Below are 256,714 nucleotides of genomic sequence, written 5' to 3' on the forward strand. Positions count from 1 at the left end.
CGCAATCCATCTTTGATCTCCAGATAAACTTGAAGATGGCCTGCAGCGCAGGATTTGGGGATAGGCCACACCTGCGTCACGTACAACAACACGGACAGCACCTCGCACCGGATCACCAGGTTTTTTCCTGTCATGGAGAGGGAGCGTTGCTCGCATAAGCCCAGTTTCTGCCTGGCTTTCGCGATGCGCTCGTCCCAGTTTTTGGTGCATGCCCCTGCCGCTCCAAACCACATCCCCAGCAGCTTCAGGTAATCTGCCCTGATGGTGAAGGGGACAAAGGATTTGTCGGCCCAGTTCCCAAAGAACATGGCCTCACTCTCACCCTGGTTGACTTTGGCTCCCGAGGCCAGCTCAAACTGCTCGCAGACCTGGAGGAGCCTGCGAACAGACGAGGGGTCCGAGCAGAAGACAGCCACGTCACCCATGTACAGGGAGGCTTTGACCTGCATGCCTCCGCTGCCTGGGATTGTCACCCCTTTGATGCCTGGGTCGCTCCTGAGGCCCTCGGAAAAGGGTCCAATGCAACATACAAAAAGGACGGAGGAGAGAGGGCAGTCCTGTCTGACTCCAGACCTGATTTGGAAGCTATCTGGTTCCCACCCCTTGACTGAAACTGCGCTACTGATATCTGTGTAGAGCAGCCAGATCCAATTGCAGATTCCCTCCCCAAAGCCCATTTTGGAGAGCACATCCAGCATGTAGCTGTGCGATATTCTGTCAAATGCCTTCTCCTGGTCTAGGCTGATGAGGCTCGTATCCACCCGCCTGTCCTGCACGTAGGCGATCGTATCCCTGAGTAGTGCTAGGCTGTCAGAGATCTTCCTGCCAGGTACAGCACAGGTTTGATCGGGATGGATCACTGACCCCAGAGCAGACTTGACCCGGTTGGCGATGACTTTGACCAGAATTTTATAATCCACGTTCAATAGTGAAATGGGTCGCCAATTTTGAATTTCTTCCCTTTCCCCCTTCTGCTTGTAGATGAGGGTAATGACGCCTTTCCTCATGGATTCTGAAATCCTGCCTTCCAGAAGCATACTCTGGTATACTTCCAGGAGGTCTGGGCCTGTCAAGTCCCACAACGCTGAGTAAAACTCAGCCAGTAAGCCATCGCTTCCGGGAGTTTTACCCTTCTGAAAGGACTCGATGGCCTTCGTCAGCTCGTCCAGAGATACCAGTCTGTCCAGGCTGTCCCGCTCGCTGTTGTCTAAGACTTGCGTGAAGGGAAAGCCTGCACAGTGCAGTCTTGGAGTGTGTGGTTAGCCCCTTTTGCCTTGTCTGATGTGTTCACGTCACTAACCTTCTGGTGCTACTACTTCACCACATTGTTGGCATTTTCTGCCCACACTAGTTCCTTGCTCTGTCCATTTTGTGAAATTTGGTTGCTCAGCCACAATGAGGGTCTTCCTCTTCTGCTTTTCTTGGTCAAGCAGCACTTTCTCTAAGAGCCTTGGGGAACTGGGCCCTATAGCAAGCATTTTCCAATAAGTTAAACTGCTTGGGCCTAAGAATTCTTGGGCCGATTGAACAAAACTTACATGGGCTTCAGATACATCAATTCTCCAACCCACAGGTGGAGAGAAGGGACCATGGCCAGTAGAACCCTGTCCATCCCAAACATTCCCTGGCCATCAAAGGAAACGGAAGGGCATTCTCAGCTCTCTCCACAGGAAGAATATGGCATACAGATCCTCTTGAGGCAATAATGGGGCACACCTCAAGGTCTTGGAACATTCTAAATACCCATTTCTTTATAAAGTAGAACAATTGGCTACACAGTTTGCACTTCCAGGAAACCTTCCATCAGACCACCCACACTCACCCCCACCACCTCATCAAAGTCCAACCCATAAGTAGCCACTTGGACTGACATTCTCTTCCTAGACTTGGTCACAGAAGGTATTCAAATAGCATGATCCTACTCTGATCTCAGAGACTTGAGACCAGGAACAGTGGTCAACAGCCCTTACCAGCCCACATTTATACTGGCAGAGCAGGCCCAAAGCTTTGAAGTAAAAAGTCTTCTGCTGCAGGCATTCCCACATCCAAATGGGCATTGTTTTCAATCCTCAGCACGATCTCTGCTCCCTCGACAGTGGCTAGAGGAGATTATTTTAAACTGGTAACGTTGGGGAACTGGCATCAATATAGATCACTGAAGACAGAAAAGATAAATGAGCCACACTTGGTGAGGCATAGAATATGTGCAGCAGAATTTTGAAAGAGATAAAGTTTACTGATCTTGCAACATTGAAGCTCTTGTCTTCAATTACATCCTGCCACATAAGCTGTGCATCAAAATGAATTGTTAGGTTCATGATGATCCACTGCTCAAGCACTGAGACAGGATGAAGAATGAATGACAGAGTATATAATGGTTAGAGGCTGATATACTAAAGAACAAGCTATTTTAATCCCTCTGGATAAATCACTGGCCTTTAGGGTATATTCTGAATGTCATAATTTAACTTATATTCCAGTGAATGATAAATGATATTTATTTAAATACAAGTACAGCAAACAAAGCTGATGAACTTAGGGCATGGATAGACACATGGCAGCATGATATCATTGATATAATGGAAAATTGGCTTTAAGAGCAGCAAAAATGACAGCTCAACATCCCTGAATAGAAGGTTTTCAAGCAGATTAGAGAGAGAGCTAAAAAAAAGTGGGGGTGCAGAATTATGGATTCAAGAATCAATTACAGCTGTGAGGAGGGATGATATACTAAATTAATCATTGAATGAAGTGAGATGGGTTAAGCTCAGAAATAAAAAGGGGGTAGCCACACTGCTGAAATTGTGCTATAGACCCCAAATAATGAGAGGGAGATAGAAATTTCTAAACTACAAAAATAACAGGGTAGTAATAATTGGAGACTTCAACTACCTTAATATCAACTGGGATATGAACAGTGTAAGAGGCACAGAAGGCACAACATTCTTGAACTGCATTAAAGAGAACATTTTTAAACAAGAATAAGCCCAGTGAGAGGGATGAAATTCTAGATTTAGTCTGAGAAAATGAAGCTGGACAAATGGATGAAGTAGCAATGGGGGAACCAGTTCAGAAACATTGACTATATTACGGTTACATTTAATACTAATTATGGAAAAGGGTAGTGATAGAACACAAATAAAAGCTCCAAATTAGGGAAAGACAACTTTTTTCTGAAGCGGACAAGTGATCTGCTAAAGTGGACTATTTACGGATACTTGAAAGGAAACAGTGACAGCAATGGGAAACATTCAAAAGCGAGATTCTGCAGCATAGTACAGACATGTCCCCACAAATAAAAATAGAGGTATTGACAAATCTAGAACCCTCTGGTTATCTAGAAGCATACAAGATGAAGCAGAAAAAAAAGCTTAAGATTGTCACACATCATCTTATTACTGTAGGAAGCCTGGAGGAATGCAGGGATGAAGTAAAAAACGTTTTTTTTGTTTTTTACCAATATATTAAGAGCAAGAGAATAATTAAGGAAAAGGTAAGGAGAATCAGCGATATACATGGGAACTTGCTAATGCTGAAGATGTGGACAGCGTCTTCAATGATTACTTTGTTTCAGTCTTCACTAAGGAGAAGGATGATGTAGGTAGTTTATGAGGAGGAATGTGAAATAGTAGATACAATAAGCATAGTGAGAGAGGAAGTGCTGGATGGACAAACATCCTTAAAGGTTGATATATCACCAGGACCAGATAAGTAGGATCCCAGACTGTCCAAGAGGAAATAACAGGAAAATGGCTAATGTTACGCCATTGTTTAAGAAGGGTGCCAGGCAAAAGGCGGGGAATTATAGGCCGGTTAGTTTAACGTCTGTGGTAGGTAAAATGTTAGAATCTGTCATTAAGGAGGAAATTGCGAGGCATCTTGAAGGGAATTGCTTGATAGAGCAGACGCAGCATGGTTTCATTGAAGGGAAGTCGTGTCTGACAAATTTACTGGAGTTCTATGAGGATGTGTCTAGGGCGGTGGATAGAGGAGAGCCGGTGGATGTGGTCTTTCTAGATTTTCAGAAGGCGTTTGACAAAGTACCTCACAAGAGGTTATTGCAGAAGGTCGAGGGACATGGAGTTGGGGGTAGGGTGTTAGCGTGGATAGAGGATTGGTTGTCAAATAGGAGGCAGAGAGTGGGGGTCAACGGGTGCTATTCGGATTGGTGGATGGTGACTAGTGGAGTGCCCCAGGGGTCGGTGCTGGGGCCTCAGCTTTTTACCATTTATATAGACGATCTGGAGGAGGGAACCGAGTGTAGGGTGTCGAAATTTGCTGATGACACCAAGATTGGGGGAACGGCAAATTGTGCGGAGGGTGTGGAGAGTCTGCAGAAGGATCTAGGTAGGCTGGGCGAATGGGCCAGGAAATGGCAAATGGAATTTAATGTTGGCAAGTGTGAGGTGGTCCACTTTGGTTGGAAGAATGGTAGGAAGGACTATTACTTACGGGGCGAAAAACTGCAGCAGGCGACGGTGCAGAGGGACCTCGGGGTCCTTGTGCATGAGTCACAAAAACCCAGCTTGCAGGTGCAGCAGGTGGTCAGGAAGGCGAATGGGATGCTGGCCTTCATAGCAAGGGGGATTGAATATAAAAGTAGGGAGGTCTTGCTGCAGCTGTATAGGGCATTGGTGAGGCCGCAGCTGGAGTACTGTGTGCAGTTTTGGGCGCTGCACCTGCGCAAAGATATTTTGGCCTTGGAGGGAGTGCAGAGGAGGTTTACTAGGCTGATGCCGGAGTTGAGGGGGTTGAGCTATGAGGAGAGGCTGAATAAACTAGGCTTGTACTCGTTAGAGTTTAGAAGAATGAGGGGAGATCTCATTGAGACGTATAAGATGATGAATGGGATGGATAGGATAGAGGTGGAGAGACTCTTCCCGCTCAAAAAAGACAGTAGGACTAGGGGACACAGCCTCAAGATAAAAGGGGGGCGTTTTAGAACGGAGTTGAGGAGGAACTTCTTCACTCAAAGGGTGGTGAATCTCTGGAATTCTCTGCCCGTTGAAGTGGTGGAGGCTGCCTCGCTAAATATTTTTAAGATGCGGGTTGATGGGTTTTTGATAAGAGAGGGGATTAAGGGTTATGGGGAGAGGGCGGGAAAGTGGAACTGAGCAGCGACAGATCAGCCATGATCTTATTGAATGGCGGGGCAGGCTCGAAGGGCTAGATGGCCTACTCCTGCTCCTATTTCTTATGTTCTTATGTTCTGAGGATCATTTTCCAATTTTCACTAGATACGGGAGAGGTAACAGAGGATTGGAGGTTTGTGAATGTTGTACCATTATTTAAAAGGGGTGCAAGAGAGATCAAATAATGGAGGTTGGTCTGACTTCAGTTGTGGGCAAATTTTTAGAATCAATTCTAAGAGAGGATAAAGTATCACTTGGAAAATACATTAATCATGAGTTGTCAGAATGGTTTTTTTAGGGGAAGATCATGTCTTACGAAATCAGTTGAACTTTTTGAGGGAATAACAAGGATGATTGATGAGGGTATTGTAGTGCACATTGTCTACATGGATTTTAGTAAGGCATTTATCAAGGTCCAATATGGCAGATTGGTCAGAAAAGTAAAAGCCCATGGGATACAGGGGAATGTGATGAGTTGAAAATCCAAAATTGGCATTGCAACAGGAAACAGTAGGTAATGGTCAATGGGCAGTACCGTGGCATAGTCGTTAGCACTGCTGCCTCACAGCACCAGGGACCCAGGTTCAATTCCAGCCTTGGTCACTGTCTGTGTGGAGTTTACACATTCTCCCTGTATCTGCATGCGTTTCCTCCAGGCACTCCAAAGATGTGCAGGTTAGGTTGATTGGCCATGATAAATTGACCCTAGTGTCATGGGGATTAGCAGTGTAAGCATGTGGGGTTATGGGAATAGGGCCTGGGTAGGATTGCGATCGGTACAGACTTGATGGGCTGAATGGCCTCCTTCAGTACTGTAGGGATTCTATTCTATGGATGATTTTGTGAATGGAAAGCGAATTCCAGTGTCATTCCACAGGTTTCAATGTTGGGTCCCCTGCTGTTTGCTGTATATATTAATGATTTGGACTTAAATGTGGGAAGATTAATTGGGAAATTTGCAGATGACAACAAAATTGGCCATACAGTTGCTAATGCAGAGGACAGCTTGGATTCCAGAATTATAACAATGGTTTGGTTGCATGAGACTGCTTTACATTAAATGAGCATGTTGTAATTGCACGTCAAATGTTTTCGGGGTCCATCACATATAGTCCCCTACAGGTGGATATCTGGTGAAGACAAAAGCATGTTTGTCTGCAATGCTCTCCATCAATCAATTAAGCCTCCCTAACTTTACATATGAACAGTAGTCGCTTGTGTGTACAGCGTTGTGTTTAGCCTTGGTAGAGCTGTACCCCAAAACAAAGCAATACCTTCAGAAGGAAAGGCGCGTGAAAATTGAAACCTGCATCAGTAGAATTTCTGTTATCTGATGTGGAGTATACATTCTCTTTCCACTTAAGTCATCTCATGATTCATGTTAGAGTGTGGATCAAAAACTTTAAGGTATAGTATGAAGTCAGACTAGACCCCAACATTTTTCTATTTTGGAATTAATATGACAATATGATGTTTAATTTCAGGCATGATACTACTGACACACTGGGAAGCATTTATCAAAATGAACTTTATTTAACAACAGTTTAACTATATCACATGAATTAACTTTAACATTTAACAATCAAACAATACTTAAACATGACAAGGTATAATTCTTACCTGCTGACCTATTCCTATGAGTTCCAATTCAAGCATTATTCCTCTTACAAACTTAAACATCTCATCAAAATCAGTTAGCAAACACAGTTTACATCCTTGTACTTAGGTTGCAAGCCCATGAACTCCCAGACAACTACCAGAAAGAGAGAGAAAGAGAAAGACACCTCTTGCTTCTTACAGAACCAGGCAGCAACCGCCTGTTTTAACATGAAAGAGAAACTGGGTATCTTCCCTGCAAACTTAGCTCTTCCCATTAAGCGCATGCCTCTGTCTCTGTCAATCAACTGAATCAAAGCTCTATTATGAAACCCATGGCGAAAAACCAAATAAACACAAATGCATTAACTCTGTTTAGACAAACACACCATTAGCTAAAATGAATTATTATCCTACAGTCTCAGCATAGAGCTGTATGTTTTCCCAGACAAATTAACTCCTTGCTACAAAACATTGTCTCTTACAAGAAACATGACAAAAATATATTTCTTAAAAGCACAGTATCATCACACTCACATCATGAGAACATCTTTGCAGTTTGGTAGAGATAAGGCTGAGAAAGCAACACATACGCAAAGGTTTACTACTGGAAATGAGCCAGCTAAAACTGCGCAGTTTACCAAGGTCGTTTGATAAGATTCCCCACGGTAAGCTATTGCAGAAGATACAGAGGCATGGGATTTAGCCATTTGGATCAGAAATTGGCTAGCCGTAAGAAGACAGAGGATGGTGGTTGTTGGGAAATGTTCATCCTGGAGTTCAGTTACTAGTGGTGTACCGCAAATATCTGTTTTGGGGCCACTGCTGTTTGTCATTTTTATAAACAACCTGGATGAGGGCATAGCAGGATGGGTTAGTAAATTTGTGGATGACACTAAAGTTGGTGGATTTGTGGACAGTGCGGAAGGATGTTGCAGGTTACGGAGGGACATAGAAGAGCTGCAGACCTGGGCTGAGAATTTAATGCGGAAAAGTGTGAAGTGATTCACTTTGGAAGGAGTAACAGGAATACAGAGTACTGGGCTAATAGTAAGATACTTGTAGTACGGATGAGCAGAGAGATCTCGGTGTCCATGTGCACAGATCCCTGAAAGTTGGCACCCAGGCTGATAGGGTTGTTAAGAAGGCAAACGGTGTGTTAGCTTTTATTGGTAGAGGGATTGAGTTTCAGAGCCATGAGGTCATGTTGCAGCTGTACAAAACTCTGGTGCGGCCGCACTTTGAGTATTGCGTACAGTTCTGGTCGTCACATTATAGGAAGGATGTGGAAGCATTGGAAAGGGTGCAGAGGAGATTTAGCTGTATGTTGCCTAGTATGGTGGGAAGGTCTTATGAAGAAAGGCTGAGGGACTTCAGCCTTTTTTCGTTAGAGGGAAGAGGTGACTTAGTAGAGGCATATAAGATGATCAGAGGATTAGGTAGGGTGGACAGTGAGAGCCTTTTTCCTCGGATGGAGATGGCTAGCACGAGGGGACGTAGCTTTAAGTTGAGGGGTGATAGATATAGGACAGATGTTAGAGGTAGGTTCTTTACTCAGAGAGTAGTAAGAGCGTGGTGGACTCGTCAATATTAAGGGCATTTAAATGGTCATTGGATAAACATATGGATGATATTGGAACAGTGTAGGTTAGATGGGTTTCACAGGTCGGTGCAACATCGAGGGCTGATAGGCCTGTACTGCACTATAATGTTCTATGTACCAATATACAGTGCTGGTAAACTTCCCAGTGCTTACTCCAGCCAGGACCATTCAACCCTGGGGTGGTTGTAACTTAGGTGCAAGAACTAAACTCCCTAGCCTTCGACCTGCCCTTCTTGGATCTCATTAATAGCTATGAGTGGTCTGTAATACTGACAACCTGACTGATTCAGATATCAGATTCTTGAGTCCATTATTGAAGATTTACTCAGTTCTGGACATCAATCTTCAAGCATGTCCTCTTGGAATGACATCAATACCATAATGACTCTATGTACATTCCACAGGGAATATAATTAATATGGTGAATGGTTTGAGACCTGTCATGCATGAGTTTTAGCCCTTTCTACAGCAATACGAACTCAGGTCTGCCATCATTCTCCTGAAAATGATAAGAACATACACTATACTCCATCAAACAGTAGTACAGTCAATTGGAAGTGCAGGCAAATTGCTCGATTCTATGTAACCAACTGTACTAGGCATGAAATTTTGGATGCATACTTGCATATGTTCCAAAGAATCCCTGCAATGCAAAAAGAGGCCATTCAGCACATCGAGTCTGTACCAACTATCTCAAAGAGCATGTCATCCATCCCCCTCCATTCGATCCCCATAACCCTATACAGTTACCATGACTAATTCTCCTAACCTACACATCTTTGGAGATTGAGGAGCAACCTAACATGGCCAATCCACCTAAACTACACACATTTTGACTGTGGGAGGAAACTGGAGCACCGGAGGAAATCCACGCAGACAAGGGAAGAATGTGCAAATCTCCACACAGTCACCCAAGGCCGGAATTGAACCCAGGTTCCTGGCACTGTGAGACAGCAGTGCTAACCACTGTGCCACCATATTCTCAAACTCAGCTGTGATAACACCCTATAATAGCTGCGTTGTTAAATTTCGGGCTTTTTTTATCAACTTCAGCATGGTGGAAGGACAGCTGGCTAACTTGATGTGAACATCAAGTCCAAATATAGTGCTGCATACCAGACTTAACCATGACTAACGCAGATCCCCAAAATGAAAGTGTTTGGCAGAAGCACACACATTATGAGGTTGGCCCCTTCAGGGCAATCAATAACTGACTGTGGTAAGCCCAGCAACTACAGGTCAGTCAGTTTAACCATGGTGGTGGGAAAGCTTTGGGACAAAATCAATGTCAGTTTGACAAATATGGATTAATTAAGGCAGGCCAACATCGGTTTGAGAAAGGCAAATCATGTTCAGCTAATTAGCTGGAGCGTTTTGATGACGTAGGATCGCTGAGGTTCTTGCTATTCATGTGCTGTATGTGAACTTCCAAAAAGCATAGGTAATGATAGCAACATGGATATAAAATTGGCTGTGGATAAGGCGAGAAAGTAGAGTTGAGGATTACCATATGAGATCAGTCATGACCTCATTGAATAGTAGAGCAGTCTCGATGAACTGAATGGCCTGCATCTCCTCTTAGGAGTTAAGGCTTATAGTCTTACGGGTTGGGATAACCAAGACCAGAAATTCCCACTTGAGGTCAACAGACATTTGCATAGTCTGCCGAATTTTCTGTCCCACCCGCTATGATTCCCGTGGTGAGCGAGATGGGAAAATTTTGCCGATGGTCTCTGAGAAACAGCATCCCAACAGTCCTGTAGCTAGTGTATTCTAAAGAAAAACTCTAAGAAAGGTGAATTAGAATGAAATATTACATATTCCAACTTTGTTGGGGAGGGTCTTAAATACAATTATTCTGACTTCTTCCTGGAGTATTCATTTGAAGAGAATTGTTGGGACAACATTAAAGAAATTCAACGCTGCATTTAACTCAAAATAAGCCTGGCATTACAGTGCGAGCACCTTCCCCAGGCTGTGAATTATGGAAAATTTCCAGGTCACGTAGAGTAATTGAGGATTGACAAACATTCACTTCACGCACCAGTCCTGACTTCTTTCAATGTCAATAATGTTATTGTTACATCAGAGTTGAGCTCAATGTTTACGTTATCCACCAGCAGAGGGAGCTGCATGTAAGTTTCCTGGGTTAACAAGATTTGAACAGGTATAGGTTCTGGGATAATTCAGACGTAAAACTAGTGTAAGCAACGGAAACGTAGCCCCACCCTTTCCCCGCTCTCCCCCAGTCTGGCTCTGACTGCAATAGTGGTGCAGCTATTTAAAAGTGTTGCAGATTCTATTTTTCAGCACAACGGTGGGGAAGTTGACATTTAAGGCTGCAGCAAGTGGTCTCCCTCAATACTTTTCAAATCTCTCCACGGAGTCTCTAACCCATATTTTCATTCTATGTTGGCATTCACACAGCCCCACTTCTGGCCGCTGGACAACGACAGAAGTGGAGGGAGAAGAGCAGTGAACTTCACTGTGGAGATTTTGATGTCCTGTTGCAAGAGGTGGAAGACAAGAGGCACACGTTGGACTTAACCTTCTGGAAGATTGGGTGAGGTACCTGGAGAGAGATGGCAAGTGCTATTGGCTGCAAAATACCTCATCCCCAGACCAACCCAGAACAGACTGAAATCGCAGTGAGTGGGTTAGGAGATGCATGTTTGTAATATGTATTCAGTAAATAAATGTTTAGAAAAGTGAATAAAGATTGAAAGAAAATAAGACTTGCATTTCTAAAGTGTCTTTCTGAATATCAGACATCTTAAAGCTATTTACAACCAATGTAGTGCCTTTTGGAGTGTAGTCACTGTTTCAATGAAGGAAATGCCAATTTACATTTAGCAAACTTCCACCAAAGGCAATTTGATAATGCTCAGATAATTTGTTTCCTTTTGTGACTCTGATTGAGGAATAAATATTGACAAGGGCATTAGGGATAAGCCCTAGTGAAATAGTGCCATCAGATCCTTTACAGCTACCAAAATATACAGTTGGTGCCATGATTTAATACTTCATCTGAAAGATGGCACCTCCAACAATGCAGCATTCCCTCATTACTGCTTGAAATGCCACCCTGGATTATGTATTTAAGTCTGTGGAGTGGAACATGAACCCAGAACCTTGTGATTCAGAGGTGAACATGCTGACACTGTGAAGTGGACCCAATTCTTTTGTTCACCACCCAGCTTTCTAGTTTATAACAGTAAAGCACTAGAAATGTTTTGAAACCCGAAGAGTGACAATTCATTACCAGTCCCGTTTGTACGATTCAACTGTTTACTGTGTGATTCTGTGTGCTTGTTGACTGTTCTCTATGCCGTTTGTCAAGCCTGGGTATGGTGACTAAGAAAGTGAAACTTAACTAGAAGAAACAGCTGGAAGCTTGTGCTGCAGACACACTGTAAATAAAACTCCTTTTTAGACAGGTAAACTGGTATCATATCTGCATATCTCTTGAGGCATACAACATTCATGTTAGGTACATTGATAGAAGGCAATAGTGGTTTGCCTACCTTGGATAACCTGGCAATGCTTGAATTTTCAAGTCATTAGCGCACAGGAAGAGGCCATTCCACTCACTGGGTCATTCAGTTTATCTTTATTCCTTGTTCTCAAGATGTGGACGACTGCTGATTAATACTATCAGAGAGACAAGCTTGGAGTTGCCATCTCCCTGTGCCAGTAAATAAAAGTTCTAAACATCTTCATTTACAGGTGAAAATGTCCACACACAACAGACACAATTATCTAAAAGAGTTTAGTCCCTTGGCCTTCCCTAACTTCCTCTCATTAGTTAAAGGGCCATTTCATAATACCATTTCATAATACCTCTTCATAATCTTCACTCAGTTTATAGCACCATGTATCAAAGCAGCATTCCAGAAAGTGGATTTCATCACAAGAATTGTCCTTACATGTACAGAAATGAAAAAGCATATAATTGTTAAAGAACCACTCAAGGTTACCCTTCATGGACTTGTCAGAGGGCCTTGGCAATAGGAGCTGTTTTAATTACATTCTTTAGATATCATCTGTTCCAGCAGACTCTGCAAAAATTTGACTAGAAAATGGAATTCTGAACATTATAATGGACTCTCTACTAAAACTTTTCTTCTAATGTTCTCACCAGCCTTTCTTTCTTCTCTGCTCCCCCTTCACCCCTTTACCCCACAGTCCTAAGAGAACATTTCAGGGCCACACACCATTAATCTTTATTCATCCATTCCAGCAGCCTTCACATCATTTACTTCATATTACATATCATGAAACAGACAAAAAAAATCATAACTCATTACGCAACAAACAACGTGTTAAAACTAAATATTGCCCAAGTACGGCAGTATGCTAGGTATATACCAGCCCTAGTGGTATTATCGCTGGACTATTCATCCAGAAACTCAGCTAATGTTCTGGGGCCCGGGTTCAAATCCCGCCATAGCAGATGGTGGAATTTGAATTCAATAAAAAATACCTGGAATTAAGAATCTACTGATGACCATGAAATCATTGTCAATTGTCACAAAAACCCATCTGGTTCACTCATGCCCTTTAGGGAAGGAAATCTGCCATTCTTATCTGGTCTGGCCTCTGTGTGACTCCAGAGGCACAGCAATTTGATTGACTCTCAACTGCCCTCTGAACTAGGGATGGGCAATAAATGCTGGTCAGCCAGTGACGCCCATGTTTCACAAATAAATTTTTAAAAAATCAACCCCTGGACTCAAAAAATCTTCCAACACTTATTTTACTGGAATCCACCTTGTGGATAGTTTATGACTTTTCCTGCTGCTGAACATGTTCCAATGTCCATGTTAATTTGGGAGAATCAAGCCAGAATTCTGGAATTTCAAATTCTATGACCTACCCCACTTTAGATTCAATTCTGTGGTGGTGTTTCTAACTATCCTGATGATTTTGCTCATTTGACATTTAAGAAGTTGGTTTATTTATGAAACAATTGTCAAGGTCTTGACTAGAAGTTTAAATTAATAGTGATACACAACTGGCTCTCACTCTCCTGGGCCACACTAACCATTTCAAGCGATGGTTCAGCATGTCTGAGTACTGTTCTTCTGTGCACCTTTGACATAAGTTTGGCATAACTGTGCACAACATATCACATCTGCACACACAAAATCAAGCAAATGAGAGATCAGACACATTCCTGGCTTTATACCAAGAGATTGGTGAGTCTGCTGGTGTTTGATTAGAATCACCTCCTGAATGGCTGGGTAGAGTCCAGCTTGCAAAACATTGTACAAATAAAGACAGAGCCGTCTCAGAAAGATAGCTAATAATGAACTATTCTTCACTACTTTCCTGACTTTTGCTTTGTGTTGATTCTTGATTGATTCCCTTGAACAAGTGATTAATGTTCTTCACACGTGCACTCAGATATCCATTTCCGATGACCTCTTCATTTGTGTTATCATAAAATTCACTCATAATCACTGATAGCATTGATTTTAGACTCCAGTTGGTGGTGAAATTCTCTTAACATGCCCTATAATATGATCTTGTCATCTGATTTATAGATTAACCCTCAAGGAACCTTATCCTCCAATAAACTATAAATCATCCGCCGTAAATTATTTCTTTCTCAGTCTGATCCAATACATTTATTGTACAGTAAAATCTTTAGTTGTGCAGCATGCTCCAGGAATGGCTGGTGCCAGTTAATCAAAAATGCCAGTTAACAGTGAGTTACATTTACATTTTCTCTGGTTTATTGGATGCCATAATGGCAGGATGGGGTTTATAAATCACAATAATGCACTATGCACAAATTACAATGGCAAGGAGAACCACACCTCTATGTAAGCTTGGCTAGCCAGACAGAGATGACCTAACAACATCGGGAAATCATCAGGTCTCAGGTGACCTCTGAATGGGTTCCAGTTGGTCATAGAATCATAGAGATTTACAGCATGGAAACAGGCCCTTTGGCCCAACTTGTCCATGCTGCCCTCTTTTTTTTAAAACCCTTAAGCTAGTCCCAATTGCCTGCATTTGGCCCATATCCCTCTATACCCATCTTACCCATGTAACTGTCTAAACACCTTTTAAAAGACAAATTTGTACCGCCTCTACTACTACCACCATTGTAATGCCCAAATACTCATTCCAGACACTCGCCACCCTCTGTGTGAAAAAATTGCCCCTCTGGACTGTTTTGTATCTCTCCCCTCTCACCTTAAACCTATGCCCTCTAGTTTTAGATTCCCCTTCCTTTGGGAAAATATATTGACTATCTAGCTGATCTATGCCCCTCATTATTTTATAGACCGCTATAAGATCACCCTTCAGTCGCCTATGCTCCAGAGAAAGAAGTCCCAGTCTATCCAGCCTCTCGTTATAACTCATTATAACTGGTAAAGTGACATTATGCATTGGAGAATATCAGAAATTCCAATTAATAGAGCATTCAGATTAGTAGAGTGCCAGATAACACAAAGTTTACTCTGTTTGGATTACTTAATCAAGGGTTACGGGGAAAGGATAGGAAAGAGGACATGAGGAATGTAAGATCAGACATGATCATATTGAATGGCAGAGTAGGCATGAGGGACCAAATGGTCAACTCCTGTGCCTAAGTTTTATGATCTTAACCATTCTTAGAGATCAATACATGTCCAGTTACTGCTCAGTTGAGTCTTTTGATTGTGTGTCGGTGGGCCTTTCCTAATGCACAAGTTCTGAGAGACCATTGAGCTCTTGAAGTACTTGAATGACTGAGTTCTCATAATAGCGCTTTATAGAGAAGAACATTTTCTTTACAAGCAAGCAAAAACCCAGGCTAAGTAGATTGACAGCTGAGACAGGAGTGCTCACAGTTGACTTTGGAACTAATCGCCATGGCTCCCACCCATCCTTAAAGCAGGTTGTATCAAAAGCTGAGACTAAATGGGTTAAAACTGGGCATTTGAGAGGCTCTGCTTCAATCTGACTTTGTGCTGTGAAAAGACATATGTTGCCAGATCAAGAGAATTATCAGCTTAGAATGAAAATTGTTGCACTTAATTTGAATCCTGAAACTTCAGTAAACTTGAAGCAAGTGTGATTTCTTTATGCTCGACAGGGCAACTTAAGTAAAAAGTTTGACTAATAAATAATCAAACAGAGGCTAAGTTCTGGTCTTAAATGCTTAATGACTTGGAAAAGTAGAAATAAGATATTAATTACTGTCTTAAATTGGCTGAACAGAAATTGAAAACAAAATGTGGGGGTGGATTCGGCCAATAAAAAGGTTCAGGTTTAATTCACAGTAAAGATGCAAAAGTTCCAATTTTTCCACAGGTTTCATCAATATGAAATAACCAATCTTCCTGTGGCTGTAAATCTGTAATCCTCCAAACTCCTCTTTTTACTGTGAATATATTATGGTGATATAATGTGTCCTACTGAGGAATTGGAGCAGGTGACCCTCAGAAAAGTGAATCCGATGTGCATACGTGTGGGTGTGTGCATCTGGTGTTCAAGGAGTTTCCAAGTTTGAATAACTAACTGTTCCTTTACCTGTGTGATACATTAGATCACAATTATTGTCCATCTCTATTGCATTGAGAAGGTGACCCTTGTTCTTCTTGGGAACCACTGCAGTCCTTGCTGTGACGATGTTCCCACTGTGGTATTAACAAAGGAATATAAGAATATTTCAGCAATGAAGGAGCTGTGATAATGTTCGAATGAGGGTGGTATGTGACATGGAGATGGTGATGTTCCCAGGACATTGCTGCTCCTGTTCTTCCTGCAGGAAGGCTAGCTCTATTGAAGTAACTTTGGTGAATTGTTGCTGTCAGTCTTCTGATGGCTCATTGATAAAGCTGGAAATTCCCAGATTTTATTCCCTATTTGAGTTGAGTTGACAGACATCAGTCAATGCAGGAATTGGTCTCAATGTCCTGAATAAAGGATAGACAAAATATTCCCAAGGCCCATGCTTCCATTGAGTGCTGAAAAGATAAAGTATAAAAATATGATTTAGAGAACCATTATTATCTATTTATATTGATTTGATTAATTGATTTTATGATATGTGGCATCACAAAAGAGTTTTTTTTTATTCATTCATGGAGTGTGGGTGTCGCTAGCTAGACCAGCATTTTTTGTTCATTCCTAATTGGCCTTAAGATGGTAGTGGCAAGCTGCCTTCTTGAACTGCTGCAGTCGATGAGGTGCAAGTACACCCACAGAGCTGTTAGGGAGGGAGTTCCAGAAATTTAACCCAGGGCCAATGACACTGCTTTCTTGAAGTGCTGCAGTTCATTGATGCAGATACACATGGGGGGCAATTCTCCCATCATGGGTCATGTGCTGGCCACTTTGCGGGATTCGCGTTCCCAACACATGCATGTCTCTCAGAGCTGGAGAAGAGTCGCAGTCGGGATTGCATTAGAAACCAGGGGAAGAGAGGTAAGTGATTTAAATCTTTTTTTACTCTATTTTAAGTGTGATTATTGGGCCTGGGACTAAATTCTTTCTCCTGAAAGCATCGCCCACCCCACCAGGAGTGTCTCACTCCCGTGGGGTTTAGAGTAGATCCTCAATTTGGGGAACTAGTGGGAGACCCCGCCAGAGTGAAGCTGGGGCAAACGGGACTCCCCTGGGGGTCAGGCAGCGGAGGGGGTGATGCCCGCTGGGCATGGGCATCTTGGCAGTGCCAGCCTGTGCTGCCTGGCACTGTCCAAGCAGCAAAGTGCCTGTGCCCAGGAGCATCTTGGCACTGGCCATCTGGCAGTGCTAAGGGGGTGAAGTCTATTGTGGGCAGGTCCTAAGGGGTAATTGGTGGAGATGGAGGGTCCCCCGTCACTCAGCATGGGGATCAGTCTGGGCTGGAAGGAGGCCAGTGATCAGGGTAGGCTGGGGAGGCCGTGGGGGTGGGGCAGATGTGGTCTGCCTGGGGATGTCTTGCCTCCTGGGGGTTGGGGGGAGCGCGGGGGGAGTCTGCCTCCCGTTGGGGGGGTCTGCCTCCTGGGGGGTGTCAGCAGGGTGAAGTGGGGTGAGGTGATCATCACTGCTGAGTGCGAGGGACTGGACATCAAGGTGCTCCAGGATGGGGGTGGGGGGGAGTCGGGGCTGGCCTGGGAATTGTTGTGGGGGCCACAATCGGGCCATAGCAGGGCTGGAGGGGCAGCACTGCGGGGGTTCCAGGCTGGCCAGCGATTGAACTGGCCAGTGATCGGAGGCTACTGTGCATGCACAGAGTTCCAGAGCTATCAGACTCTGACACGAGTAGGCCCTCCCCTGAGTTTTTATTGATATTCGCAATTGGGACTTATGCATTGCTCAGACTGGGGAGATTCGGGTCTGAAGTTGCACTGAAAAAGACGGTCGTGACCTAGACCAGTTTTCTCGCCAATTCAGCACTTTTGGGAGAATCGCCCCAAGGTCTTCTTAGGAATTTGATCCAACGACAGTGAAGAAACAGTGAGTTGGTTCTAAATCAGGATGGCTTGTGCATTGGAGGAGAACACGCAGATGGTAGTGTTCAAGCTAATGGACTGTGAGTAATGGCTGGGCATTCCAATGGCAGCTCCTGAGAGAATGGCGAGAACAGTGGCTCCCCGGTATTTATTCAGGTGAATGGAAAATGAGGCAATAGGGAGGGAGGGCAGCAGGTTGATCGGGAGGGTATTCGCCATCAGTTGTTCCTGTTTACTTGTGCTTTTTATTTCAGACGGGACATTCCTCTGGTGCACATTGTCCAGATGCCTGTGATGGATCTTTGAAAGAACCTTCACAAAAAGAAGTCTTCACATAAAGGAAATTCTCATATAGAGGGATCTTCACACATAGAGGCTTTGGTCATTTATAAAGGCTACGTGTGTTGCCAATACAGCACATGGACACGAGTGTTTCTCCACTACGTCAGCTGTTTTAGCACAGATCTGGATTTACAGGAAATAAAACATCAGGCTACGTCGTGTACAGGAATTAATGGGAATTTTTCTATTTCAACATAATTTCCGAACATGGTATTGGGTGTGTCTGAACCTAGAGTGGGCGAGGCGCAGGTGATATTAGGTGTTGAGCAAGGAACCGGTGTTTAAAGCTGTAATTTTTACATTTTGCAATTACTTTTTTCCTTTTCAAATTTGGATGAGATTATGAAGCAAATCTGTCTTAGTTACTCAATGCATATTGTAGCAGGATTATATCCTGTGCATGAGGATCCTGTGCCCTGCTCATGTCTTGGTGGTGGAGAAAACAATTCTGAAAAATGGCTTTGTCTAGCTGCTCTCTCCTATATCAAAGGAGAATCCTGTTTTAATGATGAATTGCCCACAATTTCACTCAGTCGCAGTTCATAATCAGCTCTGCAATTAAGGTCACAGACAGTGGTTAAAATAATCAAAGCCACATACTGGGGACAGTGTCATTGGTTTTCTGAGCATTGGCAGACCAGTGCTTGTGCGTGGATATATTTCAGCAGCCGTCTTTAGGGCCAAGTTGTATTGGGAGGAGACACAGAGTTTCTAAGCATAGCCAAAGGGAAAATCATAAAATCCCTATAGTGCAGAAGTAGGCTATCTGGCCCTATGAGTCTGCACTAAGAACAATCCCATCCAGGCCCTATCCCCCTAATCCCATATATTTACCCTGCTAATGTCCCTGACACTAGGGTCAATTTAGCACGGTCAATCCACCTAACCCGCACATCTTTGAAGCGTGGGAGGAAACCAAAGCCAGAGAAAACCCACGCAAACAAGGGAAGAACATGCAAACTCTGCACAGACAATCATCCAAGGCCAGAATTGAACACGGGTCCCTGATCCTGAGGCAGCAGTGCTAACCACTGTGCCACTGTGCCCCCCTGATGACCAAAAGCACAGGGTACATTGAAGATGCATTCCTGGTGACCTTACCAGACAATGGAAGGTCAATACATTTACAAATAAATAGAATGGAGAGTTGGAAGGTTTCCAACAAGACAAATTTAACCTTAAAAGATTAATAATATCCCTACTTGCCTCCAGCATGACAGAGCCCTCCGCTAATCCTGATGAATCCAAGTTTCCCAATCTTCTCTTGGAACTCTAGTTCCAGTCATTTCTGAAATAGAAATGGCGTGAAAGGCAAGTAACCATAACATGGCAGCCATGCTGAAGAACATATAATAGTGATCCTCCAAATCTAGTAAAAAGTCTGACAACACCAAGTTTCAGTCCAACCGATTTATTTGATAGTAAACTCACTAGCTTTCGGGTTAGCCCCTTCGTCAGGTGAATCCAAATCTATCCAGACAGTAAAACCTGGCTTCAGTGGCCCCTCGAGTTGAGGAATGGACCATAAGCTGATTTCTGCTGGTAAGGTTGGTAATCGAAGTGAGATAATAAACCAAGACTGCACAAGGACTAGGGGGCACAGCCTCAAGATAAAGGGGGGGCGGTTTAGAACGGAGTTGAGGAGGAACTTCTTCACTCAAAGGGTGGTGAATCTCTGGAATTCTCTGCCCGTTGAGATGGTGGAGGCTGCCTCGCTAAATATTTTTAAGACGCGGGTTGCTGGGTTTTTGATAAGCGAGGGGATTAAGGGTTATGGGGAGAGGGCGGGAATGTGGAACTGAGACACGACAGATCAGCCATGATCTTATTGAATGGCGGGGCAGGCTCGAAGGGCTGGATGGCCTACTCCTGCTCCTATTTCTTATGTTCTTATGTACACCTTGCCACCCTGTCTTTAGTGAATAGACCTGGCAGGCTGATTTCTTTGCGGAAAGAACATAATAAAAGCACTCTGCAAATTTAGCATTGGCATACAGGGTTTGCAGCTGATCAGAAAAATGATACTCAAGGCCAGGGTGACCATGATTGCTACAGTCATTGAACTCATTGCAAAGGGATTCCTGGGGTATCCATGTTGCAAGTGCAAAGCAGTACTTTGAAGATAGCTAACTAAGCTAAGCAGCAAAAGTCCGGAGTTATTCTCCAAAGAACTAAAGAGATTGATATTAAAGTAAATAACCACCTTCAGTAGTAGCACATCCTTTTTGTGGACAGCTTTGTGTTATCAAAGTATAGTTAAATTAATAAATTCTAAAAATGCAACAGCAGCACACAAAATAGTTTTCTATCTGCCTCTGGGGGAAGATTTTAATGTCACTTATGTAATTCTGATAGACATTTGGAATGACCTTGGGGGAAATGATTAGAAAGGATCAGCATTCTCCCTTGACCCCACTTAAATTAGTTCTTAAAGTGACTTCACCTTTGGGATAATAATTCTGCTGTAATTTTGTAGCAGCAGACTGATGGAGGAGATTTTACACCCCAAATTCAAATGAGAATGCACTCTTGCATTTTTTACATAACAATTTTTAAAACAATAAATTCCCAGATAAAATATCGATAACTTCATGTTTCAAATCTATCTGCTTTTATTTTATTTAAAATGTAATCTTAGAATCATAGAATAGTATAACACAAATCTGAAACAGTTCTGTTGAAGATCAATCAAGTTAGTCCCACTCCCCTACACTTAGCCTTTATACTAGTGGCATGGTGGCACAGTGGTTATAACTGCGACCTCACAGTGCCAGGGACTTGGGTTCAATTCCTGGCCTGGGTCACTGTCTGTGTAGAAGTTGCACATTCTCCCCGTGTCTGTGTGGGTTTCTCCGGTTTCCTGCCAGTGTCTGAAAGATGTGCTGGTTAGGTGCTTTGACCTGAACAGGTGTGGACTGTGGTGGCTAGGGGAATTTCACAGAAACTTCATTGCAGTGATAATGTAAGTCTTACTTGTAACTAATAACTAAACTTTATAAGTATTTACTTATTAATAATTCTTTAAACAACAAGGGTAATTTGGGAAATTATTCAGGCTGAAAGTCAGGCAACAGGTGACTTACATTAAAGATAGCTAAGGTTAGATACACTAATTTCAAAATCTGCTCATATGGCTGGAGTACCACCGCACTAAACGCTTCCATTTTGGCCATTGCAGTTGGTTTACCTACCAGTGGATGGCGCCAACATAAAGCAATGAATCTAAAATCCGGCAAAAAAGGGTTTATCGTCCAAAAATATCAGGGAGTCTCGGGTATTGATCATCTAACATCTGTTCTGAATTCCCACACCTCTGAAGCAGAAATAGTCTTGTTTCCTTTGTCCTTCCAAATGTTTCACCTCTTCTGAAGGTGATGGCTTGTACTGGTTATCATTAGAACTCACGCAAAAAGCCAATCTTCACCTGGCAAGCTAAACATTTTGATGGTGGAGGGATATCATTGCAGAGTCCAATCACGTATGAATCCAATGTCTATAAACTTTTCCGTTGGGCCAGCACACAGCAATTATCATCATGAACAAAATACATGCATTTGTCATGACCCCAGGATCTATCAAAAATGCTTTACAGTAAGAAGTCTCACAACACCAGGTTAAAGTCCAACAGGTTTATTTGGTAGCACAAGCCGTAAGCTTTCAGAGCGCTGCCCGTTCATCAGGCAAGAGGGAGTTCTGTTCACAAACTGGACATAAAAAGACACAAACTCAATTTACAAAATAATGGTTGGAATGCGAGTCTTTACAGGTAATCAAGTCTTAAAGGTACAGACAATGTGAATGGAGAGAGGGTTAAGCACAGGTTAAAGAAATGTGTATTGTCTCCAGCCAGGACAGTTACTGAGATTTTGCAGGCCCAGTAAAGTTGTGAGGGTTACAGATAGTGTAACATGAACCCAAGATCCCAGTTGAGGCCATCCTCATGTGTGCGGAATTTGGCTATCAGTTTCTGCTCAGCGATTCTGCATTGTCGTGTGTCGTGAAGGCCGCCTTGGAGAACGCTTACCCGAAGATCAGAGGCCAAATGCCCATGACTGCTGAAGTGTTCCCCAACAGGAAGAGAACAGTCTTGCCTAGTGATTGTCAAGCCGTGTTCATTCATCCATTGTCGTAGCATCTGCATGGTCTCCCCAGGGTACCATGCCATGGGACATCCTTTCCTACAGCATATTAGGTTGGCTGAGTTCCAAGTGCATGTACTGTGTACCTGGTGGATGGTTTCTCACGTAAGATGATGGCATCCATGTCGATGATCTGGCAGAGATGATCTTGCAGAGGTTGCTGTGGCAGGGTTGTGTGGTGTTGTGGTCACTGTTGTCCTGAAGGCAGGGTAGTTTGCTGCAGACAATAGTCTGATGGAGGTTGTGCAGTTGTTTGAAGGCAAGAAATGGGGGTGTGGGGATTCATCGATGACATGTTGAAGGCTCCGGAGATGTCATAGCTTCTCCGCTCTGGGGAAGTACTGGACGACGAACGGTACTCAGTCCGCCATGTCCCATGTTTGTCTTCTGAGGAGGTTGGTGCAGTTTGTTGCTGTGACGCATCGGAACTGTCGATCAGTGAGTCAACCGCCATATCCTGTTCTTATGAGGGCATCTTTCAGCATCTGGAGATGTCTGTTACAATCCTCCTCATCTGACCAAATCCTATGTAAAGTGCTTTACAGCCAATAGAACTCTGACAGTGCAGAAGGCACATTGAGTCAGCGCCGGCTCTCCAAAAGATCACCATATCCAGGTGCAATCCCCACACATTTACCATTACTAATTCACCTAACCTACACATCTTTGGACACAAAGGCGTAATTTAACACGGTCAATCCATCTAACCACATCCTTGGACCGTGGGAGGAATGAGGTAGAGATGCTGGTGTTGGACTGGAGTAAACACGGTAAGAAGTCTCACAACACCAGGTTAAAGTCCAACCAGTTTATCTGAAAGTAATCCCACAAGCTTTCGGAAACGCTGTTCCTTTGTCAGGAGTGTGGAAGGTTACACACAGTTTGCAGAATACTGATTAGAATGCAAGTCTTTACAGCTAACCGGCCATTCAAGTCTTAAAGATGCCGACAATGTGAGTGGAGATAGCATTAGCAGGGGTTAAAGAGATGTGTATTGTCTCCAGACAGGACAGTAAGTGAGATTTTACAAGTACAGGCAAGTCATGGGGGTTACAGATAGTGCGACATGAACCCAAGATCCCGGTTGAGGCCATCCTCATGTGTGCGGAACTTGGCTATCAGTTTCTGCTCAGCAACTCTGCGCTGTCGTGTGTCGTGAAGGCTGCCTTGGAGAACGCTTACCCGAAGATCAGAGACCGAATGCCCGTGACCGCTGAAGTGTTCACCAACAGGAAGGGAGCAGTCTTGTCTGGTAATTGTGAAGCGATGTTCATTCATCTGTTGTCGTAGCATCTGCATGGTCTCCCCAATGTACCAAGCTTCGGGACATCCTTTCCTGCAGCGTATTAGGTAGACAACGTTGGCCAAGTTGCAAGATGATCCGGCATGTCTTGCAGAGGTTGCTATGGCAGGGTTGTGTGGTGTCGTGGTCGCTGTTCTCCTGAAGGCTAAGTAGTTTGCTGCGAACAACTGTCTGTTTGAGGTTGTGCGGTTGTTTGAAGGCAAGAAGTGGAGGTGTGGGGATGGCCCTGGTGAGATGTTCGTCTTCATCAATGATGTGTTGAAGACTCCGGAGAAGATGTCGTAGCTTCTCTGCTCCGGGGAAGTACTGGACGACGAAAGGTACTCTGTCCGCCGTATCCCATGTTTGTCTTCTGAGGAAGTCGGTGCAGTTTTTTGCTGTGGCGTGTTGGAACTGTCGATCGATGAGTTGAGCACCATATCTTGTTCTCATGAGAGCATCTTTCAGCGTCTGGCGGTGTCAGTCACGATCCTCCTCATCTGAGCAGATTCTGTGTATACAGAGGGCTTGTCTGTAGGGAATGGCTTCTTTATCATGTTTAGGGTGGAAGCTGGAGAAGTGGAGCATCGTGAGGTTATCTGTGGGCTTGAGGTACAGTGAGGTGCTGAGGTGACCGTCCTTGATGGAGATGTGTCGCACTATCTGTAAACCCCCATGACTTGCCTGGGCTTGTAAAATCTCACTTACTGTCCTGTCTGGAGACAATACGTCTCTTTAACCGCTGCTAATGTTATCTCCACTCACATTGTCGGCATCTTTAAGACTTGAACAGCAGGTTAGCTGTAAAGACTTGTATTCTAATCAGTATTCTGTAAAACTGTGTGCGACTTTTTATGCCCTTCTCTGATCAGAACCTTCCACACATCTGACGAAGGAACAGTGTTTCTGAAAGCTTGTGGGATTACTATCAAATAAATTGGTTGGACTTTAATCTGGTGTTGTGAGACTTCTTACTGGGGGAGGAAACCAGAGCACTCCGAGGAAACCCATACAGACATGGGGAGCAAGTGCAAACTCTACACAGCCAGTGACCCAAGGCCAGAATTGAACCCGGGTCCCTGGCACTGTGAGGCAGTAGTGCTAACCACTGTGCCACATCAATGTACTTATCATTGCCTGCTCTGCCTCTAAAGGAAAATATGGCTCATAATCAACAGCACAGAATTGAAAACCCTGACTATTCTATTTTACATGTACCTCAGGAGGCTGCCAGAGGATGCATATTGAAAATGAAAATTTCCCAACACAACTGGGTAGCCAGCCTGTCAATCGCGTCAAAATGAAGCTTCGGTGTTGACAGTTTCTGGGTCTTTCACTGATGACATCATGTGCACTTTTGGTTCAGGTAAATGAAGGTTGGGAGGGGAAGAAACTGAGTCCAGCAAGGGTGGGAAATGATGGCAATGACAACTAGAAGCTGCAGATGGAGATCAGATGTCAGGGGTGCAGGGAGGGGGTGTCAGATGAGCTGTATATCTGTTTATTCACTCATCATCCTGACTTGGAAATATATCGCTGTTACTTCACTCATGCTAGGTCGAAATACATAGAAACATGCATAGAAAATAGAAGCAGGAATATGCCATTTGGCCCTTCAAGCATGCTCCACCATTCATTATAATTACAATTAATCATTAAATTCAATATCCTGATTCCCCCTTCCCCCCATACCCCTTGATCCCTTTAGACCCAAGAGCTGTATCTACTATATCGATTACATTCTGTGATAGTGACATCCATATATTCATTACTCTCTGGGTGAAGAAATGTCTCCTTACCTCAGCCCTAAAAGGACTACCCCTTATCCTCAAACTATGACCCCTAGCTTTAAGCTCCCCTACCATTGGGAATATTTTTTCTGAATCTACCTGTCTAACCCTATTAGAGTTATATAAGTTTTAATGAGATACCCTCTCACTCTTCTGAACTCCAGTGAATATAACCCTAACTAACTTAGTCTGTCCTCATGTGACAGACCTGCCAACCCAGGAATCAGCTTGTAAACCTGCGCTGCACTCCCTCTATAGCAAAAACATCCTTCCTCAGATACAGACACCAAAACTGCACATAATACTCCAGGTGTGACCACACCAATGCCCTACATAATTGCAGCAAAACATCCCTATCCCTGAACTCAAATCCTCTCACCGTGAAGGCCAACATACCACTTGCCTTCTTTACTGCTTGCTGAACCTATACGCTTACTTTCAGCGACTTTTGCATGAGGACACCTAAGGTCTCACTGAGCATCCACCTCTCAATTTACACCCATTTAAATAATAATGTGCCATCGAAGTGGATAATCTCACATTAATTCACATAATACTGTATCTGCCATGCATATGCCTACACACTCATCCTGTCCAAATCACGCTGAAACGTCTCTGCATCCTCCTCACAGCTCAGCCTCCCACCCAACATTACATCACCTGCAAATTTGGAGGCAATACCTTTAGTTCCCTCATCCAAATCATGAATATATCTGAACATCTGGGGTCCTAGCATAGATCCCTGTGGCACCCCACTAGTCATTGCCCGCCAATTGGAAAAAGACCCATTTATTTCAACTCTTTGCTTCCTGTCTTCTAACCAGCTTTCTATCCATCTCAAGACACTACTGGCTATACCTTGTGCTTTAACTTTATATTGTAATCTGCCATGTAAGACCTTGTTGAAAGCCTTCAGAAAGTCTAAATAAACCATATCCACTGGTTCTCCCTAGTCAACTTTACTAATTACATCCTCAAAGAATTCCAGTAAATTTCTCAAGCATGATTTCCCTTTCGTAAATCCAAGCTGACTTTGTCTGATAATATGCTATGAAATCCTTGATAATGGACTCAAGTAGCTTCTCCACTACCGACATTGGGCTCACTGGTCTATAGTTCCCTGTTTTCTCTCTATCTCCCTTTTTGAATACTAGGCTTTCGTTAGCTACCCTCCAATCTGTAGGAACCATTCCAGAGTCCAAAGAATTTTGGAAAATGTCTATCAATGGATCTATTATTTCTAGGGCCACTTCCTTAAATACTCTGGGATGAAGATTGTCAGGCCCCGGAGATTTTTTCACCTTCAATCCCATTAATTTCCCCAAAACCATTTCTCTACTAATACTGATTTCTTTCAACTCCTCACTAAAACTTGTGTTCCTCTGAACTTCTGGTACATTATTTATGCCTTCCTTTGTGAAGACAGAAGCAAAGTGCGAATTTTGTTCCTCAACCACTTTTTGTTCCCCATTATGAAATCTCCCCTTTCGGTAAGGCGCCTATGTTTGTTTTTGTCAATCTTTTTCTTTTTACATACCTGTGGAAACTTCTATAGTCAGTTTTTACATTCCTTGCTAGCTTATTTTCATGCTCTATTTTCCTCTTATTAATCAATCCCTTGGTCACCCTTTGCTGATCCTCAGGTCTATTGTTTTTGCTTGCCAATTTGTATGCTTATTCTTTTAATACAATATTATCTCTAATTTCCCTTGTATGCCATGGTTTGGCCTTCCCCTTTCCACTCTTGCACTGAATAAGAATAAACAGCTCAGCCCACCTTCTCAAGGGCAACTCAGGATGGACAATAAATGCTGGCATAGCCAACGATGCCCACATTCCATAAATGAACAAATAAATAAAATTCCTGCCTGTGCTAATGTTTCATTTAATTTAATGGAATTAAATTTCAACCCTTTATACTGTCAGGGATAATAAATATCTCCATAATAATATTATAACACATGATAGGAGCCATAGAATCCATCCCTACAGAGCAGAAAGAAGCCATCTGGCTTACTGGGTCTGTAACTACTCTCCAAAAGAGCATCCCACCTAGGCCCTCTTGTCTGCCTTATCCCTGTACCCTCATGCATTTACCATGGGCAATCCACCTAACCTGCACATTTTTGGATTGTGGGAGGAAATCACAGCACCCAGAGCAGACATTGGGAGAATGTGCAAACTCCACACAGGCAGTCACCAACGGGTGGAATCAAACCCGGGTCCCTGACACTGTGAGGCAGCAATGCTAACCATTGTGCCACCATGTCACCTTATATATTGATTATTTTATACAGATAATAAATTGCTAATTAAGAAAGTTACCAAAAAACCGTTGCACAAAGTTAAATAACATGAAAAGAAAACTATATTTATTGAGGAATTATTTAGAATTGACACTACAGTGACCAGAAAGCTGTCTAGGTCTATGCATAAGTATAGTATGAGGGTGCCTGGGCAGGGCAAGGGTTAATGTGAGATTGGGGAAACAGCACCACCCACATTTTGATGTGGAAAGTCATATGATGGCAGACTGTGTGTAGAATCTGGAAGGAGCCAGCATGGAGGTAGCACCTGTGCAGCACTGTATATGCATACAGTTGATGGGTTTCCAATTACAGTTTATGTTCAACCATACAAGCCTTCAGATTTCCCTGTGAGACAGCAAACAACATTACAATTTGGAGGACAAGAACAGGCTCACTCGCTGTGCTCCTTATGGTCAAATAGACTCATCATCTGGCTTCCTGCATGAAAATTAGCCACCTGGGTATGGTATTGGGTGGCAGCCAGCACCAACTGAACCAGCAAGGAGTGAGGAGAGAAACAAAGAAAAGGGCCCAAATGTGTTTTCATAAATCTGTGAGGATAAGGAAGTATAAAATTAATAAATTCTTGCAGAAAAATAATCAGTCAAAAAATATTTTTCTCACTGTCATCTGGTTATATCCCACATGATAATCCCAGGAATATTAAGTTGATCTGTGTCTGTTCTCACTTCCCTGTTTATAAATTGTCACAGCTAGAAAACCCCATGACAACTACCATATGGCAACAGTGAGCTGAAATACATTTGTTTTGACAGAACTAATGAGCGCCTAATTCCGAATAAACTTACCTCTGTGATTAGCCACCAAATAAAATGTTATTGATTCATATGTTCAATTTGTAGGTAAATAGCTGTTATTAAATATATATAATGATATAAAATGTGTAAAATTAACTGTAATCCCATTGCAGACTTTGTCACGATAAACCTTCGTTGATGATATTATCTAGGAGTGTCTTACAGCCAAATCTGACAGCAACAATACATTTGACTTGATTTATTATTATCACATGTATAGGGATAAAGTGAAAAATATTGTTTATTGCACATTATATAGACAAAACATATCATTCACATAATACATAGGGGAGAAGGAAAGGAGAGGGTACAGAATATTGTGTTGCAGTAACAGAAAGGGTGAAGAGAAAGATCAGCTTAATATATGATGGAAACATTCAAAAGTCTGATAGCAGGGAAGAAGCTGTTCTTGGGGCAGCTGGCATGCGATCTCAGATTTTTGTATCTTTTTCCCAATAGAAGAAGGTGGATGAGAGCATGTCCAGAGTGTGTGAGGTGCTTGATTACACTGGCTGCTTTTCCAAGGCAGCGGAAAGTGTAGATGGTGTCAATGGATGGGAAGCTGGTTTGAATGGTAGACTGGGCTACATTCACAAATATATAAAGCTTCCCCAATGGCTTAATGGGGACTGTACTGAGTGATACAGACCACAAGCTCCCAAATTGAATCCCAAACACATGCTCCAGAATTCCTACTTCTATAAAATAATGTCCACTGAAAAATGCAAGTGTGGAATAGGTTTGAGCTGTGATATGTTCTACGGCTGAATAGTCTGCCCAAATCCATTTTCTGGACTTGTCCTATGAAAAATAACTCATCAGGTAAGGAATTGAAGGGCTGTTGCCAATATGGAGCCACTAGTTAGCATCTCCCAAAAGAGAGGGATAAGATCCATTTAACAGTATGACCTATTTCATTCAGTTGCCAGTATCATTCTGAGTATTGTAAACAGATTGATAAAATTATAAATACATAAAACATGAATTTTTCTTAATATATTCATTGCACTGATGCTTTGCATTCCATTTAAGCTATAACCTAGATGCATAACAGAGCTCCTGTCATGTAGTTCAGAAATTAATGTGTTAAATATATCACAAACCACAGTCTCAGGGGTAATCTGTTCATGGTGGTTCAGTGGAAATGTTTAGGGATTAAAGCATCTGGCACCTTTCCTTAGATTCCGATTCCCTTTTAAACTCGATATAGATGCATGTGTAGATTGTAATTATGATTGCTTTGAGTGATATAAGCCAAAAGGATGGTTTCTATTTGTGAAGGACTGTCACAAAACTTAAAATCCTGACATACTAATGTGTCGCTTGACCTCAGAGCTGCTTGTTTTGCTTCAGGGATACTGCTGGGAAGTCAAGAAAATCATAGGGATCAACCAAATATATCAATTTAAAATCGTGCTCCAACAAAGAGTGAACTGTGCCTTTGTGTGATCTTTAAGCAAGCATCAATTCAGAGCTGCGTGCTTGTTAGGTTTTATCTAAGCAGGGTCCCTCCTCATACTCAGCGTCATTTCATGGTAAGGCAGTTTCTGGTGAGCTGGAGCTCTCAGTAAACGCAGATCCTTTCAATCATTTCTCCTAATTTTAGAATAACCGACTATTTAAAAAGACTTTTATTCTGTGGTTTTGTGAACATCTTGGGCTTTTGTGGAATAAATTTTTCAATCAAAGGTTCAGCGATAAGTTCAATAAAAGGTTTGAACTAAAGATTTGAAAGTGCAGCAATACATCAAGCCAGGTCAATTCAGGGTCAGATGCTGCCAGAATTGGGAGTGGAATCTTGAAGAAGAGCCATAAGGAGGATGGAAAGGAGAAAATTAAGGTAGGGATATCATCCTGACTTAAAATGGACATGACTCACACATGTGGGTGTTGAGATTAGATTTTCTGGCAAGCAGGGGCCATGAATTGTGTGAATTTTAATTTTACTGATTCTCTGCTGGACTCATTAAGCATGTCAGTTTCCTGTGGGTTTTTTTAGGTCAGTATTATCTGTAGCTGACTTCAAGGCAATGAACTGTGGTTCTCCTTCCCAGGTAGTACATACTGACACTCAGCACATCCACATCAAATGGGGCAAAAGGCCATGAATATTCTGGGCTTTCAGAAAGTAGCTTAGGGAACTTGCTCCCTTGTGATCAGCACAGTGGCTAGCACTGCTGCTCCACAGTGCCAGGGAGCTGGCTTCAATTCCTGGTTTGGGTCACTTTCTGTGCAGAGTCTGCATGTTCTCCCCATATCTGCGCAGGTTTACTCTGGATATTCTGGTTTCCTCCCACAGAAAGGCATACTGTTTAGTTGCATTGGCCATGCTAAATTCTCCCTTGGTGTACCCAAACAGGAGCCTGAGTATGGCGACTAGGGGATTTTCACAGTAACTTCATTGCAGTGTTAAGATAAGCCGACTTGTGATTCTAACAAATAAACTTTCAAATTATTACATGGCAGTCTTATCACCAGAGGACTACCGAAGTTCAGGAAGACAACCACTTGCATCATTTCAGTTTGCAAGGATAGCAATAACTGCAGCACTCCACGCAGGAGAATATAATTTTTACAATGCCCAACTACTGGAGTTTTTTTGCTTGCTGCAACCAAGGTTGTTAAAAATGTGTCTCATATTCAGTGTTTCTCCATCCCTGAGGTTTTTGGAGGCTGAAGAAGATGAATGTGCCGAGGAAACTTGCCTGCATTAGTAATGGTCTTTCCAGGTGGGATCTTTATTCTTTCATAAGCATGGAAAAGGGAGCAGGCAGTTGCTTAGAACCTCTCCTCAGATTAGCACGCTGTTTACTCAATGTGAGACCAACTTGCACTGAGTTTAAAAGTTTGCACCAAGAGGCAGAACAGGCAATCATCTATTCTATGCAAGTGGACATTTCAATCCAAGCTTGTTAGGACATAGAAAGGGCCGGTTTTGTATTTTGTTTCTCCTTCAGAACCACAACAGAGAAAAGGAGGCAGTGACACAGTGAGCTAGAATGATGGGGAGCAGCAAGAGGCAGCACTCAAGAGGGAACATTGAAAGAAGGTCCTCATTCACAAGCAATCAGTTGGTTTCAGTGAGAAGATATATCTTTCATATTTTCATATACATCTTCATAACTGCAGCATGCGACGGTGCAGAGAGACCTCGGGGTCCTTGTGCATGAGTCGCAAAAACCCAGCCTGCAGGTGCAGCAGGTGGTCAGGAAGGCGAATGGGATGCTGGCCTTCATAGCGAGGGGGATTGAATATAAAAGTAGGGAGGTCTAGCTGCAACTGTACAGGGCACTGGTGAGGCCGCAGCTGGAGTAGTGTGTGCAGTTTTGGTCGCTGTACTTACGCAAGGATATTTTAGCCTTGGAGGGAGTGCAGAGGAGGTTTACTAGGCTGATACCGGAGTTGAGGGGGTTGAACTATGAGGAGAGGCTGAATAAACTAGGCTTGTACTCGTTAGAGTTTAGAAGAATGAGGGGAGATCTCATTAAGACATATAAGATGATGAATGGGATGGATAGGATAGAGGTGGAGAGACTCTTCCCGCTCAGAAAGGACAGTAGGACTAGAGGGCACAGCCTCAAGATAAAGGGAGGGCGGTTTAGAACGGAGTTGAGGAGGAACTTCTTCACTCAAAGGGTGGTGAATCTCTGGAATTCTCTGCCCGTTGAAGTGGTGGAGGCTGCCTCGCTAAATATATTTAAGACGCGGGTTGATGGGTTTTTGATAAGAGAGGGGATTAAGGGTTATGGGGAGAGGGCGGGAATGTGGAACTGAGGCACGACAGATCAGCCATGATCTTATTGAATGGCGAGGCAAGCTCGAAGGGCTAGATGGCCTACTCCTGCTCCTATTTTTTATGTTCTTATATTTCTGTACTCTTCACAAGGGCACTAGGAGAGTTGGGAATTTAGGAGCATGGGGATGGTATTCCTGCTAACAGTTCCCTCAGGCTCATGACAACAGGGGGACCATTTAAGGAAGAGTCCATAATCTGATGCCAGTGAAGAAAGGGCAAGAAATGCAGTGAAACATCTCCATTCAACGATAATGATGGTTAATGATGGAGCTTGCTCCATCCAGCAGTGAGGAGCAGCATTTGTCAGAGTAGAAGCAGACACTGGGTAGTGTTGAAGGGGTGAGGACAGAGAAGCAAGATGGTTCCAGAGTCTGCACCAACACAGGCTTCACCAAAAAACTCTACCAACTGCCAACACTCACTTCCCATTCTCTGGAGTTTCATCAACATGAAATAGACAGACAGAAGTCAGCCTCAGTGCAATAATTTTCTCAGTACTTTTATTGTTTATTATTTACATCATAATCACTCCCTGGCCTCCTCCTGACCATCTGCTGAAGCTTCTCCTCACTTCTCTGTCCAAAGTCAGAGTAGTTTGCTTCCATCCCGAATCCTTCAGCTGCCTTTTGTTTGTTCTGATGTGGAGATGCCAGCGTTGGACGGGAAGACTCGCACTTTAATCAGTATTCTGTAAACCGTGTGCCTTTATATACCCTGTTTGTGATCAGAACTCTCTGTTCACCTGACGAAGGAACAGCGTTCCGAAAGCTAGTGCCGTTTACTACCAAATAAACCTGTTGGACTTTAACCTGGTGTTGTGAGACTTCTTATTTTGTTTGTCCACCAGGGCTTCTTCAACCAATCTGATGCCCAACTGATAGCACCAGTTTCATGTCGATCTCATGACTCCAATCACTCTCTGCTCATCAATACAAGTCTTTCAGCACCAGCAATGGGCAATTTGGTGAAGTTGCATATAAATCTGTTTCCTAAATTTCTTGACCAATACATCCATTCACCCACCTGGATCCCCACTGTGTTCACAACAGCTGTACTCTGATGTGTTCCAGACACTGCATATTCCCCACGCCTTACGATTGAAAATTTAAAACTGCAGCTCTGAAGACTGTTAATGAGTTTCTCAACTGGCTCAACAACTAATGAATTGGAGGTGAGTGGCTGCTGTCCACCCACCCTCTCCCTGCACCTTTGAAAATTGTGTCAAGTTCTGTAGGCACCAGCATCCCGTGATACAATCCATAATCACTATTTTCAATGCACACCCACAGCCATCCTTGAGAATCCGGCCCCAAGAGTTTCAATGATCAGCTGCAGCTGTAAAGTTGTGTGTCCTTCTTCTGTAGTACTGAAATACATGATAAACATTCAGGGAGCTGTAAAGCAGTTTGAATACTATGCATGTTGCAAAAGCCAATGTACATGTGTACCAAAGTGCAACATAACTACTTAATGTGATATGCTTGGGTTATGACTATGATAGCAAGATACAGCTAGTGCATTGTCTCATCTTGGCTAATTTATTTAAATCTAAATGCTTCCCAATTTGACACTGGCACCTCTGGGGGCCAAAAATTGCACTGACAGACTTGGAATACTTTATAGCCCAGAGAAGAGGGTGCCCTGCATTGCCAAACAGAGCAACCCTAGTCCCCCATTTCTTCCATTTGGAAAGATTCTCACCGCTCTTCCCCCTCACCTGCCAACCCTCTCCTAGGAACATTAATGTTTGCCCATTGTGGGGCTTTCGCATTCCTACGACACAAATAAATCAGAGTCCTTTTAAACACAACAAAACTATATTTTAAAAAATCTTGTTAAGTTTTCTACAGTAAACTTTCTCTGACATATATATAGGGAGGTAAGAAGTCTCACAACACCAGGTTAAAGTCCAACAAGTTTATTTGGTAGCAAATGCCACTAGCTTTCGGAGCGCTGCTCCTTCATCAGGTGAGTGGGAAAACTCCCACTCACTTGACAAAGCAGCAGCATTCCGAAAGCTAGTGCCATTTGCTACCAAATAAACCTGTTGGACTTTAACCTAGTATTGTGAGACTTCTTACTGCGTTTATCCCAGTCCAACACCAGTATCTCCACATCATATATATAGTGGCACAGTGGTTAGCCTCACAGCAATGCATGGGGTTGTGGGAATAGTTAGGGGGTAGGCCTGGGTAAGCTGCAGTGTTGGACAGCTGGTGCAGACTCAATTGGCCAAATGGCCTCCTTCTGCACTGTAGGGATTCTATGAAAGGAGCCCAATGCATAATGTTGATGGCTATGGTCACCTTTAAGGCCACAGGCACTCCAACTTTTGCCTTGCTCCAAGGTTAGAGTGGTGGCAAATTTCAGCCCTTAGTGCTACAGAATATGATTGAAGGAGGTGGTCAATGTCTGTGGAACCATATTTCTGCATTCTCTGCATGAATCAGTACCTTCAAGAAAGGAGAGGAGAGAATGGGAGAACAGAAAACACAGAGAAACACATATCACTCAAATCTCCTACAGTACAGTCTCAGCCCAACTTCCACATCAAGCAGTGAGTTTTTTTAGGCGTAGTTGTTTGTCAGTTGTCTGTCACATGAGGAGAGGCTATTGTTGGTTGAGATTATATGCATTGGAGTTTAGAAGAGTGAGAGGGGATCTCATAGAAAATGTTAACATTCTTTAGACAGGGTAGATTCAGAAACAATGTTCCCCGTAGGAGGGGTGTCCAGAACTAGGGGGTCAAAGTTTGAGGATAAGGCGTAAACCTTTTAGAACTGAGGTGAGGAGAAATGTCTTCACCCAGAGAGTGGTGAATGTGTGAAATTCACTACCACATGAAATAGTTGAGGCCAAAACATTGTGCGATTTCAACAAAAAATCAGATATAGCTCTTGGGGCTAAAGCAATCAAGGGAAATGAGGGGAAGGCAGGGTCGGGATATTGATTTTGATGATCAGCCATGATCAAAATGAATGGTGGAGCAGACTCAAAGGGCCGAATGACCGAGCCCTGCTTCTATTTTCTATGTTTCTATTTGCAGCTGCAGAGCCATCAGGCATCTGTGAGGACACAAAGTTAGAACTACAGGCTTTATATAGAGAGCTTGCCCCGTGGCCTTGCCCTCCCAAATGAAGTGGAGATGCCGGCGTTGGACTGGGGTAAACACAATTTACAAAGTGACTCCCAAATGAAATCAGCACCCATCATGAAGCAGACTAATAATTGATACTGGAATAGAATTAGGGAGTTTTTGGATGCAATTGTTACTGAGCTCAAAGTGCTCTGGCAGCAATACCATAGGAAGTTTGAGAGACAGCTGTCAGATGTATTTTCACAGCTTGAATGAAAGACACGGGGTCGCGGGCGAATTTCCCAGCCCATTGTGCTGCTCTAGCAGCGCAGTGGGCCAAGCGACATAAGCGGGGGTCACATAGTGAACTTCCCGCTGGGCGCCACGGCCTTCACGTGTCTCAGCCGCCGGATTTCTGAGGTTGTCAGTAGAATTAAAATATTAAAATTCTAATTTAAATCCTATCAGTGGGCCCAGGACTGAAGTCTCTGGGTCTGCTAGCCTTTTCCCCCCCTCTCTCCAGGGGGATTTCAGTCCAGCAGGGTTTACAACAGTCCCCCACTAATAGAGAGCTGGTAGTTCGACTCTGCTGTAATGAAAGGAGGCCACGGCGTCCCCACAGGTGACTAGGGTTAAGGGGGTGCCTCCCTGAGCATTGCCAGCTTGGCAGTGCCAGCCTAGCCCAAGGGACAAAGTGACAATACCTTGGGGGTACCTTGGCACCACACAATACAAAATGGGCGGGGACTCTGTGGTGAACAGGGAGATCTGTGAGGCTGGCAGGCCCTGCTGTCACGCTGCACTTTTGATCAGTGACAGAGCGAGGGAAGGCCTGATTGGGATTGTGTGGGGGTGATTTGGGGGTGAGGGTTTGGGGCTAGTGAGGACACTTCAAGGAAGCCAGTGATTGGGGAATGGGGGCTCAAAGGCCAGCAATTCGGGGTTGTGAGGCTGGCCAGCAATTGAACTGGCCAGTGATCGGGAGGCTGGCAGTATGGGGCTGCTGCGCATGTGCCAACCTTTGCTATGACCAATCGGCACATGCACAGTGGCCTGCTCAGCTGTCGGCTCTCCATCAGGAACAAGCCCTCACCCCCACTGATTTTTAACAAAATTCACATTCGGGCACTCTAACGCACAGAGTGTGGGGGATTTATTTTGAAAATCCCGCTAAAAAAACCAGCAGGATTTACAGGTTAGTACATGATTTAGCACTTAAAATTTTTTAGGGAGAATTCCACCCAGGTTTGCCCACTAAAAGCAGTCCCATCCAGCAATTTCAGCAATTCTCCATGAGAACTCATCTAATACTTTCTCGGGGTAGTAGAGAAAGTGTAGAAATTAACGACAACACAGTAGAGACAAAATAAGTGAAATCTTCTATTTCTTTGTTACAGCTCTCTCGCTCTACCTCATATCATGAAGATCAGTGTTCAGAATTTAACAATACAGCAATCCCAAACCAAAGAATTCTCTGCAAAAATTAGACTCTGTGGTCTGGATTTTATCCAAGTCAGAAAGAGCGGGGTGTGGAATTCTTGCCCTCATTTCTAACAGAAGGATTTTTTGCTGGCAAGTGAAAGGGAAAGAAATCACACAGGTTGGAAAAATTTGATCTTAGTCCTGAGTTCAACAGACCCCAATTTGGCTGGTCCAAAGCTCTTATTCCATATTGTGTGAATGTATGAAGATGGACCAGGTGTAAGCACTCTTGAAGTGTGGATAAGGTCTGTTTAGATATCATGATCTGATTTTTAAAAAATCCTCTGTTCTTTAAAAACTTGAAAAAAAACAAGCTTAAGCAGTTCATGCAAATCAAGATGGTTATGATTGCCAGGGCATCTGGTCTAGGCTTGAAAACACATTGCTATTAGTATGTGCAATTTCAAAGAGTTCTTTGCTGACATTTCCCAATGGTCATTATAAGAACATAAGAACATAAGAAATAGGAGCAGGAGTAGGCCATCTGGCCCTTCGAGCCTGCCCCGCCATTCAATAAGATCATGGCTGATCTGTCGTGGCTCAGTTCCACTTTCCCGCCCTCTCCCCATAACCCTTAATCCCCTCTCTTATCAAAAACCCATCAACCCGCTTCTTAAAAATATTTAGCGAGGCAGCCTCCACCACTTCAACGGGCAGAGAATTCCAGAGATTCACCACCCTTTGAGTGAAGAAGTTCCTCCTCAACTCCGTTCTGAACCGCCCCCCCTTTATCTTGAGGCTGTGCCCCCTAGTCCTACTGTCTTTTTTGAGCGGGAAGAGTCTTTCCACCTCTATCCTATCCATCCCATTCATCATCTTATACGTCTCAATGAGATCTCCCCTCATTCTTCTAAACTCTAACGAGTACAAGCCTAGTTTATTCAGCCTCTCCTCATAGCTCAACCCCCTCAACTCCGGTATCAGCCTAGTAAACCTCCTCTGCACTCCCTCCAAGGCCAAAATATCCTTGCGCAGGTGCGGCGCCCAAAACTGCACACAGTACTCCAGCTGCGGCCTCACCAATGCCCTATACAGCTGCAGCAAGACCTCCCTACTTTTATATTCAATCCCCCTCGCTATGAAGGCCAGCATCCCATTCGCCTTCCTGACCACCTGCTGCACCTGCAGGCTGGGTTTTTGCGACTCATGCACAAGGACCCCGAGGTCCCTCTGCACCGTCGCCTGCTGCAGTTTTTCGCCCCGTAAGTAATAGTCCTTCCTACCATTCTTCCTACCAAAGTGGACCACCTCACACTTGCCAACATTAAATTCCATTTGCCATTTCCTGGCCCATTCGCCCAGCCTATCTAGATCCTTCTGCAGACTCTCCACACCCTCCGCACAATTTGCCTTTCCCCCAATCTTGGTGTCATCAGCAAATTTCGACACCCTACACTCGGTTCCCTCCTCCAGATCATCTATATTTCATTATTAATGCATGGCTGAGCTTCAAACACCACAATTACCTTAGCAGAATGTCCTGAGTTCACTTGTCTCTTTAAAAATGCTATTAAACGATTAGCTATATATGATATAGGGTCTGATTGAAAGTGTATTTGTTTTTATAAGGGATTGAACACTGAAGGATGTTTAAAAGCTTTGAATCGATTTCATTTAGAGAAGTTTTTTCTATCAAGTGTGTATGAGTGAGAACTGTATTCGACTCTTAGAAATTACTTTTCCTCATTTCCACCTAATGTCTGAGGTATGTCCATGGTGGATACTGGGTGAGTGGCCAATGAGGTGGCATGAAGAGTAGGAAGAGACATGAGAGCATCAGTGGCAAGGAGAGGCTATGGGGGAGTAAATAAGGGCATGAGTTGACATGGAGGGTCATGCAGAACGGTTGGAGGGAATGTGCAGGCATGGAGTGGTCATGCTGGAGTAGGTGGATGGGTAAGGTCGTGTGAGGGGTGATGGATAGAGAGCCTAACAGCTTCTAAGATAATTGAATCAGGTCCCAGAGAACTGAGGTGGGCTTTCTAACCCCCTGTCTTGGCACTTGCCCACCCACATGACCGCCTCGGATCTGCTTTTGGGTCAGTGGACTCGCCTGAGTCTGGCCCTCACCTCTCCAAAGTCAAAATGGGGTGTAACAGGACCCTTTAAACAAAGGCAGGTAAGCTAAGTCAGGAAATGTTCTGACTTGAGCTATCGACCTTTGTGGTGAAAATCTGGCCCAGTGTTTAAAGAAACCACCAGAATTATCAAATGATAGATTATAAACTGTACCCAAACCACTGAAGTGTTTAAAAGAAAAAAATAATGTAATATATGGGGTATTTCAAACAAACTTTCATGTATACCATCATAAAATTGTGTTCCAATTTTCTTCCCTTTGCCCTACTGAAGGCACAGACTTCTTGTATTCACTTTCAGAGTTATTGGCAGCCATTTGGTACCCTGATAAATAGCCATTCTTCAGTTGTGAGCCTGCTTAACTGTGGAGCCATGACAACTGAGGCTGAATTTACCCTTGCATCCAATTTCACAGATTTTCCAACTGGGTCACTGCGGAGTGAAAAGGAATGCTGACTGATCTTTCCGTGCCTTAGTCCAGGGGCACTCAATGTAGCACTTCAACTGATGCTGTACTTTAGACAACTAACTCAGCAAAAATCAGAAATTACTAAACATGGGAGAGAGAGTCAGGCCATCTCATTCACTCCTCAGAAAAGAGTATGTGCTGAATGAATCTGCTAAACCTGAATAAACAAGAAAGTCTTGAATTTAGTGGCTTTAATCTAGTAAAAATGTCCCAACGAGCTTCAAAGGAGTTGCATCAGACATAATTTGACGCCAAATCACAAAGAGATATTAGGAAAGATGATCAAAAACTTGATAAGTTTTAAGAAGCAAATTAAAGGAATTGAGGTGGTGAGATTTTAAAGAGCAAGTTCTAGAGCTTTGGACCTACTGGGGCTATTCATAAGGTCAGGAAGGAGATTCAAAAAAGTTCTCAAAGAGTTGTAGCCTGGGGGAGGTCACAGTGTTAGGGAAAGGTTTGGGCACAAGGATGGGAATTTTAAAATGGAGGTGTTGCCAGATCCAGAACCAATGTACATCAGCAAGCATAGGGATGATGGATCAAACAGGACTTGACACAAGTCAGGTTAGGGGTAGTATAGGTTTGGGTGACTTCAAGTTTACAGAGATTGCAAGGAGGGATCAGGCCAGGAAATCCTTGTAATAATCAGAGGCAACAAAAACATGGATGGGTTAGGAGGCATAGTGGTTAGCACTGCTGTCTCACAGCACCAGGGGCTTAGGTTCAATTCCAGCTTTGGGTCATTGTCTGAGTGGAGTTTGCATGTTCTTCCCATGTCAGCATGGGTTTTCTCCAGGTACTCAGGTTTCCTCCCAGAGATATGCAGGTTAATTGGATTGGCCACGATAGTTTGCTCTTTAGTGTCCAAAGATGTTGAGGTGAGATGGATTGGCCATGGTAAATGTATGGGGTTACGGGAAGAGGGTGGGGCAGAGGGCATCTTAGTGATGGAGAATATATGGGGCCAGAAGCTTAGTTCAGCCCCTTCATAGGTCTGTACAGCATCCATTTGGATGAGTAATGGGAGGAATGTGCTACCAGGGAATTTTTCGTCCACAATGACTCAGTCTACCCAGACTAAAGTGAGTAAGTTGAAAGAAGGGTGACAAAGAACATGGAGAAAAAAAATACACAGCATATGCTTGGGACAAATGGGGTCAAAGGTTAGCTGTTAGTTTTTAAAGCTGGAATCTTGTCCTTGGGACACAATTTGAATCTCACAATTTGAATCTTTACCTCAGTAAAGTAATTCTGAAGTCACATAATCTTGTAATACTCAGTACCAGAGCGAAGCATGTACACCAAATTAAATTGAAATGAGTACATGCAGCAATTTCTCAGGATGGGATCTGCAACCTCATTTATTCTACAAACCTAACATCTTAATATAGTTAAGCAAGTAAATTTGTCCAAAGTTTCTATTTTTGATGCCAAAGTAGTTTAATTCTGGGTAAAAGGAACTGGACTTGGCAATGTACTCAATATATTGGATTATGTCCATTCTGAAATAAGCACCAAATCTCGGTAGAATTGGTTGGTCAGAGAAGAAACGCTTGCCTCTCAAAGTGGGGCATGAATAACGTGAGAAGAACTTGTTCCCGAAATTCCACCATTTACACAGAACTCCATTTTACTTAAACTAGTCTTCAAAGTGGTTGAGACTGCATAGCTCCATCTGTAGAGGATCAAACTTTTAATCTGAGTGTCCAGGATTCAAGTCCCTGTCTGGACACCACTTTTGCCTCAAGGTGTTCATTGCCCATGAAATGACAAAAGGAAAAAAACAACCCTATCCGCTGCATGTTCTAAAGAGAGAGGAATGGTATCCCTGTGTGTAGGTCAATAACCAAGGGTCGTGGATTCAAAGTCACTGATAAATTATATAGATAGGAACAGGAGCTGAGACATCATTTTGAAGAAGAGGGGATCAGGATATTGAATTTGATGATCAAAATGAACGGTGGAGCAAGTTGGAAGGGCCGAATGGCCTAATCCTCCTTCTATTCTCTATGTTTCTATGAACTGAAAGATTATGAATTTGGATTTATTAGTAACTGTCTCATATTAACGAAACCTAGTTCCCATCTCCATCATAGATGGAAATCTCCTCTGAATGCCTGCCCAATCAAAGCCTTGCATAATCCTAAAACCTTCTAGCAAGCCTTCGTAATTTGAAGAATTGATGTTAGGAAGCACAGAGGTTTAAAAATAACGGAGTTTTATTTAAAAGGTGGTGTTCACGGCATGGTTGCTTCGTCACTCTGATAGTTTCCCGCACTAGCGACCTATGACATCACTTGCGGTGGTGAATACATGAACATATTAAGACACACTGTTTAGTGCATCTACCAGGAAACAATATTGATACATAACAAAGCCATTCCTCAATCTCCTCATTTCCAGACTAAAATAACCCCAATTTTAACTTGGGCAGAAATCAAGTTTGAGGGTGCCAAAGCCCATGGCACCCCAGCAGTGTAAACCTTGGGAGGTCTTGACTCAATGTGGTCATTTAAATTTCCTGGCACTGACACATGTTTGAAGCAGACAAAAATGATTTCAACGTTGCTGGCACGAGTGAAAATTTGGATCACTGAGTGAGGGGAACCATCCACAGCAGGGTAAGGAACTGGGGTAAGGTGGGATTTCTGGGGCAGTCGTGGTCGCTGGAGGGGAAACCTAGTCAGAGGTGGCCCAAGATTTCTTTATTGCACCAGAGGACAGCTTAATCCAGGGACATCTCAAAAATGTTTGCTACCTGTTTTTGCTGGAGGCTTGGAAATGATGAATGATATTCACATTTCAAAGGTAAATTGGTGTCAGTTATGAAGCCCAGGAATAATCCATGCTCCCAGTTGTTGGGGGTAGTGGGAGGGAGGGTGGGTGCAAGATTTCTGTGGATGTTCCACCTATCCTCCATTAAAACCCCTTGCCCACACCGCTCCTGCGAAATAAGTGGGGTAAAGCTTTGAATTGTAAAGTACACTGTGTGGAGTTTGCACATTCTCCCTATACCTGCGTGGACTTCCTCCGGGTGCTCCGGTTTCCTCACACAGTCAAAAGACATGCAGGTTAGGTGGATTGGCTATGCTAAATTCTCCCTCAATGTACCTGAACAGGCACTGGAGCGTGGTGACTGGGGGATTTTCAAAGTAACTTCATTGCAGTCTTAATGTAAGCTGACTTGTGACAATAATAAATAAATACAATTGCTTCTAAATCATTTATGTTGCAGAAAGTTGAAGATTTTCAATACTCCTGAGCTCATCTCTGAAGATTGTCGAACAAAGAGATTCCGGGTCTCGTCCCATGGAATAAATGCTGTATTTTGTTTATCAGGAGTCAACTAGTGCCAGGGACAGGGCATCCACTGCCCAAAGAACACGTGTCTACTCTTCTAGTCTGAGTCTCACTGATGACCTTTCGCCTACCAGCATTGTTTTGTCACTTGAGCCATGAAAAAAAGAGATGTCAGTTCAAATCAACTTCCACAGACAAACAAAAGATGGTGTGGCTGGATGCTGTCAGGAATGAGTCGCCATTTTATCACTACTGACCTTTGACAGTGAGCAACAGTGGACTTCAGCAAATAACCCAAGTTACCAGTTCTCAGTTTCAGGGACAACATGTTTTTTTTGTCTCAGAATAGTAACACTCTGTACTCTGCAATCTCCTGTGCTGACTGTATTGATTTGTCTTATCTATGGGTCACCTTCAAACACCAGGACAATTCCCCTCAGTTTCCAATTACTGTGCGTTGTATTTATGCCTGCACTTCCATTACTGGAAAACAGGCTGAATTGGCAAACAGATTGAATTCTGATCCATATTTCACACATTTTCCCTAGTTATTTTCTCAATGACAGTGAGACAAAAGATAATTGTCAGCCTGAAAAAAACATTATGAAATCCCCACAGCGGGTGATGCCAAATTTTTTTTGTATTTTTGTGGTATTTCAAAGAAAATTTTGAAACAAAAATATCAATGTGACAGATTGAGTATGTAATTAGATGTTTTGTATTTAAATTTAACCTACTGTACCCGTTGGTTGTCATAGAAACTAACTAAATAACATACCCTATAATGATTACCACAGAGGGACGTTGGTTAACTATCAGACCTTGTGCGTTTCTTTGTGACTTTTTTTGTAAACATCAAGGTGATAATTGTCAAAACACTTTTTCGCTCACCTTACGTCAGCATCAGGTTGGGTTTACAATGTACCTCCTCTAGGTAATTGGCAATATTCCATTTCTGAGGTCAAATTGCAGTGGGGTTGGTGCGGAAATTGTTTTTTCAAAGTTTATTTATTACTGTCACAAGTAGGCTTACACTAACACTGCAATGAAGTTACTATGAAAATTCCCCCAACACCTGTTCAGGTACACTAAGGGAGAATTTAGCATGGCCAACGCAGCTAACCAACACGTATTTCGGAACTGTGGGAGGAAACCGGAGCATTCGGAGGAAACCCAGCAGACACGAGGAGAACACGCAGACTCTGCACAGACAGTGACCCAAGCTGGGAATCGAATCTGGGTCACTGGTGCTGTGAGGCAGCGGTGCTAACCACGGTGCTACTACGCTGTCCCTGTGCACTAGCCAAGGCCTGGTGGTATTTGGACATTCTGGCTGTTGTTTGAAATGACAGCCTGACAGCCTCCAGACTCTCAGTGGCTCTGGGAAGACATTTCAGGCAGCAACATTCTGCCCATGCTGAGCAATCCCAAGGACATTTGCATTAGGCACAGCTGGTATTACATATTTGTCACTTGTTCCCCTGCCTAAAGCTCTGGCAACAGGGACATACTGAGCAATCGGTAACGGTGTTGAAAAGTCAGCATCTCATCCAATGCATCTTTCACTGAGCTGTACCCCCAAGGACTTTTCTGCTGATAGTGTTTCTCTGGAAGAAAATCGCTAATGGGTCTATGCTCCAAGTCTCAAAATATATATCATCCCATAATCTGTGTTGGTAAATTAGGGGAAGTTTTAACACCCCCACCCCAAAAAAAAAGCACATGTCAATTGAAGTGAAAGTGAATCCTCATCATAAACTGAAACCTAGCCCCAACCCAGACACACCCTGTTTTTGGGGAGACAGGACAGGAAGTTGGGCAACAACAGACTCCCAAGACGCAGGTTGACAATTTAGAAATTATAATGAGTCTTCATGCCTCATATTTATCAAATTTAACTCTGGCCAGCTCGATTTCTGGGACCTTCGGAGAACAGTCAGCCAGAAGGAGGTTGGGCTGATATATCCAGGAGGTAAGTACCTTTCAACTTAACAAGTGGATTCAGCTTGCTTGACCAAGCTGCGTACGATTAGATACACCCCTGTCTCTTCAAATAGTCCCACCAAGGCCTCCAATTTCTCCCAAAACATCCCTGAGGCCTCTGAGCACTACCCCCCCCGCCCCCCCACACACAATCTCACAATCACCCTCAGCCTCCGATCCCTCTAATTTCCTATTTTCCTACCCCAGGTCTAGACGTCTCCACACAATGTGGCAACAGACTCCAACTCTACAAATGGAATTGGACATTCCTCATTTAGAGTCAGGGCTCAGACTTACCTGGACCTGCGGCTTCTCCTCCAGTGCTCCCTGCCTGACTAGGGCACTTTGCAGAATTAAAAACACTGACCTCAGGACTTCAACCAGGATCCCCTTGCATCCTACACTTGGAAGGCAAAAAGTTAAAAATTCCCTATTTGTCTTAATTTGTCTCTCATGTGGTCCATCATACTTATTCGTTATCTAAGCCAAATTAATATACTTTTTAAACATGGTGTTGCAAATCCACAAACATTCCTGCAGAGTACATCCATAACTTTGCCTATAGTCTGCCAAAATATTCCAGACCTAGGCTATGACTCAGATACACAGGGAGCTCAGTGGAATTTAGTGCTGATGTATCAAGGTAACGTGTATACCTTAGTAACAATTAGTGGTTGTGAGCCCCTGGAAGGAATATGCAAGATGTTCACATCAGTGGCCAATGACAAGAACATCTATGTTGACTATGGAGAAACTATTCGGTGTGAATTTTATGGGGGAATGATTCCCCTTCCCCCGATCCGAGCTAAAAGTTGGTTAGTACCTAATCAACTTTAAATCTGAATGTCCTGCAATGATAATATGCTTGGGGTGGCCTTTATTACTGGAGAGTGAGAATACCAGCCCTCAGTGACAGGAAGTCCCACGCTTGACTGCTTCAGTCCCAATAGCACCAGAAGACAGCAGTGGCCACTGTTAGGACTACAAGCAGTCCCCAAGAAGGAAGATGATGTCTCTAAGGCTTGAGGTGGAGTTGGAACATTTAGGGCAGGCAGGGATTGGCGACACAGCAACGGAAAGAGAGCGTGGAGGGGCAATCTGCATTTAGAGGCACAGGTAAACACGATGTGGGATGCCATCTTGGGGTTTCCCTTAATGGGCACAGGGGCTGTCCCAAATGAAGTAACCCCGCTTCCAATCCAACAGCAGCTCATGGGCTCAAACATAGATGGAAAATGATTAGCCCAACAATCTTCCCCTGCAGGCTGTAAAATTGTGGCAGAGGCAGAATGACACCCTTAGAGTGCTAGTTAATTGTCTATTTAAGGGTCTCAGTAGGCCTAATGATGAGCACCTGCCTGATATCCTGCACATATGTCCTACAATATAGGGAACAGTTTGGGGATGGGCAGGAAGGCAGACGTGATGAATGGAGATTTAGGAGAGCAGCTGTACATTTTGCTGGAGGAGCATTTCTTACCTCTGATGGCCTACTGGTGCCTGCGAAAGCAAGAAATTATTGAATAAATCAGGCAAGTACAGAAAACTGCAGAGTAAAATTGAAGTAAAAGGTGATCTTAAAGTGCAATAATCATTCAGCGACTCCTCACATAGTATTTTGTTCATAATTATTGCAGCAATGTCTGCAGTGTAATATTACTGGATTATAGACATATTCTCAGAGGACTCCACTTCTGGGTTCAAAGTGCAGCTGAACTAATATTCAGTTGTGAAGTATTTGTCATGTGCTCCCTTTGTATCTGAGGTGAAATGTGTCTGGAATTAAAAGGAAAATCATGAAAACCTCTGCACATTACACAAAAAGAGTAAAGTTACAGCTCATGTTTACAGTTTTCCTTTGTGTCATCTGTCCGTAGAGGCACTGAATTCTGCATGCTTTGTTGCAATCACCTGCTATGGGTGAACTAAATTAAGTTACGTTGAAAGACTAATGTCCCTTTCAGATGGCAGCAATAGATGCTTGGTTACAGCTGCACTTTGCTTGGTTACATTTCCATCTTCTCACAGTAGATTTTATGTGGTCTGTGGTAACAAACCAGCTGCCATTGACTCTTCTTGCAGAAGCAGGTCAAACCTACTACCCAAAATCAAAAACTTGTAAGTTAAGAGTGATTTTTCTTGTTCATTTTTGGTACTGAACTTTGCATCTTGTACTTTTTTTTTTGCTTCTAATTTTCCCCAAATGCTGTGGCTAAGGAATAGCGGTACAATACTTAGTGTATTACTGCACCAAGGCGACCTCCTCGACTGACTGTAGACCAGTTAGTGCCATCTGGCTATTCAATTTCTGAAGAATAGTTCATACCAAAACTCATATGCACAGCAGTTACCTTCCAGGAGGAATTATAGATTAATGTTATCCAACAGAAGTTGCTGACTTGCCACAGGTTGGCTGCAGCAACACCAATAAAGACAATGCCAGTGAGGAACTCTGTCATTTAGACCAGGAAAGTGTCAACTTCAATTGATAGTCTGTACTGTTTCAGCTAAACAAACGCTGATCCAATAGAAAGGAAGAACGTGCATTTCATGACCTCAGGATGTACCAAAGGGCACTACAGCCAAACAAATATCTATATATGTGAAATGGGATATCTGGTGCATCACAGAATGGTTAAAGCACAGGAGGCCATTTGGTCTCTCATATCCCTGCTGGCTCTCTACAAGGGCAATTCCCCCTCGACCTACTACTCCACCTTTCCTCTGTAGCTCTGCAATTCCATTTCTCCAGCTAATGATCCAATTCTCTTTTGAAGGCTTCAATTGAGTCTGCCTTGACCACACTCTGTATTCCACATCCAAACCACTCACTGCATAAAAAAAAACTTTTCACACATCATCATTACTTCTTTTACCAATCAACATAGATCAGTGTATATTGGTTCTCAGTGTTTCTGCCAACGGGTATAGTTTCTCCCTATCAACTCTGTCCAGACCCCCCATGGTATTATACAACTTGTCAAATCTCTTGACTTTCTCTTCTCCAAGGACAACAGCCCCAGAACTCCAAAATACCCAAGTAACTGAAGTTCAGCCTCTCTGGAAACATTCTCGGGAATCTTTTCTCAAGCGAACGTGGTAGTTTGGTGATAATTTCACTGGTAATTCAGAGGCTCAAGTTAATGTTCTGGGACATGGATTCAAATCCCACCATGGCAGCTATAAATTCAATTTAGAAATCTGGAATTAACAAGCTAACTTTGGTAATAGTGACCATGAAACCATTGTCAATTATCATAAAAACCTGTGAGGTTGACTGATGTCCTTTAGGGAAAGAATTCTGCTGTCCTTATCTGGTCTGGCCCATATGTGACTTCAGATTGATACTGGCGGATTGATTCCGCCACTCAGTTGTATAAAATTGCTACAAATTTTGAAAAAAAGCAATGAAACCGGACAGACATCCGGCATCAACCTAGCCGCAGGAAAGAATAACGGCAAACCCAGCCCTGTCAATCGTGAACGTACTCCTTACTTAGAGGTGTGCCAAATCTGGACAGCTGTCCCCTGGAATGGTCAAGCAACAGCCTGACATAGTAATAGTCACGGAGTCGTATCTTACAATGTCCCTGACACCACTATCACCATGCTTGACTGTACCTTGTCTCACTGTAGAATACACCCAGGAGAGGTTGTGGAACAGTGGTATACAGTCAGGAGGGAGTTGCTCTGGGAGTTTTCAACATCAACTCTGGAACCCATGAAGTCTTATGGCATCAAGTCAAACATGGTCAAGGAAATCTGCTGATTACCACCCTATTATCCCTTTGCTGATGAATCAGCACTCCTTCACATTGAACACCATTTGGAGGAAAACTAAGGGTGGCAAAGGCACAGAATGTATTCTGGGTGGGGGACTTCAAGATTCACCAAGAGTGGCTCATTAGCACCACTGGCCATGTCCTCAAATAAAGAGCTGCAAGATGATGTCTGCAGCAGGTGGTGAGTAAACCAACAAGAGGAAAAACCTACTTGACCTCCTCCTCACCAATCTGTCTGTCGCAGATGTTAGTGACAATATTAGTAGGCGTGACCACCACACAGTGCTTGTGGAGACAAAGCTCCATCTTTACATTGTGGAAAGCCTCCATTGTGCTGTGGGATTATTGTGGGGAATTACCACTTCGGAGTCAGACTAGGGGTGCAACAATACAGTTTTATTTAAATGAAGTTTCGTGGAGAAAAGGCACTGGCACTCCACAGTACTGGGCAGCTATCTTCTCTCGATAATACAATGGGAGCTGTTTATTTTTATACCTTTCAGACAATGGATAGCCAGACATTAGCCATTTAACACATCGTTACAGCTGAGTAGGATCGACAGTTTAACACATGGTTACAGCCAAACATATACAGACATTGGCATTTAATATAGCATTGTTTCACAGAATGGATACATTTCCTCTATCAGTGACTTAGTTTCGGTCTATACATGCAGTAATTGGTTTTCCTGCATTTATGTATTCCTGTTCCTATTTATAGCTAATCTTTTGTCCTAGGTCTGTCCTTATCTTAAAAGTGCCTCAAGCTCTCTACTGGCTTCCTTCAGTATCTGATTCCTGCATGTTTAACTTTAAATAACTGTCTGCCCTGCATGTCTTTAGTTTCAAGTAGTTGTCTGCGCTAAAAGTCAGTGCCTACTTAATGTCTCTCTCCCAGATAACTTTTTTTATGTGCCAGGTAACGATCTTCGTGATTTTTTTTCCCACTACAAGGTACTACCACAATGTGAATTAGAATAAACTTCAAACAGATCTAGAAACTCAAATCTGGGCACCACGAGGCACTGTGGACCATCAGCAGCAATTGTATAAAACCACAATTGTAACTTCATGGCCTGGCATATCCCCATTCCATAATGCCCAGCGGATTAACCTGTTTCAGTGAAGAGTACAGGAGGGCATACCAGGAGCAGCACGAGGTATAACTACCAACATTAAATTCCATTTGCCATTTCCTGGCCCATTCGCCCAGCCTATCTAGATCCTTCTGCAGACTCTCCACACCCTCCGCGCAATTTGCCATTCCAATCTTGGTGTCATCAGCAAATTTCGACACCATACACTCGGTTCCGTCCTCCAGATCATCTATATAAATGGCAAATAGCTGAGGCCCCAGCACCGACCCCTGGGGCACTCCACTCGTCACCAACCGCCAATCCGAATAGCACCCATTAACCCCCACTCTCTACCTCCTATTTGACAGCCAATCCTCTATCCACGCTAACACCCTACCCCCAACTCCATGCCCCCTTACCTTCTGCAATAACCTCTTGTGAGGTACCTTGTCAAACGCCTTCTGAAAATCAAGAAAGACCACATCCACCAGCTCTCCTCTATCCACCGCCCTAGACACATCCTCATAGAACTCCAATAAATTTGTCAGACACGACTTCCCCTTAACGAAACCATGCTGCGTCTGCTCTATCAAGCAATTCCCCTTAAGATGCCTCGCTATTTCCTCCTTGATGACGGATTCTAACATTTTACCTACAACAGACGTTAAACTAACCGGCCTATAATTCCCTGCCTTTTGCCTGGTACCCATCTTAAACAACGGCGTAACATTAGCCACTTTCCAATCTTCTGGCACTTCCCCGGAATCCAGCGACGTTTGGAAAATAACCACCAAGGCATCCACTATCACCTCCGCCATTTCTTTCAGAACCCTCGGATGCATTCCATCCAGTCCTGGGGACTTGTCCACAATCAGTCCCACCAGTCTGTCGAGCACCACCTCTCTAGTAACAATAATGTCATTGAGACCCTCCAGTCCTACCACCTTTCCATCGCTAGCGAGGGGGATTGAATATAAAAGTAGGGAGGTCTTGCTGCAGCTGTATAGGGCATTGGTGAGGCCGCAGCTGGAGTACTGTGTGCAGTTTTGGTCGCTGTACTTACGCAAGGATATTTTGGCCTTGGAGGGAGTGCAGAGGAGGTTTACTAGGCTGATACCAGAGTTGAGGGGGTTGAGCTATGAGGAGAGGCTGAATAAACTAGGCTTGTACTCGTTAGAGTTTAGAAGAATGAGGGGAGATCTCATTGAGACGTATGAGATGATGAATGGGATGGATAGGATAGAGGTGGAGAGACTCTTCCCGCTCAGAAAGGACAGTAGGACTAGGGGGCACAGCCTCAAGATAAAGGGGGGTGCGGTTTAGAACGGAGTTGAGGAGGAACTTCTTCACTCAAAGGGTGGTGAATCTCTGGAATTCTCTGCCCGTTGAGGTGGTGGAGGCTGCCTCGCTAAATATTTTTAAGACGCGGGTTGATGGGTTTTTGATAAGCGAGGGGATTAAGGGTTATGGGGAGAGGGCGGGAATGTGGAACTGAGCCACGACAGATCAGCCATGATCTTATTGAATGGCAGGGCAGGCTCGAAGGGCTAGATGGCCTACTCCTGCTCCTATTTCTTATGTTCTTATAACTAAAGATGAGGTGTCAACTTGATGAAACCACAACACAGGACTAACTTGCAAACCAAGCAACAAAAGCAACAAGTAATAAACAGGGCTAGATCTAAGTTCTGCAGTCTTGCCATACCAGACGTCAATAGCACTGGACAATCAAACAACACACTGGAGGAGGACAGCCCACAAATATCACTGCCCTCAGTGATGGAAGTCCAGCATTAAACAAGGCTGAAGCATTTGAAACATTCTTCAGCCAGAGTTGCTGAGTGGATGATCCATCTCAGCCTCCTCTGGAGGCCCTAAGTATTACGGATATCAGCCTTCAGCCAATTCAATTCACTCCACGCGATATCAAAAAACAGTTGAAGACACAGAATACTGAAAAGGCTATGGGCCCTGGCAACATTCCAGCAATAGTATTGAAGAATGTGCCACACCCCTAGCCAAATTGTTCCAGTACAGCTACAACACTGCCATCTATCCAGCAGTGTGGCAAATTTCCCAGGTATGTCCTAAACACAAAAACCAGGACAAATCCAACCTGGCTAATTACAGCCCCTTCAGTCTACTCTTGATCTTCAGCATGCTGGATGGTGTTGTCAACAGTGCTATCAAGCAGAATGTAATCAGCAATTCCCTGCTCAGTGACATTCAGTTTGGGTTCCAGCAGGGCCACTTGGCTGCTGACCTCATTACATAGAAACATAGAAACTAGGAGCAGGAGGAGGCTGTTCCACCCTTTGAGCCCATTCTCCCATTCAATATGATCATGGCTGATCCTTGATCTCAATGCTACATTCCTGCTTTCTCCCCTTATCTTTTGATGCCATTAAAATCTAAAAAAAATTTCTTTCTCAAATACATTGTGACTTGACCTTCACAGCCTTCTGTTGTAGATAATTCCACAGATTCACTACCAAACACGGACAAAAGAGCTGAATTCCAGCAGGAATAACTCAAAGCATCATTTGATCAGGTGTGACATCAAGGAGCTCCAGCAAACCTGGAGATAATGGGAATCAGGGAAACCTCTCTGCTAGTTACAGTCATATCCAGCACAAAGGAAGCTGGTTGTTAGAGGTTAATTATCACAGTCCCAGTACATCACTGCAGGAGTTCCTTATGGTGGTGTCCTATGCCCAACCACCTTCAGCTGCTTCAATGACATTCTTTCCATCATAAGATCAGAAGTGGGGTTATTTGCTGATGACTGTACAATGTATAGCACATTTGTGGCTCCTCAGATACAGAAGCATTCCATGCCCATATGCAGCAAGACCTGGACAATATTCAGAGTTGGGCTGATAAATAACAAATAATATTCACAACATGAGTGCCAGGCAACGACCATCTCCAACAAGACAGAATCCAACCATCTTTAATGGCATTGCCATTGCTGACTCCCCCATTATCAACATCCTGGGATTACCAGTGACCAGAAACTGAACTTGACCAGCCACATAAATACACAGTGACTACAAGAGCAAATCAGCAGCTGGGAATTCTGCACCAAGTAACTCAATTCACCAAAGCCAATCCACCATCTATAAGACATCAGCCAGCAATGCCCATATCCCAAGAATTTTAAAAAAAACCCTCTCTAATAGCTTGACATCCTTCCAAATGTGTGGTTCCCAGAACTAAGCGCAATACTCCAACTGAGGCTGAACCATGTTTTATGCAGATTTATTATAATTTATTTGTTTTTGTCCTCTACATCCCTGTTGTAAAGTGAAAAGATGAGCAAATATACCTTGACTAACCTTGACCAGTTTGCAGTAACCTTTTTTAACTTGGGCGCAATACACGTGAGATAGACAAAGGGAACAAAAGTCAGGTGAAGGTCCAACAACTTTACTGAACACTTTCTCAAGGAAAAACAATTCAGAGTCTCCATTTGTATTTTAATTTAACTCTATCAATCTCTTCACAGGACTCTTCAGATGACTACCTGACGAAGGTGGCACAGTGGTTAGCACTGCTGCTTCACAGCACCAGAGACCCAGATTCAATTCTGGCCTCGGGTCACTGTCTACGTGGAGTTTGCATATTTTTCCCATGTCCGTGTGGATTTCCTCTGGGCACTCCAGTTTCCTCCCACATTCCAAAGATGTGTGGGTTAGATTGATTGGTCATGATGAATTGCCCCTTAGTGTCAGGGGGACAAGGAGGGTAAATATGTGGCTTTATGGGGATAGGACCTGGGTGGGATTGTTGTCGATGTAGGCTCGATAGGCCAAATGGCCTCCTTCTGCATACTGTACAGGCTTGTTCCTCAGTCTTTTGAATGATAGTTGACATTTCAGGGTCTGGCGTCATCAAGTTGGGCTTGCCCTCTCGTCTGTTTTTTTTTGTCATCTCACCAGGTGGGCTTCTGGGTGTGGCCAGTCTATTGATACTCGCCATGAGATACAAGAAGCCGGAGATGCTGTGCTGCTTGGCTGCCAGTCAAAGGTGTTCTCTAGAAATGCCACTGAAGATGGTACAAAAGGCAGCGAGCAAGCTGGGACTCCAGGTTTCCCCTTTTATCTCCTCTTGGTGCCCTTCTCCAAGCTTCTTTGGTCTGTGTCAAATACTAGCATCAGACAAAGGCAGAAAGATCCAACGAGGTGACTACTTTCCATATTTGGAGGTCGCACAATATGGTTTTGAACCTTCAGCTGCTGTCCTTGTCATGTTATGCCTCTGGCCTCCTACTGAGCTGGGTGCCACCAAGTCTGTGTAGCATTTTTCTAACAAAGCAGGTTCACCGGAGATGTAAATAGTTTGCAAATTGCAGTGCCTGGCTAGGTTTAAACTTGGCTTCCGCATTTCGAATTTTTATCCAAGCTCATGAAAATATGTCAATTTTCCTGCATAAACCCTGGAGGTCCTGTGTTACCTGACTACACCCCAATTTATAAAGCCCAGGATTCCTTCATTTTATTAGCCACTTTATCAACCTGCTCCATCCATCGTGAATGATTAGTGCACGTATCCCTCATGATCTCTCTGCTCCTGCACCCCTTCAAAACTGCATCTGTTATATTATATTGCTTCTCCTCATTTTTCTGACCAAAATGAATTACTCCACACTTATCTGTGTTAAATTTAATCTGCCATGCGTCCCCCCATTTCACCAGCCTATTTCTGTCCTTTTGAGGTTCATCATTGTCCTCTTCACACTTAATAATCACTCCAAGTTTTGTGTCACCTGCAATTTTTAAAACTGTGTTGTACATCCACATCTAGATCATTAATGTATATTTTAAAAATAGGTGTCCTAACACCAATCCCAAGTGAAATCCACTACATCTCTTCATCACTACTCTCTATTTCCTGCCACTCAGCCAATTTGATTTCCAAGCTGTTACTGTCCCTTTCATTCTATGATCTCCAAAGTCAATGAATGTAAACTTTGGGACACTATGATGCTGTGAGAGGTACAATGCAATAATGCAAGTTCCCTCTTTTCACTCGTTAAATGGAATATTTCCCCTTAAATGACTGAGTGAAAGCAATGGTGATCTGTTAATTCCAACAAGTTAGCATGCAATGAGCAAGTACAGAACACATATTGTATTCCACTCTGTGCTGATTACAGTGAGGCAAGGGCTCGAGCTCCACTGGGTATAACTGCCTTTAAACAAAAGTGCATTGACTATAAAATGGCTGTTTCATGGTTTAAGAGAAAACGAAAGATACAACAAAGCACTTCCTGTTTGTATCAGTGCCTCAAATAAGATTCTATTTATAGCCCCACAATCAAATGGGTTTTTTTAACAAAATTGTGCTTGTGCTGAATTGTTGCTCCTCCTGTAAGGTCCAAATTGTCTCCTTTGGGCTTTCTTACAGTGGATTAATTTCAAAATTTCTTCCAAGATCTTTAACACTGCAGTAAAATTGTTTTCTGTGACTAAATATCTCTATTGATGGAACTGTCACGGTTTGCCATATTCAACTTTGTTTTGAACGAAAGGATGTTTCAAATGAGGTTTAGGGTCCTTCAAAGGGATCTTTTCTTTGGAACTTGTGAAAAGCAGCCTTACTGCTCTTTACCACTAAGGTCAAAGTAAAATTTGTTCTTAGTAGTGTGACAAACATTTAAAAAGAAACATATGCACAATAAACGCTCACAAACCACAATGTACACACAGCTTTAACCCATGTACAGATTGTCATAACAAATAAACATGGCAGGAGAATGTGCTTATAATGCTGAATTGCCATTAAAGAAAAGGGGAAAAAAGGAAAAATTGCATTTATTTTATAATCTATCAAAACCACCAGATGCCCCAAAGTTTTTACAACCAATGAGTACTTTCAAAGTTTTAATACTGTTATAATGTAGGAAATATGAGTTAATTTACACAGAGCTAACTCTGAGATAGCAATGTGACAATGATCAAATAATCTGTTTTTATGATATTGATTGAGGGAAAATATTGGCCTGCACACGGGATAGCTCACTGGTTTTCCTGAAATTGTTCCAATCTTTTCCATCTACCGGTAGAGGCAGACAAGGCCTTTGTTTAACATCACTTCCAAAAGGCAGTTCTACTGATGGTGCAAGCACTCCCTTAGTTCTGCATCAGAGCATTAGCCCAGATTTGATGCTTTGTCCTTGAGTGGTACCCAAACACACAAGTTTCTGAATCAGAGTCAAGATACAAACTGAGCCTCAATGTCATACTCAAGACTACCTACTTCCATCTCTATAATGTTGCTTGTCTTCACTCAGTCCAGCTCATTTTCTGCTGTAACCCTCACAAATATCTTTATTACATCTGGACTGAACTACTATTCCAATACTCTCTTGCATGGCTTTCCACCTCAAACTGTCCATAAAATTTGAGGTTATGTAAAATCCTGTCTTCTATATCTGAACATGCACCAAGTCCTCTTTGCATATCAGCCTTTAATTCATTCAGCTACACTGCCTTCTGATCTGGCAAAGCGATTTTACATTTCTCATCATTGCTTTCAAATTCCTCACTTGTCTCACTTCTCCCTATTTCTGCATCCTCTACAGCACCACAACCCTCTGAAATCTCTGAGCTCCTTCAATTCTGTCTCTGAGCATCCCACATTTTCTTTGCTGCACCTCTTGTGCCATGTGTTTAAACAACCTCAGCTCATCTTCCACATATCTCTCTGCCACTAAACTTGTCTCTCCCCCTTCAAGGCGCTTTAAAAAATTTCTCTCTTCAACCCTGTCCTGATGTCTCCTTATCTGACTTGGTGTCAATTTGTTTGCTCATCACTCCTGCAAAGAACCTTGGAATGTTTTACCATTTTAAAGATGTTCTGTAACAGAGGAAAGCTTTAGCCATGAAGTAGCTGCAAACAATCAAAACTTGCAATGAGGAGTGCGTTGAAAAATTAGATGTGCTATTTCACAAGCCACAAATGTGCAACTTCAAAAGCTGGACAGTAAATTCCATCACTTTCCACCACAATGCTTCCAAATCCATTTTCAAGAAATTGACTGCAACTCCAATTAAATCCTTAGTGCACTATGCATCGACTGCCCTAACCCATCTGTATGCTTAAATCCACGCATGCTGTGCCTCACCTGGAAATATTCCACTCCCAGCCATCTGTGCATTGCCTCCAGCATAGTAATCAGCATCATCACTCTGAAGCTATGTTGCTCAGTATCTCTAGGCTTGAAAGGTTAAAATTTTGATTAAAACCAAGATAGAATTGCCAGTGGCAACTGGCCAAAGTGTGTACTTCTATTCCTCAGAATGACATTAAGACGCCTAGCATCACACTAGCTTTTACTGACAAGCCGAGATCCTTGTCATACGTGTCTAAGCCTGCACATTTTTAACCCATTCTTTGTGGTTTGTGTAACATTAATTTCGCCAGGTTAGCAGAGATATATGAAATGTTAGTGTGCTGGTCCCCAACCAACTCTGTGTTATCACAGGTAAATTTAGGATGGCAAACTAGTGGAAATTACTAAACTGACCTCAAATGAAAATTAGTCATGCAACCAGTGCAGGTTTGGTTGTTGGAAATGAAATATATTATAGAGTCATAGACATATACAGCATGGAATCAGGCCCTTTGGCCCAACTTGACCATGCCACCCTTTTTCTTTAAACCCCAAAACTGGTCCCAATTGCTTGCATTTGGCCCAATTCTCTCAATAGCTATCTTACCCATGTAATTGTCTAAACGCTTTTTAAAAAACAAAACTGTTCCAACCTCTACTACTAACTCTGGCAGCTTGTTCCAGGCACTCACCATCATCTGTGTGAAAAAATTGCTCCTCTGGACACTTTTGTATCTCTCACTTTAAACCTATGCCCTCTAGTTTTAGACTCCCCTACCTTTGGGAAAACATATTGACTACCTAGCTGATCTATGCCCCTCATTATTTTATAGACCTCTATAAGTTCTTACAAGGAAACAAAGTAAGCTATGCCTTCTGTGGCAGAAGTTAAAATTGCAACTAAAGGATTCAATAAAACAAAAATTGCGAAAGTCTTGGCAACCAGTAAGGACCACTGACAAGCCGGAAAAACAATTATCCACAAAGCTTTTAAAAGCATTTTATCTATCCTCATCTTAAATTGCTGAATTACAGCACCAATCATACACCAGCACCTCATTGTGGTGTATAGCAAGCTGAATTGCTACAATAAGCAACTACCAGATAGCCAAAATATATAACTAGTTGAGCTTGTTTTTTCAGGTTGTGCAATTACCTGGTACCAATTTATATAACATGAAGCATGATGAGTCAGAAAATACTGATGCTGCAAGTGAAACGTCCTTGTTTAGAAATACAGTCCAAAGTCTTTTCAATGATTTAAAGAAATGAACATGCAAATCTTGGTGTCTGAAAGCCAGTACTTAGCTCTTACAATGAGTCAGCGGGTTTAGTCTGAGTAAATAAGTCACAAAGCTGAGTTAGATCGAGCAAGTAAATATCTTTGTACTATATAAATGTATTCTGTATCAAGACATTTCTTTCCTATTATGTTACACTGGGTATGAAGGATAACTACATTCCCAAAATCAATCCACCCAAACTAAATAAACAAGATCGGAAGTAGAATAACAAATAAACTAAAAATTAGAACAGAGAAACAGCCTCTATGAATTCTGCAGGGAAACAGAAGGGGTCTCCAGATTCAATATGGGAGAAAGTAGACAAATGTTAAAAGCGTAAAGAAGGATAAAGCAGCATTAGAGCGGCGGTTACACATTACATTCAAAGCATTCTTTTACTACAATCAACAGAGGTAGTCAGAGAAGGTAGCCTTAAAGCATAACTGTTTCTCGCTTCCTAGATGTTGCCCGACTTGATGACTGCTTTCAGCAGTTTCTGCTTTTATTTCAGATTCACAGCACTGCCATATTTTGCTGTTCTGTCCACTTTTTTTTAGCTAACTGGGACAGCTCTCACATGGTTCCATTCTTAGCTAACTGTAACCAGAGAATCACTTACAACAAGTTCCTCTTCCTGCGCTTGCACTGTTACCTCCACAGTCCCACAAGAATCTATCCTCGGTCCCCTCCCATTTCTCACCAACATGCTGCTCCTTGATGGGATCATCTGAAGGCATGCCGTTACTTTTCACATGTATGCTTCTCCCAACTGCTCCACAATTATTGAATTATCAGACTGCTTTTCCACACCCAGTACCGAATTAGTAGAAATTTCTCCAATTAAATATCGGGAAGATTGAAACCATTGGTTTTGGCCAGACTCCAAACTCCAATCCCATAACTATGGACTCCATCCTTTTCCCTGGCAACAATCTGAGATTGAGCCAGTCTGTTTGCAATCTTGGTGTCACACTTGAAATCAATTCCCAGCTTATATCTGCACGATCTCTGAGGCTGCTGATTTGCACCTTCTTAACATCACTCAGCTTTGCTCCTTAAGACTGGGATAAATTCAGAATTCAGCAAAGGAGAACTAAAAAGATAACAAAAAGAAAGGAAGTAAACTATGAGGGCAAACTAGCAAGAATGTAAAAAGTGATAATAAGAGCTTCTTTAAACATATAAAAAGGAAGAGAGAGGTCAAAGTGAACATAGGCCTGTTAGAAAATGAATTTAGGGAAATAGTTATGGGGAACAAGGAAATTATGGAGGTGCTAAACAGATATTTTGCATCTGTCTATATGGTGGAAGATGTTTCAAACATCCAATTAATACCAAAGAATATGGGGGAGCAATTAAGTACCATCAACATCACTAGAGAAGTGATATTAGAAAACTAATGGGCCTAAAGGCAAATAGGTCCCCTGGTCCTGATGGCCTGTTTCCTAGGATCCTAAAAGAAGTAATTACAGAGAAAATGGATGCATTGGTTGTAATTCCTTGCAGTCTGGAGAAATACCAGAGGATTGGAAAACTGCCAATGTGACACTTCAAAAAGACAGGGAGGCAAAAAGCAAGTAACTATCAGCTGGTTAGCCTAACATCTATTGTTGCAAAAATATTGGAATCAATTATTAAGGAAATAATAGCAGCACATTTGGAAAATCATAATCTAATCAAACAGTGTCAGCATGGGTTCATGAAAAGAAAATCATATTTGACTAATTTATTAGTTTTTCCAGGGAATTCTCAGCCAGAGTGGATAAAGGAGAACCAGTAGATGTGTTGTATCTGGACTTCTTACAGGAGTTCGACAAGATACCTCACAAAAGGTTAAGTCATAAGGGCCCATGGCTTCGGAGTTAATATATTGGCGTAGATAGACAACTGGCTAATGGACAAGATGGGAGGTAAGGGGTTCTTTTTCAGGTTGATGACCTGTAACCAGTGGGATTTCACAGGCATTAGTGATAGGACCACAACTGTTTACAATATATATTAGTAACTTGGAGGAAGGAAGCGAATGCACTGTAGCCAAATTTGCACATGTGACAAAAATAGGTGGAAAGGCAATTTGTGAGAGGGATACAAACAGTTTACAAAGAGATATTGATAGGTTAAGTAAATGGCAAAAGTTGACAAATGGAGTTTAATGTGGAAAAACGTGAAGTTGTTCACTTTTTCCTCCTCCCTTGTGTCTGATTCTATTAAATGTTTGTTCATCCTCCAATCTTTTTGAAGAGACACCTGAAAGATTAACCAGTTTGACTTTCCATCGATGTTGATTGACCCGGTGTGTTTAGCACCTTTGGTCTGTTTAAAGGCAAGGGGGAAAATCCAGCTCTTTCAAATTGCTTTCCCATGAACAGTGCTAGAAAATGCAAAGAAGTAAATGTTGGGTGAGAAAAGCAATGGCCTCTATTGAGATGCGCTCTGTATTTAACTGGCCAGCTAATTCTCAAAATCACACTCATGCATGATGAATGGCCACCTGGCACTTGTTAACAATATCCTGGCAAAAATCACTGCTGTCAGGAGAGAGGCCAGACAACCGGGGAAAAAGTAAACAATGGTGTGTGTGTGTGTGTGTGTGTGTGTTGGGGAGGGTTGTTGTGCATTTGTAAAATATATGCCTCGCTTCTCAAATTAGGAATCATAGGAGTCAGTTGAGTTGACAGGCTTGGAATGTCCAAAAATTTTGTTTTAAACATTAGCTTTGATTAAGCCAAAAAAAAAATTTTGTGCTGTCAATAAGGGATCTGGTAGCTGCCTTTCAGCATTTTCAAATGGGCAATCTCTTCTGTCATAGGTTCCTTATAATGCAGACTATGAAAGCAGAACTGTTTAAACTTTGGTAGATAAACAGAAAAGAAACTTTGTGTGCAATGAAAGCTGGCCTCCAAACATCTTTCAGAGTTTAGGTTTAGAGTTTTTTTTTCCTGAATGCTTCTTTGTACACTGTGCTGTCCCCTAGAGTCTCTTGGTACATGGTAATATTTGGGAAACATATGATGTTTTGCTGTGTTCCCTGAGTTTCTTAAGTTCAAGGTGAATGTCATCTCGAGGCTGGGAGAACTCTTCAGGAGTCAAGTGTTGGGCATTGGAATTACTTGGATAACCTGATCTTGTAAACTGACATTTGCATGAACAGGCAATTGTGGTATGGTACAAAATGATAGGATGAAGGTGAATTTTAGTAATACTGCTTATGATTGTCCACTGGTCAGCAGAAGGACAAACCTGAAGATATCAGTTGGATCCTGCAGACCCAGAGGTAATGGTCCATTTCTCTCAAAAGCTACTTTCACTCATTGTCTCCAAATGGTTCCCTGGGCCAGGGGGCCAGTGCTCAGAGCATTCATTTTGGATTGGTCTGAAGCGTTTACCATCAGGAGGAATATATGTGGATGAGCTTTGTACCACAAACTACCCCAGGTATCACTGGACAGCATCAAATACTCTTTGGATACGGGCACTGGGACTTTCGATGGAGTTTACTATAATTCTTGCCATGTCTCACATATTCCAAGGTATTCCTTAGTGCTCCAAGCTGAATCCCAGAGTTGTAAGCTCTTAAGTTTGGAAATTTGAAGGGGACAAGCAAAACATCCACTCCACTCTAGCAAATTCCACTTTGACTTCTAACTTATCTGGTATTATGAGGGTCATGAATGAAAGAGTAACACACAGAGACTGCGAGGAAGGGTCATAGAAGCAGGTAACTTGCCTCAAATTTCTAGTGAAGTTATTTAAATTTCTTTACACGTTGAAAGTAGTTCTGGTGTTTGGCAACACACTATGCAGAGAGTGACTGCAACAAATGTGCACCATGTTCATGATGGCACTACCATAAACATATGTTTTCTCCTGTGCCATATCTCTGTTAAGAGGTTTTGCAGGTTTAGTGTCCTGAGGTTTGCCATGTTTTTCTCCAAACTGGCTGCAATTTTTGCCACCCAGATTGCTGGCTCCCTCCAATGTTTACTTATCTTTGAACCAACTGTAGGTTGAACATTCTACTGTTTCACCAGGTCCTCTCCATATATTTTCCAATTCCCTTAAATAAGGTTTTTTTTACCCTTTGCTCAGTTTTTTGTATTGGGAATTCTCATGCTCCACTTTCCCCAGTGTAGCTGCAGCATTACCAGCATATTTAGGCAGACAATACCTCTACAATATTTAAATCATTTGTCCTATTTCATGCCACGACCTTGAACAGTGATGTAATTTGGGCCTCTGTATATTGTGAGCGATATGGAACTGGATGAAAATGGTGGTGTATTCTTGGAACTCTTAGCACTGAATCTCACCAATCAGTACTTTTCAAACGTGGGTGTGGAATCTGACTGAGTCAATAAACAGACAAAAACAGATTTCATTTTGGTAATCGCCTTGTTCTAAGAGTTTGATTGAACACAATGTTGCAAAGGACTGTGCGCTCTTAACTAAATAACTGCCCTATTTTTGCCAGATATAATTTCACTGGTTTCCCATTACCTAATGTTACTGATATTGTCCCTTTCCTGGAGAATTAAATGAAAAGAGGCAAAAAAGAACCCAAACCTAATAAAATCACTGCACTACTACAAACATCAAAATTAAAAGACTATTATTCAGCCATATGATTGAGACAACCCTGCCCAATGTAGGCAAATGTTAAAGTCCAAACCAGCCAGATTTCCCTGACGTGTATGCTACACAAATATATTACTTGTACACATGCAAAAGGCATTTAAGCAAGAGTTTAAAGTTATTCACAATAAATGAGTGTTAGGAACTCCTATTTCTTTCAACTTTGGTTTGCATTTTTTTCTTTAAGTCAGATTTTCAACAAGCATGCAGTTCAGAACAAAATCAAAGCTCCTATTATATATAGATAAGCAAGGAGGAATGTTGAAGGCTTTAGAATCAGGGGCCATAATCTAAAAATTAGGGCCAAGTTGTTCAGGAGAGATGTTAGAAAATACTTCTACACTCAGATTGGTGGAGATTTGGAACTTTCTTCCTCAAATGGCGGTGAATGCTGGTTCAGTTGTTAGGTTTAAGTCTGAGATAGACAAATTGTCATTGAGCTGGAGTATCAAAGCAATAATACCTTTCTGACTCAAAGGGCCACTGGTCATAGAATGCCTCAAGCATACAAGGTTTGACAAGGTACCTCACAAGAGGTTATTGCAGAAGGTCAGGGGACATGGAGTTGGGGGTAGGGTGTTAGCGTGGATAGAGGATTGGTTGTCAAATAGGAGGCAGAGAGTGGGGGTCAATGGGTGCTATTCGGATTGGCGGTTGGTGACTAGTGGGGTGCCCCAGGGGTCGGTGCTGGGGCCTCAGCTATTTACCATTTATATAGATGATCTGGAGGAGGGAACCGAGTGCAGGGTGTCGAAATTTGCTGATGACACCAAGATTGGGGGAAAGGCAAATTGTGCGGAGGGTGTGGAGAGTCTGCAGAAGGATCTAGATAGGCTGGGCGAATGGGCCAGGAAATGGCAAATGGAATTTAATGTTGGCAAGTGTGAGGTGGTCCACTTTGGTAGGAAGAATGGTAGGAAGGACTATTACTTACGTGGCGAAAAACTGCAGCAGGCGACAGTGCAGAGGGACCTCGGGGTCCTTGTGCATGAGTCGCAAAAACCCAGCTTGCAGGTGCAGCAGGTGGTCAGGAAGGCAAATGGGATGCTGGCCTTCATAGCGAGGGGGATTGAATATAAAAGTAGGGAGGTCTTGCTGCAGCTGTATAGGGCATTGGTGAGGCCGCAGCTGGAGTACTGTGTGCAGTTTTGGGCGCCACACCTGCGCAAGGATATTTTGGCCCTGGAGGGAGTGCAGAGGAGGTTTACTAGGCTGATACCGGAGTTGAGGGGATTGAGCTATGAGGAGAGGCTGAATAAACTAGGCTTGTACTCGTTAGAGTTTAGAAGAATGAGGGGAGATCTCATTGAGACGTACAAGATGATGAATGGGATGGATAGGATAGAGGTGGAGAGACTCTTCCCGCTCAAAAAAGACAGTAGGACTAGGGGGCACAGCCTCAAGATAAAGGGGAGGCGGTTTAGAACGGAGTTGAGGAGGAACTTCTTCACTCAAAGGGTGGTGAATCTCTGGAATTCTCTGCCCGTTGAAGTGGTGGAGGCTGCCTCGCTAAATATTTTTAAGAAGCGGGTTGATGGGTTCTTGATAAGAGAGGGGATTAAGGGTTATGGGGAGAGGGCGGGAAAGTGGAACTGAGCCACAACATATCAGCCATGATCTTATTGAATGGCGGGGCAGGCTCGAAGGGCTAGATGGCCTACTCCTGCTCCTATTTCTTATGTTCTTATGTTCTTATACCAATGGACACAGTGACACACTGGTTAGCACCGCTGCTTCACAGCTCCAGGGACCAGGGTTCAATTCTGGCATTGGATGACTGTAGAGTTTGCACATTCTCTCCGTGTCTGCATGGGTTTCCTCCGAGTACCCGGTTTCCTCCAACGTTTCAAAGATATGCAGGTTAGGTGGATTGGCTATGCTAAATTGCCCCCCCCAAGTGTTCTAGGAACAAGGAGGGAAAATTCACCTTTGTCAGTCACACACAATGTCATTTGTGTCTCTGGTGGTCAGATGTCTAGTTTTATACTGTTCAGTCCAGTTTTCAACTGGTATAGCCACTACCAGGTATTGGATAGCTTCACATGTATTTTAACCATTGGTTGACTTACCTTTGTAAAGTACCAGCTAAAAGGAATGTGCTCATTCCTTCCCCTTTCTGTAGCAGCCTGCAAACAATGGGGATGCAAAAGTCAGGTTTGTTTTCATACTTGGTTTTTCTCACGCACCATCTTGTTGGAGATTCTGTGTCATTGAACAGACAAATTGAGTCACAGCTTAAATATTGATATCACCTCATGTGTGATTACATCACCTTCATATGAGGTGATTTTGTCCCACGTGATGAAACCACCAAACATGCGTCACAAAGTTGTCTGAATTCGGTGGCCTTTGGCACTGGCCAGCCTGTGACTTTGATAAGAGTCATTCAATATTCTGGCAGGGGCAGAAACATGATTGTAGAAATTCAAACATGGAGGTCCAGGAAAGATGGACATGGGAGGTGAGCACTTGTTCAAAGGCCTTGGAGAGAAAAGGGAAGATGAACATTAATTAGAAAGAATGGAGGGATCAAGAATTGTTTCTTTGAGCCAATTGATGATGGCAGATTTAAAGGAGAGAAAGAGTAGATGCATTGGTTAATGCATTTGCATCAATTCCTGACAGGGCTTTTAGGACACATTTTGTTATACATCGATTAATGACTGCATTAAAAAGGCAGAAACAAGAACCTACACAAACATGTTAACCAATGCAAATAAAAATAGCACATGGTGCGAGTTCACAGGAGTAGCTTCTAAAATCAAGGCTGGAGAAAATGAAAGAAATTGAGGGGAGGAAGGGTGTGCATTGCAATAAAAGAATAATACAGATACATCAATGAAGGTATTTTTAAATTAACTGTGAAGTCTCCCACTTTCTGTACGTCTCCCTAATTTGCATAAAAAACATCTCTTTCGGTTGTATCTGTTGAGAATCCGATCATTTGTTTGAACTGGAATGTGAAATGTCATTCACTAAGTTGTTTCCTGTTCTACCCCTGCTGTTTTCTCTTGTTTGCACTCCAGCTGAGGTCTACTAAATCATTTGACTAGATACTTGGCCTCTTGCTCTTTATTCCTTTGTTTCCTATCCTGGCAGACGGTCTATTAAACTCTAACCCATTCACATTTAAACGGCCTGGTGCTTTGGTATGAAGAATACCAATGTTCCTTCAATTACTCAATACAAACACAGCCATCAGGTCACTGGGAAACATTTTAGCTTTTTCTTTCTTCATTTTTTCATATATAAAGCACTGAATGATTAATCAACTCTGTCTGAAGCTCTGGTGTCACTGCTGATTAAAATTACTTTATTTATGATTTATAGGTCTACCTCAATGGTTTGGGGTAAATGTCATCGGAAATGGAGGAATAAATGACTTGTTGAACCCAGCCAGGACAGAGGAGGGGCTATTAAAATTGGTCTCAATGCCAGTGAGTCACGGGGGAGAAAAATACTTAGAGTGAAATACTCTGCCCATCCCCAAAAGGTACAAATGGACATCAGGCAAAGACGCATCACAATTGGCTGTGATGCTCACTGTCATCACTTGTGAAGATGTGGATATGCCGGCGTTGGACTGGGGTAAACACAGTTAAAAGGTCTGACAACACGAGGTTTAAGTCCAACCGATTTATTTGATAGTAAATTCACTAGCTTTTGAGGTTACCCTCTTCGTCAGGTGAATAGAGAGTTCTGGCCTCAGACAGAGCACATGAAGCACAGACAGTTTACAGATTACTGATTAGAATGCGATTTGGATCTAATCAGTAATCTGTAAACTGTCTGTGCTTTATATGCTCTGTCTGAGGCCAGAACTCTCCATTCACCTGATGAAGAGGGTAACCTCGAAAGCTAGTGAATTTACTATCAAATAAATCGGTTGGACTTAAACCTGGTGTTGTCAGACTTTTTACTGTGATCACTTGTGAATTCAGATATAGTACTGGAGGAATAATCACCAGTGGGTTTAATTTTCAGAGACAAAAACATGTATGGAAGTTTACATGGTGAAGGATGGTTACTAGCAAAACATACCTGCTAACTACTAGTTTTCATGAACTTTACTCCAGCAAGAGTCAGTAACTGCAAAAGTGCCAACTGATGGTTGAACCTGGGATAACACATTGTGCAATTGTCAACTGGAGTGCAAGAAAATGTTATTCAGTAGTTTTAAAAGCTCAGACAAAGAGAATTGTTTCACTCCCTCCTTTTTGAGGTTTTTTTCTCCCTCCTATCTCTCTGTGCCTGAGAATGCAGATAGCCATGTTCCACTGGTCTCTTGTCAATTATATCCTAACTGTTGATATCACAAGATTTCTGACATCAGCCGGACAAACTGTTGCCTTTTAGTTTTCACTATCTACTTTCATTGCATGGCTGAGATTTGAAATTCACTATTTATAACATTGCACTCCAAACATGTGTTCCACCATTCCCTGGCACAGAATTCCAAAACCTGTATTCGTGTACCAATTACCTTTTCTTCAGCTGCACAATTTTCCTCAGTAGGGCATGTTTCCAAATTACACAGAGGATTTTTAAAAAAAATTGTAGTATGTCCATCCTTTCTACATTCAGCAAAGGTTACACGTTCCAATTTTGCCATACTATTATTCAAATAAAGGACTTAGTACACCATAACCATATTCACCCCTGCCAACTAAATACAACCTGGTAAAATGCAGAGAATAGATGGTCTTCAACTGTACTGTCTTTTCATCACATTGTACAGGTGCAGGCTCTGTAGTAGTTTGTAAGTAAACGCACTTTCTATGGTAGTAAGCTGTACTGAATAGGGAGATCCCAAGTTTAATTCCGGGCCTGTATTGAATTTACTGACCTTAACCCTAATTGATAGCAGTGGAAGGGTAACAGTTCATCTTGACATTAAATAAACGTTGGAATGGAAGATTAGCCAAGGTTTAAAATCAAAGACTCGATCTTCAGGAGAGGAGCAAAAAAATGTCAAGGGGCAGAAAAAGTATAGATCTCATGGTTCAAGAACGATGCTCCACTCCATGTCCAAACAAGCTTTGTGATTGCAGTGATTATCCCTTACGACCTCTTGCTTTCAATACATTCTGATGGTGTCATTCTTTCTTTGTACACTTGTTTGGTTTTCTCTCAGATGATTTCATTCCTGCTTGTCTCTAGACAACCTCCTTTGCATCCAATATATCCCTCAATTACATCCATTGGCCTCCCCTTATGTCTCATATATATTCTGCATCCCTGAGATACAATTTCACAGGGTTCTCTCAATCTTGCACAGTAATACTGAAGGCCAATTGTTGCCCTCCCACCACTGCTATCAATTAGGGTTGAAGTCAGTAAATTCAGCATAGGTCTGGAATTAAACCTGGGACCTCCATATTTGGTAAAGTTTAAAGGAAAGTAAAATTTATTTATTAGTCACAAGTAAGGCTTACATTAACACTGCAATGAAGTTACTGTGAAATTCTCCTAGTCACCACAGTCTGGTGCCTGTTCGGGTACACTGAGGGAGAATTTAGCATGGCCGATGCACCTAACCAGCACGTCTTTCAGACTGACAGGGGAAACTGGAGCACCTGGAGGAAACTCACAAAGACACGGGGAGAACATGCAAAGTCCACACAGACAATGACCCAAGCCGGGAATTAATCCCTGTCCCTGGAGCTGTGAGGCAACAGTGCTAATCACTGTGCCACCGTGAGAGGTTCCTGATCTCGTTACATCTGCTAGGTGGTACAAATATACGTCACGCGAAAAGAGTAAATGTACGAGATACCAGAGGACTTCTGACACTAATGGAATCATCCAGCCATTTAAACTCTCTCTCCAGAGTTTCTGATCTCTACCAAAGTTATTGTGGGAACCCTGTGGAAATTGTATCACAGGGATGCAGAATACGCAAGAGACATAGGGGGAGGCCAATGGATGTAATCGAGGAATATATTGGAGGCAAAGGAGGAGATCCCTCTGCAGGGTGTCTGGGGACAAGCAAGAATAAAATCATCTGAGAAAAGAACCAAAGAAGTGTACAAAGAAGGAATGACACCTTTAGAAGGTGATGCACTCAAATGTGTTGAAAGCCAGAGGTCATAAGGGATAATCACTGCAGTCATAAAGCTGGTCTGGATGTGGAGTGGGGTGTCATTCTTGACCAATGAGATCTAGTCTATACTTTTTCTGCCTCTTGACTTTTTTTTCTTCTGCCCTGAAAATCAAGTCCTTGCTGAATCACAGGTCCATAGATATTATCCACTCCTGTCTAAGTGAACATTCTTCAAATGTGAGCCCTGGCAGTATGTGTTGAAAAACTGTTTAACAGTGGTGGAAAACTGTTTATGGTGGATGTTAAATGTGAATCTGATCTAGTTCATAACCAATAATTTCCAATAGTGGTCAATGGATCGTGATAAGGAATAGGAACCCTGCCTCATTTTCTCCTATCTAGCCAAAATAAACTCAAACTATTATAGTCTTTCTTGTTCTTCTGACTTAACGCAACTAATGCAGCAAGATGGGGAATCAAACTAATGAATTGCCTGGTCTGTGTCACTCAGTTACATGCTGGATAAAATCACTCAGCAATCAGAATGCCCAAACTATACATCTATTTACTACACTTTATTTTTCTTCCTTGTACCACTAATTATCTCCTTCTACTGTGACTGAATAGATCTACTTCTATATTCTGTCTATCCATCATTTTGCCAAGAAGAGAGGTTCTAAACACTGTGTGGTAAAGCCTGCTGTGAGCAATATCACAATGTCTACACAGTTACATTTTTGTTCTGTTAAATGATCGCTGTCTGCATTTTAACTTCTTCCTGCTGGTAAATAGGGTACAAAGAAACAGCACCCTGGTATCATTTTCATAACAAGGGCTGTACTATTCCCTTCATCACCCCTCACCACCACACATACAATGATATTAATTCATACCATTAAAATTGTGTTTCAAGTACAACAGTGCTCTAGCTGCTGAGATAAGGGGATTTTTCCATGACAGATTGATCAGTCTGCAAAACTATTTTTAATAGGTTTTTAGGTAATTTGAAACAGTTGAGAGTTTTGTTTGATGGACATTTTTCCTCTGTGATTTACTGGTCTCAATTATTTTAGGTGACTGCTGTGGCAATAGGACAGAACATCTCTATTTTACAAGACAGGAAAATTATACCATGTGAGACACAATCATTATGCTGCTGTTAAAAGTGTAAGTTTGTGACCATAGAAGCTACAAAATCTAATTGCTGCTACGTAGAAACTGGGGCCCTGAGAATGCAAAGGCTGTGATTCCAACAATGATCATGTACACAGGTGTATTTTAGCACTGTTACCTGTTTCACACAATCACACTAAGTCAAAAATCTACCCCCACATGAAAGGGTAAAATCTGACTTGAGCTTCCATGCAAATAACACTGAATTTAGTTACCAACTGTGATTTGTGCACAAGTCTGACTCAGCTGCAGACCTGAGGCTGCCAGAGAGCTGATTTTATTGGCTTTTGCATTGCTTGGATAATTAGTGTCTTGCAAGACCACCATTATTGATATTACTGTCAACTTGTCATATTATCTTGAAGATGCTAAAAATGAAAATTGCAGGTTGTACTTCATTTTGATAATTACCTTTCAATCTGTCTAGCTGATGTACTCGTTACATCAAACAGGTAGGAGAGTGTTGATTGGACAGTGTGATACATATCCCCGAGGGCAAGGGGCATCAGTTCCAGGTCAGCCTATAATTCAATACAAATAAAGGATAAAATATGCTTGTATGACTTTGTAGTAAGCTAAAAACACGGTTCCTGTGCATAGCACAGCAGATAGTTCGGCTGATAACTTTTCTCTAGTCAATAGCTTGGGCACTGAACTGAATGAGAACCAATCATGGCTCAGAATCTATTTATGTTGAATAATCACTTATCACCCAGTTGCTATGGTGCTGAATTAGACTTGTTTCTTCTGTGGGATGGGTTGGGTAACGTTTTAAAAAAAAGTTCATACACAAGTATATGTTCCCACATGCTTAAAAGATGCATCCATAGTTTTACTATTCTGGATCAAGTTTCATGAATTGTTGTCTTTTGAGGGGTGACAGCTTATTGGAAAGTGGGATAGAACAGTACCCATTCACCTGTTACCAGTTTCATATCTAGACATTTCTCCTCTTCCAACTGTAATAACAAGTTTAAGGAAAATTAATTTAGGAAGTACGCACTGCAAGATGTTGTAAAAAAATTGAAAGGAAATAGGACTGGGGGCGATGGGGTGGGGGGCTGGAGGGAGAAAGATCACCATGTTCTTAATATCATGGTATAGAATTAGAAGAGAAACAGATTTCTCCTATGTCAGGCAAGTGGAGTTGGAACGCCTGAGCTTGCAGCTAAGGACGGCGTGTCCCGCAAGGTGTCCAAGCAGTCACTGACCAAGGTCACTAAGAAGCCGTCCAAGAAGTGGCGGAAAGCCTGGAGGCATAGCTACGTCACTTACGTGTACTGGGTGCTGACCTAGGTCCATCCCTCTACCCGCATCTTGTCCAAGGACATGAGTGTCATGAACTCCTTCATTATCAATAACTTCGAGCGCATCACCTCTGAGGCATCGCACCTCATCCACTACAACAAGCAAATGTTTTATTCATTCAGAGGGTAAATGTGATTCCTAAACTTAACCTGAAATGTTTGATTTTGACATCGGGTGGTAAAAATAAAATTATTTTCAAGTTAATAAAATTTCCCCTGATGCCTTGGTTGGGTTCAAACATGGTCTATGCTGAATTCACCAATTTTAGCTGTAGGACAATGACAGGGCTCTAATGTGAACATCCCAAGATAAGCATGGAATGGATTAGCTACGTGCCTGATTGCTGATTATCATTTGCTAACCTGTCCTGTTTCTCTGGGCTGGAAAATCTCAGCAAGTTTGGAGCACCTGTAAGGAGAGAAAAGAGCTGACGTTGCGTCCAGATGACCCTTTCTCAAAGCTTTGACAAAGGGTCATCTGGACGTGAAACGTCAGCTCTTTTCTCTCCTTACAGATGCTGCCAGACTTGTTGAGATTTTCCAGTGTTTTCTCTTCTGGTTTCAGATTTCAGCATCTGCAGTAATTTGCTTTTATTCCATGTTTCTCTGGGTATTGGATGAGAACAGCATCAGGATCACAGCCAAACCCTTCATGGGCTATTAATCTAGCAGGAACCACTGGATAAAATCAGGGGCTGCAAGTGTAGCTAATTACGCAATTGAAAGAGATCCAGGGGTCCTAAAACTCTCAAAGTGTCCAAGGCAGAATAAGAATGAGAATAAATAGGGATAACTAAGAGTAGCGCATAAGGTTGATAGGGTTACGCTCAAAATACATTCTGATCACAGGCACACATTTAATTGTTGGAGGCAGTTCAGTGAGCTACAAGGAAAATCCCTCTTGTAAAGATCTGAGGTATAAGGACAGAATGGGGAAAACTAAGCTTTTCACTTTTGAAAGAAGATGTTATTGAGTTATATAAATAGTAAAAAGCATAAAAGAGCAGATCCAGAAAATCAACTCAAACTATGATTCAACAGCAGGACAATTACGAACTAGAAAAAGGCAACATTAGAACAAGTATCAAGAAGTAATTCACAGAGGGGAAAAAAATCTTCGGAATAATTTAAGAAAACATTACTTCCTGCAATGAGGACTGGCAGGGACACCCTGAATAGATAAAATAAGACGGCTTTCCTCACCTGTATTATCTTGTGAAAAATTAATTAATCTGCCTCAATAGCTATCCTGCTAGGAGGTTATTCTTTTTAAAAAATGGCGAAGTATTTGCAAAGGAAGAATGTAAAATGTGAATAAGATTAAATGTGCAGCTGGAAAGTTCATCTTAATATTACATTAACTCCACAGGAAGGGTAATGGCTCTATTGAGCAGAAGATCTCAAGTTCAATTCTTGGTCCGTGTTGACTTAACTGCACATTGACTGAAGCACATCAACTGAAACTCTACAGTTGGTCCAACAGTTGTGGAGTTTGAGAAGAAATTATCAGCAAGGGTTTCAAAAAGATTTTCCATGGAAACTGTTGGAAACAACAGAACTGTGCTTGATTGAAAGGTTTTACCAGTTGCTTGGGCTCACACAAGGAGAATGGCCACAAGATGCTGGTTTATGTGGGGCAATATCCTGGGATTAGGTTGCATCTTTAAAGTCAAAAGTGCCCTTCTATTTTACATTCAAATAAAAGGATGTCCCAGTGGCATTACATGCACTTTCTGTAAGTCTGGCTGTGGAATTCAGTCAAAAATCATTTCACTGTTTTGCAAATTAATCTAACATATTCTTGGCGTGCTCCTTTTCTGTTCATTGATAATCAAAATTGAAAGCTTCATTAGGTATCAGTTAACTATGGAATAGACTAAACCTCTATAAATCGCAACAAAGCAGCATGCTCAAATTAACTACACAAGTTTTAAAAAAACCTGGAGTTAAAAAGGCTTCATTAATAGAGTGTTTACGAACACACTAACTCCTAAATGAACTAGGCTACATGTACTAATACCATTATCTCACTTCAAGCTGAATGCACACACTGTAAAATTAGTCTCTCTATTTCTGTTTGAAAAAGCTCATTGTATCAGGTTGTCAGTGAGATGAGACTGGAACAGATTTATAGGCAATTAAAGCTACAAGACTCCTCCACGCCATGTAACATACAGAAGCCCTTTCAGTTCACAGCTCCCCAGGTCATGATCATAATCTGAAATAATTGACCCCCAACGTGTGTACGGTTTTACTTATCTATTCTTTATAACTTTTATTCAAATTTTACGTGAATGAACAAATAAATGGATATAATTTTATTAAAATATTCATGGCATTTCTTGGTTTTGTACAGGATAAGGAAGCAAGCAGAGAACGTTTGCAGTGTCCTTCCACTTAGAATGCCCTTTCAGAAAACAAAAGATTGCTGTGCTACTGAGGGAAAAATCAGCTCCCATTTACTACCCAGTGACTCTTGCTGTGTGTGTTTGTGTGTTGGTGTGTACGTATGCATGTGCACGTGAATTTCATGCACGTGTGTGTGCAACAGTTTCAGGTCCACTTATAATGTCAGTCCCCTGCTGTCAAATCATAGAAACCTACAGGCTGGAAAAGGGCCATTCATTCCATTGTGTTTTAGTGATTCTCTGATACAGCAATCAAACCTATTTCCCCGCTCTTTCCTCAAAGCACCACAATTTTCTCTGCGGCAATAACCTCTTGGACCTTACATGAAAAATGGGTGTTTTGATGTGGTAACAGAGGGCTGACAGACCATATGGAACAGCTATCAACATGAATCAAAATCGTTCAGGAGAGTGGAGGAAAAAATGCACAAAGAAAAATTAAAAATTAATTCTTGCACTCAACTAAAAACACTTTACACCCAATGGTTTAATTTTGAAGTGCATTGATTTTTACTTAACCAAACATGGTAGCCAGTATTATCACACAGCAGCATGGAGTCAAACTGGCAACCAATCATGTTTGATGGTTTTGGTTAAGGAATCAATGTTGACTTAGAAAATCTGAATAATGCCACAGATCTCCATACATTTGGACATACAGTATATTTAGGTCTCCATGCACTATGACATATGGGACATCTAATCCAAAGAGCATCTGAGAAGAATCAGTGCAGGATTCAAAATCAAAATGTCAGTTATGGGGACAAAATGCTTTAGTATCCACCAAAACAACTGTGTGATTGGGCATGAACTAGGCTTGAAAACAACCTTAACTAATATTTGTATTCACTTCCAAACATCAGCAAAACTCTGGCAACCTTTTTTGGAAAAGGACCACCAATGAGTCAAAGTGAACAGTATTTTCCCACCAATATATTTTATTGTCACAGTATTCTAATCCCGAGAAGCCCACAAGAAAATTGAGCAGTTTGTTAGGCATTTATATATTACTTCAGCAAAGCAAATCAGACAGTGAAGTACCTTACTGACGAGGCTGAATCCATGCTGCATTGTTCAATTTTCAACCTGGAGCCAGCAATGCAGAGAGGCTGAAGGACATCTGTGAAATCCACCTGTGTTCTACGATTCTGCATCAGAAACACATTAAAGTGGCATCTATAGGGATCAAGTTCAGTAATCAGTTCTGAGCAAGTAACATATTCTTGTGCTAGTGATCTCCAATAATCATGATTCTTTTAAAATGAAAATATTCATTCAATACATACGGGATGAAATTCAAGTTTGGTGGGATTCAAAACAAGTTACATATCCCACCTGACATTCCTTGTTAAAACTGACAACAACTTATATTTGGATGGTACCTTAAAGTGATATGTCAAGATGGTTCACAGGTTACAAAGCAAAATTTGACACTGGGGTTTAAGGACGGTATTCCAGACCTTTGGGCCTAGGCAACTGAAGAAGCACATTGAAACAAACAGCCACCAATGGTGGAACAAATAAAGTCGGGGATGAGTAAAGACATCTTGGAGAGATCAAAGAAAAGAAACACTGACATCTATTTATACAGCGACTTTCATGTCCCAACGTGCTTTATAGTCACTGAAATACTTCTGAAGGGTAGTCAGTGGGGTAATACAGGGAATGTGGCAGCCAATTTTGTGAACAGCAAGCTTGCGTAAACAGCAATCTAATAATGACCAGAAAATCTGTTTCAGTGATGTTGCTTGAGGGATAAATATTGGCCAGGACCCACCCCAGGGATAACACTTTTTCTTCCCCAAATAGTGCCATAGGATCTTTTACATACACTTTAGAGGCCAAACGTTACCTCAGTTGAATTTCTCACTTGAAGGACAGTATTACATTGGAGCTTGAACCAGGGTTTTTGTGCTCAAGTTTCTGGAGTAGGACTTGAATCCAAAACTTTCAGATTTAGAGGAAAGAGCGTTATGAATGGTAGCACAGACACATGATGGGCCGTTAGCCCCCTGTTCTGGTAATGATTTTACGTCATCAATAGATGGCAAAATCAAAAGGAGGTGAGGATAATGATGTCCCCCAAAGGGCAATTGATGCTAGATTAATTGTTAATCTTAGTTTTAAGATCAATTAATGTTTGTTATACCAAAAGAGATTAAGAGATAAGGGACAAAGACAAGTGCACAGAGTTGATTCACAGATCAACCATGATTTCAATGAATAATGGATTAGGCTCAACAGGGTAAATGGCCAACTATTGGTCCTGTAACACACTAACGCTTGTTTTGCCCCCTCCCTGAAGTTAAATTTCAACCTCATTATATTTATATTTTAGAGATACGTAAAATTACTTCTTTTTTTCTTCCTGTTTTCTCCAAAAATATACTTTATTCACTAAATTTATAAAAGTACATTGTGAAATGTCAACATTGAACTTTGACAAAGTACCAAACAGATCAGTTTCAATATATTATATGACACCATGAAGTGCCTCACTACACATAATTAATTACAAGTTATCTTTACATAGTACCAGATGTTGGGATATGCTGGCCTGCAATGCTGATTCGTTGGCAGGTCATTGCAGTGGAATGATAGCAGGTTTTCGGCAGACTGAAGAGTGTCTTTCACTGAGTTACCAGTCTTCCAACAGTAGCTGATGTTTACCGAAGTGTTCGTCTCTGGAAGTAACCTGTGGAGCCAGAGTCTTGCAATATGAACTGCTCAGAATGAACCTCAACAAAAACTGCTGCATATCTCTCCAAATCTACTTTGCAAAAGCACATTCCAGAAGGCGATGGGTGATGGTCCCTTCCCCACCTTAACTGATTTGAGAGCAGTTTGCAGAGGCATAGAGATTCCAGATGTGCAGGAAGGATCGAACGGGGAGAACCATTCTCACCACCAGCCATACTAAATTTGGTACCTGTTTGAAAGTCCTGACAATGAAGCATTTTGCCAAATTAATTTGAACGTTTGCTCAAGGAACCATCTTCTTTCCCGCATGGCCTCAGGACGTTAAGTGTAGACCACTACCTAATGGATTTTGGTCAAACGTTTCCACAAGAAATTGGTGGTATGCCACTGTCCAATTGAATGGAGCATTCCATAGCAATGTGGCGAGATCCATCCTTCATAACATCAGAGACAGACAAACCCTCAGCATATTGTGACAACTGATGTATGCACAGCTTGATTCAACCACGTAAAGAGATGGTCATCAGAATAAGCGCAATGTTGAGTATGACTATTTCTCCTTTGTCGAGAGATTTGTACATCGTATCCCTGCGGATAGTCAATTTTCAATCTCCAGCCAAAGTAGATGATGACTCAGACCTATGCCAGCATGTAGCAACACCAAGAGTGCCAAGCACCAGATGACTAGCTCTTTATCCGCACAAGAGAAGGACCTTCACTTCCACATAGCAAATGAAATTCTCCATGTTGGCAGGAAGAATTAAAAAAAACACCTATTATCTAAATGGTGAGAGATTATAGAGTTCTGAGGTGCAGGGGGATCTGGGTTTCCTGGTGCAGGAATCACAGAAGGAAGAGCAAATAATTAAGAAACCTAACAGAATGTTTTTATATGTTGTGAGGGGAATTGAATACGAAAACAGGCAGGTTACGCTTCAGTTGTAGAGAGAGAGGTAAGACCACATTCGGTGTATCCTGCACAGTACTAGTCACCTTATTTAAGGAAGGATGTAAATGCATGGGAGCAGTTCAGAGGTTTACCAGACCAATGCCTGGAATGAGTGAGTTGCCTTGTGAGGAAAGGTTTGACAAGATCTGCGTGAAGAGTAAGAAGTGATTTGATTGAAACATAAAACATCCTGAGGGGTCTTGGCAGGGTAGAGGTGGAGAGGGTGTTCTGTCTTGTGGGAAAATCTAGAATATAGCTTAAAAGTAAGAGATCAACCCTTTAAAAAGGAGCTGAGGTGAATTTTTTTAAATAAAGAGTTGAGTCTTTGGAATTCTTTTCCCGAAGAGGTTGTGGAAGCAGAATCTTTGAATATTTTTAAGACCGAAGTGGATAGATTCTTGGCAAGCAAGGGGGTGATAGGTTATCAGAAGTAGACGGAATGTCAATTTGAGGTTACTATTGTTAGCGCCTAGATCAGAAACTCCAAGTTTCTGTGAAGTTAGCCTAGACCCAAACATTTCCTTTTGTTTGTGGCATTAGGGTGAACATAAGGTATTTTGCTCCAGATATTATTCAACTGACACCTGTCTTCTGACTCTCATACAGCAGAATGTCAGAGATTTATTTCCTGGCAAACTCCAGTCTCCAACTTCAGACAGGAAAGAGGCACTGCTCTGCAACAACTCCAAGCAGCATCTGATGTGAATATTCTGTGTAAGCCTAGCTCCAGTCACATGATTTATTTCCTATCTATCATCTTAATCGAGTCCTACTTCACAAAACCTCCAGAGAAATCACCAAAATTAGCAAAACGGCATTAGTTCAGATTAAAACAAACATTCTATTAATTAGGAACAATGATGCCACTGCAGGAACAATACAGGATGCTGTTTATGGACCCAACACCAGTTAGAACAGACTGTTTTTTTAAAAGAAAATCATGCACAAGATACATAACTCAAATATATTTCTTAAAGGTACAGTATCGTCAGACTATCAAATCAGCCGTTATCTTATTGAATGGCAGAGCAGGCTCGAGTGGCAGAATGACCAATTTCTGCTCTTGGCGTGTATATTCATATGTAGTCTGGGAGGGCCGAGTCACAGATACACAAGTGGAGGTGGAGTGTGTTTCAGACTGGGTTGCTTGTTCAGTCTCACTTCTGACTGATCAGAAACTTTGCTCGTGGCTGTTGTTATCAGAATGTAGGGGCTCAGATTGGCTATAATCAAACACTTAGTCAAAAATAAAATCAGATCACCTGCTCCTCTGGCTAACACTTTACAAGCAACAGCCCACAGAGGGAAACACTTTCACCTTGTATGTAGGGCACTTCTCAGGTGACAACTTAAGAGTAGCCTGTACACCAAGTCTATCAACAGCAAATACAGGAATCAGCCTGTGATGAGCTGAATAGCTTCAATGCATTTTTTTAAAAACAGCAGAGCAGTCTGCCAGTCATGGCTGCATTGGAAAGCCTGGATTGTCAGTTTAATTTGACCCTCGGAGACCTTGTGTTTTTTTGCTGATATCTCACAGTGGGGTTCAGGAGGAGGAAATTCTGTTTGGTTTCATGTTTTGAAGCTCATTAGTTTGGGACACCCGTGCCACTGCACGGTGTTTTTCACTGTAAATCTGTTCCAGTCCAGTTCCCAAAGAACATGGCCTTGCTCTTACCACAAACTACTTTGGCACCCAAAGCCAGTTCAAACTGGTCACTGTCTTCAGTTTGTGAACTGACGGCGGATCACAGCAGAAGGCAATGACTTTGTTCATGACACAGGGGCTTTGTCCTGCCCGTCTCCACTGCCTTGGATTATCACTCCTCTAATGTCCAACCCTCCTGATGGACTCAGCAAAATGTTCGAATAAAACATGTGTACAAGACATGGGAGAGAGGACAGCTCTGTCTGATTCCAGATTTGACCAGAAAGCTATCTGAAGCCCACACATGATTGAAACTGCACCACTGATATTTGTGTAGATCAGCTGGATCAAATTGGGAATTCCCTCCCCAAACTCCATTTTGGCGTATATCCATTATATAGGCGTGCGATATTCTGTCAAAGGCTTTCTCCTGATGAGTCAGGTGTCTATTCTCCTTTCCCACACATAGGCAATAGTGCACCTGAGTGATACGAGGCATTTGGAGATCTTCCTGCTGGGTGCGGTGCGGGTATGCTCAAGGTGGATCACCAACTCCAGAGCACACTTGAGCCAACTGATGATGACTTTGAATTGAAATTAGGAGCAATGAGGTTAAGCTGAACTTATACAAGACGCTAATTAGAACTCAGCTTGAACAGTGTGGACAGTTCTGGGCTCCACACTATAGGAAGGATGTGAGCACTTTGGAGACAGCACAAAAAAGATTTACAAGAATGGACCCAGGGATAAGAAACTTCAGTTATGAGGACAGACTGGAAAGGTTGGGACTGTTCTCCTTGGAGCGAAGGCCAAGAGGAGATGTGATAGAGATGTTCAAAATCACAAGTGGGCTGGACAGAGTAGATAGGGAGAAACTGTCCCTCCTCTTGTGACAGGATCAAGAATGAGAGGGCACAGATTTTAAATGATTTGTAAAAGAAAAAATTTTACTTCTCACAAGTATTTCAGGCCAAGAATGTATTGCCTGAGGGGTGGTGGAGGCAGGTTCAATTGAGGCATTCAAGAGGGCATTAGATGATTATGAAACAATGTGCAGGGGTAGGGGGAAAAACAGTAAGAAGTCTCACAACACCAGGTTAAAGTCCAACAGGTTTATTTGGTAGCAAAAGCCACTAGCTTTGAGTGCTCACTGCTCCTTCGTCAGGTGAATGGGATTTCAGTTCACAAACAGGCATATAGAGACACAAGCTCAATTTACAAAATAATGGTTGGAAGGTGAGTCTTTACAGGTAATCAAGTCTAAAAGATACAGTCAATGTGAGTGGAGAGAGGGTCAAGTACAGGTTAAACAGATGTGTATTGTCTCCAGCCAGGACAGTTAGTGAGATTTTGCAAGCCCAGGCAAGTCGTGGGGGTTACAGATAGAATCATAGAAACCCTACAGTACAGGAAGAGGTCATTCGGCCCATTGAGTCTGCACTGACTACAATCCCATCCAGGCCCTATCCCCACATCCCTACATATTTTATCTACTAATCCCTCTAACCTACGCATCTCAGGACACTAAGGGGCAATTTTAGCATGGCCAATCAACCTAACCTGTACATCTTTGGACTGTTGGAGGAAACCGGAGCACCCGGTGGAAACCCACGCAGACACAAGGAGAATGTGCAAACTCCACACAGACAGTGATCCAAACTGGGAATCAAACCCAGGTCCCTGGAGCTGTGAAGCAGTAGTGCCAACCACTGTGCTACCGTGCTGCCCGACATGAATCCAAGATCCCGGTTGAGGCTGTCCTCATGTGTATAGAACTTGGCTATCAGTCTCTGCTCAGCGACTCTGCTGCTGTTGTGCGTCGTGAAGGCCACCATGGAGAATGCTTACCCAAAGATCAGAGGCCAAATGCCCGTGACTGCTGAAGTGTTCCCCAACAAGAAGAGAACGGTCTTGCCTGGTGATTGTCGGGCGGTGTTCATTCATCCTTTGTTGTAGCAGCTGCATGGTCTCCCCAATGTACCATGCCTCGGGACATCCTTTCCTGCAGTGTATCAGGTAGACAACATTGGCCAAGTTGCAAGTGTATGTACCGTGTACCTGGTGGATGATGTTCTTACATTAGATGATGGCATCTGTATCAATGATCCGGCATGTCTTGCAGAGGTTGCTGTGGCAGGGTTGTGTGGTGTCTTGGTCACTGTTCTCCTGAAGGCTGGGTAGTTTGCTGCAGACAATGGTTTGTTTGAAGGAAAGAAGTAGGGGAATGGGGATGGCCTTGGCAAAATGTTCGTCTTCATCGATGATATGTTGAAGGCTCAGGAGAAGATATTGTAGCTCCTCCACTCCAGGGAAGTACTGGACGACTAGGGGTACTCTTTCTGCCGTGTCCCGTGTTTGTCTTCTGAGGAGTTTGGTGCGGTTTTTTCGCTGTGGAGCATCGGAACTGTTGATCAATGAGTCGAGCGCCATATCTTGTTCTTAAGAGGGCATCTTTCAGCGTCTGTTGCGATACTCATCATCCGAGCAGATCCTGTGTATACGGAGGGCTTGTCTGTAAGGAATGGCTTCTTTAACATGTTTAGGGTAGAAGCTGGAGAAGTGGAGCACTGTGAGGTTATCTGGGGGCTTGCGGTACAATGAAGTGCTGAGGTGACCGTCCTTGATAGAGATACGTGTGTCCAAGAATGCAACCAATTCTGGAAAGTAGTCTATGGTGAGTTTGATGGTGGGATGGAACTTGCTGAGGTCATCACATAGCTGTTTCAGTGATTGTTCACCACGAGTTCAAACCATGAGTTTTGTTTGTGAACAGAACTCCCACTTACCTGATTAAGGGGCAGTGCTCTGAAAGCTAGCGGTTTATGTTACCAAATAAATCTTTTGGACTTTAACCTGGTGCTGTGAGACTTCTTACTGTGTTTACCCCAATCCAATGCCACATCTCCACATCATGGCTACTGTAGACAGTCAGTGTGATCAAGTGATTTCATTAATTAAAGATACATAAGAACATAAGAACATAAGAAATAGGAGCAGGAGTAGGCCATCTAGCCCTTCGAGCCTGCCCTGCCATTCAATAAGATCATGGCTGATCTGTTGTGGCTCAGTTCCACTTTCCCGCCCTCTCCCCATAACCCTTAATCCCCTCTCTTATCAAAAACCCATCAACCCGCTTCTTAAAAATATTTAGCGAGGCAGCCTCCACCACTTCAACGGGCAGAGAATTCCAGAGATTCACCACCCTTTGAGTGAAGAAGTTCCTCCTCAACTCCGTTCTAAACCGCCTCCCCTTTATCTTGAGGCTGTGCCCCCTAGTCCTACTGTCTTTTTTGAGCGGGAAGAGTCTCTCCACCTCTATCCTATCCATCCCATTCATCATCTTATACGTCTCAATGAGATCTCCCCTCATTCTTCTAAACTCTAACGAGTACAAGCCTAGTTTATTCAGCCTCTCCTCATAGCTCAATCCCCTCAACTCCGGCATCAGCCTAGTAAACCTCCTCTGCACTCCCTCCAGGGCCAAAATATCCTTGCGCAGGTGCGGCGCCCAAAACTGCACACAGTACTCCAGCTGCGGCCTCACCAATGCCCTATACAGCTGCAGCAAGACCTCCCTACTTTTATATTCAATCCCCCTCGCTATGAAGGCCAGCATCCCATTCGCCTTCCTGACCACCTGCTGCACCTGCAAGCTGGGTTTTTGCGACTCATGCACAAGGACCCCGAGGTCCCTCTGCACCGTCGCCTGCTGCAGTTTTTCGCCACGTAAGTAATAGTAATACCTCGGCCAATACCTAGGATGGAGGTATGATCTTACAAGGGGAGATTGAAAAGGCTAGGTCTATATCCATTGAGTTTAGAAGATTGAGAGGTGATCTTATTGAAACAGAATATCCTCAGGAAACTTGATAAGGTGGACACTGAACTTTGTGGAAGAGCCCAAAAATGTGTGATTGGGTTGACTGGCTATGCTAAATTGCTCCTTAGTGATAGGGGGATGTCAGGGAAATTAGTAGGGTAAACATGTGGGGTTAGGGCCTCGGTGGAATTGTTGTCAGTACAGACTTGGTGGGTCGAATGGCCTCCCTCTACACTGTAGGGTTTCTATGACAAGAACCAGGGGAAGTTTCAAAAAAAAGGGCTCACCCATTTAAGATGAGAAGTGTTTTCTTTCAGAGGATTAGGAACCTTTGGAATTCTTACCCAGACAGTGGTGGAGACAGGGTCAATTAATCTTTTTAAGGCAGAAATAGATGGATTCTAAATTAATAAAGGAATCAAAGTTTATTGGGTGTAGGTAAAATGTGGAGCTGAGGTCACTATCAGATCAGCCATGATCTCTGAGTGGCAGAGCAGTTTTGAGGGCCCGAATGACCTGCACCTAGATATTCCTACAATAGCACAAACTTTTACACTTTCCAACATTATTCACTATAACATTAGGTGATTTTTCTTTCAAATCTACTTACTCAGGTTAGTTGTGGCCACAAGCAAGATCTTTTACATAGTTGTCATTGGGAGGAATCGTTGCTTCCAAACATTTTCCTTTGTTGAGATGTCTGAAAATATAAAAAAACTAGTTAAAAATATGTTTCTGAATTAAGTAAAGCAATCAACACACCATTTTAAAATCTAGAGTGATGCTCAGTAGATACCACGCATACCCTGAACCCTCCTTTCCTTCTCCCCTATGTATTCTATGAACGGTATGTTTCATCTGTATAACACGCAGGAAACAATACCTTCCAATGTATCCCAATATATGTGACAACAATAAATCAAATGCATATTAATATGATTAGTAAATTGGGAACACCAGCATACCTTAAGAGTCCAGAAGCGCCTTACGTTCTCTGAATCAACCACTCGTCATCGTTTCCCAAAAAACCCTTACCGCCAAAATGACGTGGAGGAACCCCGAGGCCAGCCATGTCATTGGCTGACGCTTTCTGCCAACTGCACTCCCCGACTTCCACCACCTCCGCTTTTAGACACAGAAAAAAAAATACAACTTTATATGCAAAAAAATGAAGAGGATTGATGCTTGAGAGTTTACAACTGTATTGGTCGGAGCTGCAAAAACCGGCCGAGTAACTGCAACCCCTGCGTTCCCTCTCTGTGTCTGAAGGAACTGCTTGACTGTGGGATACAGACACACACAAAGCGGCGAGTCCGGAGCCATCTGCTGCTGGCAGGGGAGGGGTTGCAGGCGGCGGCACGTTACTATGGCAACATTAGGGGATTTCGTGGCGTTCTTTTGGAGTTTCTCTCGCTTCGGATGAGCAGCAGCTGCTAGCGCAAGACGCGGTTGGCAAAAATATATCTATATAAAATATAAATAAGCAAAAGAAACGAAGAAGTAGCAGCGCTATAGACTGCAACGTTACGTGCCGGAAGATCGTGAGTATAAATCTATATCTGCTTTGAAATGGAGAGAGTATGTTTAATTGAGGAGCAGTGTGACTATAATGAGAGGCAGTGGGGTTCCCTCGTGCTTCGAATTGTATCCGTTCTTTCCTCCCCCGCGTTCGAAAGGAACGTTGCCTGGGAATCGGTGTCTGAACGTTCCAAGAGCGCCGAGCTGAGCTTGCACTTTACAATCACATCCGAAACCTTTCGCCTATTTACACCTAAATTATCATTGAAGGCCGCGAGTGGACTTTTGACCCCCCACCCGCGCCGCCCTTGAGATGGATGGGCGCAAAGCTGTTTATATCAAGCCAGGATCCACTATTTTTGTATTTTTTTAAAAAATTGCAAACTTTAACATTCGTGATTCTGTGTGAGAGGTGGTAATTTGGTTGGATTCGGAATCGCGTAACATTTTCCGCTCTGGTGTGGTGCGTTTGACTTCCTCATTTTCAGAATTTTATTTGTTTTTTTCGGGAGGATTAGCGAACTTGAGATCTGGCCGTTTAAACTGGCGGGTTAACTGCAGTGAAACAAAATCGAAAGTAAGAGTTTGCCGATTTTTTTTTTAAAAAAGCAGTTTGTGTTGAAATGGGAGCCCCGGATTCTAGGCCTGGTGGAGAATGGGAAGGCCAGTTAGCTAGGTTCTCGATCGTGTCAGTTTCCTGAATGAGATGTTACAGCCTGTCGAGAGAGCGCTGGAAACTGACAGGTCCACGTGGTCGGAATGAGGAGACAGGAAGCGCCACCGCCCGGCCTCAGTGAGATAGCCCTCATCCCTGTTCCCCCCCGCTCCCCCGGAAAAACGTACGGTGTGGCGGATCACACGGTCCCTTCGCCATCTCCGTACGTATCTCCCCTCCCCACCCAAAGTAAATGATACACAATCGCATGCTTGGCTTAAGCAAACACAAGACGATTAATTTTCTGCGGAGATTGGCCTAAGAATCGAATTCACTCCTTCAGTACTTTGCAAATTACTGAGCCTTGGCCGGAATACTATTTTAAATGCTGGGTAATGCGATTAGCAGTCTATAAGAAATTCAGTATTATTGGCGAAGCAGTACTTAGACGATTATCATTATTATACACAAAGTTTAGATGCTAAAATCCGTATTTGTAGCTTTATTCTGGATTTTTCAGCCTTCAATATTTCCCTCTCTTAAAGACAGCTCATACTATTCACGTCATTCAAGTCGCCTTCCTTAATGCGTTAGCCTGGACAGTGAATGTGGGTGGAGCAGTTATGAGCATCACAGCCAAGTTTCATCTTTCCCTTGTTGTTTAACCATGCATATGGAAACAATTCAGTTGGATCCTCCTTTGCAGAGTAGTGGTCAGTTGTTTCAGTGGTCTTGGTTGAGATCAGTTATTGATTTGATTTTAAAAAAAGAGTTTCGATTACTTTAGCCTATGTCAAGTACTGGTCAGGAATATGGTGGCACAGTGGTTAACACTGCTGCCTCAGTGCCAAGGACCCAGGTTTGATTCCTGGCTTGAGTCACTGTCTGTGGAGTTTGCACATTCTCTCCGTGTCTGCGTGGGTTTCTTCCGGGTGCTCCGGTTTCGTCCCATCGTCTGAAAGACATGCTGGTTAGGTGTATTGACCATGCTAAATTCTCCCTCGGTGTACCCAGACAGGCACCAGAGTGTAGTAACTAGGGGATTTTCACAGTAGCTTCATTGCAGTGTTAATGTAAGCCTACTTGTGACTAATGAATAAACTTTTTAACTTTACATTGGATAATCAGCCTAGCCAGCCCATGTTCAACATGAGACTTCTTCACGTTCCCCTTAAATGTATTTATACTATTCGCTTCAATCAGCTCCACATTCTCACCAAAATAAGAGCAAAATGCTGAAAATCTGAAATAAAACAAAACTGCTGGAAAAAATCCAGGTGATCTGGCAACATCTGTGGAGAGAGAAACAGAGGTAATGTTTTGAGTCCAGTATGACTGGTATTGGACTGGAAATGTTAACTCTGTTTTTCTCTTTCCATGGATGCTGCCAGGCCTGCTTCCAGCACGGTTTTTATTACACACACTCAGTGCTCTTCAGTATAGTGAATACTGCTGCTTGAAATGTAAACGTGCGGGTTCCAGAGAATAGCAATAAAATTTACCCCCTGTGGGATCACAGGGATGTGATAACTGTCATATGTGACAGTCTGCTGACTCCAAATCCTGCTAAGATAAAATGGGTGTTTTATCACTAGTGTGATGGTGGGGGGAGGATGTAATTTGGATGGAAATAACTTCCTGTAAATGTTGTCTGGTAGATATTGTGGTGTTTATTGAACTTCACAACTTCCATAAGAATGGAAGAAAAAAAATCCTGTCATGTCTTTATATGTCCTTGCCTTTTCCCACCACAAACTGAATTTATTTTATTTTGGGTATTTTAGTGCTTTTTAAACATCGATAATTTGAACAGAATATACACTAACCCCTCACACTTGAGACTTTTATAAGTTTATAATCTAATGCCACATTTCATTTTGAGTACTCCATTATTTTAGTCTAAAGAGCAGGTTTTTGCCAGTGACAATATGGCTGTTAGCAGTCATTCGCTATTACACGAGGAGTGACAACCTTACCACAAAAGCAATACAAATCAGAAGGGACAGGGTTTGAGTGCTCTTTAAATGGCAGCAATTGGAATACCACAATTGACCTGTACCTATGAAGGAAAAATATCAGTCAGGGCCTTTAGGCTAAGATCAAGTGTGGTATTGGCATCCTGCACTTGATTGAACTCATGAGGTTACGCTGAGGCTTCATTTGAAGCATTTTTTTTAAAAGTGGCATCTAAGCCTTTTGGCTAAGATGCAAATGAGATCAAGCCTTGGAGGAGGTGCAAATGCCTTCTCCAATCAGCTTGGATCATGTAGATCAAGCCCAATACAGGAAGTGGTGAGCCTGTCTTGTCAGCTTGGATCTGGAATGTCTCACTTACTGATACTTTGAATTGGAATTTGATTGGATATATATAAAAAAAACAGCTGAGGTCCACCGGGGAGGGAATCTGCAATTGGATCTAACTGCCCTACACAAATATTAGTAGGGCAGTTTCACTCAAAGGGTGGGAATCAGAAATCTTTTAGTTCAGATCTGGAGTCAGGCAGGGCTGCCCTCTTTTTTTTGAAGTTTACTTATTAGTCACAAGTAAGGCTTACATTAACACTGCAGTGAAATTCCCCGAGTCGCCCCCCCCCCCTCCAGCGCCTGTTCGGGTAAATGCAGCTAACTAGCGCGTCTTTCAGACTATGGGAGGAAATCGGAGCAACCGGAAGAACCCGTGTCACCGCACAGATACAGGGAGAATGTGCAGAGTCCACACAGACAGCGGTACAAGCCAGGAATCAAACCCAGGTCCCTGGTGCTGTGAGCCAGCAATGTTAACCACTGTGCCCCAGTGCCACCCATCCTGTTTGGGTATTGCATTGAACCTCTCCTCTATCCTGTTTGTGTGTTACATTGAACCCTTTGTCGAGTCCATCAGAAAGGTCCCAGGCATAAAAGGAGTTACGACCCAGGCAGCGGAAGCATGCAGATCAAAGCCGCTCTGTACGTGGATAATGTGGCTGTCTTCGGCTTGGACCCATCGTTTGTTTGCAGGCTTTTCAAAGTTTGAGACAAGTTCGAACTGGCCTCAGAAGCCAAGGTAAACTGGGGCAAGAGCAAAGTCATGTTCTTTGCAAACTGGGCTGACCAAACCTTTGTCCCCTTGTCCCCTTCACTGTCAGACTGGAATACCTCAAGGTGCTGGAGATACGGTTCACAGCAGTTGGCGTGTACACCAAAAACTGGGAAGAGTGGAAGGTAAGGCAGAAACTGGGCATGTGGGAGCAACGCTCCCCCTCTATCACTGGCAAAGACCTAGTCATCCAGTATGAAGTACTCTGTTTTGTTGTACGTAGTGCAGGTCTGACCCATATCCCAGTCCTGTACAGCAGCAGTCACCTGAGCTATCTTCAAATTCATCTGGAGATAAAAGATGGATCGTGTCCAGAGGGAAACAATGCATGAATCTCCGGAGAAGGGAGGGGAAAAAGTTTCCTAATGCCGCCTTCATCCTGATGGCCACCTTTCTGTGCAGCTGCATCAAGCTGTGTGTGGATCCTCAGTATGCAAACACCAAGAATACTACTTTTTGATGTTCCACATGTCCCTGGTGTTGTAAATCATAGAAAGTGGCCATTTGGCCCATTGAACCTGCACCAACAACAATGCCACCGAGGTCCTATCCCTGTAACCCCACATATTTACTCTGCTAATCCTCCTGATACTAATGGACAATTTAGCATGGCCAATCAGTGTAACCCACATTTCTTTGGACATGGGAGGAAACTGGAGCACCCGGAGGAAACTCATGCAGATATGGGGAGAACATGCAGACTTCACACAGACAGTGACCCGAGGCCGGAACTGAACCTGGGTCCTTGGTGTGTGAGGCAGCAGTGCCACCATGCTGTGAAGGATGGGTCTGACCACGTTGCTCCAAGTAGTTGGACTATACTGCATCACCTGTTCTTCGTGGAGAAATTTATTCAGAAGCACACCTTTTACCATAAGATGATCAAGCAGTGATCAGTGCGTAATGTTCTCGAGGCCCTGAAGGAAACGGAGATGGTGGATCCCGCCGGATGATTGGCTGAGCAAACTGTCAGTGTCAGCTGGCAGAATGCCTCACACCAGAACTTTCAGAAAGGCACCAAGACCTAGCTTGGCTGGTGGTGAGAAGGGCACTTCCCTTTAGAACCTTCATGCACATCCTATGTCTCAACGCCACTGCACATTGCCCTTGAAGCAGCTGCCGGAGGTGGAGGGAGGGGGGAGACAATCGCACACCTCCTGGTTTGCACAGGAGGTCTGGAGAGAGATGCAGTGGTATTTGACAAGGTTCATCCCGAGCAGCTCTGTAACGCAGGACTCTGCTCTATGGACGGATTCCAGGGACGCACACCAAGACAAATATCAACTGCTGCTGAAGGGTCATCAACTCAGTGAAAGACATTCTTTGCTCTGTCCAAAACCTACTGATCTTCCAGTGCAAGAATTGTCCCCCACTGAGTGTTGCAGACTGGCATGTTCCAAGGTCCAGGATTACATGCTGCTCTCAAGCTTTCGGCAGCTCCCACGAGGACACAATGGGGAAAGGCCACCGTGTAATGCCTTTCAACCAATGCAGACCAAGGGGTTAGTAACTGTTTTAAAAAAAACCTTGGACTGCATAACTGTGTGTAACGCTGTAAAAGCACCACAAAGTGCAATGTGACGTATATATATATAGTTTGATTTTAAAAAAACTTTGGATTGTACTGTGATATATGAAATGTTTTTGCACTGAACACTCTAAATTTCAATCTTAGGGAAAATGTAAATATGACTTTTCACTGTAATGATTGGAAATGTTTCCTGTAACGTTTTTCTTTCAGATTATATATGAATAAAGTATATTTTTAAAATTAAAAATTGTCAGTCAGGATCCACACTGGTGTTCTAGCTAAGATCAAGTCCAAGATGGGGTGCAATGCCTTTACCTTGTCAGTTTGATCATGTTTCTCTTGTGGCGACCTTGAATTAGATCCAGTTGGAAATTGAATTTGGTTTTTGGAACAAGCAAGGAATGGATTTGGGTTTGCCCGGCCCACTCTGAGCAGTGGCTTTGTAACTTTTAAGGATGGAGTAAACATTGTTTAAAAAATCAGTCCATGCTTCCAATACTTTCAGAAGGTCCCACTGGAAAGTATGGATAATGAGATCATCAAGGATTAAGTTTGATCATGATATTCTATGAGGTCGCCCACTGATTTTTTAAAATCTCTTTCACAGGACATGAATGGGCATTGCTGGCTAGCCCAGCACTTTTATTGTCCATCCTAGATATTCGCTTCTTGAACTCTTGCAAGTCTTAAGCAAGATACTTGACTGCAATCTCTAGTAGGCCATTGAGGCAGTAACTTCGGAACAAAAGGGGAGAAAATTAATTTTAAAAAACTTTATTCAGTTTGTAAATGTAATCATGGTTAACATTATTATGGGTGATTAAGCTTGTTTCCCAACATTTGTTGGGAAAGATTTGAAATTGTACCGTAATCTTGCATTTTCTTATTTACATTGCAGACATTGTGCTGATCAATTGAAGTTGTATTGAGCTGATCAGAATACAGTTCTCTTGGGTAAGTGTTATAGATTGTGTGATATTGTTGTGTTCTGCCCCCAGAAGCTATTTTCTCTCTCTCCTGCAAAAATTTTGTACAGTGGCAGAAGCACGCACATGTATTTGTTGTCCACCACTAGCGCTTATCTGGATTCAATGATATGAGCTAGTCCAGCATTTTCTTTATCCACTGTTTCAAGACAAGTATCAAATATACTGAAATAAAACAAACAGCATGCTATTTTAATTGGGGAAGACAGCAGGAATGAGATACAGAGGCGTGTCCTGGTACTTGAATACAAAAAGTATGCAGATACAGCAAGTGATTGCAAGGGGAATAAAATACAAAAGTGGAGATGTTTTGTTACAGTTGTACAGGGCATTGGTGAGACTACATTGAGAGTACTGTGTAACAGTTTTGTTCTCCTTATTTAAGAAAGGATGTAAATGATTAGAAGTGGTTCAGAGAAGGTTCAGTCCATTGATTCCTGGGATGAAAGATTGAGAAAAGTTTTGATATGCTGGGACTCTATCTATTGATGTTTAAAAGAATGAGAACTGATTTTATTGAAACATATAAAATCCTGAGGAGACATGACCAGGTGAAAACCAAAAGAACGTTTCCTCTTATGGAAGAGACTAGAACTTGGGCCTCACATTTAAAATGGAGATGAGGAGTATGTTTTCTGAGGTTGTGAGTCTGTGGAACTCTTCTGCATTACTGCCTCAATTGCTCTCTGCAGAACATCTTCTACAGAGAGCAATTGAGGCAGGATTGACAGATTCAACTTGATTGACAAGGGAGTCAAAAGTTATGGGAGTAGGAAGGAAAGTGGAGTTAATGCCATAATCAGATCAGCCATGATTTTGTTGAATGGTGGAGCTGACTGAAGCGCTGAGTGGCCAAGCCCAGCTTCTAATTTGTTTGCTCTCGTATGTATGATATGAGATATCTATGTTCATCTGGCCTCCCGTGCATTCCCAAATATAATTGCACCACCTTTGTGGCTATGCCTTCAGCTGCCTAGGGTGAAGTTCTGGACCACTCTCGGCGTCTCTATCTTTTTTCCGCCTTTAAGACATTCCTTAAAACCTAGTTTTTTGACCAAGCTTTTGGTCATCTGACTTGATGTCACTGTCCGTGACTCAATGTCATACTTTGTTTTATAATGCTCCTATAAAGCACCTTGGGACATTTCATTATGTTAATATAAATACAAGTTGTGGTAGTATACTTCTATAAGGCAGGCATCCTTCATTCACTTCTTGAGGATTAAAGTGTAAAGTGTTTCTAATCTTCTCATGTAACTCAATTCTTTGACAGTTGGAATCTGGTTCTGAAATAAAAACAGTAAGTGCTGGAAGAACTCAGCAGGCTTGGCAGTATCTGTGGAGAGAGAAACACTGCTAATGGACTCTAACCATTAACTCTGTTCCTCTCTCCACAGATGATGCCAGACCAGCTGAGTTCTTCCAGCACTTTCTGGTTTTATTTCTGATCTTCAGCATCTGCAGTATTTTGCTTTTAGTCTTGTGGTTCTGCTGTATACTACCTCCATGACTGCAATATTTTGTTTGTAATATCTTTGTACCTTTAAATTAAACATGGTATTGAAAGTGATGTATTACCTCGTTACCATTTAATAACTTCTGCTGCAGTATGCATATGTGAATGCCAGGTGGGGATGAGGTGAAGGGCACCTGTTGCACTAACCAGAGTCAAATACCTTACCTACAGTCCAGCCTTGATCATGAAGAAATTATTGGGTCTAAAACCATCTCCTCTGAACTTGGTTTCTTACGCTCCAGGGTTTTAGAAGAATGCAGAGACAGCAGGTGCGTTGGTTTTCAGAATTCCCTAGATTTTAGAACAGGTTCCTGTGGTTTGGAAGATTCTGTTCGAGAAATGAGGAAGAGGGAACACAGGGTACCGGTTAGGCTGCCGTCAGTTGCAGGGAGAATATTGGAATCTGTTTTTAAAGATGTGGTGCAGTACATTTGAAAAATCACAATGTGATTAGGCACAATAGGCATTGTTTTGTGTAAGGGGGGGGTGGCGGGTGGTGGGGTTGTGTTTGAAAATATGCATTCAAGATGAATAAGGGGAGCCATTGGAAAGTTGGATTTTAGAAGACATTCAAAAAGGTGTAACATGAGAGGTTGTTACACAAGATTAGGTCTCCCAAGATTAGAAATAATATATTAGCATGGATCGATAAACAGAAATAGGTCAATTTCAGAATATCATGCTGTAACTCCTATTGTGTCACAGGTTTCAGTGCTTGGGTTTCACCTCTTTACAATATTAACTTAGATGAGAAGATGGAATGTAATGTATCTAAGTTTGCTGCAGGATAAGCGGAGTGGGAATGTAAACAGTGAACAATATACAAAGACTGAAAAGGAATATAGACCTGTGAAGTGATTGAGCAAGGTAGCAGATGGGGTAGAATGTAGGGAAGTGTGACATTAACCACTTTGATTGGAAGACTGGAAAAGCAGAATGTTTTTAAATAAAGAACAAAGAACAACGCAGCACAGGAAACAGGCCCTTAGGCCCAACAAGCCCGCACTGCCATTTTAACATTGTGAGTGCTCTCTTCTACCTATGACCTTTGTCTGCGCTTATTGGACTCAACAATAAAGGAACCATAACCTGATTGAGGGATGACTAATTTAGGGACAATTTGTTAACACCAGTCAGCCTAAGAGCATGTTTTTGGGGTGTGGGAGGAAACCGGAGCACCCGGAGAAAACCCACGCAAGCACGGGGCAAATGTGCAATGGTGAAAGATTGCTAAATGTTGAAATTTGGAAGGGGTTGGGAGTCCTTGTGCACACATCACAGAAACTAAACATGCATATATGGCAAGCAATTAGGAAGGCAACTAGCATGTTGGTCTTTAATGTGGGGGTGGGGGGTTTAGAATATAAAACAGAGGACTCTTGCTGCAATCTTGTAGGGATTTGATGAGACTACAACTGGAATATTGCCTACTGTTTTAGCCTCCTTACCTAAGAGTGGAAATAGGAGTAGGTCAGGGGCTTAGAATTTTGTGGTGTTAATCTGCTTCCTGACTTCTCAAATCCTGTTCACCATCTGCAAGGCACAGGCCAGGAGTGTCTTGGAATATTTTGTGCTTGTCTAGAGGAGTGCTGCTCCAATAACACTCAAAAAGCTTGACACCATCCAGAACAAAGCAGCCCATTTTACTGGCACCCCATCCACAAACATTTCATTCCTTCCTCCACCAATGCACAGCGGCAGCAATGTGTACCATCTACAACTTGCACTGCAGGAATCTTCCAAATCTCCTTGGACTGAACGCACGACTGCTACCAAGGACAATGGCGACAAACCAATAGGAATAGCACCACCTAGAAGTTCTCCTCCAAATTGCTCACCATCCTGACTTGGAAATATATTGCCATTCCTTCACTGTCATTGAGTCAAAATAATGGAACACTCTCCCCAACAGCAGTGTGGGTGTAGCTTCATCACATGGACTGCAGCAATTCAAGAAGGCAGCTTGCCATCACTTTCTCAAGGGCAATTAGGGATGGACAATAAATGCTCTACCAGGCAGTGTCACCCAAATCCCATGAATTAATTAATAAAAACGCTTTAAAGAGAGTGCAATAAAAGTCAATTGGATTGATTCCTGAAATGATGGGGCTGTCGTAAAAGGAGAGGGGAGTAGAATGAGCCTATGGAGTTAAGATTGAGGAGTATTCTCAATAAACATAAAATTCTTGAAAGGCTTGACAAGGCAGATAGTGAATAGCTGTTTCTCTAGGCAGAGAATCTAAAACTAGGGACTACTGAGATAAATATTTGACTCTTTAGGACTGTGATAAGAAGATACTTCTTCACTCAGCGGGTTCTGAATTTTTGGAACAGCCCCTGAGGGCCGCGGATGCTCATTCGATGAATATAAGACCATTAAGTAAGTTAAATGCCCATGGTGTTAAGGGTCAGATCCTGGCACGGATAGAGGATTGGCTGACTGGCAGAAGGCAGAGAGTGGGGATAAAGGGGTCTTTCTTGGGATGGCAGTCGGTGACTAGTGGTGTGCCTCAGGGGTCAGTACTGGGACCACAACATTTCACAATATAAATGATTTGGACGAAGGAACTGAAGGCTCTGTTGCCAAGTTTGCAGATGATACAAAGATATGTAGAGGTAGTATTGAGTAAGCAGGGACAGGTTAGAGAGTGGGCAAAGAAGTGGCAGATGAAATACAATGTGGAAAAGTATGCACTTTGGAAGGAAGAATGGAGACATGGACTATTTTCTAAATGGGAAAATGCTTAGGAAATTACAAACATGAAGGGATTTGGGAGTCACTGTTCAAGATTCTCTTAAGGTTAATGTGCAGGTTCAGACGGCAGTTAGGAAGGCAAATGCAATGTTAGCAGGCTAGAATACAGGAGCAGGGATGTACTTCTGAGGCTGTATAAGGTTCTGCTCAGACACCATTTGGAGTATTGTGAGCAGTTTTGAGCCCCATATCTAAGGAATGATATGCTGGCCTTTAGAAAGGGTCCAGAAGAGGTTCACAAGAATAATCTCTGGAATGAAGAGCTTGTCGTATGAGGAATGGTTGAGGACTCTGGGTTTGTATTCGCTGGAGTTTAAAAGGATGTGGAGGGATCTTATTGAAACTTACAGGATACTGCAAGGCCTGGATAGAGTGGATGTGGGAAGAATGTTTCCACTAATAGGAAAAACTGAAACTGAAGGCACAACCTCAGGCAAAAGGGATGATCCTTTAAAACGGAGATGAGGAGGAATTTCTTCAGCCAGAGAGTAGTGAATCTGTGGAACACTTTGCCATGGAAGGCTGTGGAGGCCAGGTCATTGAGTGTCTTTAAGATAGATATAGATCGGTTTTTGATTAATAAAGGGACCAAGGGTTATGGAGAAAAGACAAGAGAATGGGGGTGGGAAAAATATCAGCCATGATTGAATAGCAGAGCAGACTCGATGGGGCCGAATGGCTTAATTCTGCTCCTGTGTCTTGTGGTCTAAGACTCAGATCACCAGGTTTTTGGGCCCTAAGATAGTCAATATATATGGCAATAGGACAGAAAAGCAGAAATAATGTAAAGTTCAGCCATGATTGTATTAAATGGGTTATAAAGCCTACTCCTGCTCCTATTTCTAATGTTCTCATGAAGCAAAAAAATTGAATGAGAGAGACAATAGAGGGTCCTGTCACTCATGGAACCAAATGCTTCAGCGTGATTCAGTGTATTTGTTTGGTGAAGTTGGCAGGGGGGTAAATTGGAGGATGTGAAGGTGGGGGGAGTTTTAATTTAAAGTGGCTGAGTCCTGAGGAATTTATCTGCAAATGAGAAACTAGTGGAGAAAGGATTTTTATTGTCAAATTCAGTTCAGTACAGAGCCAATGTGTCTGGAACTGTCAGCAACAATACTCTTATACATTCAATGTTATAAGAAGGACATTCAGTTCACACAAGCTTCAGAGCTTTGTTTTGTGTAAACTAGTCATATATTCTTTTTCTCTGGTTTGAATTTAAGTTCCTTTTTGGGTGAACTTTAGTTCTCTGGGGGAGGAAAGAGGAAGATGAAGAAGAATATGTAAAACTTACAGTTCATTCAAACCAACTAATCTATTCTGGTATTGATTTTTCTCAATATGCCAGATTGAAGAATAATTGGAGTACCAAGCCCTACTGTTCTTGTTTTCTCCCTCCAGGTATCCCCTGTTTTTTTTTGCTGATTTGCTGGGACCTTGTATAGGAATGTTGACAAATCTGATGTCTCTCTCACAGTCACTATGCTTTGTGTGCCTTGGTGTTGTGTTATTTGATGAACAGGGTTGTACTAATCCCTGCTGTCAGCTGACATCCATACAGGCACACCTTGCAGTTGGAATCACTGGATAACAATCAGTTGGCTGTTTCCATCCCTCCCCAGACCTAGAATATAATATTTTCTGCTACTTAGGCTATGGTTGTGAAGTTAAACATGGTTTGTAGAGTGTGTTCTGGCAACAGTGCCTTCAGTAATCTTGTCTCTCATTTCTGGGATTCCCTCCCTAAACCATTCCATCTCTCATCCCTCCTTTTAAGACATCCCTAAAAACTTGCTTGCTTGATTAAAAATAAATACTTCTACATAGAGCTTTTCATTACAACCAGAGATGGTTCAAAGGACTTTACAACCTTTTAAGTACCTTTTTGAAGTATGGTCTTTCCTATAATGTTGGAAATGTGACACGTATTCCAACAAACAGCAATATGATAATCTGTTTGCGTGACATTGATTTAAGAGTAAATATTGCCCAGGACATTAGGGAAAATGTCCGTTTTTCTTCGAAAGAGTGCCATGCCATGTTTTACATCCACCCAAACAAGCAGATGAGGCTTCTGTTTAACATCCCACCCAAAAGACGATGCTTCCAAAAGTGCAATGTTCTTTCAGTATTGCAGACATATGAAACAGGAGCCGAAATAGGCCATTCGGCCCCTCAAGCCTGCTCTGTCATTCATTTCCACTGGAGTGTCAGCTCTGATTTTTGTACTCAAACACTGGAGTGAGACCTGAAACTGGAGCATTGTGACTCAGAGGCAACAGTGTTACCAACTGAGCAAAGACTGATATTTAAATTCCCCTCATTTTACTCTTTTTTTACCAGATTACACTCCTATGAGTGACTTAAGAAGATTTACAATGTTAAAAGAACCATATAAATGCAAGTTGTTAAATCTGAGACTGCCATTCTATATCATTAAATACCAGACCAGACAGTGCATTTATCAACTAAGCCACAAGAGTGCTTCATTTTTGTAAACTCAAAAAAAGGTTATTTTATCTAAAAGAGATATTTTGTGCCCTGTTCTGGAGCCCAAATGGCTGCCAAAATTATTAACACCCTTGGGACTGTTTTGTCACATTAATTCTCTCTCTCTCACCTCACAATGCAGGACTTCGTTAGGCTTCTTAAGCTCACTGTTCTGCATAATCTAGGGTGACATTGAATGGTTGGGTCAATTTTTACCCTAATCACAGCTTTAGGAATACTTTATCAGCATTAAGAGCCCTTTCAGCTGGTATCTTGAGTGTTATGTTGACTCCTTATTAGAGGGTAGAGATTGATATGGTTTGTTGGTGAGTATGGAGCGTTTTCATGTTTATGAAGGAGAGGCTGGATATATAGTGGGCCACTGGGATTTTTTTTAGGAATGTAGTATTTCTGTGGTTAATAGGAGACTCATGTCTGCACATCAGTTCCCTGCTTCTAAGAACATAAGAACATAAGAAATAGGAGCAGGAGTAGGCCATCTAGCCCTTCGAGCCTGCCCTGCCATTCAATAAGATCATGGCTGATCTGTCGTGGCTCAGTTCCACATTCCCGCCCTCTCCCCATAACCCTTAACCCCCTCTCTTATCAAAAACCCATCAACCCGCGTCTTAAAAATATTTAGCGAGGTAGCCTCCACCACTTCAACGGGCAGAGAATTCCAGAGATTCACCAGCCTTTGAGTGAAGAAGTTCTTCCTCAACTCCGTTTTAAACCGCCCCCCCTTTATCTTGAGGCTGTGCCCCCTAGTCCTACTGTCCTTTCTGAGCGGGCAGAGTGTCTCCACCCCTATCCTATCCATCCCATTCATCATCTTATATGTCTCAATGAGATCTCCCCTTATTCTTCTAAACTCTAACGAGTACAAACCTAGTTTATTCAGCCTCTCCTCATAGCTCAACCCCTTCAACTCCAGCATCAGCCTAGTAAACCTCCTCTGCACTCCCTCCAAGGCCAAAATATCCTTGCGTAAGTACGGCGCCCAAAACTGCACACAGTACTCCAGCTGCGGCCTCACCAATGCCCTATACAGCATCTGCTATTATGAGGCAGCTAAAAACAGCGCATGTTATTTGTGTTGGATCTGGTTTTTCAGTTAAGGAGCCACATATAATTATATTTTTCACAATTGTAGAAAGGAGCAGCTTTCTAGGTTGCCTCTCTCCAACCACTCAGTAAAACTAACTTTTTTTAAAAAAAAAGCAGGCCTACATGCAATGCTGCATTAACTTCTCTGTCCCCTGCCATTTTGACTTGTTTTTTATAGTCATTACGGATGGGCCTTAAATAATGCATGTTCTTTCAGAGGTTACAAGCATATCAAAAGGTGCTTTTATACTGAGTGAAGGTGGAGGGAGATTACCCGCTACTGTGCGTTCCATTATATGAAATAAGATCCATTTTCTTATCCTGGTGATGTTGTGGATCCATCCATGGTGTACAATTTTGCCCTGGAATGGGGAAACTGAGTTTAATAAACTGTATAGGTGGGATAAAATGCACATAATCACAAAAGATGTGATTTGTGGCTTTGATTAGGGCTGTTTCAATGTTATGGCAGGAGCAGGTGCCTGTTGAGCAATTTAAACATGAAGTTGTGGGTAAGATTTGGGAGGCAACAACATGCTTAAGCAAAATTGGAGATTTGGGTAGCTGTTTGCAAGGACAGATGTTGAGAGTAAGAATGTGAGAAGAGGGGATCAGTTATAGTTTCAGCTATCGTGGGGGTCAAGAAGTAAAGTTTGGATAACCAGCAGTTTGATGGCAATGGGGTCAAGGCAGCAGTGCTGGAGACAAGACAGCCTTTGAAAGGGCATTAAGGGAGGTGGGAGCCCAAGAAGAATAAATGTTGCATTGATGGACAGGTCAAGTTGCCATAGTCCCAGATGACCCGAGGCTCCTGTCTACTTTGAGGGGAGGAGCTGATTGGTGGTGATTTAACCTGAGGATCACCACATCTCAGGCAAGGGGCATTGTTGAAGAGGCAGACCTTCATGAATAAACTCATCCAGTAGGGAATTAAACCCATGCTATTGGCCTTGCTCTGCATCATGAACCAGTTGTCCAGCCTACTGAGCTAAATCGACATTGGGCAGGGGAGAGTAGAAAGGATGGTCTCAGTCTTACAAGAAATATCATGAACTTTTCACCTGTTGGAACTGATGCAGGACAAGGAAAAAGGAACGTAGGTGAAAGTTGGTAGTAGAGAAAAGAAACCATGAGCTATCTTTGGTCTTCAGGGTGGTTCAGGAACAGTAGGTGGTTTTGGGATAGGAGGATGAGGCCTAATCCATCTGATGATGGATGGCTAAATCAGCCCTCGTCCAGTTGCACTTGAGCAAGCATTGGGCAAACAGTATGAATGAGAGAGATTTTGACGGGGTATAAATGGCATTAAGGGTAATGCGAGAGAGTGACGAACAGATTAATAACTGCAGAGGTATTGTGGTGACTGGAAGGCCAAAGGCATTTCTGAGTTTGAAAGTGCAGTCGTAAATGACTATGGAGAAATTTTTCAAACACCCAGATGCAGGAAGATGTGGATGTGGAATGGGACAGGAGGATGTAGATAGTGAATGATGCAAATAAATGGTCACTTGATTGGCACCCCATCCACCAACTTCAACAGTCAATCTCTCCACCAACACACAGTGTCAGTAGTGTGTACCATCTAGAAGATGCACTGCAGCAACTCAACAAGACTCCTTCAACATTACCTTCCAAACCCACGGCCTCATCTAGAAGGATAAGGACATCAGATGCATGGGAACAACATCACCTGCAAGTTCCCCTCTATCATGCTGACTTGGAACAATATTACCACCCCTTCAACTGTTCTGGGTCAAACTCCCTGAACTCCCTCCTCAGCAGCATTATGGCTTTACCTACACTGCATAAACTGCAGCAGTTCAAGGCAGCGCACCTGCACCTTCTCAAATTGAGATTGGCTAGGCCAGCATACATTACCAATGACACAGTAAGAAGTCTCACAACACTAGGTTAAAGTCCAACAGGTTTATTTGGTAGCAAAAGCCACTAGCTTTTGGAGCGCTGGCTGCCCCTTCGTCAGGTGAGTGTCACCATGCTGCCCTGGTTGGATAACAATGTAATGTGTAGAAATGGATTTTTAACTTTTGAGTCTTCCCCAAGAGATGACTTGGCTTTTGGTTAGTTCTGTGAGTGTATATATTTTTGATGCACAGAGTGTTGTCAATAAGTTTAAATGCTGGATGGATCTTTTCCTGTCCATTCTTCCTTATTTCTGTAACCTTTTCCAACCCCTACAATCTTCCAATATCTTAGCTGTACCAATTCTAGCCACTGGCACACTGATTTTTTTTATCATTCCAACAATGGCAGCCATGCTGGAATTCTCTCCCTAAATCTCCCCATTTCACTCTACGCCTCTCTCTTTTTAAATTCTCTCCTTTATAATCTTTTTGACGAAGTTTTTGGCCACCTGTCCTCATGAATTTTTGTGGATCGGTGTCAAATTTGAAAATTCAAATTTTCAAACCAAATCCTTGCCTTGAATGTTTTTAAGGCAAGGATGTAGAAAAAAGTCCTTTCCTGTTCAAAAATAAGGGTTATGGTGAGCGGGCGGGTAAATGGAGCTGAGTCCACAAAAAGATCAGCCATGATCTTATTGAATGGCAGAGCAGGCTTGAGGGGCCAGATGGCCTACTCCTGCTGCTAGTTCTTATGTTTTTATGAAAATAAACTGAATCATTTTGGAACATTTTACTATGTTTAAGACACTATACAAATGTAAGTTGTTATTTTTTGTTCAAATCATACTTGTGTGTGGTACCAGAGGATATTGGAAGCCATGGAAATACACCCCAGTACAGGTTCAGCCTTCAGGAAAGGAAAAGCATTGCGAAGGGTGAGATCAACACTGACAGGACTGAAAAGAATAACTTGTACATCAGTGGAGTTGATAAATTTCAAGCCTCGCATGTACAAAGCCATGTAATGAATTCATGGAAAAACAGTGGGATATTGAGGTTTCAGATTGTTTTTGTGTTGGTGCTCTCTTTGTACTGGAATGGGTGGGGCAGAGCCTAATGGCTGGCTGTTGAGTTGCTGAAGCAGGTGAGCATTGTGTTGTTAATTGGATATTTTAACTAAATACCTACTCAACGGTCTGGCTGATGTCTTTAATGGAAATGCTCAGGGGAAAAGGATAGCAGTCAGAGCTGTGAATAAAGCACTTTTATCTCTGGTATCATCTTGATTAAGTGTATTGTTCAGTTGTGTATCATACAAAAGGCTGAATATTTTGAACTGACCTAGTTAACAACTTCACAGAAAACAGAAAAGAATTTAGAAAAACATGACTTTTTTATGGCCTCATAATTTGTTTTGATATGAGTATGAAGTATGCAGTTAACATAAAATTTGTTTTTACTTTGTCTATGTAAAGATGATTTTATTTTGTTTGCCTTCTTCAGTGAAATCATTCTTTTTTTCCTCCTTCCCCCACCTTAAATTGTTCTAGGTCTTTTGACGCTCTAATTAGTGAGCAGTTGGGTTAAACTTATTTTGCTCACAATGGTGATCAGATTAGATTAAACTCAAGCACATTTAATTTAAATTGAATCCAGTCTGCCAACTGAATTATCTGGAAATATTCAATGGTGCTTTTATATGTGCATGAAGAACAATTGCGAGTTGGGTTAGTGGTTTATAGGTCTAATACCTTGGTATGAGATTAAAACTCGATTTACAAGGGTCTGAAACTCTTACCCCCACAGAAAAAAGTAGACCAGTGAAAATGGTGAAGTGCTATATTTTTTCCAACTTTTTTTTGTTACAAGTTTCAAAATCTGGAATTAGTGTCTTGGTTTTCCAGCATATCTTGGTTGTCTGTTGCATCATAAGCAGCCATTCCACAGCCTAACTGTGGATCCTTTGTGCGATTAGGCTAACATTTGTATGTTTTCACTCCCAAAGGGTCCCTATCCACGGTATGATTTGGGTTATTCTCACAGATTACATGATTCCAAACCCTCCAAAGCTATTTTCGCTTATATGCACATACAGGGCAAGGAAATGCACACTCACTTCTCAACAGCAGCTGCAAGGAGGTGCTTTAGTCAAATAGTTCCTATTAATAGCTTGTATTTATATAACACCATTAATGTGGTAAAATGTCCCAAAGTGCATCAGAGGAACATTATGAAACAAAATATGACACAAGCCAATGACTTGCAATCGCTTACTTTATATATCAACCAAGAAATTCCTAGATTCAAGTCCTGCTGTTTTCTTAGCTGGTTTCATCTGTGACTAGGTTAACATCAGTCCGTTAGTATGAATCAACAGGGTTACGTCTGTTGTAGGAAAAATGTTAGAATCCGTGATCAAGGAGAAAATAGTGAGGCATCTTGAGGAGAATTGTTTGGTAGAACAGACGCAGCACGGTTTCGGTAAGTCGTGTCTGACGAATTTATTGGAGTTCTATGAGGATGTGTCTAGGGCGGTGGATAGAGGAGAGCCGGTGGATGTGGTGTTTCTTGATTTTCAGAAGGCATTTGACAAGGTGCCTCACAAGAGGTTATTACAGGTCAGGGGGCATGGAGTTGGGGGTAGGGTGTTAGCGTGGATAGAGGATTGGCTGTCAAACAGGAGGCAGAGAGTGGGGGTCAACGGGTGCTATTCGGATTGGCGGTTGGTGACTAATGGAGTGCCCCAGGGGTCGGTGCTGGGGCCTCAGCTATTCACCATTTATATAGATGATCTGGAGGAGGGAATCGAGTGTATGGTGTCGAAATTTGCTGATGACACCAAGATTGGTGGAACGGCAAATTGCGCGGAGGGTGTGAAGAGTCTGCAGAAGGATCTAGATAGGCTGGGAGAATGGGCCAGGAACTGGCAAATGGAATTTAATGTTGGCAAATGTGAGGTTGTCCACTTTGGTAGGAATAATGGTAGGAAGGACTATTACTTACATGGCGAAAAACTGCAGCATGCGACGGTACTGAGAGACCTCGGGGTCCTTGTGCATGAGTCGCAAAGACCCAGCCTGCAGGTGCAGCAGGTGGTCAGGAAGGCGAATGGGATGCTGGCCTTCATAGCGAGGGGGATTGAATATAAGAGTAGGGAGGTCTTGCTGCAGCTGTATAGGGCACTGGTGAGGCCGCAGCTGGAGTACTGTGTGCAGTTTTGGTCGCCGTACTTACGCAAGGATATTTTGGCCTTGGAGGGAGTGCAGAGGAGGTTTACTAGGCTGATTCCGGAGTTGAGGGGGTTGAACTATGAGGAGGAGCTGAATAAACTAGGCTTGTACTCGTTAGAGTTTAGAAGAATGAGGGGAGATCTCATTGAGACGTATAAGATGTTGAATGGGATGGATAGGATAGAGGTGGAGAGGCTCTTCTTGCTCAGAAAGGACAGTAGGACTAGAGGGCACAGCCTCAAGATAAAGGGGGGTGCGGTTTAGAACAGAGTTGAGGAGGAACTTCTTCACTCAAAGGGTGGTGAATCTCTGGAATTCTCTGCCCGATGAAGTGGTGGAGGCTGCCTCGCTCAATAGTTTTAAGACGCGGGTTGATAGGTTTTTGATAGGCAAGGGGATTAAGGGTTTTGGGGAGAGGGCGGGAATGTGGAACTGAGCCACGACAGATCAGCCATGATCTTATTGAATGGTGGGGCAGGCTCGAGGGGCTAGATGGCCTACTCCTGCTCCTATTTCTTATGTTCTTATGTAAAGCTCAGAACCAGGAAAACCATGTGCAAGGTTACCACAAAATAGAGATGAATGCTGAAAAGGTCTGAGATAGATGACTACTTGCCTTGAGGTTATGAAAAGCATTTTATAAGGGCAACCTCTTTCTCCCAAAAGAAGTAAAGGACGAATTCTTCTGGATTGATGGGGAGTTAGTGGAATGGGGATCATGAATCAGGTGGTCCAGAGCTTGGTGCTGGAACCAGTCATTGACTTTGATGATTTTGAGTTAGAAACTGGAAAAAAAATTGCTTTTTCAGATGATGGCAAACAGGTTGGGGCAGTGGAATGAGAGGAAGCAGTCCAGAAATTAGAAAATGAGTTGGATAGGAACTACCCATCAGTGGTGATAGCAGATAAAATTATTCCAAGTAGGAAGGAAAAATAGGTGGCAATTGTCCGAGGTGGTAATGGTCACAGCTTTGGGAGCTGCTGTTGAAGAAACCTGAGCAGATGGTGCACTGGTGGTGGAGGGAATGAGCATTTAAGGAGAGGAAAGTTAGAATGTTAATTAAGCAAGCTGCTTTATCCTACACCTTCATGTGACAACCTGTTATCCTGAACCTGCCAATCTTATTCTGTACCTTTTCCTGTTAAAAACCTGTGCAGTGCTTTCTTTGTATTCCTCTTCAATCCGAACAACTGAACCTTAACCCATGAGAAATTGTGACTGTCAACCATATCTGACCATTTCACAGAGCTGACATCTTTCACTATCACTAAGGTCAGCCATTTTAGGGATAGAACTTGTATTGTTGGCTATTGAGAATACAATGTATTATGATAGAAGTGATTAGAGTGGAAATAACAAGTTTGTCCTCTCACTACCTTCATTTTTCTTTGCCTAACAGATGTGACGCTTAAATGGGTCCAATTATTGGCATGTCTCCAACAAAGAAAGCTGAGATCCCAGGTATAGGTGAAACTTGCAACTTGAATTCAAGTTGCCCAGTGGACATTCTTCCAGAGATGGCTGGTGCCACAAGCATGAAAGCCATTTCTGAAGATAAAGTAATAACAGATGATGAGGAGCTTACAAACCTGAATTGGCTTCATGAAAATAAAAACCTCCTGAAGAACTTCAGCCTGGGTAATGAGATGCTTCGCAGTGTTAGTCCCACACGTGACATCACTGAAGGAGATGCGTCGCCCTCATCTCTTTCAGATTCTCTAAACAGTGACAATCGTGGATTGAACTCCAAGCCTCCTTATTCTTTTAGCTGCCTTATTTTTATGGCAATTGAACACTCAGCCAGAAAATGCCTTCCAGTTAAGGATATCTACAATTGGATCTTGGAACGTTTCCCATATTTTACCAATGCACCCACAGGCTGGAAGAACTCTGTTAGGCACAATCTCTCCTTGAACAAGTGTTTCCGGAAGGTGGAGAAAGACCATGGCAAGGTAAGTGTACGTTGTTCAGTGTCTCAGAGTAACAGCATAGAAAAGATTGCTGCTTCCTTAGCTGGTGGAATTTATTCTCTGGGGATCTTTAATATTTGGCTTTAACCTAAAGAGAAAGGGAGGCTGGGTTATTGAAGATATTAAAGACTGGGTTAGCCAGACTTTTGATGTACAGAGAAGCCAAAAGTCATATGGTGAGGGTGCAGGCAGGAAGGTGGAGTTAAGGCCATTATCAGATCAGCCATTATCTTGTTGATTAGCAGAGCATGCTCAAGGAGCCAGTCTACTTCCTTACATAACTAAGTTTGCTTGTGATTTTTATTTGTCTGAACTCATTTCGAATGGACACCGGAGGGAGATAGGGTAGGAGTTCTGTATCTGTTTTACTGAGCTCCAACATCGGTGTGCAGGAGAGTGGTTGATGTATACAAATATACTGAGAAGTTATTAGTTATGATGGAATTGCAAGTCTATGGAGTGATAGTATTTGACTAATTAATGGTAAATAGCACAATGTATTTATAATTTTAAAAATAACATAGTAACTTGCAGGAGTACTTGTATTTACTAACCTGTCCTTTTTAAGACAATGGCTCTCAAGCCTTTTTTTTTGTCTGAAAAATCCTTTTTCAAACAACTTGCTCCTGTGATGCTAATAGAGAATCTGATGCAAGGGGCATCCAATTAGTTAGACTTCAAGAACATAATATACATAATTAGTAGATATTGGCACGTCTGGTAATTCTGGGTTAAGCCACACATACTGTGTTCTAGGATCAACAAGAAGTGGAACCTGTAAACTACTGCAGAATCCTATATCAATAGGAGTTCTGCGGGTCATTATGGTGCTCTTATCAGATGTTCTGGAGAAAAACCGAAAGCACATGGCAAGATTTCTCTTGCAAGTACTGTTAATTTTTTTTTTAAAATGACAGTAATTTTATTTGTACACCCAATTATAAAATTTATGCCATCAATACACAACTTCCACCAACTTCCTTTATCTTCTCTTCAGCTTTCCTGCTGAAGAAATTTGCTTTGACAATGACTGGCTGTTTTGGTAGTCTTCCTTTGCCGAAAACTTTATAGTGACCAGCGTGTACGACATCAATAATGGGTGCCGATCCTTCAGGTTTCTTGGCATCGTTCAATCTGGTCTGGTCACTGACCAGTGTCCACAGTTTATCCAGGTTTATAGTCGGACAAAACAACTAATTCTTCTTTAGATGGTAATGCCTCGTACCAACCTTTCCACAGTAACCTGGATGATATTTATCATGATGATGCATACCACCAGCATTGCCATGACCACCAGGATGCTTCCTGTGTTTGCCTATACGGTCATGATCGTAGCTAGGGTGTCCTCTTAATTTAGTGGTTTTTCTCAATCTGGACAGCATCTTGGCTGATGATGCAAAGAGGGTTGTTAAGGATAAGTAAACTTTCAGAAAAGCATCATTAATTTTGAGTGGGCACTATACAGCTTTCGGACTCAACACCTGAGGTGAACAATTTCAGGTCATTTTCTCTGCCCCCTTATTTGCCAATAGCAACTGTTGATGATTCTGCCAGTTATTTACCTCTCTTCTAAATCCACCTTTCATTTTTTTGTCTCATCACCATTTCCTTTTGCCTTGCACCATCATCCCTTTTCTAATTTAATCTCTCCTGCCTACCACTCCATCAGAGTCTTTCCCTTTTGTTCTTCCTGCCTGCTACCTACTTTTCCTATTTCTGTACTTACTTGAAACATTATGGGTGGAATCTTCCCAAAAAAATTCAAAGTGTCACAAAAGTTTGAAAATGGGAGTGTTCCATACTGGTCTTTTGGGTGAATTTTGGCACTGCAGTCTTCTGGCACTGTATCACTTTTTCTGCCTTCTGGGAGCATTGTGACCTCCAGGGGCTGGGGACAGAGCCTAAGTACACCAGAGAAGCTGGTTGTAAAGCACTTGGGTGCCATTGCCCAGAGCATCCCAGGAAATCTTTCCCACAGACATTTGGATCCCACTTCCCCCCCCCCCCCCCCCCCCAAACCATCACTGGCAGCATTGCTAGCCCCAAACCCAGTACATGTTGTCAGCATCGAGACCCTCATGATGAGTCCCCTGGTGGACCCTTGACATGTACTGACTCAATTTTGAATACCAGGTAGACAACAAAAGAACAACGGACTTCACAAAATGTCAGTGGAAGAAATTGATGGGGAAGCAAAATATTTACTATGGACTGAAAAGGAATAGGGTGAACACCTGCAGTTTAAAGCAAAAAAGACAGTTATTTGGGGAAAACTGTTTTTCTGAACTGTTAGTTTGCTTTTTCATTTTTCAGATGCTAAGAGGCCTGCTAGGTTGATATTTCTGATTCCTGCAAAGTGCAGTCAACAGAGGCTATAAATAAGTATAGCTAGAATTATTATGTAGCTAGAATGATGGTCTCATTGCTCTGTAACTCTGTAACCTCATTCAGTCTTCCAATCTCGCACTAAAATTTTTATCATTCACTCATTCTGCCCTGTTATGCATCCTCCCCATCCTCAATCCCATCCTTGGCAGCCTTAGGTGACATATTCAGAAACTTAATCCCATCTCCTCATTTCAAGACTCTGAGATTTTGATCCCTCCTTGGAGCTTGTCATCTTTTTTTTTTATTATGCTTCCATAAAGTGCCATGAGATGTTTCGCTATGTTAGATGCAAGTTGTTGATAATGTAACATTTTGATTACATTCAATTTTTTGTGGTCAGGTCATGAGTGTAATTATACTTTATTAATTCATAGGCTTGCCAGAGATGCCCAAGTCTTAAAATTTATTGCCCATCCCTAATTTCCCTTGAAAGACTGGTGACAAGTCACCTTCTTGAACTGCTGCGGTCCATGTTGTGAAGGTACAACCCAAATGTTAAGTGGGGAGTTCCAGGAGTTGAACCCAATGACGATGAAGGAATAATACATTTATTTCTAGGTTGTGGTTGAGGTCCAGCACCTTTTCTGTATCCAATGAGCCTGGCATTGATGTCAAGTGGAGTGAATTGAATTGACTGAAGATTGGCATCTATAATGGTGGAGACCTCAGGAGGCGGCCAGTTGGATCATCTATATGGCACCTGTGGCTGAAGATCATTGCAAGTGCTTGTATTTTGTACCTTGTGTTTTTGCACTTGTGAGCTAGGCTTGCCATTATTATGGATGGAATGTTCACGGACTGTCCTCGTCCTGTTAGTTGTTTAATTGTCCACTACCACTCATGTCTAGATGTGGTAGGACTGCAGAGATTTGATCTGATTTCTTGCCAGTGGAATTACTTAGCATTGACCATAGCATGCTGCTTTCAGGGTTTAGCATGTATGTAACCCTATGTAGTTGCTTCACCAGGTTGGCACCTAATTTTAAATTTGCTGTTGTTGGTATACTGTTCTTCACTCCTCGTTGAATCACAGTTCGTCCCACGATGAGGGTAAAAAATGTGGGAATTGCTGGGTCACTAGTTGGAAATTGTGTTGTATGTGTTGTCTCTCAAGGTAACATGCTTCAAAAGAATGTTGGCAACCATAGGTCTCCATGTTAAGCATATTCCAGAGTTATAGATCGTCTTTGTTGGTGGTACATTCACCTAGTTTGTGAGGCTTATAAAAAAAGATTATTCTTTTACCATTGATCTTTTATCATCAGGATCAGACTTTCTCTGTATCATTTCTTACTACATGTCCAAGAAATTCAAACTGTCTATTCCTGATTTTGTTCGACTTCTGGTCTCGTATTTTACTAGCACCTCTCACTGGCAGTGTGATCTGTCCAAGATAACTTCATTAATACCTAACGTTCGTAATTCATAGATTTTAGAGGTATAGCTTTTTAGTTTTAAAAATTGATTTTAAATGCAATTTCTGTGTGGGGGGGGGAGAGGAGGAACCCAAACATCTAGGGGTTGGCTTCTGATTACTTGTTAGAGCAAAAGGGTGAGCATCTTTAAACAGCATGTAAAATTTTTGAAGTTTATTAGTCACAAGTAGGGCTTACATTATCACTGCAATGAAGTTAATATGAAATTTCCCTAGTCGCCACAGTCCGGCGCCTGTTCAGGTCAATGCACCTCACCAGCATGTCTCTCAGAACGTGGGAGGAAACCAGAGCACCTGGGGGAAACCCGGCAGACATGGGGAGAATGTGCAAACTCCATAGTGACCCAAGCCAGGAATCGAACCCAGGTCTCTGGCACTGTGAAGCAGCAGTGCTAACCACTATGGTTCCCCATGTTGTCTTTTTTTTTGTTTTTATTCCAATCCAATCAAGTACAATTCAGAATCCCAACAAGTTGAGACATTCCCGATCCAAACTGACAAGACGGGGCTCTCACCTCCTGTCTTGGGCTTGATCTACGTGATCCAAGCTGATTGGAGTAGGCATGGCTCCTCCTCTGAGGCTTGATCTCATTTGCATCTTAGCCAAAAGGCCAAGATGCCACTTTAAAAAATTGCTTCAAATGAAGCTGAAATGTAACCTAATGACTTCAACCAAGTACAGCACGTCCAAACTACCCTTGATCTTAGCCAAGAGACTGAGAAGCTATAAGAACAGATACTACACTTGATCTTTGCCAAAAAGCCGAGACCATGTTGTCTTACTTAGTTAAAAACTAGAGATTTGAAACCAGCTGTTATTCTAGTAAAAGATACAAATTATTCATATTGTTTCCTGAAATTAAAGAAAGCTTGGAATTAAAAGGGAGTTAACTTGTATTTCTACCTGGGAACAGCTGTGTGTGTCAGATAGCTATGGAGATGGGCGAAGTTTAATGAGATTCTTTGTTTTGAGTCATCTTGAATTCAGTTAGGGAATAGCCAGCAGGCAAGACTGGTTCAGAGAAGTAGCTTTGAATCTTTGTTAGCTTTGGGTCTTATGTTGCTTCTAGTTCCTTGGAAGTCAAAAGATAAAGTCAGATTTACATTTGAACTGAGGTAAATGCTAGATCTATCATCCGTGACTCGGTGTGAGTGGGAGCTGGTATTCAGTATAAGATAAAGTTGGTAAGACCAGAAAATACCCAAAGAATTGTTTAGCTGGATGCTAAAAGAAGAAATCCACAGTAATCTTTGCAATAAAATATTGTTGTGGGTGGAGGTCTGGAAGTAATCACTCTGGTTGCTGTTTGAATCCATAACAGCAGCCTATTGGAAACCAAAGGTGTTTTCTGATGTTGTAAACCACTTCCCAGGAGACGCGGGGAGGCCCATGGGTGAGCTGGTGAATGGTTGAGGTCAGTAAAGAAATTGAAAGTTCGCCTAGCCAAAAGTTAATGGAACGATTCCCGTAAAGTCTTGTATCTTGGCAAATAATTGGAAACAGTGAAAAAGAATTAGTGAGAGAGGTGAGATAACTTCTGGTTTTGGTTCCAGCGAAGAAAAGTGAATGAATGTTAAAGATATTGTGTGATGGGGATATTTTATGGTACATGTCTTTAAAAGCTACATTGTCAAATTAATAGTACTTACTTTGTTTAACCTGATATACAAAAATGTTTTCCATGAAATCGTATGGCAGAGCTCTATTGGTTAATTTTGGAGTGTTTGGATTTTTCCTTTTAAATTTTAGCAGTCCCTAACAGGATTGTAATACAGTTTACTGTAGCTAATGGTCCAAAAAACCTCATGGATGCTCAGTTCAGAAGACAGAACAAATCTATCGGCTATCTCATTTAGTGTGGTGGTGGCATCACAACATGAGGGATGTACTCGGACAGGTAATGGAGGAATCTGAAAGATAACAACTGCAACTGTTGCAGTTTCGGGCTGTTGCTGTTGTGGGCTGTTGCTTGACTAAGCTGTGGGACAGATCTCCTGATTTTGGTATTACTCCCAAGATTAAGGGGACTTGGCAGGGTCAACTGCAGTAGCTGTTTGTTATGTCAGTGCCTAGGTCCTGTTATATTCTTATTTGACTTTTTCATAACCATTTGATACAACTGAGTGGTTTGCTGGGCCATCTCAGAAGGCAGTTAACTGTCAAATGTAGGCCATACTGGGTAAGGAGAGCAGATTTACTTCCCTAAAAGACATTTATGAACAAGATGTTATTTTTTACCCAAGCAATTCAATAGTTTCATGGTTATCATTACCGAAAGTAGCTTTTCATTTAATAAACTAAATAAAATTCCCCAGCTGATAGTCGACAACTCACATTGCTGAATTACTCATTCAGTAACACCAGCATTATAATATCATACCCATCTGTATATGTTTACTGTTTTTGTGCATCTTTGGCCTTGTGTAGGGAAGTAGCCAAAAGGGGGTGGGTGAGATTTAAAAGGATGTGGAAACATTTCCTTGAATGTTCACCATACTTCAAATAGGAATCAGTGGTCAGGAACAGCAATCCTGGCTGATTTCTCTTTGCACTGGGTTTAATTAAAGCATCTATTTCAAAGGTCCATATGAGCTCAACTATCTTAGGAAGAATAAAAGCTCACATCTGAGGCCTTCCTGGTTTCAATAGCACAATGCCACAACATCTGTGAGCTATAATTTTGTATGCTTCTTGTGTACACAATTCCACCTTTTTTCAGATTGCTGAGTATAACAAATGAAATTAGCTCACCTAACCCAGTTAATAACAGTATTGTTCACATTAAATTTATTTTTTTACATTTTTCTGATACAGAAACATAGAAAATAGGTTTGGGCCTTCGAGCCTACACCACCATTTAATATGATCATGGTTGATCATGCACTTTCAGTATCCCACTCCTGCTTATCCCTTGATCCCTTTAGCCACAAAGGGCCATGTCCAGCTCCCTTTTGAACATATCTAATGAAGTGGTCCCAACAGCTTTCTGTTGTAGAGAATTTCACAGGTTCACAACTCTGAGTGAAAAAGTTCTTCCTCATCTCAGTCCTGAATGGCTTACTCCTTGTTCTTAAATTGTGACTCTGAAATCTGGACTTCCCCATAATAAATAATATTTTGCTTTTAATTTTCAGAGTTTGGTGGTAGAATTTTTATATTACTTTTAACAGGGAGGAGGGGTGGGGAAGAAAACCTTTACAATTGGTTACATTTGCAAAGCATTCAGGAAGTTGCTAAGCGGGTATGGGTTTCATTTTGTGGCCTGGTTTTGAGTTGCCTTGGTAACGCTTCCTTTAGCTCTATCAGTTTTTGACCTGCTGGTAATATAATACATGACTGTGATCTGGCTTAACTGGATAAGAGTGTTAATGCTTGTCGGCAAAGCATGTGCTTCCTGTCTGTCGAAATTTGTTCCTGATTCAGGCCACATAAGAATAAACTTCACACAACTGCAGTGACCAGAAGTTTATTCAGGAACTTATGGATACTACTGTTTGTGATGAATCAATCTCAATCGTCTTCTCCCCCAGTAAAAATATAATCCTTCCAGCATCTGAATTACTCAGACTTACTTCAGAGCCTAAGAATAAGGGATAAACAATTCAGGATTGAGATGAGGAAGAACTTTTTCACTTAGGGAGTTATGAGCCTGTGGAATTCTCTATCACAGAAAGCGGTTGAGGCCAGTTCATTAGATATGTTCAAGAGGGAGCTGGACGTGGCCCTTGTGGCTAAAGGGATTAATGGGTTTGGAGAGAAAGCGGGAGTGGGATACTGAAAGTGCATGATCAGCCATGATCATATTGAATGGTGGTGCAGGCTCAGAGGGCCAAATGGCCTACTCCTGCAGCTATTTTCAATGTTTCTATGTTAATCTCCCAATTTTAGGACATTCCTGACCTTTAGTATTGTAAACTTGATGTATTAATGAGCTGCTGGAATACAGGCCCTAATAGAACATGTGTCAGTTTGTAAGAGTATGCAATTTATCTGAGAGCGTGCAGTTTATAGTGTAATTATGTGCCTGACGCTGGCCTAATTTATGAAAATAAGGATTTTGCGATGTAATTGTGTATCAATTCAGTAAGCATGCCAGTGAGAGTAACAGCCTTCATACATCAGTTAAATCAACTTCCGTGGCCTTTTGTCTTACGAGATGACTGTTTGCACCTTGGTGATCAACTCTGTGTTAAACATCACCTGGTGTGATTCAAGATCCCCATTCTGGCATGGCAGTCTCTCTCATTTGCTGCAGATGAAGACAATGAGCTGAGAAGGTGCAGTATTCTGAGCTCTGTTTGCTCGGTGTCCTTTTTTCAGTCCGCCAAGCATTCAGTTTCTTTTTGCATCTTCCGATGCCTACAGTCACCTTCCAGTTGTCAATGACAATGCCTGCCATATTAGAACATAAGAACATAAGAAATAGGAGCAGGAGTAGGCCAACTAGCCCTTCGAGCCTGCCCCGCCATTCAATAAGATCATGGCTGATCTGTCGTGGCTCAGTTCCACATTCCCGCCCTCTCCCCATAACCCTTAATCCCCTCTCTTATCAAAAACCCATCAACCCGCGTCTTAAAAATATTTAGCAAGGCAGCCTCCACCACTTCAACGGGCAGAGAATTCCAGAGATTCACCACCCTTTGAGTGAAGAAGTTCCTCCTCAACTCCATTCTAAACCGCTCCCCCCCCCTTTATCTTGAGGCTGTGCCCCCTAGTCCTACTATCCTTTCTGAGCGGGAAGAGTCTCTCCACCTCTATCCTATCCATCCCATTCATCATCTTATACGTCTCAATGAGATCTCCGCTCATTCTTCTAAACTCTAACGAGTACAAGCCTAATTTATTCAGCCTCTCCTCATAGCTCAACCCCCTCAACTCCGGCATCAGCCTAGTAAACCTCCTCTGCACTCCCTCCAAGGCCAAAATATCCTTGCGTAAGTACGGCGACCAAAACTGTACACAGTACTCCAGCTGCGGCCTCACCAGTGCCCTATACAGCTCATGTATCTTCAATACCTAGTCCATATGGTTGTGGCTCAGTGACCAGATTACTGTACAAAAATGCTAGATAAATGACCAACATCCATCCAATGGCTCAGCCACATGCTCCAGGACTTCCGAGCTGGTTACTTAGTCCTGCCGAGAGATACTGTGGATATGTTTAAGACAGTGAACGTGGAAAACTATGCCGCCTGTTCTATCTAGTATATGCCAGATCTCGCTACATGAAACAGGTGCACTGAGAATGCAGACTCGGTAGACTCAGTTTGGTGTTGTAGGTCCAGTTGCTGTTGTTCCACGCTGTTAAAGCATAGTTTGTATTATGTGTAAACAAAACACTACTTGACAAGCACAAAGTTTGTTCCGTAATATGTTCACCATGATTGTGACTTGTAATCAATGGGGTAAGCTCAAAACAAGAGCGTTTCTTTGAATAAAATGGAGCAGTTGCATCTCACTGGGTAGAACAGTGATTGTGATTAACAGTTTAAAATTAAGAGCGCCCGTATGAGTAGTAACAGCCTAAATTGGTAGTGTATTACCTGGAACCCTGGTGTTTTATTTCTGATTGACACTGACTTTGAAGAGTTTAAATGGTGCAATAAGTATCCCATTGAAAGCTGTGATATTTGTGACAGGCTTGTTGAAAACAGTGCAGTGTATTGTTTATGCAAGCTGCAATGAAGTGTGATGTTTCCACAAAGTGTCTAAAGCATACAGGTGTGCCCTATGATCTGGTTGTTCAATACAAAATCTATTTCCAGACTGGAAAAGAATTATCTGTTCATAGAAAATCATCTTAAAGAGACAAAATCACTGGGCAAAGAAATGAGAAAGCAAAAATCATTCCAGTCCTGTCACAGCTTTCAACAGTGCCAGGACTTAGGAGTTTTCTGTGTGTGGCTTTGTTTGAAGCTCAGTTTCTGTTTTAAGGCACCTTTTCCCTTCCTCGTAGCAGTCAAGATCAGAGAAATGTTGGTTAGATTTATGATCAGAGAGTCTAATCAATAACAAAGCCACGCCTACTTCTAGAAAACACATTCAAATTGGTTGCAGTTTTAAACCAAAATGAGAGAGAATTGTGCATATGTTTCCTTTTGCACCCTGCTTTCTGCATCATCACTGACAATTGTTTGCTGGAGCAGACGAGTGAAGGAGCAGAGAGAGAGCTAAGATTTTACCTGTTAAAAACCTGTTTAAAATAAGTTTAAAGCACTTTGTTCTTTGTAGAACTGTCTAAAGCATTTATTTATTGTATTTACTGCTTTAAGAATTCTGAGGGAGTGGTTAGCAGGCAGTTGTGGGCCATCAGCTTTAAATCAGCGCCAGGTTTAAAAGGAGGCCTGGTGTAGACAGCGGGCAGCGGAGTGAGTGGGAAGCATAGTGAGCTACTAGGGCTTAATATCAAAAAGGGCTGGAAGGAAAAAAGGCCAGGTGAGTTCGTTTGAAAAACAAAAAAAACAAAAAAAAATTTTCAAAACTACTACAGTGAATAATGGAGGGGCATGTGATGTGTGGTTTCTGTATGATGTGGGAACTGGTGGACCCTAGGGTTCATCCCAGTGACCATGTCTGCAGTAAGTGCAGGTTGCTAGAGGAGCTCCAGCTCAGGGTAAATGAGCTGGCCTCTGAGCTACAGACACTGAGGCTCATCAGGGGGAGAGAGGGTGCCATTGTCAATGGGGTGCAAATGACATCCTAGACTGGCTAACTCTAAGGGTCAGGGACAAGAGGGGGCTGCTGGGAGGAGGAAGGGGGGTGAGGAGCGGAGGCCTCAGCCTCTTAATCTGCATAACAGGTTTGAGGTTCTTGCTTCCAGGCTGGACGAGAACAAGGCAGGTGAGGTTGGTGAGCAAGCTGCACACGGTACAGTGCTGCAGCAGGACATAGGCAAAGAGAAAGGGAAAAGGAACGTAGTAGTGATTGGGGATAGTGGGGTGAAGGGTATTGACACTGTCCTTTGTCACAATGACAAAGTGCACAGAAGGGTGTGTTGTCTGCCTGGTGCTCGGGTCCGGGATGTCGCATCTGGGCTGCAGAGGAACCTGGAGTGGGAGGGTGAGAATCCGGTCGTTGTGGTACATGTGAGTGCCAACGACGTAGGCAAAATGCGAACTGAGGATCTGGGGAGGGAGTATGAAAAGCTGGGAATGGAATTAAAAAGTAGAACCGACAAGGTGGTTATCTCTGGGCTACTGCCTGAACCGTGTGCAGATGGGCGTAGGGTTGACAGGATTAAAGAAGTGAATGGGTGGCTCAGGGATTGGTGTGGGAGGAATGGGTTTGAATTTATGGGGCATTGGCACCAGTATTGGGGTAGGTGGGACCTGTTCGGGCGGGATGGGGTTAGTCTGAACCGTGCTGGGACCAGAGTGCTGGCGAATCGAGTAAAGAGGACTGTAGACAGGGCTTTAAACTAATTGGGGGGGGGAGGGTGCGAGGGTAGGTGACCTTACGAGGTCTAAAGTTAAGGAGAGTGTACATGTAAGGGAAGAGGCCGAGGATGTCCCAATAATAGAGGGAGTAGGGGGCGTGAGTATAGTTGGTGGCATTGTGGCAAATAGGGTCCAGGTGAAGGCTGGGATGAAAGCGCTTAATCTGAATGCACGAAGCATTCGGAATAAAGTGGATGAGCTGATGGCGCAGATCGACACAAATGGATACGATCTGGTGGCCATTACAGAGACGTGGGGGCAGGGTGACAGGGAATGGGAACTGAATGTACAGGGCTATCAAGTGTTTAGGAAGGATAGGCAGGAGGGAAAAGCGGGGGGGCGTAGCTCTGCTGATTAAGGATAGCATCACGGTGGTAGCAAGGGATGATATTGGAGCCAAGGAGCAGAGGGTGGAATCGTTGTGGTTGGAGATTAGGAACAGCAAAGGGAGGAAGACGCTGGTGGGTGTCGTCTATAGGCCCCCGAATAATGATCTGGAGATGGGGCGGGCTGTTAACGCGCAAATAAGTGCGGCGTGCAGGAATGGGACGGCCGTAGTTATGGGGGATTTCAATCTGCATATTGATTGGTCGACCCATGTTGGACGTGGGGGGCTCGAGGAAGAGTTCTTGGAATGCTGCCGGGATAGTTTCCTCGAACGGTGTGTGTTGGAGCCGACGAGGGAGCGAGCTATCTTGGATCTGGTGCTATGTAATGAAGCGGGTAGAATTAGGGACCTTGTGGTGAAGGATCCTCTTGGGGAGAGTGATCATTGTATGGTGGAGTTTCTGGTGCAGATGGAGGAGGAGAAAGTGGGTTCCTGGACACGCGTCCTTTGTTTGAATAGAGGGGAATACGGTAGGATGAGAAAAGAATTGGCGAATGTGGACTGGGAGAGCGCGTTGGAGGGAGGGTCTGTTGAGGAGCAGTGGAGGATCTTTAAGGAGATCTTTCTTGGTGCTCAACAGAAATTTATTCCAATGGTCAAAAAGGATAGTAGGAGGAGAGGTAATAAGCCGTGGATAACGAAGGAGGTGAAGGAAAGTGTTAAACTAAAAGCGGAGGAATTTAGAGTAGCTAAGAGTAGTGGGCGAGAAGAGGATTGGGAGAGGTTTAAATGTCAACAAAGATTGACAAAGAAGTTGATAAGGAAGGGTAGGAGAAACTATGAAGCTGGGCTAGCGCTTAATATAAAAAAGGATAGCAAGAGTTTTTATAAATATATAAAAAGGAAGAGGCTGGCTAGGGTGAATGTTGGTCCTTTAGAGGATGAGAAAGGGGACCTAGTGGTAGGGGATGGGGATATGGCTAAGGTATTGAATAACTTTTTTGTTTCTGTCTTCACGGAGGAGGACGTGAATAATTTGCCGGGTGTTAGCGATGGAAAGGTGGTAGGACTGGAGGGTCTTAATGACATTACTGTTACTAGAAAGGCGGTGCTCGACAGACTGGAGGGGATGATTGTGGACAAGTCCCCAGGACCGGATGGAATGCATCCGAGGGTTCTGAAAGAAATGGCGGAGGTGATAGTGGATGCCTTGGTGTTTATTTTCCAAACGTCGCTGGATTCCGGGGAAGTGCCGGATGATTGGAAAACGGCTAATGTTACGCCGTTGTTTAAGAAGGGTGCCAGGCAAAAGGCGGGGAATTATAGGCCGGTTAGTTTAACGTCTGTGGTAGGTAAAATGTTAGAATCTGTCATTAAGGAGGAAATTGCGAGGCATCTTGAAGGGAATTGCTTGATAGAGCAGACGCAGCACGGTTTCATTAAAGGGAAGTCGTGTCTGACAAATTTACTGGAGTTCTATGAGGATGTGTCTAGGGCGGTGGATAGAGGAGAGCCGGTGGATGTGGTCTTTCTAGATTTTCAGAAGGCGTTTGACAAAGTGCCTCACAAGAGGTTATTGCAGAAGGTCGAGGGACATGGAGTTGGAGGTAGGGTGTTAGCGTGGATAGAGGATTGGTTGTCAAATAGGAGGCAGAGAGTGGGGGTCAACGGGTGCTATTCGGATTGGCGGATGGTGACTAGTGGAGTGCCCCAGGGGTCGGTGCTGGGGCCTCAGCTTTTTACCATTTATATAGATGATCTGGAGGAGGGAACCGAGTGTTGAGTGTCGAAATTTGCTGATGACACCAAGATTGGGGGAACGGCAAATTGTGCGGAGGGTGTGGAGAGTCTGCAGAAGGATCTAGATAGGCTGGGCGAATGGGCCAGGAAATGGCAAATGGAATTTAATGTTGGCAAGTGTGAGGTGGTCCACTTTGGTAGGAAGAATGGTAGGAAGGACTATTACTTACGGGGCGAAAAACTGCAGCAGGCGATGGTGCAGAGGGACCTCGGGGTCCTTGTGCATGAGTCGCAAAAACCCAGCTTGCAGGTGCAGCAGGTGGTCAGGAAGGCGAATGGGATGCTGGCCTTCATAGCGAAGGGGATTGAATATAAAAGTAGGCAGGTCTTGCTGCAGCTGTATAGGGCATTGGTGAGGCTGCAACTGGACTACTGTGTGCATTTTTGGGCGCCGCACCTGCGCAAAGATATTTTGGCCTTGGAGGGAGTGCAGAGGAGGTTTATTAGGCTGATACCGGAGTTGAGGGGGTTGAGCTATGAGGAGAGGCTGAATAAACTGGGCTTGTACTCGTTAGAGTTTAGAAGAAAGAGAGGAGATCTCATTGAGACGTATAAGATGATGAATGGGATGGATAGGATAGAGGTGGAAAGACTCTTCCCGCTCAAAAAAGACAATAGGACTAGGGGGCACAGCCTCAAGATAAAAGGGGGGCGGTTTAGAACGGAGTTGAGGAGGAACTTCTTCACTCAAAGGGTGGTGAATCTCTGGAATTCTCTGCCCGTTGAAGTGGTGGAGGCTACCTCGCTAAATATTTTTAAGACGCGGGTTGATGGGTTTTTGATAGGAGAGGGGATTAAGGGTTATGGGGAGAGGGTGGGAAAGTGGAACTGAGCAGCGACAGATCAGCCATGATCTTATTGAATGGCGGGGCAGGCTCGAAGGGCTGGATGGCCTACTCCTGCTCCTATTTCTTATGTTCTTATGTTCTTATGACAAGGGTGGGGAGATGGTAAACCAGTCTCAGTTTATCATCACTTGAAAGCTGATGCTAAGGAGAATGTTCTTGGCTATCAGGAATTATTATGTTTGTTAATGAATTTCCCTATTTGGTCATGCTTTTTAAAAAAAAAGGATTTTCACACGTTAGTTTTCCCACAGTGGGATAGTTAAATGTAGAAATACTATGTTACATCCTACACTAATTGACACATCCTGCACTGAAACTCTATTAACTGTTCAGTTAAGGAAAATTGTTTTTTTTAACTGTTTAGTTAATTTTCTTTCTCAAATATACTGTGAAACAAAGACTGAGTGGTTTGGGGGAAGAACCAGAAGTTGAAAAATGGAGGAAGAATGAAGGGGAACCAAGAGAATATTGGAGGTTGGTTCTAAGGAAACCGTACTGCCCTCAGAAATGTGGCACGATCCCCTGCCTAGTTCAAGATGAAATGCAAGCTATGATCCTCACCAATGGAACTACCATTAAACCTAACTCATTAAAGACTGGGATCAAGCAAGGCTGTGTCATTGCACCAGTCGTCTTCTCCGTCTTCCTTGTTCACCTCTTGCAAATGACCCACAGCCATGGAGATAATTTGCAAAACAAGACAGGAAACGATTCAGCCTTCAATCCAAAACCAAAATCATTCCAACTACAGTTATTCAGCTCCAGTATGTAAATGATGCCTGTGTATATGTTGACTCAGAAACTTTCCTTGGAGAGCATCAGCAAATGGATCTTCTGCTGAACAGCACAAAAGATAAGGTCATCCTCCTCCAATGATCTCTTTCAACACAATAGCCCCCCACCCCATCAGTTAAAATCCTGGAAAATGTGAGCCCTCCCTCAGCAAAGGCAGATGCAGACTCCAGAATTAACTATTGCCTCCAACATTTCAGCTCAGCCTTCGTCTGACTGAGGAAAGAGTTTTTGTGGGTCAGGATCTCAAACCTAAGACCAAGGCCATGGTTCACTGTGCAGCAGTGGTCCCTGTGCTACAATATTCTTTGGAGACCTGGAACAACTTTAAAGCAGGCACCGCAAAGCACGGGAGAAGAACCAACAACAGGACAGTACTGCACTGAAGTAACAGCCCAGAAAGTCACTTAATTTGACCATAATGTCAGGATTAAACTTTTGTCCTAGTCAGATATACTTACTGAAAAAATCAATAGTATCTAGTAGGGAAATGAACAGTTTTATGACGTATAAAGGGTGTTATCCACATTGTGCATTACATTCTGTCTCCTTCTAAAACATTTCTGGAATATCCAGATCCTTTCTAGTAATTTACACAATGTCTGATAACCAGAGTCTTGGAGCAATCTTTCTTACGTAAGAAGCGAAACAAGAGAGGAACCAGTGGGTAATGTGAGATAAATCAAAGCAGATACAAGAAATACCACAGGGCAAAATCTAGGCAACAGCAGTAACTTAATGAAATTTCAAATAATTATTGAAAAAGACATGACTTAGACAAAAACCAAAGTAACATTGAAAAAAGAAGTTGATTCAATGGAGAAACTGGATTTTTTTTTGTATGGAGTGCTAGAACAGCGGTGGAAAATGTTTAAAACTGTGATCAGTAGAGTTCAGGAGAAATCTATTTTGCTGGAAAACAAGGACAAACCAGCCAGTAACGAAATACTTCGGCTGAATAAAACAAAACAGGGTAAAACTGAAACTGAACAAAAAGGCAAACACTAAGTGTACAGACAACAAAGGATGGATGGGATGATGAAAGGAATATAAAAGGGTTAGGAAATAAGTCAGACAACAATTAGGAAAGCAAATAGGAACTACAAAATTAAGTTAGCTCAGAGTATAAAAACATGAAGTAAAGTACTCTACATCACAAATAACAAAATAAAAATCAAAATTAGGACAGGATCACAAAAGGATAAAGTTAATGGCAGCTAAATGGTATAAATATTGAACACATTGCCTCAGTATTTACTGTAAAATGAGGTAGGCATGACACCAGTAGAAAATTTTAAAACCAAGACTTATTTAAGACACTTTAAGATAAAAATGGGAAGATAATTGAAAAACTAATCATAACTAATGAGGATGAAACTCTTGGTTTGGATCTATTGCATCTGCAAATATTAAGTTGGAGGGGAGACAGTAGAGGCACTACTATAAATTATGTATATGTAACAATTCATTAGAAACGGGAATAATCCGGAGGAATGGCAGGTAGCTAATGTTATTTTTCTTAAAGCCAGTCTCCTGTCCATCCACAAGGCACAAATGAGGAGTGATGGAACACTTGCCATATGCCTAAATGAGTGCAGCTGCAACACTCAAGAAGCTTGGCACCATCTGGGACACAGTGGCCCACTTGATTGGCATCCCATCAACCACTTTCAACATCTAATGCCTCTACCGCCAATGCACAGTGGCAGTAGCGTGTACTGTCTACAAGATGCACTACAGCAGCTCACCAAGGCTTCTTTGACAGCACTTACCACCAAGAAGGGCAGCAAATGCATGGGAACTTCACCACTTGCAAATTCCTCTCCAAGCCCTACACCACCCTGACGTGGAACGATTTTGCCGTTCCTTCACTGTCACTGGTTTAAAATACTGGAATTCTCTTTCTAACAGCACTGGTGTATCTACACCACATTAACTGAACTGTTCAAGAAGGCAGATCACCACCATCATCTTGTAGGCAATCAGGGATGGACAATAGCCAGCAATGCCCATGCCTGTGAAAGAATTTTTGAAAAATTAATCCAATAGATTTTTCCTGAATTCCCTATTGTATCCAGTAAGTGACTATAACGTGAAACGTGCTACCACAAGGAGTAGTTGAGGCAAATAGCATGGATGAATTTAAGGGATAGGCTAAATGTAAGCACATGAGGGAAACAGAATAGAATGATGTGTTGATAGGGTTAGATGAAGTAGGTGGGAAGAGGTTCAGGAGGAACCAGCATAAATCAGTTGGACTAACTGGTCTGTTTCTGTACTGCACACTTAATTCTGTAGTGTAAAATTAGGGAACATTGTCTCAAACACACTACATAGCATGTAGAGATGTGCATGCAAAATAATCTCCAATCCTAGATTTGTTAGGGGAAAATTCCATTATCACATTTACTGTTTATTATTATGAATAATTAGTCACTTTGGAGTTCATTAAATGGATGAAAATGTTAGTATCAGAAATTTATGTATGTTGACATGTTTTTGCGATAACGTTAACTCCAGAAGAGGAGTGGAAAGAAAAAACTGGCTTTGGCAAGGAAATAAAGTAAATTAAAAGCTAAAAAATGAGACGTGCTATGGAAGAATAACCGAGACAACTGCCAAAAGGCATGTCCGTTAAACTACAAGATCATTGTTTTGCTGCTGATCTATGAATATTAGCTGGTGTATGGCTGATGTATTTGATGATATTAAATAAGATTTTGCCATTTGTGTTTCTCTCTTACAGACTGTTGGGAAGGGCTCACTGTGGTGTGTCGACCCACAGTACAGGCCAAACCTCATTCAGGCCCTAATGAAGACTCCATATTATTCAACCACACAAGTCTTCTGTACACCTCCAGCCTCACCTCCAAGGTAAGCACATAATTCTCATCAGCTCCCTCACTTTTTCCCCCCCACAGGAAAACATACAGGTATTTGATTTATTCTTGACACATGTATAGTATACAGTGAAAAGTATTATTTCTTGTGTGCTATACGGACAATGCATATCCTTCATAGAGAAGGAAATGAGAGACTACAGAATGTAAAAGAGTTAGAATGAAGTTTTGTAAGTGTAGAACGAGAGTGAAAAATAGAATTAAAAGGGATGCTGGGCACAGATTGCAAGAAGTTGCCTCGCTCCTGCGCCAATTTGGGAGAAGGTATTGAGGATAATGCTTTTCTTTTAAAAATGCTGCTTTTGTGATTTGTCATATCAATTGCATTAAAAATGCCAAGAAGATCCTGAGTTGGTAATCTATGAAATGGGAATTTCTGGATTGTCCAGAAGTTGCTAACTGGTTTGTACCAAGTTATCTTATCTCAGTTGGTGCAGTGCTTCAAGAGCATAAGAAATCAGAGCAGTAGTAGGCCATGAGTGATTTATATTTCCACCTGCTACTCCAATCCCTTGATTCCCTGAGAAAACAACAATCTGTCAATCTCAGCTCTAAATATACTCAACACATGCATAACCTGTTGGGATAGAAAATTCCAAAGATACACAATCCTTGCAGTAAAGAAGATCTCAGTCCTAAATCTACCTCTGTTCATGAGACTGGTGCAAAGACCATCTCCAGCGAGAAAGAAACCAAACATCTGCTCTTGACTGAACTGGACCAGCCATATAAATACTCTGGCAATAACAGCAAGTCAGAGGCTAGGAATCCTGTGGCGAGTAACTCCCCTCCTAAGTCCCCAAAGCCTGTCCAGCATCTACAAGGCACAAGTAAGGAGTGTGATGGAATACTCTCCACTGACATGGATGAGTGCAGCATGAACAGCACTCAAGATATTTGATACCATCCAAGACAAGGCTGCCCACTTGATTGGCACCCCACCTATTACTTCAACATTCTGTCCTTCCACTGCTGATGCACACTGGTAGCATTGTGTACCATCTACAAGATGCAGTGAAGCAACTAACCAAGGCTGCTTTGACATCACCTTCCAAACCCATGACTTCTACCACATAGGTCAAAAGTGGCAGATGTATGGGAATACCACCATCTGCAAATTCCTCTCCAAGCCACATACTATCTTGACTTGGAATTATATCAGTATTATTTCACTATTGCTGGGTCATTTTCCCTCTTAACTGCACTGTGGATGTACCTACATCACGTGGACTACGGCGGTTTCAGAGGGCAATTCACCACTTTCTGAAGGTCAAGTAGAGACAGCCTAGTAGCCAGTGATGCCGAAATCCATGAAAGAATAATATATAAAAGAGAGATGCATTACTATTAGTCTCTCTGTCTAAGTCATTAACATGGCTGTAAGGAATTGCAGTCCCAGCACTGATCCATGCCAACTTGAAAATGCTGTTCATCCCTACTGTCTGTTAACCAACCTTCTGTCCATGCTAATCTATCATCCCCCAACTTCATGCTCACTTACCTTGCCAATTTGATTTATTGTTGTCGCATGTATCGTTATACCGTGAAAAGTTTTTTTTTTGCGCACTACAGACAGAGCATACCGTTCACAGAGAAGGAGACACTGGAATGTAGTGTTATAGTCATAGCTAGGGTGTAGAGAAAGATCAACTTAATGCTAGGTAGGTCCATTCAAAAGCTATTCTTGAGTCGGTTGGTACGTGACCTCAGACTTTCGTAACTTTTTCCCAATGGAAGAAGGTGGAACAGAGAGTGTCTGGTGTGCAGGGGGTCCTTAATTATGCTGGTTGCTTTTCTGAGGCAGCGGGAAGTGTAGACAGTGTCAATGGGTGGGAGGCTGGTTTGAGTGATGGACTGGGCTTCGTTCATGATCCTTTGTAGTTTCTTGTGGTTTTGGACGGAGCGGGAGCCATACCAAGCTGTATGCAATCTGAAAAAATGCTTTCTGTGGTGCATCTGTAAAAGAGAGTCATAGTGGACATACCAAATTTCCTTATTCTTCTGAGAAAGTAGAGGCATTGGTGGGCTTTCTTAACTATGGTGTCAACCTGGGGGACCAGGACAGGTTCTTGGTGATCTGCATCCCTAAAAACTTGAAGCTTTCAGACCATTTCTACTTTGTCCCCATTGATGTAGGCAAAGTATGTCTTCCACTAAACTTTCTGAAGTCGATAACTTTCTTCATTTTGTTAACATTGAGGGGGAGATTATTGTCCTCGCACCAGATTCTCTATCTCTTTTTCCTGTACTCAGTCTCATTGTTTGAGATCTGATCCACTGATGGTGTCATCAGCAAACTGGAGGTGTGACTGGGTCCTGGAGCTGAAGCAGGGCCTGCGGTGGGCCCAGGGCTTGCAGGTGGACCAGAGCCTGGCCCAGAACTGGGGTGAGATCTGGCACCAGGGCCAGGAACCATGCAGGGCCTGGAGTTGAACCCACTGGACGCTGGGGGAATGTGCAAGGAACCTACAGAGAGACCGCAGTTGTGTGTGAGAGAGACTGTGTGAGAGACTGCAGGTGAGAGAGCGAGCGAGAGACAGACAGGTGCAGGTGTGTGTAAGTGAGAGAGAGAGAGAGAGCAAGAGACTGTGGGTGTGGGTGAGAGATAGTGAGTGACTGCAGGTGTAAAAACTGGCTCACTCCCTGTTTCAGGGTTCTCATTCACCCTCACCTGCAAACATCGACACACACACATACTCTCACCTACTCATACAGAGGGTGAGTGAGTACCCTGAGACTGGAAGTGAGCCCGACACACACACACACACCCTCTCACGTGCTATTGAGCATCTTTGTTTATTACTCATCTTTTAAACGATCAATTTTTTGCTCAGCCTACCTCCACTTTTAAAAAAAAATTTCACATTCAATGTTGTGCCAAACCATATCTTTCCAAAATTTGCTCATTGGTCTCTTGAATGAGGAAAAAAATTGAAATGTGTTTCCCTTGACCTACATGAGAAAAGATTGGACAAGCTTATCCTATATTTGTAGTGTTTAACTAATGTGCAATAGATGTGCAAGAACAGTAAGATGTTTTAAGGCAGTGATTGATTTCAATTCATCAGGATAAAGGAATCAACTGAGCTGGTTGGCCTATTACTATGGGAACACTTTTTTTGGGAAAAATTGTGTTTATTATTTTATGTTGCTTGGCGACTAATCATGTGTGTGTCATACTGGAATAATCATATTTCTACACCTCTTGTCTGAAAGACTGACTCAATGAGACTTCACTGACAGCAACTTCCAAATATGGAGATTGAGAGAATGTTTTTTTCACCCAGCAAAGGTCAGGGTATTTCCATTAAAAAGTATAGTGTTCATTATCAACAGTTATGGTCATTTAGGTATGCTGTCGGATGTGCACGGCATCAGGAATGTGGTAGATGGGTGTGGTTGAAAGATCAGTGTTCTGCTGCATAACCCAGATAGCAATTCATTTAAACACACTTTCCCAGAATTCAAGATCTGCTGTCCCATGCATTCTCCCCACAGCCCAGATAGAAAATTGTCAGATACAGGATAATAAATAACTGTCTCTTTTTATTATAATGGGTGGGCAGATGAACAGAAACCTATTTTGATTTCCGATCACTTCAAAAGATGTTTTCTTTATCTTCCTGGTGCTTTCTGATGACTTACCGTAGTAGAGCTGTATTGAACAGGAGACAGTGCTGGGTTAGTCAGTATGAGCTGGCTCAGAAGTTGTGTTCATCAGCTTCAATCTTGGCCTGGCTTAGGGAATCCGTGTTCGTAATAATTACCTAATGACCCCTGCTGGAGAATGTGGATATTGGACAAGAGCCTATTGGTCTAAGTTGCATTGTTCTTTTATGATAAAATAGCTTGTCAAAGAGAATTGCCTAGGTTTGCATATCTAGAACAGCTGCTTATGTTGGAGGGTTGTCATTGTCCTTGGAACATTATCCCAGCAGCAATTACTTGCCAACAACCACAGGAGAGCAGGGGAAATGTCAGATTAGGGAATTCTTCATTGTGAACTCAGTGTTAGTTTAATACAAATTCCCATTAAAGAATAGAAAATTACTTTTGTGCAGTCAGACGCCATTCTCACCTGAGACAATGCTGCATGATGGTGAGCACCATTTCAATACTTATTAAGCGATAAAGTGGCAAGGATAAACAATCCTTGCTGCAGTAATACATTTCCTGATAATTAGTGTAGAAAAGCAAGTGACGTATGAATAGGTTGCATGCTTGTTCTTATCCTGGGAACTTACTTTTAAGATAGTGTATTTTTTTTTTAAATAAATGACTGACTTTAAACCATGGTCTAAAGTTTTCCTGGAGAGGTAATAGGATGGTTTAAAAGGAATGCTGGCTATGTGAAGATTGCTATGGTGATTGTATTGCATCAGTGTTTCCTGTCTTGACATATTGCTTATGGAATACTTAAATATTCTTAACTGTTTCAAGCCCAGCATTTCAAGAAATTTATTTTTATTTTGCCATTGCTCCTCCTGCTCCAAGTACACAGCCTTTTCGTATATTGTGTTTGCAGTTCCCTCTTACCAGTCCAGATATGCAGATGCCAAGTGTCCCTGCTGCTGCTTAGTTTAGAGCAGCTAACTTAGCCAGATAGAGAATTGAACCTGTGAAGTTCCAACTCTGTATGGTCCAGTCCTTTGCTCGGTAACATGAGTAGTGTGTTCAATTCTGGGTACCATATTTCAGGAAAGATATGAAGGCTTTGTAGAAGGTCATAGAGATTTACAGCATGAAAACAGGCCCTTTGGCCCAAGTTGCCTATGCCACCCAGTTTTTACCACTAAGCAAGTCCCAATTGCCTGCATTTGGCCAATATCCCTCTAAACCCATTTTACTCATGTAACTGCCTAAATGTTTTTTTAAAAGACAAAATTGTACCCATCTCTACTACTGCCTTGGCAGCTCGTTCCAGATACTCACCACCCTCTGTGAAAAAATTGCCCCTCTGGACCCTTTTATATCTCTCCCCTCTCATCTTAAACCTATGACCTCTAGTTTTAGACTCCATACCTTTGGGAAAAGATGTTGACTATCTAGCTGATCTGTGTCCCTCATTATTTTATCAACTTTTAAGATCACCCCTAAGCCTCTTACACTCCAGGAAAAAAGTTTATCCAGTCTCTCTTTATAACTCAAACATCAAGTCCTGGGAGCATCCAGTTTATCCAGTCTCCCTTTATAACTCAAGTATCAAGTCCCGGGATCATCCTAGTAAATCTTTTCTGCGCACTTTTTGGTTTAATAATATCCTTTTTTATATTAGGGTGACCAGAATTATACACAATATTCCACATGTGGCCTTACTAATGTCTTGTACAACTTCAACAAGATGTCCCAACTCCCGTATTCAGTGTTCTGACCAATGACTCCAAGTATGCCAAATACCACCCTGTCGAACTGTGACTCCACTTTCAAGGAGCTCTGAACCTGTACCCCTCGATCTCTTTGTTCTGTAATTCTACCTAATGCCCTACCATTAACTGTGTTGGTCCTGCCCTGATTCAGTCTACCAAAACACATCACCTCACATTTATCTAAATTAAACTCCATCTGCCATTCATCAGCCTACTGGCCCAATTGATCAAGATTCTGTTGCAATCCTAGATAATCTTCTTTACCGTCCACTGTGGATATCTGCAAACTTACTAACCATGCCTACTAAATTCTCATCTGAATCATTAATCTAAATGACAAATAACAGTGGACCCAGCCCAGTGGTGAGGCACACCATTGGTCACTGACCTCCAGTTTGAAAAACAACCCTTCACCACCACCCACTGTCCTCGGTTATCAATTTTGTATCTTATTGGCTACCTCACCCTGAGTCCTATGAGATTTAATCTCATGCAACAATCTACCATATGGTACCTTGTCAAAGGCCTTGCTAAAGTCCATGTAGATAATGTCGACTGCACTACCCTCATTTACCTTCTTAGTTACCCCTTCAATGTGTAGAAAATATATTCTAGAATGGCTCTAGGAGTGAGAGACTTCAATTATATGGATAGATTGGGGAAGCTCAAGTTATTCTTCTTCGAGGAAAGATGGGTGCAAGAGATTTGACATCGAATTTTAAAATCATGAGTTTAGACAAAAAAGATAAAGAAACTATTCCTGTTGGCAGAATGATTGAGAGCAGAGGACATAGATTTGAAATGATTGTCCGAAGAACCAAAGGCAATACGAGGTAAAATTTATTCTTGCAGTGAGTGGTTGCAACCTGGAATGCACTTCCTGGAAATATAAAGATATAAGATATAAAGTTTCAACTGTGGCTTTTGAAAGAGAAGAAAGTACGTAGTTAAAAGTGGGGAAAAAAAAAATCAGTGTTATGGGGAAAGAGCAGGAGAGAGGAACTAGTTGGATGAGTCACGCAGAATGTCAGCACAGACCAAGCCTGCCAAATGACCTGTGTTGTAACCATTCTGTGATTTTGTGGTAGCGTGTTTACATGGAAGGTACAATCGGCCATTCACCCTACTGAGTTTTGGAAAGTCAGGTATGCTTGTTTCAAACAAAGTAAAATGCTGGCATCTTAGAGCAGTGGAACAAACAGCACTGTCCTTTTCTTACTTGTGAGGACAAATCATCTAACTTCCTTTCTATCCTCTTTAATCACTGACATCAATCAATCCCTATCTTCTAGCTTAGTTCTGATTTTCAAAATCTCTTTTCCGCGGAAAATTACTTTTACCTTTTAGACAGCCCATCATTAACTTGCCATCTGTCTAAAGTCCCATATGTGTTTTCTTATCCGTTTAAGGCCTCTCCATTAGTTTTTGGTCCAACCACAACAATTAAGACCACACTGGCCAAAATGACAGCACCACACAGTATAAATGCAATTCAGATTACGAAGTCCTTCCTGATGTGTTTAATTCGTACCAGACCCAATTGTCTCTGCATATCCTTTGGTCTTCTGACAATGAACTACGTGTTGATCCATGTTCCCTTTGTTTCATCATGAGTGACCACTCATTCATTCAGCCTTAATTCTTCCTCCTGAACTCCTCTCCTTCGTATCTCGTGTTGCCATATCCTCCCTGCGTTTAATAATCTGTCAACCATTTTTTTTGTGACCTTTTCCCCCTTCTACCTTTCTTCAGTATTCTGTAACTATCCTCAAAGTACTTTGCATAGCAATGATGTTTCCCATTGCCCAATGAATATAAATAAATGCAATGGGTGTCAAAGCTGAATAGAATATTGGAGGTTGACAAAACTGTACTCCATAAGGAGTCAATGTTTTCAAGCCAAAAAGTTAGAAAGATGGCAGGGAAAAGCTAAACACAAGCTTTCCCCTTTTAGCCAGCTCAGTTAAATGGCACTTTATCACCTGTCAAAAAAATCACCAATGCTGGATTACACCCCTTTGTCTTGCTGCATAGCATGTTATAGCAAAGTCCAAACTAATAGAGGACTAAAGACATTTTGTTACAACTGAGTTTTTTTAACTTAATTTTTAGCTTTAATTTGCTGGCAGAAAAATGAATATTTATGCAGTTGTATCTGATATTGCTGCAAAGAAGTGAATTCAGATAATCCAGCTATGATTATCCCTGTATAACAAGAGTGAAGGTTTCTTTTCTAAAATGATTCGTGTTCTGCTGAAATTCAGTCTCAGTGTGACCTGGTACTATGATCACAAGTCCAAAGGGTCTTTTGGCAGTCCTTATTTGAAACAACACAATGGAATTATCCAGATGCTAACAACAGGAAGCAGTAAACAAACTTTATAACTGAAAGGAGCTTTTTTTTAAAAAAATCAACTGCATTCTGATGATTACATTTCTAATCTCCCTATTCATCTTGAGTACCAAAAAATTAAATAACCAATGTGCTATCTAATTTTGCTGTCTAATTTTTCCCAATACCTTTTGGCAGGTTCTTCTCCATCTGCTGTGGCTGACTATACTACTCATACATGTATTCAAATGTTAAGAATGATCATTGCCGGAAATAGCAGAGAAAGGCTATTGGCTGTGGAACAATACCATAGTATAACTCAATGCCTTCAGTGGAAAAGGGATGGGAATTAGTGCAATGTGCATAACGTGCTGGAACTTGCATGTGATGGTGCACCTTGGAATGGTTGACATCGGTTATTTTGTGAGTCTTTACAGGGTGAATCAAGTTACCTCAACTTGAGCTTCCATCTACTTTCCAACAACATTGATAAAGGGTTGAAGGCAAAGTGTCTGTTTCTTTTGACTGCAACCACTTGGAGCTTCTAGACACATGGTTTATAAAAATGCAGAAAATATTGGGAAGTACGCAAGTACGTTGTCTAGTGAAAGCTTTGATTTAAACAGTCTCAGTTAAGTGAAGGTAGAGCAGAGAATGTAATCATGATCATTTGGTTAGTTTCTTATGTTCCTACATATTTGACAGATTTCGTCCTTTTTCTCGACTGATTTTCATTGATCTTAGCTGAGGAAGCAATGTGGATGCTCACAATTACATTTGGTGTCACTGTACCATGGCTAGAAAATCAGCCAGGGCTTCCATTCATCAGTAGTTGAGGACTATCTATTGAATAGTGTGCTCGTATGTGGGTATCTGATGACCAAATAATTGGGCTCAGTTGTGATCTCCTCCATCGCCAACAGCTTGTCAACATTCATTGTTTGGTTTCACACAAAGAATGGCTACATGGACAATAGTTTTTGTGAAACTGCAATTCAACAAGAATCAGTACTGTCAGGAAACTGATGGAGTTATTTTAAAGTATGTTTTTTAAAAAAAATACGTCTATTGATGTTTCTTTCAGTGCATCGCCACCTCCTCATCACCTCACAGCAATGTCACCACAGCTCCAAGGCTGCCTTCAGAATGGTGAGTATACTTCTGAAAAAGTATATACTTTGATAAACAGAGCGTGCAAGTGGAAATGAGCAACAAGTTAATCATTCTTTTACTGGAAATGCTTTTTTTGGCTATTTTAAAAGTCGTGATTATTTGTGATATAAAATGACTGATTCATTTCTATTTTTAAAAAATCAACAAAAATGTTTTAATTTCCCCACTGTATATTTTATCACCTGTCACAAAAAGCTTAAAGTGCCATTTAACTGAATTGGCTAAAGGGGAAAGCTTCTGTTTTGCTTTTCCCTGCCAACTTTCTAACCTTTTTGCTGGAAAACATGGACTCCTTATGGAGTACAGTTCTGTCACCCTCCAATATTCTATTGAGCTTTGTCACCAAGCACCAAGGTTCCTTAACTGCAGAGGTAGTTTCTCATGTAATGTCCCACAATAGACTTATTTCCAGCAAGGGTCCACTGAATAGTGATTTGGATTGGAATTTTCCAGCCCTTCACTCTGATGGGATCTTCCAGTCCCAGCAATATGGATGGGGATATCAATGGCTCACGTGTTCTGCAGGGAGCTGAAGGATTTCGGCCTTGGAGTTGAAAGCTTTGCAAGTATTATCTGTTGCCCTCTTTGACTTAAATGCTAAACCAGTTTGATGCCCTACTACAGCCCTGGCTGAGCCTAAGTAACTGGGCTCAGATCAGGGCCTTGGTAGTCTGCAAGGCTTAGGTACTTACTAGATAAACTTGGAAGGGAGGAGGCACTCCAAGTAAAACTACCCCGTTGCCTTAGCAGAATACGAAAGAACCATTTAGGTTTTTTTATTGAACCACTTATACTAGGAAATGGTTAAAAAAAAATGCACGGCTGCTGTTGCTCTGCAATTCTACCTGCTTACATTGGAGTATTGATTTCAGAGAAATAGTGATAACAATAGAACAAATAGGTCTGTACAAGATCATGCATACTCGTGGTTCAAAAGTTACAATCCCTGATATATATTGCTTAATTGATCTTAGTCAGTACATTCATGGCACATTAAAGTTTACTCCAGTATTTTTGGACCTGAGAAGAAAAATTGACCGGAGTTCAGCATTTCTATCAAGCAATTCTCAAAGCATACGTGTCTTAACATTGGATGACAAGGATCTAAGCCTTAGCTTTGATGCCCATAATGGGATTAATAAGTTTGTGCCAAATAAATGGATGAGTGGCTCTGGCTACATGCCTCCATCGGGGAAAAAACATCTATAATTTACTGCAGCTGCTTTTTTTAAAATTCTCTTGCCCGAACCAATCAGTGATCAACCTACATTTACTATTGCTCCTTTTCACCTTTCTGTCCTGAAGACTGATCTTTTAGGTATATGCCAAGTTTGCCACTCTCACTTCAATTCTGCAATCAAGTAATTTGTAAGTTCACAGCTGTTCATAAGTAGCTATTTTTCATGTGAGTCTAGCTGATGTGTTGGCAGACTCATTAACAGCATGGTGAGCCCAGTTCTCTCATACCACACACATGTACTTACTCACAAGTATCACTAGATAGTGACCAGGAACAAAAGCCTTGGGATTCCACCACTACCCTTTTCCTTATTCTGGTCAGTTTTAGTTACCCAATTCTGCCCCAGGTAAGAATAGCTTGCTCACCACAGAATATGAACTGAACTTCAGACATCCTGGGTTATTTACATGGTTCCTTTGTCAATTAATGCATTGAGAAGATGACTTAAATCTTTTAATATCAATGTAAACAAGTAACGATATGCTGCATTTTGCCAGAAAAGTAATGCATTTCCATCCCAGATTAGGGTTTGCATTGTATTGCGAGGAAGCTATATGTAAATATCCTTTTCACTGTTGGCAGCACAAGACTGTTGTGTCTAGAATTTCTATGCTCCATGTTTGTTACTATGCCTACCAAATCTTAGTACTATAATTGGCTGTTGGCAGCTGACTAAAATCTGGCCAGTTACAGTAGGTTGTTCATAATTTATATCACTGCTCTCCCAGGAGAATAGAACTGTTATGTTGTTGACTTGCCAGTGAAGAGATTTGATTGCAGGTTTGGGCATTTTTATATCCCCCTGCAAGCAGGCTGATTTATGTACATGGAGGTTGATAAAGTTGATTGTTTATGACCCTTTGAACTTTCATATTTCTTTTGTCAGGTTCAGATATAGATGCTGCCACTGCTATGATGTTGCTGAATTCGTCTCCAGAGCAAAGACTTCCTCAGTGTAAGCCTTAATTTTTTAAAAAATTTCCCCTTTATTGCACAACAGGCTGTGTTAATAAGGCAGTAATGCCCTCTCCTGTGGTCAAGTTGAAGACATTTAATTAAGAATGTAGAAAACTGTCTTGTTATTACTGCAAAGTGAATCAAGGCAACAGCTTTAGGAGTTCCTTTTTTTCCCCTCACTCCACGTTTTCTGTCCATCTCCCCTGGAGCTGCCAACTCCATAAAAGATTACAGTCTAGAAGGAATCCCAACTGTGCCAACAGCAATCAAAACCTAATCCCACAATCTCACCTACAGCCTTTTATCTTCCACTGTTTCAAATATTTATCCAGTTTTCACTTAAAAGATGCAATGAGCCATGTTTTGAGCATAACTTGTGGCTAAGCAATTCTCTTTATAAATTTTTCTGCTAAACATTCTCCTAGCTCTCTACAACAGAAATAGAAAATGCTGGAAAATCTCAGTAGCGCTGCTATGAAGAGAGAATAGAGCCAATGTTTCGAGTCAAGATGACCCTTTGTCAAAGACCCTAATAAGTGCTCTCCAAAATGTTTAAATTAATGATGGCTTCATCACTGATTCTTTAATGAAAATAAACATTCTTTCCCTCTTCACTCTATATGAATCTTGCTTCATTTCAAAAAATCTTCTTGGCTTAGCTTTCCATTTTAATTGGAAGAACTTGCAGTATTTCAGTTGCTTTTTATTGCAACATTTTCTCACCCTGACATTATTCTGGGTCAGTCTATATCAGGCTTGTCCACTGTATCACCTGTGGGCCAGATGTGGCCTGTAAAGCCCCCCATTGTGGCCCAGAGGTAGTTTTCAAAAGGCCAGCAAGTGCAGTGAAAGATTCTGAAACTGCTCTACCGATCATAGGCCACTCCTCTCCCAAATTTAGTCTATGATTGGAGGAGAGGTAACATTGGCGAATATACTCCAGAGAAGCTGGGGGAGGAGCGGGGGATGGAGTGAGAGAGACTTGCTTTGGGCTGGGCTGGGCAGGGAGGGGGAAGAAGAGAAGCTCATTGCGGGCCTGGAAGAGGCTGAATATGATGACATGGGTTGCATGTTGGTTGAGTTGCACTGTGAGGATGAAAAGATTCACTGCCCAGGGGTGTGGGATTTGTGTGTGTGTGCATTTCTGGCTTATTGGCAGTCTCAGGATTCCCACTTATTCACATTCACATCCACTCACATGATGGGTGAGTGAGTGAGCATCAAGGGACTGGAAGTGAACCAGACAAACAGTCTATGTCTTTCTCATACTCTAATGGTGATCTTTATTAGTTACTCTTTTTAAAATTATCAATTTATTGCTCTGGTTTTGCTTTATTTTTGCTCAGTGAATTGTTTCTTTTCTTTGTACCTCAACTTTAATTTGAAGTTCACATTTGATGTTGTACCAAACTTTATCTTTCTGAAATCAGCTCATTGGTCCCTTGGAGGCAACGTGGTGACACAGTGGTTAGCACTGCTGCATCAAAACGCCAGGGACCCAGGTTCGATTCTGGCCACGGGTGACTGTGGAGTTTGCACATTCTCCCCATGTCTGCATGGGGTTCCTCCCATCGTCCAGTGATATGCAGGCCAGGTTGATTGGCTGTGCTAAGTTTCAGGAGGATTAGCAGGGTAAATGCGTGTGGTTATGGGGATAGGGCTGGGGGTGGGATTGTTGTCGATGCAGGCTCAATGGGCCGAATACCCTCCTTCTGCTCTGAAGGGATTCTATGAGTGGGAAGAAAATGGAAATGTGGCCTCCCAAGTGAAATGTTTGTACAAGCCCGATCTGTATTGTGTGGTCTCTGGTTTTGATATCCTAATTGTACAGCCAAAGTGTACATAATACTCTTAACTATGGCGTAACCAGTGATTTAGATAAATGTATCATTATTCTTTGCTTTTATACGCAATGCCCTTATTTATCTACGTGGACTTGGTCCTGGAGATCTGGCTTATGGTTTTCTCTATCTCCACATCTCTTCACCAAACTTTCAGTATCTTTTTGTTGACTGCATACTCTCATTCCTTGTTTTTCATTTCAGCTCGATATTGTCTTCTACTACTTTGCACTAAATTGCATCTGCTACTTGTTTGTATGAAATATATATATAGGTTAATTGAATTGATTGTCATTTACAGTCCTGTTTATCAAGTTTTCAGTAAATTAAGATTGTCACTTTTTTGTACTGCAATCTAAATTATGAGTATGTGCAGAGAATAAAGTAATTCCAGCACTGACCCCCGGGATAAATCACCTACAAATCATCTCTGACCTAATGTTGGCCAAAAGAAATTTCTGACTAGCTGCAGGTACTAACACTGCTTTAGCCACATACAATATAGATGCTTTCTACCAAAATTAGCGTGTGTATGAAAGCTAAGTGTACTACACATGTAGTTACTTAAACAAATGCCAGCATTCAATAACCAAGTAAGTCAAGCACTCAAAATGATCAAACACACTCATATTTATGCTCTTTATCTAATCATTTTAAGAAGGAATACACAAAAAATTATGAATTTCCATGGAAATGAGTACTTAAGATCATAACAGCAATAGTTCACTCCCCCCTCCCAAAAAATTATGTAGCATATTTAATTTAGGAGAATTGAAACATAATTAAAGCCTCCATCTAATCCCTAGCCACTTTTAACTACCTAGGGGCATCCCATCAGGGTTCTGCCTCTTAAGTTCTAAGAAATTTAAATCTGGGATGTGTGGTCTACAGGGTGTGGATATGCCGGCGTTGGACTGGGGTAAACACAATAAAAAGTCTGATAACACCAGGTTTAAGTCCAACCGATTTATTTGATAGTACACTCACTAGCTTTCGGGGTTAGTCCCTTTGTCAAGTGAATGGAGAGTTCTGGCCTCAGACAGAGCATATAAAGCACAGACAGTTTACAGATTACTGATTAGAATGTGAATCTTTACACATCATCATTTGAACAGCAGGTTAGGTGTAAAGATTCGCATTATAATCAGTAATCTGTAAACTGTCTATGCTTTATATGCTCTGTCTGAGGCCAGAACTCTCCATTCACTTGACGAAGGGACTAACCCCGAAAGCTAGTGAGTGTACTATCAAATAAATCGGTTGGACTTAAACCTGGTGCTGTCAGACTTTTTACTGGTCTACAGGGGCCAGCAGCCTAAGTGATTGATATGCAGATGTGAGTCCAGACAGTGAGTTTTGGCGAACTAGTCAGTAATACTTCAGCCAAATGCCAGTTTCCCATCACCAAGCACCCTTTATTATGTATCAAGAAACCACTCCTGCGGCTCACAGCCAAGTAGCGCAACACCTTGGGACTTCCAACACTGCCATGGTGAAGGACGGGTTTAAAAGCCCCCACTGAATGCTTCCTATTGGACAAGTCTCTGCCTGTTCAATAAGGGAACTTGTACTCCGAAGCCCCTGGGAAGATCTATCAATGATTCCCTTTGGCCTTCATGGCCATCATAACATTAATCCTCGGGGTACGTAGTTGAGTTTAAATGAGTCATTGTTCGACATGCACAAATGTGCATTTTGCAGCAACAAACAGTTTAGCTAATGTTCAACTGCCTTAGTCACGGGTATTTGGACCAATTGTTGCACCTCAAGTACTGCTCCAACTGTTTTTTTATTTGTGGGATATGGTGTCCCTGGCAAGGTGAACATGTATTACCCATCCCTAAAAGCTGAGATCAATGAGCTCAACTTCATAGGCCTCAAAAATCGATGGGTGGAAGGGAGCATTGTTTCTTCGTCAGCTCTGGAGTTTAACTCCATAGTATACAACACCAGGATCTCTGGCCAGAAGTCAGCTTGAGTGCCAAGTTTGGGTTCCAGTCAGGTGAGAGCACTGAGGCTACAAGAGAGGTAGGTTACCTCCGACCGCTGGTGGTAGTGCAGTTACTGATCACACATACTCTGTTCAGGGACGGACCAGGAAGATGGGCTATTGAGATTGCATTTGAGATTTTTTAAAAAATTAGTTCTCAGCCAAATTGTGGATTAAAATTCACCCCATAGTCTCTGTCACAGCACTTTATTTATTAGTCACAAGTAGGCTTACATTAACACTGCAATGAAGTTACTGTGAAAACCCCCTTTTCACCACACTCTAGCACCTGTTCGGGTACACTGAGGGAGAATTTAGCACGGCCAGTATGTCTTTTGGACAGTGGGAGGAAACCAGAGCACCCGGAGGACACCACGTAGACACCCATGGAAAGGACATGCAGACTCTGCATAGACAGGGACCCAATCCAGGAATTGAACCTGGGTCCCTGGTGCTGAGAGGCAGCAGTCCTACTACTGTGCCACTGTGCAACTGAGCCATGGGGGAAAGACCCTATCGTACAGGTTCACTGCACTTTTACAGAATATTACAGTGAAGAAGAGGCCCTTCAGCCCATCGACTCCACACCGATGCTTGAAAGGTCCAGACCTGTCCACCTAATCCCACTTGCCAACACTTGGCCCACAGCCTTCAATGTTATGGCATGCCAAATACTCATCCAGGTACTTTTTAAAGGATGTGAGGCATCACCCTCCCAGGCAGTGCATTCCAGACCATCACCAATCTCCTGGGTAAAAAAGCTTTTCCTCACATCAGCCCTAAACCTCTCACCCTTCACTTTTAACTTGTGTCCCTTTGTAACTGACCCTTCAACTAAGGGTTGCTCCATATCCACCCTATCAATGCCCCTCATAGTCTTGAAGACCTTAATCAGGTCGCCCCTCCGTCTTCTCTGCTCCAGAGAAAACAACTCAAGCCTCGCCACCGTCTCTTTATAACCTAAATGTTCCATCCCAGGCAGCATCCTGGTAAATCTCCTCTGCATCCCATCCAGTGTGATCACGTCCTTCCTATAATGTGGTGACCAGAACTGCACAGTACTCCAACTGTGGCCTCACCGAAGTTCTGTACAACTCCATAATGACCTCTCTGCTTTTATAATCTATATCCCAATTGATAAAGGCGAGTGTGTCAAATGCCTTTTTCACCACTCCATTAACCTGCCTTTCAGAGATCTATGAACGAACACACTTAGGCCTTTTGTTCTTCGGAACTTCCAGTATCAGACCTTTCATAGTATACTTCCTTGTCAAATTACTCCTTCCAAAGTGTATCACCTCACACTTGTCAGGGTTAAATTCCATCTGCCACTTATCCATCCATTTGACCATCTCGTCCATATCTTCCTGTAACCCAAGACACTCAATCTCATGGTTAACCACCCAGCCAATCTTTCTGTCATCAGCAAACTTACGGATCCTACTCCTCACGTAATCATTTATGTCATTTATATAAAATGATGAACAGTAGGGGGCTCAGCACAGCTCCTTGTGGTATGTCACCAGCCACTGGCCTCCAGTCACTAAAGCAGCCATCCGTTACCATGCTTTGTCTCGTACCACCTAAGCCAATTAGGAATCCAACTTACCAGATCGTCCTGTATCCCACGTAGGACTATTTTTAAGATAAGGTGATGGGCTGTCCCAAACTCTGAATATAAAATTGAATTGGTTCCTTCACATCATCTTCAGTAAGTGATTATCATCATGTCTCCACATTTACTTATTTTGTCAGGTGGGCCATCTCAGCAGCACAGTCCAACAGTGAGCCGAAAACGGAGTCATAAACGTGCATTTTCAAAGCTTGCCCCCATGATGGTGAAAATGTCTGAAGTCGCGTGCAGAACAAGGTAAAGTGTTCAGTTTACTGCTGTACAGTGACTGATCAAAGGAATTCCAGACCCATAGGTCCAACGGTAGGGCGATCAAAAGGAAGAATACATGAGAGGCCAGAATTGGAAGAATGCTGAGATCTCGGAGGGCGAGAGGAAGTTACAAAAAAAAGGGAGGGGCAAGGCCATGGGTGGTTTTGCAAACAAAGATGCAAATTTTTAAACTGGGAATTTGCTGGATTGGGAATCAATATGTTTTATCAAGTGCAGTGGTGGTGGGTAAATAGGACTTGGTGCAAGTTGGGACACTGGCAGCTGAATTTTGTATAAGTTCTAGTTTACAGAAGGTGCAAGGTGGGAGCCCAAACAGAAGTACAATAGAATAGTAAATTTTGAGGTGTTAAAGGGATTTATGGGTCAGGGCTTCAGCTGCAAATAAGCTGAAGCAAGGTGGTGTGATTATAGTAGTACAACTGATATCATATAGTATTTATGTTTAAGGGGTATGCTTAAAAATTCAGTTTTATGTTATATAGTCAGAATGTCTGGTCAGAATGCAGCTCAGATTTTGGGAGAGTAGGATAATTACTCATTTCAACATTGCAAGTGCTTATTTTAAGTAAACAAAAGTTCACTAACTCTACTTCCAAGTTCCCCTGGAATTTCTGATTAGAGCAATTGAGAGGATTTTGTGGTGATCTGGTTAATATGAAGAGCAGGGTCTGTAGGAGAGAGAAAAAAGGCATTTGCAGGTGAAGTCTGATTAAAGTTAGAAGGATTTTTCTCTCTTTGAAAACTCCAAGACTGTCAACAAATTGTAAAGCAAGTATGCCTGGAGTTGCTAACTACTTATTTTAAAGTGAGTTTGATCTGTGCATAAAGGTGGCTTATTTGGAACTGGAACAGTTATAAGCTAAAAAGTAAAGTTGCTTCCTTTCATTTTTAAATATTGTTCAACTATTAATGGTTAAGCTGATGCATTTGTTAGCAATATTCAAACTATTATTAAATGAAGCTTGTTTCACTATAAAAAATCCCTACCTTGTCAGTGTTATAATTCCTGGAAAGAAATATCCTATCTTCATGTTTATGTCAAAAAGCAAAGATTGTTAGCTTCCTAATGTTACTTGGGGTTCTAGTCCAGGATCTTATCAGTGGAGATGAGTGAATCATAGAGATGGAAATAAGATGGTCTGGGTAACGTAGTGGATATGTAGTCAGAATCTCATTTTAGGGTCACATAGGTTATGAACGGTCTGGTCTGACAGTAGTTAATGAGCAAGAAGTCTTTTATGACTCTTAAATCTTTCAATATTATCCTTAGCTAAAGCAACACTATTCATGGAGTATCTGTGCTCGGTTGGATATATTGGTATTGTCTAACTCACTTCGTGCTTCCTGACATTTTTCCTTTTATGTCACTGTTCTTCCATTTGAGCAATTTGCACTGAGTTTCCTAAATGAAGTCAATTGCAGTAATCAAGAGTGGTTACCACAATTGTTCCTGCAGCATCCCAACTCTACATTTTCCCATTCTAACATGATCCCTCCAAATAGTGTCTGCTTATTTCTATCCTTCAGACAATTTGTTTTGTCTATTCCTGATATTTTACCTAAATCCCTATTTAACCTAAATTTTTGGCTTAAGCAGCAGCCTAACAACTTTATCAAATACTTTTCAGAAGTATTTATGACTTTCAATCATCCACTTAAGATGCCACTTCCTAAAAGGTATAGGAGGTTAATAAGATAGGCATTGCCGCCTTTGAATCCATGTTCACTGCTGTTTACTGCATTATTGTAGGTTTACTCCTTGTTGAATCCATAATTTATTGTCGCTGATCTGGACATTTTGAAAAAGGGCATCATGTCAATAAATTTGAATTGCATTCATTGATATTTTGTTTTCCTGTATTACAGGATCAATGTGGAAAATTCTCCATTGCAAAAAGCTGGCAAGAGTCTCTCTGGTTTACCAGTTATCAATAATGATCCTAAAGAAGAACACAATTACAGTGCAAATGATACTGTGTCTCACCGCAGCGAGTCCAGGTCTAGTGTTTCATCCTTTTCCTCTGTTGAGGAAGCCTATGAGTTCATTCCAAAAGCAAGTCGTGGGGGGAGTGACGGAAGTGAAGGCTTCCATAGCGATGAAGAGTCTGAGGTAGATGACTGTGAGCATGAGTCAAATGATCTGTTAGGTGCCAGGGCTTACAAATCCCAGCGATGTGGAAATGACTCTACAAGCGTTTTAAGTTTGTCTGCAAAAAGCTGCAGAACAATGCAGCAAGAAGTTGATGAAGAGTTGAAGGAGGCTGCTGGTTCACTTCTGCACCTTGCTGGAATCCATATGTGCCTGGACTCTATAGTCAGTAAACCAGGAAAAAGCCGGAATGAGAATCAAAGTGTGAAATAGCTTGTCTGCTCCCTTCTCTGCCATTATGCGTCAATGTGGCAATATTCTTCAATATAATTCCTGCTCAAAAGGAAGAAACAAGCCATACAAAGACTGAGGTGTTTCCCCTTCTATGTAAACTGCCATTTGTTTGCACCTTGCTGAGACAAGAGATTCTTCATGAGGTTGTATCAGTTCTTTAAAAAAATGGACTTTACAGCAACCAACACATGCAATGGATCAGCCTGCATGCCAAAGTTGGTCTTCAGGCTGTTTTATTGGCTAACATTTCAAGCAGTTTGAAACAAGTTCTTTTTAAATTGAAGAAATGAATTTAAGTATTCAAGGGTGAAAAGGGGTAGTGGGGCTTGGCAATATTGTAGGCTGTATTTTTCAACCTAACATGTTGATATTTTAAAAATTAACTCCTTTTTTTCTTTCCTTAATTTGGTTTCCAGAGAACAATGAACTGCCTCTTGTGGTACTTCACTGCTAAGTATCCCTAGATTTAAATCCTTCTCTCTCAGGTTTTTGGGGCACAATTCACTAACATGAGGAGCTCCCAGTAAGCACCATTCTTCATGCATAGGCTAATTCAACTGACTATTTGACTGAGATATCACTGTAAGGCAATTCTGTTCTTATTGCTGTCCAAGTACACACACTTTTCAACACAGGTCATTGGATAGTCATCAGATGTTCCCACATGTTGGAGAGTGTGTATATTTTTTCCTTTTTGCAATGAAAGTAATTGTAGTACCTCTTAACTGCTCCCCAGGCTGTGAAGAGCTAAATTAGTGGAGGCCATGAGAAGGCTGCACTTTACATTGGAATGAAGTTGAAAAAAGAAAAATGAAGTTGACTTCGCTATGCAGTTTGTTTTTCTTTTAATTTTTTTTATAAAAATGTCATCACCAATGGTTGTGCTTCCATGATTTTTGGAGAACTGTGATTGCCACTTGCAGAAATTATTGGTGTATAAATCAAATTGTTCAATCAAAAGCTACAGTTGGTTATGTTAAACTGGTAATATAGTCATGTGATAGCACAGGCCTGTGGTGATTGTCAAAGGACTGTACTGTCGTCGTTACATCAGAGGATTGGATTACCTGTACGTAAGCAAGCAATACCTCTAAACGTCACTGAGCATGTGCTTTAGATTTAAAATCAGCATGCAATGCAAAGACAACACACTATCATTTTTATAAGTTCCACAAAATATGTAAAATAACAGCTGTGTTGAAGTGCAATGCTGTTGAATTCTGGACTCAAAGTGACGTTTATGCTGTAACTTATGACCTCCTCTGAATCAATTCTTGAGGGTTGGGCCTTGTAACACGTTTAAATGTGCTTGTATTTTCTTCTTAATTGTTCTTCAATGAGTATTTTTGTTCCATCTCCAGCTGCAGAAGTGGATGGAAAGGTTGCCAGCTGCCAGGCCTTTATCTAATACCAGAAATTATCTGTAGACTTAACCTTTCATAAGTTTTTCCTCCCTCGTCGCAATGGGGAGTCCACAATGAAAAATCAACCTGATACAACTCAGTGGTAGTTTATTAACACTGTGTGCTACCTCTTTTGTGCATTTCTTAACTTCTAATTCTTGATCTGAACTTGTGATCGTGACTCAAGAACGATCACACTTTTGCGATATGGAATTATAATCTAGTCCAAATGCTTTGGGTACAACGTTTGATAAGTCCTTCTTATTGGCAACGGATTCAATATCATGTTTTTTACGGAGTGGATGAGTTTGCAACTGGATCCATTAATTTTCTTCACTTGCTAATGTTAGGTTATTATGCTAGAAATTGCTGACAGACTGCTCTAAAGCTCACTAGAGCCACATGCAGAAATTTTGAGGCAATGTGATAGTAAAGTGCATTGTTAATGGCCCCTTTTGCTGATGCAGGTACATATAAAACATCCTAATGTAAATTGACGTAATATGCTTTAACTATCATGGACAATGGCAAAGGGAGAAATTTTTCCCAGTCATCAGTGGAAACCAGTTGGGGATGGGGATGGCCATTGTAGCATTATTGCCCCATTTCTGCTGACTATCACTTTAATTGCTCACTGCAGTTTCATAGATGGCATGCTCACTAGAAACAGACAAGAATGTAAACATTTGCTAATCAGAGTCCCTGATTAGGTTTTAAGTTGGGCTAGAGCAGAGAAGCCACTGCAACCATGTTTGATGTAGATCAGTGGTAGTCAGGAAGAACAAAAGGCCATTCAAGTCAGGCGAAGAGTACTACTTTGGCTCACACATGGAAAGTTGCATACTTTCCTGCCCCGGACTCGACCTTCTCCCCACAATTTATCTGCTTGCCTTCAAGCCATCTTTGCTGGGTAATGTTCAAACATCCAAATGCCATCCATTAGCTAGCTTCTAATTTTCACACTCTTCAGATGGGTAACTGCATATAAGAATGCAAATGAGGCACATTAGTAAAAATGTTATGGGCCTAATATTTGGCCCTGTGTTTGCATTTGGCAGTTGCTTCCCTGCCCTACTCGAAATTCACTGGAAGTTAAAATCCAATCCCAAAATATGCAAGACTTGTAGATTTACATGATGAAATCTCACCTTCAAACTTGAGTGTTTGGTGCCAATGCGTGCTGTTTTACCATTGAAATTTATGGGCCAACACATGAACTTTGTGTTTGGAATTATATGTTTTCCAATGACAAAACTATATTTCTTGAAGTGAACCATTGGATGTCTGGGAAACACCCTTTGAGAAGTACGTACTTCTCATTGTCTCCATATCTGTGCCACTGGAGTGAGAATTCTGCTGCCCCTGGATAGATTCCTTTTTTCTTTTTCACAATATTTTCTGATTTTGCTAACTTTTGATGCATAATTAGTGCTGCAATTTTTTTTTGTGGGGTTGGGAGGTGAAACGTGAATAATGCAAAAGATTTTTCACTAAATAAGCACTGGGCAGCTGGCACAAAACAATCTGCTTCTTATTGGTCATGTAGCAATATACAAATAATAACAGGAATGTACAATGAGGGTGGGTTATTTGCCAATCACAAAATAATGCCCTTTCTGAATAAAACGTTTTTCTCTTTCAAAACAAAGTACTTTTTAAACTCGTTCTGATATAAGCCAAGTATAGTAGTTTTTGCTGAACTTTGAGGTTTCTTAACAGTTTCATGTTGACATGTTCCTAGCGAGGGATAACAAGTCTGATATAGAAATTAAAACTCCTTGTAAGATCAGTGAAAAAAGAACAGTGTGTACCAAGGAAGGCATAGGGTGGGGAGCTTTCTCCATTGTATGGAGTGTTGTATCACACATTCAAACTACTTGGTAATAGTCATTTCCTGCCAGTAATCTGTTTGCCAGATTTTAGTAGTTTGCCAGTGTTTTCACAAAGAAAATCCACATTAACTAAAACGTAAGTTGCTTGTATTAAGCATTATTCTAGATATGTCCTCATTATAAACAAACTCAGTCACATTGGATATATGCAGATCAATACAGCTTTGTCATGGCCAGGAAGGTTGCCAATTTGAGTTTCATTTACTTAATTTTCTGAATTGAGGTCCTTTTTCCATTCCCTTGTCTCACATGAATGGAAGAAGCCTGAAGGCAGGTTGCAACAGAAGTAAACTTATTTTCACACCAGTTGTACTACTTGTGGGTATATATGCTCATTTTTCTAAATAGCTCCCTGATCACGTTTTCCTGTTTTCATTATACGGGTAGATCAAAATAAACTTCAAAAAAATGTAATTGTGGTGTAGTTGTCCTGTGCAGCAGCAGAACTCTCTGACCATTGTATTTCTCATAACTACTACTGGCAGTTGAGTGTTAATGTAAATAAATAATTTAAGTTCCTTTTTTTAACCAGCTGGTTTTTGGTATGCAGGAGTCCAAGTGAGAATTTCCATCCAACAGTTGAGAAATCCACATTAGCTCATTTTCTGTTGGTTGTTAAAGAATCTATATTTGATTCCTATCAGGGCAACATTATTTAAAATCAGAGACTTGACAGATTGCTTTGAGATGCAATGCAGTCAACTAACATGATGCAATTTTTCAGCACACACATGTACAACATTCTCTTTGCTGGCTAATATATAAACAACTGTATATTTGTAACTACTGCTGCACACAAAATGGTGGCCAGACATGAATTTTTGCTCAAGTAAAATTATCCTGACTTTATTTTCAACTTCAGTTGTTCATTCACAGTAACAACAGCAAAGATAAAAATGTAAGTACTAGTTACAGAAGAAATTATACTTCCCTAGGAATTAATATATTTATAAAAGCTGCAACAGTGGCATTAATGATAATGGTTACCTGTACCTCTAATCAGTTGGTCAAATCAAATCTCCCAAGCAAATTATAATGACTTATTAATTTATTAACTGGTAGTTTGACAATATTGTAGGTTTAATATGTGGGTTTGAGAAGAGAGCAAGCACTGGCTTCTTTGAATTGGGCTTATTCATGCTTGCTCGCTACCCTCTAGCACACCTCACCCAGGCAGATACTCACATACAAAGAAAGATTGAGGACTGAAACTGGGACAATTCTTCCTGGACTATGGTTACACTGAGCAGAGAGTTCACTAATTGAACCAGCAGGGAAAGCCAGAAGTGAAGAAGGAATTCCTTCAGAGTCAGCAAGTTTTAGCAATGCTTTTTGCCACTCTCTAAAGCCATTGATTACTTCCTGGAATGCAATTCCATAAGCATTGTTTAATGAATTTGATGCTATCAACACCAGATCTGCACATTCCAGTGGGGTACGGTAAAAGGTGGTTTTAGGAAAGTGAACATCGCTGATTTTCCTCTTCATAGAAAATTGATGCTAAGACTGATCCCAGCTGAGACCAATTAATTCAGTATAGACCAATATGGGGAGGCAGTGACACCGTGGTATTGTCACTGGATTAGTAGTCCAGAATACCCAGCAGCATGGTCTGGAGACCTGGCTTCAAATCCTACCATGGCAAATGGTGAAATGTGAATTCAAAAAAAAAATCTGGAATTAAAAGTCTAATGACCACAAAACCATTGTTGATTGTTGTAAAAACCCATCTGGTTCACTAATGTCATTTTAGAGAAAGCAATCCACCACCCTAATCTGGTCTGGCCTACAGTTTGTGGTTGACTCTTAAAATGTCCTCTGAAATAGCCGTGCAAGGAAAATTAGGGATGGGCAAGAAATGCCAGCAATGCCCATATCCTATGAAAGAATAAGTATAAAAGCCAGCTACATGCTGTCTTCATGAACGATTTGAGGCGGCAATGAAAGAATTGTTACTTCTGTTTAGCAGGCATTACCTTGTGTGGAAATGATACTCGTTGCATCTAACTTAAGTTATGTATAGAATGCAATGCTGTCAGTATTTTGAAGCCATGTGATCCATGTCAGGACAGAGGAAAAGATTCAACGTTATTTTTCTGTTCTGCACATTTGTGTTTATATTGCATTTCTGTCCAGGATTGTCATGTGGATCAGATCAATATCATGCATGATATCTGGGTAAAAAATTTACAGAAATGCTTCAGAACACAGTACAACTGGACGTCTTGCTTCAACACCTGTGTTAGGAGTGGCCGAATCCTCTATTGCCACTGTAGTAAATGAAGCGATTGAGAAGTGTGCAAAATCAGCTATCAAGTGAATATAGCACTGCTGTAATGCAAAATGGAAGAATGTCAAAGTTTCTTCCTCTTTCTGACCTTATATGTAACATTTAATTGACAAAGTGGATGGCAGTGTTCTTATTTTGTTTGGTGTATGTATATAAAATCTGGGGCTTTTTCCCTTTGACGCATAATTTTTCACCTTAAGATGATGGTTCATACTGGTGTATAGTTCTGGGAAATCCAGCTGTGCTCCTTTATTTACAGTGCAGAAGTGAAAATTATTCAGGCCTACACAGTAAATGTTGTTGCTATGAAAGTGGATAATATCATATTTAAGATTTCATTTGTCAAAAAAGCCATATTTTCTTCCTAACAAGGGTCCTTGGAAAGAAAATGTCTTCAATAGCTGGAGTCATACCAAACACAAAAGGAAGATGGTTGTGGTTTTTGGAAACTAATAATCGCTGCAAGAGTTTTTAAGGAGTGTCCTCAGCCTAACCATCTTCAGCTAAGGTTAGAAGTGGGGATGTTTGCTGACAAATGATTCTACTTGAAACTCCTCATAGTGAAGTGGCCTGTGGCTGCATGTAGCAAGATCTGGAAAACGTACAGGCTGAGACTGATAAGTGCCAAGTAATATTTGTGCTACACATGTACCAGACAGTGACCATCTCCAAATAGAATCTAACTATCTGCCTTTGACATTCCATCATGTAATCTTCCATCAACATTCTGGGGTCTCGCCATTGACCAGAACTGGAGTAGCTATGTAACTACAGTGGAGATGAGACCAGGTCAGAAGCTGCATATACTGCAGTGTGTCTCTCGCCTCCTGATACCCCAAAGCCTTTTCATAATCTACAAGCCATAAATCGCAAGTGTGATGGAATGGTCTCTGCTTGTATGGATGAGTTCAACTCTAACAACATTCAAGAAGCTTGATATCATCCAGGACAAAATTGTTCCACTTGATTGGCACCCCATCTGCCACGTTTAACTTTCATTTGCTGGGTCAAAATCTTGGAGCTCCCTACTGATTGCAGCATTTTGGGAGCATGTTAGCTAACTAGACTGCAGCAATTCAAGAAGGTAATTCATTGCCATTTCATGAGTGCACGTAAGAATGGACAATACTTTTTTGCCTATAAGCAACACCCACATGGCCGAAATGACTACTAATGGAAAAAAAAAATCAGCTATGGGAACCATGGCAGTTTTTACTCTTATGCTGACTGTCCCTCCCCCATGCCACCTCCAGCTTGAGAACTGAGAACAAGTTTGGGGCTTTTGTTCTCTCCTTTTGAAGTAATCTACAGTTTTTAAATCCTTTTCCCAACAGGTTCCTGAAATTATAAACAGTCTCCCATTAAAAATAGAAACAATATCTGGGGGTGTAATTCTAGGTATTGATAATTCTAGTATATATTTTCTAATAGTGCAGGAGATATGTTCAACACCTTTTTGACCACTACATTTTGGAGTGGAATAAGAATTTGAAAAACTCTTCTAATAATACAACCAGTCAAGAAGTATAATGAGTACATTTTGTACTGGGTAATTTGGGTGAGCAAAATCTGCAGAGTAGAGTATACTACCATAGCATTATGAACAGCTTTTGAATACACAGTTATGCAGTTTTTTTTTCCCTCAAGCTAGTTGTGGCATTCTGTGTGAGCTTACATTATGCAATTCATGTCGTGTTCCACTGCTCTATTGAATACTGTGTGTTCTAAAGCTTGAATGGTAGTTGTAGAATAATGAAATATTTTAAAATAAGCTGGTAGTGAAACAAATCAATACAGCTGAAAAAATATCGAATGGATGCAAAATGCCACTACTTTTCATACTTCTAACCAAAAATACGACATGCTTAAATGCCTACACAACTAGTCTTTTTAAAATAAATCAGTAAAAATTGGAGGAATAATAATGGGGAGTAGAGGAAGCATTTGAGGCACTTGGTGATTGTTACACAATATGTACTGATTGTCTGCTTGCCTGGTTGCAGGCCATACCAAAATTTTCTGTCAATCTGATTCTTAAAGTTATCAGAACTAGATTTAAAACTTCAATTACACCACCACAAACATGCATGTTACCCTGTGTTCATAAAATGTTTTGTAATGTTTATTTTCACCAAAGATATGCAAATTGCATACATATGGGATTGTTAAATAAACTTTTATTTGTAAACTATTGACTATAATTATTGGGTTTTCCTAAATGAAATGTCTGAATTTTATCCTCAATCACTGATCTGCATCAGCCAAAACAATGGTATGTTCTCAGGCCTGTGCTCACAATAGATGAACTCATTGCTAAGATTCCTGTGACATTAACCTCTTGAAGAGTATAGTCCAACTCTACGCAAACACATTTGGAACATCTTTTATAGAAGGAGAGACTAGAATCGATACCACTAAACCTGAAGTGTGTGTGTGACTACATGTTAGCTAACCTATGATGCTGTGGAAGCATCTGACCATACAGTAAGTCTGCTGAAATCAGGAATTTTTATATATATATATCCACAGAATTCCTACACTGCAGAAAGAGGCCTTCACCAACTTTCTGAAAGAGCATCCTGCCCAGAGGCACTCCACTCCACCATATCCCCCTGCATATCCTCCTCCCCTAGACAGCTTTAGGAGGAAACCACAGGAAATCTATGCAGTGATGGGGAGAATGTGCAAACTCCACAGTCACCCAAGACCTTTCCAAAGAATAGGACAAGGCATATTCTTTCATGGATTTTGAGCATTGATGTCAAGACCAACATTTGTTGCCCATCCCAAGTGTAAGAATCTGGAGACCTGGCTTTGTTGGAATACTGCAAGAAGCCAAGGTTGAACTGGGGGCAAGCTGAGCAATTAAAATGAAACTACTAGAAGCTGTTGTGGGGGTGGGGGTCATATTTATGGATTGAATGGAGGGGTTCCACAAAGCAGTCATCCAATTTGTGTTGTTTCCCTAATGTCAAGACTGCATCATGAGCAATGAATACAGTATAATAAATTGAACAGGGTTGCAACATTTGCAATTCTTTAATCCTCTAACAGTAATCTCACATCCAAGAAGAATTGAAAGCATGTGGTCAGAGCCTCTATTTCTATTCCGACTTCTCAGCAACTAGGATGCATTTCATTCAGTCTGGGTGATTTTGACTGCAGACAGATGTTTAAGTATCTTGGGTGAAATCATCCCAAAAAAAACTAAGTGTTATAAAAGTTTGAAAATGGGAATCATTTGGGCAAGTTCAGCACTGCCACCTTGCATAGTCCCCCACCAGCCCCTCCCCTCATGAAGAAGCCCCTTGACATTGTGCACAGCCCCACCCTCACCCAACCCACAGGCTACAATAGATACATTCTCAGGCCTGTGCTCATAATAGATGAATTCATTGCTAAGATTCCTGTGACATTAGCCTCTTGAAGAGTATAGTCCAACTCTAAGCGAACACAGCTGGAACGTCTTTTATAGAAGGAGAGACTAGAATCGATACCAGCCAGCCTCTTGGCACTGCTCCAGCACACTGGACAGTCAGGGTGTCAGGTTTGCACTGCTCAATGGGTACTGCCCGACCTTGCCCTCCCCCCAACCACCCCAAACAACATTAGACCCTGAACTCTCTATTCTGAAGTTTCTTCTCCCTATTTCCAGTCTGCATTTTGTTTTTGCTTTGAACATGTTCCGCTATTCTGCTTTTAGACAGTGCTGACCTTCACCTGCTCTGGACTGAAACATTTGTCTTCAATACTATCATCACCACTATCTTTGTCTTACATTCAACAATACCTCCTGCCTTCTAATTTAATCCTGAAGTTTTATTTTGTTCCACTTGCCCCTCTCCACTTTTTCAGCAGCAGAAAATCTGTCACGTTTCTACCTCTCAACAGTTCCAAAGAAGAGTCATATTGGACTTGAAATGTTAACTGTTTCTCTCCACTGATGCTGCCAAACCTGCTGAATTTTTTCCAGCATTTTCTGTTTTTAGTTCAGATTTTATTCTCTTTACTTTTACTTCATTTAAGCTCTACACCCTCATCATGACATTGGCAACATCTCCATCTTTTGTGGAGACAGGTGCAAAATACGCATTCTGTCCCTGATTCATTTCCCCTGCTTCCAGAAGAAAATCTCCTTTCTGATCAAGTTTTTGCAGCTACAAGGACTTGATACATTAGATGTACCAGTCAGCTACAATTTAAACGGAACAGTTTAATGAATAAGTTTATCTTTTAAAACCTTTCAGGAACTGATTCAAAGCTGCAGCATTATTTGAACAGATTTGATCAATTCCATTACTGTTTGCTAATACAAATTACTCAAGCCTGTTTGGTAATGAAATCTTTTATGCTGGTATCCAGTGTAACTAATACTGTCTTCTGAAGGATATGACACCTAGTAGAAATACATCCATGTACCAATTAGCTACTGTTAGTAGCACTCTTGTCTTTGTGTTTAAAAGTTTGTGGGTTCAAGCTCCAATATGAACTTAAGCACATATTTTGGGAGTGCCATTCATTTTTTTTGGAGATGCCAACTGACATCATTTAGGAGTGAAATTAGCAAGTACCTTCTCAGGCATAACGTAATGGAAATCTGGAATTTGCTCCACCAAAAGGCTGTGGATGCTCCATCAAACTTACAAGACTGAGATCAATAGATTTTTGTGAGGTAAAGGTATTGTTGAAACATGGTAAGCAGTTAAATTGAAATATAGTAGAAAGGACAGTTTGAATACATTGATAGTGATTGATTAGCAGAAGACAAAGGTCCTGACAATTTCAGCAAATGATTACATTAGTAGTTTAAAAATTCATTTACTACAGGCTGCAAATGAGAGTGGTTGAGGGTGATGCACTATAATGCAATGCACAAACTTGACTTCTAAGTGAACAAATGAAAGATTTGAACGTATCAGAAGGGATGATTCGATTAAAGACTGAAGGGCCCATGCCAAGGCATGGCTGTATTTTGCTATTCTACTGTTACATTGAAGGCAAGACAAACAAGTTTGCTTATCATTTTAGCTAAAAGCTTTAACTTAATTTTAGCAGGTATATGGATCAAAGGAGGGCAAATAGAGTTGAGGTACAGATCAGCCTTAATAAAATTAAATTGGCCAAAACATGTCATCTCTTTATGAGAGAGAGATACAATTGACTATATAGCTTGATGGTTACCATACTGCATCAGTGTGAGGAGGCAGGTAAGGAGGCCGGTCTCAAGTCTCCCTCAGCCAGAACAGGAATTGAACCTGCTTTATTGACATTACTGTGAACCAAATCTGGGCGACTGAGCTAACATTTCCCCTCTTATTCTTGTATTGCTATGCAATTCTAATGTTTTTGTTAAAATAACACAGATTACAGGGCAATATGACAGATTTGCTTACCTTGTCCCATCCTTTCACATGTATGTTAAATAAAATGTTGCCAGTTATAGTTTAAAGAACATGGAGTTGTAGATATAAGATTAGATGCAATAATATTTAGAAAATATGGCAGGAAAGAATTCTTTACATGGAGTTGTGAGGCTGTTAAAGTCATTTCCAGCATTAGTAATTGAGACAGAAACTATGTCAAAAATCAAGACTAGAATGGGAAACGGTGGGTAAATATGATTAGATGTATTTGCATATCTGGAGGGCTGCAGAGCCTTGTTTTACAAATAGCCTGTTGCTATTTTGTAAGATCTATGTATTTTCTCACTGGTGCATTGCATTTTAGGTAAGGAACATGAATTGCACATTCAGGACTTATAATATTTGCTGATTGATAGCAATTCCAAGGAACTTCAAACAACTGTGTCAAAAAAGGGCTCTCTCTCTGTACCTATAAGAGTAATGGCCACTAGCCCAGCAAGAAGCCATGCTTGCAGACAGTGCCAGTTTGGTTGGTGTACAATGTGGTCCTATTTATCCGATCTATGCTCCTTGAGAATCCAGCTTCCAGCAGGGCTGTGGAATTACCATTTTCAGCTTTTTTCCCAATTTTGTTATGTCTTTTTATTCGTTGTTCCGTCTTTTTGAGTGATGCTTACACACTTGCTCTGATCATGGTAAAAACATCTTCAGGTAATATATTTGTATGTGACCTGTTTGCTCCTTCATTCTCTTTCATTTTTTGTAAGTAATTAAGCATATATTCATTTTTTAAAAAATTTATATAACTCTATGATCCAATATTAATGCTGTTGTGGGGGATGCGTTGCAGAGTGGAGATACAGTAGTGAGTTATGCACACCTAAATATTGAAGAAAAACCATGTCAGTCTGGAAGGCAGAGCAAAGACATGAACAGAGACATGCTAAGGCACAAGGGAATATAACAAGACATTTATTTTAATCCAAGGAGTCTTATGGGTAAGGCAGATGTATTGGACATGTTGATTAATTTATGATATGAATACAATCAGAGACATGGTTGTGGGATGGCAGGATTGGTAGTTCAACATTCCTGGGTATAGAAACTTCATACGAGATGAGGAGTATAAAAGAGCAGGTGGTGTCGCAATATTGATCAAGGAGTCAATTACTGCAGTGAGGGGAGACGATATCTTAGCAGGCTTCTCAATTGAGCCATTTGGGTGGAATTTAAAAACAATCATGTTGCTAGTAATGTGCTATAGGCTCCAAACAGTCAAGGAGAGATGGAAGAGCAAATATACGGGCTAATTTCAGATAAGTGTAAAAATGACATGGTAATAACAGTAGGGGATTTAAGAGTGTACAAAGCTTAGAGGGTGCAGAATTCTTAAAGCACATCCAGGAGTGCTTTTTGAGCCAGCACATAGAAACTCCTACAAGAGAGGAGTCAGTACTTAATCTAGTTTAAGGGAATGAAGCCAAGCAAGTGGTAGAAACATCAGCAGTGATAGTGACCATAACTCAGTAAATTTAAGATAGTTATGGAAAAGGACAAAGGTGGACCGGAAATAAAGGTTCTGAAGTAGGGGAAGGCCAATTTTAATAGTAAAAGACAGGAATTGACAAAAGTAGAGCAGCTACTTGTAGGAAAATCAACATCAGAGCAGTGGGAGTCACTTAAAAAGGAAATAAAGCAGGTACAAAGCCATCATGTTCCTGTTAAGGTAAAGAGTGGGACCAAAAAGTCCAGAGAACCCTGGATGTCAAGGGAAATACAGAACTGGATAAGGAAAAAAAATGCTTATGGCTGATACAGGGGGCTGAAAACAGTGGATGCCTTAAAAGGAGTTTAGAAAATGCAGGGAGGGTACTTAAAATAAAAATCAGGAGAGTGAAGAAGCAGCACCAAAAAACATTGGCAGGCAAAATCCACAACTGTTTATAAGTACCAATTTTTACAGATGCACTATAGAAAGCATCCTTTCCAGCTGTATCACAGCTTGGCATGGCTCTCGACCATTTCCACTTCATCCCCAGAGGCATGTCCTCCACTACTTTGTATGATTTGCCTCAGTTAAGAGAGTTAATTTTAAGATATTTCTGCCTATGCTAAGCTTTAAAGCTAACTTGGCCTGGAATGTTGTGATGAGCTTGGAAAGTCGACTACTTTCTTTGAAAATAATCCTGCAAGCAAGGCTTTCTCATAAGCCAAAATAGAAGCTTTCACAATCACACAGCTGCCAATTGTTTATGAAAGTTAGGGACACAGTTTGTACCAGCAATTTCAATAACACATTATGAATAACATACATTGTGCATTTCTGTGTGTTTTCGAGTCCAGTGACAATTCAAGATTAGTACAGAACCTGGCTATGAAGCTGGTCCCAAACTTTTCTCCTTTTTGTTTCTGTAGTTTTAATTTTAAGTTTTATTCAATAAAGAAAATCATTTTAAAAAATCATACCAAGTACTGCCTACATCTAAGAAATGAATGGATCCTCCAACTACACGTCCTAACATGGATGACTGTCTCCTCTCTTTTACTGATATTGAGGGAGTGATTATTATTGTTGCACCAGTTCACCAGATTCGCTATCTCTTTATTGTACTCTGTCTCATCACTGTTTGACATCTGACCCACTACGGGTTATCAAGTTACAGGGGAATTTGGCCACACAGTCATAGGTGTATAAGGAATCACCCAGAATCTATGTAACCCACCCTGTATAGATAAGACACTCTGTCAGAGCTTTTCATTATATTTCTCGACAATTCTCTTTCTCAGTTGTAATTGTTTTCTTCCACACTCTAAATGCGGCCTTACCAAGGGTTTTAACATGATTTCCCAACTCCTGTACTCGATGCCCTGGCTGATGAAGGCAAGCATGCCACATGTCTTCTTAATCACCTTGGCCACCTGTGCTGCCATTTTTAGGGAATTGTGGACCTGCATGCCCAGAGCTCTCTGTATGTTAATGTTCCTAAGGGTTCTGCCATTTATAGTATAATTCATACCTAACTTTTATCCCTTCAAAATGCATCATCTTGCATTTGTCCAGATTAAACGCCATCTGCCATTTTTATGCCCAAGTCTCCAATCCATCTATATCCTGTTGTATCCTCTGATAATATTCGACACTATCAGCAACTCCACCAATCTTAATGTCATCTACAAACTTACAAATCAGACCAGCCACATTTTTCTCAAGGTCATTTATATATATTACAAACAAGAGGTCCCAGCACCGATCCCTGCAAAACATCACGAGTTACAGATCTCCATTCTGAAAAACACCTTTCCACCGCTACTCTGTCTTCTATAACCAAGCCAGTTCTGTATCCATCTAGCCAATTGATGCTGAATCCCACATGATTTTAGTTTTTGTACCAGTCTGCCACATGGGATCTTGACAAATGCCTGACTAGAGTCCATATAAACTACATCCACAGCCGTTCCCTCATCAATTTTATAAGGGAAAAAAATGCTTATGACTGATACAGGGGGCTGAAAACCTCTTCAAAAAACTCAATCAAGTTGGTGAGACATGAACCACCCTGCACAAAACCATGCTGTCTGTCACAGTCAATTTTCCTCCAGATGTTCATATACCCTGTCCTCAGTATCTTCTCCAAAAGCTTCCCCACACTGATGTCAGGCTCACCTGCCTATAACTTCCTGGATTATCCCTGCTTCCTTTCTTAAACAAGGGAACACTTTTGGCTATTCTCCAGTCCTCTGGAATCTCATCTGTGGTCAAAGAGGATGTGAAGATATCTGTTAAGGCTCCAGAAATTTCTCCCCTTGCCTCTTGGGATAGATCTCATCTGGCCGTGGAGACTTGTCTACCTTAATGCAATTTAGGATACTCGACACTTGCTCCTTTGATGTATTGATGTTCTCAAGAGCATTCACACATCTATCCCTGACCTCAACATCTGTAAGGTCTTTCTCCTTGGTGAATACTGATACAAAGTACTCATTCGGGATTTCATTCACTTCCTGTCGTTCCACGCGTAAGTTCCCTCCATTGTCCTTGAGTGGGCCTACTCTTTCTCTTGCTACCCTCTTGCTCCTAATATATGCATAAAAAGCCCTGGGATTCCCCTTGACCCTGTTTGCTAAATAAATTTCATGGCCCCTTTTCGCCCTCCTAATTCCACGTTTAAGTTCCTTCCTTCTTTCACTGTACTCCTCGAGGACATTGTCAGTTTTTAGATGCCTAGACCTATCGTTTGCTTCCTTTCTCCTTTTGACTAAGCTTAAAATTTTCCTTGTCATTCATGGTTCATGGTTCCTGGTTCCTGATTCCTGCCATTTTTTATCCTTCATTTTTCCGGGGACATGCCAGTCCTGCACTTCAATCAAATGGCCTTTAAAAGCCTCCCACGTGCCAGATGTGAATTTGCCCTCCAATTGCTGCTCCCAGTCCACATTCCCCAGTTCCTGTCTAATTTGGATGTAATTGGCCTTCACCCAAGGGCCACTCTTATCCTTCTCCATGACTACCCAAACTCTTATGGAATTACGGTCACTAAGCCCAAAATGTTCCCCCATTGAAACATCGATCACCTGGCCTGGCTCATTCCCCAACACCAAGTCTAGTATGGCCCCCTTCCTGGTTGGATTGTCAACATAGTCTTTCAAAAAATCCTCCTGGACAAATCTAAAAAATTGCTCTCCATCTGAGCCCCTGACTTCAAAGGATTCCCAGCCAATATGGGGAAAGCTAAAGTTATCCATCACAACTGCCCTGCTTTTTTCACACCTTTTCAGTAACTGACTACATAACTGCTCCTCTGTTGTATGTTGTAAATTCTTTTTTGTAGAATGCAACTTGTTTTTCTTTAAGATACCCAGATTTTTCTTCTGAATATTCTTCACAGGGGAAGCTAATCTGGCCTAACAAGCTTTGGCAATGTGATCCCTTTTGCCAAAATTCTTGCATTGACTATCCTTGTTCCAGCATTCAGTCTCTGAATGGCCCAACTTGGCACATCTGTGACATGTTTGTTGCTGTTTTGACTTCTTATGGGCAGTTTCCAACCTACGGATATTCATTTCTGCACCAAATTGTGAAGCCTCTTTTGTAGGCAATTCCATCAACTGTCTTTAAAATTAAAGCATGTTCAGTAAACAGTCTTCTTTGGATAGCCTCATTTTGGATACCACAAACTAGACAATTTCAAAGAATATCTTCCATCGATTCATCAAACTCCACAATGTTGTGTCAGCCTTTTTAAAGTTGCCACAAATTGAGCAACGCTTTTGCCTTCCATTTGATTCCTTTGTTGAACCTGAACCGTTCCGCAATGATCAGTGGCTTTGGAGAGTAGTGTCATTCTAAGTTTTGATTCATGGATTTACTAGATGAACCAAGCTTCTGAGCAAGAACCAAGCTTCAGAGCAAATTAAATGTTTTGCATCTATTGTACTGAGAGAAACTGGTACGAGTAACACTTGCAATTCTATTCACTTGTACGAAGTACTGAAAATGCTCTACATAGGCACTCCATGATTCATTTTCTTCATTGCTAAGGTCCCACAGATCCTAATTGATCCACCATTTCTTTTGCAAGCACCAGTGATTTGAGACTGCTCAGCATATATTTCTTTATTTATTGTCTCCCCAGTACTCCCCTGGGGACATTGACTTGATTTTTTTTCAAACAACCCCAGCCGTAAAGCAAAGCATCCACTCTATTTAAATATGCCAGATATTGCCTGGAATCTCACTCTTTTCAGATCGGAAAAAAGCCCTCTTAAAACCACACAAAGAGCTTTTTTCTTACTTGGCCTTTCTGCACTGACAGTTCAATCTTTGATCCTGTTGTTCCTTTTCCCCAGACTTCTAATATTCAAAGTGTGGGAAATGATTTTCTCTTAGGATCATTTCTCGATGTACTCAATGAAACAAAATCCCTTCTCTTTGCCAATTTTCTGTCCTAACTATGTGGGCTTTGTGCACAAAAAGATATGGTTTGCAGACATGGATTGAAAGTAACACACAACAGGTTTTACTGAAGAGCAGTTCTCTGCACAGAACACAAAACTTGAAGTAAAACAGCCTCTGCAATCCCCTAATGTCCTCAAATCATGTGATCAGCTCTTAAAGCAACTTGCAACTCTTTAAAATATATAATTTCTTATATGGCTGCTTCTTCTCTGCTTTTTCCCAATCTAGGGGCTCATGATTTCACTTCTGGCGAATATATGAACACATTAATACAGCAGAGCTTTGTAAACCAATAGGGATTAACACAAATGCATAACAGTACCTTGTACAGATGATGTATCTCATATATATAATAGAATGGTAACATTGTGCTAATGTTACTGGTCTAGTAACCAACAGACATGAACTAATGATTTGGAGAATTATAGATCATAGAATCCTACAGTGTAGAAAGAGGCCCTTCGGCCCATCAAGTCTGCACGAACACAATCCCACCCTGGCCCTACCCCCATATCCCGATTTATTATACCCACTAATCCCTCTCATGTATGCATCCCTGGACACTAAGGGGCAATTTCTTAGCATGGCCAATCTTTGGACTGTGGGAGGAAACCGGAGTACCCAGAGGAAACCCACGCAGTCATGAGGAGAATGTGCAAACTCCACACAGACAGTGACTTGAGCTGAGAAGCAAACCCAGGACCCTGGAGCTGTGAAGCAGCAGTGCTAACCATTGTGTTACCGTGCCGTCCAACATACAGTGAAGGGAATTGTTTCCTGCACGCTGTACAAAGCATACCATTCACAGAGAATTAAGTTCAAATCCCCTAGCAACTAGGGACTTAAAGGTGAATTAATCAAATAAAGCTTGAATTAAAAAACTAGTATCAGTATAGTAGCCACGAAAGGATTGGATTGTTATAAAATACAATTTGGTTTTATGTCCTTTGGGGAAGGAAATGTACTGTCCTTGCCTCAACTGACCCATATGTCATATAAGTTGCACAGCAATGTGGTTAACTTTTAACTGCCCTCTGGAATAGAAAAGTGTGTGTATTAATTTGACCCTGGATTAATTCTGATTTGACGCATTCCTAAGCATCATATCATGACCTCTCACCTCAAACAGCTCTGCCCACTTCTTCCAACCCTATATCTTCAATTTACATTTTACAATTATTTTTGTACTTTTTCTCTCAGATTGTTTTTTGTGGCGTCCAGATGATTAATCTTTGTTCTTGTAAGCTGTAGGACAATTACGGAGAGTTGGCAACCTTAGCCTGAGTGAGGGAAAAAATTTGTTCACCTTTCAGTGTTCAAGGTAATTTTTTTAAAGATATTTTTCAATGATTTTGTAAGGGAATCTGACAGCTCCAGCTGCATAGTGAAACTCCAATTTCTATTGGGCTTGCCCCTAAAATTTAAATACATTAAAAATATGTTTTTCTTTATTCCTTCATGGGATGTGATCATTGCATGGCCAGCACAAGACCAACATTTGTTGCCCAACCCTAACTGCCCTTGAACTGAATGCTTCCTAACAATTTCAAGAATTTGGAGTCAACTACATTTCTGTGGGTCTGGACTCATGTAAGATAGACTGGGTAAAGATGGCTGATTTCCATCCCTAAAGGACATTCATGAACCAGATGGATTTTTACAACAATCAGCAATGGTTTCACGGTCATAATTACTGAGACTAGCTTTCACTAACGCCTCTACTTTCTCAGCAGACAAAGGAAATTTGGCATGTCAGCTATGACTCTGGCCAACTTTTACAGATATACCATTGAAAGCATTCTTTCTGGTGTATCACAGCTTCATATGGTTCCAGCTCTGCCCAAGATCACAAGAAACTACTAAAGATCGTGAATGTAGCCCAATCCATCTCACAAGCCAACTTCTCATCCATTGACTTTGTTGACACTTCCCACTGCCTCGGCAAAGTAGTCAGCATAATTAAGGACCTCAAGCACCCTGGACAATCTCTCTTCCACCTTCTTCCATCGGGAAAAAGATACAAAAGTCTGAGGTTACGTATCAACCAACTTCCCTGCTGCTGTCAGATTTTTAAATGGATCTACTATGCATTAAGTTGATCTTTCTCTACAGCTGAGTTATGACTGTAACATCACATTCTGCACCCTCTCGTTTCCTTCTCTATGAATGATATGCTTTGTCTGTATAGCGTGCAGGAAACAATTCCCTTCACTGTATATTAATACATGTGACAATAATAAATCAAATCAAAAATAAATTCAATTAATAATCAGAAATTGAATTTGAAGTTCCATCAAGTCCCTTGATGGGATTTGATCCCTTGTGACCAGGCAAGCCTAGGCCTCTGGATTACAAGTCCAGTGACATTACCACTTCTGCCACCATCACTCCTGAAAGAAATTCATCATTTTTGAAAATACTGATGTTCGTGGCCTTGTATTTAAGAACAGAATTTCAAGTGCCTCATGAATTGTGTGTGTATAGGTCAGAAAAAAATGGCTGACTCAACAATAAATAGCAGTGAAGACAACATAGCTCTGATAAAGAGTCATCAAGACTTGAAACATCAGCTCTATTTTCTCTCCACAGATGCTATCAGATGAGCTCAGATTTTCCAGCATTTTCAATTTTTGTTTCAGCTTCCAGCATCCGCAGTAATTTGCTTTCATTATAGTAGTGGAAGGGCCTTGCTTCCTGGAACTGTGAATAAAACCATCTTGTTAATGAAATTCCTACTTCCAAAGATGTGCAGACCATGATGCTAACACTACAGTGCTGATTCCAGAGGCAATATTGCAATATAAATTATTGGTATACATTCCTCCTGAAAAATATAAAAAATTATGTTCAAATTCTAAATTGATTTGACCTTAAGCTGGAGATTCAGCTTGTTTGCATTTTGATATGAGAACACATTTTGCCATATTGGACAATATACCATCTTGTAAGGATATGCATGAAAATGCAGTGAAGATGGAAGTCTATTACAATTCAGCAGGGTGAAAACAATTATTTTGGTCTGAGGTAGTCAGAATTGCAGTTAGAGTGCCATCTAGTGATACATCCTTATACAGTCCAGCAAGTGAGATTGAACCTCCAATTAGGTAGCACTATTGAACTGTCAGTACTCAAAGCACTTCACAGCCAATTAAGTATTCTACAGGTGCGACCTTACCGACCCAATGTGCTGGTTGATTGATGTGGCAAGCCAGGAAGATAAGGCTCATATTAATGTCACGATTGACACAACATTAATGTGTCCCATACTGCCAATTACAGTCTTCTGGATGCTTCCCCCTCGTCGGCAAGAGATCTTGCTGATGAGAATCACACGTGATCCCCACCAATGGGGATCAGACGTTTTGTCCATGCCAGGGGCGGTGGGAATGGAATTTGCGGAACATTGAAGCAAATGTTTCAATGTTAATGGGCATGGCTGGCAGTATTCACCAGACACCATAACTATGCCATGGGCAATGCTGAGAGATAGGGGCCAGAGTCGGGGTGGGACTATGAAAGGCAGGGAACTCTGCAGTGGGGACACGCAAGGCGGGGTGCTCTGCAGAGAGGGTATCTAAAGAGGGGATGTCTGTGAGTGGATATGCAAGTGGTTGGGTGGAGTTCTGCAGAGGGGTATGCAAGTTGGGGAGCTCTTCAGGAGGTGTATGCAAGTGGGGGAGTGCTGCAGGAGGGGGGATATGCAAGTGGGGGGGCTCTGCGGGGGGGGGGGGATGTGCAAGTGGGGGAGCTCTGCGGCAGGGCGACACCAGCAAACTGGGGATGATCAGAAAACAGAGACAGAGGTATGCAGGAGATGCTGCAGATGGGGTGGGCTGTGGAGGGGTTGCGACAAGAGACTCATCAGGAGAATTCTGATGCCCAATGATGGTGACCCGTTTTGCTACGGGGGGAATTACACAGGACAGGGATGTGGGCCTGGAAAAGATACTCTGTCAGAGTTGGTGTAGACCTGACGGGTCAAATAGTCTCCTGGCATGCAGGGATTCTAGGTTCTGTTCTATGGTTTTGTGAAGTTGATTTGGGGTTAAACATTGGGCAGAATGCTTGTAGACTTCTCCATTCTTCTCAGGACAATATCCTGGGATAGTTTAGATCAGTGGTTCTCAACTTTTTCAGTAACATGGCACATTTCAAATGAGACAATTCTACAGCGCACCCATGGGGTGATATGGTGGCACCATTGTTTGCACTGCTGCTCATAGCACCAGGGACCCGAGTTTGATTCCCAGCTTGCATTACTGTCTGTGTGGAGTTTGCACATTCTCCCTATCTTTGTGTGGGTTTCTTCCGCGTGTCCTGGTTTCTACCCACAGACTGAAAGATGTACTGGTTAGGTGCATTGACCCGAACAAGTGCTGGAGTATGGCGACTAGGGGAATTTCACAGTAACCTGATTTGGTTTTATTATTGTCACATGTATTAACATGCAGTGAAAAGTATTGTTTCTTGCACGCTATACAGACAAAACACACCGTTCATAAAGAAGGAAAAGAGAGCGTGCAGAATGTAGTGTTACAGTCATAGCTCAGGTGTAGAAAAGATCAACTTAATGCAAGGTAAGTCCATTCAAAAGTCTGACAGCAGCAGGGAAGAAGCTGTTCTTGAGTCTGTTGGTACGTGACCTCAGACTTTCATATCTTTTTCCCGAAGGAAGAAGGTGGAAGAGAGAACGTCCAGGATGTGCGGGGTCCTTAATTATGCTGGCTGCTTTGCTGAGGCAGGGGAAAGTGTAGACAGAGTCAATGGATGGGAGGCTGGTTTGCATGATGGATTGGGCTACATTCACAACCTTTTGTAGTTCCTTACAGTCTTGGGCAGAGCAGGAGCCATACCAAGCTGTGATACAACCAGAAAGAATGCTTTCTGTGGTGCATCTGTAAAAGTTGATGAGAGTCGTAGCTGACATGTCAAATTTCTTTAGTCTAAGAAAATAGAGTGTGTTTCATTGCAGTGTTGGTGTAAGCCTTACGTGACTAATAAATAAACTTTACTTACTCTAGCAATGTGTCCCTCGCTAAATTCCAGCTATTTACAGTGGTGCTTCTCATTGAAGTCTCATTCTTTCTGTCCCTCCCTGCTTGCTGAAGCGTCATCCTAAACAGTCCCACTCTCTCTGCAATTGAGTCTCTTTTGATCCCGCTGTCTGTGCTGAAAACCTCTTTAGTATCCCGCTGTCCCATTTGAGAAATATCTTTTTACACTGCACTCTCCTCACTGACATCATCCTTTCACACACTCTCTGAAGTCCAAGAATCCACTCTCCTCACTGAAATCTGCTCTACAGGGCCACTCTCCTTCTGTTCTTCTCTCTGAAGTCCTGCTCTTCAGAACCGTTTTCCCAATTTAACTCTCGTTCTTGAAATACAGCTTCTGGCTGGTGTATCACTCTTCACCACATGTCTCTCCTTGACCCCTGCACTTCATTCACAGCCTGGCTCTCATTCCTTTAGTCAAGCCCTTTTTTTGCTACTCTTTGCTCACTGACTCTTCATACCCTGCTCTGCTAGTTTACTTTTCCCTCGAATTGCCCTTTAAAGGATCCATATTATAGACCCTTTAACCTCCAGTGTCAAGATATGTTCGCAATTCCTATATTGATTTCCTCCCACCCTCAACTCAACCAGCAATTTAACCAGGAAAACAGCAGGGTTACCTCAAACACATAAGTGACTTTGAATCATGTGGTAGGGAAAACAACTGAAAAGAAACCTCATGCTATCTCAACTCACACAACACAGACAATCGCCAGTATTTCATGGTCCCGACTACAATATTAATTCTGGGAGGAGAAGTTATAATTCCAAATATTTTATTTCATATTTCAAAGTAGTGAGTGGTTATTGTGAAAAGGACTAAATTAGGGAAAAGATTTTTGGAAATGAATGTTGTTGTAAAAGTCAGTAGCATGTAAAACGTTGCATGCAAAAACCTCAGCCTCTCCCAGTAACTGGGGCATGGGGAGACTTCAGATTGAAAGCTTCTCCTAGTTGAACTGCCACAAACTTCAGTTTGTAACAAAGCCCATTTTAAAGCCAGGGTAGGGCACTGTAATATAAGCTCCTTTCCTGAGTCCCTTTGTAAGATGTTAGCACCAGATTAAGTCCGACAGGTTTATTTGAAGTCACAAGTTTTTGGAGCGCTGCTCCTTCCTCAGGTGAGCGAGTGCCTACCCCGGTCCAAAGTCGGCATCTCCACATCCTGAGTCACTTTTGACTGGGGTTTTGTCAGTCATGGAAAGGGATCGGCTCTGTGTCTCTGGCATCACTGATGTGCATCCGCAGGTCAGCCATTGGACTTTCACATCTGATACATCCAGACTGAGTTCAGACTCCCCAAATCAAAGCACAGGCCCAGATTAACACAATCAAGCTAAATCAAAACAAGGGCATAAAGCTTTCTTGACAGTCTCACAAGATCAATACGATTAGCTTCCACTCTGGTTCAATGGGTTCTCAGATGACTGATAAGTCCAATGTGTAATCTGCAGACCCTACCATATGCTGTTCATTTGCTTTGATTTATTATTGTCACATGTATTAGTATACAGTGGAAAGTATTGTTTCCTGCATGCTATATAGACAAAGCGTACCATTCATAGAGAAGGAAAGGAGAGTGCAGAACGTAGTGTTACAGTCATAGTGAAGCTCTAAGTAAAATCAACTTAGTGAATACATTGAATTAGAGCATTGTTAGAGAATTTGAAAGAGTTAGAATCAAGTTTCAGAAGCATAGAACAGGAGTAAAAGATAAAATTAGATGATTTGCTGGGCACAGCTTGCAAGAAGCTGCTTCGTTCCTAGTAGATGAGTTGTTGGGAGTGTTGTGCACTCTTTGATGCCTTGACTTTGCCTTTGTGTGCTTCCAACAAGGTCTCTCAATGCGTTTAGTATCTTACCAGATGAACCTTCTCTACTTTGGTTTATCACAAGACAGGGACTCCCATGAGTAATCAGAGATGTTTCCATTATTCCTCTGGATTTCAAAGTGGAACAGTTGCTGGTGTCAGACAAAAGTATAACATGTACCTACTAACACCTCAATAATGGGCTTGGAAAAGGATGTTGTGGTTCAGCATTCACACAAGTGTTGTCTATATACTGAAGCTGGGGTGATTTTAGCTTTGAACAGTTTCCCATCAGATCTGTAGAATATTTCCATACTTGTGGGTAATTTTTTTAAAGTGCCTTCATAGGATGTGGGTGTCGCTGGCTGGGCCAGCATTTATTGTCCTTGAAGGGGGCATTAAGAGAGAACCACATTGCCCTGGATCTGGGATCATATGTAGCCAGACCAGATAAGGACAGCCAATTACTTTCCTTAAAAGGACACTAGTGAGCCAAGTGGGATTTTTTTAATCCCAATTACCAATTTATATTAATTTCCTTTGCAATTTACATTTCTTAAATAACAATGACTACTCTTCAAAAGCACATCATTTCCTCTAAATCACTTTGAGACATCTTGTAAATATCTTTATAAGTGCTAGTTTTTCTTTTATTTTCTTTTTACCTCATATAACTGGTTTTCCCCTCAGCCCACTCACCGTGCACCTAGTGGCTGGATACAATTCCAGACCTTTCGACCAAGACCTCTTTCTCCCTGCCACTCTCTAAGCTAACAATAATCAGTTAGCTTCCCCCTCCTCCTCTGAGCCACATCTGGGCCAATACAAACCACAGCACTGATCATCAATACCCTACTTCATTGACTATGTTTGGTCAATGTTCCCTTTATTCCAGGGCCTTCAGCTCATTTTCTCTCCCACGAAGAATTAATTTTGTCCTTCCACCCTTAACCAAAGAAGTTTTCAAACCCAGCCTGCTCAACAGGAGTAGCATTTCACTATTGGTCCCCCTTCCAAAGGCTCAGTCCTGATTCATGTTTTGCCTACGCCCGACTCACTAGGGATATTATTCCTAGGTTCCTGCTCCCTTCCTCCACAGCCTGTACACCCATCCTACTGACTAATAAACATCCAATCTCCTTCTTCCACCATTTGAATGGACTTAAATTGAGAGAGATGGATACTTAGTCAGACCTTGATGACCTCGTGCATCAGTTGCATTTTCTTGTTTACAAGTTTATGATAGGCTTGGATAGATTCATAGTCAGAGTCTTTTTCCCAGAGTCAAAAGGTCAATTACTCGGGGGCATAGGTTGAAAGTGAGAGGGGAAAGTTTAAAAGCGATGTAAGGGACAAGTTTTTCACTCAGAGGGTGGTAAATGCCTGGAACGCTCTGCTGGAGGTGGTGGTGGAAGCAGATTCTGTAACAACATTCAAAAGCCATCTGGGTAGATACACGAATAGATAGGAATTAGAAGGATATGGATCATGTAGAAACAAGAAAATACTAGATTAGCGAGGCATCTGTGTCGATACAGACTTGGTGGGCCGATGGGCCTGTTCCAGTGCTGTACTATTCCTTGTTGTCTTTGAAAGTAAGCATACAGATACAGCAGACAGCAAAGAGAAATGGTATGTTGGCCTTCAGAACAAGAAGATTTGAGTATAGGAATAGGGATGTCTTACTGCAATTGTACAGGGCGTTGGTGAGGCCACATCTGGAGTTTTATGTGAAGTTTTGGTGTCCTTATCTAAGGAAGGATGTCCTTCCTATAGATCGGAGTACAATGAATGTTCACCAGGTTGATTCCTGGGATAGCAGTTCTGTCATATGAGGAGTGACTAAGTTGATTAGGATTGTGTTCATTGGAGTTTAGAAGAATGAGATGGGATCTCAGAGAAACTTATAAAATTCTGACAGGATTAGACAGGGTAGATTCAGATAGAATGGTCCCAGTAGTGGGAAAGTCCAGAACGATCCTCATATTTTGAGGATAAGGAGTAAACTTTTTAGAACAGAGTTGAGAGTTTTTTTACTCAGAGAGTGGTGAACGTGTGGAATTTGTTATCAGAGAAAGTAGTTGAGGCCAAAACATTGTGTGATTTCAAGAAGGAATTAGATATACCTCTTGGGGTTAAAAAGAATATTGGGGGAGGGGGGGGAGGAAGAGGTGGGATCAGGATATTGATTCCATGATATGGAATGATCAGCCATGATTGAAATGAATGGCAGAGCAGGCTTGAAGGGCCTGCTTCTTTTTTTTATGTTTCCTGCCTATTTCTTTCTCTATCCACCACTGGTCACTTTTTGCTCCATTCTCTCTATCTGCTCCTTTCATCTGCTGTCAACCCTTCATTGTTATGAGCCCCGTCACTTTGGTATTGGAGCCTACATGCAACATCACAGGAGCTTAACTATTAGTCATATAAATTCAAAATATTGAAATTGATATGATGTGCACATACAGTTACAATGTTTTCTTAATAGTGATTTCCAGCTATAACCCCAAATTGTACATTGTCAACTGTCAGTTTTGCTACTGGAGTGGTAATTCTGCCACATCTCCTAAAACATCACACCCCTCAGCTGAAAGTTTTACTTGGTCCACAACTTTATCATTAATTAAATGGGTGAGTGAAACAGGTTCCAGCAAAACAAGAAGTCTTGATAATTTGCATAAGAGGTTCTCATCAGCAAATGTTAGCTTTAATGACAAATTTAACTTTTTCCTGAGCATAAGAAATGTCATTGGCCAGAAACATCAACTGCTTCTTTTTCTCTCACCGCAGCTGCTGTGTGACCTGCCTTTTGTTTTCTGTTTTGTATCTACAAACTAGGATTCAGGGTAACCAAGGAAGTGTGGAGGAAATGGGGCGAAGGTCTCTCTCTCCTGCCTCCAACCGTTACACTGTAAATGACTCCATGTTTGCGAAGTCAAAGAAAACCCACGACTGAAAAAAACGTACAACAAAGCTGTGTGTGCATGGAGAAATACCACAGCCCATTGTGAAGGCTCAAGGAATAAAATAGTTTTGATGTTTTTGTACTAATATATTGAAAGTAGGACCACACAATAAATATTTTCCAAAAACATCTGTCCCAATAAAACATATAGCAATCGTTCAGCAACTCCGAAATATTTGAATTATTTAACTTTTTTTCACAGGTGGGCTTACCTGGTGCATCTCCCCGGCAGTTTCCTTGCTTTGAATTCACACTTGCTGCATCGATGACCTTTCTTTCCAGAACTTTCCAGGCTTTATTTCTCGCCTGGATCTCCAGGTTGATCGGGAGTCTCGCCTCAAGCTTGTTGTCATGACGACTCGGTTAGCCCCGCGCGCCGTCACGTGGGGAGGAGCAACAAGGGTCGCCGCGCGTCCCGCGTGATCCCGTTGCCGTGGTGATGGCCGTCGGGACGTGCTGACATGACGGCGGTGACGTCGGCACCATCTGCGCGCGTCGACCGGAAGTGGTGCGCGCACCGCCGGAGGAGGAGAGGTTGAAGTGGGCCTTCGGTGGCTTGATTTGATGTCTGTCTGCTACGCGCGGCTGCATCCTCTTCAACGCTTATAATTCCGGCTGCCTATAGAGGCAAAAACTCCTTCCGTGCCCCAGGAGGGGAAAAAAGTTCAAAAGCGACTGAATTGCCCCTTCTGTATAGCTACGTCTGGATAATTGGCCTGAAGGAGGGAGGGGGCAACTCGCGGGTTGGACGGGCCGAAGGGTCAGTCAGTCAGTTAGTTGCTGGTCGGCAGACGTGTTTCCCCGACCTCTCCAATCAACCTGTCACTTGTCTCTCACCCAGCGGCGGTGGCTGGCTACCCACGCACCCCCTTCACCTTCTTCCAGCATTGTTTTGATGTCGCTGTCCCTGTGAGAGACGCTGCCCCTGCTTCCATTCCCTCCCGTCTCAGAGCCGCCGAGTGATGAGCCAGGCCCTGGCCCGACCCTTTTTGCAAGCACTTGTTGACCCTTCAGCCACTTGCCGACCATGGCCGCAGATTTGCAAGCCAAGTATCAAAAACTTGCACAGGAATACTCCAAGGTGTGGTTGGTTGTTTGGTTGCTCCGCTGATTTCTGTTGTTTATCATCATTTTTTTGGAAATGCTGTGAATCTTGGAACAAGTAATTTTCCAGTGCTGCCCATCTCTGAACTATGGAATACATAACGTGTGTGATTTGGGGAATCTGATTTGGTTTTGTTAATTGCCATTAACGTACATGCAGTATTTTTAAAAACTGGCAATCGCAAATCGTGCAGATCGTAATAAGTCACTGCTAAAGTATATTTAATACTTCTGAGCTTTTCTTGTGCACTACCAATACATAAAACGAAAAAGAGTAGCTAAAGTAAACATTCGCCCTTTAGAGTATGAGAAGGGGCATGTAATAACTGGAAATGAGAAAATTGTTGAGACTTTGAACAGGTATTCTGTGTTGGTCTTCATGATGGAAGACAGAGAACATGCTAAAAATTGATGACAGGATGGCTATGGCAGGTGAGGACCTAAAAATGATCATGATCATGAAAGAAGCAATGTTGGGCTAGCTAATTGGGCTAAAGGTAGATAAGTCTCCTGTCCCTAATTGAATGCATCCCAGGGTACTAAAAGAGATAGTGGAAAAAATAGCAAATGGACTAGTGGTAATTTATCAAAATTCGCTGGACTCTGGGATAGTTCCTGTAGAGTGGAAAACAGCAAATGTGACGCCACTATTTAAAAAAAGAAGGTAGACAAAAAGTGGGTAACTGTAGGCTGGTTAGCTTAACATCTGTAGTAGGAAAAATGCTTGAATCTATCACCACGGAAGAAATAGCGAGACATTTGGATATAAATTGTCCCGTTGGCAAGACGCAGCATGGGTTTATGAAGGGCAGGTCATGTTTGACTAATTTGGTGGAATTCTTTGAGAACGTTACATGGGCAGTAGACAATGAGGCACCTGTGGATGTGGTGTATCTGGATTTCCAGAAGGCATTTGATGAGGTGTCGCACCAAAGACTGCTGCATAAGATAAAGGTGCACAGTGTTATGAGTAATGTATTAGCATGGATAGAAGATTGGTTAACTAATAGAAAGCAAAGACTGGAGGTAAATGGGTATTTTTCTGGTTGGCGATCAGTGATTAGTGGTGTGCCTCAGGGATCAGTGTTGGGACTGCAGTTGTTTACGATTTACATAAATGATTTGGAGTTGGGGACCAAATGTAGTGAGTCAAAATTTGCAGATGACGTTAAGGACTGGCAAAGTGCAGAGGATGCTGAAAGTCTGCAAAGACTATATAGATAGTCTGAGTGGGCAAGAGTCTGGCAGATGGAGTATAATGTTGGTAAATATGAGGTCATCCATTTTTTGGTAGGCCGAACAAGAAAATGGACTTATTTAAATGGTAAAAAGTTGCAGCATTCTGCTGTGCAAAGGGACCTGGGCGTTCTTTTGCAAGAATCAGAGAGTTGGTTTGCACATGCAGCAGGTAATTAAGGAGGCAAATGGAATTTTGTCCTTCGTTGCAAGAGGGATGGAGTTTAAAAACAGCAAGGTTACATTGCAGTTGTATAGGGTGCTGGTGAGGCCACACCTGGAGTACTGTGTACAGTTTTGGTCTCACTTGAGAAGGGATATACTGGCACTGGAGGGAGAGAGTTGGCTTATGAGGAGAGACTGAGTAGACTGGGGCTATACTGATTGGAATTCAGAAGAATGAGGGGAGATCTTATAAAACATAAGAATTTGAGGGGAATAGATAAGGTAGAAGTTGTTGCCACTGGCAGGTAAAATGAGAACTAGGGTCCATGGCTTCAAAATAAGGGGAAGCAGATTTAGGACTGAGTTGAGGAACTTCGTCACACAAAGGGTTGTGAATCTGTGGAAGTTCCTCATCTTATTGAATGGCAAAGCAGGCTTGAGGGGCCAGATGGCCTTCTCCTGCTCCTAGTTCTTATGTTCTTACTGAGGATTATGTAGGAATAACAGTTTAAATGCTGAAAATTCACTATCTCTAAAGAGAAATGAACAGGTTGCTAACGTTTGGAGCTTGTAACCTTTCATTTGTGTAGTAATATTCTAGTGTGGATAGTTGAACTGTCAAAGCACCTTTTGAAACGTGTGTCTTCAGCTGTATTTTTTATCCATTCATGGGATGTGGACATCCCTATCTAGGTTAGCATGTTTTCAGAAAGTGGTGGTGAACTGCTGCAGTCCATGTGGTGCAGGTGCACCCAGAGTGCTGTTGGGAAGGAAGTTCTGAGATTTCGATTCAGGGACATTGCAATTCCAATAAGTGTGATGTGTGGCTTCGTGGCTTCAGATTATAGTGTTCCCACGTGTCTGCTACCTCTAACGTTCTAAATCATAGAGGTTGTGCTGTCTGAGGAGCCTTGTTAAGTTCCTGCAGTGCAGCTTGTAGATGGTCCACACTGCTCCCAATGTGTTGGCGGTAGAAGGAGTGAATGTGAATGGGGTGCCAATGAGGTGGGCTACGTTTTCCAAGATTGTGCGAAGCTTCTTGAGTATTGTTGGAACCACACTCATCAAAGCAAGTATAGAGTATTTCATCACACTCCTGACTTGTGCCTTGTAGATGTGGACTGGCCTTGGGGAGTTGCTAGCTGCAGGATTCCTAACTTCTGACCTGTTCCTATAGTCACAATATTTATATGGCTGGTCCAGTTCTGTTCTGGTCCCTCAGGATGTTTATAGTGGGGGTTGGGTTCTAAAATGGTAATGCCGTTGGATGTCATGTCTCTTGTAGATTGTAATTTCCTGGCATTTGTGTGTGTGTGAATGTTAAATATCAATTGTCAGTCCAAACTAGGTATTGTGCCAGTCTTGCTGCATTTGTATATGGACTACTTCAACTTCAGGTTCTATGTAACACCAAGTTACAGATCCCAGTACCGAGTTGTAATAGAAACAATTTGAGATCTTCAACAAGAAGCAATCAGCAAACTGTGTTATGCAATGCTACTGATTTAATTGTAAATCATGCATTGTCTATTAGTATAAATACACTAAACGTTGCTTCATAGTGTGTCAGGAGGAGTTAGTTTCAAGTGCAATGAGTATTAAAGAAACTAAGGATTATGTGAATTCTTCAGAGGGGTACCTGGGTGATTTAGCTGCAGGATGCTGTGGTTTGCATTCTTAAAACATGTTGCAGGATAAATTTATACTGAAATTATTAAATCTTCAGATACTCTTGATCCATTGTGGAGCTGGTTTAACATGCGCTATGCTAAGTGTATTTATATGCTGTGGTGGGTTTCAGGTTCATTGATTAGTCTCATAGGTGAATTCTTGATTTTAGCTCCACCAGTGGTTGGAAGTACTGGAAAGAGGCCAATTGTTGTTTCCTGCCCATTATAAAAGAATGGAAAATAGATTGGGATAACTAGATTTCCACTCTTGTGTTGTGACCATGCAATTTTGACTTGCCAGCTCTAAAATAGCATTAAAAAAAACAGTTTAAATAGGTTGTCTGCTTTCTGTAGAGTTTGAGTAATGATACAAGGGAGAGGACATGATGTCAATTAATGTTTAATTAAAGATTGTAACTTTTCTATCAGAAGCTATTACATTCTTTGCATTTTTTACTACATTCTTTTGCATTTTTACTAATTAAAAGAATATTTGTGAACACTACTATTTATAGCATTAATTTTTATCTTTAATAATTTGAACATATCGCATGAGAAATTAAATCCATAACTTTATTACAGCATTCTCGTGATGTGCTAAAATGTTTCTAAAAAAATTTATAACTCGTTAAATTAATGTTTACTAAAATTTAATGTTGAGAATTCCCATGATAAAATATTTACCACTTAATGTTTCAGCTTCGGGCTCAGAATCAAGTACTGAAGAAGGCTGTTGTGGATGAACAAGGCCAAGGCACATCTTTAAAGGTATGGTTTGACACGCTAGTACAGTAATGTTACAAGATTTGATGCGTCTTCCAGACCAGATGATACTCTTGTGGATCTAAGTGATACAGCTTCATTTGAATCTTGCTGTTTAAGCAGAGGTATTGTCTTGTTGCAGATTTCTAGTGGTTAAATTATTCAATTTAAAGCTGTGCATCTCACTAAATTTTTTGCAACATTCAGTTGAGCCTTCCTGACCCTGATTTTGTAGAAAATGATCCAAGTGGTGTGAATGAGAAAATGGCAAATACAACAATTTAGGATTCAACAACAGTAAATTGATCTTGAATAAGACCAGGTTGATCTGATGTAAATTGTATAATTGTCTGAGAAATACATTCCTGAATGTTTGTGGCAATGTGGGTGGTAGAGTTCAGTACAAAAGATTAATGCAAATTATCTGCTTGCCTGTATGTTGTTTGTGAAATCTTGTTGTGAAAAGTAGTATACAAATAGTTTTTAAAAACGATTTTGTGTCATCATCATTTTTATAACCATGTTTCCTATACCACTGAGTATAGGATTGCCTCTGTGCTCACTAAGCTGTATTGGCTCCTGGCCAAGCAAAACTTCTGACCTATTGAGCATCCCCAATTTTAATTGCTCCACCGTTGGTATCTGTGCTTCAGCTGCCTGACTTCCAAGCTCTGAAATTCCCTCCCTTAACTCTTCAATTCTCTACCCCCTATTTTTGTTTTACACTTCTCTTAAAGCCTACTTCTTTGAGTGAACTTTTAACTCTGTCCTAATGTCACCTGATATGGCTCAGTCCCTAATTTTGCTTCATAGCGCTGCTGTGTCACACCTTGATAAAGGCACAAATGTGCTATTATAAATACATGTTATTGCATTTTACTCCATTTGTTTTAACACAACCTTGAGGGTATTTTCTTCTGTCCAATGTTAACCAATGCAATTGGGAAGAATTTTCATACGTAAGCATCTTTGTATTTTCCTATTAGCAGCCATGTTAATTTCACTTGGTGGAGTGAGAGTAACCTTGCAGGCATGAGAAACACTCGGAGGGAACTGGCTAGACCATATAAAGCACTGTTGGTTCCTGCTATTATCTTTCAAAATTACTCAGGTCATGATCGTTCTGAAATTCAAAAGTAACATCAGCTTTTTTTCTCCACTGCAAGTCATCTTAAACCCCTTTCCTCTGCTGCCTCCAGTAACAAATGCAACTTTATCACAAAGATTGAGACCTTGCTCAGCTGCTTCCACTACTTTCCTTCTTTCCCTGACCAAATTTTCTGTAAGATTCCCCCTCCCCTGAATTTTCATCTTTCTATAGTTTCTCTATCTCCCTCTCGTCCTCTCCAAGTTCATCTTGTCAATAAGATCCATCACCTGTTCTGACCCCTTCCTGCTAACTATTCACCTTCTGTTCCTGTCCCCCATGTTAGCTAGTCCAAGCAAACCCTTGGACGACTCAGTGCTTGCAAACTGATACCCTTTCTCTAATCCTTGAGAATGCTATTTTAAGTCTGCTGATCTTTCTGATTGCTCTTTCCTGTAATTCCTCCATTGGGTTTCCATCCTGCCACAGTACCAAAGGAAAGTCACAGATGACATTTTTTGTGGATGTGAACATGGTGAATGTCCCTTCTTGACCTGTCTGCAGCTGTTGACAACACCATATTCCTCCAATGCCTTTCTACTGTCATCCAGCGAAGTAGGAAAAGAATTGTCTGATCGTTTATCTGTCCAGCTAACTTGAAAATCATCTGCAGTCACTTCTCTCCCTCCTCCCAGGTTGTTGCTATGTCCTTCAAGGATTTGCCCTGTCCCCTCTTATTTCTCATTTACATGTCATCCCTTGGTGACATCATTTGAAAACATGGCATCAGTTCACACATGTACAGCTCTACCTCACCACCACCACCTCACTCAACCGCTCTGTTGTGGCTTAATTAATCAACTCATGGTCTAGTATCCAATGTTGGATAAGTAGCGATTTCCTCCAACTGAATATGGGAAGACTGAGGATGTTGTCTTCAGTTTTCATAACGTACTCTGATCTCTAATCATTCACTGCATCCTGCTTCCTGGCAACTGAGGCTAAACCAGACCATTCCTCCTATCGTTCAGCCTCCATAAACTTGGTTTAAACCTCAAATCTGCTACCTGTATCATTACTTGCACCAAGTTCCATTCATCCATTATCCTGCACTTACTTTGGGAGCAGTCAGGCAGTGTTGTCTTTTCTAGTCCTATATTGACCATGTTTTTCTGTATAGATTGATTTAACACAGGGTTTCTCTGTGACAGGAGGAGCTGAAGATGAAGGACCAAAGTGTTAGGAAGTTGCAGCAGGAAATGGACAGCCTCACTTTCCGAAACCAGCAGCTGGCAAAGCGTGTGGAGCTACTTCAAGAGGAATTAGTCACGAGTGAGGCCAAGGGCAAGAAGAACAAGGTAGAGTCTGGAATGAAGCAAGGTTCCTGAGGCCCAACGTTATTGAATTTTTGATGAAACTGAGTCGTTGATGGCATTGTATTAATATGTTTCATATCTGTACTCTTCCCTTTGCAAATGGATATTCATATGTATTAGGTATATTTATTAGCCCACTGGATAAAAACTCCCAAGTCTCTGTTCAAAATGCTCTTTAATCAAGCAGCAGAACTTAGTAGTTGTTAACAGCATTTGTTACTTTAGATCTGGCTATTTTAATGCACTCCTGGTCAACCCCCCACCCCAACATTCTACCCTCCCACAATTCAGCTATTTGTATTCTTGCATGTGTTAAGTTCCATTCATCCATCACTTCTATGCTTGCTGACCTCTATTAATTCTCTGCTAAGCAACACCATTAGTGCCCTCAAATCCTTCCATGGGTTTGTCCTTCCCATCTCTGCAACCTGCTCCAGCTGCACAACAGTAGATGATATCTGCAATCTTTACATTCTAGTCTCTTGAACATCCATGATTTTAATAGCTTCACTACTGGCGGCTGTCCATTCTGCTGTTTATAGCCCCAAGCTCTGGAATTCCGTCCCCTCTGCCTCTTTCAACTCAAAACCTACTGCATTTAGGCTTTGGCCATCTGCTCTCATATCTCCTTCTGTAACTCAGTCTAATTTTGTTTCAAAATGCTTTTGCAATACTGGAACATTTATATACCTTATATTTAATAGAATAGGACTTCGTGAAAATTTAAACTAAGCGATGAGTTGAAATCATTTCCATCTAAATTAGGAGATGCTTGAAAGACTGTCAAAACCATTATATTTTATACCACAGCAAAGGAGGCCATTCAATCCAATGTATTTGCTAGCTGTTCACTAGCCCACTCTGTCATCTCAAAGCCATGTTTCTCCATGTTAAAAAATATTTATTCAATTTTAGCTTGGGAAAGACAATTGCCCTGGTTCAACCACTCCTTGCAGCGAAGGATTCCATGCTCCAACAGGCCCCTCATGTAAAAGATGTTTCTCCTATCCCCCTTCTCAATTTGAATGATTTTAAATTGATGACCCCATGTTACTGGCATTCCAACCAGAGGAAATTGTCCTTGCCTATTGACCTGTCAAATCTCTTCACTACTCTACTAAATCTCCTCTTGGCTTCTCGAGCTCCAGTGGAAATAATTCCAGTACCTTGAACAATAGTTTCCCAAACATGTCATGATCCTGTTGAATCAAATTGAAAGTTTTTGATTTCAATGTCTTTTATTCAAAACCTTCACTGTCTATCTTTTTAGCATATGCTCACATCCATATTCAAATTACATCTGCGCATCAGTTCACCTAACTTACAAAATGAACTAGGAGGGGTCATTTGGTCCTTTGAGCTTGCTCCACCATTCAGTGCAATGATCGATGGTATTGTCACCCTTAAGAAGAGAAACACTGTCCTGTGAAGGAAGGGAATTCTGTCCACATGACCTTCGTCTATTCATGGTTTTGGCAGCTTCAGAAATGTTTTGTGTGTCAAGATGGATCTCTTGTGCTTCGTCTTCCCACCACAGGTCAAGAAGGAAGCAACAGGAAATATAAGATTGTAGATTCAGCAATATATTACCAGGGTCTTATTTACAGTTTGGATAAGATGCTTCGGAAGTTAATACCATATTCTTCTTTAGTGATCACGCACTAACGAGTATGATGGTCCATCTAAGAAACTCTGTTACTGGCCATGGATCCTGTGAGTCTTTGCGTGGCTGATGAATCTGATCATAGTGTCGCATCTTGGACTACAGGAAGGTGTTTCTGGGAGATGCGTTCAGTCCTTAAACTTTAGATGGCTGGTATTCCTTTCTTGGGCTCCTTTTATGGACTTCATCTATTGCGTGTCCTCGAATTGTGTCCTTTCAATCAGGAGGTTCCTCCGAGTAGGTCTCTTCTGAGCAAGGGTCTACAAGGCATTGGCATCTGTTTTGCATTTCTTGAGGTAAGCCTTCTGGGTACCTTTAAAGTGCGTTTTTTTTTGTTGTCCTTTTGTTTGGGAGCCGCCTTTGAGCTGGGCAAAGATGATTTGTTCTGGCAGTCAGAGGGACTCTGACATCCGAAGCACATGTCTGGCCCAGCAGAGTTAGTTTCAGATGATAATGCCCTTGGTGCTGGTGCTTTTGGCTCCTCCAAGGACACTGATGTTAGTACGTCCGCCTTCCCAGCTAATATGGACACTCCGTCTCAGACAGCGTTGATGTCACTTCTTTAGGACCTGAGGTGGCATCTGTATATAGCTTCTGAGCTGCATAGAAGAGTTGGGAGGATGACTGCCTTGTACACAAGGATTTTGATGTCAAGATAAATGTCACAATTGTCAAAAACACTCATCCTTGGGTGTCCAAAGACTGTACCCAATCTATGAGCACGATGTTAGATTTGTGCATTGATGGCAACCTTGGGTGAAAGGTGGCTCTCAAAGTAGGGAAAATGTCCCACATTTGAGAGGGTTTTCCATTGATCTTGATGGCAGGAGAGACCTAATTTTTCCCTGAAGCGGGTTAGTAAAGGTCTTCTTGAGATTGAGGCTGAGACCGATACTTCAGTATGGTTCCACAAAGTTGTCATGCATGGCATGGAGATTCTGTTCTGAGAGTGCACAGATGGTGATGTCATCTGCATATTAAACTTCCACTGAGCGATATCGTTTTTGTTCTTGGATTTCAATATTTCAATGGGGGGCGGGGGGTGTTGAGGTTGAAAAGTTTTCCATCCTAGTAGAGTGGACATTGCCTTCAGGATGGAAGTTTGTTTTTGACAAGGTGAAGGATGGTAGTGATGAAAGTGAGGCGATGATACATCCCGGCTTGATTGCAGTCATGGCCTCAAAGGTTTCTGTTTTATTTTCATTGAGAGCTGTCGCCTACATCTTGTTTGGAGGATGGATGAGTTTCTCTGGAAAGCTAGCCTTTGACAGGGTCTTCCAAGGCACTTCCTGATTGACTAAATCGAGAGCCATGTAGAGTAGTTGATATTCTTCCTGGCATTTCTTTTGAAGTTGTCAAGCAGTGAAAACCATGTCCGCTGTCCTACGGTTTGGTCGGTAGCCACACCGGCTTTCCAGAAGGGTAACTTCAGAGATCAGGAGAAGGCAGCTAGCAAGGATTCAGGCAATGATCTTCCTGGTGATGGAGAGTATGGCGATTCCTCAGTTCCCACAGTCCGCTTTGTCTCATTTCTTGAAGATAGTGGTGGTGACTGCATCCCTGAGGTCGACAGGAATTTCTTCTGTCCCAGAATTTCAAGAGGAGATGATGGGTGATCTCCAAGTTTGAAAATATCCCATCCACTTGCATGGATTTTCCATTCTTCACACATTTAATGGCAACTTCAATTTCATCCATACTTGGGAATGCAAGATCGTCATTGGGAAGTTAGGGGAATTTCCTCAAACGTGTTCTCATCTGTGATGTACCATGTTTAGATCTTAGAAGTGTTCCCGCCATCGAAGGCTGGTGTTTTCTCTTTCGCTCAATAGAGTTTGAGCCTTACTCTGCACCAGTTTGAGGCCGAAGGTGTTGGGTCCATATATTATCTTGGTGGCACTGAAGAAACCTCGGGTGTCATTTGTCAGTGAGGAGTTGTAGCTCTTGGCTTTCTCAGTTTACCATTCATTTTTGATTTCCCTAGTTCTTCTTTGTGCCTCTGCCTTTGCTAATTGGTGAGCTCTACTTATTCTCTTGCTGATGTTGCTTGGCCAGGTGTGGAGATCTTTCATCTTGTTGATGAGGTCTTGGATGGTGTGATCATTCTTGTTGAACCAGTCTTAGCATTTCGTGGTCTTGTAGCTAATAGTTTCTTCGCAGTTTGAGATTATGGCTCTCTTCAGCTCTTCCAGTTGTCCTCCAGTCTATTAGAATTAACACTTTGGAGATTTTGGAGCAGACGTTGTTGAAAATTACTGGCACGCTTGGTTCTTGAAGTGACTTAACGTTGATCTGAGCTGTTTATTCACCTTCCACTCCTCCTGGTGGACTTTGGACATGGAGGAGCTAATGAGTCAATGGTTTATCCAGCGGTCATCTGCACTGGTCATTGCTTTGGGGAAGAGGGATTAGACAATGACTGAGTCAATCATGTGCCAGTGCTTGATCATGGATGTCTCCAGGAAGCCTTGAGCTTGTTTTTTTTTGTGTGGAACAGTATGTTAATGACAAGCTGGTGTTCTGGGCATTTGGTGAGAGGAAACCCTATTTGAATTGCAATTCCCAATTCCTTCCTTTCTAAAGTCGGGAGTCCTTTTCATTCCTGGTGTTAAAGTTCCCAAGGAGGATTTTCTTTTCTTATCTTGGAAATATTAGAGTATAGCGTCCAAGGTGGAACAGAAGCTGCCTTTGGACTCATCATTGGCATTTTAGGTTGAGGGGGTTAGGAGCTCATGACCATTGCCTGCTGGTTCTTGGCAAGTTGTAGATGGAGGGTCATGAGGTGCTTGTTGATGCCAATCGGGAACTCCGCGTCCCTTGATAAGTTCCTTCTTGATGGTGAATCCAACTCCGTGTCCTGGACTGATAATATGGAATACCATGTTATGTGCTAGACTTCTAAAATGTTGTTTTAGTCTTCAAAGTAATGTTTTTGCTTTGACTTTTTTAGTATTTAATGTACAGTACTTCGCTATCATGTATTAAAGTATGCCTGGTAACATAGTGTATCTGTCTAATCTTCCACTGCCTCACAGCAGTATTTGCTATTCAGGAACAAAGTACCTTGATGGGTATTTTTGTTACAGTCCACTTGGGGCAGGTAGCAGCCGTAACTAAAAATGCCACTCTGGACTGCTCTGCTTGTTTGTGTTCAGTTTATCAAGTGATAAACAGTCATTGTGACCATATGTAGTAGATTGTATGTGATTCTACATTTGTAATTTTTGATTTTAGTACCAAGGGATGCCAAGAGGAAGTTCTTCCATTTTATGAAGAAAGAGGAGAAATAGGAGTGATGTTGGCAGAGTTCTAGGATGCAATGTTTTATCCTCAAGATAAGGGGGGGAGCAGTTTAGAACAGAGGAACTTCTTCACTCAAAGGGTGCTGAATCTCTGGAATTCTCTGCCCGTTGAAGTGGTGGAGGCTACCTCATTAAATATATTTAAGTCACAGGTAGATAGGTTTTTGACAGACAAGGGAATTAAGGGTTATGGGGAGAAAGCGGGAAAGTGGAACTGATCCACTTCAGATCAGCCATGATCTTATTGAATGGCGGGGCAGGCTCGAAGGGCTAGATGGCTTATTCGTGCTCCTGTTTCGTATGTTCTTATTTACTGTCTGAGCCAGTGATAAATTTGCACATCTTCCTGACTTGTTTCAGCTCTAGGATAACACTTCAAAGCTAAAATTGTTATAAGTATTTCATGTAGTTTTGAATCCAAAGACATAAGGTGAAAGCATTAACCTCAAATACAATCCTGGCCCCTCTAGTTTTTGATAACATTCAGATTTATAATAATAGTCACCTCTAAGTTAATTTCACTCTTCAATTATTGGCTCTGTCCAGAGAACTATCAATAAATCTTAGAGATGAAGCACAACAGGCCATTTTGCCCATTGTAGTGGATATGCTAGCTCTTTGAAATTAGTCCCACTCCTTTTTCTGGGATTTTCTCTCCAAGTATTTATCAAATTCCCTTTTGAAAGTTATTGTTGACTCTGTTTCCACCAACTTTTCAGGCAATGAAGATTATCGTGTGCTGTTTTTTAAAAAAATTCTTGTCTCAGCTCAGGATTCTTTTATCAATTAAAATAGTGTGAGCAGTTTGTCTGTTAATTCTGTATTTGTTGATATCTAGTGGTATTTCACATAGGGAGTTGATGTCAAATAATATTTAAATCAACTTTGAGGGAGTAACTGATTCAAAAAGCGTATACAAGGGTTGTGGTGGGGTGGAAAGTAAAGAGTAAGAGTGAGGTTGACAAAGGAAGGAGAAGGTGGTGATGAAGAATAGGAGAGGAAGACAGAGCAGGTGTGCAATAAGCTGTTGCCAACTTATGAAGGGAAAGGTGGGGATACTAGAAGGGTTAGAACAAATGTGAAAAGTGATGCTTTGATCATTAGGGGCAGAAGAGGCCTGAAACCCCAAAACAGCTGCTCAGTTTGGAAGGAGTTAAAATCACAATGTTTAATTATGATTGCAGAAGATCCTGATTTGTTAAGAAAAGTCTTGGGGCTGTTTAGGCAGGTTGGCATATTACATTGTGATGGAGATAGCAGCAATAGTTCACTAGAGCAATGGACTGATCTTTTGGGGTGTTGGTCACATGGTGGGATAATATGGTGAAACAACATTGCAGCAGGGATTTTGTTGAGTTCAGTACACAGTTTGTGAAATCCAGAGGCATTTGGTAAAGCTCGTGGGCTGAGAGGAATTGGGCAGTGGTTATGTTCCTCATGGAAAGAAGAAGTTGAATTGGGGTCAGTGGATGCAATATATGGGCATGACTGGGTCAAAGTAAACATTTGACTTTGCCTATATCAAAATGTCTGCTCTGTCCATCAATTGCATTGGCGCAGCATCACCCTGTGGTGAGTGTTAGGAATTGAAACACAAGTTCAAACAAACAGATAACCATTTGTTGACAGTCACTAAAGTAATACCCCATGAATTCAGTTCTTCACACAAATGTTGTATTGCAATGCCATGCACAGTGGTACAGTACCTTTTATATATTTGTATAATGCACTCTGGAGGAGTTTCTAACTAAATGTTGAATGGTTTTGTACAGCAGAAGAATGCTGATCCCCCATCTCAAATGAACCAGCAGCGACAGAGTGTGTTTGATGAAGATCTGCAGAATAAAATAGAGGAAAATGAGCGTCTTCACAAGCAAGTAAGTTAATTGCACAGTAAATTTTATAACAGTAAATGAGAAATCCAAACCACTGACAAGTTTGATAGTGCATTACAGGTTCAAAGATCCTCAGATTTTTGAATACTGTCTGACTCCAGAACTCTATCAATGAACTGGTCACAAGCCAGGAAGCAAAATTGGAACCTTCTGGATGGCATAGTTCTGTTACATCAGGTCATTTGTTGACTGAATTTTGTTTAGGAAAATCATTAATTCCTCAAGCTGCAGGTGATTGATTAAAAGCAATCCAACAGTTCATATTTTCGAGACACAAACATTTAACTAAATCATTCAATAAGATAAAGTTTTTAAACATGCACCAATTGGATAGATGCACTTTGTACGTTTAGGGCAGCTGCATTTCTGCTTTATATTTGGTTACACTGCAATTGCACAGTACTGGCCAAGTCCAGAAGAATATACCTAACAGATCAGAAATAAGTGTGGACTTTATGTGCAGTCTGCATTTGTTTATTAGTTACTGAATGACTCAAATATTTAAATATAAAAAGAATTACAATGAATTTAAACAATTTTAATGGCGAAGTTATATTTATATAACACGCATCATGCTAAAACATCTTGTGAATATTTCATTGTGCATTCCCTTAAATGTAGTGGCTGCTTTTGGCAAACAGTGAAGGGGATAGCCTTCTGGCTGGCACTGTTACCTCAGTGCCAGGGACCTAGGTTCGATTCCAGCCTTGGGTCACTGTGTGCAGTTTGTGTATTCTCCCCATGTCTCCGTGGGTTTCCTCCAGGTGCTCCAGTTTCCTCCCATAGTCCCAACATATGAAGGTTAGATAGATTAACTATGGTGAATGCACGGGGTTAGGGAGATAGGATGCGGGATAGGCCTGGGTAAGATGCTCTTTTATAGACATGATGGGCTGAATGTACTGTAGGGATTTTGTGGTTCTGTGGGATTTCATTGAAGTATATAAAATCTTGTGCAATTAAATATGAATAAATTATGAATTAAGTTAATATAGCCTAGAATTCCAAGCATGTGAAGTTCCTTCGCTAAGTTTCTTTACCTCCTCTTTCCCTCTTCAAGACACTCTTTAGAACATACTACTTTGGTTAAGCTTTTGATCTTTTGTGCTCTTATGTGGGTCTGTCAAGTTTAGTTACTGACTTCTTTTGAAATGCTTTGGAATGTTTTACATTGTTAAATGTGCCATCCAGTTCAGTTGTTGAGCTGAAATTCTGAAAACTCCAGACATCAAAACCTCAGACTTCAGTGATCTAGTAGATATGAGGTTTTGTTAAATGGTAGCAACTTCATTTATGTATCTTTTTAAATAAAACATTGAAAGTTCTTTAAAGGCAGAAAATAAGCTGTCTGAAATTTGTTGGAAGAAGGAAATGGGGTTTGTGATTTAAAAAAAACTCAATCTATTTCCTGTCTTATTTTTCAGGAAGAGAAAAGTAACAAATTGGAAAGGTTTGGGGATTATTTGAGTGTGAAGTTGAAATGCCTGACTTTCTGCAGTCAGTAGTGGGGTGAAGAGGAGGAGGCATTTGAAAGAAGCCATAACCTTAAGGGAAATCTTATTCTTGAGGGAAAGTACAGAACTTAGAAGATTTGAAGTTACAGGAGAAAGGAGGCTATGAATATAGACTGTTGTTTAAAGCAAAATTGTTGTGCCCTGTGAGCTATAATACACAAGAATGAATGAAGTGATTTCAATTTTTTTCCCGAAAACAAAATTGTAATGCAAGGATGACTGGTTTTGTTCCTGTTGTTCCCAGAAACAATAGATTTAATGCAGCCCATTGTGGTGAGAAACTTGGGTGGGGGAGGAATTTTCCACACACCATGCAATGTCTTTTGCAGTGATGGGAGGTAGCCCACTGTTGGCCAGTGGCAGGATCTTCTGCTCCCATCGCTGTCAATGGGATTTCTCATTGAATTCACCCTCCTGCTGCCTGGAAACTTGGAGTGGGCATTTGCTTTTGGCAGAACTGGAAGGTTCTGCCAAAGACAACAGCTGGAAAATTCTGGCCATGGTGGCTGGGTCCACTACCATTTGTACTTGTGCAAAAGTTGAATTCCTGCAGCCCTTTCTTTAGGTTGACTTTTACACAGGTAAAATTTCTAAGTGGTTTACTTTCAATTACTAACACCTAGCTCACAGCTAGCAGAAACCATGCTGAATTTGATTGCAGCAGCAGTGGAGGATCTTTAAGGAGATCTTTCTTGGTGCTCAGCAGAAATTTATTCCGATGGTTAAAAAGGACAGTAGGAAGAGAGGTAATAAGCCGTGGATAACGAAGGAGGTGAAGGAAAGTGTTAAATTAAAAGCGGAGGAATTTAGAGTAGCTAAGAGCAGTGGGCGAGAAGAGGATTGGGAAAGGTTTAAATGTCAACAAAGATTGACAAAGAAGTTGATAAAGGAGGGTAGGAGAAGCTATGAGGCTGGGCTAGCACTTAATATAAAAAAGGATAGCAAGAGTTTTTATAAATATATAAAAAGGAAGAGGCTGGCTAGGGTGAACGTTGGTCCTTTAGAGGATGAGAAAGGGGAGCTAGTGGTAGGGGATGGGGATATGGCTAAGGTCTTGAATAACTTTTTTGTTTCTGTCTTCACGGAGGAGGACGTGAATAATTTGCCGGGTGTTAGCGATGGAAAGGTGGTAGGAATGGAGGGTCTTAATGACATTACTGTTACTAGAGAGGTGGTGCTCGACAGACTGGAGGGGCTGATTGTGGACAAGTCCCCAGGACCGGATGGAATGCATCCGAGGGTTCTGAAAGAAATGGCGGAGGTGATAGTGGATGCCTTGGTGGTTATTTTCCAGATGTCGCTGGATTCCGGGGAAGTGCCGGAAGATTGGAAAACGGCTAATGTTACGCCGTTGTTTAAGAAGGGTGCCAGGCAAAAGGCGGGGAATTATAGGCCGGTTAGTTTAACGTCTGTGGTAGGTAAAATGTTAGAATCCGTCATTAAGCAGGAAATTGCGAGGCATCTTGAAGGGAATTGCTTGATAGGGCGGACGCAACACGGTTTCATTAAAGGGAAGTCGTGTCTGACAAATTTACTGGAGTTCTATGAGGATGTGTCTAGGGCAGTGGATAGAGGAGAGCCGGTGGATGTGGTCTTTCTGGATTTTCAGAAGGCGTTTGACAAGGTACCTCACAAGAGGTTATTGCAGAAGGTCAGGGGACATGGAGTTGGGGGTAGGGTGTTAGCGTGGATAGAGGATTGGTTGTCAAATAGGAGGCAGAGAGTGGGGGTCAATGGGTGCTATTCGGATTGGCGGTTGGTGACTAGTGGGGTGCCCCAGGGGTCGGTGCTGGGGCCTCAGCTTTTTACCATTTATATAGATGATCTGGAGGAGGGAACTGAGTGCAGGGTGTCGAAATTTGCTGATGACACCAAGATTGGGGGAAAGGCAAATTGTGCGGAGGGTGTGGAGAGTCTGCAGAAGGATCTAGATAGGCTGGGCGAATGGGCCAGGAAATGGCAAATGGAATTTAATGTTGGCAAGTGTGAGGTGGTCCACTTTGGTAGGAAGAATGGTAGGAAGGACTATTACTTACGTGGCGAAAAACTGCAGCAGGCGACGGTGCAGAGGGACCTCGGGGTCCTTGTGCATGAGTCGCAAAAACCCAGCTTGCAGGTGCAGCAGGTGGTCAGGAAGGCGAATGGGATGCTGGCCTTCATAGAATAAACTAGGCTTGTACTCGTTAGAGTTTAGAAGAATGAGGGGAGATCTCATTGAGACGTATAAGATGATGAATGGGATGGATAGGATAGAGGTGGAGAGACTCTTCCCGCTCAAAAAAGACAGTAGGACTAGGGGGCACAGCCTCAAGATAAAGGGGAGGCGGTTTAGAACGGAGTTGAGGAGGAACTTCTTCACTCAAAGGGTGGTGAATCTCTGGAATTCTCTGCCCGTTGAAGTGGTGGAGGCTGCCTCGCTAAATATTTTTAAGAAGCGGGTTGATGGGTTCTTGATAAGAGAGGGGATTAAGGGTTATGGGGAGAGGGCGGGGAAGTGGAACTGAGCCACAACAGATCAGCCATGATCTTATTGAATGGCGGGGCAGGCTCGAAGGGCTATATGGCCTACTCCTGCTCCTATTTCTTATGTTCTTATGTTCTTATGAAACCGAAAAAGATGATATTTTCTTTTCCTATAGAATCATAGCACTGTTCATGACAGCTTAGTTCCACGTCTGGAAAAGTTTAATATGCTCACATGCGCTGTGCACACTGACTCTGTAGTTCCAGCCTTAGCTCTGTCATTTCAAATGAGAATTCAGTTTCCTGATATCTGTGGGCAAATTGCACTCTAATCTAGCACCATAAGATCAGAAAACTCCTGCCTCAAATCCTGTCTCTACGGTCTTACTCTGAATTCAGAGTAACACAATGAGCCAAGTCGGTGTTGAGAGTTCTTGGAAAATCAGATGTCGACTGTTAACACGAGTTATATGAAAAGTAAGGATTTTTAGACGAGGCTAGAGGTTGACTTTCAAATGAGGTAGACAATTCGTTGGGTATGTACAGTAATTACAGGAGATGTTGCACATCACGGCTGTTGGAAAACCTCTGGCGATTTAAGCTGAAGGAGGGAGTCCTCCAGGGAGCTTTGCCTGTTGGTGGTGTGTTGTTAGGTAGGCTTATTATTGAACCAGCCGACACCAATTATCCCCGAATCTGCTGGAACTTGGTGATGGCTGAGGGATTGCATGCAGATGCTGGCTAATTAAGCGCCTGACAATTCAAGCTTCCTCCTTGGAAGTGACATGTGTTGAACCCGCATCAGTTGGGTTAAATTCTGATCAGTGGATCTCTTATAAATAAGAACATAATAATAAGAACATAATAAGAAATAGGAGCAGGAGTAGGCCATCTAGCCCTTCGAGCCTGCCCCGCCATTCAGTAAGATCATGGCTGATCTGTCGTGGCTCAGTTCCACATTCCCACCCTCTCCCCATAACCCTTAATCCCCTTCCTTATCAAAAACCCATCAACCCGTGTCTTAAAAATATTTAGCGAGGCAGCCTCCACCACTCCACACATAAAAGTTGGACACTTGTGATTGTTTGATTTGTTTTGATAACTGACCTCTTCCTTAGCCATCCATTCTAAATCTAACAACTCTAAATGCAGATTTTTCCCTTGCACTGATGCTAACTGGGCTACACTAAAACTAGTGTACATGTATACTGTAAAAGCAATATGTTTACCATTACTGAATTTATGCAATTTATTCAGTGCATACAATATTTTTGTTCATTGCTGTTGAAACATCTTTGGAAGTGTGGGTGCACGTTCTGTATTTGTATTATATATTAAGTGAATCTCCTGTGATGGTGTTCATGGTAAGTCTTAAAAAAGAATTGGGTCTTAGGCTGTGGTATTCATTGTCCATTCTCAGTTACCCTCAATCTCAAGTCAACTGCATATGATGTCACAAGTAGACCAGATCATTTAAGAGCAATAGGCTGACTTGCCTGAAGACCATTGATGAATCAGTTACATTTTTATGATCCAGAAATTTTCATCTTTTTGGCCTGGCACCAGCCCTGAATGACCCACTATGATATGGAGATGCCAGCTGTGGACTGGGGTAAACACAGTACAAAATCTCACAACACCAGGTTAAAGCCCAACAGGTTTATTTGGTAGCAAAAGCCACTAGCTTTTGAATTTGTAATCTATTGATTACCTGTAAAAGACTCGCTTTCCAACCATTATTTTGTAAACTGAGTTTGTGTCTTTATATGCCCTGTTTGTGAACAGAACTCCCACTTACCAGATGAAGAAGCAGCACTCCAAAGCTAGTGGCTTTTGCTACCAAATAAACCTGTTGGACTTTAACCTGGTGTTGTGAGACTTCTTACTGTGTTTTCCTGATACAACAGTTTATTCTTGCATTTTATGGTGGTGGGGTTGAACAAACAGCTTCTGAAATGGTAGTGCATTGGCATAATCACAGACTACTGTGTCCTTATCCTACTAAAACTTGCACTGAGAAGCAGCAACATTTATGTAAAAGCACAACAAATAATTGGGAAGCACTTAACATGTGCAAGGTGTTAAAATGTAACAGATTAGTGGACTAAAATTAAATCATTCATTGGGTGCTTTTTTAAATCCATCCAATTTCCTCAGGGAAAAATAGGCTCTGGGAGGTTCAAGGCAAGGAACAAAGATAGTTATGCAGGAGGACTTCAAGGTTGTATAGATAGTAAAGGAGTTGTAAAAACACCAACAGTTATGAAAATAATATAAATAGGCATTACTTTTAACGTTGCAAAATGTTACTGTGCAGCAGTAAGAAACTTAAAATCTTAACATAATTATTATCTCCATCTTTATGGCTATAGTCTCAGTCCATACTCTTATCAATCCCCACTTCTCTTTGCATTCCCTTTTAATCTTCTGTTTTTGTATTGACCTCCCTCGCTCATGCCCTGCCCTCCATTCCTCTTACTTGGAATGATAGACAAGGTATTCTATATTCTTTTTCTTTGACTGCATCCACCCTTTCCAACCAACCACCCGACTCATTACCTTTTTCTTAAAGTAAGAGCTGAAATGTTCCTATCAGTACTATTAAAGTTGCGTGTGATTTTGTTTGGCTGCAGCGTTGTGTTTTGCTAATGTCTGCTGTTGGCAGAATGTCAGGAATGGTGAACAAACTTTTTTTCTTGCTGGCCCACGGGGATGTTTAATTTCAACCATTTTTTTAAATGTTCATTTCTTTCATTTTGGTTTGGTAGGAAGGGGGGGAATAGGTTATTCAGTGCCTCAATCATATTCCCACTCAACTAAATTTCTGATCTGTCCCTTGACTGCATTTATCTCCCTTTGTTGATGTAATTTGATGCTAGTTAACAAGAATCTATTGATTTCAATCTTGAAAATTTAACTTGTCCCAGCTTCTGCCGTCCTTTAAGGTAAGTGTGTTCCAGATTCCCACTCGTCTGTTTTTTTGCTGGAGGAAAAATATCTCTGATTTCACTTCTAACTGACCTAGCTCCAAATCTCTCTCGGATTCTGTCACCAGAATAAATTGTTTCTGTGACTACTCCATCTCATTCCTCTTACTTTTAATAGTCTTATTAGATCATCCTTCAGCCTTCTAAACTCAGGAGAATAGAAGCCAGTCTCCTGATATGCAGGAGGGTTATGCTGCAAGTCGTTTTCCAGCTGAACACATAAAAATTAATCTTTAAAAGAATAATCATTGACTACATAGCTGCCTTTTAGTGTATTTTATATATTTGCTCATTTTCACCACTTGCTCCTCTTCTGAAGGCTTTAACTCCTGCTGGTTACAGCTCCCCAGGTGCTGGTTGTGCAGATGGTTATTTTCCATGTGAGAGTCAGGAGAATTTGGCTTGGTTTTGGGGTGGTGGGGGATGAAGGAATTCTAACCAAGTCTCTCATTTACTGTTGCTTGAAAAGTGCATGAGGTAATGACAGGATCCTGTTCACTTGTTTGCTTTTTCAAACAGCAGTAACCTGTTCAGGAGAAGGAATCCACTTTAATTCCCTTGTTTCATGCCCTCCATTCTACAGTCCAGAGTTAGAGACTGGTAGTAACTCCCTTTACAATCACTCATGGTAGGTCAACTGAGTCACAATTAGATGCAAATCTGGAATACTCTGGCTTGCTTTGCTGTAGTTTCACTGATTTCATTGATTCACACAACATTTTTTGGAGATTTGTCATTTTTTTCTGATTTGGCTTTGATCCTTGCAGCTACGCAGGTGGTTCTTAAGCAATCCATCAGTCAAGGGTGACTTGCTTCCACACTAAAATGAGTTCTCACGTGTGACCTATCATCTCTATCACAGGTGGGGCAGATGGTGGTTGCAGGCACAGGTAGGTGGGGTGCCGAGGTTGCCACGTGCTCCTTTCACTGTAGGTGCTTGGCTTCAGTTTGCTCTGTGATGAAACTCTTGGTGTTCAGCTCCCAGATGCTTTTCCTGTAACTGGCTGCTAAGCATGAGTGTCTCTATCCATTTATTTAATGTTTTTCTCTCTCTTCCGCAAAGTTTAGCTAAATTGATAGCTGACTGGACTGGAATTCAAACCTACATTTATGTATAAATGGATAAATGTACTCCACAGCACTCCAGCAATGAACATTGATCAGACTTCCAAAAGAGTTCAGTTAGTGCACCAAACATTAGTTTCTTTGTACATTGTTGAGGTGTAGAAATATTTTTGTTTTTCAAACAAACAGACCTTTTTAAAAATCTGATTTAATGTGAATTTATTCACTAAGGTTAAAAAGTCATTGATTTTTATATTAAGGAGCATTAATCCTAAATCAGTTTTTAAAGTAGAAGTTAAATAAGTGGATTGACAATCTAAACACATTCTAGATTTGAGATACTTGATATTTTTTGGTTTTTATGGCTTTTTGTCTTGGCAATTAGTGTCATTTTGAATGTTGGTTCCGGAGCTCCAGGTGACTGATTAACATTTTGTTATGATTTCTAAGTTTAATAAACAAATTGTCCATGGTGATACAGCACTGTTGGTAATCTGGAAAAATCTAGCTTTATACAAAGAGTGAAACCCAACTATAATGTATTTTTTTATGAAATGTAACATTCTCACCCCACAGGGGACAATGGCACTGAATTAAAAAGTCTCGTCATCTCCACCACCTTTTGCTCCTGCTTCTTTTTCCCTTTCCTCACCTCTCCATTTCTTTAGTTATGCCTCTGCTCTTTTCTGGTTTTTCTCCCATCTGCCCCACTATCCTCCCTTGATTTAAAGGTGTCATTTGAATTTTTCTTGCACTTGTGTTAACAAGAACGTACAGGCAGACTGCTTGGCTCTATTCTGTTTGAAATATCACTCTTTAACAGTGTAATTTAATACTAGTAGTAGCTTTTATTTCCAATTTAGTTTTCAAGAATAATAATGCAGTATTAATTGTACTGCAAATTATGGTAATTAAGGCAGACTGCTCCTTTACAACTGATATTTTACATTGTGAATGGTTTCTTTCAAAGTCACTGAATTATTTCCAATGATATGAAATAATTGTTTTTTTAAGAGGAAGTCTGCTGTCCAGAAACACTTCCTTATAGAAAATTGTCGACAAATGTTTACTGCATGCAACTTTTTAATTACTTTGTCAGTCCTACTATGAATTAATCAGAAGAAACTTTATGTATACAGTCCAATCTTGATAATTCAATGCCTGCTTTTGTAAAAAAAAAACTTGGATTAATTTATATTATTGGATAGGAATGTGGAGGTTCAGCTTAAAAATGTGAATTTCTAGATAATTAACATCAAATGGTTGAACGTTACAGGAACTATGGAAACCATTTTATTAAAGTCTGAGAGATTATTAATTTTGGGGAAATGAAGTTTCTTCTAGGTTGGGCCTGCTCACATGTTCGAGTAAGAAGTATTTTTGGGAAATCTGGCACCTGCCCTAGAGCACTGATTTAATTTTGGTTCCGTTTCAGATGCCATCTGGAATAGCATTTAACAACCATTCTGTGTGCACGCATTTCAATTTCTTTTAATATTGTTTTTGGGGTCATCTAACTCTTTTTTTTCTGCCAGGGCATCCATTGTTCCACTCTGAAGTAATAAAACTGATGATTTCTTCTTGGGGGGGGGAAAAAAAGTTCCATAATTTATATTCTCTTAATTATTTTGATTCCCACCTTTTAGACCAAGAACATGGGTGATCATCCTGCTTTTTAAACACTTGCCAGCATCATTCTGTACCAACTCTAGGGATCAGTTTTTATTTTTCTAGTTCGATGATTTAGGAACGTATTGGGTGCCAAAAGTCCAAATGTGATCTGTCTGAAATTGAGTAACAGGCAATATGTTATGTAATAAATGTAAACGTCTCATGTGAATGTCAAGATTATGATGTAAACCAGAATTTTCTCAGACCGTGGCGTCGTACATTCACTGATTGCCAGGTGCATGCAGTTTTCAGCAAATAAGATTAAAGATTAAAACCAGATTTTTCTAGCTATGCATCCCAAACATTTGTCGTTCACTTGAATTAGTTTGAAACTGTGCAGAGAGAGTTGTTTCTGTTTTGATTTGGCAGCAATGTGTTTTGTTGGTTAAATATGAGAAGTTGATGCCTGCTGTGCAAGCAAAGCAGTCTTTCATATATTGTATTTAAATGATAGTGAAGCAAGAAAGACCCATATTATCTTGAGCTGCTGTTGAGCCCCTTAGCATTTTTCACTTTAGTTTCATTTCCTTTAATTTTTAAACTTTAATTTCTTGTTATACTCCTTTGCCCAACTAGCATATACAATTTGGCCCAAATAACTACATTCTAGACACTGTATTTATTGATATCAAAAATAGTTCAGGTCATGTACAGAGTTCATAGAGGCATAGACTTTTTCAGCACAGGAAGAGGCCCTTCAACTCATCACGTTTGCACCGCCCATCAAGCACCTGTTTATTGTAATCCTATTTTCCAGTACTTGGCCCATAGCTTTGTTTGCCATGTGTTTCAAGTGTTCATCTAAGTTGGGTGATAACTGGAAATATTCTTCCCATTCTTCCTTTAATCTTCACAAATGGAGGAGATCAAAGGACATTCTTATAATATTTGTGTGTTTTGCAGACTGACTGCTATACTATCGAGTAATTCTTTAACTGCTTTGAATAACCCTGGTATTGTGAAATAACCTTATGGAGAGGGCAGGTGGATGGACGTTCGTTCGTACTTTTTAAAAAAAGTCAGTTTCAGATGTAATTTCTCTCCCACCCACCCTCAAATTTTGGAATGCAAGTTATTTTTATTGTTGAGTCCTTTAGTTGGTGTTAGTTGGCTTTTTGCCAATTTAAATTCCACCTTGTTTGCACTTTGGTTCATGAAAGTAGTTATTTTTATTTCTTGAACATCCTTATATTTGGCTTGTACAGCCACCAGTGATAATTGTGTGTCTTCCCCTTGTGGCTCAACTTACTTGACAGAACAGAGGCCACTCAGCTGAGACTTTCCTAAAAGCCTTCAACTGAACTCTGATGGCGATTGATAAGTTTTTATGCCAAGGTAACTTCCTTTTTTGAGGTAGGGTGAATGTTGGTTGTCTTCAACTAATACTGTTTGGCCTTGCACATTTGACACTTGTGTTACCAGTTCCTGCAATATCCTCGCGGGCAAAGGTGCCACTTGTTAAAGTGCATAGATAACTGTCTGTGTTCAATCACTAGCTGATGGTATGTCCACTTCTGAAACCACTTCCCTTTTGCTTTGCTTTCAGAAGTCATCTTCCGCTCTTTTCACCCTTAGTTTGAGTATTTATTCCTCTTCCTGCATTGGTTATCTGCTGTGCCAATTCTTTCGAAAGACCTTTAACATGATGATCCAGATGTAAATGTAAAGCTTTTGCTCGCAAGATTCTTCACTTGGCCTGGGTGACCTTCATCTTGGAAAGGGAGGAAAAAAGCACCTAGGTTTTTCCAAGATTCTTACTGAACAACTACTGGAAACTCTGTCCTTTTATAAGGACCTATGGGGCTTAGCTGCAATGTACTATATAATCACAAATCCTTCTGGTGGGTACAGTTTAGGATTGCATTAAGGCCAGGCAGGCTACCAGAGATAGCTAAGGTGCAGCTATGCCAAGAAAGTGGAAAAAGATGCACATTACTCAGGTGGATCAGCTGTTCTCCTGGAAATTATCCTGAGGCATGCCTTGCTCATTTTCACATTTGGACTTGGTGCACAGATTTCAGAATTGCAGTGTAGCTTTTTGGAGGTTTTGAGAAGTTGAAATGTACATTTTTGAGCTGCATCTGCATATTAATGTAATAGCTGCTAGATTAAGATTCATGATATTGATTTTTGAGAGCCTTTTGAATTTCTTTTTGAACCTAATAAATAAAATTCATACATGTTCCTGCAGTTGAGTCCTTGAAGTAGAAAGCATTGGCACAAACTCTAGGAGTGTAAATAACAAATGCATAGAATCCCTTCAGTACAGAATGAGGCCATTTGGCCCATCAAGTCTGTACAAACCACAATCCCACCCAGGCCCTATTGTGGCAAGCCCATGTGTTTGTCATGCTAATCCCCATGACGCTAGAGGCAATTTAGCATGACCAATCAATCTAACCCGCAAATCTTTGAACTATGAGAGGAAACTGGTGCACCCGGGGGAAACCCACACAGATACAGGGGGAAGCGCAAACTCCACATAGACAATGACCTGAGGCCGGAATTGAACCTGGGACCCTGGCACTGAGGCAATAGTGCTAACCACTGTGTCACCATGCCACCCACATTTGAGTTGGATTTACTACAAAGCTCACTGATGCAATGGGGCACAGACATTTAAAAAAACAAGGCATGAAAGGTGTTTGCTACAACTGTATTTCTGTGTCAATAATGAGGAGCATCAAAATTAAACCAATCCAATAAACGTTTGAGTTTTTTGTTTCTTTCTACAGGTGCAGGAAGCTCAGGAGAAACATAGACAAATTGAAACTGAGCTCAGGGAACGATTAGTGGTGCTGGAGCGAGATACTATGCAACATCAGGCTGTGGTTGATGGCTTGAAGCAGAAGTACATGGACACCATAGAAAAACTTCAAAATGATAAAGCGAACTTAGAGGTTAGACACTTGCTTTTTGAGGATGAAATTTCATCTTTGGTATCCTTGCTCTCTTTCATACTCCATTTAGCTCTCTCTTTGATATCTGCTAACTCAGACAAGGAATTACTGTGCAGAAATGCAGAACAGCAGCCCTGAGGCAGTTTTTTTCTCAGTACTTGAGCACAACCTCTTGCAGTGTTGCCTAGATAGTATCTTAAGACCTGACTTCCACAGTGGCTTGTAGCATTTTACAGTTTACTGAACTTTGTTCTCAATGTTGCATTGTTAGTTTCTTAGCAACCATTGTTGCTTTAGCATCTATAGTTGACAGAATAATATGGAACTAAACAATTAGATACTTGTATATTAAAATGTATTTTTTTTAAAAAAACTTCAAAATAAGTAACTATTAAGCTTTTATCCTGAGTATTGTTTATTGACTTAATGGAGATTTAAAATGATATCCTAACTAAAATCATAAGCTGCTTATAAGTCAAATACATCCTGTGAAATTACAGCATTCAGTTCCCTCCAAGGTGCTATATTTTCCATTGCAAAGTTTTTAAATGAGGTTTTATTTAGTCCATGAATATTCTCAAAGTTAACCTTCAATAGCAGAAAGTTTATTATGTATATATAAATTGCTTCTTTTAAAATGCTTGCATAACTACAGACCTATTTTCAAAATAAGTAAAGAATATGGTTCACCCGTCAATGTTAATGAGCTACCTGTTGAGCAACTGACCTCTTGGGAGAGATGAAAATCTTGTAATCAAATCAGGAAATAACCTTCCTTCTCTAAGCAATTGGGCAAGGCTCCATGGTAGCCATCAATTCCTTACACTCAGCTGCTAACTCGCATCTTGCATTCTAAAATTGGATTTATACTCTTTACTCAGGCACATTATAAAAACTGTATAGCTGCTTGGAAGCCTTGATAGTTGTTCCCAAGAGGGGTGACTGAAGGATTCTGGCGTCCAGCATCTCCTTGTGTATGTTCTTTTTATATATGTATAACCTCTAATCCTACTAACCGTATCCATCTGATAACCAATTCAATTGCACTAGTGTTTTATAAACCTCCATTATATCCTCTTAAGTGTAAATGTTTTCAAAAATGTGCGGGTGAGGTTGATTGGCCATGCTAAATTGCCCCTTAGTGTCAGGGGCATTAGCAGGGTCAATATGTGAAATTACGGCGATAGAGCCTGGGTGTGATTAATTCTATAAAAATCCCAAACAATTGGATCCATCTGCCTACAAGACTTATAAAACTACACATCATTCTGGTTTGCTCTCTCTGCACCTTCTCCAGAAGTTTGAATTCTTTCATTGTATCCAGCTTTCTGCTCTTCATACGTTGCCCAAACTTGGATACTTGCATAATCTAGGTGTGTTATAGAAATAAAAGACCTGATGTTCTGAAAGGCTTTTTTAAACCAAGTGCCAACAAGAAATTTATTTGCAAAAAAAGCTTGATGTTCATTCTCAAAGCAGAAAATGTATCAGCCTGTTTAAACATTGACCTGACTTCAATTTCACCTATTTTAATAAATATTAATCATTTGCCCTGTACTTCAAGTATTGGGTGATTTATACTATTCATCAATAACAATTTGTACTTGGCTCTTTTTAATGTTAGCAGATATTCAAAGATACTTCACAGGTGTAATCTGACAAAAATTGATGCCAACAAAAGTAGGGGTTAAAAAAGCTTGGTTAAAGAAGTGGGTTTTAGGGGAAGTATTATTTATTCTTGGAGAAGCAGAGGAAGTTCAATAGTGATGCCCAGAGTGTGGCGCTAAGGCAACTAAATACATGGACAGATGCATCCCTGATAGGTAGATTGATGAGGTGGTGGTCAGATCTCCCCTCTTGCTTCCCTCACCACCTGTTGAACACCCAGTCTAGTAGCTATTTCCTTTAGGGCTCAGTAGTGGTGTTACCAAGCCACTCTTGGGATGGAATTTTATGGCCTCGTCCTACTGGTAGGATTTTTAACTCCCACCGAAGTCGATTGACTCTTGAAATGGCTTGCTGCACTTCATGGCTGTGCCCCACTGCAACAGGGCAATAAAATTCAGCCTTAGATCATGGACGTTGAAGTCTCCCACCCAGAGTATGTTCTGTTGGTGCTTCTTCCAATTATTGTTCAACATGGAGTAATGATTCATCAGCTACGGGCAGGGGGAATGGCAGGTGGTCACCAGCAGGTTTCTCTGCTCATGTTTGATGCCATGAAACTGCATGGGGTCCAGAGTCATGTGTGAACTCCTAATGCAACCTCTTCACAACTGCATACAGTTGTGCTGCCACCTCTACAGAGTCTGTCTTGCCAGTAGTATTAGGATGCTGATGTCTGAGACAGTCAGTCATAGAATCTTCACTTGTAGATAGTGCAAGGCCATTGCTTGATGAGTCTAGGGCAGCTCTCGTAATTGTTAATAAAGAGGAGCTTGCAGAGTTGCCAGGCCTGGATTTGCTGTTGTGGGTGATCCATCTGGTTTCATTCTTTTTAGACTTTATAGCAGTTTCATAAAACTGAGTGGCTTGTTGAGCCATTTCAGAGGGCAGTTAAAAGTCAACCGCATTGCTGTGGGTCTGGAATCACATGTAGACCAGACCAGGTAAGGATGACTGATTTTGTTCCCTAAATAGCACTAGTGAACCAGATTGGTTTTTGCAACAATGGTTTCATAGTCACTATTAACAATACTAGCTTTTTTAAGTTCTAGATTTATTAATTGAATTTAAGTTCCACCAGCTGACATGATGTGATTTTAACTTGTGTCCCCAGAGCATAATCCAGAGATCTGGGATAACTGATCTGGTGACATTAGTATTACACCACTGCCTTCCCTAAAGTTTAAGCAAAAGAAGAGACATCATTCTTAGGAACTCTTACAAGCAATATATAAGACTGGAATCAAGCAAGGGCAGTCCACTAACTTCAATAAAGGGCAAGCTTTAACGAGGTTGGTATGATTTGTAAAAGCTTGAAGGACCATGAATGAAAAGAGAAGCTGGCATTTGCAATAGTTCATTAGCATGGCAGGTGGAGTCCTGATTGGAGAGATTCAATCTTGGAATTGCTAGAAAGTTGGCATTTTTGGGAGGGGAAAACTGGTTAGGGGCTTTGGATAGGAAGGTGGGTTTGAAGATAGGACAGAAGCTCACAAGGTCAGAGGACTCCAGGCTCACTTTGCAATTGTTAGGTACTACCCAAGACCCAGGCAGGTTGGATGATCTACATGTACAGGAGAAATTGTTTTTTTCCCCATGCTTGGCTTTGGAAAGGATTCAAACTGAAAATATGGAACATTCTTCACAGGTGAAATCACACTCATTGGAAAGAGAAGCAAAGGAATGCAGGCTTCGGACAGAAGAATGGTAAGACAGAGTTGCAACTACTGTTTTACTTGTTTTTGTGGAATTTCTTTGCAATATTACGCTGTGAAACACTTCACATTAATCTCTTTCAATGCAGCCAGCAGCAGCTAAGGAATATCCATGCAGACTTGAGTAGCCGATTAGACCAGTCAACCAGCATTATTCAAGAAAAAGTACCTTTCAATGATACAAGTGAGTGTGACTTTCTGTGCAATTTAATGGTCTTAATTACAATTCTCAAACATCTTGATGTATCTTACAAAACCTATGAATTTGGAATCTTAAATCGTGTAGTTTCAACAAGCAAGTGGTTGTGAATTCTACTCAGGTTATATAAGTGGTGTTAATAAGGCCATCAGATGTCCTATGGGGAAATCCTTTTCTCAATCGCCTGTTTTTGAATGTTAAGTTCTTTGAAACATTTCTTAAAGACAGATGAATGTAAGGGAAATGTTTTTCTTTTCCAAAAAGAGAAACACTGATAGATGTACAATTTTTAAAAAATTAAGTGTCTTTACATCTGACTGTTCCATTACTGCCTGATCAAGCTGATTTTCTTGCAAACTCTAAAGATGGATTTCATTGAAACATTGAGAAGAAATTTTCCGGGCCAGCATTCCTGAGAGTAATCCACCTCGTACAACACAAGCTAATGATTATGAACCCTCGTTCCAAGAACAGTTGAATCAAACTTTTTGAATTACGTAACAATAATAATGCATGCTGCTTCCCTTCCCTCTTGCGTTTTCCTCTTTTTCAAAAGCTAGTGACTCATGAGTAATATAGTTCCATGGGTGTGGCACTCTGGTAAATCACTTCGGGGACCACAAGTTGTGAACTACTCATCTGTATTAGTTTCATGGCTGAACCTAGTCATGTCCTTGCCTGATGTCCATATATTTACACATTAGCAGGGATCAAAGTGACCCTGACCCTATTCTAACCTGATATTCACGTGTATTTTTAGTAGGGGGTTACTAGATCAGGATTAAGCACAGGAACTTGGATGACTTTTTATTCTCCCTAACTAAAGTTACTGCACCCAGTTGTGCCTTTTCCTGTGCTGAAATTGAAATCAGATAATTTGGTACAGACAAAGCAATGAAGCCTTAGGATGATGTGGCCAATTATAGATTTATGCAGCCAAATACTGAACGCAGTTATTAAATCCAGATTTTTTTTTAAATAAAATGTTCCGATGTGTTCATTAGCTGAATGGATGTTCGCTAAGTATTTTGCTTTGTCTTGAGTTGGCAATCACCCTCTTCATGCAATTTCAAAATGTAAAATACTGCAGTGTTTTTTTATTAATGTTTATTAGTCACAAGTAGACTTAGATTCACACTGCAATGAAGCTACTGTGAAAATCCCTTAGCCACTACACCCTGGCTCCTATTCAGGAACACTGAGGGAGAATTTAGCATGGCCAGTTCACCTAACCTGCACATCTTTAGGCTGTGGGAGAAAATCGGACAATCAGGAAACCCATGCAGACATGGGGAGCATGTGCAAACTCCGCACAGACAGTGACCCAAGCCGGGAATCGAACCCGAGTCCCTGGCGCTGTGAGGCAGCAGTGTTAACCACTGTACCACCCCAACTTATCACGTTGGATGTAATTTCTGGCTATTACATGATTACTAGTCTTGCAAGGCTATTAATTGATTTTGCATATTGAACATAGCTTACTGATCAAAGTGAAAACCTCACCTAAATGTTTGGACTGAGAAAATTTGTGATGAGGTGTTGAGAAGAAGAGAGCGTGTATTTTTTTTTGTTGGAGTCTTGCAGTTTGTTTGTTGAATGGCTGAGAATATTTGACTGACTAGAATTATAAAATTGGGGGGAAGAAACTCAGCAAAATTTGTAGCCACCTTAGTTCAGAAGAATTTTAGAAATAAAACAGGAAATGAACAGCATCTGAAACCAAGTTCTGGGTCAGCGTTTTGTGTTGAACTTCAATCAGAAGCATGTACCAATTGTTCGCTTTCAGTTGCTGGCTGACCTGTTACTTTTCCACATTCTGTTTTCCTTTCCAATTCACTGTCATGGCTTCTCGTGCAGGAGTTGAAAATGACTGGGGGAGGCCCATTTTAATATTACGCAATTTTCTAGATGAGTTGAATGACCACATTTTTTTCTGTACTTTGTGCAACATAAAATCACAATTTAAATTTTCAGTATATGCTGCCTGTAATAAGAGATGAAAGACCTCATGTTTGGTTCAACATTCAGATTTCATATCACATTTAGTAGCACCAGTTTGGTGTGACTAAGTACTCAATTTGTGTTTTCCTAAGACGTACAACTGTATTTACGCTGGTGTACAAGTGCCCAATGCTGGTGATACCTGAAGTAATTGTGAAGCTCAAACAAACATAAATGAGAATTAACGAGACTTTTCTGATGCTTCATTTCCTATTTTGTGTCTCATGTAGAGCATTGACCTGTCGCTAGCTGAGTTTTGAAGTTTATCTCTTGAATAGCCACAAATGCAGATGGAAATTTAGAGCATGCATTCTGTTTCCAATGTGTATTTGAATACCTAAAATATCTAATTTCTATATAGGGTTTGCAGAATACAATACATTGGATGTACCTGTACATGACAGAAGGCATCAGGTGAGTAGCCCGCAAATGGACGGTTGAAAATGTATAATAGTGATAACCTAATGAAGGCTGTTGGAGCTTTTCCATCTCAAATTTTAAATACGCATTAGGGAATTTCAAATTTCTGTTAAAAAATAAAATTGGTAGGCATTTTTGGGAAATCTTGTGTTTGGAAAGTTTTTTTTAAAAATTGTGCAGTGCTCTAAAAAAATTTAGTCTGCAGTCGATTAAATTTTATATTTGATACAATTATGAATCTAGATGGAAAAATTTTGGTGGGGTTGAAAAATTGTGAAATTATCCCATTTTGCCAACAACCTTAACCAAGAAGCTTACTATTTTTAATGAGAGTTTTAATTTTTCTGAAACAATTGAATGTATTTACTGCTGCTTCTCATCTCTGGCTATTCAAAATTCAGTTCAGGATTTGATGCAATTAACGTGTAGTTTATAGAATCAAAAAACCCTACAGTGCAGAAGGAGGCTCTTCGGCCAACCAAGTCTGCACCAGCAACAATCTCACCCAGGCCCTATCTCCGTAACTCCACGTATTTTACTCTGTTAATCCTCCTGACACTAAGGTCAATTTAGCATGGCCAAACCACCTAACTTGCACATCTTTGGACTGTGGGAGGAAACCAGAGCAGCTGAAGAAAAGTCATGCAGAGACAGGGAGAATGTGCAATCTCCACACGGTGACCTCAGGCCGAAATTGAACCCATGTCCCCAGCGTTGTGAAGCAGCATTGCTAACTACTGTGCCACCATTGCCTCTGATATTGGATAATTTTTACTTTGGGGATCCAGGTTAGAGTTGTGCTTCATCTGTTTGCATCCTAATCAGAAGTCATCTTCCTTTAAACAATGCTCTCACTAAAAATCCCTACAAAATCATGTCTCCCTATTCACAAACTGAAATCTGGAACTTGTTTTCAACTGTAACAGAATCAGTTAATTATGAATGTCTGTCATGCTCCAAGTTCCTTTTTATTCTGAGAAATACTGTAAATGTATGCTGATGACTTATAGCTGACATAGCAGTGCAGTGGACTAAAACCAGTTCCTCAACATCCAATCAATGTGGCTTTCAACATCTGTTTCCTCTAGCTTACCCAACAAAAGAAAATGCTTTATTGGAGTCAGATAAACAAAGTAGCAGGCAGGCACTGAAAGATAAGACCTAGCATGACAGTGTTATGTTCATAACTCGAGGAGAAATAATCGCACAAATTGCATAAATGACATGAAACGGAAATTTGACAAGGCAGCCCATAGTAGTTGTTGTTCTTTTAAAGAGCCAGCATGGCATCCGTGTTCCTAAAGTTCTGACCCACGCATATACTGTCATAACTTAGATCATCTGAAGGATGGAACACTTTCCATATGACGCAAAGCCAAATTCATGACCAGATCACTCTAAGTGATGTAGTAGCGGAGCATTCCATTGACTGCTTTTAAAAAAAGCTTCCAGCCCTATTTGCAGACTGCAGCAGAAATCTGTACGTAGTGAGTGGGGAAGCCTAGTGGTGAGTGTGTTTCAAGTGAAACCATGCTCCCTTTGACTTCACAGCCTGAAGAGTAAACCCATGAGACCTGCCTCCAGCTCAATCCTCCCAAATGTTTTCTTTAATATACTTAACTCTCCAACTGTCATCACCACCAGCAGCAGCACCCATGTCTACCTCCTTCCCTGCCAACTCAGCACTCTTCTCCAACATCAGCAGTCATTTCGACTTTTCATTGACTGGGTTAGGGAGTTTGGGAGCAGAGCTGTGGGCAATGGGAGGATGGGTCTATGAGAGAAACATAGTTGGTGGGTGGGGCTGGGGGGAATACAGTGCAATGGGGAGTTATATAAGCAAGGATTGAGTAGTGCTTGGGGTGTAGAAATGTTTTGACAGTTCTGCTGATATAAGGACTGAGCTTCTGAGTAGGCTGTCTGCCTGCAAAGAGCAGCCTTACGTTAATCAGTCCCAGTCCAGGGCAATCACCAGGCTTTAACAATGATTAGTCCCAGCAGGACCAACATCAAGTTTTCTCGCGACACACACCTCGTGGATTCAAACGCAAGTGGGCTATCTGGAAGTTGTAGTTCTGTTACAGACCTTGGTAACATCTTGGCATTTGCCACTACTGAGATCATGTTATTTGGGCTATTGATTGAAGCTATCCACTTTTCTCAAGAACCCTCAGTTGCCATTTTAACTATTAAACAGAATGCATGTGTAAACATTGTTAAAGTTAAAAATTATTTATTAATCACAAGTAAGGCTTACATGAACACTGCAATGAAGTTACTGTGAAATTGGGGAGATGCATTGGATTCAGGAGGATTTCCCAATCCACTTGTGCAGCAACAGTGGCAGCTAAAAATATTGCATCCACATTGTTAATGTAGATGATGTACATGTAGGAAACCATTATCGAGTTGGAAGAGTGCTTGTGTAGAATAGTTTTTTTCTAAAACAATTTTTGAGTAACTTTTGTAATCAAACTTTGTCATTTCTGGTTGAATTGGCAGAACACTCACCACTGTTAGAAAGCTGTGGATTGAACTCCTAGTCCAGATATTTGCTTGCAAGATCTGGGCTGAAATACTTATGCAGTACTAAGAGTACTACATAGTCAGAGGTGTCTTTCAGAGGAAAATTAAATTGAACCTCCACCTGCTTTCTTGGTGAACTGTTTAGAAAAGCAGAGAAGTTATCCCTGTTGTCCGGCCTAATATTTATCCCATATCATTTAAAATAAACTGTTTGTTGTCATATTGCCGTTCATGGGCACTGGCTGTGCATAAATTAGCTACCTTGTTTTTCACATCACAAAGCACTGCGCAGGCAATACAACCATTGGAGCTCCTGGTTGTAGCTACAAAGAAGCAGTATCTAATTTTCAGACTTTATTGACTCATATCCCTACTGCATTGCTTTTCACTCTCCCCAGTTGGATGGCCTCCTACACTATGGTAGTGTGATCAGTTTGTCCATCTGTCCTGCAAGCCTGTATCTCATCCGCACAGGTAGCAATTACCTTGTACCTGTTGGTCAAGGTCCAAGGGCTTTTACTGCAACATGTAAACAGGATTGATTTTGATCACTTCATCTTGGATCATCTCATTTGGCCATTGACAAACTCTAGATTTCTACTTAGGTTAACAGTCACACTCTTTACTTTTCTCCCTTCCCCCTTTTGCAATGTCTGTTGCTGCTCAACAACTCTGAGCCAAAGTTCGTCAAGTTGTAGGTGCTTACTGCAGATGGGGTTTTCTGAGATTGCAGTGTTCGCCACAAACCCCCACATGCTGCATTTAATGCGCACCATCTGCCATGTCTATCAAGTTTTATTTGGTTGGTTAATTATTTTTAGTTTAATTATTTTGGTTTATCTAGTTTAATTTCTGAATTTATTGAAGTAATGTGGTAGCAAATAGGAGTTTCTTTGGCAAAAACAGTTCCTTGAGATTAAAAAAAATTATGAAGCAGCTCCGCCTTTCACTTGTGCACAGAGTTCCCACTTGCACCAGATTTCTGACTTAAGAACTCTGGATGAAGACCGAAGCACTGACCACGTGTGCTCCACGCGCTTTTGCTCGTTTCAAATGCAGCATCAATGTTTTCATATTTACATGCCCTTAAAAAGTGAAGGTGAAGAATATCTGTAGAGCTTAGACATCCTTGCAAAATATTTCTCCGTTCATGCTGTCCAATGTTAGCATCAAGTATCCCAAGATCAGATGTCATCAAAACCTCCTAAAATTCAGTACCCATCAGGGCTATTTTCTTTGAGAGTATCAACCAAATTGTGGCTAGCAATCCTTCACATCAGTCCCACAATGCAATTTGTATGTGCAAATTGTTTATTTTGATAAATAAAAAATACAGAATGAATAGCTGAAGAGAAACCAGCCACTTGAAATAAAATACCAAAGATTTGAGGGAGGGTGGGAAGACATCCCTTGTACATCTACTGTTGGTGATTGGTTAAGAAGAATTTGAACACCAGATCAGCACGTAATTAATGTACAATCCTTCCTTATTTTCGGTCTGTACAGACTTGGGTGAGCTTCAGAGGAGGTAAGGGAAGAACAGTGTCATATGCAATTCATCAGTTGTCTCAGCCTTTATCTGACTCCTAATCCCATCGATTTCTCTTCCATTTTTCCTTCCATCACCTTTTCAAAACATTTCTGACAGCTTTTGGTCATCATGGGATAATGGTGTTGAAATAAAGGATCAGTCACGATTGTATTGAATGGTGTAGCAGGCTTGGAGAGCCAAATGGCCCATTTCTCCTATATTCTATGTTTCTTTCATTCCTGTTCTCTGATTTGGCATCTGTTTTTCCTTGAACCTATTTGAAAACATTTTGAGATATTTCTTGGGTCCTCAGTGTTTTATGAATCCATTTGTTATAAAAGCTGATGATGTATGTATATACGATTGTTTGTTTTATGGTAAGTTTAATGGTTAGTTCCAAACTGAAATTGCTCTGAGATCTTTCAAAAGATTTGTGCCAAAGCTACTTGATTCTCTGCAGTTGTAAGCCGATTTGTGAGAAAGAGATTGTAAAACTCTTAATGTGTATTTTTATGGGATACAGTAGCATTGTGGTTGTGTTACTCAATTAATAATCCTGATATCTAGAGTAATGACCTTGAGACATGAGTTCAAATCCCACCATGGTAGCTGGGGAATTCAAAGCTTGTATGAATAAAAATGACCACAAAACTACTGTACTGATTTAAAACAAAACTGATTCACCATTATCCTTTATGGAAGAAAATCTGTCCTTGCCTGTCTGGTCAATGTATGATTCCAGCCAGACAGCAATGTGGTTAATGGCCCAGCAAGCCACTCAGCTGTATTCAAGAAGGTACCTCATTACCACTACCTTGAGGGCAACTTTTGATGGGGCATAAATGTTGGTCTTGCCAGTGATATCCAGTCCCCTTTTTTTAGCATTTAATCCAAATCAAGGTCTTTTATAGTTATCTGCTGATAATTAATAGAACATCATCTATCTCATTCATTGGAGGTTCATTCCTTTTTCAATTGGACAGATCAGGTGAGTCCATAGGCTCAATTCCTGGCCCATGATGGTTGATGTCGAATAGTTATCACTGTTGATCATCTTGTGTCACTTCTAAGTATACACATGTATGTGTGTATAGTTGAGCATCAGGCTCAGTTCTATAACCTGAGTAGTCTGATAATCATCAGCATTCACTTTTGAGACGCAAATATGGATGAAGAAAGCATCTATCAAACTCATTACCATGCTGCATTCCACATAAAGAACGATGTTACTTTTCAGCTGAAAGCTCGCGATCTTAATGGACAGGCACTGGCTTTTGTTCGCGATTTGGTGGGAGCATTGCTAAATCTTCATACTTATACTGAGCAAAGAATTCAGATCTACCCCATTGATTCAGCAACAGACACCATATCTCCTTTGAACCAAAAGGTATGTTTAGTTTGTTCTTAGAAAATTGCTGTTCCTAATAGCGACTTTAATGACATTTGCCCTTTATGCTGCCAATAAATAATTCAGCTGTAGCACAATCATTTAAGTTCCAGAAATGTTTTTGTGCATGTTATATCCTTGTATTATGGTTAACCTAGACTGAACTTTCTTGCAACAAGAAATTTAGTTGTACAAGATTAGTGTTAGAATTTATCAGTACATGTCTATTGTATTAACCGGAGTTATTGAGATGGGGTGTATTTAAAGAGAGGAAAATTTTCCTCATACACACAGTCAAAGGCTTTAAATGTTCTCTTGAAATGCACAATAGGTGAATAAGTTTTGTTGCAAAAGATAAATTGATGTTTTGCATGTGTCATTTCAGAAACTTTTTGCAAAGGGGTTAAGGATTTTTTAAAAAAACTGCGTTCACTTAAGTACAAACAAAGTTAGCTAATGCTTCTGATTACAATACTTCATTCTTCAGCATGAAAGCAGTTTACAAGCAAAATATTATTGACAAGGCACATTGAAAGTTGGCATGCATTCTTCTTATTGTACTGTCCTAAAAGAAGGAAATGCCTCTTTTCCACTTGGCAAACTGGAAATGTTTCCTTTTTGTACGTTTGGTTCTTAAGAGCACGTTGTCTTATGATTTCTAGCCTAACTTAGTATCTTGTCTGTTTGATGTGCATCAGCAGCCATGACATGATCACAACTGTGGTTGTAACAGTCTCAGTCTGGAACATTCTATTGCCAGGGCATCTAGTTTTAGCCCCAAGCTCTTCCTAAATAAACCTAGTCAATCTTTGACACACAATTGCTGCCATGTTAATCATTAATCTCTCTCTCTCTTTCTGTCATACACACACAACGTTTAGTTGTGTTGTGTTGTGTTTAATTGTTGAATAATACAAAATTCAAGCAGCACTATGAATGCTATCTGATCTGGATATCCTGTCATGATCTTTTCAAGTTTTTTTTGTATTGAATCTTAATTGATTTCCTCCAATATTATTGCACTGTGACATTGGAGTTTCAGACCTGAATTAAGTGTTTTAAGAAGCCCACCTGAACCATAACTTTTGCACTTTGAATTTGGCCAGGAAAAGCATGATATGTTTCACCTCAGGTATGATTCAAATGACCCACTAGGAAACTTTTATCAAACAAAGTTTATTTAAGAATATTGTTAACATATGGAAAGAAAATTAGCAACTTCTTTCAATTACAAGCAAAAACAACCATGATAATAAATATATCTAAAATGTTCCAATCAAGCAAAAACTTCCCATAGTCAAAACCTTTTCCACAGCCTTAATGCAGCAAAGACGAATGCTCACATGATATTGGAACTGAGTCCTTTGGTTGGAGAATTGAACCCCTGACATCTCAGCCTTGTACCTTCCTGCAGCCCTCTGGATCCATCCAGCTTCCCAAAACACCAGGGAGAAACTCGAGTCAAACTGATGAATGTCACACATGAAAGCTGAATATCCTGTCCTGAGAATTTAATTACAGTTCTTGCAATAGCTTTTTGTCAAAAGTAACATTTTGAACCATGGGGATATCCATGCTCACTTGTATTGATATTAACAGATCTCCCATAGCAATGCTTGCTGTGTCAAATGACAAACTGTTTTTCTAGGGCAAGTGTTTATAACATTCAGAGCACAGATACAAAGGCCACTTAAGGCCACAAATTGTAATTGTTAAATACTGATTCCATTCAGTCAGAATTGAGTTTCCGATTGATCAGGGAAAATAGTTGTAATGTTCAAAGATTATTTTACATCTGCAACAAAATGTGTCTGAAATGTTTCTATATTTTCTAGTTACGCAGTCCTGTTCTGCAGTAGTATGTATGTGAGCTTGTATGTGCCATTTTCCCCTCGTGGGAAGTTCTCAATTAGCAAGAAGTTGATGGTCAAAAGTATTTCTCTGCCACGTGGCAAAATTGGATGGAGTGCTTCCCTGTGCTTGTGCTTCTGGGTTGAGGAATGATGGGCTGATCTTGCCTGCCTGCCAACTTAACCCATCAGCAAACTTCAAAAATAAAAATGAATAAATTTCTCTAAGCCTCCTGTATTAAAGATGCGGCTGCCAGTTTTCACTCATGCATTGGAGAATGTACAGTCTTTAGCTGTCCCCCAGTTAAAATGGCCTGCATAGTCTGATCACATCCATCTTCTACCATTCTAGTGATGCAATGACAGTGGAGTTGTTGGTTCATCTTTGGTAATTAATCTCTACCAATTAGTTTACACCAGACCCAGACATGGAACAAGAGAAGCCCAAATAGTGGCTAATTCTGGAAACCATGGATTCAAAGTCACCTCCTGAGCATATTACACTTGCCATCTCTTGTGTTTCAATTTATTCATGTGTACTGTATCCATAGATGTTTGAAAATGGAAATAGTTACAATAGTAAAGTACTGATGTGACCAAATAGTCTGTGTTGAAATTCCTATTCTTTTAATTTGTTCATATGATTTTAAAGGCTCCAATTATTTTGTGCTTTCTGTGAAGCACCAGAATGTTTTGATAACATGATGTTTGTAGGTAAAGCAATATAGAATCCATAAAACGGTTATGAAAGGAGGCCATTTGCCTATTTTGTCGATGCTGGCTGTCTGCAAGAGTAATCCGCCTATTGCACTTCCCCATCAATTCCCAATAGTCCTGCAAATTTTACTTTTTCAGATAAGAATCCAATTCCCTTTTAATAACCATGATTGAACTTGCCTCCACCACATTCTCAGACAGTACATTCCAGATTCTAATCATTATTAGCATAAAAAGGTTTTTTCTTAATTACCTTAAATCTATACCACCGCCTTCTTGCTCTTGCATCCTCTGTAATGCCTTCATTTTTCCTATAGTACGATGCCTAGAATTTTCCAGTTGAGGCTGAACTCGTCCCCATAATGGTTCTGCATAACTTCCTTGCTTTTGCACTCTGCCTTTATTTATAAAACCCAAGATTCTACACACTTTGTTAACTGCCATCTTCAATGATCGTGCACGCAGGCACATGCCTGCTCTTGTACCCCATTTAGAATTGCACTCTTTATATTGTCTCTCCATAGCCTTTCCACCAAAATGAATCACTTCACACTTTCCTGCATTCAATTCTGTCTGCCAACTGTACACCAACTCCTCCACCTGTCTGTATCTTTTGAAGTGTAACACTATTCTGTTCACAGCTCACAATAATTCCAAGTTTTGTGTTGTCTGCAAATTTTGAAATTGCCCTTTATGTAAATTTTATTCTATGTACACACCAAATCATTTTTTCTCTTTTTCAGTTTTCTGAATATCTGCATGAAAATGCCTCTTATGTCCGTCCCCTAGAGGAAGGAATGTTGCATCTATTTGAGAGCATTACCGAAGAAACTGTTACTACACTAGTAAGTTTTTTCAAGTTGGCTTAAATTTTAGCTTTTTGTTTCAGAATTAATGTGGACATGCATATCAGTGAGAATCTATTTCCCTCCTTTTTTCTAGGAAACTACTGTGAAACTTAAACCATTTTCAGATGTCTTTACTTCTTACACTTGCTTCCTAAGGAAAATTCTACCATACCAATTAAAAAGGTAAATTCTTTTGATCCTTGTATATAGCACAGTGAAATGCTTTTTGTGCACTGCTAATGCTTCACAAATGCACTAAAAATTAAGAAGGCACCTTCTCACTTTGTTTTTTTTCCTTTCCAACTTAGTTTTAATTATTTTCTTTTGAAAATAAAAAAAGTTATCATTTGTTCTTTATATCAAAAACATGCATTTATTTTTGTTTATAGGCATTTGAGTTTTTTTCCCATTAAAGTTAGTGAATAAGTAAGTAAGACATTAATTCATTTGTGAATAGGGATTTCTGATAGAAGTTTATGAAATTGAGGGGTATAGGTGGAGTGAATAGTTTCACTATTGGGGAAGCTTTTTCCTAGGGCAGAAATGACAATTACAAGGGGGCACAAGTTCAAGATAAAGGTTCAGTGGTGATGTGCAGGGGAGGTTTTTAAGAATGGTGGGGGCCTGGAATGCACTGCCAAGTGAGGTGGTTGAGGCAGACATTAGCGACGTTTAGGACTTATCTGGGTAGACATATGAACAGACAGGAATAGAGGGATACAGGTAGTTGGTCTAGATAGGACAACGTGATATGTATAGGCTTGGAGGGCTGAAAGGCCTGTTCTTGTGCTGTACTGTTCTTTGTTTTGTTCATATCTGAACATTTGCTAACACAATAATGAACCTGATGGGTGACTCCTGCTTTGCAGAATTTGAGATCAAGTAACAGTATAACTATGAATATTATCCTGTTCGAGTTGCTATTCACATTTTTTGTTTTAAACCAAGCTAGGCAGGTAACATAAACACTCATGCAAAAGCAAAACTGTAGACGCTGGAATTCTAAAATAAAAACAAAAAATACTGACGACGCTGAGGTGTGGCAGCATCTGTCAAGAGAAACAGCATTAATGTTTCAATCCCTTGACAAATGGCCAAAGATCTCAAATGTTAACTCTGTTTCTCTCTCCATAGCCCTGCTACTAACAGTATATAGTGTTTCAGTGTAGGTGCATACGCACACTCCTCCCTGGTGTAATTGAAGCTATCTGCCTAAGTGAATTTGCTCATTTTAGTTTATATAAAATTGTTTCAGTTATGACTGATTTCTTCAGCAATGCATTGAAGAATGAGTGGATTGGGTGCTTATAAGAAATTACTAATGATTTTGCTTTGTTGAACTGCTTCTAGTTTGGAAGAAGAATGTGAATACTCACTGTGCACAGCTAATTTGCGAGCAAGAAACGTGGATCTACAGAGTGACATGCAAAAGATGACTTCTATATTTGAAAAGCTACAGGTTTACATTAGTCTCCTTGCCTTACCAAGTAAGTTCACAGAATTACTTTGTTGTTTAATTCACTTAAATTGCCACAAAGCCACCATGTATGTGCCTGAAAAGATCTGTCTCCAGAATGTTACTATAGCTAGTTAGAAGATGCATCTCAGTTTTGAGTGCTGCAAGCTATGATAACTGGGATGACCTATAGGTTGGACTTTAACCTGGTGTTGTGAGACTTCTTACTTTGTTTAGCCCAGTCTAACACCAGCATCTCTCCATGAATACAAGAGGTATACAGGAAAGTAGTGATGCTCTTTGCATTGTGGAAATAATTAATTATCTTAAACAACTAATCTAAGGCTCTGTGGCATTGCAGGAAAAATTTAGGGGTATACAAGACATTTACTAAGTCAGCAAAAGTAAATTTAGGGTAATCTTTACAATACAACGTAAAATATAGTTTCTGGAAGTGATCAAGAATATTTATTTACGCAAAAAATGAATAGATAGAAAGCCATGGATAGTGTTAGGATCAACATTGAAGAAACAGCTCTATTCTGAAATAGGAAACTTGAACAGTGAGTATTTGGTATGTGGACAAGATTTGGTGGGGGAGGTGTGGTAGGAAGCAAGGCTGCTTTTGGGGAGGGGCCAATGTGGCAGGGTGGTAGAAAGCAAAACTGCTTTCATCCAAATCAGTTTAATGGACTTCTTAATTAGCTGGTCCATATTTGTAAAGGTAGCTCATGACCTGTCTCCTTGCTTAAGTCTAATGGCTAGTTCATTAAGTCAAGTCAAGGTTGTAATTTTGCCTTGACAATTGGATGTACTGCGATTATCACAAATGGAGTTGAAGATGCAGTCACCCTACATAAATTTTGGGTGACCAAATTTGATAAGTCACATGTGCATCTTCTTTTACTTTAATTGCTTTTATTAACTAGCTTGAGAATCTGTGGGCTTTCACTTTTTGTTAGCTTTTTGCCCATTATTTAATTATGTGAAAAATGAGACATTTGGAAGCATGGAATATAATTCTGCAGAATTTTTTATAACATTGACTTTCGGGAAAACGTAATATACTTTGGTTTTCTATTTGACGCTGCAGGAATTTCTTTTCTGAAACCTGCTTGAATACTTTTTAAGGTGAGCAATGAGGCTGGGAGGTGGGCTTCTTTTTTGCAGCTGGCAGTGAGAAGAAACTTGAAGAAAACTGTTAACCTAATTTGCTTGTTCAGAGAGCTATGGAAAATTTATTGTGTTTTTTTTAAAACTCTGCATCTTTTTATTTTAGGTACAAAACCTGAGATGCTCCTTCAGACAAACTATAATGTAGTTTTCACACAGCTTGCTGCTTGTCTTCATTCATTGCATGATATCATGAAAGGCAAGTCTTTGAAAAGGCCAAACTGCTCTTTTAAGTGAGATGTAAGGATTTTGCTGCGCCATTGTGTTTAACTGTGCTTTTATAACAGTTTTGAAAGACAGAATTTAGAAATGGCCAAAACGAAATGTAGCAATGATCAGCATATTCTTCATTTTATGACCTGATTTCTAATTCTTAAGCTTCTATTCCCATTGGAACTTGCAATGTCCAGTACTAAATGAATGCCTGACCAATAACCACAACTCTAAGGATGTGTATACTGTCATTTCCTATTTTATTTAACTAATGTGTGTAAATAGCAATGACACTATCACGTACCAGCACAAGACCCAGCTACTTGTCTACTCCATTCTCTTTTTCATCATATAAAATGACCCTGATCAACATGCTTTGATGCATTCATTCAGTGCCAGGGAAATGAAGACCAAAGTCTTTGTTATCTATATTACAGATTGACTTGTATATCATACAATAGGAATTATAAGCAGCACATTACATTTACATAGCACATTTAAGGTAAGAAAGCATCTCCAGGTGCTTCACAAAACTGCAACCAAACAGTAATTGAGACCAGGTCAGCCAAGGTTGTACTGCAATATCAAATCTTGGTCAAAGTAGGTTTTGGGGAAGCCTTAAGAAAGGGAATTATAGAGAACTCACAATTATGGTTCTTAGACTACTGAAGGCATAGCTGACTAATGGTAGGGTGAAGCAAGTGTAGGAGATCCGAGTTGGGGGAAGATGGATTTCTTGGAGGGATGTAGGACTGGAGACAAATGGTGATGTCTAAGGCCATGGAAGAAATTTATTTTTATAATATGCTGGACCGGGAGCCAATACAAGCAATTGAGAGCTGGTGTGATGGATAAGCACGAGTTGGTGTGGGGTACTATGAGTGGTAGAATTTTGTTTTCAGCTCAGATTTGTGGAGTTTGGAAAGCAGGAGGCCTTTGGAGTTTTTGAATCTGGAAGTAAAAAGCAGTTGCACGTTATCATTTTAGTCAAATATGTGCTATATTTCTTGTAGCTCCTTTTCCTTTTACAAAACTTCTGATTTTTTTTTTTCTTTGTAGGTTGTCTAATTTGCCCTGAGTTAAAGTTTTAATAATTTATCTACCTACTGACCTAAACATGAGATGTCCTGTATTAAGGTCCTTTTGGAATTATTGTAAGAACGTTTGCACTTATTTTAGGTTACAGTTCACTTCTTTGTTTCTAGATTTGTTTTTACATTGCAGTCTGTCTTGGCACTAAATGATATCACCGCTAGCAGATCCCAGTGTGCTGCAGCTGCTTCTAATTGATCCATTGTGAATCGAGCCATTCCCTTCCACAGTGAGCCAATTTTGTCCAAAACAAGCTGCGTACTTAACGCCTTTGGTTTAAATTGAATTCTCAAAATTGTTTTGTGAAGCCATTTGAGTATGTAATCACAAGCAGCTTCAAGTCACTGTATGTTAATGCGTTCTAAGAAAAAGTATATTTGTGTATTTGATAGTGTTTTGATTTATACTGTGTTCACATGCAGAATGTAATCCTGCCTTCTAATTTCTTGGCATAATTGTGCATACATTGGAAAAATGTAAATCGAGGGAATTAAGTATAGTAATAAAGGCAAAATACTGCAGATGCAGGAATCTGAAATAAAAACAGAATGAGGAACAGCTCAGCAGGTCTGGTAGCATCTGTGGAGAAAGAAAGAGTTGATATTTCAAGTCTGTATGATTCTTTGATTTAATATAATGTTTGGTCTTTGAGAGCTCAGCTTTGAGGAAGGAACCCTGCATTCTTGGATTTGTTGATTGTAATTTGTCACCCTTGGTCAAGGTGGGCTGCTGTGCCAGAGGGAGCCTAGTTTTTTTTTGTTCTTTCACAGGATGTGGGTGTTACTGACAAGACTAGAGCGTAATGCTCAACCCTCATTGCTTTTTGATAAGGCGGTGGTGAGCCTTGAATCGCTGCAGTCCAGGTGGTGAAGATAGACCCACTGCTATTAGAGCCAGTGACAAATGAAGGAATGACTATGCAGTTGGAGTCAGGATGGTGTTTAATTTGGAGGGGATCTTGAAGCTGGTGATGTCCCTATGCATCTTCAGTCCTTGTTTAGTTAGATCATCAAGATCACACTGGTTTGTAAGTAGTTGCCAAAGGAGCCTTATTAAGTTGTTGCAGTGCAGCTTGTAGGTGGTGCATGTTGCAGCCACTGCATGTTGCAGCCACTGCATGCAAGTGGTGGAGAGAGTAAATGTTTAACATGGATGGAGTCACGCAGGCTGCTTTGTTCTGGCTAGTGTCAAGCTGCTTGTGTTGTTGGCACTGCACTCATCCAGGCAAATGGAGATTATTCTATTACGATCCAGATTTGTACTTTGTAGATGATGGCTAGGAGGTGAGAGCTCGCCACAGAATTCCCAACCTCTAACCTGCTTTTGTAGTCACAGTATTTATACGGCTGACCCAGTCAAGTGTCTGGTCAATAGCAACCCCTCTGAATGTTGTTAGTGAGTGATTCAGCAATGTTAATGTTGTCAAATGGCGGGAGGGGAGGTAGATTCTCCTTTGTTGTGAATGATACTGAAGTTACTTGCTGCTTTCTGCACAAACCTGAATGTCCAGTTCTTTCTGCATGTGGCTACTGATACAAGTTTCGGTATCAGAGGAGTCTGAAATAGTAATGAAGAATGTTAAACATCAGCAAACATCCCCGGTTCTGATCAACTTGTCCAAGGGCACAGTCAGTTCTGGAGCACAAGTCTACAGCAATACAGCCAGAATGTTGTCAGAGTTTGTAGCCTTTGCTTATTAATATCATGTGGAGTGAAGCAAATTAGCTGAGGGGACCTCTAAAGGGAACTGAGATGCGTCACTCAATGTATTTGTACCATCATTGAATATAGCAATGTTTGTGAATTTCCCTCCTGTCATTCATTGCTTAATTGTCCACCACCATGCACGACTGGATGTGGCAGGACTGCAGAGCTTTTATTTGATCTGTTGGTTATGGAATTGCTCAGCTCTGTCTATAGCATGCTGTTCTCTTTAACATGCACATAGTCCTGTGTTTTAACTTCACCAGGTTGGCATGCCGTGGATGGTATGGTGGCACAGTGCCTCTCAGCATCAGGGACCTGCATTCAATTCCGACCTCAGGTGACTCTTTGTGGAGTTTGCACGTTCTCCCTGTGTCTGTGTGGGTTTCCTCTGGGTGCTCCGGTTTCCTCCCACAGAGCATAGATGTGAGAGTTAGATTGATTGGCTATGCTAAATCGTCCCTTAGTGTCAGGGGCATTAACAAATATGTGGTGCTATGAGGATAGGGCCTGGGTAGGATGGGCTGAATGGTCTTCTGTGTTGTCGGGATTCGATGCATCTCATTTTTACATATGGCTGTGTTGCTCATGCTCTTGTGTTGTTTATTGAAACAGGGTTGATCTGCATCTTGATGGTAATGGGATCTGCTGGGTCATAATGTTACAGATTGTGGCTGAATGTGACTCTGCAGCTGCTGATAAACCACAATGTACGCGCAGTTTTGAGCTGTTAGATCTATTCCTGGTCTATCCCATTTCATACAATGGGAGTTACAGCACAGTAGAACTGCCCTTCGTAAGTAGAGAGTTCTCTGTCTGCAAGGATCGTGCGATGGTGGATTAGCCCTGTCAGTACTGTCATGGACAGATGCCTATGCAACAAGTAGATTGTTAAGAATGAGGTCAAGTAGGTTTTTCTCTTGGTTTTCCCATACCTGCCACATCTGAAGTATTGTGGTACTCAATAACTCCTGCAATAAATGATAACATTTGATTAGCTGACCTACTTATTTGCTGTATCTGCATTTTGAACTTTTGCAATTGGTGCACTAGAAGGGTAACTCACCACCATCTTCCAACAGCCCTTTTGGGATGATAAGTGTTCTACTTCGCAACAAATGGGTAGATTGTATTGTGAGGAAAGATTGGACAGACAGTCCTTCAGGAATTGGCTAGCTTGGTTGGAAGTGGTTCTACCATACTGCCGATTTCAGCCTGAGAGTTCTGGCTAAGGGTAATTAGGGTCTTCACTTTGTGTTTTACACTGGTGTGACCACATCTGGAGTACTATGTTTCGTATTGGTCACAAAGGATGTAAATACATTGGAAGTAGTTCAAAGAAGGTTTCCTAAATGAGTACCTAGAATGGATGGATTGTCTTGTGAGGAAAGCTTGGACAGGCTAGGCTTGTGTCTGCTGGAATTTGAGGCAACTTCATTGAAACCTATAAGATCCTGGGGGATCTTGACAGGGTCAGTGTAGAGAGGATCTTTCCCCTTGTGGGAGAATCTAAAACCAGGGGTCACTGTTTAAAAATAAGGGGTTGTCCATTTACTTTAGAGATGAGAATTATTTTCTGAGCTAAGTGAATCTTTGGAACACTCTGCCTCGTATGAGGAGAGACTAAGTCGCTTAGGATTATTTTCACTGGAGTTTAGAAGAATGAGAGGGGGTCGCATAGAAACTTATAAAATTCTAACAGGGTAGATTCAGAAAGAATGTTCCCAAAGATGGGGGAGTCCAGAACTAGGGGTCATAGTTTGAAGACAAGGGGGTAAACCGTTAAGAGAAATTTCTTCAAGAGGGTGTGAATGTGTGGAATTCACTACCACAATGTAGTTGTGGCCAAAACTTCCTGATTTCAACAAGAATTTAGATATAGCTGTTGGAGCTAAAGGGATCAAGGGATATGGGGGGGGTAGGGAGTTAATAAGATTAGCCATGATCTTGTTGAATGGCAGAGCAAGCTTGAAGGGACATGTGGTCTTCCCCTAGTTCATTTGTATACAAGTTCACATTGATAAAAATGCTGGTGGGTAACTTAATGTTGGCATTCCAAACAAACTTGGAACAATTCCTGATCATTTACTCCCTCCAGTGGCTCATTCTCTGATAAACGGATGAAAGGTGATTTACTGGCTTCAACATTTTCTGCTCCTCCTTGAAGGGAAGGAAAGTTGCCATCTTTACTTAATTTGTCATGCACATTAATGTCGCCTATCAATGTTTGTCTGATGTAACCACATCAGTCCCCAGTAGGATTGTATGCATGTTACTCAATGTATCAAAATAACCATAATATTTATGCAAAATTCACATTCTTGGAAAAGTGTGGTTTAAAAATTTCTATCTTTGAGAAATCAGAGTTGCCACAGAGCTGATGACTGTTTTGTTTTTCTATATTTAGACATTTCCAAGCACTACAGTCAGAAGATTTCATTAGAGCAAGAGCTACCTACCGTTACACAGAAACTTAAAAATACCAACGACTGTATTCTTTCTTCTGTAGTAGCATTGTCAAATGTTACAGGAAAGGTAACTGCCCATAAAAGCCACAAATGAAGAAACATAGCTGTTTTTAAATGGTTGTCACATTCTCTTGAAACTAATAAGAGAAGTTACTTCATATTTAAGTCCTAGATAATTTGTAATACCTTCTATAAATTGATAATCCGCTAAACAAGTCTCTGAGATTAAGTGCAGTACAGGTGACCATTTGCCTTATTGTGCATGTGCCAACATGAGTTCTTCAGCAGGAGCTGTCTAATCCCATTTTCGTGCAACAATGTTTCATCATCCACTTTGGCTTTAGAAGTTCAGAACTTGAAATAAAACAGGAAATGTTCCACTTAAAATATTAATCTCCTTTTTTCATACATTGGTTGATTTGTACTTTCAGAATGGTCATTATTTGTTGAATTAATTCTTCACAAAATAACAAAAGTGCTGAATTGTTATTTCATTTTAATTGGATGGTTGTCTGGCTACTTGTGTAAAATTGCAATGGGAAATGTGTCAATGACATATGATTCTGAAGTGTAAACAATGAAGAGCATAATGACAAACTTCAGTAAGAAGTGTAGATATGTGGCAAATGAAATTTAAGAGAAATATGAAGGCATGCAGCTTTCTAGGAAGAATGAGGAGAGGCAATATAAAACAAATCATGCAGTTTTAAAGGATATGTAAGAACAAATATCTAATGGTATACATAGCAAATCTTTGAAGTTGACAAGATGAGTTGCGATGACTGTTGACATACAAGGGATATTTAGCTTTACAAATAGAGGAATAAAGTACAAAAGCAAAGGTATAATGCTAAACTTCCATAAAACACTGGTAAGCGAAGTATTGTGTTCAGTTCTGGACATATTTTTGGGAGGATGTCGAACCTTGGGAGAGGGTATAGAGGAGATTCATTAGAATGGTAACCAAGACTGGGGACTTCAGTTACCTGGAGAGATTAGAAAGGTTGAGGTTCGTTTCCTTAAAACAGGGTTAAGGGACGGCTTGAGAGAGTCAAAATCAAAGGTTTTGATCAAATACATGGGAACTTTTCAGTGGTTGGAAGGTTGATACAAGAGGATACAGATTTAAGGCAATTGGTAAACGAACTGAAGCCTGACCTTTAACGCTGTGTTATAATCTGGACTGCACTGCCTGAAAGGCTGGTGGAAACAGTTTCACTTCTTTTCCAAAAAAATTGGATGAGGAAAATATTGCAGTGGTAGGCGGAAAAGGTAAGAGTAAAACTAACTGAATAGCTCATTCAAAGACTTAGCAATGGCACAATGGGCGAATGATCACTTCTGTTTTAAAAGTAATTTAAAAAATGCTTGGGTTAATCATTGTTATAACTGAGCACAATGCTCAGAAGTTTAGTCTTTGAAACAATTATTTCTCACTGCAAAACAAATAAACTTGCTGCAACTTTATAAACATACATATTTAAAATCCATTTTTTGTCTCTAGATTGGTACATTCTTCAGCAATAACCTGGATTTCTTTACGGCTCCTTCAGTGTATGGATTAAGGGTAGGAATGGGTGTAATAGACCCCCTCGCAGCAGAATGTATGTTGGAGAACAAGAGAAAAGCAGCTGCTTATATCAAGTCTCTGAAGAAGGTTTGTGTAAAGGATGCTAATATTGAACAGATACATCAGATGCCAGGATGGGAAAGAAAATTGGATGGGGATTAAAACCAGAATCTTAATTTGTTTAGCTAGTATCTTCTGTTTTGCTGTAATGGATATTCTATTCAGGTGTGGGGTCAGTCATTTCTGCACTGTTCTGAGCTGTTTGCCAATGCTACTCTGCAGAGTGTTTAACCTTAACTTGATCCTGAAGAAGTGATTATTTGGGTCATGAACTGCCTTGTCTTCCATTACCTTTTTTATTTTCATTCTCACTCTGTCAAGCTGGCCTCCTTGGTTACCATGTGCCTGTTTTCTATAAAATCATAAAATCCCTACAGCGCAGGAAGAGGCCATTTGACCCATTGAGTCTGTATCAACTCAAGGCATCTTACTTGGGGCCCTATCCCCATAACCCTGGATTATTTACCCTGCTAATCCACCTAACGTACATATCCTGTGTAACTAAAGAGCAATTTAGCATGATCAATCCACCTAATATGCAGATCCTTGGACTGTGGGAGGAAACCCATGCAAACGTGGAGAATGTGCAGACTTCACTCAGACTGTCACCCAAGGCTGGAATCGAACCCTGATGCTGTGAGGCAGTTGTGCTTGCCACCGTGCTGCCCACATGACTAACCAGTAAATTTGTCAATTTTATCATATAACTAATAAATCACCAAATATGATGGTTGTAATTTTATTATATCAAGATGGCTAGGTTTTGTGTGGCAGTTGCAATAGGGCCATGACTTGGTGTTTATAATAAGTCCATTAATCAGTGCAAAAGTGTGAGAATGTGGAAGGGACCAACCAAAACTTATATATGCAACATTCATTAGTATAATAATAGTGATGACAATAGTCAAGGTCAGATACAGAAATTGTGTTTCAAAGCATATTTAGAAAGCTGTAGGGACAAGGAAAGAATGGCCAGTGAGCTTCATACAGGATAAAACAGTTGATCAATTGTACTTTAGAGTTTAGTAATACAGTGCATAACTTATTTTGCTGCATGGAGCCTTTTGGTGTTCAAGGATATATAATGGAATAATCATGTTACAGTCTTGTCCAGGATCAGTACCTTATGAAGAGGCTTTGGCAAATCGCAGGACTATTCTAAGTTCAACTGAAAGCCGCGAAGGTCTCTCACAACAGGTAATGATGCATCTTCTATGTTACCTCAGGATATTTGATAGAAAAGTTGAAGCGGCTACGGACCTCTCAAAATGACCAAGTTCAGTTTGAAGGCACAGAATTTTGATAAAATTAAGCAGTTAGAGAAACCTTGACACTTTATACTTTATAAATATTTGATGTGCTTTGCTCAGCACCATGTATTTGTTCTTTTGGATACCTGTTTGCTAAGAATCTAGGTGCACCACTATAGCCAGCTCAGATGCTCCCTTTTGAGTGAGGGACATAAAATTTGGATTATGTAAAGGATAAGAAAACACCAAGGTCTGGAATTTTGGCAAACAGCACACACAGCAAGTTATCTTTGAAGTGAATGGTTTTACACTAATCTTGTCATCAACTTTCGTGCTGGAATGTAAAAAAAAAACAAAAAACGGGCAGAAATTGAAGCTCCAGAAAGGCATGGTTGGCATGCCTTATTTCTTCTTTGATTCTGTTTGTTTTTTTTTGCATCAAAATTGAAGTTTAAAGCAAAATCATTTATGCATTTGGCCTCAGTCAATTTAAGGAAATGTAATTATGGAAAGCTAGCTAATTAATGTAGCTCTTTCAGCTGCTGTAAAATCTATTCAAGACATGTAATATATGGAACCAGTGACAGTTTTTAAAAAGATTATTATAAGGGTCCTGCTGTACCTAAAAGTTTGAGCATTGGCTTGCAGCCATTCAGGAGTTGAAGAATTGCAAGAAACCTTGTGTTTTTCATTGTCTTGCATGGTTGGGGCTTGGGAGCACCAGAGGGTTTACTTAAATTTGATAACAGTTGAATAAATTTGGGAATTGTGTGAATGTACAAGCAAGAGTTGCATTCTTTGCAAACACAATTGGCATAATGTGGGTCCTACGCCATTATTCAGTGTTCTGACCAATGAAACCAAGCATGCCGAATACTGCCTTCACCACTCTGTCCACCTGTGACTCCACTTTCAAGGAGCTATGAACATGTACCCCTAGATCTTTGTTCTGTAACTCTCTCCAATGCCGTACCATTAACTGAGTAAGTCCTGCACTGGTTCAATCTACCAAAATGCATCACCTTGCATTTATCTAAATTAAACTCCATCTGTTTGTCAGCCCACTGGCCCAATTGATCAAAATCCCGTTGCAATTGGAGATAACGTTCTTCACTGTCCAGTATGCCACCAATCTTGGTTTCATCTGCAGACTTGCTAACCATGCCTCCTATATTCTCATCCAAATCATTAATATAAACGACATATAAGTGGACCCGGCACTGATCCCTGAGGCACACTGCTGGTCACAGGCCTTCAATTTGGAAAAACAACTCTCTGCAGCCACCCTCTGGCTTCTGTCAAGACGCCAATTTTGTGTCCGTTTAGATACCTCACCCTGGATCCTGTGAGATTTAACTTCATGCAACAACCTATCATGTGGTATGTTGCAAAGACCTTGGTAAAGTCTGTGTAGACAACATCAACTGCACATTGTCCCAAAAAAAGTCAGATTTCGGCCTCCAGAATACTGGAAACATAGATTAAGTTCTGATGAACCTTCACATACTTGCAAGGCAGAACAATGGATTAAGAGACAGTTGTAGAATGCTTGTAAGAATGTTTTCTCCCAGATGTTGAATTCATTAACCTTCTACTCAGATCTTGAAATCCTTTGCAGCAGTTTTTAAATCAACTTTGGCCACTTAATGCATTGTATGTTTGTGTTCATCTGAGAGGGGTGCTGCTGACAAGGCTAACATTTATTGCTTGTCCCTAGTTGACCTCACTAAGTGGCTTGTTAAGAATAAGGCACATGGGTGTAGGCCTCAGTCCAATATTGGCCAGACCTTTTGGAGCATTACATGCTTCCTTTCCTAAGGGACATTAGTAAACCAGCTGGATTTTTCCATCTGATTGGTCATAACTTTTACTAACTGCAGCTATTTATTTCCAGACATTTTTAATCTGAATTTAAATTATCAGTTGGATTACTGGTCTGGTAAAATAACAACATTTCTGTACCCAGTATAACAACCTTTGAAATATTTTTATATGGCTCTTTCACAAATGTTCCAATTTTCCTGCCTTATTGTAATTGTGCACCAGCCTCTTCAAATCTTTACAATAAAGGTCCCAACTTGATATACAAGAACATATTGTAGCAGAGATTATGGAAGCAATTTAGCAACATGTGCAAAAGTACAGCTTAAAAATTAATTTTGTGGAACACAGCCTTGGGGTTCAGGTCAATTAATAAAATAGAAAAAAGGCACACCCTACACAAGTTTAATTAAAACAAGGATCTAACTGTGCAGCCAACCCTGAAGTCAAGGCCAACATACTTTCATTTATAAGGAAGAAATCACCGTGCATCATTGTAAAGCAAAGATTAAAAGGTTAAATGACTGGCACTATAATGATGGTTAAAGGACTTGTGGTGAGAAGTCACAATATGAATTACAAACTACTTTTGACAGATAAGCAAACTTGTCTGGGTTTTATGGTAAATAATATTCGCTTTAATACCCAATGAATGAACCAGACATCTTTGGCTATAACTACTAGATTTTTTTTCAGTTATGGGTATTCAGAATAGCTGTTGAGAAAGAAAGATGTCTGCATGCTCTGACAGCCACAATGCTCAAATAAGGGTGGGTACCAGGACTGAAACAGACATTTGACCCAACCAGTCCATGCCAGTATTTGTGGTCCACTCAGGCTTCCTCTCACCTTGTATCCTTCTAACTCTACCATCAGAATCACCTATTCCCTTCTTCCTCAAATGTTTGTCTAGTTTGATTCTGAGCAAAGCAACACAAGACCTCATGAGCTGAGCTTCCTCCGGGATTATTTAGTGTCAGATCTGATTTGTAAAATGCTTTGTGTCCAATGGATCTTTGATATAAAACAAATCAACCTAGCCTTAATTCACCTTTTTTTAAGAGAACAAAGGTTTTCTTGCTGTACTTCCTTGGTATTTAAATTTCTATATTTTGAGAAAATAACTATTGTGCATGCACACTACCAGACTTAAATAGGACTCAAATCCCACCCTCAGAGGCACGCAATGTTGATAGGATTCAGCTTGTCTAACACAAAAACTGCAATTACTTGTCTCAGTTGTACCCTGAGGTACTTGTTAATCCCAATGTGACCCCAGAAAGGGATGGTTTACCTACAGATTGAATTTAGTTTTAAGTAGACACCCACACTGGTTAGTTTTAGTCCAGAACAGTAATTTTTGTTTTTGTCATTGCATATCCTGTATGCACATTTTTGGATTAGTTGTACAGGTGACAGTGTTACAATGGAGACAGTGTACAAGTAGCATAAGTTATACTGGAAGAGAAGTAAACTATTCATGCTATGTTTTGTAGTTGAAATTCTTGGGAAGGGTGTATTTTTTTTGTTAGATTTTGTTATGAGAATAGAATGGAAGAAACAACTGAAGTGATGCAGTATGAAAAGGGAGCGAAATGTTGGGTACTAAAATTTCCTTCCTTCACCAGTTCCCCCTCACTAGTTAAATACTACACCAAACTCATGATCAAAACCCCCATGACCTTTTGTAACCAGCCATTAAATTATTTGTGAAGAGACTGAGGCCATTTGCTTAGACTTGATATGATTTCAGATCTTGATCTTTTTCAAGATGGATTAAGATTTTGCCCATCTTTTAAAAATAAGATGATGAGCTTTGTTGGAGCTCAGATTAAGTCAGAAGTAATTGCATGAAAATGTGGTTGAAGTGACGTTCTGTGGCTTGCACAGACACATTCCATTTGGCAATTTGTGGCTGTTCTGGGTGATGGGGGTAAAAGGAGAAATCAGAAAAATACTGATCATATTTGCATACCTCTTGCATTGCAGATCAGAATATGGGAAAACCTGGGAGGAGGTCAACCACCTGCCCTATTAGCTCTGGTATGGAGGATACTACAAGCACAAAGATGAGATCTGTAACCATATTGGCTGCTGCTTCTTTGCAGGTGCAACAAAGCCAAGAGAAGATAGCAAAACTGGAACAGGAGAAAGAACACTGGATGCTGGAGGCTCAGCTAGCCAAAATAAAATTGGAGAAGGAAAATCAGCGGCTAATTGACCTGGAAAGTCAATTTAAAACTACGTTCACTGGACCAATGCCTCCTGTTGGTTTTATCCAGGAGAATGGTGCCATTCCCAAAATTGAAGAATTACAGCTTGTTGAAAGGGACTCCAAAGAACCAGTTAAAAGTACTAGTCTGGTAAATGGTATAAAATTTAAATTCAATGGAACTGAGAATGAAGCTGGTTTGGTTTCTTTTCTCGTTTTCTTTCCTAAAAGTACTTGCATGCAGTTCCAATGGAACCGACTACCCTTCCCAAGTGCCCATTTTCCATATGTGTACCAAGAGGAAGGCTGGAATTTTCCAAATCCCTTCCCTGCAACAGAATCAGCAAGCCATTGAAATTTGGTTCATGTCGGCAGGACCAGAAGATCCCGTCAGTGTGAAGGGCTGGAAAATTCTGGCCCAAGCTTCAACAGACTGTTTTCCCCAGTACAGCATCAGGCTCGAACCCATTACTACTTTGGAGAGGGAAACCTAGTTGGCTTTTGCCACAAAAGCAAAATACCGTGGTTTCCTGGAAATTTGAAGTGAAAACCGAAACTGCTGATCACATAGCACCTGTAGAGAGGGAACAAACTTTACATTTCAGTCAGATCTGAATTTTGCTGGTTTTTTTGCCATCCCCACCTCCCTACCATGCCTAACGTGCACAGTAATTTGTAGCTCTTTCTGTCACCCTGGCCGAGAATAGTGGATCTTGAACCATCTTGCACTTATAGGAGTGAGAGTAATTTGTTAACGCCCAGTGGGGAAATGCATTCTGAGTGTGCAAAATGTAGCAAGTTGTGAATTGCCACAGTCTTGAGATATACTTTAAAGCTTAGGTTATTAAATATGTGATTGAATTTTCTAACTTCCAAAAAAGATGTCTTAAAATTCATCATCCCTAAACTACTGTCTCGTAGTCAAGTAAATCACCACCTTCTGCTTTCAGTGTGCATTTTAATGTTTTCAATAGTCTGAGACTTAAGCTAACTGAAGTTTTTTTTTGTTAGGTTGGAATGCTGACCACTTCCACCACCAACAATGAGGTATTATGCAATCCTTCGTGTTCTTGTTGGAAATGAAATAAATTAAGTGTACTGCAATGATCGCAATCCTTATTTTTGAAACGAACAAACCTTTGTGTTCGTTAACACTTAAAAGAATTTGGTTCTTAATTTTTAATTATGGTGCAAGTTAGTTACAGCTTATTCAGAAACGAATGTAGAATGTAAATTTTAAAATAGTCCGCACTGGCTGGGTTGATTTTAAATGTACGGTTAAATGGAGCTCACTGGTGCGTGTTCTTTAGGGTGATATTTCAAAACCTGTTATAGCTAAAGATGTATACCATGTGCTTAATTTTAGATTCCAGATGCAGAGTCACGCGAACAGTTAATTAAAAATCACTACATGATGAGGGTGGCAGAGCTAACCTCTCAACTTCAGATAGCAGACAGCAAGTCGGTGCATTTTTATGCAGAGGTAATACTGATGACTTATAACAGGCTTTTAGTGTTAAAGTTTTGATGACTTTTTTGAAAGATGATGCTTGTAAACCAACCTACAACTGTATGTCAAAAAAAGTGTTGAAAATATTCAGCAGGTCTGGCAACATCTCAGGAGAAAGAAACAGCATTGATGTGTCACTAACTCTTGTTTCTTTCTCCATAGATGATCTGAGTATTTCCAACACTTTCTATTTTTATTTAAGATTTCCTGTACGTTGCTTTTATTTTAAAAAAACTATATATTATGTCTTATTGCCGCATTGGAGTTCTGTAAGTCACTGGAAATTAATCCTGTTTCGTTAAAATGTCAAAACTTAAAGAATATTAATTATTTGCATTCATATAGCATGCCTTAGAACATTACTATGTCCCAGAGCATTTCAGAGACAATTAGAGCTTTTGAAATGTGGTTCTTGTAATGTAAAGAAACATTGGAGGCAATTTTTGCATGCCAAGATTCCCCAAACGACAGAGATAAATAATCAATAAACCCATTTTTACTTATGTTGGTTGAGGGATAAATTCCCAGGAGACTGTGGAACTCAGCTTCTCTTATTCATATAGCCTTGGGGCTTTTATGTCTGTCTGAGAGGGTAAAGGGGCCCTCTTTTAATGTCTCTTCTGAATTATGGTATGACTCCCTCAGTAGTGTACAGGAATGTCAGTCTAGATTATGTGCTCAAGTCTGTGACAGTTTTCTAACTGAATTTATTTTCAGAGGGCAGCTGCATACAGGATAAAGATTTTTTTGTTCCAGCCTTAGTTCACTGACCTGAGGGGTCAGTCCACCAACTGCTCACGTCCCTTCTATGGTACACTAATGGATTGGATAAGTGAATAACTATCATGGGATCATCTCTTGATCCTTGCTTCTAGCAATGAAACACTCATTTTCAGCATATTTCCAATTAGTAATTCTTGAGAGAGATAGCTAAAGGTAATTTTCACTTTGTTCAGGGCAGTTCTGTCCTTTTTTATAATGTTTGGCATCTTGAGGAAAGTGCAGAGTTACAAAGTACAAAAACTTCACAATGCTGTGGGTAAAATGGTTTTGAGCCCAAAATTTTTGTTTTGATGATTTCCCAATCAACTTTATCCTACCTACTTGAGTAAGCTGTGTTCTGTCAAAGAATCCACAAAGAAACCACTTTCCACCTGAATAAATAGTCCCACTCCATATCTCCCTACATCCTCAAAGAGAATTGGGAGCAGTAAGGAGTTGATCAAGTCAGTGTTTGTTGGGACCAGGTGGTTGCAGAATGAGGAGGAAAAAAATGAGATGCTGCTTCTGTTGAACTTGCTCGGAACAGTATTATAAGCCAAAATGGAAAGGATTTTAAAATGGCAAGTCAGAGATTGGATCACATTTTTGAACTTGAGGGAGTTGATTAAGGAAACCAGGAAGTCAATCATTTAATATATGCATGGTCTCCATAGTATCATAAATACTCCACTAAGATCAGCCAGATGTCAGGACGGACTTGAGGAGCTCTATGGCCTCCTTCCTCCTCCTCCTCCTCCTCTTTCTTAGAGGAGACTGCACTGAGTACAGCAAGTACAGTATGCTTATTAGAAGTCTCTTGGGTTACAGGTTCTCAGTTTCAAGCTGAATTATTGTATGAATTTGAAATGTTTTATACAGAATGCTTTTTTTCTTTAAATGCATAGTGCCGCGCCCTTGCTAAACGCTTAGCACTGGCAGAGAAGTCCAGAGAAACCCTCTCAGAAGAAATAAAAGTTGCCAATCAGAACATCGTACGATTGCAGGTAGGGAGAAACGTAAATCCTCTTGTGCATTTTCTTGGCTAAGTTATATCCAAACAGCAGCATTGTCTCTTATTGCTGTTATTTGTCTGTTTATTAAATAATCACATGTTTCTAGTGGGATTTGCTTCCAGATATAACAGTAAAGGTGACATCCGGGCTAGATGTACTTTGCCTAATTTATTTCATTTCCCCCTCTTCCTTTCATCAACCCCCTGCCTCCCTACCAGATGTAAGAAGTCTCGCACCAGGTTAAAGTCTAACAGGTTTATTTGGAGCACAAACCACAAGCTTTCGGAGCACTGCCCACTCACCTGATGAAGGGACAGTGCTCCAAAAGCTTGTGGCTTGTGCAACCAAATAAACATGTTGGACTTTAACCTGGTGTTGTGAAACTTCTTACTGTGCTTACCCCAGTTCAACACCGGCATCTCTGCATCATCCCTACCAGAAATCCATTTATTATTACCTAGATTCTTGTTTTTTGCCTGATCTAGTTTTCAAAAGTGTATCTGGCACCACCTTAAATTTCAGGAGTCAGTTAAGACCAGAAGCATGCTCCATAAGTCAATAATTCTAAGAAAAAAATCAACATCCAGATTTGTTCCAAGCACTCTCAGTTTTAAATTGGTAGTTTCTTATACCACTCAGCCCTGTCAACTCAGCCATTTCTCTCCTTGTATGTTGCTATGGATTTTAATACTCTTAAATCTGGCGCTCTTCCAAGTTTGTGCCTTTCTAGAAATTTCAAACCCAAGACATAGATTCTTCATTCTCCTTGCTTTCTCAATTCCATGTCTAGAGCCATGATATCCTTAACCTGGAAGAACCAACATGCTGTACACCATTCCCAGATGTGGTCTGACCAAAAAACCTAATATAATCCAGTTATCAATGTGCTATGCCAGAAAGCAGAAAGATAGGACTGGATTAAATCTTTATGTGCAACTATATACAAATGTGCACCTACAAACCCAAAACCACAGTTTTAGTCTGTCCTTAGCCCTGGGAGCACAAGTTAAGGCTCACCACCTGAATGCTATTAAACACAAAAATTAGCCAACATGGTCCTGGTTTTGTTTTGAGCTATCCAGGTAATACAGCTCAAGACTCTGTCCAAAGGCAGAAACCTCTCTTTTTTTTCCCGAAAGTCACTGAAACATTTCCTGGTCTCCCACTGTCGCCCTTAACTCACGTCCACATACTTGATTTTCACCATCTATATTCTGTGTACCCAAGGGAAAGATTGCTTAATTTTCTACATTGAAAGACCCTTTCAGGCTTGGACCAAATTCAAAATGTAGGCGAATCCTGTGACAACCTATTTCCTCCTCCTGAGGTCCTAGCTGTACAGGCAATTTAATATTTGTAGTTACTTTGTATAATCAATAAACATAGACAAACAGTTCAGTGCTCGAACTTATGAGCCACCCCACTAGTGCTGGACATTAATCAGAAACTACCACTTTATTTATAATAAATGGTAGCCTTTCCCAATGTCTGTTCCATCTCACTGTCCTGCCCTTCATATGGGACTTAATTTGAATATATAGCCCATTGGTAAAGGATTTTTGGATTTCAAAGTAAAATGTGTAAAGCCAAGTAATGAAGGATCAAATGGCACCCTTCTTTGTCCTCCCCTTGTTTGACTGCAACAGGATTTTTGTTTGAAAGGATATGCTTATACTTTACTGTTTACACACTGGGATCATAAGAAAACTTGTCCTATTTGTTGTTAAGTTTAACAAAGAAAGAGGTTAATTTTATTATAATTGAACCAATCTAAATAAAATAATATATGCATCAACTTTCTCTCACGTTTGAAGTTTGTAAAGGGTAGGTTGTCCAAATTAGAGTCCGAAATATAGTAAAATTATGCAGTCCTGGCAGCTGGCCTCAGGCTGAATTTGATGATCTTGATGCTTTTTAAAGATATCGATGACTGGTCTGATTATCCTTTAGAAATGATAGCACATGGTTGGATTCATTTAAGAAATCTGTATGCAGCAGGGCAACCTAGATGATCACAGTCAGCAAATGGGGATAGAAGCTTTACCAGGCAGGTTGGAGGAATGTGGTGGCAAGAAGGATCCCACTTGGCCTTCTACCTAAGCTGCTCATCCTCTGTTTTAAGTACATTTTCAAGGGTTGGGTTGTCATGTGAACTTTCTCCAACTACCTGTGGGATTCAAACAAAAGACATTGTCCATGTATTTGATGAGCTGTTCATGTCTGGAAGCTAACTTAGCTGGGTTTCAGTGTGTTGTGGTAAATTATTGAAACCACTCAAGTCTGTACATTGCAATAAGAGAGACTTATATTTACGAGCATGCTTGAGGGACATATCCTTCCCCTACAGGGTGTTTGCCTGATACAAAAACTGCATTTCATATTTATATCTTTTGGTCATGACACTTGCACTATAAAATCCTAGCAGGCAGCTGCCCCCTTTATCTAACTGAAGGGTGAAGTCTGTGTTGCTTGTTTCACATTTGCTTATTCATCCTGTGAAGGTCATTAAGTTTGAGATTTACTTCCCCAAACCATAATTTAGTATAAAGCATATCTTCATCATATATGTCTACTGCAACTTAGAATAGAAATTGCTATGTTTGTTTTTTTCTGAATTTTCTCCCTATTACAATGCATGGTAAAACATCTGATTTTGGGTTGTGTAACTAAATCACTCATTATAAAAGGCAGGTGAAAGTGTTAAATGAATTGCATTGTGTGTGCATATGCTGTTAATTATTTCACTTAAACTAATTTTTTCTATCTGCCACATGTTTTAAATTTTAAAAAATGATGGCAGGCGTTGAAAAGATTGCATTATTTAAGTTCACTATCCAATAGAAAATTGGTGCTGAGTGCGGGGAATAGAATTTGTATAAAATTATTAAACTTCTAAATGATCTTGCTGTGCAAATATGGGGGAATTGTAATTGAACTGCACTACTGATGAATAAAGGAATTCCAGCATTTTGCTGGAATAACATTCCCTGTAGAACTGAGTTGGTTCCATTATGGCGCGGTGGCACAGTGGTTAGCACTGCTGCCTTACAGTTCCAGGGACCTGGCTTGATTCTTGTCTTGGGACACTGTGCATGTTCTCCTCATGTCTGTGTGGGTTTTCTCCGGGTGCTCCTATTTCCTCTCACGCTCCAAAGATGTGCGGGTTAGGTTGATGGGCCATGTTAAACTGCCCCTTAGTGAACCAGGGTGCGCAAGTTAAAGGGTTTAGCAGTTAAATATGTTGGGTGACAGGGATAGGGCCTGGGTGGGATTGTTGTCAGTGCAGACTTGATGGCTGAATTGCCTCCTGCACTGTAGAGTTTCTATGGATGCTTAGTGGGAGAATGTGTGAATTAATTATTGGAAAAGGATGTGATGGTGAGCAGCTTTGAAAATAGTGCAAAATTAATAAACTTGTTCTAAAATGAACTAAAAGCAGTACTCCTTCACAAAAACTAAAGATTATTCAGTGTAGCACACTCTAATGATCACTTCAGATCATTAGCTAGGATAAGTGCTTACTATTTTTAAGTTGACGTTAACTAAACATGGAATAGGTCACTCCACCCAGTCTAAAATGTTAGAGTTTGAGGGGACACATTAACATCAATTATTTCTGTTGATAATTGGACATAATTTCAGTGAAAACAAATGGTGTGCATTTTGCATTGGATAAACATCAGAGTATTCTTCAAATTAATTTTGAATAGCCTCTTTTTCGAGTGGGACAAGAGAAATATTTCTTCTGGACCCACTTGTTGCCAAAAAATGACTGCAGCTGCACTGACTATTCCTAGGCTCTTAAGTTCCGAAGAAGTCATATTGGACTTGAAACATCAACTGTTTCTTACTCTGCAGATGCTGCCAGACCTGCTGAGTTTTTCAAGCAGTTTGTTTTTATTTCAGATCTCCATCTGCATTTGTTTTTATTCAAGGGCTACTGTTTTGTGACACTTGGTTCTGGGTCCCTGCATAAATAAATATCTAGCAATGCTATTGCATGAAGGGCAAAATAAAACTGGTAAATGTGATTTCCACAGTTCAGAAAATCTCTTTTAGAAATCTGTTTATAATGGGACAATGGCACTCAATGATAATTGCATTTAACTAATAATTTCGTGGCCCAGACTTTGGAACGTTGGTTCAAATCCCTCCAGATCCCAGCTGGTAAAACTTAAATTCGATTAATAAACTATGGCATTTCAAGCTAATCTCAGTAACGGTGACCATGAAACTATCAGATTGTTGTAAGAACTCAGCTGGCTCTTTAATATCCTTCAGGGAAGAAAATCTGCCTTCCTGCATGTGCCCCCAGATCCACCGTAATGAAGTTGACTCTGAAATGGCCTACAAACCACTCAGTTCAAGGGCAATTGGGGATGGACAACAGATGCTGAACTTGTTAGCAACAATCACATCACATAGTTGAGGAGGAACTTCTTCACTCAAAGGGTGGTGAATCTCTGGAATTCTCTGCCCGTTGAAGTGGTGGAGGCTGCCTTGCTAAATATTTTTAAAACGCGGGTTGATGGGTTTTTGATAAGCGAGGGGATTAAGGGTTATGGGGAGAGGGCGGGAATGTGGAACTGAGCCACGACAGATCAGCCATGATCTTGTTGAATGGCGGGGCAGGCTCGAGGGGCTAGATGGCCTACTCCTGCTCCTATTTCTTATGTTCTTATGTAAGAAATAATATTTAAAAATCCCCCTCTGAGCAGTTAATAAACTGAAGCCAAAAGTTTAGGATTATTTCCTACCATAATATGGTAAGATATGGAGCAACAGCTAATGTATAAACTCTTTCTTGGAAGAGTTGTAGGAAATTGGTAGCTGATGACAAGTTTGTCCCACAGGAAATGACAGTATTAATAGTAGCAGAAATTGAATGCTTGATTAAATTATTACTATGCTGTGGAATGAAGCAGTTGAATGATTTGAGTACAATTTTATCTTCCTTTGCAGTTTCTTGGACCACCTTTGAAAGTGACAAATGTGGTCATGTGGCAAAGGCATGAATCATAACCATTTATTGTTGTTACACTCCTGGATTACACGATAATATAAATGATTCTAGGGTAGCAAGATTGAACTCTGACACGCAAGTGAAATAAGAATGAATTATCGGAATACCTGATGCCACTGAGTCCAAATTCGTAACGCAGCTTTTGTATTATATCTTTTGAAAGGGTGTGTCAGAATTTAAGATATTTTCAAAGCTAAGCAGGAAGGAATTTCATGCCTTAGCTCAAACTGATATTTTAAAATGTTGTTTATGCACAAACCCAAATGATCCTCCATCCTTTGTAATGCAAATTGAATCTAATAGATTGCTCAAGGTTTTTAATGTATTCCTTCATGGGTTTGGGTGCTACTGGCAAAGCCAGTATTTGTTTCCTGGTGCTAATTGCCCTTGCTAGAGGGCAATTAAGAATCAACCACATTGCTGTGGGTCTGAAATCACACTTGTGCCAGACCAGGTAGTCTGGAGTCATGTGCACCAGACCAGATAAAGATGGCAGGTTTCCTTCCCTAAAGGACAAGTGAAGACGTGAGTCTTTCTGACAATCAATAATTTTGTGGTCATAGTTACTGAGATTAGTTTTCAACTTGAGGTTTTTATAAATTAAATTTACTGTGGTGGGATTTGAACCCATGCTACAAGAGCATTAACCTGGGCCTTTGGATTACTAGTCCAGTGATTTGCACTACTCTGCTATCTTGCCCCAAATGATGAGTCCTTGTTTAAGTTCACAGAATGTTTACAGCACAGGAGACCAGAATTTCCCTGCTAGTGTATTAAATGTATTCCATAGATTCCCTGTTGACACTTCTGTTTTAATATACCATTGTCTATATTTTAATATAGGATGAGCTGACTACAACAAAGAGGAGCTATGAAGATCAGCTGAGTATGATGAGCGATCATCTTTGTAGCATGAATGAGACTTTGTCGAAACAAAAGGAAGAAATTGACTCTCTTCGTATGGGCAGCAAGGTAACGACAGTGCACATTTCTGCCTGGATCTCTCATTTTTCACCTCTGGTTTGCTCATTGCTTGATCCTATTGAAGGCCAATGGGGAAATTGCAGATGCAAAATAGGGTGTTGCTTGCTTCCATCTTTCTCCAGAGGGTAAGAAATTTGAGAGAGAGTCAGCACTTAAAATTTGCAATTTCTATCGACTTGTGCTGCATTTGTAAGTATTATTTATATCCTACAAATTAAAGTAGCAAACAACCTTTAACGTCAAACCACTTAAAATACCACTTGACTAAATCAAGAATACTCATTTTGTAATTTGCAGCCCAATTGTGACTCATGGAAACCTTTGTGACACCATCAATCCAACTGTGCACTTCCTGACCCTAAAGTTGATGCTGATTATCCTTCCAAGTTCTCCTATCTCTTCTGCTTACTATCTGGCCAACATTTCTTTCTGAAGAGGGCAAGTTGATGCTCAAACTTGAAAAGTGCGCACACAAACTTTGGAGGGAATTCTGGGCTGGCAGCCAGTAAGAATGGTTTTTGACACAATACAAAATAGTGTGTGCATCTGGGAGGGCAAATGTACTGATTGCACGAAGTGCATGAGCTAAAAGAGACCTGAAAAAGGATGAATCGTAGGTAGGTAGATTTTTTTGGAACGTAATAATTTTTTGAGAGGCAAGTGTGATGTTCGCATTTTTTTGACTTGGTTTCTGGGTACTTCATGTAAAAGGGCAGCTGAAGATGTCATTCCATGAAGATGTATCTCCGTTGTAGGTCTCCCTTTCATTTCTACACTTTTCAGCCTTTCATTCCAATTGAGCATCCTGTGAAACTTCAGAAAAGGCATTAAGTGACAGAGTTGTGGAGTCAGGTTCTCACCTAATCTTTGTCACATTGGTAAAAAGGTTACATGGAAGAAAACCAGCAGATTTTCAGTGTTGGATCTATAACCAAATTATAGCTTGCATCTGAACATGGTGTACTGTACCTGAGTATGATCTTGTGGTTTTCTACTTTTGGATTTTAGTTGGTAGTTTCTTTTTCAAGAAGGCATGTTTAAAAATAAACATCTTGAGTTCCTGAGTAGGTTTGTGTAAATTGTTGCCTGGCATTGTGACCATTAGTAAAAGGATATAAAGTCCCCTTATCCAAATCAACTGCAGGAAGTAAAACATTGGTCAAGATGTGTAAGCATGAAGCATAACTGACACTGTTCCCAGTAATCTGTGCGCACAAAGGTGAGCGCGACCCAGAGATACCATACTAGCTGTCTTTAAGATATCACGTGGCTGCTAATCAAATATGAAGATACTGTACTTTAAAATAAACAGGTCATGCATAACAGAATATTTAGGTGTTGCTTGCTAGTACCTTCAGTCTTCCTTCAGAAGGTAAGAGATCCAAGAGTGAGTCAGTGTCTAATAACCAGGCATTGGTATTGCCATTCAAGTCAGGAAATGGTGGGTGGCAATGTTGCTTCTAAAATTCTGCTGTGCATGATCAGTTCTTTCAGTGCACAGTATTTTAAATCTTTTTGCACAGGCATGGTATTTAACACTGAACAAGGTCTGTGTGGTACCTTCTAGGCTACTCCTCTCCCAGAGGACTGTGTAACTTGGAAGGTTAGTGGATGGCACAGTAATCTGGAAAAGAAGTAGAGAAAATACAGAAAAAAAGTGTACAGCTTTTCATAAATCTCAAATTTCAGTATGTCTTTTGGTTTAGTGCACTCAAAATGCACCTGAAGAGGTATGCTATTCATTTGTGTATGTAGTTGTTACCAGTTCACTAAATTATTTTACTTTTTGCTTGTTCACTAAAAATTACAACACTTTTCTCATCCTATCATTGAAGGGTAATGCAAAAAAAAACAGAGGTCGATAAGGTCTGAGGGCGCCATTCAGTTGGAGACCTGAACGTTGAAGATACAACTGCTGTTACCTACAGGGAAGTTTAGAATGCCAAATGAATATTTGTGTCACAGTTCCTCCTGGGAGTAAAGGTGTGCTGTTAGAAAGCCTAGGAATCAAAAATTGGACTTGAAAGATAACCTCCCCTAAAGTTTTAGGAAGATGATGGGAAAATATTCTGGCACTTAAAACATATTCCAAAAATAATGTACCCTGTGAAATTCCCACTCAATGGATAACTTGTAACAATAGCTTTTTAATAATTTTATTTCATTATGTGAATTCATAATGAAGGTTTTGTACATTGAATTATGTGACCATGTGTATGTTAATTGTGTATCTATTTTCTGAAATGAAAGATCCAACATGTTGTGCACATGAAGTGTTTTGATTTCTTAAAATGTGAAGCACAATTCTAATTTATCTAGTTTACTCCTGCTATTGGTCCTGCTAATACTGCACCACACCTGTCCTCATCACCCCACACCATCCTTCTGCTCCTTCCCTCCCCCATACTGAATGTGAAAATCTATTTGGTGCATAAAATGTTAATGAAAAAACTCAAATAAAAAAGGTACATGGTAATGGATGCTTGGAGTGCTTTCTTAGAGAAAACATATTTATCTAGTAGCCAAGCATGTTACCTTCTAGATGCTGCACCTACATTGTCAGCTACACCATAATGTGTTTAGCAATTGAATATTCTGTTAATTAGAAATAGATGCATTAGAACATCATGAAAACTGTGTTGTCTCCTTTGTTAATGTATTCAGTGTTTTCAACTGAAATACCAGCCTGTTAACATTTCTGTCCTAACTGCTATTTAGAGATTACCAAAATTATCCTTTCTTTAATTAGCTTCCACTGACTGAAAAATTCATGTTGATTAGACTTTTTGAAACAATTTTCTTATCCAAAAATACTTTTAATATCTCTAGGTTGGCTGTTTCAGTGGTGGGTAGTGGAGCACCTTTCTGTTTCTAGCATTCTGGCTTAGAAAAACAGTGGTTAGAGTTCAATCATCTTGGCTCCAGGACATCGTTGCAAGAGTCCCTAGAGGCCCAACCAGCTTCAGATGCTTTATCAAAGACCTCCTTTCCATCATATGGTTGGAAGTAGGGATGCCTGCTGATTGCGCAATGTTCAGCACCATTCATGACTCAAATACTGAAGCAGTACATGTCCAAATGCAGCAAGTCTTGGGCTGACAAGTAGCAAGCAACATTCCTGCCACACAAGGGCTAGGCAATGACCATCTCCAAGAAGGGAGGATCTAACCAACTCCCCATGGCGTTCAATGACAGTACTATTGCTAAATCCCCCACTATCAACATCCCAGGGATTACTATGGACCAGAAACTGGACTAGACATATACTGTGACTACAGGAGCAGTTCATAGGCTAGGAATTGAGTCCCCAAAGTCTGTCCACCATCTACAAGGTGCAAATCAGGAGCGTGATGGAATACTTTCCACTTGGACGAGTGCAGCTCAACAACACTCGGAGTTCAATGCCTGTTTGATTGTCGAATCTTCCACAAATATTCAATCCCTCCACCATTGACATACAGTGGCAGGAATGTGTATCATCTAAAAGATTTGCTGCAGGAATTCAGCAAGCTTCTTTAGGCAGCATCTTTCAAACACCTGATCACTGCTATATGTAAGGTTAAGGATAGCATATACCTGGAACACCACCAGCTGGAGGCCCCCCTTCAAGTCACTCGCCATCCTGACTTGGAAATATATTGCTGTTCTTTTACAGTCGCTGGGTTAAAATCCTGGAGTTCTCTTCCTAACAGCACTGTAGGTATACCTACACCTCTGTCTGCAGCAGTTCAAGAAGGCAGCTTACCACCACCACTTCAAGGACAACTAAGGATGGGCAACAAATGCTGGTGTAGCCAGCGATGTCCTAACCCCATTTGTTAATTTTTTTAATGTACTTTATAGATGCAGTAGAGGTTAGACTGCAGTGATCATCAACCAATGGTATGTTGGTCTTGGATTTGAGTATAGGGATAAGGATGTTTTGTTGCAATTGTATAGGGTGTTGAAGCCACACCCAGAGTATTGTGTGCCATTTTAATGTCTGAGAAAGATGTCTTTCCTATCGAGGGAGTACGGTGAAGGTTTACCAGTTGATTCCTGGAGTGGCAGGTCTGTCATACGAGGAGAGACTAAGTCAGTTAGGATTATATTCACTGGGGTTTAGAAGAGAGGGGGAATTTCACAGGAACTTAAAATTCTAACAGGATTAGACAGGGTAGATTCAAAAAGAATGCTCCCAATGGTGGGGGAGTCCAGACTAGGGGTCATAGTTTGATGTAAACCTTTTGGAAGTGAGGTGAGGAGAAATTGCTTCTCCCAGAGGGTGGAATTCACTGCCACGGAGTAGTTGAGGCAAAAACATTGTCTGATTTCAAGAAGAAATTAGATATAGCTCTTAGGACTAAAGGGATCAAAGTAAAGTTTGTTTGTTTATTAGTCACAAGTAAGGCTTACATTAACACCGCAATGAAGTTATTGTGGGGGAAGGGGAATCGGGATATTGAATTCCATGATCGAAATGAATGGTGGAGCTGCCTGGAACAGTCAAATGGCCTACTAGTTTCTATGATCTCACCATAAATTTCTGCCAGCATCATTTTATGCAGTGAATTTGTCTTTGTTTGGAACTGAGTTGAGAATCCCCAGTTCTCGGAAAGCAACAATTATTGAACATGATGTGGTTTGGGAATTTCTAATTGCAGAGCTTCAGGTTATATTCGAATGTTCAATTCCTGGTGATCTGCATGTTCTCCCTGTGTCTACGTGGGTTTCATTTGGATGCTTCAGTTTCCTCCCACTGTCCAAAAGGCATACGCTTAGGTGTACTGATCATGCTAAATTCTCTGAGTGTACCCGTATAGGTGCTGTGTGGCAATTAAGGGATTTTCACAGTAACTTCATTGCAGTGCCTACTTGTGATACTCATAAATAAACTTTAAATTTTAGTGACTGCACTGGGCTAAATGCTGTAAAGTGTTCTTACTTTTTAAAAAAAAAAAGTGGCATTTAAGCTGCAGATATTTTTTTCTATATCATGACATGCTAGGAGGAGAAAATGCAGAATGAAAATCAAATGGACTCCTCAAAGGAAGTGAATGTGACTTTGGGCTGTAGTGTAGCAACTCCCAGCAGCTTCTTGTAAAGTCCAATAGCAGAGATCTGGAGCAAACCATCTGGTCATCTAGACGCTGCCAAATAAGATCTGGAATAAGTATGGAATTACCAACAGGGGAAAGGGAGGAACTATTTTAAAATTATCGAGAAGGAAGCAGCCTTAGGCTTATTCCTTTGCATTTTAAAAATTAAATTTATCTGTCAGAGTAAACCAGGCATGGACCATTCATTGGCTGTGCTTTGTGAATGTAATAAATGCATTAACTCTATTGTAGTGTAATTCATGAAATAAATAACTCCAACAGAGTTAATTCTGAGTCATTGCTTTAACTGCACTGAGACTGAAATTTGATTCCAGAGAGTGATGCAAATTCCCTTTTTGAGGTTTGGTTTCAAGCTATGTTGTAACATCAGCCAACAGTCAAAAAACGATTGCTACCAATTCCTCAGTATAGTATCTCCCACCTTATAATTGTTTTCAGGGCAATTTTAAGATGGGCTTAATCCCAAGTAAATAGTTTCTATCTGCTAAAACTATTTGGAATAGAGTCAATACTATATAACTCTTTAACTGTTTGGAATTGATTAATACCAGAAGGTTTAGTTATAGGGGAAAATACAAGTATTTTACTTCATATAAAGCACAAACATATAAACTACGAGTAAGGGTAGATTACTCGGCCCTTCAAGCCTGCTCCTCCATTTCATACAATCATAATTTATCTGATTGTAACCTCAATTCTGCATTCCCTCCTATCCCTGAAAGTGTTTTATCCTTTTGCTGACAAGAGCCATCTACCTCCTGTTGAGTCCCCTCGTAATCTTACATGGTTTAATCAAGTCACCCTGATTCTTCCAATCTCCTAAGAAGTCTTACAACACCAGGTTAAAGTCCAACAGGTTTATTTGATAGTGAATGCTGTTTCTTCATCAGGTGACTGGGAAGTTCTGATTAAAAACAGGGCATATAAAGCACACACAGTTTACAGAATACTGATTAGAATGTGGGTCTTTACAGCTAATCTGCTACTCAAGTCTTAAAGGTCCAGACAATGTGAGTGGAGATACATTAAGCATAGGTTAAAGAGATGTTTGTCTCCAGACAGGACAGTAAGTGAGATGATGCAAGTTCAGGCAAGTCATGGGGGTTACAGATAGTGTGACATGAACACAGGATCCTGGTCGAGGCTGTCCTCGTGTGCAGAGCTTGGCTAAGTGTCTCTGCTCAACGACTCTACTGTTGTGTGTCGTGAAGGCTGCCTTGGAGAACGTTTACCCGAAGATCAGGGGCCAAATGCCCATGACCACTGAAGTGGTCCCCAACAGGGAGAGAACAGTCTTACCTGGTGTTCATTCATCCATTGTTGTAGCGTCTGCACGGTCTCTCCAAAGAACCATACTTCAGGACATCCTTTCCTGCACATACTCTTGCAACTCAGCCAAAGTTGCCTGCCTAATATGCTGTAGGGAAGGCAACTCACTTGTGTGCCTTTATATACCCTATTTCTGATCAGAACTTTCCACTCATCTGACGAAGGAACAGCGTTCCGAAAGCTTGTGGCATTTACTATCAAATAAATCTATTGGACTTTAACCTGGTGTTGAGACTTCTTACTGTGTTTACCCCTGTCCAATGCCAGCATCTCCACATCATGTCTTTCAGTCTCCAAAAGATACAAACTTAGCCTGTCCAATCTTTCCTCATAAATATAAGAACATAAGAAATAGGAGCAGGAGTAGGCCTTCGAGCCTGCCCCGCCATTCAGTAAGATCATGGCTGATCTGTCGTGGCTCAGTTCCACATTCCTGCCCTCTCCCCATAACCCTTAATCCCCTTGCTTATCAAAAACCCATCAACCCGCGTCTTAAAATATTTAGCGAGGCAGCCTCCACCACTTCAACGGGCAGAGAATTCCAGAGATTCACCACCCTTTGATTGAAGAAGTTCCTCCTCAACTCCATTCTAAACCACCCCCCCCTTTATCTTGAGGCTGTGCCCCCTAGTCCTACTGTCCTTTCTGAGCGGGCAGAGTCTCTCCACCTCTATCCTATCCATCCCATTCATCATCTTATACGTCTCAATGAGATCTCCCCTCATTCTTCTAAACTCTAACGAATACAAGCCTAATTTATTCAGCCTCTCCTCATAGCCTCCCCTTAACTCCGGTATCAGCCTAGTAAACCTCCTCTGCACTCCCTCCAAGGCCAAAATATCCTTGTGTAAGTGCGGCGACCAAAACTGCACACAGTACTCCAGCTGCGGACTCATCAGTGCCCTATACAGCTGCAGCAAGACCTCCCTACTTTTATATTCAATTCCCCTCGCTATGAAGGCCAGCATCCCATTCGCCTTCCTGACCACCTGCAGGCTGGGTTTTTGCGACTCATGCACAAGGACCCCAAGGTCCCTCTGCACCGTCGCCTGCTGCAGTTTTTCGCCATGTAAGTAATAGTCCTTCCTACCATTATTCCTACCAAAGTGGACCACCTCGCACTTGCCAACATTAAATTCCATTTGCCAGTTCCTGGCCCATTCGCCCAGCCTATCTAGATCCTTCTGCAGATTCTCCGCACTCTCTGCGCAATTTGCCGTTCCACCAATCTTGGTGTCATCAGCAAATTTTGACACCATAGACTCAGTTCCCTCCTCCAGATCATCTATATAAATGGTAAATAGCTGAGGCCCCAGCACCGACCCCGGGACACTCCACTAGTCACCAACCGCCAATCTGAATAGCACCCATTAACCCCCACTCTCTGCCTCCTATTTGACAGCCAATCCTCTATCCACGCGAACACCCTACCCCCAACTCCATGTCCCCTTACCATCTGCAGTAACCTCTTGTGAGGTACCTTGTCAAACGCCTTCTGAAAATCAAGAAAGACCACATCCAGCGGCTCTCCTCTATCCACCGCCCTAGACACATCCTCATAGAACTCCAATAAATTTGTCAGACACGACTTCCCCTTAATGAAACCGTGCTGCGTCTGCTCTATCAAGCAATTCCCCTCAAGATGCCTCACTATTTCCTCCTTGATGACGGATTCTAACATTTTACCTACAACAGATGTTAAACTAACCGGCCTATAATTCCCTGCCTTTTGCTGGCACCCTTCTTAAACAACGGCGTAACATTAGCCGTTTTCCAATCTTCCGGCACTTCCCCGGAATCCAGCGACGTTTGGAAAATAACCACCAAGGCATCCACTATCACCTCCGCCGTTTCTTTCAGAACCCTTGGATGCATTCCATCCGGTCCTGGGGACTTGTCCAGAATCAGTCCCTCCAGTCTGTCGAGCACCACCTCTCTAGTAACAATAATGTCATTGAGACCCTCCAGTCCTACCACCTTTCCATCGCTAACGCCCAGCAAATTATTCACGTCCTCCTCCGTGAAGACCGAAACAAAAAAGTTATTCAAGACCTCAGCCATTTCCCCATCCCCTACCACTAAGTCCCCCCTCTCATCCTCTAAGGGTCCAACGTTCACCCTAGCCAGCCTCTTCCTTTTTATATATTTATAAACCCAATCCAGATAATAGTAAACCTCTGAACTGCTTCCAATATACTTGCATCCTTTCTTAAATAAGGAAACCAGTACCGGACAGAGTATTCCAAACATGGTCTCCCTAATACCTTGTAGTACTGAAACATAACTTCCTTATTTTCATATTCAATTCCCATTGCAATAAATAATAACATTTAATTAACTTGCCTAATTATTTGCTGAAACTGCAATTCATGATTCTAGGACACCCAGATCCTTCTGCATCTCAGACTTCTGCAATGTCCCATCATTTAATTAATATGCTTCTTTCTTCTTTTTCCTGCCAAAATTGACAATTTGTGTACTTTCCCATGTTATACTCCATTTGCCACACCTTTGCCCACTCATTTAACCTAACCATATCCCTCTGTAGCCTCCTTATGTCCTTTTCATGTCTTACAATCCTACCTATCTTTATATCATCAGCAAATTTAGCAACTGTAGCTTTGGTCCCTTCATCCAAGTCATTTATATAAATTGTAAAAAGTTGGGGTGCCAACACCAATTCCTGTACGTACCACTCATTATATCTCACCAACGAGCAAAAGATGTACTTATGCTGACCCTTTTTGTAAGTCAACCAATCTTCTATCCATGCCAATATGTTACACTTGCAATAAGTTTTGTTGCGGCAAATTATCAAATGCCTTCTGGAAATGTAAATACAGTGCATCAATCAGTTCCCCTTTATCCACAGCACATGTTAATTCTTCAAAATACTCCAATAAATTGATCAAATGTGATGTCCCTTTCACGAAACCACATTGACTCTACTTGATTACCCTGATTTTTTTCTAAGTGCTCCATGATAATGTCTTTAATAAAACCTTCAAAGGTTTTCCCTTTGACAGCTGTTAAGCTAACTGGCCGTAGCTTCTGTTTTCTGAATCCTTCCCATTTTTGACTAATCGAGTTACAGTTTGTATTTTCCAATCTAACGGAGCTTTCCCAAAACCAGTGAAATTTGCAAAATTAAAGCCAATACATCAACTATCTCTGTAAACGCTTCTTTGCCTTAAGATGAAATCCATTAGGGACCAGGAATCAGTCTGCAGCTCCAATCATTTGCTCAGTCCCACTTCCTGGTGATTGTAATTTTTCTGAGTTCCTCCTTCCTTTCATTTCCTGCTTTAATTTTCTCGGTCAATCTGTAGCCATGTCTCCTGTAATGGCAATCAGATCATACCTATTTATTCCCATTTGTGCTATCTGTTTATTTGTTTTCTCTCTCCTTGGTTACCAGACCTGCTGAATTTTTCTGGCATTTTCTGTTTTTATTTCAATTTTCTACCATTCACAGGTTTTTTGTTTTTATTGCAGTTAATTTGTTTTGTTTCAAAAGCTATGTGCATTTAGATACAGAGCCTTTAGCTTTGTCCTTTTGTTATTGTTGTAATGTCTAGCCTTATCTGCTGACTTGCTCTAAGATTTGTGCTCTTTGTCCCTTCCTGTCACATTTCCCACATTATTATCTTTCTGTCTTGCCTTTGCTCTTTGATTTCCCACATCTTTCCAAATTTGACCCCTTGCTTCCACTATGTAATTTGAAAGCCTCTCTATTTCTCGAATTATATGGCTCACTGGAACACTGACGCCAGCATGGTTTAGATACAGACTCTCTCAGGTACAGCCTCCACTTTCCCTAGTACTTGTGCCAGTGCCCTATGTAATGAAACCCACTCCTCCGATATGAGTTTATGCCACATATTCATCTCCTCTGCTTCTAATTTAGTGCCCAGCACCTCAAACTTGCTACGCAGTTTTACCTCTGTCATTAGTACCAACATGCATCACAACAACTGGACCCTACCCCTTCCATTGCAAGTTCCTTCCCAGCTCTGAGCAGACACTCTGAACCAGGGTAACAGACAGGCAACACAGCCACCTGGAATCTTGCTCCTTGCTGTGGAAAACAGTGTCAACCCAAGAGAGTGGTGACTGTATGGAATTCATTACCACAGAAAGTAGTGGGGGCCAAAACATTGTGTGATTTCAAGAAGAAATTAGATATAGCTCTTGGGGCTAAAGGGATCAAGGGATATAAGAGGAGGGCAGCGTCAGGATATTGAATTTGCTGATCAGCCATCATCAAAATGAATGGCGGAGCAGGCTCGAAGGGCCAAATATTTCTACTACGACGACTTCATTTTTGTTCCACCACCCTTGAATGGTTTCCTGTACCAGGTTCCATGGACAGTTTCAGCAAAGGGTCATCTGAACTCAAAACATCAGCTCTTTTCTCTCCTTACAGGTGCTACCAGACCTGCTGAGATTTTCCAGCATTTTCTGTTTTGGTTTCAGATTCTGGCATTTGCAGTAATTTGCTTTTATCCAAGGACAGTTTGCTCATCCACCCTGCAGCCACCACTCTCATCCAAATAAACTGGGAGAACTCCAGACCAATTGGCCAATTGCAAAGGCTGAAGCTCCTGCCCTCTGGGTCCCACTACCAGCCTTACTCTCAGTTACACTCTCCTGACCACCAACTAAATCAGAAGTCCCTATCCTAAGTGGCATGACTGCCTCCTGGTTCAAAGCATCCAAGTATGTGTTGCAGTATCTGCAGCTCAGCCTCTAGCTCAATGACTAAGTCAAAGCTACTCGAATCACAAACACTGCAGACGTGTTTGCCCTGGATCACACTAACATCCGGGAGCTCCCACATGCTACAAACTTGACACCATCTGTCATGCCATCCTTAATGTGTTTTAATTCATTACTTATTTACATTACTCAGTTATTTTCCTTTTGTATATATTTTATTAACTTTATCACCAGTTTGTGTACTATTAGGACTGGAATAGACTCTAACCACTTATCAGATACTCACCAAACAGTTAGCTCTTTTCCCTGTCATAGACTAAGAACCTAATTTGCACAGGGTGAGAAAGGTAGAAAAAGCAAAATGCAAAGAATACCTCTGTCCACTCGTCGTCCACTCATTAACCGCACAAGTATGCGCTCAGTTCCACAGCTACACTTGTTTGCCAAGGCTGCTCTAAAGAACACAGAATCTATAAAAAACTAAACTGGAACAAGAGACATCAGATTCAACCAGTTAGCTAGTTAACTACACACTCTCAGCCGTGTGTGTTTACCCTCCAAAGTGTTAACGCTGAAAAGTGTGAGATGATACACTTTGGAGGAGTAATTTGACAATGAAGTATTCAACGAACAGCATGACAGTATGAAATTCTGTGGAACAAAGGGACCTTGACGTGTTTGTCCATAGATCACTGAAGACAGAAGGACATGTTAGTAGGGTGGTGAAAAAGGCATGTGGGACACTTGCCTTTATCAGTTGAGACATAGGTTACAAAAGCAGGGAGGTCATGTTAGAGTTGTATAGAACTTTGGTGAGGCCACAGCTAAAATACCCTGTGCAGTTCTGGTCACTACATTATTGGAAGGTGTGATTGCACTGGAGCGGGGTGCACAGGAGATTCACCAGGATGCTGCCCAGGATGGAACACTTAAGTTATGAAGAGAGGTTGGATACGCTTGGATTGTTTTCGTTGGAGCAGAGAAGACAGAGGGGCAACCTGATCAAGGTGTACAAGATTATCAAGGTTATGAATAGAGTGGATTGGGAGCAGCAAGTGCATAAAATTCTGGATTTTAACTTGCCCAAAAATGAGTGAGAAACTCTCCCATTTTCTAATTCCTGGACTTAGAATTTTTTTGGTAAGATCGTTCCCCCCCTAGGTATTTCTCGTGTGTTGGTGCAGACCCAATGGGCTGGAGAGCTCTCTTCTGCACTATACAAGTCAATGATGCTATGATTAAAGGCTGGAAGAGAGAAAGAAACTTACTCTACTTACACAGTACTTTACAGTTACTGCTAACGACTGCAATCTGACCGGGTTCTAATTCCTAAACTTTCTGTCTTTGTAATATTTTAAAACAGAAGAATGTAGAAGCCATAGTGCACTTCAAATCTTTCAATGGTGAATGCCATTGGAACACTGCAGTGCCCTGAGGACAGTGCTGTCAGTGTGAGAATTAAAATGACAGCAATTGGAAGGTCAGGGTCACGCTTATAGACTGAGCAGTAGTGCTACACAAAGTGATCACCCAAGCTGTGTTTGGTCTCTCCAATGTTGAGCGATGAATGAAGTATAATAAAGCAAAAGAAACACACCTGGTCAAACAGCGATGTACATCTTTCATTGCAGTGTTCCGATGAAGCTCGATGTAAGCTTGAGAAACAGTACCTTTTGATAAGGCACTCTACTGCTTTTTGGAATCAACATTGGGTTTTCACTACAGTACCAAAGAAGGCCATTCAGCCCACTGAGCCTGCACTGACCACAGTCCCACCCACCCAGTCCACATTCCTGCAACCCTCTAATCCCCCTGACACCAGGGTCAATTTATCATGGCCAATCAATCTAACCCTCACATCTTTGGACTGTGGGAGGAAACCGGAGCACCCGAAGGAAACCCACACAGACATGGGGAGAAAGTCCAAACTCCACACAGACAATGACCTGAGGCTGGAATTGAACCCGGGTCCTTGGCACTGTGAGGCAGCAGCACTAAACACTGTGCCACTGTGCCATCCCCAGTTTACAGTTTGAGACGGTAGTTTATGCTCCCATTTTGGTTCCTTTTCATTTCCTTCTCGTTGCAGGTTTTAGTCTCGGTTTTCCCTTGTTTCTGTTTTCATACAGCAATTGTTCATTGTTCTGCCGTTTTTGTTTGTCTTTTAAGGAGAAGATAACCATGTTCATCACGGTGTTCGGTAAGCTTCTGGCAGATACATAGGTAACTGCTAAGGCCAATTTGTGCCCAGAAGGTTCTGCTGCAAATGAGACAGGATACGCCAGACAGTGAGTTTTGGATGAGTTGTTAGTTCAAAGCTTCCTTTCCTTGTGTTTTGTCTCTGCCTCCAACATGCACTTATTTTCATTAAGGCTGCAATACATTTTATTTGGTTGCTCTATTCACATCTCATCTAAACACATATTTTGTTTCTTTATTTGTCCCATTACCACTCACTCTAGCTCTGCACCATCAACTCTTTTGACATGTTTCCAGTCTTCCGCCCTGTTGCAAATTTTCCCTTTTCTTCTTTTTGCATCATCCGTAACCCATTTCCCTTGTTTCACTTGCTTAAAACCAATCACATTTCTAACTTCTCCTGAGTTTTGGTGAAAGGTCATTGTGGTGAAAGGTTCCGATGCTGCCCAACTGAGTATTTCCAGCATGTTCTGTTTTTATTTCAGATTTACAGTATCCAAAATATTTTGCTTTTATATACAGGACCCTGGATTTTAAAAATAGAGTGATATGGCAGAATTTTCCTGTCCAGCCCATCATGGGAATCATAGCAGACAGGACATGTAACAGGCAAAGGTCTGTTAACCTCAGGCAGGATTTTCTGGCTTTACGGAGAGTGTCCTGCCCATGGAGTACAAAGACAAGGAAGTTATGGTGACCCTTTATAAAACACTGGTTCAGCCTTAGCTGGAATCTTGTGTCCAATTCTGGGCATCACATTTCAAGAAGGACGTGAGGGCTTTAGAGAATGTGCAGAAAAGATTTATGTGAATGGTTCCAGGGATGAGAAATTCAGTTTGGTGATTCCCTTCAGTTAAACATTGGCAAGATTGAAACTATTGTCTTCAGGCCCCACTATAAACTTCAATTCCAACATCTTTCTTGCCGCTGTCACATCACAATCTCAATGTTCTGATTAATTCCATGCCGAGATTATGACCCTACAACTACTTCCATCAAAAAAGACCATCTATTTTTACCTTTGTAACATAACCTGGCTTCATCCAAACCTCAGCCTTTATGTTGCCATAAACCTCAACCCCAGGCTTTAGTTACCTCCAGGCTGCTCTCCTGGCAACATCAACCATATCCCAAATAGTTCATCCAAAACTGCTGCTCGTATTCAATCCTGTGCACCCAACACCCTTGTCCTATATCAACTCCTGCTCCCCAAATTAAAATATTTAGATTAATTCATGGCCTTACTCTTCCCTACCTTTGTTACTCCTCCAGTCCTTAAAACCCCATCTCCCTAAACCTAATTTTGTGCAAGCAGCTCTCCCACACTGATTTTTGCCTCACCATTCGTTCCTTAGATCCCATGTCTCCAGCTCCCTCTCCTTGAAAACTCCTTAACAACTAAGTTTTTGGCTCATATGCCTCCCATGTCTCATTTTGGCTCATTTATTTCAGATTATGTCTCTGTGTAGTGCCTTGGAATTGTTTTCCACATTAAAAACACTATATGAATGCAAGTTGTTGACATGGAAGGATGTTTTTGCTTTCTTAATCCCAAACATTGTTTAAAGATGTATATTTATGTAAACAACACAAGTTTCATTATTTTGTTTCATGAAAAACAAAATCAGCATGACCCCCAGCGTGCATTGCTAAACTAGATGAGATTCTTGCTTACTCTTGCCAGGGCAGTAGCGGTTGCCAGCTGCTTTATATCAACTGCACAACTGCAGGATTGTCATTACCCAAGCTATGATTTTCATAAGTTTATGTATTTTTTATACTACTTATAGTAATTTGTTCATAAATATACAGTAAATGTGGCACTTCATGTGGCATAGGCTATGTAAAGTGTGCTTGATTATGCTGAGCTGCTGCCTTTCCACTGGACACCAGCAGTCAGTCAGAAATGGAAAAAATTAGACAAGGTTCTCATTATCACTGATGGCCATAAATACAGTTGAAACTCAACTTTTGTTTAAATTGCCAAATCACTTTACAGCAAACACTGCGGTCAATCATTTCATTGCACAAGGAAGCCGTGATTTAGATTCAAGTATTAGTTCACAGATGCCACTTTTTTCATTCTGTAAGTGAAATTTAAAAGGCTACGTGGTATGTTCCTAGCACTGAGACTAGTCGTTTCTCAAGCAGCCATCCTGTCACATTCCCAGAAGGGTCAAAAATTGGAGAGGGTGACTAGCTTTTCTTTATATGTATTCATTCATGCGACATGGATGTCGCTGGTTGGTCAGCATTTATTGCCTATCCCTAGTTTTCTTTGGAGGACAGTTGAGAGTCAACCACATTGCTGTGGTTTGCAGCCACACGTCGGCCAGGCCAGGTCAGGATGGCAGATTTCCTTCCCTAAAGGACATTAGTGAACCAAATGGGTTTTTCCAACAATCAACAATGGTTTCATGGTCATCAACAGATTTTTAATTCTAGAATTATTTTTTATTGAATTCAAATTCTGCCATCTGCCATGGAGGGTTTTGAACCTGGGTGCCCAGAACATTAGCTGAGCTTCTGGATTAATAGCCTAGCAATAATACTATTAGGCCATTGCCTCCCCAGCAGAATATTGCAAAATCATAAGACTGCTTGGGAACCTTGTATAAACTTAGATTTTCCTGTTTCTGTGATCAGAGAGGAACTGCACATTCATTGAGTGGTAGCCTTTTCTAGCTCCAAATAAGACACATATACATCCTGAAACATTGTCCGTCTTCTAATCAATTTTTCTACAGCTTCCATAACATCACCATGTTTGCACGTCTCAGGGTTACAAACTGGAGGTTGACTCTATAACAGAAATGTATCCTTGCTCCACCTACCACTAGTAGTAGGATTCTAAGCTGTACAGAATAGGTAGGTCCTGCATTTAATTCTAAGTTAATGCTAAGCTTGTTGACCTGAACTAAACGACATGAGAGCATTATGATTGGTGTCAGTGCTGTCTGGTTATGGAAGAAGGAAATGAAAACATTCTTGGTCACTAGCAGGTCATTGCTGCTCAGAAGCTGTGAGCTTTGAGTGAAAATCTAGCTACATTAGCCCCCATGGTCAAATGATCTACTGGTAAATATTTTCTGTCTAAAGCATGAATTTCCATTTTAGTGAGCTAACAGGGAGCAACAGGTGAGTTTAAAACCAAAGCTCAGTTTGAGAAGATGACATGAAGAGAGATGAAGATAAAATTAGAAGCAAAAAGAACTGAGTCAATTTACCAGAATTTTCCATTGAAAACAGCTGAAACCAGCCATTTAACAGATCGTGTGAGCTGACAGGAAACAGTCAGGCCACTGAAAACAGAATTCCTGAAATATTTTTATTATTTAATGTTTTTTTCTGAGTTTCATGTTTTTTTGTTAACAGTCCAGGATCAGATCCTTTTAACTGCTGTTATTGAGGCAATTACATCGTTAGGCCCAACAAATGTACAAGATTACTTTTAAATTAGAATCAAGAGCCAAGAGCCACATGTTTGAAAAGAACCAGAGAAATGAGACAGGAAACAGCATGAAGACAAATGCCAGCAACTCAGCGTGCATTCAAAAGAGGTCTTGATGCTGGATGGGTTTCGAAGGAAACATTAAGGAAAATACCCAGGGCCTTCGTGACTATTAGGTTTTAGTGACAAAACACTAGGAAAGCAAGATAGGCAAAATACAAGTAAGACACAGAGAAAAATTCTCTCAGCAATTGTCCGGCAACTTGCCAGTCACAGCTTCAGAAGAGCAGTCCTGGTGCATTGCTGCCATTCCCCTGTCAAACCTGTTCTCCCGCCTCAGTCAGTCATGGGCTGCCTGTTTTACAGTAAAACTACCAGTTTGGAAATGAGCAATTCCTGCCCCCACCCTATCTGTCCGGTGGCAGTGGAAGGCTTTTTCAGGCCACGCTGTGTGACTGGGCTGACACTTGGCAGCTGAAGCTTCCTGTTTAGGCTGGATGGGAAACCGAGATCTGATCTGGCAGCTACTGAAGTGCTGGGTCAGGGCCGTGAGTAGTGGGAGAGTTTAATTACTAGGCTGAAATGGGAGTTTGGTTCTGAGTCTGGCAACTATTTGAGCCTGAACCAGATTTGACCCCAATGTGAGTTCCCAAATACTTACCTGGGTCATTACTAAGAACACCTATTTCTAGCTCTGTAACATCATCTGACTCCACATCTGCCTCAGCTCAACTGCTGCTGATACTCTCATCGTTGCCCTGGTTACATCTGGCTTGACTATTCAAATCTCTCTAAGCCGACCTCCCATCTCTATCCTCTGTAAACTTGAAGCCATCCAAAAACCTGTTGTCCGTTTTCTTATTCACACCAAATTCTTTTCCCGTCGCTTGTCCTTGCTGACCGAGCTTGGATCTCAGATAAGCAATCCTTGACTTTAAAATTCTCAGCCTTGTCTTCAAATCCTTTCATGGCCTCATCTCTTCCTCGCTCTGTAATCCCCTCCAGCCCTACAACCCTTCCAGACATCTGCACTCATCCAATTCTGGCCTCTTCTTTCTCCCTGATTTTATCCGTTCCACTATGGGCAGCCATGCCTTCAGCTGCTGAGACCTTAAGGTCTGCAATCCCTCCCTAAACCCCTACATCTCTTTACCTTCCTTCTCTCCTTAAGACACTCATAAAAATCTATCTCTTTGACCAAGCTTTAGTTTATCTGCTTTAATATCCTCTCATGTGAATAGAAGACAAATTTTGATTGTTTACACTCCTGCTTTGAAACATTGTTTTATCTTAAAGGTGCTCCATAATACAAGTTGCTACTGTTGTTTTTATTGCAGAATGAAAGGAGAGTTAGACCAGATACATAGGCCAGGATTTTATGCTCCCTCCTATCCAGTGGGATATTATCGTCCTGATGAAGTAAATGAGAATTTAAATGGCCGACTGCCTTCACTGGTGGGAGACACATGGTGATTTCGGATACGATCCTAGCTATAGAGTTATAATGAATACACAGCAACTAAATTAAGGATAAAAAATGACCAACAGAGAACCTTATACTACAATAACAACCTATACTTATATGACACCTTGAATCTAATAAAGCATCTCAAGGCACGCCAAAGGAGCCTAACAAAATATGACACTGAGCCACATCAGCAGATATTTGGTCAGATGATGAAGAAGATGGATTTATGGAATGCCTTAAAAGTGGAAAGGGGGTTAGAGAGGTGGAGAGGTGTATGGAGACGATTTCAGATTTTAGGCCAACGTAGCTGATGACAGGGTCACCAATGGTCTAGTGATTAAGATCAGGAATGCTCAAGAGGTCAGAGTTGGAGAAGCACAGGTATTTTGAACGGTGGTAGGGCTGGAGGGGATTACAGATAACCATGGCCATGGTGAAAATTTTAAAATCCCAATATTGCTTGATAGGGGAGCCAAAGTAGGTGAATGAGCACAGGGTTGATAGCGGAATGAGACTTGGTATGAGTTAAGTTCATGAAGATTGGGGTTTTCGGAGACCTCAAATTTATGGAGGGTTAAATGTGGGAGAGCAGCTTGGAGTGCATGTTTAGAAGCAGCGAAGATATGAATGAGGGGACATTGTCAGGCAATATGAGGGAGGTGGAAATAGGGTTTGCTGCATTTAACTATTAGAAGGCTATCAGCTCAATATGCAACAGGCTTCATAAAGTTAAAGAGATTTTTTAAAGAAATTAGTGGTTCTCAATGTGTGCGTGTTGTTAGCAGAGTTGCATTTATTGCCCAGCCAAAGTTCTCTTGAAAAGACAACAGTGAGGCACTGTGGTCCAATGAGAAATAACTTCACATAGCAACAGAGGAGGAGTCCATAATTGTTTAATCAGAGGAAAAGGAATTAAAGTTAAAGGGTCATAGAGGTTTACAGCATGGAAACAGGCCCTTCAGCCCAACTTGTCCATGCCACCCAGTTTTTACTACTAAGCCAGTCCCAATTGCTCACATTTGGCCCATGTCTCTCTATACCCATCTTACCCATGTAATTGTCTAAATGCTTTTTAAAAGATAGAATTGTACCCACCTCTGCTACTGCTTCTGGCATCTCATTCCAGACACTCACCACCCTCTGAGTGAAAAAATTGCCCCTTTGGATGGTTTTGTATCTCCCCCCCTCATCTTAAATCTATGCCTTCTAGTTTCAGATTCCCCTACCTGTCGGAAAAGATGTTGACTGCCTACCGTATCTATGCCCCTCAGTTGGTTAAACTGAGTGATTTCAACAACAAAAAATTGCATTTATATGGCATTTTTAGCATAGCAAAATCCTAAGGCACTTCATTGAAATGGTATCAAATAAGATTTAACACTAAGCCACGTAAGGAGGTGGTATGATAGATGACAAGAGGTTGATTTTAAGGAGCATCTTGAAGAAGAAAAGCAAGGTACTGAGTTGTAAACATTTAGGGGAAGGGTTTCTAGAGTTTAAGGCCAAGGCAGCTGAAACTTGCCTGCCAAGGTCCAAGTAATGGTAACAATGATTGAACAGGGTATGAGAGCTCCCTGGATGACAAAAGAGATAGAGATTATGATGAAGAAGAAAAGGTGTGCTATGATAGTGTTCAGGTGATAATACATCTAAAGAGGGTTCAGACAGAAGCAAAGACAGAGTATGAAATGAGACTCTGCTGCTCTGTGGGAAACAGAATTACAAACATCAGCAACCCTCTAGAAAAGAAATCCCTCTTCATTTCCTCTTAAATGGGAGACCTCTTATTTTGAAACAGTGCCCCTTGGTTCAAGATTCCTTATCTTCCAGTAGAATCATATCTTTCAGTAAGATCACCTTTAAATTCTTGTGAGTCTAGCCAAAACCTGCTCAACTTTCTCTCATCCCAGGAAACAGCTTAGTGAACCCTTTCTGAACTGCTTCTAATGCAAGTATATCCCTCCTTAGGTAAGGTGCCCAGAACAGTACACAGTATTCTGGGTGCAGCCTCACCAGTACCCTGTACAGTTGGAGCAAGACTTCATATTTTTATACCACATGTCCCCTTGCAACAAAGGCCAACATTCATTTGCCTTCCTGACTACTTGATGTGCCTGCATGCTAACTTAATTTTTGTGATTCATATACAAGGACACCAGATCCCTCTGTACTACAGCATTCTGTAGTCTCTCTCTATTTAAATAATGTATTTAAATAATAACTTTCAAGCGGAAAATGGATTATTATCTGCAGAACTCTGGGGGCAATGTGGGGGAAAGGGAACTAATTGGTTATTCTTTCAATTAAATTGATTGGGTAAGATTTTTTGATTAAATACAGTGCACACAATTTTACAGTATTTGATATAGGAGAGAAGAATTATTAAAGAAACCTTCACTTTATTTATATTTTAAGAACATAAGAACATAAGAACATAAGAAATAGGAGCAGGAGTAGGCCATCTGGCCCTTCGAGCCTGCCCCGCCATTCAATAAGATCATGGCTGATCTGTCGTGGCTCAGTTCCACTTTCCTGCCCTCTCCCCATAACCCTTAATCCCCTCTCTTATCAAAAACCCATCAACCCGCTTCTTAAAAATATTTAGCGAGGCAGCCTCCACCACTTCAACGGGCAGAGAATTCCAGAGATTCACCACCCTTTGAGTGAAGAAGTTCCTCCTCAACTCCGTTCTGAACCGCCCCCCCTTTATCTTGAGGCTGTGCCCCCTAGTCCTACTGTCTTTTTTGAGCGGGAAGAGTCTTTCCACCTCTATCCTATCCATCCCATTCATCATCTTATACGTCTCAATGAGATCTCCCCTCATTCTTCTAAACTCTAACGAGTACAAGCCTAGTTTATTCAGCCTCTCCTCATAGCTCAACCCCCTCAACTCCGGTATCAGCCTAGTAAACCTCCTCTGCACTCCCTCCAGGGCCAAAATATCCTTGCGCAGGTGCGGCGCCCAAAACTGCACACAGTACTCCAGCTGCGGCCTCACCAATGCCCTATACAGCTGCAGCAAGACCTCCCTACTTTTATATTCAATCCCCCTCGCTATGAAGGCCAGCATCCCATTCGCCTTCCTGACCACCTGCTGCACTTGCAGGCTGGGTTTTTGCGACTCATGCACAAGGACCCCGAGGTCCCTCTGCACCGTCGCCTGCTGCAGTTTTTCGCCACGTAAGTAATAGTCCTTCCTACCATTCTTCCTACCAAAGTGGACCACCTCACACTTGCCAACATTAAATTCCATTTGCCATTTCCTGGCCCATTCGCCCAGCCTATCTAGATCCTTCTGCAGACT

At 41.3% G+C, this 256,714-nt stretch overlaps 2 protein-coding genes, 1 long non-coding RNA gene and 2 pseudogenes across 7 annotated transcripts; 2 read left to right on the forward strand and 3 right to left on the reverse strand.

Annotated features, from left to right (window-relative positions):
• Nucleotides 1-19,313: 19,313 nt before the first annotated feature.
• Nucleotides 19,314-169,451, reverse strand: LOC145351058 (uncharacterized). 5 transcript variants are annotated; one of them, XR_013888308.1, is made up of 6 exons: nt 169,328-169,451; nt 83,179-83,268; nt 74,493-74,599; nt 70,148-70,257; nt 64,590-64,646; nt 32,774-33,607 (listed from the first exon to the last, which is right to left on the reverse strand). It is a non-coding gene; the product is annotated as an uncharacterized LOC145351058 (long non-coding RNA). The 5 variants fall into 5 exon arrangements; XR_013888309.1 differs by having other exon boundaries at nt 74,493-74,627; XR_013888310.1 differs by lacking the exon at nt 32,774-33,607 and adding an exon at nt 58,875-58,981.
• Nucleotides 83,583-150,121, forward strand: foxn2a (forkhead box N2a). The gene is made up of 8 exons (XM_080200655.1): nt 83,583-84,109; nt 90,247-90,302; nt 104,695-105,247; nt 123,040-123,167; nt 131,976-132,040; nt 134,191-134,259; nt 139,848-139,962; nt 141,865-150,121. Exons 3-8 carry the CDS (start codon nt 104,708-104,710, stop codon nt 142,358-142,360), a joined length of 1,413 nt encoding a protein of 470 aa, XP_080056781.1. The 5' UTR covers nt 83,583-84,109; nt 90,247-90,302; nt 104,695-104,707; the 3' UTR covers nt 142,361-150,121.
• On the reverse strand, nt 106,213-106,647 carry LOC145351056 (large ribosomal subunit protein uL15 pseudogene; annotated as a pseudogene).
• Nucleotides 109,618-109,863, reverse strand: LOC145351264 (U2 spliceosomal RNA; annotated as a pseudogene).
• A 169-nt stretch (nt 169,452-169,620) lies between the features above and the next one.
• On the forward strand, nt 169,621-237,621 carry ppp1r21 (protein phosphatase 1, regulatory subunit 21). Its single transcript, XM_080200657.1, has 22 exons — nt 169,621-170,196; nt 173,990-174,058; nt 176,351-176,497; nt 183,253-183,357; nt 195,811-195,975; nt 199,289-199,347; nt 199,445-199,539; nt 201,917-201,969; nt 207,270-207,419; nt 210,730-210,831; nt 210,929-211,017; nt 212,185-212,321; nt 213,570-213,662; nt 218,880-219,007; nt 220,445-220,597; nt 221,675-221,767; nt 225,750-226,004; nt 226,865-226,900; nt 227,220-227,336; nt 229,031-229,129; nt 235,005-235,133; nt 236,981-237,621. Exons 1-22 carry the CDS (start codon nt 170,143-170,145, stop codon nt 237,008-237,010), a joined length of 2,358 nt encoding a protein of 785 aa, XP_080056783.1. The 5' UTR covers nt 169,621-170,142; the 3' UTR covers nt 237,011-237,621.
• Nucleotides 237,622-256,714: the final 19,093 nt, after the last annotated feature.

The sequence above is a fragment of the Carcharhinus amblyrhynchos genome, chromosome 12 (assembly GCF_965287045.1).
Source record: "Carcharhinus amblyrhynchos chromosome 12, sCarAmb.v2.hapA, whole genome shotgun sequence".
NCBI classification, from domain to species: Eukaryota; Metazoa; Chordata; class Chondrichthyes; order Carcharhiniformes; family Carcharhinidae; genus Carcharhinus; species Carcharhinus amblyrhynchos.

What these genes read in the sequence shown, in the direction of transcription:
- foxn2a (XM_080200655.1), top strand. Translation starts at nt 104,708, where the DNA reads ATGGGTCCAATTATTGGCATGTCTCCAACAAAGAAAGCTGAGATCCCA. An exon ending in CCTCCAGCCTCACCTCCAAG is followed by an intron (nt 123,168 to 131,975) that starts GTAAGCACATAA and finishes TGTTTCTTTCAG; the next exon opens with TGCATCGCCACCTCCTCATC. An exon ending in CCAAGGCTGCCTTCAGAATG is followed by an intron (nt 132,041 to 134,190) that starts GTGAGTATACTT and finishes TTCTTTTGTCAG; the next exon opens with GTTCAGATATAGATGCTGCC.
- ppp1r21 (XM_080200657.1), top strand. Translation starts at nt 170,143, where the DNA reads ATGGCCGCAGATTTGCAAGCCAAGTATCAAAAACTTGCACAGGAATAC. An exon ending in TACATGACAGAAGGCATCAG is followed by an intron (nt 201,970 to 207,269) that starts GTGAGTAGCCCG and finishes GTTACTTTTCAG; the next exon opens with CTGAAAGCTCGCGATCTTAA. An exon ending in ATATCAAGTCTCTGAAGAAG is followed by an intron (nt 220,598 to 221,674) that starts GTTTGTGTAAAG and finishes ATCATGTTACAG; the next exon opens with TCTTGTCCAGGATCAGTACC.